General features: G+C 40.9%; 4 protein-coding genes and 1 long non-coding RNA gene across 8 annotated transcripts; 3 read left to right on the top strand and 2 right to left on the bottom strand.

Moving 5' to 3' along the window:
* Positions 1-12,440: 12,440 nt before the first annotated feature.
* On the bottom strand, positions 12,441-62,354 carry NIPAL2 (NIPA like domain containing 2). Its single transcript, XM_059478755.1, has 11 exons — positions 62,023-62,354; positions 44,713-44,781; positions 40,334-40,505; positions 31,108-31,167; positions 28,991-29,112; positions 25,270-25,366; positions 20,562-20,697; positions 18,131-18,219; positions 16,267-16,330; positions 14,863-14,957; positions 12,441-14,550 (listed from the first exon to the last, which is right to left on the bottom strand). The coding sequence occupies exons 1-11, from the start codon at positions 62,146-62,148 to the stop codon at positions 14,456-14,458; spliced, it is 1,125 nt and encodes a 374-aa protein (XP_059334738.1). The 5' UTR covers positions 62,149-62,354; the 3' UTR covers positions 12,441-14,455.
* Positions 62,355-117,651: 55,297 nt separating this feature from the next.
* Positions 117,652-121,269, top strand: KCNS2 (potassium voltage-gated channel modifier subfamily S member 2). Of its 2 annotated transcripts, none has more exons than XM_059485391.1 (2): positions 117,652-117,679; positions 119,209-121,269. In XM_059485391.1, exon 2 carries the CDS (start codon positions 119,246-119,248, stop codon positions 120,677-120,679), a length of 1,434 nt encoding a protein of 477 aa, XP_059341374.1. In that variant the 5' UTR covers positions 117,652-117,679; positions 119,209-119,245; the 3' UTR covers positions 120,680-121,269. The 2 variants fall into 2 exon arrangements, with proteins under 2 accessions (XP_059341374.1, XP_059341364.1); XM_059485381.1 differs by lacking the exon at positions 117,652-117,679 and adding an exon at positions 118,056-118,680.
* A 12,281-nt stretch (positions 121,270-133,550) lies between these two features.
* STK3 (serine/threonine kinase 3) lies at positions 133,551-261,239 on the bottom strand. Its single transcript, XM_059470844.1, has 11 exons — positions 261,057-261,239; positions 254,225-254,305; positions 253,664-253,792; positions 251,641-251,755; positions 235,177-235,341; positions 234,588-234,755; positions 204,153-204,290; positions 202,110-202,235; positions 190,864-191,056; positions 180,359-180,534; positions 133,551-136,892 (listed from the first exon to the last, which is right to left on the bottom strand). The coding sequence occupies exons 1-11, from the start codon at positions 261,077-261,079 to the stop codon at positions 136,734-136,736; spliced, it is 1,473 nt and encodes a 490-aa protein (XP_059326827.1). The 5' UTR covers positions 261,080-261,239; the 3' UTR covers positions 133,551-136,733.
* Positions 261,240-269,759: 8,520 nt separating this feature from the next.
* Positions 269,760-271,243, top strand: LOC132085358 (uncharacterized). The gene is made up of 3 exons (XR_009420202.1): positions 269,760-269,814; positions 269,915-270,054; positions 270,862-271,243. It is a non-coding gene; the product is annotated as an uncharacterized LOC132085358 (long non-coding RNA).
* A 10,892-nt stretch (positions 271,244-282,135) lies between these two features.
* Positions 282,136-288,017, top strand: OSR2 (odd-skipped related transciption factor 2). Of its 3 annotated transcripts, none has more exons than XM_059475973.1 (4): positions 282,136-282,402; positions 285,292-286,015; positions 286,670-286,769; positions 287,448-288,017. In XM_059475973.1, the coding sequence occupies exons 2-4, from the start codon at positions 285,363-285,365 to the stop codon at positions 287,628-287,630; spliced, it is 936 nt and encodes a 311-aa protein (XP_059331956.1). In that variant the 5' UTR covers positions 282,136-282,402; positions 285,292-285,362; the 3' UTR covers positions 287,631-288,017. The 3 variants fall into 3 exon arrangements, with proteins under 3 accessions (XP_059331956.1, XP_059331966.1, XP_059331946.1); XM_059475983.1 differs by having other exon boundaries at positions 282,136-282,406; positions 287,530-288,017; XM_059475963.1 differs by having other exon boundaries at positions 282,136-282,406.
* Positions 288,018-288,358: the final 341 nt, after the last annotated feature.

Here is a 288,358-nt window from a genome sequence, read left to right as displayed (position 1 = left end):
TAGTTTTTTTAATGAGGAGAGGGGCTTTTTCCTCCATTTCTTGCTCATTCAGTAATAACTGAACTTTGCTTCCTTTATTCTTGTGAATGAAATGTTTCAAAATACACAATCCCACCAAATTGCAGGCAACTGAAACCCTAGGAAATTTGGAATCAGGAGGTGACAGCTTCTTCAGGTTAGGGACTGAAAGTGAGGTTTCAACCTAAGCCTTTTCACCGTGTTGGTCTCTGTTCTCACCCTAGGTTTTAATGTAAATCATTGCCTAAATCAGTTGCAGGATGCCAACATGAAGAGAAGCAATAGGAGAAGGATATGTTGGCAAAGAAAAGGGTATTTTGGCTATCCCAAAGGTAGGGTGGTCCACAGAAAATGCAGGAGAGGCAAAGGAATTGTACAGCATGATCATCTCTAGGTGCTAATGGGTGGAGGGATCAAAAGGGAGAAACAAAGGGAGAGGCTCAAGGTGCTGGGTGTGGTGTGAGGGGGGGCTGTGACACAGCTGGCAGAGGATGTGCCTCCGAGACCAGGGGGATGTGTCAGAGGAAGGAGGGCCCTGCCCAGCTCCTCCAGGGCCATCCCAGCTGGCCCCAGTCCCACCTGGTGAAGCTCCCTGCCTGGCCCCCCGTCCCCCACTGCGCATCAGCTCCTCACCAAGGACAACAATCTTCCAGTTGCTTTTCAAACTCTGACTTGGGACTTGTATTTTAGCTTGAAGATAAACATTTTGAAAGCTGTCTTCTTTCTCACAGTGCCGGCACAAGTTGTTTTTATTATCTTAGGAAAGCTTTTCTTGCCCAGGCCAATTTGTTCACTGTTTGTCTTGTGGAGTTGGCCTATAAACCAGCTTTTAGGGATTTATTGTATGACATTATCAAGAAAGCAATCTTTGAAAAAAACTAAATCACTTACAACAATACATTTTTCTTCTTTGCAAATGGCTTCATAGAAGCCAAATTATCCAAGCTGACCACCCAAACCTACTGGACAATGCTCACTCCAGATGAAAATGTTTAAGTTTAGTAATGTTTTAATCCTAAAATGTTTTAAGTGATGATTTAGGCAAGAAAAGAAAGTTCTTTTACTTACTTTGCTTACTGTAGGGGAGTGTCCCGTTCTCAGCTGTTTCTGATGGCCTGGAAAGGCTCGGGATGGCCTTGGACAGCCCGCGCTCCAAAGGACGAGAAGAGTCTTCAGGTTTTTTCTCGGTCTTCAGTGTTTATTAGTTTTTATCGACAAGATTTTCTCTCGGCCTGACAGAGGTCTGCACAGCACGTCAGCCATGGACACACTGCAAGCCCTCGGGGCGGTCACTTATCTTTATACCCAAAACTACGTATAAGATATTTACCTATTTTCCCCAATGCCTTTCACCCTTATTGACAAGTGCACTTTTAGTAAGAACCAATCCCAAAGTGCCACCACCACCACAGAAGATGGAGGCCAAGAAGAAGAAGAAGAAGGACAGGACACGCCCCAATTCCTCCATCTTGCTTCTCTAGATCCCCCTGTACCGAAATTCTAAAACCTGTGTTTTTCACACTATAATTAACCTATCCCTTCACCATTTATCCCCGTGAGATCCTCTCATCCTCATACAGGTGTTGTCTCCTGTGCAGGATCAAAGTCCAGCCACCAGACACTCCTGGCAACATTCCAGGACCTCCGAGCCCCCCAAGGGTTATCTCGGTGACTCTGCACATCAGGACTGATGTGCTGAGATCCCACAGGGGAGAAACAAGACTGTTGTTCAGAATTGCAAATTTTGGAGTCAGCAAAGCATGGTAAATGCATGGACATGTAAGTCCTGCTCTTTGATAGATTTATGTTGTTTTACACATACACACACACACACATGAGCATGTACTCTTATTTAAAGAAAGAAAGCAACGGGCAGACAAAAGAGCAGAGATTATTCAACCCCCATATTTTATGACTTCTTTTCTGTACAGACTGAACCATATGAGTGTTGATTGTTGACTTTTTTAAGAGATTACCTTTGAAAATTTTGACATTCACAATAAATGTGCTACTCATTTAGATTAATTCAGTTATCTTGAACTGTAACAAATATTTAATTTCCTTTTTTTTTTCTCTGAAATGTTTCTGTGTAATCCTTTTTTAACCTAGTGCCAGTATTTTTCAGATGACTGTAATTTTATTGCTTTCCTACAGACAAAGGAAAAAGGCATGTCTTTCTCAAGTGCTCCTCAAAAAGAACAGAAAAGCAGGACTGTTGTAAGTAGAGGATACTTCAATATTTACATTTTATTACTATTTGAAAGGAAATTTGATGGAGGAGAGAGTTCTGCTTTTAGTCAGAACATCCTTATATGTCTCATTTCTGAAGCACCTCTTCTGCACTAAGAAAATTCTGCCAGACTCTTAAAAGACTACTCCTCAATCCAGAAAATTAAAGAAACCCATTGGAAATCTGGCTCTTTTCAGGGATCCGTACATTTACTGTCCTTATCATCTAGATCTCCCCACCCTTTTTCCTTGAGATGGTCTTACATTTGTGACTGCTGATGCAACTGCCCTTAAAATCTCCACTCCCTCTCAGTTCCTGCATGTTTTGATCATCACTGACATCAGTCAGAAAGCATAAGGTATTGACTGCATCAGCTCTGATTTTATGCTGCACCCCATGGGAATACCCAGGAGATCCTGGATCTCAGACTCTCCACAAATGCTCACAGCACACCAGCATGGGTTGTATTTGCACAGTTTAAACATTTCCTTCCCTAGGACAATTATAGTGCTATTTCCCATTCTGCTGTAAGTTAAAGCTGTGAATAACAATGGAGAGGTCTAACCACACCCCTGCTGTCCAGGTAATCCTTGACCAGCCTGGCAGCTTTAGGGAGCAATGCAATTCTGCTCTCAGATGTTCTCGTGCCCCTGCCCTGGGAGAGCATTTCTCCACCTCTGCTCTGGGGACTACTCCTTTCTGAAAGACTTCAGAGAATGGTTTCTGAGATAATTCTAAAACAAATCAACTCCCCACTACCTCCCCCATCCCAAAACTGCCCAAACTCCCACACCATGCTGTCACTACTTTCAAAGGGCAGCCTAATCTTCAGTTGGTTATTCATGAAAACTGCTGCATTAAGACTGCTCAAACAGTCTGCAGCTTAATCCTCAAAAAAGATAGTGGAACTTTGGATTAAGGAGCATGGGGAAACACTTCTTTGGAGGAGCCTGTCCAATATTTAATTTATTTGTGAAGACACAAAATACCTGCCTAAAGTGTTGTCTGTACTCTTTAGAGTCAATGACAGATTGCAGTATCAGGCCTCCATCTTCCACCAGGTGCTTAATACTCATGAATGAAGCATACTAGATGCAACAGCACTACTAATAAAACCAGCAGGTTAACATTAATTTACTGCACTCTTTTTGTCCAGTGGACACCACCTCAGATGTTGCTGAAGCCCTTACTACCACTGTTGCAGTAGGCCAGGTTGGCCTTCCCAACATAAATATCACTCCTGGAATATCTCAGCTACCATGTAGCCTCCAGTCAAATGCAAGTCTTCTGCTTTCCTCACAGCTCCCCTATAAAGAGAAGAGGTGGTTGTTGCTATGGACAGAAGTTCACATTACAGCTTTGTAGCTGCAGAAAGCCAAGACTGAACCTAACAGCTCCACCAGCCTGTGGAAATTGCTGTGCTGCTCCCAGTTAGTCTAGTCTAAGCACACTGTGGTGGATTTTGAATAAGGGGTAGGGTGAAAGAGAAGAGGGAGAGAAAGAGATTAAAGTGAGGGAGAGGAAAGAAGAAAGAGAGGGAGGCAGGGAATGAGGGTTGTCCAGGGTGCTGGGGGTGCCTTTTTATAGACCATATTTTCCTGAACCTAAATTTATTGTATTTAATGCAAATTAGTTATTGTGAGCAGTCTGTTCTTTCTGACCTTTTTGGAAATGAGCCAGAGTTCTCTGGGGGGCAGATGTAATGTTGATCCACTTCCACTGGATCAACCTTTGGTTGACAGTCCATGCCCACTTCTCAGTCTCATGCTTGCACTCCACTGTGCTGTGCTTATTTCCAAGAGCCAGAGCAAGAGCATTTGTCCCAGCAGAGTGCTGCCCTTCCTTTGTATGTCACCCTTGTCCAGACACATCCTGTTTTTTCTCACAGGCATGGTTATTACCAACAATCCTTGGTTGGCCACATAACTATCTGGCTATCAGTGTTTGAGACATACAGATTGGCCCCTTATCTTCTGGCTTCCACAGCTGCCTGTTATCTAAGTGAGTTGTTTGCACTGCAGACACACCCAGCTGCCTCTGAGCACTCAAAAATGCTGCATATGAGGCTGGCCCAGAAGGATTCAGGACAGCACTGTAAGCAGAAGATGTCAAACACAAATGTGTGCAGAGGACTCAAACTGGTGCCCAGACTGCTGACAGCTCTGGTGCCTCTTTCATCACCAGGGACACAGCACTACCCCAAAACCCTGCTGTGAAAGGCAAATGGAGGGCATGGGGAAGAGGGAACAGAAGTCGTTGCTCCAGAAAGGAGGAGGTTAGGTTTTAGAGCTTAAAATAGATAGATAGATAGATAGATAGATAGATAGATAGATAGATAGATAGATAGATAGATAGATAGATAGATAGATAGATAGATAGATATAGATAGACAGACAGTGATTGATAGATACTTATTAGATACCTACCTTATCTGATTTCAATTTTTTGGAAAAGGGAACCAGAAGATTGCTCTGCCCACGAGCAGTGAGGAATTCAGGAGAGTCTCTTACCTGTACTAGGACACAATATTTTGTAACTGCAGGCTCAAGGCAAGAGTCTGAATGCCTCCCAGTAACCCCCAGCTAACCCCAGCAGTTTGGTTATTAGGTATTAAACAGCTGAAGTAAAGCACAGGGCCCTGGTATCTGCTGTGTCTTCTGCAGTCTGTGAGAACCAACATTTGCTGAAACAGAGTTAGGACCATTCCTGTAATTTTTTTGCACTCTATTCTTGTAGTTTGATGCTGAGATAACCTTAACCAGTGCTTTAGTGAAGTGCCTGTTGCACATTTTACCCTGTTCCACGCAGCCCAGCTGTCACCTCACTCTGCCAGTGGCATTTAGCATAACAAAATGAATTAACATAGGCTTGAGTTTTGGCCAGATAAACATGATGCATTTTTAAGGTATGATTTTGTTTTGGCCAATGGTTAATGACATGTTTAAAAATGTGATATTATTTTGCATTAGAAAACTTTTTATGCATCATAAATAACTAATTTAACTGAGTTTGAATTATATTTACTGCATGCTGCACAACTTCAGTTCTAAGAAAGAAATAATAACAAGGTTCACTCTGAGCACTGAGAGGCATGGAACCTGGCACTCTAACAACCACATGATAGGGAGAGTAAAATTAAATGTTAATCAGTGCCACCTAAGTATGCAGTTAACCACACATACCCATGAACACTTTTTTCTCCAATAACACATATATCAAGAAGAAAAATGTCCTAGTCTTGGGCACAGCTGGCAGCACTGCTTTGTTCTCTGCTGTAAAGATCACATTTTGAGCTGATCATAAAAGTGCCAAATTTTTCCCATCTCAGAGGAAATTTTTCATACGAGGACTTTACCTCAGGGTGCTACTGATGGTTGTTTATAGTCAATGAATTTAAGAGTATGGTTTAAGTTCAGTGAAGGAGGTAGTGAAAACTGTTTGTTTCTTAGCAAAACAACAGCACTGGATTTAATTTCTTTTTAACACAGAAGGAAAGAAGCATCTTGTCCTGGTGGCAATATGAAGTACTGCCACAGCACCCTCCAGACTGTTGCAGCAGAGTCAAGGCTGAGCAGAAGTGCTCTTTTCCCAGTAGTCTAGCTCTTCCAGTTCCTGAGGACACTGCTAATAGTCCCCAGTTCAGACTTTGAAAGGATTTCAACTTGTACTTTTAAACTTCATATTCATGTTTTGGACACTAAGGGGTACCTGGAGCAGTGAGGACCCTGACCTCACTTAGGCCATAGAAAGCCATTTGTTTTGTAAAGTGCTGCATCCTTTGAAGCTGTGTCCACCTGTTGGGGCTGCAGGGCACCCTCCCCATGCAGCTGGTGGATGGTGATGCATCCCTCATCTGCTTTGAGCAGTGGCCAAGGTGAGCAGAGGTTTCCCTTCATGGACAGTGATGGCCATGAGAGGAAGCTCAGCATGTGCAGGGTAATGGTGCTGGAAGAGCTCTGCAGCACAATGGCAAGCAGCTTGGGGAAATGCCATTTTTTACTCAGCATATTCTTTGCAAAATTACAGTTTGTCTGTGCTGTAAGTGTCTGGGAAGTACATGTCAGGGATGTTTCTGGAATTAAAGTAAGTACTTGTTTGACATAAGTGGGAAACATGAAAGGCTCAGCTCAGTCAAACATGTGCAGCATCAGACCCTGGATCAGGCAGGAAGGGCTGATGTTCCGATTGCTCCTTGGCAAAATTACCCCAAGAATTCTCTCCTTTCCCTACCCTTTCATGGGTGCCCTTTTGGGCTCCCAACTGAAGACTTTGCTGACTGCAGCTGGAGATTGAGGAAATGCAATAGACAGGAAAGTAAGAGTCTATTTATCCCTGGCAAAGCCTGCCTTTTTCTAGTTTCAATGGAAAAGAAGACGAAAGTCCACGGAGCACTCGAGCGAACAACAAATGGCACAAGAACAAATGCAGTGAAAGGGAATGCCAAGGCTGTCATCCCCCATCAGCAGTTTGGATGGGTTTCCTGCTCGGAGCAGCACGGGGGAGGCTGTGGGCCCTGCTGCAGGAAGCAGGTGGTTTGCTTTACCCAGAGCCATGCGTAATGGCCAGCACGCTGTGCCGCACGCCGGCCAAGCTACAGCAGATGGGCTGCAGTTTGCTCCTCTCAAGGATATTTTTCATGTTATGTGTGGAAAAGAGCAGTAACCCTTGTTTGTTATATGAGGCCTTGTAGGATTTTATTTGGAAGAAAGCCATTTTTGAGATTAAAAAAAAAGCCATTAAAAATGTGAGTCACTGTAATCACTTTTAAAGTGCTCTGACAGGGCCTTTTGCAAAGACTTCACTATTAAAGGAAACTTTTTTTAAAATGAAAAACTCTACCACAAATAATCTCAGGCTAATTGAGGTGATATTAGGATCTTTTCATTTGAAAATTCAAAGAAAAACTACCCCAAACACCTCAGAGCACTGGATCCAAGCTATTTGCTGTGTAAAGCTGCCAGCAAAATAGCAATGTCTGTTCTGTAGCTTAACATAGCACCTTGGGCTGTAAAAGCACCACAATATTCCCTCCACTGCAAAGGTATTTCAACTCCTATATCCCCCAAAGCCTGGGGGACACTCATTCCTTGTTCAGAGAGAGGCAGGACCTGAAGCACAGGGTCCCCCCAGGAGCTGGACCCTGTGGGGTGCCCTGGGAACCTCAGTGTGAGGAGATCACAGCCTGAGTAAATTAATAGCTGATCACCTGAATGGTGATCCAAAGATGCCAGGGCTGGTATGCACATCCCACTACTCTTTGGGGTTTGGATGTCCCAGTCAGCATTGCCAGATGCTTGTGTCCTCTTGGAGGGAAGATGCCCCAAGTGCTGCTTTCAGAACAAAGGCTCACTGTGACGCTGTGAGCAGTGAGGGACAGAGAGAGCAGAAACCTTTTTGTCATATATCAGCATCTGTCAAATATCAGCATCTTTTCCTTCTGGTGCACCATCACCATCCTTGAGAAGAGACCAGCTGATCTGGGCAGGGTCTCCCCACATCCAGGCACTCCTCCCAGTGTGGTATTTACTTACCACACCTCAAACAGTCACTGAATTAGTCATCCTCCTCCCAAATCTGGGCTGAGCTCTCAAATCTCTCAGGTGCTGAAGAAAGGGCAGTTCTGTGATGTTGCCTGTTACCATTGCCAGGTACCACCATACCTGTGTCACACTCTGGGCCAGAGGCTTTCAAAGCCTCCTGCTGTGCTGGACTTCTTGGAGACCTCTGGGTACCTTTGGAACACCACCAAACTCAGCAGTGAGTCAGAAATCAAATCACTGAAAAGAAGTGAGGCTGCTGCATCTCTGGGCGTGCAAAACAGCCAACAATAAATTACAGTGTCAAAACAAAGCACAGGCAGCTCCCTCCCTGGAGAGGTGGCAGGGCTGCAGCTGTGGGAAGTGGGGAAGCCAGGCATCCAACCATGGCACGCTGGGTCTCATCCTGTCTGTGCTCTACTTCTTCAGTGCTGCTACGATCTGATTTTTACTTTGTGTTTGGCCAAATGCAGACACTGGAAAAATGGAGAGAAAGCAGAAAACAACCACAGAAAATAATTTGAGGGCTTACAGAAATATCTGGTGGTGAGAGACTTAGAAGGCTTGTCTCTAGCTTAGTGAAAAATCCATCATATTATATTTTGCTAGAGAGACTTACCAAGTGCTTTAAACCACTGGCAAAAGGCAAATAGCTGCAAGCTAAACAAGTTAAAATAGACACAAGGCAGAGTTTAAAAGCAAACAATGACTCATCACTAGTAAAAATTACTAATGGCATTGGTGGTTCCTCTACTTTGACTGGTAGGAGAGAATGGGCTGTTTTCTTCTGTGGATGGGTCAAAGGGTTCACACAAGTGCTGGGAGGAGGTTGCCTGACTTGAACTGTAAAGGAGGCCAGGCCAGATGACATAAAGCTGCCTTCTTATATCAACAACCTTTGTTCTTCACAGTGCTGAATCAAGTCCTGCATCCACACCCCCAGAATCCCGGCAGCATTGTCGGGACATGCTGTTAGTTCACTGTTAAATATTGTCAGCAAAAATAAACACAGGGGCAATTGCATGATATTCCTCAGTCCTTTTGCATTGTAAAGCACAGAACAGCAGTTCTTGAAAAATCAATAGAAGGTCCAGTAGTGCGTTGTTGTATTCTATTGCTGAACAATGTGTTACCAGCCACGACCTTCAGTGACAGGTAAAAGCTGCTTAACTGGCAGCCTCTGTGCCATGCAAGCACTCTCTCCTACTCTTGGCTGAGGGCATTGGAGAGCATTAGACAGCATAAAGCTCTGCACCTGGTACACATGCTATTGAAACTCAAGGAAAACTTTAATTTTTTTTTTCAAATGGGGAGAAAACTCCTGATCTTGTGCTCATGTTGCTCTGGATTTATGCCCACAAGCTATCAGATGGAAGACAAATGACAGTGCTGTTATTTCAAGCAGTTTAATGATTCTGGCAAAAGACCTGGCAGCAGACTCCAAAGATTTCATCTAGGCAAGGCAATGCCTATTCCAAGAGTGGAAATCTTCAACTGGAGAGCTGGCAAGTGCATGTTTGTGCTGGAGGCTTAAATCAATCATTTCTATTTTTCCCAAAGTGATTTAGCAAAGTACAGAAATTGGCCTCTTCATCAATGGCCACAGGCCACTTTTCACATTTAAGGTATTAGTGCCATGGACTAGAGTGATATATTGACTCCATGTAAAGCAGTCAGTGTTAGCACCACCTGTTTAATCATTCCTTTACAGTAGCTGTAGTTTGAAAACTGTCAACAAGTGCCTTGTTGACACTGTCAAAAAGGGAGCCCAGGAGACCACTGTACATTACTGGTCCCCTGGAGTAATTGCTCTGTGTTCATGCAAAACTTTCCTACCACCACAATACCTTTCTGAGTCTGCTGCCCAACAGCATCCCTCTCATGGCTACCTTGGGAACTGACAGATTCCCCTGGGACTGACGCCTGAGTCCATTAGCAAGCAAAATATTGATGGAGATTTGTACTATGAAATGCACTTTGAAAGTCTTGGACAAGCTTTAGGGGCCTAACTGTGAAACTGGGATTTAGATTAAATAAAAAAACCTACTCAGCAGCCACCTAATCCTTTACTTAGGCCTGGAGATTCTTGAGATTCTATGGATACCAAAACTGTCCATGCTTACTCTGTGGTAAGCAGAAAGTAAAGGGAATGTAATCCAAGACTGCAGGTTTACACAACTTCTTTGCTGAGCACTCTCTAGAAACACTTCCCAGGTGATGGGAATATTCTGGCAGTACTGTATCTTCTTATCAGAGCAACCTGTGTTGTATACATATCACACTGTCCAATTTCCCTAAAGGGAAGAACCTGCAAGAGCTCTGCATCAAAGACAGTACATGCCCAAGAGGCATTGATATGAGGCTCAAGGCATCCCCGTCTCAAAAATATGTTTATGTGCATCTCCAGGGGCCAGATTGGCTACATGTGCTCTGAACACATTTAGCACATGGCAAGAGGACAAGGATCCTTCCTACATGGTCAGGAGTGCTAAATATGTAGTGATTGTTTGCCAGTGCTGTCTCCTTTTATGTCATAACTAAATGGTTACATCAGCCAGGTGCTTGGGAGGTGCCTCTACAAATTCCCCAGCTTCAAAAGGTTGAAGCATGTCCCATCTGCCAAGGGAATTTTGTATTTCCTCCCTGCTTCTCTAGGCAGAGAACAATCATCCTTCACTCCCAAACTGGTGGGAAATAAATAAAAAAGCAAAACCCAAACTAAAACCACAACAAAATTATATGAAATCACTATTCATTCACTGATGTCCCTGACTCTATCCCAGAACCCAAAAACTCAGGATTTCTCAAACTCTTGAGAATGGAGACCACTAAACATTTCTCTATATTTTGCTCCTAAAATGGCCTTGGTTTGTAAATCTTCCAGCTTGGCTCTCCAGTAACAATTATGGTCCTTAGCCTCTATCTCCTTTCAGCTAGTTGCTAACACAGTCCAGCTGATTTCTGGAGAAGGAATGAACAAACAAATTTGAACAAGAAAAATGTCAAGCCTCAGAGGACAGTAACAAAAGGGCACACTGACAGACAGCTCAGTCTAATCATCTGCACCCCAGTGTTATAAAAGGGAGATTTTTCTCTGCAAGCAACCATCGATCCTGCATAAAGAGGCCTGGAAGGAGATATTGCATGGCTGAGAACAGTTTGAGTATAGAAGACCTTTCAGTCCATCCTTCCAGCACTGTTTACACACCTTATTGCAAACAATCACTGAAAATAAAAAAATTAGCCCTTAGAATCCTTTATAGTCAGACATGTGTCCGGGCTTTTAGCTGACCTTGGGACACTGCTGGTTGCCACAAGCTGCTATCCTAGCCTCACCTGGGGCCATTCATCACTCCATATACACAAGCCAGTGAGTATGGCACTTAAGAGACTTTCAGGAAGCTCTTAGCTGCTTTTGGGGCATGGTGATATAAGAAGAGTGATCTTAGCAGAATGCTTGGCATATAGAGAATCTCCTCAGATGGAGAGAAATAATATTATGGTTCCCCCGAAGGAAAAGAGGTCTCACTCCCTCTCCCCCTTTTCACATCTGTCCCATCACATGTTCCAGTCTGGTTGGGTCAGCTCAGAGAGCCACCCCAGCAAGGAGAAGGATGCAGATGCTTTCTACATGGATGGGTGACCAGAACTGGCCCCAGGAAGCCACAGCACCTCAGAGCTGGGAAAAAGAGGATGAGCCTTTTGGCAGTGCTGATCCATTCAAGCAGCTTGCCAGGTGTATGAAACCACAGGTTCAAAGCACAGAAATTCAAACCCTTATAAAGTTTGTCCTCTTTCCTTTGGTTTTAGGTGACCAGTGCCCTTCCATGCAAAATGTGAGTCTGACAAAAGCTGGGCTGGAGCGAGTAGCAGGGAACCAGCCCGCCAGGTGAACACCAGGCCCCTCCCAGGGGCAAACACATAAATCCAGTCCAAAGTTTATTGTTTGCCAGATGAAACTGTTGGTAAATGAATCCTGATATTTTACAGCAAAAATTAAACAGTCTTGCTCTGCTCCAGAGCTCCCATTTCCAGGCCCCTGGCCAGTTAATACTTCATCTCTTGCTGCAGCGTGACCAGCAGTGGAACAAGCACTAAATGAGTCCTGCTGGTCCTGGTCTGTCACAAATCCCAAACTGGAGCCTGAGGCACCACGTGAGACACTGCCTGCCTACCACACCTTCTCCTGGTTTGATTTCTGCAGATCCCATGGAGGATCTGTTCAGGAAAATTCAGTCTGCCGGCACAAGTTTTGCAGCTTATCTGGCCCACATTTTTGATGTCAGGAAAAGCACTGCAAAAAAAGAACTCCTTATTAAGGAGAAGGGCTCCAGATATGTTGTTTTATTCCAGCGCAAAGGCTTTTCTTTTAGCAGGCATTTGTCTGTGGTGTTTGCAACCTAAGTATGGCAAACAGAATCTGAAAATAACACTGGTTAGAAACTGGTTCTTGAAACAAGTCATGTTCATTTCTTGGCAGAGCAGTAACAAATTCTCATAACTGAGTTTTTCCAATCCTGTAATACATTAATTAGTTGGAATATGTTAACATCTCAAGGATCATATCAAATCACAAATTTCAATTGCACATAATTTCTACCAGTGTTTTGGTCCACAAATTATTTTGAAATACACCAGAGATAAAATAAAACACTTGAACTCTAATAATTTTTTAATAAACCCATAGGAAGAAAAAAAAAAACCATTGTTCAAGAAGAAATCCAGTAACTTAAAATAAATAACTTTTGCCCCAGATTTTTACATTTGATTTATTGCTTTAAAGAGAAAATCCTACACCTGGTAACCTCTATTACCTCCTGCAGCCCTCCTGAGCCATGAAAACAGATTTCAGAAGGATGCCCAAGGCCATTAATTTAAAAAAGCAACAATACCAAATTCTTTCACCCATTTGTTTCCCAGGTCACAGAATGAAAACCTGTAGGCCTCTTAATTCCATCTTTAGCACATACTCTCACTTGAGACTTAGCAAGCAGCTTAAATTTGGCTTGCAAAAGTAAGACAGGCATGTCCTTACTCCCTGGAGAAAGCATGTAAAAGTCATGTGCTTTTTTTATTTTAATCTTTAGAAACTTGAACTCAAGATGCTAGGCAGGAAAGGAAGGCCAAGCCAAGCAGGTGGTACAAGTAAGGTGCGGACACAGAGTCTTGTCCTGTGTCTGCTGGAAAAGCCCCATATTGAAAAACAGCTCCACAAGTCCCCAAATGCCACAGGGACATTGCTGCAGACAAAATGCTGCAGCTCTGTGTGTGCTTTGCAGCATTTGGAATGAAACTGTCTTATGGATCTTCAGCTGAAAATTAAATAAACAATTACTTGGGGAAAAAAACTAGACCTGAAACAAAGTACACACAGTCTATGGCCCCTACCCATTAGTGCCCCTACCCATGACTGCAGCTTAATTCAATCCTAAAACAAGACATGAACATTTTTCAAGAGCACTTTCATTTGTTTATGCAGGGGATGTGACCAAAACCCCTGTGCTGGCTGAGGTGGATCAATGGTACCGCACAGGGATAAGTGCACCCATGAGGAATTCCTTGAAGAAACTTTTTTGAAGGGATACTGAGACAAAGAGACACCAAGATGTCCCAAATCTGAACACAAAGCCTGTACTGTCATTGTTGCCGTCACTGCTGGCTCTTCAAATCCGTGTGGAGACACAACCGTTTAATTAAGGGAAAATTGCACAATTACCGTGACTGTGGTCCTGTTTTTTACAGCCTTTCCTCATGCAGAATTACCAGTGTTAACAGGAGTTGCCCTACTATTGTAGAGGTATTTTTCCAAGACATACCAAGAGAGGAACCCTGGCTACCCCACTTCCTCTGAAGAACCATGCATTTTCTTCGCTAAAACCTTCTTTTGCTGAAAACAAAAGCTAAAACTCAGGCCAGACTGTGCTAAGAGATCCTAGAGCCCACCCCAGTACAGCCCAGTGCACAGGACTCCTCTGGGAGGATGTAAAATGTCAAGTACAATACCCTAATCCTGCCTGGGCTGGGCACCTCAAATGTGTCCCTGTGCCCACGTGCCTGTGGTCATGGCAAACATTATCGTCCCACTGCTCACACAAGTACTCATTTCCTTGGAGGATAAGAGAATTTATCTGATGGTAGGAGATAATCAGGATTGTTCCACACCCAATACAAAATTATTTTTCTTTTTTAGTAGATACAACTCTATTTGTTTATACTTCATATATATTTACAGTTTTGACTCCTGAACAGGAAGGAAAGGGTTTAAAAGGGATTATATATAGCAGAATACTTTGAAATCACTTAAAAAATTCTAATTTCTCACATTTGTCTTTAAACATTTACACAGATCTGAGGAGTTCCAAAGGGGAATTTTTATAATCCTGTTCTGTGCTCATTGCATTTAAAAGCAATTAAAATCTAAAAATGTCCTCAAGAGGCATTGATACTAGAAGAATATTCCATTTCATTAATGGTGATTTGGTTTTTGTTAAGGCTTCCTTTATCTTTAGGATACAATAATGGGATAAATTAATTAGGATTAAATAATACTATGTCTCATCAACACACAGGAGTTCAATGTATACTTGAATATGTTCAATAAAAAGGTGCTACTGATCCTTGTTCCAGTGGTGTTCCTCCTGTTAATTGGCATGTAAAGTGCTCTCTTCTTTCAGCTTTGCCTTTTCACCAAGTCATCTTCCTTATTCAGTGTGCCATAGCATGAACAATGAGAATCTGGTTGTATTTTGCCTGTCAGATTTTCTCCTAAGGAAATGTGGTGAGAGAAGGAAAAAACAACAACTTTGTGAAGAATTTTAATAAAACATATTCCCCACCAATCCATCATTTAAACATTCTTTGCTCCAGTAATCATTGTTTTCATTTGACTAGTTGCAACAATAGCTTGGAAAAACCCTGAAAAATTCTTTGAAAAATCTGTTGGGAACAGGAACAGAAATCAAGTGAACAGTATATTTATTGAATATGACTAGAGCATATTTGTGACTCAATTCTCCTAGGTCATCCCATTATCTGATACCTCATTTAAACAGAGACAGAAAAAAAAGCCCTACTTACCAGGAATATGTCCACAGTCAATAAAAGGGATTTGTAAATGCTCCTCTTTTTTATTTCTTGCAATTATAATCACACCAAGGAAAGACAGGAGACACCTGCAAAATAACAGATACAGTGAACTGTTTCTAATGATAGTGTGCCACTGAGATGAGAATTTCTTTCCATGTTTCTTTTTCAAGGACTTCCAAACCCAAGTTGCTGAGTTTATAAAGAAACACTTCTTCCTGGAAGCTCTGTAAATTTATTTTGGGCTTCTTTCAGTCTAGTTTTGCCTCCTGAAGCTTTATTATCAGTTCCAAAGACTCCAGAGCCAAAATTACACTTCCAGCAATATATACCTAATCAGATGCCTGTGGGTGTGAGACCTCAACATTTGAATCCCTGAGCAAATCTTCCCCGAGCATCCAAGCTAGCATTCTAGCATGTGCAATTTCATTAACAGCTCAGTCTGGCTGCGGACAGTCGACATCTCTGTTGTTTTTCTTGTTTGATTGCGTGTCTCAGGGGCAGGCTGTAAGCCAGGAACAGTGAAAAACTGCTATGGCTGGACACATCTTCTCTCTGCTGTGTGTTGGACACACAACCCCTAACTCCTAGCTGCCAAATACATGGTTGCTCATCTCCATGTTTTGTGTCCTTTCCAGCAGTCAGACAAGATAGTGGCTGTGTGCACCTACTCCAGCCCAGCTGCAGAAGATGAAGATGTCTGTAGCTATCGGCCCCATTTATTTGACAGCACTGTGTGCAAGACATCTCCAGCAGTTCTAGGAGATCTTTTAAACATTTTGTGCCCATTATTATTACTGTCACCTCTCCCAAAAGTTGTTGTGGTGCTGATACCCATGTTTCTGCTCTCACAACACCTAGGCCATTCTTCAAAAAGACATTTAGCATGCTCTGAATTTTTCTGCAGGCACACTGTGTCTTTCCTGACACAGGCAGATGGCGGAGAGTTACTACAGTACTGCCTTGTAGGCAAGCAGCTCATATAATTGCCCATGCCTAGGGGCAGGAAAAACCAGCCAGACACACCAGGGGAAGCTAACATGGGAGGAGATGTCTCACAGCTGTAAAAGCACCCCCTATAATTTGATATTTGGTGGAGAGCAGTGACTTCTCCTTCCTGCTGAAGGAACAGATGATGCTGGTTTTTCATTCCATCATGAGATTAGTAGTTCACAAGTGTCTCACATTTTTGCATATTTGGATTCAAAGCCAGGCCTCCAAACTCCCAAAGCACAGACATCAATCTTTCCTTTAATGTTTTTTTTATCCTACTATAATGGCTATTCCATAATACTTTAATAACAAGGCGGTTTCTCCTTACTGAGAAAAGAAGAGATTGCACAAGGCAGTGCTGTTTCAGTACAAACCTTAGTGCAGATTTTAGGCTGATACACTCACCCGAACAGAAACATGAACACGCTCAGTAAAGCTGCACTTTGGAATTCCCGATAAAATATGACCCCTGGAATGTGACAGAAACAAGAATTGCAGATCTTGACTGGCTTCCAAGTGATATGAATTACAGCTGGGAGGGTCAGGAGAAGTGTCATGCTTAAACGGAGCAAAAAAAAAATCCCAAATAAAGTATTAATACACATTGTGATGTGTTCATTTTGTGTCCTATATTCCATAATCTAGGCTTTCTCAATATACTGCATAGGGCTGGAGAAGATTTAGTCAATCAGGCTGCAACATGTGCTGGGTTAGTAATTGCACAGATGCATGTATCTTTTGCATTGTCAGCAGCAATTTCTGTGCAGGTCAAACTCGAGGTCTTACTCACAAGCAGCGACATACCAATACAGCTGAGAGGTTCTTCATGGACTTCATTAAGCTCCTCCAGCAGAGCATGTGGACATCTTAACTCCAATTGGGAACAGATTTTCAATAACTAACTGTGTCCCTGAGGTTTACTCCAAGTGAAAGGCTCCAGCAGCCAAGTTTGCCAAATCTTTCTGGCTGAAGGGATCGCTAGGTCTTTCTGGTCGCCCCTCTTCCAGGAATTAGCACCTCTGTAGTGGAGGTGACAGAACCAGATGTGTGTCTGGATCTCAGCTGCCCCTATTAACAGCCAAGTATATTAGCTTTAAACCACTGATGAGCGCAGCTTTGCTTAGAAATGCCAGTGGGACCCAGTGCAGCTGAAGTGTGACTGTGTCTTCAAAGGCTCTAACTAGGGATGGGGAAATCATGACACCAGTACCTACTACAAGCACCCCAGCAAGATTCAGCAGAGGTTGCTTTCCTAAGCCCTACAGTGGTTTAACTAACCTGGTGCAAATGCATGTGTATCCACTCTCAAAGCTATTAAGCCATTCCTGAATAGGTACTTGATCTTATAAGGAGGCACCAGGCCAAATTCCCCATATGGTCACAGGAACACAACCCCCTTTTGGCACAAGTTTCTTCCCGGTCACAAAGTGTAGGTCTCTTCTAACACAGGTGTTGAGGCAATCTGTGTGTGAAGCTAACTCCCCTTCTCATTAATGGCAGCTCTGCATGAGAAACTCCTGCACAGCAATGACAGGAAAGCCCCCAGCGTGTGTTAAAATGAGTCATAAATGTTCTAACAACATGATCATTTTGGCTCATTGCTGATACAGCATCTTAGTCGTCCTCCCAGCTCATGTTCTTGTGCTGCACACCATTTCCAAGATTTGCAGTCCCTCTTTAACAATGCTGAGTTCAAAGCTCTCACCCAGAATAAAATGTTAAATGCTTAAAAAGTTTTTGTAGTCATTTTATTTCCTTCACTTAACCCAGAATTCCACCTTCTGAAATGGAATATACGCTAACTACTATGAAGCACAGCTGGTTGTCATTTGAGTAGTTTGCCAGGCTGTTAAAATTACTCTACCAGTTCGTATAGGGAGAGACTGGTGTGCACATGGTAAATGCATTTACTGGATGTCAGTATGAGGCTAGGATAAATGCAGGTACTTCTAGTAAGCCAGCAAGGTACAGTGAATCACACATAATCTATTTTGGAAAGGTTAGAATTTGATTATTTTTATAGAATTATAGAATGATATGGGTTGGGATGAACCTTAAAGATGATCTAGCTCTAACACCCTACCATTTATCTTGTTTCAGAAGTTGTGAACTTATTTATTTTTCAGAATTTAAACACCTATGGCTTAGGAAAAAATTATTTCTATGAAGACAAATATGACAGGTTTGGGTTTCTATTCACAGGGTTCCTATTCTTGAAAACCTGATGTTTAAAAAATCTTTCTGTAGAGGAAGAAGGTCAGAAACAAACCTGAAATGATGGCACTGGTGGTGAAGAACACAAAATTAATGGGGACAACTGCTGTTGCTTCATACAGATGCATTGCTTGATTCAAGAACCTGAAAGATAAGCATTATTGTATCTCATGCCTACAGGAGATCCCTTGCACTTTAAGTCAGGTTAGGCCACTTTCTGTCAGTTTAACAATAACTGTGACCATTTCTTACCACAACAGCAAGTAGCCCTGGACAGCATACAAATACTGAATTTACTTTCTGGTTTTGACTCTGCAGAGTACAAATGAATAGGTGAAAGCAAGAAGGTTGGCATGGATTCTTCTGGCCACAGGTTTTCAATGGACATATTTTTGAAGCATTGCTGGAAAAATTTTTTCTGCCACAGATAAGGGAGGAATGCTGGGGTATTATTGCTTATGATCTGCATTGGTTCTTGGAAGCAGTGCTGCCTGCAAGCAGCCAGGGTCAAGTTGCTCTAATTCAAACAGGTTGTGTAAGGGTACATTGCCATCATGGACATGAACATGTGAGTTCTTGTAGGAACTGTTTCACTTTGCTGAAGTCCACATTGCTGCTACTGCTCACTCCAGCTTGACAGAAACACCTATTTGTATGTTTATCCACGCAATCACACTCAGAAACCCTGTCCTGCAGGGAAAGTCTAGGAAGGTGGCTTCAAGCTCCTTGGGTTGGAAACTCTCAGCCCTGCTGTTCCAAAAGGCAACATGACCTCTGACCAGAGCCATGAGCAGGAGTGTGCAGGACCTCAGGAGCATGCATTGCACACAGACCTGCAGGACTGAGACACTGGCCAGGGAGCAGCCTGCACAATCTGCAAAAAGCCATTAACCCACTTGTACAGAGACCACAGCTATCACCATTCACCCACAGAGAGATGAACCATGAGCTGACATCGTGGATGCACCTGTAGATATTCTGTTATGTGAATGGTCATTTCAGAGAGAAAAATCAAGAGTCTGCAGACTATATTCAAGCCTGTAAAAAGAACCACACTTGAACATTTCTCTGGTGCAATATACGCGCACAGTAAAAATCCAAGCTTGGATCTGTTTTAGCCATTAAAATAATTGCGTGGTTATTTTAGCAACTGTTGAACAGTCTCCATGGTGCTTTAAAAATAAAGAAATCCTACATATCCACAGGATAGTCAGGATTTTGAAGTCATTGAAAACACCTCATTATTTTCTCCCATTTGCAACAAACTTGGTCACAGGGACTAAATCAGTGATAGCAAGGCCCCGTGTTGGATCCAGGAGATTGTTGCAGCACAGGCTGTTCTCAGCTAATGAATGACAGTCATATAAAATAAGAGAGCAAACAAATAAAATGAAAAATTTAGACTGACAGTACTGTCCCTCTTAGAAAATGAATCTAAAAGAGTAGAGAGAAAGGGATGCTGAGCCCACAGAATTAAATGGGCACATTCACTTCTGCTTTAATTTTGGCCAGCAAAAGAGGGAAAGAAAAAAATTACAAGATGGAGAGGTTAATTCAGCAGCTTCTTATTTACCAAGCTCTTATTTCCTATTGTAAATGCCCTGAGCTGTTCTCCCAGCGAAGACAAGCTGGATGTAAATCACTTTATAATCTGTTACCAGGGAGTTCCTGAGTCAGCCATGGAGAGTCAGTGCATAATAATGCATGGACTTTCTGATTCCACATGGGAATGGTATGTTCTGCCATGAAAAATCTGGGCTGGCTTTTCTACCAGAAAATAATCATGCAAGGAACTACTCAGGCTCACACTGGAGCAGTCTGGATGAGATTACTGAAGGTTGCTATCAGCACCAGAAGCAGAGGGACAGGCAGAAAGGGAACAGCCTCTGTTCAGCTGCAAGACATATTTTACCGTGCTGCCACCCCCAGCAATCTGCCCAGGCAGCACAAACCAATCACTCCACAGACCACAGGCCTGCAGGGGAAACTTGAAAGGTACAGCCGGGCAGGATAGCAAAGTGCAACATGCAGATTTAACAGAGGCAGGGAGAAAGTTGGGGTTCACTCCTTTCTCCAGTCTGACTAGGGCCATAAAGCTGGGGAACAGACATGGATAATGAGGATAATCACTGTCATTTGATTATTCAGCAATAAAGATTTCTAAAAGTAACCCCCAAACGACTACATAGGCATAAATTTCACTTAGTGTGTTAAAACCTGTACCAAAACTAGATAAGTAAGTTTGGGAAGACCTCGTTGAAGGTGATAATGAGAGGAGGTGGTGTCCATAACAATCAATTACAAACTAAGAAATAAAGTTTAAATAAACAATACAACCAGCTGGAGGCAATTTTTGCATCTGTCAGGGCTCTGCCAAAATTTGTTGCCTTAATTTGCAACTTGTATCTGGAATCATTATCAGTACCAAATAAAACTGTCAGATAAAACATGCATGAAGGTTAGTAGGTAAGTGGAATCTCACTTACTTGACTTGGAAAGCACAAGACGTTGCCATTAAAATACTCATGATATAGAAAATGGAGTAAGTTAGCTGCATTTTCCCCTTCACAGAAAGTGCTATCATGCTGGACACAGCCTTAACAGCAATGACAGTCAGGGATGCTGGAAGGGAAGGGAAGAGATTAGCAGGGCAGGACTCAGATTAGCACTTCAGTGCATCACTGAGGGATGTGATGAGCCACAGGGCTGATCACTTAAGATAAGACTGAGGAAGGACTTGGGCACCTAAAACAAGTGTATGATTTGATAAATGCTTGCTAAGCTATTGTCTAAGCTCAGTGGCCTTAGATCCAAGTACACTTTGTGTTTTGCCTTTAAGCCTTTTTAGCAGACTGAGCTCCCAGCTGAAGGTGGTACAACAGCCTCCACATCTTCAGCAAATACTTTATTTAGCTCCACACACTTTATTGTAGCTAATTTGGAGCCCATATTACAGCATTCAGGAGACATCTGAGAGGTCTGGCTATCTGCTCAAAGCAGTTAGGATGCCTCTTTATAGCAGCCTGCATGTGTCAGTGGTAGCCTCAAATAACTCATCGTCCTCAGGATTTCTCTTCTGAAACAGGAGTTGGACAAAGCTGATTTCTGGGATCACATCCCAAAGCACCTAAATCTCCCCTTGCATTATATATATGAAGAGCAGACAAACAACACAGGGGTCTGCACTTCATCTCAAGAGCCAGGCTCTTGAGACCATTTACTGGATTTATCCCACAGAAAGAGTATTTCAGTAGTGTATTGTCAATCCATTTAATCACTACCATTGTATCACCACAAACAAATTTCAGACAGCAAGCAATGGGTTTTATACATGTCACCAGTTCAGAGAGGTTTTGCAAGAGAAATCTTTCAGAAAAGGGGCTGAGAGTTTAGCTAAGAGTTACTTTAGATTTCCTTTTGGAGCTCTTGGTTTGTGGAAACTAACCCAAGAAGTCTGTGATTACTGCAAATGAAATGTAACAAGTTCAAAAAACCCTGAAAAATTCAAGAGTCAGGCTGCAGAGATGACTTTTGAAGAAAGGTAATTAATTGTCAGGAGCAGCATCCCCCAGCTGAGATCCAGTTCCACCCCAGTGCAGAGCTGAGGAGTGTTGGATTTCAGTCTGATTCATCCTCCTGTAACATTGGATTGGCAAGGAGACCTGTGCTGTGCAAAAGGTTCAGGCCAAAGGTTGGGAGAAAAGGAGGGGGAAGAAGAATGAATGCATGTTTGAGGGTTTGATTGCAAGCATTTTTCTTATAGAAAGTCCAAAAGTTCAGAGGGAGTTTAAGAGTTGCATACATCCTGTGATGATCCTGTTAATGACCATGAAATTCACTGTTTTCATGACAACCTTTCCCCCCAGCACTTCACTTCTTTCTCTGTAATGGAAACAGGTGAAGTGCTTTAACAAACACAGCTGTAAAACTGAGCAGAGGTCAAACACTGGCCTGCAGTGGTGCAAATGTTGTGATACAAAGTCAAAAATACACTCAAGACCCAACAAGACATCAACATTAAACTGAGATTTGCACTCTAATACGGGGAAGTTATTATTTTAAAAGAACACTTACAGTTAAAAATTAGTGTTTTGCATTGTCATGCTAAGGGTAAAGATTGCTAATTTATTTTTTTTTTTCTGATGGAAGGCCAGTTTCCACACCTTAAAATTTTAACAAGACAGAAATGAAAGCACCAGGAGGTTTGGTTGGTTGGTTGGTTTCTATTCTTTGAGAAGTGAAATTATCTTTTTCAGTAAAGTAACTCCAAAACAAGTTTCAAACCCAGGAGTTGTTTTCTCTGTCAGAATGAGCTCCCCTCAAAGCTAGTGTGACAAATGATGTCACTTTCCAGCTGTTAGGGCAGAAACCTCTGAAATCCCACTATAATCTGAAATGTTTTCCCCAAATTTATGATAACTGAGTGTATACATGAGGTAAGATGATTCTCGCCAAAAGAATCCGTAGAATTGTACTAAGCAAAACTTCATCAGATTTTGTGATCACCTCTGTATTTTCTTGATGGTGAGAGTAGCTTGCATATGCAGTGAAACACAAGGCTGCCCTCTCTGTAAAGAAACCTTTCCATCTTTAATTTACATCATGGAGTATGAACACTCCAGCAGGACTATTTCACCTTCTGTGAGCACTCACCCCTGCAGCAGGCAAGGCCTTGCAAGGGCAGTGCCTGTGTCACACACAGGCAAAGTATTGGACAATTTTCCAGCTCCTCCATCACTTCACTCAGCAGAAAGGTCAGAGACCAACCAGAGTGCTCCAAGCGCAGATTTGTGGGGACTGCCAGGCTCCAGGACAGCTGCAGGAACCAGTCAGATGCAGTTCTGAGTTTCATGCTCAAGGGAAATGTCAGTATTTCAGAAGGTCCCGTGAACCAGGATTTGCTTATTTGTGTCTTTTTTAACAGAGCAGAAACAATGACACATTTTTCCTCAGGTTGCATAAGCCGACAAAAACCTCAGCAGCCCCCAGCTGAAAATGTATTTTTGGTTGGTTTCAGGCAGAGCAGCAGGCTGCAGTTAGTGCCTGCCAGGGCATGGGTTTGCAGCCCTGCTGCCACTCCACGTGTCCCTCGTGTCCCTTTGCCACCGAGGCTGGCAGGACACGGGGCACAGGCAGCAGGGCTGGCCAGAACCACTGCCCAGCTCCCCCAGGGCTTGCTCGGGGCAGCATCACGGTGGGCCAGCCCACAACTGCAGCAGTGGTGTGGAGGAACACATCTGGAAACCTTCAGGCTTCCAGTTATGCAGGAGGAGGAGCTGGACCCGGTCCAGGACTTGCTGGACCTTTGCTCAGGAGTGCACAGTGCTCCACACTCCTCATGGCTGTGCTGGAAGCTGCAGAGCAGCTCAGGAGAGCTTTGCCAAAGATCCAAGGCTCTATGCTAGGAGCTGGGAATAGCCACACTCACCTGTGTCAGGAGCTGGGGACAGCCACACTGATCTGTGCTAGGAGCTGGGAATAGCCACACTCACCTGTGCCAGGAGCTGGGGACAGCCACACTCACCTGTGCCAGGAGCTGGGGACAGCCACACTGATCTGTGCTGGGAACTGGGGACAGCCACACTGATCTGTGCCAGGAGCTGGGGACAGCCACACTGATCTGTGCTAGGAGCTGGGAATAGCCACACTCACCTGTGCCAGGAGCTGGGGACAGCCACACTGATCTGTGCTGGGAACTGGGGACAGCCACACTGATCTGTGCCAGGAGCTGGGGACAGCCACACTGATCTGTGCTAGGAGCTGGGAATAGCCACACTCACCTGTGCCAGGAGCTGGGGACAGCCACACTGATCTGTGCTGGGAACTGGGGACAGCCACACTGATCTGTGCCAGGAGCTGGGGACAGCCACACTCACCTGTGCCAGGAGCTGGGGACAGCCACACTGATCTGTGCTGGGAGATGGGGACAGCCACACTGATCTGTGCTGGGAGATGGGGACAGCCACACTGATCTGTGCCAGGAGCTGGGGACAGCCACATTCACACTTCCCTCCTCCAAACCAACAGCAATTAGACCTAAGGCTCTGGGGGCTCTTCCATCTCTGTCTCATGCAGGGAGCATGGAAATCCTGCAATGCTTGTGCAGACCTACAGATCCTAATAGTCCTAGGGCTGGGAAACTGACATAGGAAGACTGTCCCCAAAAAGTTTTTCTCAAAGTCTGAGTTTTTAGCTGAGAAAGAAACCACTCAGGGTTTTTTACCCTGAAGGGAGGGTGTTAATAAATCTGTGAGGGTTTTTACATTCAGTTAAATCCAAACTTTGTACCTGGCAAACTTTAGTGAAATTCTATTTTATCAAAAACCCTCATGGTCATCTCCATTAGAAATGTAAGTCTTTGCAGACTGCAAGTCTTTGCACCCACTGAAATCAGAGAAAAAATAACCTTTGACTTCGATGGCACCTTTCACTTCAACCAAAGACTTGTGTCCCATGAGGGTGTCATGGAGAAATGACAAGACAAGGACAGGAGAATTTGTCACATGGGGTGGTGAAAATTTGTGATGTAACCCTACAAGCATAGGAGCTTTAGAGATGAACTCCTGACATGTCTCAAAATAGATTCAAGTTTAATTTTATTGAAAGATGCCAATAAAATTATCTCCTGTATTTTCCCTGGTTATTGATTGTGGTGACAATGATAGAAAACAAACTTCAGTGGTCCACTGAGTTCTTGTTCTTCTTCAGGAAAGGTGGTAAAATATGAAATGTTGCATATGCAAGTATTCATAGATAATTAGAAGTTGTAGTACAGCCACAGCATATCACTGCACTTGTTTACAGAGCACTTAGAAGGTCTCCAGCTGCTCTCTTTTAAAGAACCAATTTTCATAGCCTGCTCTCCAAAGCAAAGTTTTGAATAGTCCACTTTCCCAGGATCAAAACGTAAAGTTTTATTTAAAACAAGTTTCAGAATATCATTACACATAGCATATTAATTTGAGGGTATCTGTAAAAAGAAATAGTCCCAGCAATAAGCATAGAAACTATGTTTAAAAATCATCTTTTCCCTTCAGAAAGAGACCGCAGTAAAAATAATGTGAAATGTTTCAATGACTCTTCTTCAAGCACACTGCTTTGAAATGGCTCTAATCTAAAGTGTCTGGAGAGATGGAGTGACAAGGAATTATTAAGTAACAGACAGGAACATTAAAGTGAATAATATGTTCTTACCCAGTAGAGCTACCATCATTAGCAAAACCATGATGTGTTTCACAGCCTTTCTTTTGTAAAAATAGAGGAGAATGCAGAATATTAGAATTTCTAAAATCTGAAAATAAAAGAAAAGAAAGTTAGAGCTGTGAAACTATGTAATGAATGCTTCATTCAAAGTCTTTGAGATGTCACATTCATTTTAGCTGCTCTATATGTTCAAAGCAAAGAATGGCTTTATAAAATATCTTATGCTAAAAAGAAAAATCTATTGACAGTTGACTGAGCCATCAAACAACTGTTGTCATTTATCTTTCCTGTTATAGCAAAAGTTAAACTTTGAGCATTTTTTATATCCTCAGTTTTTCATTACCTCAGTCCAACCCCCTGGTAGCTGCAGGTAGTGGCAGGCAGTGCCAGGCAGCACCAGCTTTGGCTGAACCAGGTCATCACAGCTGGCTCTGTCCATCACCCTTCTCTTGTTCCTCATCATTTCATCATTTCTTCTCTTACTAAAGCTACAATAAAGCTCCACTGTCATCTCCTCCTGCTTAAAAGCAAACCAACCCACCAAGAAGACACATCTGAAAGGAAACAGCCAAGCAAAACAATCAAAAGGACACTGGAGTCCCTGATGGCAGCTCTGGAAGGGGTGCACAGGTCGGTGTACGTGGCCTCCCCTCCCTCCAGGGAAACCCCAAGAGCAGCCATGGTGTAGGGGAGAGATGGCAGTCCTGTGGCCAAACCCAGGGAGATAAATGATGTTTGCTTTTCAGGGCTGCTGTTTAAGTTTACTTAGCTCTGTCAAGTCTCACATGCTGAGCTGGAAATCCAAACAATTAGTTCTCAGTGCTGCCCAGCAGCCTAACTATTCTTCTGTGATTCTCTGCCACTTGGTGACTGACCTACAGGTCATTTTTAATCAGAAGACAAGGGAGAGTCTGTGACAATTAAGTTACACTGCAAGCAGAGTCCATGGCTCCTAACAGGGGCTTACACAGCTGGGGTGCCCCAGCTGCTGCTTAAAATTGTTTTCTGAGAACTACCCAAAACAGACCTTAGTTTCATCACTGATAGTGTGATGTGGTAGTGATAAATATGAAGTCCAGGAATGGGAAGGACATAGATTATATCAGCTTCACATACTCTGTTTAGAGGAAATGAAGGAACTGTACCGGCTTACAATCATCTTTGCTATTACAGCTAATCTCTACTGAGGTCTCCTCAAGCCCACATATCATCAACATTTTTTAATAATCATGTTTTCCATGTTTCTAAGCTCCACCAGAAGGCCCCAAAACAAAATACCACATTGGCTGCCTCAGATGCTTTTCTGGCATATACAGGATGGTCTTCTAGGCACTTCAAAAGAAAAGCAGAAGTGTTTTGAACCTGACTTTGCAGAGATTAAATATTAATGACCCAATTCTTACTATGCTTCTGTTTAGGGAAACCTAAGAGCTTCATCTATGATTTATGTCTTCTGTAGAGATTCCAAGTGCACATAAGCAAAAGAGAAAAAAACAAACTAGAGTAGTCATTCTTGCTCAGACATAATTGTGCTACTGCAGAGACCCAGAAGGTGACTCAAAGTTGTCTTGTGGGAATAGGGGCTATTCTGCAGAATACACCAGTGGAGTGCCACATGGGGATGGTTTACCACCCACAGAGAGCATTTTGAACCATTGGAGCTTTGTATTTCTCAGCAGACCACACTCTGGGGCTACTTTTAGAAAGATTGTTGGACTGTGTTGTACTTCTGTACTGTCTCCTCATTGTATATTTAGACTGGAAATTCTGCAGCTTCTGCTGCACTTTTTGATATCTCAACAGCCAACCTGTGCTAGGCATTTTAAACCAATTTTGAAGAGCTTGTTCCCTGTTCAAAGAGGACGTTTACAGCAGGGTTTGCTTGATCTTTCAGGAGCATACCAGGGTAATCAGGCTGATATCTCAGTCTCTTGTGGAGCCTTTCACTTGTCCCCTTTCTTTGGTCAGAGAAAGCTCAACACAGATGAATGCACGGAATAGAAGGAACATATAAAGTGTTAAATATTGTTGAGACAAGATTTGCTGTGTATTTGCTCTGTCCTTCCGTACAACCTATGCTATACATGCAGAATTAGATGCTGGCTGAGATAGGGAAGAGAAATAAAAGAGAAACAAAGTTCAGAGGTTACCCACAACCTCCTCACAATGTCTCCTAAGAAGAATACAGCACACTCTTCCTACAAATTCAATTGTATTATTGAAAACTTGTCCTGAAATTAAGTTCAAAAAGTCCTCAGGTGGGGAAAAGCCCTTTTCCAGGAATCTGTTGTTTTCAAGAAAGTGTGAATGGCATATCACACAGAAATTTCTGGTGTCACTGAGTGTGGATAGGGAGTTTTCTCTCTCCACCATTTATACATAAATTGGTGAATCAACAATTTAAAATCAGTCTCTAAAATGTCAGGCTACTTTATCATCTATAAGTGGAACTGCATGGTAGAGGGTGATATTCAGTAGAAAAGACAGAGCATTGATGTCCCTATTTTGAACTCCCTCCTCTTACTCTGCTGATTGCATGGACTTCTTGAAGCTCTTGTAGATGCTGAAGCTATCCTTACTGAGTACCCCAAAACTCTTGGGTATTGCCTTCAAAAGCCTCTCTACTGCCTGATTAAAAGTACATGTTGTGTGTCATACAGCGTGAATATTAATTTTTTCCACTGAGCTGAATCAGCATCTTCCAAGATCTTTTAAAGGGCACAAAAAATTGAAAGAGAGTTTAAAATGCACAGCAAATTGAAAGAGAGGATTAATGTGTTTTATGGTAGCATGTGATTTGTGCTTAATCGGTAGTTAATGCATAGTTAGATGCACGTAAAGTCTGCAAGTTGGCTAAAAGATTAAGGTCCTTAAACTGCCTACTCAGTGGCTTTTTAACTGAGATTCCTACTAAGAAAAGCCTGGGCACTAAGACTCTAACTTGAGTGAATCCCTGTTCTAGGAAATAGTAACTGCTTCTGAAGCTCCAATATTGCATTTTTACATTCGGCTGGAGGAAAACATTTTCAGCTCCAGAGGAAAAGAGGGTCAGAAATTCATCCTACTCACTCTGGTCTTGTTCCAGATGTAAATTAAATACATCAAATAAGATATATGGTGTTTGAAGTTTGTTTAAAGACACTTTAATCAAGATGTTATTTTTGTATTTGAATTCTATCTCAGGTTCAGATTAACCTAAGTGGCAGTGAAGTAGGGCACCCCTTCACATCTCAGCTCCACACAAAACTCCTTTCAGCCAGGCTTAAAAACATGGGAATAAAACAGAAAGATATGAAAGACAAAAAGTAGAACAAAGAACACAGCCTGATTTTTAAAATCACAATTCCACCACATTCCAGAAAAGCCCTGAAACTTAGAGGTAAAGGCAGACAAGGTGGCATGAATGCATACACAGGAAATTTAAACAGTACCAATATTTAGGTTTTCCCTCAAGTTCCCCAAATATCAAAATCTTTCCACTCTTGTTAATTCTGCACAATTATGACTTGCCCCTGACATGAAGTTAAAAATTATCTTTTGTAGCTGCACATTTTCAGTTTGGATTCAGTAGGATGATGGGGGACTTTCTCTCCTTTGAAAGTCACACAATTTATCTCCAGGAGCAGTTTTTCTACCACTAATTCATAATGCTATAAAAAGCCCAGTAACCCCAGTTTTCTGAGTAAGGGAGTAGCACAAACCAGATACTCACTGAATATACCAAAAAAGGCCAGCTCACTAAGTAATTCTGCACTTGTCTTGCTGTGAGCTCTTGAGGTACACTTGGAGCAAATGTGACCAACAAGTATATCCCTGTTATTGTCAGCGTTCCTCCTTTAAAGAAAAGGACACGTTACTTTGGCAATACAGTGCTTGGTAGTCGTAGTTATACTTGACTTCCATCTGATCAGGAAATAGTTTCTAGAAGAAACTAGAGAATAGTTTTTATTAGGAAATAGTTTCTAGAAGAAACTAGAAACAATTTAAACAGATCTATACTTAGTCAATTGGATTGCCTTGCATTTGTGGTCTTATCTAGTCTAATTTTTACTAAAGGCTCAAAGAATTTTGGAAATGTGAAAAAAAGTTGTCAGTAAAGCCATGTGAATTAGGGTTCCAATTCAGCAATTCAATTTCAAGTGTGTCACAAAGGAGAATTAATCCTTTGTATTTCCCCCAGGCACAAAGTTCATCACACAAACTTAGCCTAAACTGAAAGGACAAGTTTCCTAATAGTGCAGTCAGCTAGATGATTAACCAGGGTAAATAAACATGACTGTGCCCAAGTCACTGTGGCCACAGAGATGTGCACAAGCCACCAACCTGCCCTGGAAGCATCAGATGCAACACACATGTGCCACTCCAGTGCTCAAGTGAAGCTGTCGTGGGGCCAACATTCTGGCCGCTCCCTGTTGCATTTGCAGATCTATGAACTGTTTTATAAAAGGATGATTTGCAATAGACTGTTCAGCCACTAGGCTGCCAGGGCCCCATTTCAAGGCCGAACTTGCATTATTATGCTTTTAATAAAAATCTGCAAGTTCTGCCTTGTGGACATCTGCCTGTGACAAACACAGATGTTCGCTGAAGTATCAAGATAGAAGTGAGATGATCCCAAGATCATAAACTGTATTGGATTAAGGAAGACATTAGCTAATCAATTTTTCTTCAAGTAATCTTTAAAATTCTTGGTAAAGCTATAAATCGGTGAGGAATGCAGGGCTCAGGAATACAAAACAAAGCACATCCGGAGGGTTTTGTTGGCACTGCTATCTCAAACAGCTCCCTTGGAAAAGCAGAACTGTGTTATATTTATGTGCTTGCAAAACCATCACCATATTTCCCATCGTACAGCTCATTCTTATGGAATGTAGCAACATTGTTAAATCCATCTTGCAAAGTCAAACTCACAGAAATAAAATAAATCAGCTGAATACCAGTTAAAGCAACACACAGTGTTTAAGGCCATAAGGGAAACATGATCAGTGAAGGGAGGAGGGGTTTGAATTTAGCAGCTGAGCTGGCAAACTTGCATTCCAAACCTAAATAAATCGTATATAGTATTCCTGGAACGATACTGAACAGATCTCTCCAACACATTCATGAGAACAGCTGTCCTCACTACAGTTTGGACAATCAAGCCTAGATTTTAGGAGCCCACAGAAATATCAGGTGCCCTGCATCAGGTGCACTGTCCCAGCTGAGGTGGCTTGGTGTAAAGCCCAAACCCTGAAACCTGCTTTTCTCTCACTATTGCTGCATTCAAGGGGAGCAGTCTTGATATGCAAAAAAATCTTGGACACAGGCAAAAAGTTGTCAGGCTTTTACAGTGAAGACCACATTTCCCAGCTGAACACTTGACAATATGATTATTTGTTTTTTGAAGTGATAAAACTAAAACTAAAGGATAGTTATCACTTTAAATTGAGCTTGAATTTTTGTGCAATAGCTATGCAGTAGGAAAAAATATCTTATATTTGAATAAGTAACTCAATAACTTCCCTGATTTTATTAATTCTGTGTTGTACTCATAAAGATAATACTAAAGACAACCTCAGAGGCAAAAATAGAAAATGAAAATAAATTTGAGCAATAAGGGCACATAAGGAATGAATTATGGTTATAAGAGCAGAGGATTTGGGAATACAGTCTTTTCCTCAGGCATTGAAGATTCTCTTCCTTTTTATCACTTTTTCCCAATTTTGAAAGTATCTGCCTTGAAACACTTGCTTGGGAAAGTGGGAGTGTGAAGGTGGGGGGCTGTGTGAGAGTTACAGCTTGCTAAGCATATGGCAGCACACATGTCTAAATTAGCAAATGCTTACTTACCCAATATATCAGCAGTCCTCATGGTCTTCTTTAGGAAAAAGACAGAAATAAATGCACTACCTAGAAGAGATATATAAAGATTTTTATAAATATACATATATTTGTTAGAATATCAAGTGCTACTGTAGAAACCTGCCCTGGGACAAGTTTAAATATATCTCATGGGTGTTGTTGTTGCACCATACCATGATATAAAGAGCCAGCAGTCCACTCCTGCAAGCCACCAAAACTCACTTTCTGTAAGATTTCAGATGTATCCAGCAGGCTCTTACATGGTTGAAAAGATGCAATGCCCTTCTTATTTCCCACCCAGGGGCACTGCTTGAACTGTTCTGATTCAGTCATGTGTGGAAATGTCAGGAAAACTGGGCACTGATCAACCTTACTGTTTCACTGCCCATTTGGCCACCAAGTCACTGTATGGACGTTCTCAAGGCAAATTGCATCATAGAGCAATAAAATTCTCCTTCTTTAGTCTTCAATGTATTAGAAGCTTATAAGCAAAGTAACAGCAGCACAATTGAGAAGAAGAAAGTCACTGCAAGAACGTAGTATTTAGTATGAGCTAAGTGGTCATGATGTCTGCAGACAAACAGGGAGAAACCCCACACGTGTACGGGAACACTCTCCATGGTCTTTCACAGTGACTTGCGCTGAGGAAGGAGAAAACTGTGAGTCCTAGAAATGATTTCCTGTTTTCTGGGAAACACTTTCTCTTGCTCAGCTCTTGCATCTGACCCCTGCCAGCTCCTAGTCCTGCCTCCTCAGGATGGGCAGCAGTGGGGATGAGCAGCAGCAGTGGTTAGGGCAGGTTTTGTGGTTAGCAGCTCAGTGGGGACATGTGCTGGAGAGGAAGGAAGGAATAGCTTGAAATTAGGATGGATGAGACTGGGAGACATGGCTCTAGCCCAGCACACAACAGCTACCTCTAAAAAGAAGAAAAAGAGGCTGGATAAAAGAGATGAGTGAAGTCCTCTGTGAGAGGTGCATCAGCAATGCTAGATTCATTCAGAAACCCCAAAGAAAGACTGCTCAGGAGGAAAGTGAAGGAACACATTGAAACAGTCATGGGATGCTGCTACAAGAGCTCTCTACTTGTCTACAGCATGGTTAATTCTTGAAATAACAGTTCAGCATTTTTACAACTATCTTTGCCTCTTTATTGTTCTCATGGAAAACTTAATCCGTGGTCAGCTAGTAGATGTACTCTAGAAAAATCGAGAGAGGTTCATATCAAGAGGTAAACAGAGAACTGGAATTCAGCATCAGGCCTCTGTTTTCCAGTCAGTAGAAAATCAGAGAGAGCAGAAGTCATACAATTAAACTGTAGCAAGAGTGATGGGGAGCTGTGCACACGAATAAGCACAATAAAAGGATCTTCAACTGAAAATGCCTCACTGAAATTAGGTTGCCTGATATGGTTTTCTTTATTCAATTTTACAGGGATGACTTTGCTGAAGACACTGAAGGTATCCAGGCAACACTGGCAATAGAAGAGCTACCTAGGTTTAGAAAAAAGGGACAAAAACTGGTAAAGAAGCACTATCCAAGATAGTGCAGGAATTAATTACTGCTCTGTCTCCCTGCTCTCACAGCTTTTACAAATCCCACCTCAAACCACTCACCTAGATAGTCTCTGTCACAGCAAAGAGCTGCTGCTTAAAGTACAGATACCCCAGTTATTTTTTTGCTGTTCTTTTTGTTTGTTTGTTTGTTTTGAGTACCCCATGTCTGGACTCTCTGCCTTCAGCAGAGGTCTAGTAAATGCAATTCCACTGTTGGCATCCAGTCTGGGGTAAGATGAGTTATGCCCAAATGCCAGCTTACAGGGATCCCAGCCTCTGAGGCTGGCAGTGGGCACAAGGAGCTGCTGGAATGCAGCCAGGTGATGAAACTTGTCCCTCTGCTTTAATAATGCATTCAAATGCAGCAAGCCCTGTCTCCAGATAGCTGGTATTGCACCAAAGATCATGAGCTTAACAGAATCTATGTATAATTAATACTCTATGAGGAAGAGTAATATGTAGAGGAATCTAAAAATAGGAGAGGTTTTAAGGACACATATTAGACCATCTGGGAGTAGAGAAAAAGCTGCAGTAGGAAGGGAGGCACAACACCAAGGTGAATGAGGCCCAGGAGATACTCTGAACACACAGCACAGCTGTCTCTGGGGTAAGCTGCCAATGCTCCAGTTGCACTCAAGTGAAGAAGAAAAGGAAATGGGGTAAATAAAAGAGAATAAGCAGAGAACAGTTGCACAGATCTGATGAGATGCTAGAAGACATACATGACTGATGAGAAGCCTCACAAACTCTGGCTGTTACCTCCAGAACTAAACTTTAGGTAAGTTATGGTAGCATGGCCAAGAGAATGTGATATTTATTTGACTTTTGTTAGTTTTCTGGGGTCTAAGCTCCCAGGTTTGACCATTGGGTATTCTTCCATATTCTTCAGTTTTCGGGTAGGCTTGAATCAGATTAAAGCAAAGAATCCCAGAGCTGATTGTCTTGTTGCAGATGGGCCAAGAAGGAGGAGTACAAAAGGAGCCTTGGGAATGCAGGCTGGTGTTTGCCAGTTTTGCCTTCTGCTGGCTTTGCAGCCTTTTCTGGCTGGCAGGACAAATGACAGACATCAAAGAGCTCCCCAGGAGCCCAGTGAGAAATCCAGAGCCCTCCCAGCTGCTCTGCTCCTCCTCCTGAGCTCCTCTGTGCTCCCACTCACAAGCCTGGGTGCCCTCAGTTGCTCAGGACATTAACTCCTCCCAAGGAGGCAGTTTAGGCTCTGTGCCAGAGGCCAACACAAACTCTCTGCTCTCTGCAGGGAGGCCTCCAAGCTGATCCTGCTTTGAGCAGGGGCTTGGGTTAGGCACTTCTGGGGTTCCTTCCAACCTGAGTTCTCCTAGGACTTGTGGACTCTTTGCAGGAGAGCACGTGGGCATCCAGAGGCTGATAACTAGGCCTACCAGATATATGAATATAAGCCCTTACTGTATCCCAAATGCAGACCTGCTGAAACTCCCCAGACTCTCCTCTCCTTTCCTACCCTCCCTCAGACCACAGGTGAGGTGTCTTGCATCTTCCCACCTCTCCTCCTCTCTACCAGCGATGTTCTACCCCCATACTTTCCTCCTAGCCTATTTCCCCTTGATTTCACCCCATCACCACAGTGTAAGTTTAATTCCCTACCACTCAGCCCAAATTTTTCCTTTCCCATGCCAGAGCTCTTTTGCTCTTCCTTCACAAAAACTGTGCTTCCTCCTCCTCCACCATTACACTGATGTGAGAAATAAACTATTGAACATTATGTTTCAGTCTGTGAGTGAATAGACTGAGGAACTTGGGCAATTGCTGCGCTGAAAAGTATGAATACATCTTTGCAATTTTTTTTTTGTTTGCTTTCTTTTTTTAAAAAAAACATAGTTATAGAAATTGAAACATAGTTATAGAAATTGAGATCTGTGTCAAAGTGAGGAATAGTTTCCTTCTTGTTGTTTTTTTTTTGGTTGTTTTTTTTTTTTTTTTTTTAAATTGGTTAGCAATAGAATACAACAATACAGAAACCCAGACAAGAAATCGTGTCAAAGCTGGCAGTAGCTTGGGAACAAAACAAGCAATTTATCATTGTTCTGAAGCCTTGCTGGTTTTGAACCATTGTGTTTGGGAATGCAACACATGAACAGCCCCAGGCCTGGATTATCAGCCTTCAAGACATCAAGGCATCCTTGGCATCTGAGAAGACTTGGATACTTTTGGGTGAATTAGAATAATTTTTTAGCTTTTTCACTAATTATTAAGGTAAAATTTCCAAAAGTAGGCAGAGATCCAGCTTCCATTCCCAGTGACAATTGTAGTCTGCTAGATGAAGAGAAGGGCAGAAAATCTGTAGATGATCTGTTAAGGATTAAACATCACAGAACCAGCACATCCTAAGGTAATCCTTGAGTTTGTTTCATGCCTTGATTGCATGCTTGCATTAATACCCATAATTTAGAAGAAGTAAATAGGTCCTTTAAAATGTTTGTATCCACATGACAGAGCCTTTCTTAATGCTCATGAAATTAAAATGGAAAATATGATTTGACACTACATCAAAATCATGATAAATAAAAACTGTTGGGTGGAAAAGCGGGGAAAAGGGTTTGTTCAGGAACTTAATTGTTATCTAAAAATCTTCATCTTTTCATACATCAGCATAAACCAGGCTGGTTTACATTCATTATTGAATGAATATATTAATTATATATTGAATGATCGTATATTCACATATATTGAATAAATATGTATTCATTGCAGCATGTGAACTTCAATGTAAATTGAAAAAAATGAGAAAAAGATTTGAGTTTTTTTATGGTATGCAATTAAGTGACTTGAGGAATGGCTGTAATGGTGCTACACATAGCTCAGTCAGCTGCTCATTCTCTTAGGAGAGTGATCATTCACAATTATCTCCATATGTAGGTTTTCTCCAGCACAAATAAAAATAAAAAGCAGTGTGATGTGTGGGTTCTGCCACTAGCAGACAATGAATGGTGAGAATCCAGCTCACAAAATAACTCCTCTGCTTCCTAGACATGAAAGCTGCAGTTAGAATTGGGTTGTCTTTGTTTCTTTAAGAAAGAGATAACACACAACAGAAGTAAAAGACAGAAAACACATAGTGATTCATGGTATGTATTCTGTGTATTTTGTCCAATCCAGCCATAAAAAACTCAAGTGTGTGTGCATGATTTTTTCCTATGCAAAACTATTTCACTATAATTCACTATTGAGATGTTTTCCTAATACTCAAGCCATTTATGAATATGATCTTTTTACCTCTTGCTTTTACTGTCTAATTTTACTCTAAATAGTTTTTGTAACAATTGTTTGTAACAGTTATATACATATATAACTGTTCATAGCAGTTAATAACAATATTATTATATTCTTTCTTTTCCTCTTTTCAATTTCTAGATGAGCTTTATGCACTATTTAAAAAGACTAATGCTCTCCTTACAAACGCAAAGACTGCTTGCACTACTGTCTTCTCCAACAGTTTTCAAAAAAAAATCCACAAAATTTCATATTTGCTTTAAATGTTAATTCTCTTAAGCTTAACAGATTCAGTCAGGTAAAGGCATTTAAACTCACCCATGCAGAAGAACACTTCACCAGTGGTCTGGATGAAATACCAAGGGAAGAGAACTAGATATGACTCGAAGACTATTGCACCTCTCTAGTTTGTGCAACAATATTTCACTTTGAGACCAAGCATTTACTCTGTATTATGCAATTTAAGGGTGTGCTTCCATCTAATCAAGCAGTTTAAGCTCACCCAGCTGATGTTCCCCTAAATCATTTGAGCAGTGCTCCAGTTATGAGGATGCAGTTGCTGGCAGTCACATCCCAAGATGTGACCTCAGAATATGCTTTATGTGAACAGACTCTCAGCCTGTCTTCCAAGCTGAAATGATTCAGGACCCTCCCAGTACTGAAAACTTGAAGATGCTTCAATCCATCCCCAAACAGAACCTATTGTGATCTGCCACAGAGTCAGCAAAATCTGGAGAGACGATGACTTACATGGTGTATTTAATTGCTGCAGCTCAAATGACACCTGGGAACAAATTCATTACATCTAATTGACTTCTAAAACCTATTCTTAGTTTATATGATGGAGATTAATGCTGCACTGAATACAAAGAAAGACATTACAGATACCTCTTGACAGCTGTCTTGCACACTGAACCTGTAACATTCCTAACACAATCAAAGATTAGTACTGGAAAAGTGGTGAACAAAACATGAAACATTTTTTCCCATCTGAGAAACTGCTCAAAAGAGAGACCATTAAGGTGAGCTTAATTCTGGAACCTGGATTATAGGACATACACACTGCAGAGAGAAGGAAAAACCCGGAATATCCTTTTTTTTTGCTTTTTCTAGACAAGTACAAATCAAGTATTTTAAAGAAGAGTTTAGTGCATGCTTCCTAGGTATCATTAGTAACAGAGTCCTCAGAATTCCAAGTTCTTAGGCCACAAAGATGTAACATTACAGTGTGCAGGAGAAATCCATTTCTACAAGAGTATCTGAGAATCTTCCTAAAGTATCTCAGGAATATAACTTTTCAAAGCCTGAAGCCTCCCACTGCTGTTTACAGGAGCATATAAAAATGCACAGGGATCTTAACAATGTCAGGCTGGGTGAGGCAAGTGTAAAACAACTCCCCACAGAATGGTGAACACTGCAGAAGAAATGGTCTCCAATGCCACTGACTCTTCCTCACCTTTCCCATCCCCAAGTCATTTCTGCAGGCAAAAGCAAGATGATGAGCTAAAAACCACTGCAACCTAAAATTACCCAAGCTACGTGTAAAACATGAGCTTTACTTTTTAAGTATAGGAAGTTTCTTAATGATCACATCAAACATGTATTACTCCTCCACTTTTAAATTAAAAATTTACTAATTTCTCCTCTTGAAGAAAACAACTGCTGTCTTCTCACACTATTTAAAACCCCGAACAGATGTAGAGCTTGCATCATTGCAACCACACACAGAAATACTTCCACTGTGTAGGAAGAAAAATATATAGTTTTCTCTCTTAATTCTAAAAAAAAAAAAAAAAAAAAAAAATTAAATCTCTTGGCACTATGCCAATTCATGATCTTTGGTGCTCTATTCTTTTAAAAACAAGACACTGGAACAATCCAGCTCAATAGAAAAAGGCACAAAGTTTTCACTATTTAATTGATACCAGGTTAAGTGCAACATCCAGTTGGATGTAGTTAAATGTGGTGGCAGAGCATAATAGATGTTGGCTCCATCTATTTTTAAGACGCTTCCCGTCTCAAAAGTCTGGATATGTATGATGGGTACAGCCCAAATCCATTCTGGGCAGAGACTCCAGTCTGCCTTCTCCTCCTCCAAACCCTGGTTTCCAAGCAAAGGAAACTCCCTGCAAACCCAGAGACCTGCAGAGAATCCCCTGGATGCCTGGACGTACTGCAAAGAACATTTCTCCCCAGCACACCATATGTCCTGCATTTCCAATGGCACTGAGAGTCAGCCCTTACCATATGGACATGTTGACACTGAATTTGGGAACAAAATGCTTCTCAGAAGGTTGGACTTGGGGTTCAGGTATGCATTTGGAGTTTGTTATCAAGTACTTAATTTGTTCATTAAAAAAAAATTAATTTATGAAAGACATTCAACAATACCACAAAAAAACCTGTGAGCTAGACTCTGCAAAGGCCACTCCCACCACTTAAAAGTGGTCACAACTTAATGAGAAAACTATTTCTCGATCTTTTAAACTGGAAAACCTGCTGCCTAAACTACCCTTGGTGCAGTTGCTAGCAGATGATGCACACATGACTTGGGCAGTTCGTCACTGCCCTAAATGATGAATTCTTTTAAAACTGAAGGGATGCTCTCTCTCTGGCTTTAATTTCAGAAGACAGGAATGTATCTTGTAGTAGGAAGTGTTACTGGGAAGTTATTGCTATAATTGACTGTCTGCACGATTTTTACTTGCTCTTCCTCAAGGGAATGTTTGCTAGACTAAATAAAATTTCAGATATTTCTATTGTTTGGGCTGTGAAATGGACACTGTCAGCTGATTTATGGGAATGGAATATAAGATATTAAAGTGCTTTCTGGGATCTTACAGAATAAGCATTCTGGGACAGTTTAAAAAAATAAAATAGATGAGAATCTTGGTAAGACATAACAGTTAGGATCATGGTTTCTTGGTATTTGTTGTAAGTGAGGGAAGTGTAGAATGAAGGAATCACCAGATGCAACATTTCTTCACTTTTTGCAAAAGCAAAGAAGGAATCTACTTGGATAAAAATCTACCCTAAATGTGATCTTATTTTTTTCACTTTAATAAATATTGTGATTTTTCTTTCTACTCACTGCTTTTTGCTTTTTCTTTCTAGTTTTCTATATTTGCATTTTATTCAGTTTGGACAACAAATGAGATTAGCCAATGTTCTTTGATGTTCAGAGAAGTTCTGACAATGCCTACAATTGTTACAGATATAACTACTGCCACCAAAATCACACTGGGACATGTCATATTAATTTACATTTTCATCTCAGATAATATGTCATTCCTTTCTTTGAGAACTCTCTCCTACTATGATGAACTAACATGGCTTTATATCTGAAATTCTGCAATAGAATTTAACATTGAAGGTTGGGATAAATTGCCTGCAGTTTCCTTTTCCTTCTCTCTCTGCTAAATTGAACCTATATATTGTGAGCTGCTTCCTTTCACTACAGCTAGGCAGTCCACTGGGAAGGCATTTCATCTTTTCTACCTTCCCATGGAGAGCCACTCACTGCAGTGTCACTTCCAAGCATGCAACTGGTAGCTGGAGACCATGCAATGTAATCACTTGCCAATAGCAAGTAAATGAGCTCCAGCATATTCAGAACTGTTGGGATCTCTCAGTCCTGGATGATTCAGCTGTGGATGTGAAGTGACCAGGTTAAGGGATGTAGCTGCACCCTGTATTCCTGTTTTTACAGCTTCTGGGCAATATTGCCCTGTCCACCCTGCTTTACACTAGCACAACATAAAGACATATTTTCAAATGTGTGTCACTTTGTCAAAGAAACAGACATCTCATACCTGAGCACCTTAATAACAAAAACCTCCACATGAAGTAAAGAGTGAGATCCTATCACTTCAGCTAAAGTCCAATTAATCTGAACGTAAAGGAACAAATGAACATGTTTAATAATGTCCATAAATGTACTAAACATTTCTGGAAATTTCTAGGCCCTTTCTGTCACACACCACAGAGTGTCAAGCAAGTTTGCCCACATCATAATGAATCACGGTGAACAGGCAGCAGACACCACTTGGTGTGATGGTAACACAGAAAATGTACTCAGGATCAGAGCACAGCTCTGAGCATGCAGCAGGATGCCAGTCCCCCTCTTTGGGGGCTTGCAGAACTGGCAGCCCTTACAGCACTGGGCAGGAGCTAGCAGAGCACAGCGACACAAAAGACAAAACCATGGAAAAAGAAATATATTAGAAGAGTCTTTGATTTAAGTAGACAGTTTTTGTCAAACTGTCAGCTCATGTAATTATATTAATAATTTCTTTTCAAACCACGACATTAACATTTTCTCTTGTGTTCCTGCTGCAGTTTCTGTGATATCATTCCTCTAGCCAGAAGCAAGCATTGAAGCACATACCCGAGCAAGAAATGGCAAATGGTCTCACCTATGACAGAAACAGATCCCAGTGGAGCCACCAGAGCGATGGGGGCGAGGGCATAGGCTGAGAAAGTGCCCAGCTCTGCCAGCCCCAGGAGGGCAATGCCACAGCACCACAGCTTGCTCCTGTAGCACGGCTCCGGCTCTGCCCGGCAAGCCAGCCGCAGGTGAGCGCATTTCTAGAAAAGGAATTACCAGGAACAGGCGTGAATAGAAAAACTTCCATTGTGTTCTTATGTCTGACAAAAGTGGAATAATTAGGGGGCTGTCAACTTCAAGTTCCAGGTGCATCAAGGTTTTCTTTTTAAACATGACTTTGAGCTTGTTGCTGCAGAGCTTTGTGTTAACTCAGTGCTGCTTCAGATGTGCTTTCTTAGCCATGCTGGAAAGGGCTGAAAATTTAGGCCTCTGAAAAAACCTGAAAAATGCTAAGTGAACACTGGCTAGTGCTTCCTAGCTATCACTGCACACATCTGCTCCTGTCCCAAACCAAAGCTCAGCAGTTGTGCTCTGAATCTGGAAACACTCAAAGGCAGGAGATGGGGCCAAATCAGAACTGTGGCAACAAACTGGGACAGGGGAACAGACAACAGGGTGTTCCTGTCTGTGAAACCTATCCTCACCACAAATATACTTTCAAAATGAAAAAGGCAGCACTTACTCACATCTTCTGTAGGGAGGACTCTAAATTAATTAAATAGAATTTATGATTTGGCTACAGTCTCCTGTTTGACCTTAGAAGGAGATCGTAAGTATAGCATTATTTTCTAAAGAATATGTTATACCAGTTAGCAAAGGTATAATATATACTCAAGTAATACTTCATGAACACTTCATGTTACATGAAGAAGGCATCATTGGCACAAGTTGTAATTGTTTTTTCTCTGGCTGTACAGCAAGAATGTGTATATAGCAAGACAATTTGTCTTTTATCACACTGATCCTCTGAAACAGAGTCCAGGCAGTCTCTATTAAGAAAGTGTCATAACTGAGAATGATGCAATGTTCTGTAGATTATATTTTCCTTTCTTATATTCTGCAGATTATATTTTCCTTTCTCAAATTACTCTCCAGCCTGTCTGCACATGGGTCAAAAAAGGTGGAAATCAAATGATACAGTTATTACAGTACAAATAGTGGTAAAAGAATTTTTTTTCTCCATCACTTGAAATTTGATTTTAGAAGTCTCCCTGCAGAGCCCGGGGAGGTTGCAAAGGATTTTCCTCATACTCCCATCCTTCTCTGTAGGCTACTTGACAGAGCATGGGACAAACAGCAATGTCTGTGATAGCCCATAGTCCTAGTCAGTGCTCTTGTTGAGATGCAGCACTTTGTTGCAGCTTTGTGCTGTGGAACGTGTTCAGGGGATGAAATTCTAGAAGAAAGTTTAGCCCTCCAAGAAAAAAAACTTGTGCCACCCATCCAAAATGGATTTTCCATTTTTATAAACAAAGAAACCCCAATAAAGATACAAATTAAATTAATAGTAAATAATACTAAATTATTATTCAAGAATCCAAGTGTCTGCCAAAAATTAAATAGGACAGATTCTTAACTGAATCCTGAGGGGTATTTTCACCCCAGATTCTTGTAGGATTAACTTTTGAGACTGAAAAGATGTGCAGCAAACAGAGGAAGGCGAGCTCAGCAACTCCCCTACAGCCTTCTTTCTCCAGATGTCTGTCTTCTTTGCACAGTGATGTGTGCAAATGGTATTTAGGTGGAGGCTGTTTATAACTCAGCTGAAATTGCAAATGATGAGCTGCTCTTTAGTAGACAACCTGCTAGAGGGAAGAGAAACAGGATAATGGACTACATGGTCAGAAAGGGACAGAACAAAAAAATTTGGCCTGCCAAGTTAATAGGATGTGAAAATAAATGTTGAGATCTAGGGAAAGTCGTTCTTCATATTTAGAAGATATTGTTACTAAATGGAGGAAAACCCAATTTAAAGGATAAAAAAAATCAGTTAAATTTTTCTGTCATATGGCAATGAGAACCATTGGGTTTCCCTAATCAGCATTTAAAAAGCTGATAGTTCAAATCCAGTAAGAGCTGTTATGATTACAAGTCAATGGAAGTCTGCTTGTATGCCTTGGTACATCCCCTTGCAAAGCATCTACTTTGGCACCCAGTAGCCTCAGCAGACAAAAGATATGAACTCTGAACAACCTCATTATTATGGACAGACTGAATTTCCACTTCACCTTCACTTTTCTTCACTTCACCTCTATCTTTCCAGTTCAACTTCAGAGGTTTTCCTAGAGCCTGTCCTAGCACTGTCACCACCTGCAGGTTGGAATTCCTGTTGGAAAGGCAGGAGTCATTTCAACTTGCCTACCTCCTCTGGCTAAACAGGTTTCTTTCTATGGGATTGTCCAGCTAATGATGTTTAAATAGAAAGGAATCACTGAAGAACCTTCTAGCTTTAATAAATCGGATTACTATGAACAGAAACTTTCATATTCCACAAGTTTTTGTTTCATTCTTTACAGAAAAAGCAAGAAGTAGCTTTATATGAGACCAGCACAACTTCTAAAATACTAGCTAGCAAAAATACTTCTGAACAATTTACACAACGTCTTCTATGCTTTAAAAACTTTTGTTAGAAGACCTCAAAATACAACTAAGCCTACAAGATACAGACTATAATGAAAAATGTAACTTTCTACTGAGTATGTACTCTAACTATTAAAACAAAGTCTTTTATAATTGACATCCTACAATGCTTTACCACAGTTGTAAGGACAACACCTTCCTTTACTTTTATGATTTAAATAGTGTTTACTCAGATTATTTTATCTTAATTGCAGAAGAAGAACTAAATTGGCCAAAGTTGTTTTGGGGTCCAATATTGTAAAAACCCTTGTGTCTGTATGCATTTATGGAACAGGTCCTCAGGGAGCTGACTCAGAAAGGTGCCAGCCTTGATCTGCTGCCTGTCAGCTCTCGTGAGTGACATGGTGACCGGCACCGTCTTGGCCACAGAGACCACGAAATGATCAAGCTTAAAATCCTTGTTGAAGGGGGAAAAGAGCAGCAAAACCTCAGCTCTGGACATAAGGAGAGCAGAGTTTAGGCTGCTCAAGGACCTAGTTAGAAAAGTCCCCTGGGAAATGTTTCAGTAGTGCTGGGGTCTGTCAGTGCTGGTCACTTTTCAAACATCACCTTCCAAGGGCACAGGAGCAGCAATTCCCCAGTGTCAGAAGTCAAGCAGAAGGCTGGCTTGGTGAACAGGGATCTTCTTTTGGGTCTAAGGCAAAAAAGGAAGGTGTGTGCCCAGTGGAAGCAAGGTCAGGTGACCTGGAAGAATAAGAGATGCAGCTTGCCACTGTAGGGAGAAAACTCATGCAGCTAAACATCAGCTGGATTGGAAGCTGACCAGAAAAGTGGGAGACAGTAAGAAGTTCTTTCAAATACATTAATGGCAAAAGGCAGCATAGAAATAACATCACCTGTTACAGGATGTGGATGGGCACCTCACAAACAGGGACATGGACAAGGCAGAGGTGTTTAATGCATTCTTTGCCTCTGTCTTCAGCACAGATGATGGATCAAGGGGGTCTCAGTGCTCTGAGCTGGAGGACCATGGCTGTGAGAATGAGCAAATCCCAGCTGACCCTGAACTTGTGCAGGATCTACTCCTCCAGCTGGATCCCTAAAAATCTACAGGGCCTGATGGGATTCACCCGAGAATCTTTGAAGAAATAGCTGATGTCATTGCAAAATCTCTCTTGATTTTGATCTCTCAGCTGACTGGAAGCTGGTGAACATTCTTCCAGTTTTCAAGAAGGAGAACCCTCAAAAATTCCTGTCAGTCAGACAGGAATCAGAATTGAGACCCGTTAGTCTCAATTTAGTGCCAGCAAAATCATAGAAAAGATTATTTTGGGAGGTACTGTAAAACACCTCGAGGTCAACAGAGTCATTAGTCACAGCCAGCACAGCTTCATGAGGAGAAAGTTCTGCTTGTCAAACCTGACTTCCTTCTGTAACACAGTAACCCACCTTGCTGATCTAGGAAAGCCTTGGACTTCAGCAAAGCTTTTAATACTGTCTCTTATAGTACCCTTCCTTAATCTCAGGTTCAATGGGACCACAAGTGACTCACAGCTGGTGTTTCTTTCTGGCACATTGAAAGGAGGAGGAATTGTGAATATTTCTTCTATTCCTGTATGACAATCACAGCACAGAACAGGCTGAGAGCTCCCAACAATTCCCAACTCCCAGCAATTATAGCAGGGCAATGCTAGATTACAGTTCATGAAAGAGAGAAGGTTTAAAAAATGCAACAAAAGTTGCATTTTGAATTTCATTAAAACCAAACTGCAATGTAAGTACTTGCTAAGCATAAACAACTCTGAATAAAGAGAAACCATATCATACCTGTATATTCAAGGAGACACTGATGAGAAAATTTGAAGCAGCAGCAAGTAAAACTCCAAACAGCTGAGTCTGCAAATCACAAGGCAAAGAAATACAAAAACACTTATTAGTTTAAGAAGAGCAGTATAATGTGGTTTTCTGATAGCACATTATGACCCAATCAAAACCACATTATTGTACTTCTCAGTCACTGAGTTCATGCTGCAGTGAGTAAAGTGGTAAGGAATGCCTCTGCATAGTTGACTACGGCTTAAGTAATAAACAAGTGGGAAGGGAAAGGCATGCTGGTTTTGCTGTCCTTCAGTAGAACACCTTCTTAAATCTCATGGAAGACAAAACTAGGCAGTTGAAAACCACAAACAGGGTCTTTTCCCCCCAAAAAGGACCTAGTTTTCTACATTATCCAGAAGGAAAAGCATCAGCGATCAAACCATTGGATAATTGTGTTCCTATTGGACACCTATTTGACAGGGCAGCCAGGAACATAAGTGTCCTGAAAGTGTCTTTAATGTATTGTGTTATTTCATTATAAAAATTCCTAATCAGACTGTCTAAATTTCACTAAGATTTGCAAGCTTTCTATGAAGCCAAGAAATTAAAAACACTCAAGCAGGATTCATTATTTTGGAAAGAAGTCATTTAAAGATGCCATTTCAGCAAGGTCAAACAACATGTACTTGACAGAGCTCCCTGTCCACTGTCAAAAAGTTCTAGCACATTGCAAGCCATCCTAAGTGTATTAAAAACCCATTCAAGGTCACTTCTCTAGTGCTGTGAGGAGCCCCATTAGCTTGTAGAGAAGAGAACCATAACCATCAGTTTTTATAAACAAGGTCACAGTAATATAACCCAGCATAACAACAGTTTCCAGGCTGTAAAGCAGCATCCAACTCTGTGCTTACAGCCTCATGTTTCATGCTTACCCAAAAGGTTCCTGGGCAGCTCGGAACAGGCAATGCCTACCACCACAGAGACTGCTGCCCCTCAACATTTATAAAGAGCTACATGTTCCAAAAGCACTTGGAGGCGGGATTGTTGTTGTGGCTAGATAGTTCCCAGACTAAGCAAAGGCATCCCCAAAAGTGTGAAGAAACAACAGCCTTATTACAAACCAAATATAATATTTAAGCCAAGCAGCAGAACCCAACTGTTTCCAGCCCCTCTGTTTCTGCAGTGGCCCGGAGCTGGCAGGAGAAGCAGACAACAGAACTGCTCAGAGAGCAGTGCCTGGCTGCCTGCCAGGTGTCACCAGGACATGACTGATGGGTCCAAAGGATTCAGGGACAAGAAAGCAGCGAGTGAGAGGGCTCCCTCTGCTAACTATTACAGCATCAGTGCCACAGCTTGCATACAAGAAGCATCCAGTGAGAAGCATTACTCAAGATTTTAGCCCATAGCCTCTGGTGCATGGCCACTGGAGGTCCTTCCCTTCTTGCAGCCTCTCCCTGGGATCCAGCAGCATGTTCTGGGCTCTCACACACACTGTGTTCTGGGAACACACCTCCCTGGAGCCAGTGTGTGATGTGACACCTCAGCACAGAGGTCCCGGCAGAGATCAGCACCCACTGTTAGAGGGACACACAGCCTCCTTCCACCCTGGGGAAATGCTGCACATGGACACCACCCTCTGCAGAAGCACAGGGGATGGGGTTTCCTTCCTTTGGCCTTAATGCTGTAGCATCAAATCGTGAGCACTGATCTTGCCCAAAGTTTGACCACTTCATCCTGCCCACACAGCGGCTTCAAAAAACAGCAACTAAATTAAAGCTGATTTCTTGCTCCTGAAGACTTGTACTTTTTAAATGACAACATGCTCCCTTGTGAGGAGGTGGAAAGTGGCCTTGTCAGCCTTGTCATGAAGTGTTTAAGAAAAAGGAGACAGAAGGGAATAGAAAACAGAATCTGCCCCCTCATTTACCCCATCATTTCACTGCACTTACATTAGTAATTGTAACAAATCCCCACTACTCCCAGCTGAGAACTCAGTCTCTCTGTGGCTCTTGTTGTTCCAGAGGCTGATCCTATAGTTATGGCTGCATCTCTGGATGCAACCCCTTGCAGCTCCTTCCTCCCAGTTTTCAGCTGGGGGTCACAAACCTTGCACAGGACTCAGTGGGCAACCAGCACACCACAGAGAAAACACCATTGATGTGAGCCAGACCACAAGAGGGTCTCCATCCAGCTCTTGAATGCAGCTGGTGAGCAGAGGATGAGGTCATGTGTTCCACTGGTCATCTAAAATACTGTGCTAAATCAGATCCATGTGTGGGTACTGATGATGACCTGAGTGTCTGCCTCCAGAGGCTGTGAATCAAATCTCCAGCAGTGGGTTTTCCAGGGCCCTGCATCATGGGTGTCCTCCCCAGAACAGCAACTGCTTTTGCACCACGGTGGTTGCTTCACCAGGTACCTGTGAGCTTGGCTCAGATATCACTGGGGAACAGATAAGATTTCTATCATGATGACCAGCCTGTGTCTGAACAGAAACAATCTTACAAAGGTCAATTCTCTTCTTGGAGAAACACAGAATGGTTTGGGTTGGAAGGGAGCTTAAATATAATTTAATTCCAACCTCTCTGCCATGGGCAAGGACACCTTCTACCATGCTGGTCAAAGCCCCATCCAGCCTTGAACATTTCCAGGAATGGAGCATCCACAATTTCTCTGTGCAAACTGTTCCAGTGCCTCACCACCTCATTGTGAAAAGCTTCTTCCTTGTATCTAGTCTAAATCTGCCATCTTTTAGCCTAAAATCCTTATGCTGTGACACTCCTCTGTGCCTAACTTAAGCAACCTCCTGGTCTGCAGCCAAGGAAAAGCAGTGCACATGTAGAGGCAGCAGGCTGGGCTCCAAGCTCACCCCCATGGCTCAGGTCACCTTATGGCAATGACCAGATGTTTCACGTGAGCGTTGCTGCTGGCATCAATAGTGCAGGGCCTGCCCCAGGCTGACAGGGGCTCAGGAGCTCTGCTCAGCGTGGGGACAGCACCGTGCTGCCAAAGGCAGGGCTGCACACACCCCTGAAGAGTAAGAGCAGAGCACGATGCCCTAAGGAGGTCAAACATCACATGGATCCTTTCAGGCAGATGAGATGAAAGCACAGCAACACCCTGCAGCTACAGCATGGCAAAGCTGTCTCATGTGGGTTCATATCCACACGTGCTTATATTAAATTAAAAAATGGGGGAAAATGCAGTAAAGGGGAAAATTACATTGCAAACATCTCAGGCAATTTCTAATGAACCAGGGTTACCACATACAGCAGCACTCAGAGGAGAAAAAGCATATCTCAGGCTAGGAAAACCATTCATGAGAGACAACCTGCAACTGAAGACAGATCACAAAATTGCTGTACTGCCCTGAAAGCCACCAGAGCCCTTCTGTTCCCATCTTATAATGTGAAAGGCTTCATTATTTGTGCAGTGTCTGCCATTTAATATCCTTCAGAGGCTAAAGGACTGGTGGAACAGCCAGTTTAATAAGTAATAAACATGATATTCTCTGAGTTTCCAGTTGTGATATCCAGTTGTGATATCATCCACAGCACTGCAGAGCTTCCCACACATAAGTCTCAAGACAAACCTCAGTTGGGGAATTCAGTTGCAGACACAACTTCAGAGCCATGGTACTGCTTCAGTCAACTAAGGACTTCTACAGGAAAGAGCTTTAAATATTCAAAACTGTTGGCATAAAATGCAAGTTTCTTCATCACTGAAACATCTGTCTGAGCATACAGGCCACTTTGTCAGACCCCAGATTTCAAACTGTTGACATATTCTTCCAGTGCTTCCAAATGCATGAGGCTTGTCAGAGAAACAACCTTAAGTTTTCCAGAAAATAAGAAACAAAACAGAAATTTATTTTACTTCACTTAAATATGTTTTGGAACAAGCCATGAAAGCCACCTACCCACTTTGAACTCCTTCCTCGATAGCCCCTGAGCACACAGACCATGGACTGAGATTGTGGATCTGCCAGCATTTTCCTTGGTGGCAAACAGGCTTGAGGAATGCTTTCCTCTGGCCTGCTGCTCCCTCACTGCCCGGCTTGAGTGCCTGAAATAATCCATCCAAAACTTACCCCATTACCATTACGTTCTTTATCAGCCACCTGCCAATGTTAACACTGAAGGAGAGTCAAAAGTCACAATCCACACCAAGGGTTTTAAACCGGTGACCCTGTGCAGTTTGTCAGGAGTGACACTGCCCTGTACAGGGGGTGCTGGGGTAAATGAGTTCAAGAAATGGCAAATTTGCCTCAAGCAAGGCACCATCAGCACTGGTCTGGCATTCCCATCCCAGCCACATGAGGCTCCTGCACAAGCTGGGGTGTGGGGGAGGGAGGTTTGAACCATCAGCCAGGAGAAATCCACTTGTCACGTGGAGGGGCAGCACTATTTTGCTATTCAAAATAAGTGAGCAGCAGTGTGGCACTGGCTGGGTATGGTCCTGCTCCCAGCACTCAGGCAGGACCTGATGCTTGTTTACCAGAGAACCTTTTCACATCATTCTGACAGTATTTTAAATTGACATTTTACATGCAAACTCTCTATTTATTGTCAAAGTAAAATAAGGGTTTTATGGCAAATGAAAGCCAGGCTGAAATCTGTATGTTTGGCAATAATTCTACTAAGTTTATCACTTGCAGACTAAAATCTTCATTGGAGACTCAGTTATATGGTGAAATGCAATTTATCCATATAATATGTGTGTTTTCCTAAAGAACATTAAACTGCAGTTGCCAGGTCTGTGAAATGAAAACTTAGAAAAAGGAACATAATTTGCACTGACTAAAAGGTATATGCCATTATTTATGGAAACTTGCTCTGCCTATAAATTGAACTGATGAGCAGAAAAAAACCCAAACACTTGAAATGTCTGTTGCCTGCTCACTCATCAAGGCTAGTTAAAGTGTGGCTCCTTTTTTTTTTGTTGTTGATTTCTCCACGTATTTGTGATCTAAAGGTGTTCCCAACAAATTTAATGGTGTATACTGTTTCAAAAGCTATGCACCATTTCCAATAACTGGGATTTTGTCAGACCTCAATGGATCTTATTAAAAAAAAAAAGAAAGAGAAAGGGGTGGAACATGTTCTAAACTTCCAATTATGAGTTAACTCTGAAGCAAGAGGAATTCAGAGTCCTTAACAAAAACCATATTTTTCAAAGAGCTACCATGTGGAATTGGGAGAGGCTTATCATTTAGCTATTATTATTCACAGAGCTCTGGCTGTACTCAGTACTTCACAGATGTATAAATAAAACAAGGTCCTTGTTCCAATGGTTTTCATAGTGCAATTCATATACTCAGATATCAGTTAAGGTCCACATGAAGTACTGAAGGACAGCTGAAATAAGAGTAAAAGGGCAATTACCAGTGTGGGAACCTGAAATGAAAATGCATTTGATTTTTTCATTGTGACATAAAAGGAAAGGGGCATTGTTCAACATATGAGAAGGAGAGAGTTAAAACATTTGGCATCATCATTGTTAGGAATAGAGAGAGGAGACTTGGTAACTACATTACCTCACAAATTTAAAATTTATCTTTTTCCAGGAAAGTAACAAATTGCAAAGGCTGGAATGAGAGTCTGTTAAGTTATGAAAAGGTGGGGGAACTTCAGAGGATACAGCAGCTACAGAAATGGGACTCTTTTATTTATCTCTGGGTTTTAATCTCTTTTCTGAGATCTTAATTATATTCATCACTCTGATTATTTTAATTCATATACATCGCAGGTAGCAAACCAAGCTGGAGAATATGAACTGTGAAATAAAGTAACTAAAGTAACTTTTTATGTGCTTACTAAGGTTATGTACAAACATATCCACCCACTGTATTGTTAAGAAGCCTAGAATCATGGAGTTAAGTTGAAAAAGACCTTTAAGATTATTCAATCCAGCCATTAACCCAGTATTGCCAAGTCCACCACTTAAACCTAAGCACCACATCTACATGTCTTTTAAGCACCTTCATGGATGGTGACCCAACCTCCTTCCTGGGCAGACTGTTCCAGTGTTTCAGAACTTTTTCTGGGAAGAAATTTTTCCTCTTGTACTATTCAAACCTTCCCTGACACAACCTGAGGCCATTTCCTCTAGTTCTATCACTTTTTACTAGGGAGACAAGAATCACCCACCTCACTAGAACCTACTTTCAGGTACTTTTAGGAGACCACTATGAGTAGCAATTTCTTTTTCCTTTTTTAAGAGTTAAAACTAAACCTGTCACTTCTACATTTCGATTTCTTATTCTCAGGAATGAGATCTTAAAACTAGAAATAAATGGGAAAATGGAGAAGGGGCAGAATAGATTTTTACACTGTTTCCATGAGCAGCCTGTGATACTTCGGGACATTTTAGTTCCTGGGATATTTTGCTGCATAATCAAAGACCATTTCATGTTTTTAATAATGCCTGCTAGATTGAAAAACCTCTCCCATGACTGTATAAAAATATCAATCATAGCTGAAAACATCTTAATAAAAATTTTTCTCAAGTACCATCACATATCGTCTCCATGGCAACTACAGAAATTAAATACCAGGAAAAGCAAGAATAGGAATATAAAGTTTTGCCAGTTTCCAGGTCCCACAGGAGAAACAGTGAGGCAAACTAGCACTGCCTGACCAGCTTCTACCCAAAATGGCCAGTTGGCTTGGGGATATGCTTCTGTTGCTGCCTAGGAGCAGGCTTTCTGGATATCCCTGTCTGACCCAGGCTAATTCCTGGTGTACAAGGTAAGGTCCAAGCCTAGGAATATGAATCCCCAGAAGCTACAGTCCGGCTCACGTTGAGAGGCTGTGCTGTTCCTATCACATGCTTAATGTGGCTCCATGGACACCTAAACTGAGAGCCAAGGAGGTGACACAAGGCTTACGGCAAGCTGGAGGCAAGCTCAAAAGGGAGCTATCTGAACAACTGAGTAAACAGAGCTGTTCAGTGTCACAGGCAGGGCAAGGCACAAGGAGTACTCACAGAGAGATGGCTCACTCTGCATGCACACACAACCTCTGCATGGGCACACAAATGTGCCTCCAAGCCAGGCACAGAGAGCTCATTCCCTCCTGTTATTGTAGAACAAGTCTTGCTAAAGAACAAATGAGCTATTTCTGACTCCACCTCAATCAGAAGCAGAAAACCCTGAGAGAAATGTAACCAGCTTAATACATTATTTAGCAAATCCTCAAAAGAACTTTTATGTAAGAATCTCCCTTTACCCTTTAGTTGAGAGGAATGGCATGCCTCTTCCAGCATGCACCTCTCCAGCATCACTTTCAAACAAAGGCAGGCTTGTCTCCCATCCTAACTCAAATAATCTGTTAGCTGCAACTAACCCTTCCTTTGATCTTCACAGAAAATGCTTCTCCATGTCACAACCTAAGTGCACATGCTCAGTTGTTGAAGCACAAAGTCACCCATGTCAGACAGGGGTAAACACAGGCAGGAAATCACAATGCTCCCAAACCAGTGGCACTTCAGAAATATTCTAACAGGAATAACAACAGGGCAGGGAAAAAAGAAAAGACCTGACTGTAATTAGAATGAAGTTGGATCCATCTGTTAAAAGAATTACTTGATTTTATGTCAGGGGAAGGAGCTGCCCTTCCAGCCTGCTGTTCCTGCAGAGGAGGGTTGCTCTGCAATAGTTCTCTTGCTTTCCTTCCTGCACCTCTCGCACTTGGCTCTCCTAGTTTGATTTCCAGAGTGTTAATCATTTACAGATAGTTCCTAATGCAAAAAAAATGAGTGGACTCCAGAAGGCAGAACCTTCTGCTTAGCAGCATTATTCATTTAAATATAAACAACTGCTAGATTATCAGTGGTGACCTAAAACAAGAGATCCTGCACTGCCTGAAATATTCACACGTATATAGATGAGTGCCTACACATAAACACACAGCTGGATGCTTTTAATTTGCAGATACTTATGATAAAAACTGTAAGATGCAAATCTTGGAATAAAAAAATAAACTCTAAAGAAATGGCCTCACATGCAAGTTTCTTGCAAGGGCCTGAGATAGAGGTAGCAGGCTCATGTTTGCTCCGCTGTCTCCCTGTGGCACAGTGCAGTTGCACATTTTGACATTTTACTGCAAAACAGTTTACTGGTAGTTTACAGGTTTAAAATATAAAAAGTATTATTAGCATTTTGTAATTCATAGTGAATGCTGACATAAAGAGTAGGTGTTTGGTTCACAAAAATCCAAAGCATCTAGATCATATCTGCCTTCTGCAAGAGGAAACTAAGACCAGTGTAGCTGAATGATCTCCTCTACATACCTTTAACACCTTTTTATGTGCTCTGTTGTACTTACAGAGATAACAAAGTGGTGATGGTTTTTCCCCTAGTTTTGAGCATTGTTGGTCTTTCAGCAACTGTATCTTATGTGGATTCTCCAATATAGAACTTGCTGTCTCTTTTTTCTGCAATTTTAGCATTAGTATAGGATTTAATGGTTATAGAGCTTCTTCTTGACAGGGATTACTATGGAAAAGGGGCGAGGAAGATAAATTCCTTTTCAGGAATTGAAGAGATGAAGGAGAACTGAGTATCCTTTTCATGAGGCAGATGCTATTATCTCTCACATGCATGTTTTTTAAACCATGCACTGCTCTTCAGTTTGTCCTGGCAGCCTCAGATGTGTGGTTATCACAGCCGCCAGCAGCTCAGCCTCACACAGCTGGAGCCACTCTTCCAGCAAGATGGGGGAGAAAATTGGAAGGGTAAAAGTGCAAAAACTTGTGGGCTGAGATAGAGACAGTTTAATAAATAAAGCAAATGCTGCATGAGAAGCAAAGCAATGTCAGGAATACATTCACTGCTTCCCATTGGTGTATAAGTGTTCAGCCATTTCTACAGAAGCAGGGCTCCAACATGGGTAATTTACCTAGGAGCACCAATGCCAAGTGTCCCCTTTTGCCCTTCTTCCTCCTGCTTTATATGCTGAGCACAACCCCATCTGGTATGGAATAGTCCTTTGGTCACTTGGGGTCAACTGTCCCAGCGGTGTCCCCTTTCCTGCTTCTTGTGTCCCCTTCCCCTTCTTGCTTCCTGCTTCCCAGCCTACACACTGATGGGGCAGAATGAGGAACAAAGCCCACCTCAATGCTGGGCAAGCCCTGCTCAGCAGTAACTAAACACCCTGATTGCTAGCAGTACTTTTTCATCATAACTCCAAAACACAGACCACACAAATTACTACGAAGAACATTAACTCTGGCGAAAACAAGTACAGTAGTCAAGAGATGGAGCTAGAGACTTGATCAGGTGAAATCTGCTATTATTTGTTTGACAGAAGCTTCTGCAGACACAACAAGCTTTGCTCTTGGTCATCTTGACATGACGACTGAGTCATTGCTGCACGATAACACAGACACAATGAAAATGTTCATGGTGCTTTAGTCACTGCTGAGAGCAAAAGACTGTTACTGAAAGAGAAATAAAGGAAAGAAAATAATGTGATAAGAAGTCAATAAATAAAAGAACCTTGAGACAATTACAAAGCAGAAAAAATCCCCAAACCCACGACAATACTCCCAATAAAAATGGAAAAGAAACATTAAGAAATAGTAGGTTAGAATCATAAAACAAAGTAAATTAAGTCACAATCTATTTACTCCTAAGCTGGAGCCCAAAAAAATTAAACTAGGTTTTAACTGAGAGTTAACTGTGTGGGTACAAGTCTGTTATGCACACAAAGCCTATATTTTGTTTGTTTTTCACAGGAACATATTTACAGTGGAGATACCCTTGGCTGTTGAAGAAAAGGGCTTCAAGTACAATCTGTATTAGCTGGCAAAATTACTTTGTTTCCATTAGGATGACAGTCAAATCATTGAACATGCTAGCTAGGACTCTGGTGGAGGTTTCAGCTCCCATGAGGCTGATTTGGTTCTGGGGAATTAAAGGGCGGCCAGAGGTAGAGTTGTCCACAGAGGGACATGCACTTCTATGTTACTACCTCACCTCACCACCATGACATCCTGTCCAAGGCGCCAGCATTTGCTTTGCTCTGAGTCATTGTTTTCGTGTGCGGAGGGACTTCCCCCAAACCTTGCACCTCACCATAGACCTCCACATTACAGGTTGTTTCTGCAAACCACAGCAGGATTCAAAGGAAATACAGCCAGAGAGTGGCTGTGTGCCTCATCCAAGAGTTTAACAATTCTGTGACTTCTCACTGTCATAGTTCCATAACCTCTCTTCATTTCCCCATTATGGGCAAAACAGTTCGTATCACCAAACGAGGCCAAAGCTTCTAGCCTAGATGATTTAAATCAGCCATGAATGTCATCAAGGAGAGTGGAATTATACCAGTATAACCTCAGTCCAAGCAGCACACACCTGTTCAGTTTGATGGTGACTATTTACTTTTGAGCACACTGCAAACATCCCTTCCTTAAAAGCTCTGCTCCTCACCTGGTGTTGATTCACACACCAACTGGCTGCTCTTTGAAGCTGCTGGCTGCTTGTTTCAAAGTTCATATTAGTCAAAGCATGGGAAGCATATCTCCCCACTGCTCACATTAGTGAATGCCATTTTTCTGGGACAATCCATGGTGACATTATAAACATGAGCATAACAGTTTATACATGTCACCAAAAATCCAAATGAAATAATCAGTCTTCAGTTGCCAGGTTAGTCAAAGGTCCCCACCTCCCTTATCACTGAAGTGCACAGTTGTTGTTTGTTCATCTTTCTAAAGCCTTTGTTTTAGTTTGGTCAGATTTCTGCTTGAGTGATTTGGGTTTTTTGATTCCTTCAAAGAGGACTTAATCAGATATGGCAGACTATTGGATAAGCAAGGATAAGACATTTTTTATCAATGCCCATAGCAGGCTTCAAGACCCTAACAAAAGGATGGTACTTAAGCTCTGAAGAGCAATGCAGTCTTTGGATCACAAAATCTTAAGAGGCTGGTGTTACAGGTGAGATTTTACATGAAAGACAACTTTTATTTTAAAAATTATATCCATGAGTAATTTCCTGTCAATTTACCCAGACAAATTGCCTCATCAAGGAACCAAATGAATGCTAAGGCAAATGGAGCACCAGAAGCACAGATTCAAGGTGGGAGCAACATTACTCCTTTGTGTGACAGCAATGTCCTAGATCCAAACAGCAACCTCATGAAATCTCAGGAACAGACAGGTGTTGCATGAGCAGCCAGACTCTCACCCTCCATCACTTTGCAACTCACAGACATGCTGTGAGACTCGAAAATCAACACAGTGGCCACAGCCAACTTAATTTAAAACCATTACTTGCAGACTAGTCTAGAAGACGGGGACAGGAAGGGCAAAGCACTGCGCTGAGCCAGGCACATCCAAAGGAGGGTAGAGATTCAGATTCAGGCCATGCCTGGTCTTTCCCACTCAATGCTGACTAAGGGAAGAGAAGAATTTGCCCTGCTCTGCTGCTCCATAGTTTATACCCTCTCGTCAGTGGCTAAACTGGATATCAGACACAGCCTGCACTATGCACCCCATTTTTCTTCAACATTCCATTTTGAAGCAGTCTGAAGCAAAACTAAATTGTGCACTAGGTAGGATATGTGTAATTAGTGACTCAAGTTTCTTTGCATCTGTCTTTTGCACCCCACTTTCTGACAAATGACAAGTATTGTAATGTTCCTTAGTGCCTAGAAATGTCCTAATTAACATTATCATGCCTCTTAAAACAGATTAGTGTAATTACAAAGCTCCTGTTTAACTTGCAGTCACCTCAGTCATCATTTAAAAAAAAGGAAAAAAATCAAATGCAAATGCTCTTTAATGTCCTCAGAAAAAAATTAAAACTCATTTTACCATTGCATCTGCTGGGAAGGGAAGCATGGAAAACAGTCTGAGATTTCTGAAAAATAGCCCAGTGAGAGTCAGACAACAGACAGACAAGCTGTAGCTGGTGCTTAGCATGGCCCTAGCTCTGCAAGAGCATTCATTTCCAAGGTCCTGCATGAGGTGTCCAGGTAGAGCTACCAAGACTTCTTCAAAATGAATTGTGAGCCATCAGCCTAAATAAAAGGGTTTTGCTCACCAGCTTCTGTTGTCTGTCAGGCAGGAAACACTCCTGCAAGCAGCTCTGCCAGCAATGCTGAAGAAAATGTCCAGCATAGATGGACGGTAAGCTCTCCCACCATCAGCATTTGCTTTGAGCGTGTGTGCCCCAAGCTCAGGATGTGGAGCTGGGCTGGTTTGCTGCTCTCTGCTGCCCAACACCACGCTGGGCTTAGCAGGAAATTGCCATTGGCATGTGGCTCCTCCCAGGCTTTGTTGGGGGAACCCAAGCAGGATACTAGAGGCCTGCCAATAGCACACACTAAGGAATTCTGCTCTGGGACCCTGAGAAGTTCCTGGTGGAAACCAGATAAGCAGGTCACTCCTCAAGCAGGCTGATAAAAATGCATACTGCCTCCAGTCTTTGGGCTACTCTCCCACTGTTCCAGACTGCTGCCCCATGTCCAGCCTCCTCTATATTCACAGGAATTCATGGTTGTCTCCCACTCTGTGTGCAGTCATCGATGGCAAAAACCCCTACATTTCCCTATGGAATTTGAGAGCTGGGATGATACAAGCATGCTTATAGTGTTGTGCAAAAGGACAGGCAAGGGGTAATGCTTTCCTGTACTTATTTCCATTACCTTTGAGTCATGAGCAAGTTCCCAAGCAGCAGCTGATCTCCCTTTAAGCTCGAGGCTGCAGTCTATAAGCTGTGTGCTCATGTCCCATCAGAGATGTGATCTTTACATCTGCAGGGACAGTTGATGTTCAGCACAGCAGAATATATGAGGTTAAAAAAAGATATGGACAATATTTTCTAACCAGTGTTCAATTTTGCCCTCTTGTGTCAGCTTCTTGGTCACACTAAAGCTAATCAGAGCACAACCCTCAGCAGATCAGACCCACAGCTCTGGCAGAGCCTGAGAGCTTGTGTGCAAGTTAACCCAGTTGAGAGTCCTGCATTTATGAGCCAAAGCCACAAATTGTTTTCTAGCAGAAACTAGTTAAATGGGCATAAAACCATGGAAAGTTGCTGGATTCTTGACAGCAGAACAACACTGAAAAATCATGCAATGCTTCTTGCTTCTAGCTGCAGTGGGCAGAAACTGAAATATAGGAGATTCCATCTGAACATAGGAAGACCTATTTTACTGTGAGGCTGGCAGAGCACTGAAACACAGAGGCTGTAGAGTCTCCTTCTCTGCAATGACTCAAAAGCCTTTTGAACACAATTCTGAGTAATGTGCTCTAGGGGGCCCTGCTTGAGCGTGGAGATTGAACCAGATGATCTCCAACCTTACCCATTCTGTGATTCCTTCTAAACTTACCCATTCTATGATCATGTGCTTCATTATAACATTTAAGTTTTGAATTCCCCTATAAGAGATTTAAAAAGGTTGCATTTGAAAGGCTGAAGAAAGTCCTCTTTCTAAGTATTGATTTTTTAGGGCTGAAACTAATATACATTTCTGCAATACCTAGGAAATTATTTACATTTTCTCCCAAACACATGAGGAAGGAAAAAAAGGAAACTGAAACTGCATGAACTCTGAAATCTCACAGGTAAAGGACAACAGGATGACATAGGGTCAGTGTTTTGATACTCTTGTTTGCTTTCAGTGAAGAGTTTTAGAATAAAGAGCTGAAGGGATGGTGTTTAACAGGAAAAACTTCACAGATGAATACACCAGCAGAAAGCTGGGTGAGGACATTTTTCTCCACTTTCCCCATGCTCAGGGACTGGTTTACTGATTAACCTGGAAAAGCTAACATCTGCAGTGCATCAGGGAGCAGACTGGAGACTGAGGTATCCTACAGAGACAGAAAAAATAAAATTAAAACCCCAGGAAGGTTTGCCTTCAACAGACTTTCTCTTCCTTCCTGCAGAGGAAAGATGTCCTTTTTGAAACCCACCTGTGCTGTGGCCATGCTGCCCTCTGACTCCCACTCACATCTCCTATGGACACCTTGAGTTGCTTAGAGCTTTTCCTAATTCAAAGCCATGGTTGGAAATGCTGTTGCTTAAGTATTTTAAAATGTCCTGGTGATTGTTTGTAGGGATGTACCATGACAATATTTTTCTCTGGTGATGGTGCCAGCTGAAGAGACCCTCGCTGTTTCTGGGGTGCTTCCTGAGCCAAGACAAATGGAGAGAAAAATCTTTCTCTCCATGGAGACAGCTCCCTGCCTTCCTGCCTTGGGTCCCTCACAGCTCAGGTGAAGCAGTCTCCATGGCATCACAAGTACCAGCAGGCACTGGAAAAAATGGGACCAAATGATGCTCTCACCTTGCTGAGGCTCAGTGGCACTGGACATCAAGCCTTGAGTTGAAGCACTGAAGATGTTTCTCTTGAACAGAATGTGATAAAAACCTCAATTGTGGCATTCCACAAAAAAATCTAGATTTCATTTATATGATAGAAGGCAGAGTAGAAAAACCTCTGTAATAATCTGCTTAATCTGTGGGATTTCTCCTCACAGCTGACAGCAGCCACCACCGCTGGCTGATGAGACCCCACAAGGCATCAGACACACACTCACCACCTGGCAGGCTCTGATGGACTCTGAGGGGACAAGAGGCCACAGGTCCATTTGAAGGAACTGTCAGTATTGTCAACCCCTAAAAACAGAGTAGAAATTATTTATTCCCACAACCCACAATATAAGGCTGTGGGTTGTAGGAAGGTGGCTGTCTGGGCAGCCAGTAATAACTCAGAGTCTATGAAGTGATAGGCAAAGAAGGAAAAAGAAGCAGAAGTGAAATAAATTTCTATCTCTGGCTCAGCTTCTGCACTTGAATAACCACACAGTGTCTACACACAACAGACGTGAAATGCTGAGTTACAGAAGAGTTGTTATGGGGCTCTGAGTAACATGGTCGAGTGGAAGCTGTTCCTGCCCATGGCAGGGGGTTGGAACCAGCCAGCCTGCAAGGTCCTTCCAACCCAAACTATTCTATGATTCTATTTCATCTGAGCTCTCAGTGACTGTTCTCATCCGGATGTTTTCGCCTACTCTGATAATACAAAGTCAAACCAAAATCAGTACTGTAGATAATAATCTCAACTAATCCTGCAAATTGTTTTTGTCCATAAACAACAATATTGTAAATAAGTAAAAACCTATGAGAAGTCCTGAGGGAAATAAAAATGTATTACACTGAGGCAATTACATACACTTTCTATTAAGCAGACAAAGCCCACATGTTGTGGCTTCCTACACTCATTGCTCCAGCAGACACAAAAATATTACAATATTAGTTTGCAGGAAATACTTCAGGTAACTAAGTACACATTTCATCAGATTTTACTGCACCATTAAACACACTCATGTCCCATAACACACCCTGCCTATACAGGGAGGGCTGTGGGAGCACGGCCTGGGTATTGCTGATTTCAGAGATGCAGCTCCTCAGGCAGTATCAGCCAAGCTATATCAGCTATGCTGATGGCAAGGAGAAATCCAACTCCACTGTTCTTCCCCATGGCCATGTGTGCCCCCTTCCACACTTATGTATGCTAGCACACATAAGGTAGCTAGCTAGCATATAATCAGCCTGATCAGGGACCTCTCTGGAGAATAATCCAAATTAAATCAAAAGACAAAGAAACATAATTCCAACACAAAGCAGCATTATACTACACAGTCACACGGACACAGCCACTTAAAGTTTTTCCAGGGAGCTGAGTGTTTACAGACATCACTGAAGGCCTAGACCAGTGCCATGGATTTTCCTAAAGAATGTATCAGATCTGCTGCTCCTGGGTGGATGTGTCTGATGCCCATGTGGCATTAGGCATCCACAACTGGCAGCTGTGCCAAGCCCCTCATGTCTAGGAGCTCTTGAAAGGGGATCTCACTCTTTCACCTCCTCATGGGGTTGAAGGGGCTGAAAAATACTCTCCCAAAAGTGATTCACCTCAGCTGTCTTGGGCTGTTCCCAGGCAGATCAGAGCCAGTGCAGTTATGGTCTCTTGTAGAGGGAGAAAACAAAGAGCTCCTTTTCAAATCAACAGGATGAAATGACCTCAAGAAAAGGGGAAGGGAAAGCCCCTGTGCAAAGACCTGAAAATGGGACGGTCCACTGAATCACAGGATAGCCACAAATGGGAGGAGGGAATTGTTTCTGAGGCTTCCATAAACCTAAAATGTGAAAAAGGGGGTGGACAGAAGAATGTAACTGTTGGAAAAATTAGGGTTGGCATCAACACATGACCCATAGCTACCCATTACTGCTCCAAAGCTACAACTCAAGTAAATAAAAGAACAGGGTATCAGTCTCACCCACAGACACCCAAGCAGCTCTACAATACTATTAAGGTCTACCCAGAAAACGACCACGTTTAAAAAACAGCCACAGTCATGCAACAACCCCAAGGAGTACAGGAGCAGGACTGGGAGGTTTTCCAAGCAAACAGAAACCCCCCATTTTGACCTGCAGGTGGGTATCCCCATGCCAAGGGAATTCCCTGTTGCTGCCAACTTCTTGGCAGCTGGGCAAGCTCACAGCCTTGGGACCCCAGTTCACAAACCCACAGTAAAACCATTGGCTCCACATTCTTATCTCCCAGTAAGAGATCCCAGCTCTGGTCCTGGGAAGCACTGCCACCAGCCATCAGCCAGGAGTCCTGCTGCTCCAGGGAACTGTGCATGGGAATTTTCAGTTTTCCTTTGCTCTGAAAAATGTGCCATGCCAAATGGATATCCACCCAGCAGCAAATGCAGAATCCAGAGGGGACAGTTTTGGGACCTTCTTCACGCTATCACCTGCTACTGGGCTGCTCCTAGAAAAAGAGACCAGCTAGTTGCAAGCCTTTTAAGCACAATTTATATCAATACTTTCCATCATGACAAAGTGGTTTGCCTCTTATGCAGAGAAAGTCAAGTATGCTGGTATCTTTCCATGCCTTCTAAACAAAAAGCAGAGAAAAGGTAAAGGGTTTAATCAACCTCCAATTAATTTTTATTGGTAGCAGATGCTTCAAATTGCTAGCTCTTAGGGGCTGCTTCAGTCTCTCTTTTGCAGTTGCCTAAATCCATTGTCAGCAGTGACAGAAACACAGATGACAAAAACCAGGGCTGCTTTTGCAGAGAACAGAACAGCTCTGCCCAGTTCCTGCTCAGCAAGGACTGCTCAGAGAGGGAGCCAGGGTGGCATTCAGGCTGAACTGTGGGGTGAGGAGGGAGCAGAGCCAGCAGCAAGCAGGTGCTGGAGTGGGGCTCTTCAGAGGACCCAGGAGAGAGGCTGAATCCAGTGCCCCTCTGCCCAGGCCCTGCTGCTGCTGGCGCTGCACGCTGGCACTTACCTTGTGTGTGCTGTACCAGGGCCCGGACAGGGGCCCGCTCCCGGATCCTGCTCCCCCAAAGGATGCATTCCAAGGCGCCTGGGAGGATGTCCATGGCCCTGCCCTCAGGCCCCAGCCACTGTTCATGCCGTGCAATGTCACACCAGAGGGGAGGGGTGGCTCTGAGGAGAGGTGACCAGGACGTGGCACTCTCTTCCTGAGGTGAGCAAGGCTCCTCACATCCTCTGCAGGCAGGTGTGTGCAGCCAGGGCTCAATCGCTGGTGTGCACCAGGACACCCTTAGCTGGAGAGTAGTTGGAGCACAGGAGAGGAAGGGGAGCTTGACAGAAGGTTTTGCTGCTCCTTCCCAGGGCATTCAGGTGCCTTTTTTTTGGTCTCTGACTTCCCCAATGCCCCACCCTCCTCTGAAGAGGCAGCCTGGGAATTTAACTCCTTCAAATCACTGCCTAAACCTACTGGTTAAGTATTAATTCCTCATTGCTAAATTGCAAAACTTAGAAGTTGTCGTTCCCAAAGGCAGATAGTCACTTACATAAATTCTTACTTATGTCCTTTATTTTTCTCTTCTAATTATTTCCTGAATAGTTTCTTTTGAGAGACTTCAGGTAATGTGTTCATTCCCGGTCTGTGGCTTTATTCATTCATTCTTTTAGTTTTGATTTGATAATTTGTTTCTTCTGGGGAAAACAATGAATGAACAAGCTCATTAAAGGGAGTGTAAAGCAGGCAAGGTACGAGCTTGGCAGAATTACATAGGAGACAGAATTAGGCCTCTCCAGAGAAGCATAGAAAGAAATACGAGGACACCACATCTTCAGGCTGTTGACAATACAGCTGCATGCAATCCAGAGAGCTCACACTGTACCTTGGAGGAACCGACTTGCATTAATTAATTCCTTTGCTTAGCTGGGTTTGAAACCCAAAGTCCTGACAATTATTGCAGCAGACAAGGGTCAGTGGGCAATTATTCTGCTCCCTGCTACATTGGTTTTCTCCTACTCTTAAGAAGAACTGGCATTGATTTCTTAGTCCCAGTAGTGCTACCATCAGCAAGATGCACTGAGAGAGGACGAGTCAGCATGCAGGATAGCAGGCTGGGAGCTGAGCTTCCAGCAGGCAAGGAGAAATGATCCCTAATAGAAATGAGCAGCAGCAAAGCTGACTGCTGGTATGATTAATTTGGTCAAAAATAGAAGAAACACACAATTACAGGAAAGAAACTGTAGTTAAATTAATACTTTCCAACCTGAACGCATAATATCTTAGCCACAAGGATTTATTTTAATCCAGACAGAAGGGGATTTAGAAAAGCCAGAAGTGGCAAGGTAATTCTTCAGTTATATGATGGTATAACACCCCAAAGTACAAAATCTTGTCTTATAACAATAAATGTTTTGTTCATGCATGTGGCCTAACTTGAATTACCAGTTTCTGTGATCTCAGCTCCTGTGAGTCCTTTGTAAATATTGAAATTAGCTGCAGCCATGTATATATAGGTATGATGGAAAAAACCAGCTCCACTATTTCATGGCTGTGTAACTTGCTGCAGATTATTTTTACAGTGTTGTGTAATTATCCTCTGCAGTCTAAGCTGACATTATAGAAAAAAATTCTAGGCAATCTTGGTTATGGCTGCAAAATAACCAGTGCAGTGAAACTGGAGTGTAAACTGCTGCAATGATATTTGCCCTGTCTAGAGAGAGTTGAAACAATAGCCCAGAGGGAAGTGTGAAAGGACCCATTCTTCTAACTGCAGTGCTAAACTAGAAGTCTGCTGACAATTTAAGTGTCAACATCAGCTACTTCAAGGCAAATCATTTGAGCAGAAACACCAGGCTAATGCTCTTATTTGTCATGCTCAATTTGCACTTGCTGTATAGCAGATCCTGGGATGAAGAGGAAAAGCAGCAATGATTGTCAAAGGTTGCTGAGCTGAGGAAAGTTCTCCCATTCCTCACCCTTCCTCACACATTCACCTCTGCCCCAGCTCAAAATAGGGAGCAAAGAAGTTGATGCTCCCCCAGGCTGGAGAAATTGTCTTCGGTAGCCAAAAGCCACAGTGGTCCCTATCAGCCTGCCAATGACTTTTTCAGTATGGTTCTCTGTTGCCAAAAATGCCCAGATTGGTAGGAGATTGAAAAGGAGTGTAAGGGGAGTGGGAGGAGAGGAGCAGCCCAAAATATCTCCTGGGGACAGTTGCTGTTGTTTTGCTTCATTCTTGTTGGTTCACTGCCTAAAATACAAATATGACTGTGGTTTTCTCTTGCATAAGAAAGCTATTGGAACAGGTTTTCTGTAATGCTGTCTACATGGAGCCCTTGTTGAATTACTTTTAAAGTTGATCTAACAGTGACAGATTATTGTTCCACAGTTGGTTCCAAACATACCAACTCACTCTAAACATGCCAGGAGCATCCTTTATTTATTGAAGATCTCTGATTGTTTTGCATATAAAACCATTATTCAGTTATTCTGATTAATTTCACTTTACATCTTAAACCAGCCCTATTAAAATTTTAAAGAATATTTTAAAAACAATTTCTGCTCAGTTACTACCCTCCATTAGGAAAAACAACTAACTGTGTGCCAAAGTCCCTATATTTGTGCATTTCTATTTTCAGGCTAAAAGTGATGCTGAGGTGTTTGGCATAAAGGTATTAAGTCCTTAGGACTGGATCCTGAAATATCCTGAGGAAATGTCCCATGAAGTGGAAGCAGAAGATGGGATCTGCAAGATGTTTTAACTGAGAACATTACTCCCAGTTTTCAGTGGCACACAGCTGTGCCAAAAGTTTGTTCCCAAAGTCAAGTTCCATTTGAGGGTCCTTCAAAACAGGGGTGTCTTCTGCCGGCTGGGCCAGCAGGATAGACTACAGCCACTTCAAAAACATGTAAATATAAGGCATTTTCAATGAGTACTACATTAGTAAGGTCACTTCACTGGGGATATGTGCAGAACGCACCATGTACAAATTTTTGTTTGTGTATCTTTGGTTGTTGTATTTGTTGTACTGTGAGGTAGCTCAAAAAAATACCCCAAAAAAAGTATCTTCAGAAAGGTGACCTGACTTGCTGTTGCTGGATCTGTCTGTTTTTACACATGGGCAAAGGCAACAGATGAGCAGATTTGTGTCTCTGTGGTGGCTGACCACGTCAGTATCAGGACATGACTGTTTCTCCCTGTGAGCAGCACCTCACTCCCTTGGAGTAGCACACAGCACAAGGCAGCACCTGTGAAGATGGAGAAGACACTTCTTGAGTTGATTTGCTGAGAAATCTCAAGGCTGGTTAAAGAGAGTAAGCTGCAGGTGCCAGTGTTTGACTCCTCTCATTCTATTGCCCGACATTTTTGGGTAGAAGAGAAGGGACTTCACAGCCTGGGAGATTACATCCACCTTCTGTTGTGCATCCCATCAAGTTTTTAACATCTTGGGATATTTCTGAGCATTGGAGATACAAGAGATTGTTTTGGGTGTTCATTTCATGGATTCCCTCACTTGCATGCTGCATTTCTATCTGCTATTCTTGGGCCAAGCATCTTGGGCAAGTTAACAGCAACAACAGATCATGTTCCTCTGCTTGGTCATGAGGATTTGGAGACTGTAATGGATGCTTTGTCAGCTTCAGGTTCAGATGCTGTGCGACATTGCCTGATCTGTGTGTGTCCCTGAACTCTGGCTTGCATGACATTGGGACCTCATTAACCAACAGAGCAGGCAGGCTCCTACCCCTGGTTGCTTTAGCCTCTGGAAGTCATCCATGAAGAACTTGACCTGGTGCCCCTGCATTTGGGATATTCCATGCTCTTGGGTGTCTGAAGAGGAAAGAAGAGGGCTTTTCATGTATGTTTGCCCATGCCCCATCACTTCTCTGAGCTTACACTTTGCCATTTTAGATGAGCCACACTCTCAGCTGAGAAGAGGAATCCCTGTCCTTGACTACTCGGCTCTGGCCACAGTTACTGAGATTTCTTGGGACAGAAAATTAAAGAGTCAGTGATTTCCTTCTCTGCCAAATGGTTTCCTTCTCCCTTTGTCCAGGGTACTTAGGTGTTCCTGTGAGGATAGAGCCCGGGTGATGGGAAGTTCAGTGTTGGGACAGATGGTTCCAGCAGGGTGGTGCAGGAGAGAGTTGAAGACCTTGCTTTTACCCAGCTGCTAGTGCCAGATGTGTAGTGCTGAGAAAGTGCTGAGCTTGAGCAGGATGATCAGACGTGTTTCTGAGCTAAATGTCTACAAGCAGGCTCTTGCTGGTCACTCACTGTGTGTAAGGCTGTACCTGTGGGCTGGAGATCTGCCTGGAGCAGGTTGCAGGCAGGGAATACTGTGTAATGGATAGTGCAGGACAATTTGTGGAAGATGTGTACCAACAGTCAGTTGATTTTTATAAGCAGCTTTCATCTCCCTTCCCCCAGCAGCTTTACAAGACCATGGTGCAAGTGTGTACTACTTCATATGCTAGCAATTACAGTCCTTTGGAAAGTTGCTTTCCATCTTGAAGTCTACAAATGTACAAAAAAATAGAAGTTCTGGAATCAAGATGTACGTTACAGACCTTGGAGAAGGCTTTTGTCCTTCCTTTCTGCATGGTGGATCAGTGAGAGATTTGTAGACTTTGGATGTTTTCATTTTTGCCTTTTAGACCCTACCAATTTAGGCTTAATCCTGATCCTTTTAAAATCAATGTCAAAGTTCCCACTGACTTCAAAAGAGACAGCCTCAGCTTTCAAATACTTTAAAGAATAATTTTAAGCAAACAAACCCAAAATGGATAAGAACTACATTTTCTCTCTCTATTAGGCATGCAACTTATTTTCTCCAAATGTAAACGTTACCTGGAGAACTAAGCAGTGATGTGGTTTTTATTATTTCTGTAGGACGCTACAGTACCCAAAGTATATTCCATACATACTTCTTCATTTAGGAGCCAAACATAGCTATGTAAAGTGAGCAGCTTGTTTACAGTAGGCCCTTATGTCTTGCTATCAAATTAGTGGCAAATCAGGACTGTAGTAAACAGAGGTCAAAGATCAAACACACAATTTCACATAAAATTCCAGACCAGGTACACAAAATTTAAAATGCAAAATCTTCAAATCATAAGACCATCAACTGCTCTTAAAACTAATCAAAAGCAGGATAAGGACTGAAGGAAATGAAATTTAAACATGATTTTAATCCAGCTTTTAATGGAACAGCTACATCATGGGTATCTTTTAACTATGACAGCTGATTCCATGCTACTTATTGCATACCCTGAAACAAGGTTTTGCTACATCTCTCTGGCTATTCATACATGCTGTTTCATTTCTTTCTTTCCAATTTGAAATAAAATAAATTTCAGAAGTGTTACCACCTAAGATTTTACAGTGGTTCTCTTCCTGCTAAAACCCATGGTAGTTTTGCACCCCTTTTTTTTTAGTGCTTTGTTTCTCTGTGCTCACAAGAGGGAATGACAAGATGCTATGTTCTCCATTTTGTGACTGCATTTGAGCACAGTCAGGTGCCTTGGCTGATGGTCCCTGGGCTGATGGTCCCTTCCTTATCTGGAGGTCAGTGCTCACATACATGTCCCACAAGAGCTCCAGGACATGCCAGTCCTAAACTAATGTGTTACAGTAAACCCCAGTCTGAAGTGGTCAGGGAGGAATGCTTTTCTGCAGCCAGCTAAGGGAAAGTAAGGATGCTGACTCCTTAAAACTGAAACATTTGTTTAATGAAGATTTTGTTGCTGAATGCCACCAGATGTCAGCATACACTATATGATTAAAAGCAAGTGTCTAAGACCTCTGAGAAGTGAGCAGTTACAAAAATGCCTTTTGCCTCATGGAAATGATGAACCAGATCAGCTTTGCTGGGGCAAGAATTATGGCAGGGATTAGCTGGAAGAAATTGCCTGTGAGGTTTTGCTCAAATATCTGCTTACTTCTTCCGCCCTTGGAACGTGCCCATCTGCTCTGCCATTAATCCTTCTCCCCATCCAGAGGTCTGTGAGAGGCCTGCTTTGGCCCTGTCCTCAACCTATAGCTTCATGGGGTTCCTTAGCATGGACCCAAAGACCTGCATCTTCCTCCAATCCAGGACAAGAGGGGAGAGAAGAACTTGCTGAGGATCCAGAACCTTGCTTTTCATATATGTAGTTAGGGAAGATACACCCCTACCCCAAATACTGCAGCAGTATCTGCTCTGGCTATGAATGAACATGAGAACTCACCAAGGAGGTGGGCACAGAGAGTGGTTTTCGATGACTTACGGAAACAATATGAACAGCGGGAAAATTGTGATGCAATTTTTTAATTCTCTGACGTACTCCTTCCCACTCTTGAAAATGCCAGAAGGCCAAAGCTGTTCTTTGGATGACGCAGTTTAATATCTGCTCAAATTTTCTACTTTAATATAGGTATCTGAGGGTTGCATTTTTTCCTATTGAAATCAATGGCACAGCTCTTCTGAGTAAGGTAACCTGCTGCAAGGCTTCTTCCCCACTTCTTATTACCTTCTATGGCAGGACCTGTACTACAACCAAATATGCCCAATCCACACCCTGATGGCTTGATCCTTTAAGTTCTGTACACACATTCCTCTTCCTCCAGTCATATGCACCATTTAAAACAGCTAAAGCAACAAGGCCCCTTCAAAACAGCTTTCCCTAATGAGCATGTACAGAGCTGAAACCATTATTCGTTATTCTGCCACTGTAAGTTCTACCCTAGGTCTGCCATTATCCACACACATCCCAAGAAGTCACAAAACACTGATCTATCAGAAAGTCCAAGTAAGAAAGTAAGAACCCAAGGGACAACTGAGCAAAATTACATTCCTTTGGTGCTGTGAGTCAAAAAGCCATACATCTGAGTGTCCCAAAACATGTCCTCTTTTTCTGACTTGGAGTCTCAATTTAGTTTTGAGGATTTTACTATATTTGGCTGACTTTCTGGGTGTACAGCAGCTTTAGTTGAGGGTCCAGTACAACAGCTCCAAGTGCACTGGCACCCCTCCAGACTTCACAGCCGTGACTACTGTGCTGCAGCAGATAAATTCTGCTGGAGGCACGTGCTGTTGTCACCACACACCAACAGAGCAGATCTGATGCTTTGAGGCAACTTCAGAGGTTGCACATTCATAGAGAAGACACAAAAAGCACAGTGCTTCTGGACACTATCAACGCCATTGCCTGCTTGCTGTTCAGCTGCTTTGTTCCAGCTCAGCAAATGTGGTGCTTCCCAGGAGCACCAGATGGACATTCCACACCAGAGGCACGTGTATGCAGATGGTCTGTGTAGCAAGCTCACTGCAGGTGTGAATGCAGTTACATCACTGAAACTCATGCAATCCAAGGGCAAAAGTCCATCAGCTCTTTCAGTTTGATCCATGGCATGAGCTGGATCAATCTGAGGATGGCCCTGCTTCAATAGAGTCTCAAAAGAAGGGCATGTCCTGCCTATGTCTTATGTAAGTGGCCTGGCAGTAAGGGTAGGGGACAAGTAGTTGAGAGACTGCCTGGGGAGTGCCTGAGTGCCTGTTTAACCTGGCTCTATCCATGGTTCAGGAAATCCCCCCTCTTTGGAGGGAATAAGGCAGGCACCTTGTTTCAAACCCCTTAAACAAATCCTTAAACAGGATTTGGGTGCCTACGTGCCTTTGAAGAGCTGACCTGTGCCTCAGAAACCTTATTCCACTGAATAGCCCACAGACTTCAGAGGAAGGAAACTGCATATTATAAAATCTGTATTCCAAAACCACACTGAAACCAGCCCTGGAGCCAGATACTTTATGTATTACAGCCTTGACAACACTTACATATGGTGGCAGTGAACTGAAACAGAGTATGATAAGGTCTGATCTGGATTGAATCTGTTTTTAAAAAATAGTGATTTAAAAATAAAAATTATGGTATTTTGGTAAATCCATAAAATCCCTGCAATATTAAACATAAAACGTAAAATAACTTGAGGCAACCTCCAGGATAACTGGACTGAGAACACACTGGTTTCTTCCCTCCAAGAAATAAATTGTTAACATGAATATCACATATGTCTGTGAGTGTGCTGGAAGCAGGGGAAGAGCTGAACTATGTTTAATAACCAGTCAATTGATATCACAAACTTTGTATATACACAATATTCCTTGTTAAAATATTTGAAAAATTGGAAACAAGCTTTCTTCACATTACGAAGGACAAAACCCTTTTATGCCTCTGCATTTTAAATTAAGATCCAATAGGTTTATTTCCATAAGAGTTCTGTTTTCATAAATCAATTATTTTGTGTTCTAAGGACAGATAAGATATTCTGATTATAAACTAGCTTTTATAAATACCAAAGATCAAAGTCCCCCCTTTTTTTTTTGCTGTAACTACAGCAATACTCACTGTAGTGTTTTGAAATGCTGCTTTCATCCTTGTAAAACCATTCAAGCAAGAAAAGGACATACAGATCTTCAGATATGGAGATAACATTTGGAATTACTTGGAGAGAACAACAGCAAATAATAATAAATCAAGAACATGGTGATAGACTTCTTTTGCAGGGAACATCTTCAATGAGGTATATTGACACAGATGTTTCCTGAAAGAGCAAGCAGAGATCCCTGAAGCATTTGCTGCAGAAGTGCAGATGTTTGCTTTGGTGAGGAATACCATCACCATGAAAGTAAACAGGATTTTGCAAGGGTATGTCTTGGGGGTGTATTACATTTTCTTCAGGCAAATGATGGATTTTAAGTACATCACTGAAGAGGAACCTTCCATTGTTAGTGGAGAAAAATACTTTTGACTGTGATGTGGGTTGACACAGACCATTTTGTTAGAATATGTATTCAAGAAAATAGAATAGAAATTATATATATATATATATATATATATATATATATATATATATATATATATATATATATAAAATATAAAAAAACCCTCCATCATGGATGTTTCATGAGTTTTAACTTTCTTTGGAGTAAGTATTTATTTTCTTGCCAGAAATTTGTTTCCTTGTCTAGAGTCTGCAGAACATTCCTTTCTGTATTTATTATATTTTTTACCATATTATTATAATTTTAAGATCAATATAATTTTTTAACCTCTGACTCAATGACACTGTCCCTTTTTCAACTTAGACATGAGGAACTGATCTTTCATATGAAAATATCTTTTTTATCATTAAAAAGCCATTTGTGATGCAGAGTTTACAGACTGTTTATGATAGTTTTGAACATGATGGAAAGAAAAATAAGAGCAGTTGAAATTGAAATCAAGCTATACCAGACAAGGAAACATATTATATAAGGAAAAGATTTACAGGATTTCAATCGAGAGTGGCTTATGTGTGTAGCACACAGGGAGGTTTTGGTGCTGTGGTTCCTCCAATTCCTCATCCAGTCCTTGCACATGTGGGATAAATGGAATCCCCCCCAAATCTTGAGCCTGCAAGGTTTGCCTTTGCCCTGTAATATAATCTGCTAAGTGGAATAGGTTTTGTGAGTTTCTCTCAAAGGTTGGTGATCAAATCCCAGATGAACGTGTGGGTGGGGAGAGACCATTTTCAGTCCATAGTAGAACAGGCTTTTTCAACTATTAGTAGAGTTTCATGCAGAAACCTACTCATCTCTTTATAAATCAAATGCAGCAATTCCTGTTATTTTAATAAGCACAACATGGATATCTGTTATATATACCTGATCTATATAACCATGGCAATAAGTGCACAGATATCTCCACTTATTGCCATGGTTATATAGATCGGGTTTGTATCCACTGGTTTGCTAGCTCAGGACATGCTAACAGCAATGCATGACAGAAACCGTGGAGATTGCCTTTATAAATAGCTCAAATCCACACAGGAACTGTAAGCCAGAGGCAGTTCGTGGCTTTGACATTTTGAGGAGGTTTTATTTGTTCCTTTTTTCCTAGAGGGTGATTTTAATTCTCTGAGAAATAGTATTTTGGAGTTTGCAGTGTATAACAGGCTTTCCATGACTCTTTACATTGAATGCAAGCTGTGTTTGTCATTTCTGTAAAGTCTTGTCTCAGCCCCTTGTCTTTTCTATTTTTATGCTATGTCAGGATGAATCTTTTGCATGTATACATCCGCCTTTTCCCCTCTATCCTGGGATATGGGAATGGTAAAGTAGAGATTATGCCCTTAAGCCTGAACATGGCTTCTGAACCATCCTTTATATATTATGGCATTATATGTAATCCCATCCTTCTGGGACAGCATTTTTATTTAGCCTTGAGGTTGCTAATTTTGAAACTCCAAGTGTAGACAAAGACTACTGAAGAGAAGAAGAAAAAACCAATTCTAATTGCTAGTGAAAAGTATTGCATGGTTAGACAAGAAAACCCAGTGGCCAAGCAGGCACCAAAGCAGTGTCACAAGTCTTATTTTCCTAGTCAAAAGATGGATGTACATCGCTGGTGGCGAGAGGGAAGGGGATGTGGGGCACACTGTGTTTCAGCTGGTGCATGGCAGGTTCTGCTGCAGCCTGCTGGGGGGGCTGCCTGGAGTGCTGCAGGGCTGCAGGGTGCAGGATGGGGGTCGGGCACAGCCTGCTGGGTGGGCTCTGACTGGATCTGTAGCGCTGCACAAACCTTCAGGTCTAACTGGTCTAAAATAACCTTGAGCTATTTGTGTCTTGCATGTCCTCAGATGCGGATTTCCTACCATTAGCACTCATAGCAGTGGTAAAGCTGCTTGTAAAATGGATTTTTTTTTTTTGCAATCATGTTTTTTGTTTGTTTTTAAAATTAAACCTAATAAAAAGCAGAACTCAGTCTCAGGGTTCCAAATTAACATTTAAACACTGGCCAGGAAAGCACATCTTCCTACAAAAAAGAGAAAGAATAATGAAGAAAAGTTTGAAAAATGCCAAAGGAAAATATATTTGCCAGGCATTTTAGCTTTTGTAGGTGACCCATCAGCCTCAGGTATGGGTTGCAAGTGTTCCCTATGTGTGGTTTTAAATAGCATGTTGCAAGTATGAAACTTTTGCAATAAATTAGTTCAATGCCAGTTGACCAATTATATGTTATCTGAAGTTGTAACTCCCATATTTTCCAGAAAGAAAGGTGCACTTGGTGTTTGTTATTGTTAAACATTTGCAGTCTGGCAACACCAATTAAGACTACACTGTACAAACATGGCAAAATAATAATTCCTTTCCCTAATAATGATTTTCACATGAAGGCCAAGAGCAACTTCTCTTTGCTCTGAGCAGTTTAATTCAGTGTTTAATTCAGTGCTCCAAGGCATTGAAAGCAGCTACTTCAGAATCATGTGAGCTCTCTGTGTGCAGTCTCATCATAAGCAGTTTTTGTATTTAGGATTCCCCGTGTGTAGCACACTGTCTTGTGATGCATGCTTATTTTCCAAGACATGCTGATGCTGCTGAATTGTCAGAGAGAAATTCCTTCCTTTGCAAATGTAGTGTTGTCTTTGAAGTGGTTCAGTCTGAGCTGCTTCTCAGTAAAATTGTGTGTGATAATCACCACAAGAGAATTGAAAGGGAGGTGTTTTTAAATTAAGTAGAGAAAGCTCCCAAAGGGATGGCTCAGGTATTGTAGCCCTACAAGACCTAAACTCTTACTCACAGTTTATGCTTCCTCTTTATTCAGTGGAGATTAATCATAGACAAAAACTTTGAATTTACTAGAGGTTTCATAGGCAAAGTTTTTAGAAGAGGGGTGATTTTGCTTGTTTTGAAACTGCTAAAAAAGAAAGCATGATCTCCTTTTTATGGGCTGTTAAAATCAAAAGCAAAACCACCAACCAAACCAAAAGCTTGTTGGCACTTAGAGGCAGCAAGCAGAGCATGCCTGCAGCATGCCACTGGAATGATGCTGAGGCTGGGGTTCAGCCCTGTCCTGGCTGCAGCTGAGTCACCCACTGCCCAAGGAGCTGCAAACAAGAGCAAGATCAGCCCAGCCTGATGATGCTTGGCCTCCCCACAGCTGTCTGCCAGGCCTTGCTTATGGCAGGAAGTGACACTGTGCTAGTAGTCACCAGGAGTCTCCAGCAACATGTTCTAACATGATGTAATTTCCCAGTGAAAACCATCCCACCGATGCTTCTTTCCAGTTTCAAGACCAACAAACAACATTCACGTTGGGCTCAGTCCTAAGTGTTGCAAGAGCGTCCGAAGGTGCCAGCGCAAGGAAGGTGCAAGCTCTTTTCTCATGTGCTTCAAATTCTATTTGATGCAACTGTAAAATGCCAGGTGAAACTTCACATCTGTTCTGCATCTGCATTAATTATGGCAGCTTTAAATGGATTCCATTAGGCCAGTGCACTTGTCAGATTCAAGGTTGCAGCCTGCCTTTCTGGGGGCAGCTGTGGTTGCTGGCCTCCCCTCTGTAAGCACTCAAGGGGACATAAGCACCCCTGTCCTTCCAAGCAGGCAAATCCAAATCCTACTGTATGACTTAAGACAGTTAAAATTGCTGGCCTGAGCCAATCCCCAGGTCAGGCTCCAAAGCACATTCACCTGCATCCCCAGGAGCAAGCCACAGAGATGGAGGACATGAGCAGGGGCTGCTTCTCTTCCATCAACACAACTGATCCTAAATAGGATGTCTGTCCTCTGTCCCTGCAGAGGATGGGAAACTCACACTAAATACCCTCCAAGGGTGAGTAAAGCAAGGGAGAGCAGGGACTTTAGTTGCCACCTTCACCTAGGTAGTGTAGGCACTTACACATGTTACTTTATGAGTCACTTTATGATTTATGAGGTGTACACCAAATACTGACATTCCTCCAACTCTTTAGCTGACTCTTTAGTGCTTAATGGTTTCCCACAGGCAAAAGCAGATACTTCAAAATCACAAGATCTCAGCTTTACAAAAATTTGAACCTTTACATGTGACAAAGAATCAGCTAAGGACAGTGTGGCGGGGGACAGAGAAGCCAAAGCAGGGGAGCATGGAAGGAACAGGAAAAATCACCTAGATGTACTCAGCATCTTGCCATGTGGGGGCATTCTTCAGGAGGAAAAAGATATTAAGGCAACAACAATAATAATACTTTGCAACCAGTATGGTGCAAGGTTAAAGCAAGAACTGACCTCACCCTGTCCACAGGGAGACTAAGAGATTATCTGATCTGCTTGGTCTCATTTGTTATTTTTTCTTTCCCTTACATAAAATTTAATTGACTACAACTGATTTAGACCTGAACAAATAAAAGCCAAAGTTGTTGCAATTACTTACACCTCAAAAGAAAAATGAAAATCTAGAGTTAAGATCCTGGTTTAGGATTTTTTTCTCTCTCCTAGGTAATTGATAGGAAGCCCACATTTTGTGTCAGAACAATAGCACAGTAATATAGCAATAAATATTTGTTGAACTGAGCCTTTTCATAAACCCCTTCCAAGCTAGGTGGCTCGCTGAACACATTCTCAGCACATAAGAGATTAATTTATCCTTCCTTTATTTTTAGAGTTGGCAAGCAAAGGCACCACAGCCTGAAGTCCATACCTCTAGAGACAGCATGGTCTTGGAACACAACCATGATTTTAGCTGAAGAATTTAGGAAACATAAATTCCATAGCATTTGATACCACAACTCCTACATTTGGACTTCTTACATTTTGCAGCTAGGAGGGGCAATATATTTGTGTTTATGGTGGAAACACAGAAAACCTGGACCCAGAAAGGGGTGCTGTAAGAAAGGCTGGTGGTTGTATTTCAGCACTCTCCTACCCACAACTGCAAGTAAAATGTATTTCCTTTATAACTTATATGAATTCAGCATCTCTTTGCCAGGCTGCAAGCATTGCTGCAGCCTTGTGGGCCTTGCCTGGTGTCCTGAGCTCGCTCCCCGCAGTGCTCACTGGCAGCAGGGAAAGGCAGGTGCAGGTGTCCCCATCACCAGCAGTGCTGCTCTGCAGGGCTGTGGGCTCCACAGCCTCAGGTGATGTTTCCCCCTCCAATCCACTTTGATACTTCAGAGCTGACAGCAATGATCTCTCTTCAGCTGGTATCAGCAGGAGAGAAGGTAAATACACACAGAGTGAAAATCACTCACCTGCAAAATCTTAAGTGCTTGAATTAGATTTAAACACCTCTGCAGAGGAGTTTCCTCTGCAAATAGCGTCTCTCTTCAGGCAGCCAATACTGGTTTGACACCATCACATCTGACCACACAGCCACAGCTCACTTAGATCAGCCAGTCATATTGCCATGAACTTGCTTCTCTCTACAGGCACTTAACAGTCTTTACAGGACTAATATTGTAATCAAAACCAGAGAAATTAATATTATATTAATATTATATTAATATTTAAATTTAATATATTTAAATTAATAAAATTCTCTATTTTGTCGTTAAAGCATAATGACAAGGAAAAAATGTGCGACTGCTTGCAATATAACTGGATTTAATACTGAGATTCTTTTGGGGCTTGATGGAAGCTTTTATTTTAATCAAATAGCATCCTTGGAAAAGTGGGTGTTATTTGCTAAGTGGCTCTAAGTGGCATATTAATATTGAGATCTTTGTCTTGTTTGCAGAATTACCACCAATTTCTTATAGGTTGCAAAGGAGAGAGTAGCAACCCATGTGTCCCACTGATCTTCTCCAAATTCATCTGTGTGCCTGCGGAGACATCATTAAAAATGCATGGTGCTGGAGGCTGCAGTGCCCAGGAACAAGCATGCACACCAAAGCCAGCAAAAGCTGCCTCTGAGTTAAACCAGTGAATTGTATTTATTTTCTTTTATTGCTTACTCATTTACTAAGAAAGAGAACATTTGTCACTTGCTCAGTTTTTCCAGCGCTGCTCCGTCTCTCCCTCTCTCTGCCGGTCTGCGTAGGACATACACGCTATCTCCTACACCCACTGAACTCCCAAGGTCTCTGAAATGCCTACGCCCTGCACAGCCACGAGAATGTTTTGGGGTTTTTTTTAAACTACAGCAGATGCAGAGCCCCACCACACAAAGTGGGGGAGGCAGAGGACACCCAGTCCCCAGGGAGCAGAGGAAGCTGTAGGCAGTGCCTCCCGTGTCTCCCTCCTGCTGCTCTAAAAGCTGGGTTTGCCTTGATCTATGGAAGGATATTTGAAATGCTGACACTATAAACAAGTCTGAGGGAGTCAGGATCAATAACACCACTAAAAGGAAGCTCCATCTCTCCATTCTTGCTGGGCAGCAGAGCAGCAAAGGTGAGAGCAGCAGCTGCTCCCTCCTCGCTGCTCAGGCAGGGGACAGGTGCCTGTGCCCTCCCCAGGGATGGCCTGTCCTGCAGCAGCTCCTTCCAGGCCCCCTGCCCAAATCTCCTTCCACACCAGGCTACCCCTGGCCTGCTGCTCTGCTTCTGATCTTGTGTTGGGATGGCTGCAAAGCTGGCATTCAACAAAGATTTCTTGTGGTGGCCATTGTGCCTTCCCACCAGGAGACAAAATCTCTCGTCAGTGATAAACCTCGTGCACACTCAGAGCCATGGGAAGGGCTGGGTCTCGTGGGTCTGTTCCCATTGCTTTCTCAGCAAGTCTCAGTGTTCTCCATGATGGGACCTCATATATTTATACTTACTTATGGCCCTACATTGTTTCATTTCCTGCTAGCCTCTCCCTAACAGCCTGCTTTGATTTAACTCCATGCAAGCAGGATATTATCAGCCAGGAAAATCGAGAGGATCACGATATTGAGATGCTGATATTTATGAAGCAAACAAAAGGCATATATTTTTCCTCATTCTTTTCTCCTAGGTTTTCCAAATGCACCTTAACTTATGGCAGTAGTACAGTAAGGGTTCCAACATCAGGGAAGAACAAAGCCAGCCTACTGCCCCTTTCCAGTCTTTTAGGAAATGGCAGTGTGAGAACTTCTGTGATCTTTCCTGGAGGTGAAAAGTTAAGACTTAAGTCTTAGAGGAGTGCCCATTTATTACCTGATAGTCTCAATGCCCACAGGATTTACAAAAATTGGACTGGCAATTTTGATTCCTTCCTGCTTCAAAAATTGCCTTACTTTTGGAAAGAGACATTCCTGCATTTATTTTGTCTTTATGTGATGGATTTTTCCCATCCTGAGTCTAGGACTTTGTGTTTGTCCTTATTGAATTTCACCTAATTGCTTTCAGACCATTTCTTAAATTTATCAAGATCATTTTAAATTCCTTGCCTGGCCCCCCTCAAAAGCCTGCCAATGTGGTGGTCATGTGTGAATTTCACAAGTACTTTTGGTCCTCCATCATTCAAGTCATTATGAAAATGCAGGATGGTACCAAGCTTAGGACAGATTTCTATGTGTGCAACTAATCCTGTTTGTCAGGAAGTTATTAAGAACTGATTTCTGAGTATCTTTTTAATTACATTTTCCAAGTATTTGTGCACCCTTCCCAGTTTCAGCTAGGACAGACTGCTAAGTTTCTGCATGAGAACATTAGAAAAATGTAAAAAATATTACTAAAGTTGAGACACATCACATCTACTTCCCCTTTTCCATGATGTAGATTTCTTTTCAAAGAGAGATATACATTACTTTAACATGATCTATTCTTGACAATTCTATGCTCCTGTTTCTTATGATATTTTTTCTCTAGGTGCTCCTAAATATGTGCATTTATTTGAATAACTTTAAATCATTGCAAAGCTCCTAAGTTGTAAATTTCCAGACCCTCTCTCCACCTCTCACCCTTTTTAAGGGCAGGTATTTTTATTTCTCTTAGCTCTGTCATATTGTCACCATTTGGATGTCACAATTTAAATTGCTCCTGGTTACTGTTTGCTTTTGATAATTCTTTTTTGTCTTCCAAGTTTTATTAAATTTCATGTCGTGCATGAAATATCTAATTTATCACTAAAAACCTCATATACATCCCCCTGCTTTGTTTTAATACACTGTCCCCTTGTTACTATCAAAAGCACTGTGCATCCTTTTAAAATTTTGCATTTTCCAATCTTTTTGATAGGATTTCTTCACCTTCTACATCATCTTCATTCACTGCAACCTTTTTGGTTTGTTTGGATATTTTTGCAACTCTTGCTGTTGGCAACAGCTTTGGACCCTTGAGGTTTTTCCATAGTTCCTTTATTCTTATGGTTGCAGTTTATATTCAGCTTAGTAACATGCTTCTGTTTCTCCTTTTGTGATTTCCAGATGAAGAAGAGGTCTTAATACTCCTCCTGAGAGTAAGGAGGAGTAACACAATTACTGAGGGTAAGGCACAGTAACCTCAATTAGAAAGTTCAGATGAATGTGGGGAGGATGGTGCTCTGAAGAATGGTCTGGCACTGCCCAGGAGTGAATCTATGTGTGTGTGAACAGGGATGGCAAAGGGGTTGGGACAAAACCAGTTTGTGGGCCAAATAGCATGTTTTAAAAGCAAAGTTGCGTTTCAGGGTTCCTCCAGTGACCAGGCAGATGGGCAAGATGTTCCACAGCAATTTCTTTCCCATTGCCCACATCAGGACAATGTAATGCTTTGGCTGCATCAGGGAACTGATCCAGTAGATACAAAAACATATTTTAGCAGAGGCTTTTCTTTGTATTTCTTGCTGATGTGGTCCAGAAGCAAACGACACAAACCACAGAGCCAGTGGCACAGAGGCAGCGGTGGCGCAGCTGGAGGCAGAGAACAGCAGGAACCTCTTAAATCCCCTGCCTGGTGGGGCAGGCACTCCACAGGCTGGCTCCCAGCAGGAGACCAACTTGCAGGTCTGGAGAAAGCACCAGTGAAATGCCATGCAGAGCAGAACTGGTCAGGAATTTTTGCTTTACTTATTTTTCCCCATGAAAAATTTACATTGCAAACTTTTGGCCAGAAACTTTCTTTTTTTTTGATGTTTTGTAACTAATTGAAATTGGATCGTTCAAGGGGTTTTGGTTCAAAACCAGCTTTTTTCAATTGTAAGTTAATTTATACATTTAAAAATATGATAGCAACATCAGAGTTATTTCTAGATTATTATTCTGGCTGTGTAGATTAACAGGACTCTATGGATTGATGGCTGCTCCCTGAAAAAGAGAAGTGTGGTGCCTTTAGGATGGAATTTCTGTTTTATTCCTTTCCCAAACACTAAATATTTATGGTTTTTTGAGGAGGAAATGTAGGATGGGCAGGACTGATTGCTGTGAGCCACAAAATATGCCGGGGTAAGCTGGATCAGAGTTCAGGAGCTAAACTTGACTTTTCTGGGCAGCACCCTGATGAAATGGAAAACCTTCTGTTCTTCAGTGACTTTAAGATGAGCAGTAATAAAAGCTTTAGCTTCAGGCAAAAGTGCTTAAACTTGCTGCAGCAAAGAGGGGGACACAAACAAGAACTGATTAGCTGAGGGGAGTGACCAGTCAGTGATTTATGCTTGTAAAAAGAGGAATATAGACACACAGGGTAACTATTCTGCTGAACAGCATGCTAGATAGAGATAGGGAAGCTTTGTATGTGTCCTCAGCAGCATCCAATGGCTCAGTTAACTCCTGACATATGTGACAGAGAAGTTATGGCAGGCTTTGGCCCTGCTGGAATGGGATGACTTTTAAGAAGTATAAAAGTCAAACAAGTTGCTGGTAGTTAAGATATCTTCCCAGGATGTAATCATGGAAAATTCCTTTCAAGAGCTGGTGTTTAGACCTCAGAAAACGCACAGCAAATTGCATTGTGATTTATTTGTCGGTGTCTTTATAGGTTGGGCGTTACTTTACCCCACAGCTGGAGTCAATTTTTAATATTTAAAAGTGGAAAGAAAGCAAAACCTAAACACATACAGATCTGTCTGTTTTAGATTGTGCTTTTCCCAAACATTACTGTTTAGAATTGAACCCTGAATAGATTTCTGCAGAGGCCAGCTGGCAACAGAGAATTAAAATAACTGGGATTGGGTAGACCATATAGAAAGACCTCCTAAACTGCAGTTAGCTGATCTGGTATTCATAGTCACTGCAGGAATAAATCTAATCTTTCTCTTTTCCTAATAAAGGACATGAGGTTCTATCTTTTTTTCTTTTACCTTCATCTCTTTCTCACTCTTTTTGTCTTTCTCTTTTCCTGTCTCTTTCTTTCCCTCTTTCTTTCACTATTCCATTGCAAAGTGCTGTACCGAGTAGGTGTGGTACAGTGCATTCTTTAAATACAGAAGTTGTTGGTTACCATGAGAGCCTGTTGAAGAAACAGATAAATAGACTGAGAGAGATGATGATTTACATCACTCTTGAACCACACACATGCAAAGGAATTAATGAAGAAATAGATGACAAGAAATTTTCTGGTGCCCATCAGCTTTTACTCAGCTAATGAAGAAACAGCTGGAGTAAGAAACAGATCCTATTTCAAAGCCCATACTGTACCTACACTAGAAAATTCAGTCTCCTGTGGTTCATGCTCAAGCTTTGTTAGAAAGTTGTGCCTGTCTTGCTGCAGCATTAAATGAACTGACAGGCCAGTAGTTAAACCACAGCTCCAAGGACCAGGATTTTATTGCATAGTCTGCCAGCAAAGTGCCAGATGATTTCAAAGCCTAGCACAAAAGTGAGTTACCATCATATGCAGATAATCATGGAATGACTAAGCCCCAGTAAGTGCCTGTACATGTGTTTATAACCTCAAAGTCTGCCGCCAAAGACCAGGTAAGAGTTCCACTTGGTCCACAGAGAAAGACAGTGAAGCTGGATCTGCTGTGGGCTGAGAGCAGAAGCACAGACACAGCTCAGCTGATGCACAGTGAGTTACCATCTCCTGTGGTAATTATCTTACCTATCTAAGTGCTGGGAAAAATCACTTTGCTTCTTCATTTGTCAACTACAAACTGCAATGGCATTGCCTGACTCACAAATATACTGCTGCCATAGGCCTGGGTAAGGGCTCAGAGGCATTTGGAAATTTTTAGTTGCTGTATTATAACTGTGGATCTACTATACAAAAAACCAAAAATCACTAAGGCTATTCCCTACCTCCCTCATTTCTCTTAGGGAGAGTTATCTGTGGAAGAGGCCACAGCTTCCAGATTCTCAGAGCCTCTCTGTGCTGTAGCAGAGGACACATGGAAACAAGACCATCCCTGCATGGCAAATCAGACGTCATGCACAATTTCAGTCTCCAAGTTGCTGGTGAGTGGCCCTGGCACCCCTGCAGAGAGCCATGGATATGTTTACCAACAAAAGGGCTCTGTAATATGCAACATATGGAGATAGAAAAAACAACTCTAATTGGGAAAGGCACAATCTCATTTGGTAACATTGTTGTACCTCTTAATAGTATTTTATTTACTCTCTCTTCCCTACTGAGTCATGGTGGATGCCAAAAGCCAGGACCACCAAGCAAATCTGGCTCCTACCCCAAAATATGCCTTGCCTGAGCAGATTCACTCTGTGAAGGATTGCAGGGAGATGTTCTCCTTCAAAGATTTTTATATGATTGGAAGGGATGTTGTGAGATAGGCAAAGAATTCTTCCAGCTGAGAAAGGTTTTAGTTTCCTGCCTGTCTAGTCCAGAGCAAGAAACTTTTTGGCCGTCTTTGTGAAGCTGATGTCTGCAGACCACAAGGCATTTAGTTCAAACCTCAGCTGTGAAAATGTGCACAAAAGGAGCATTTTATTCAGCAGGTGGGGGACATCTCTGTTTGAAGAAGGCAGCTAATTCAGGGTCTGGCCAGCAGCTGGCAGTCCTGGCAAATGATATATATTTTAAAATATCAATTCTTGGGATTTGACATCCCCATCATGAATTTTCACATCCTTTCTTTGAAGATCAGCACAATCATGAAAGGTTTGCATTACAAACCTTTGAGCATGAGAAAGAATCCTCAGACCAACTCCTTGCTCTTAGGGGCATCTGGTCTGGACTGGTCAGGCTCTATCATGATGGGAATAGTTTATCTCCCAAAAATCTGTGGGAGGTGAGAAAGGTAGTACAGATTGCTGTAGTGGCTAATAGGAAACACCAGTGAGGAGGGCTCATTCCTCCATATCCTAGATTCTATATGCATTCTTTGACAAGAAACACCTTACTTGCTCTAGAGGCTACCCTAGTCATAGAAAATATGCCAAGGAGCATTCCTGACAGAACTATACTTCATGAGAAAATCTTGTGTTTCTACTCCTGCAAAGTTCCTGTTAGAAAAGTCTCTTATTCATTCAAGATTTCACCAAATTAAACAAGCAAACCCCTGCCTGGATTCTGGGCAGTCTACACAAAGCAGGGCCCCTCTCTTGGGTCTGTGGTGCTGGGCCAGCCCAGAGAGCCGGGTCTGCCATGGGCTCCTGGCAGCTGGGATTTCTGCCTGGAGGCAGGGTCCAGCTGGGATTTCTGCCTGGAGGCAGGGTGGCTGTGCCAGAAGTGGCACTGGCAGCCAGCCTTGGCCTGCAGGACAGAGAAGGGGGTCCCAGGCAGCACATCCTGAGCCTGGACACCCAGGGACTCCAAAAAGGGAGAAGCTTGCAAGTTCTGCCTCAGAGAGGGTGTTGGCTCCCTGTGTCCAGGCACAGATGCTGGCATCCCACAGAGGCTCAGGTGGAGTTGCCCAATTCCCAGCTGCACCTGGGAGGACTGAGACAAGCCCCAGTGATTCTGTCTACACAGGAAAATGGGAAGGTGGGACTATTGCAGCTCCTGAAAGTAACCAGGAAAGGCAAGAAAAAAGTTTTTGGGCCAATTTGTTCCAAGACAGCATTTTACAATTTATTTTTTTTTTCCTCAGGTCAGATTTTCTTGGTTTGGATTGCCTCTAGTGACACAACACAACTCACATGCTAAAATGACTCGCAGTACTAAAATGAGGAATTTATTCCAAACTAAAGAGGCCACCTAAGAGAGACCATCCCCTTCCTGGCATACACACAGACTTCTCATGAAATGCATCCCAGTGTTATTCGCATGAATTACGTGCTTGACTATGGAAAAGGAAATTAATACACTTGGACTGGAGCTACCTTTTTTGTGAGAATGACACAAATATTGCCAAATTATTCCAAAATTTTCATATCCATGCAGTAGTTCTCAAAATTGAAGAAATGAAAGAAAAACACTTCATGTTGTGCAATGAGAGCATAGGAGATGGAAAAGTATACAACAAACGAGGAAAAATATATAAAAAATTAATTCAGACATAAATATAGAGGATTCTGTCTCTCTCAGGCCCCAACCCATTTGATTCACAGTGTGTGTGTGCCAACTCTTTTCATGTGCAACCCTTTCTTTCTCTCTAGGGCAAGGGCAACACAGATGTAGAGCCTAAGAATAGGAGGATACTTTTACACCATGCAGCTGGATCTTGTGTGACACACAAAATCTCAGGAGCTGATCTCTGCATCATGTCTCAAACTTTTTGTTGAACATGTGCCTATAGAGACTTGAACAACATAAACACCTCCCTAAATAAATTGCTCCAAAGTTAAATGCTCCCCAGTATCACAAATGTGTCTGCGTGCATTTTCCTCGTTAGATATGTTTTAAAATGGTGTGCCAAAGGAAAATATTTAGGGTAAGTTATCAAGTTTTGCTCAAGATTTAGATATAGCAATGTTCTCACCTCTCTGTTGTCTGAGAAGTTTTGACTTGGATACATTTCTGTAGAGAAAATATCAGAAAAATAAATATGGAACAGTTTTTTACTCTTGACAAAGAGCACAAGCAAAGGAGCTAGAAATGGATTTTGTTAGAACCTAAGTGGAGGCTCAGGGTCACTTTCCCCTCAGCTGTAAATAGTTGCCATGTGGTATAGGTGAGCCTTCCCAAAAAGCAGAAGACACCTCTGTATAAGAGGCAGGGTCCCTGAAAGTACGTCCTCATCAACAGAATGATTCAACAATGTGCAGGGACAGGGCACTTCCAACAGCTGCAAAGAAATCAGCCTTCCCACTCCTGGCAAAATAGGACTGAAGCACTCGGTGCTATTGCTGAGTATGAAGCAAAGAGAATGAACCTTTAGAAATATCCTTTTGCTTTTCTGTGTCTGTTTTATGGCACAAGTAAGGAGATGCCTAAAGGGTCTTAGCAACACTTTTATGTTCCCTTTCAACAGTTTATTTTTAAATAGGGCCAAACAAGTTGTTGTCCATGTTTCAGTTATCAGGACTGGAAGCTATAAAGCACTGCAGCACTTAAATTCCTGGATGAAATCTTGGCTGCACTTATTCATTGAGGCTTTTTCTATTTACTTCAACAGGGTGAGAACTGCGCAGCTCTTACTTGCCTGAAACCACAGAGAGAGACTATCTGCACAGTTGGCTGCAGGAGGCTTTCACTGAGCTATTGCATGGGATTTGGGGATTGCTGCCTCATGAAAGGGATTCTTCAAGGTTTCTCACATGGTTGATATGTGCTGTGTTTAAAATCTGCTATCAGATATGCAGGAATAAACTCCAAAGGGTGAGGTGTGAACATCTACCTCAGGGCAGAAATTGCTTCTTTTGATAAAAAAAAATTCACATGTTGTGTGGGAGCTCCTGGACTTGTTGTTGGACACCCCCAAGCTGTGTCCTTCTGCTGTATTTGGGCAAAGAGCTGCCTACAGATAATTACTGCACCCTCCCACACCCCAGCAATACCTCCACAAAAGAGGTGTAGGCAGAAACTGCTGTGTCCAGGTACCTGGGGTGAATAATCAGGGTCTGTATCTGAGTCACATCACACAGCCTGGCCACCACTGCCTGTGGAGGTGACTGCTGATGCTCCACTGCAGGGCTTCTTGTTGCTATTCTTTATTTAATGCTAACCCAATCTACGGGGCACATATATTCCAGGGACACTGCCTGTGAATGCAAATGGGATGTGCAAAGTGAGAGTTCCTCTTTTCTGCATAGTGCTCCATTTTTGGAATTCATTGTCTTGCTGAATTACCAGTCATTGACAGTGATTAAAAGCACCCAACTTATGTATCAGATGCTCCAACAATACATCTCAAAATGTTTCACAAAGCAACATGAATCTCTTTTATTTCTATAGCCCCTGGAATTTCCACATTTCCAATTTAGCTCGCTGCTTTATATGATCTGATACAATTCAGGAGAAAAAGACAAAGAGAGAGGTCTTTGCCTGCTGCTGTAACCCAAGAGGACATCTGTGCTATAACACACAGATGGAGAACCTGCAAGGAAGAGTTTGTGCAGCCAGGTCAGTGAAGAGAGAGCCAGCAGCTGTGTGGGCCCAGCCCCACACTCATGCACAGCTGCACTGAAACCGGCCTTGTCTTTGAGTAGGTGTAGAAAAAACTAAATTTCACCTACCTCCTTATGGCAGTGGGGGAGCCACAGAGGGTGATTCATAGGGCCTAAATAAGGCAGTAAGCAGGCAGCTGCCTGGAGCTAGTCAATAGGAACATCAAGCACAGAAACACAAATGGAATTTAGCCCCAGTTGTCTAATATAAAAGATCTGCCAGGGACCAACTCACTGCTTGGGTGGTTCTTCTGTTGGTAGTTTGTGGTTTCAGTTATTACTTTCAACAAAGGAATGAGGATAATAAAGATTTCTGAGTCTAATTTAATCTTTGGAGGCTTGTAAAAGTTATATTTTGTACCAGCTTTGTGTTAGGCACAATCCAGTGGCTTTTATTTGCCTTTATACCCTTGACTTCTGAAATATGCACAGTACGTAGAGACAGCAGATTCTACAAAAAAAATCTAGGGATGAAATTCACATTTATTCATTTATTCTGTGCTAAAACACCATATCAAAGGCCTGTCAGGAGAAAGTTTCTTGCAAACAAATCACCTCAGACAGAGCAAGATCAAAATTTTACTTTGCATTTAGAGTCAGACACTGAATCTAAAAAAAGAGGAAGAAAAAAAATCTGTACTCACATGACTAGCAAATAGGCCAGAACATTTTTTAGATAAATTATGCTCTTCTGTCAGCTATTGTGAAACGAGGAAAACCTACGCATGCTTGTAAATAGATCCCACTTAGATGGAAGGAGATCTCTAAATGCACTGTGACTCATACAGCATAAAGATGCAAGGATGGGTTGTACACTGCACAGGGCTGGAGTTTCTTTCAGCATTATATATTCACAGACATATAGTTATACAGTGTTACAGAGGAGCACTGATAAGAGCCCTGAGGAAGGAGAGTGGCTGTTTACTGGGTGGATTTTGAGGAACAGAGACCCAATCATCATTTTAATTTCGTTCTCAGTAACTACTAATCAATCTGGTAATTATTAACAAAATATTTTTAAAGCTCTGGATGGTCTAAATTTACAAAATAAGGAAGGAATATATATGGCCATCCTCAGAACACCATACTGCATATGAATCTGTTCACCAATATAATATAGGACAGCTTTTCTTCTTCTGCTTCCTTATAGTTATGAATACTCAGAAATGAATTGCTTACAGGCTTAAGTGCATGCTAAGTGCTTTGCCCAGCTGCTGCTCTTCTTAAGTGCTTTGCTCCGTCCTCAGTAGACTTTGGGCTCAATTACTCATCTGTCTTCCCCATGATTTTGGCATTTAATCTCACAGTCAATGTCTACATGGCTCTGAAGGGCGATGGACTCAGCAGCCCCTGCGTTCTGGATCACCTGGCTGCTACAGTGACCACTGGCCAGCCACTTCTGTTGGCTGCTGACCATGTGGATGTGTTTGGACTTGTATTCCAACATCTCCCAGAGCATTTGTGTGGCTTGTACCTCTGATCATGTCAAAAAGAGTAGGAGTAGGGGTGGCTGGCACAACCCTGCTGGATGGGAGTCCCAACACTGCTGTTACAAGACAGTAGAAATGTAGTCCCAGACACACAGATCTTTCTTTGAAGCTTGTTTGAGCTGGGAGACAGGAATTATTCATGACCTTCTGAGCATTTAGAGTATCAAATGAGTTCCACTTGTCAAAACCAAATATAACACTGATATATTTTATACATTTTTCACATTATTCCAAAGTAATGAGAACTATAAACATGCTTTTTAAATAACTGAAATATGAGATTTTTGGAACATGAATTTCTGGCAAATTTGGTAAGGAAGTTGCCTGGAGCACTGAATTTGGCCAGTGTGTATATCTGCAGGCTTTTGAACCAGAATGGGGCAGCATCAGCAAAGATGCAGGGAAAAACAAAGAACTTTGCACACTTCTATCCTGGGAACCTGCTTTCAGCCTCACCCATCAATCAGCACATGCTTGAATGCTTCCTGTAACTGGGCTCCAAAGCAACACAAACCATTTGCTCCAAGGGAGGAAAGAAGCTCCTGAGACCTCTGCAGCCTGGATTTCAAGCATCAAATGCTAACACCATTAATTGCTTCCAACCGAGTTAGCAAAGCCAGAGCTATGCAAACCTTTGTGCATGAGCAGCTCACACTGAACTCATTTCAGAATGCTGGGGCAAGTCTACTTGGAGGCCAGTAGTATTCACCAGGCAAGTCAGCCAGTGCCAATTATTCCCCATGCTGTGAATCAGAACACAGTCCTTATGTTACAGATTTCATGATCACAGCCCATGCTTGAAAAGGCTTAGAAATGCAAGGCACTGCTTACAGGCTCTGGCTCTGTGCAGGGTTCTGGTATGTGAAGGACACCTATTTTCATTGGAAGAGAATTGCCAGCAGCAACTGACAAATTCTGGCCCCCTTAGTTTTGTTTGTGTAATGAAAATTTTAAATCTATTCTTTGACTTGGAAAATAACTGAGCATGAGTTTTTAATTCATCTTGCCCTTCAAGGAGACAAATTAATGAAGCCTGGTAATACATTAGTCCAACTGCCTCTTTTCTCTTATTGACAAAAAAATATTTATTTACATAGAAAGAGGTTAAAAAATGTTGTCTGCCCATTCAGCTAGTGCTTGCATTTCTTGAGTTACGAGGTGCATACATTGTGAGCCTGGAGGGATGCAGAATTCTGAGTGCATTTCAGTGCCTTCCACTCACTTTGCCATTGAGATATTTGCTGACAACCTAAAAGGGTGGAGGCACCTCTGCAGTTCTCTTTGGAAGCTTTTATGGTTTATTTTGTGTTTGTGTTGTATTCCAGGCCCACAGCTGTAATTTTTCTACTATTCTTTTGATATTATTACTGGCAGTGAGTTCATTTCCTTACCCAAGCTGGTTGTGGCCTGTTTGTAGCCATCTCCTATGCTCACCACATTTCAGTGCCTGAAGAGGCATCCCACAGTCTGTGTCTCTGTGCCTCCTGAGTGGAAAAGGGGGAACACTCACCCAACAGCCCTACTTGCCCGTCACAGACAAGTGTCCCCTCTGGCCCCTGCAGGACTGCGCTGCCCAGGGACCATGGAGGTGGGCAGCAGAGATCCCACAATGTCCCTGCAGAGCAGCAGGGCCACCAGCAGCTGTCACAGGGAGATCTGGCACAGCCACTAGCTGGGGACACAAGTCACTTGTGTTTCCCCCAGGCCAGACATCCCACTCATGGCCCATTGCTGGTGGAAAGGGCTGCTGCCCTCTGCCCAAGCCCATCCAGCAGGAGCAACTCAGAGCCAGGGAAGCTGGCAAGGCGCCTCTGTCCTCTGTCACACCAGACCGTGTCACCCAGGCCGTGTTCCCAGGCCTTTGCCGCGATTCCCGAGCTCCCCGTGTGTCACTCGTGTGCTGAGGCCCGCTCGAGGAGCAGCTGGGTTTGGCTCCAGCCAGGGCCACAGCTGAGGCAGCCACACCCTGGCCTGCACCCAGCTGGCATGGAGCTGCTCCCCAGTGTCCATAAGCACAGATCTGGCTGAGAACCAGCATGCCTGTACAGCCAGCCTGCTCTCTTACCTGGGCTGGCAGGAATGCCCGTGACAAGGTGGTTCACTCACCCAGGTTCCCCTGTTGCTTGCCATTTGGATTCTTGCCCCAGCATTTGACACACCCAAAGCTGTCAAACACTCAGGAGATATACTGGAAAAATAGAAGTAATTAAATTAGTTGAAGTTGGAGATTTTAAACAGATCAATCAAGGCCTTCACTGTCACTTTATTTCTCTGTTGTCTGAGGCTGTGTGGGCTTCATATTCTGAGTCCTTTCTCTACTGTCCTTCCTTTAAAGAAAGCCTAAGAGTCTCGCTTTCTTCTGCAGCTTTTAAAAAACCCCAAAACAGTAAACAAATTTAATGAGATTTGTGTTAAAATCAGTGTTGGCAGAACTGTCTCATTTGTTGAATTTTTCCATGACATGGAATAACTTTGCTAACCCATAATATGGAGAAAGATGTAGTTTATTCACAGAACCACAGCCTGGTCACTAGCTGCCCTTTATTCCAGGCTTTTATTATATTGTTAGATAAATTCCCTTGGCTGTCATATGGATGAGAAAAATGAACCTTTGCTTCATGGGTGCATAACTTTTTTCAGCATACAAGCCACTAAGACCCATTGACATCATCCTGTCATAACCCCTTCAAACTCTCCCACAGCCCTCACATCACATTTGTAGTTGAGGAAAAGCTCTCAGCACCAGAGTTCCTCTGCACAGAGCTGAGCTCTCAGAAGAGCTACCGCATTGATTTATACATACATATATATATATCCTGTATTTTCAACAGGAGGGTATCACATCCTCTAGAGAAGACAGCATTCAATGCTCTGAATATTCACTGTCAGCAAGAGTACTTTTAAACTTTCTGTGAGGGGGAAATTTTTTTAATTCCTCAGACTTTTCCTAGAGAAAGATAAATGAACTTGGTGTAAAATTTCCATATTTTAATAGCATCCATTTTATGTTCAGGCTCAGGACTTAGAATAATCAAGTTAGTTTCATTTTTGTTTATTGCTCATTTCTGCTCAATTTCCTCTCACTGCCTTTCCCACAGTAACCTAGCATGGCAGGGCTCACTCTGGCTGCAGATTCTACGGGAAAATGGTTAAATTGAGTTAAAATTTGTTTCACTAAAAATACACTCACAGTTCATACAAACCTATTTATTGATCCCCTTTTCAAAAAGCTTTACCTGTGACCTAACTGAATGAGACTACAACCCTCGAAGCTTTAGATGAATTTAGATGTTCCCAGATATTGAATACTGTCTGTTTCTAATTCATATGTGTGTTTCTCATCTGTGACAACTGGCTGTTTTATTTTTAATATCATGGCTGCACATGAGCAATAAAGGGTGGCACTTCTTCAGAAACCCACAGACTAGCAATAAATTTCTTCAGTTACAAAGGAAAAGAGCAGAGACTTACTGGCAAGGAGAAATCATCAAATCTGGGGGACAAAATTCAAAGTGAAGAAAAGGGTCTTCACATGGTTTGCAACACACAAATATTTTTTGACCACTCAAATGTTTTTGCATTTACCAGCCAAGTGCTACACAGGAAATTCCAGTTCCAGTGGTGCTAACAGAACAAGTCCAGCACTCCAAAGGTAACCTAAAGCTGGCTTATGCAGCTGATTGCCCTCTGTGGTGGCATGACTGGCTGAGCAGATCAGGGGAGAGCAGTGGGTGTTGTCTTCCTCACCTCCATCAGGCCTTTGGCACTGCCTGCCATAACCCCCCAGGCAAGCTCAGGAGCCTGTGCTGGGTGGGCAGAGGAGGTGCTTGGGCACTGCCTGGAGAGCAGAGCTCAGAGGCTGAGCCCAGACACAGAGCCTGGCTGGAGGCTGCAGCTCGGGGTGCTCCTGGGGTCAGTGCTGGGCCCAGCCTGTTCACCTCACTCACCATGACCTGGATGAAGGCACTGAGTGTCCCCTCAGCGGGTTTGCTGGTGGTTCCATGGTGGGAGGAGTGGCTGATACCCCAGAGCCTTGTGCTGCTCTTCAGTGGCACCTGGACAGGCTGGAGAGAAGTTCAGTAAAGGCAAGAGCAGAGTCCTGCCCTGGGGAGGGACAAACAGGAAGGAATAACCCCATGCACCAGCACAGACTGGGGCTGGGCTGCTGCAGACAGCTCTGTGGAGAAGGACCAGTGGGTCCTGAGGACAACAAAGTGTCCGTGAGCCAGAGGTGTGTGTGCCTTGTGGCCAGCCTGGGGTGGAGCAGGAGTGTGGCCAGCAGGTCAGGGGAGGTGACCCTGCCCCTCTACTCAGCCCTGATGAGGCCACATCTGGAGTGCTGGGTCCAGTTCTGAACTCTCCAGTTCAAGAAATACAAGGAACTCCTGGAGCAGGTCCAGTGGAGGGCTGTGAAGATGATGAGGGCTGGAGGAGGTGAGGGAGCTGGGCCTGTTCAGTCTGGAGAAGAGATGGCTGGGAGGGGACCTTATCATTGCATACAAGTATCTTAAGGGCAGGTATTAAGAGGATGAGGACAGATTCTTTTCAGCGGTGCCCAGTGACAGAACAAGGCACAGGCACAATATGAAATGCCAGTTGCTCTGTCTAAATATGAGACAAAATATCATCACCGTGATAATACACTGTTCTAGGTAAGGGAGACAGAGGACACAGAGAACAGGCTGCCCAGAGAAGCTGTGGAGTCACCCCCTCTAGAGATATTCAAAACTTACCTGAAGTCAATCCAGTGCAGCCTGCTTTGGGTAAACATGTTTTAGAAGGGAGGTTGGACTAGATGATCTCCAGAGATCCTTCCAACAGCAACCATAGGTTCCTTCCAACCCAAATCATTCTGTGATTGTAGAGGAACAGAGAAGGTCCCATGGAGAGCTACCAAAATCTGCCTGAGTCTCTCTGGCTCTTAGGGAAGTAGAGGGCATTTCACAGGGAGAACTCTTTCACAAAAGGCAACCACAGATGAGAAGGTATTGTACTGGGGCTAAACAGGTACCCAGAGGACAACCCAAGACTGGCCTAAACCCCCATTGTGACCTTCTCCTAGCTGAAGAGATGGCAAATAGCAGTGTCCTGTGCAGTGGCACTGTGCCTGCCCAAGTGGAGCAGGACAAGCAGCTGGAGCACGATGGTGCTGCAGTTGCTCTGGGGTGGCTCTGGAGGGGGAGCTGAGTCTCAGCAGGTTCTGAGAGCCGCTGGCCATAAGCTCATGGCTAGGACCCCACCACCAAGACACACACTGAGCAGTTATTCTCTCTACAGAGTGAGGGGACATTGCATTTTAAATTTCTAGCTCTGATCAAGGTTTATTCAGCAAGGTTGCAACCATATGAGAGTAAAGAGCAGTTCTGTACCAACAATCCCACTTTATTTTTCATCACATCTTGTCTGTAAAGGCAAAGTGTATTATAAATAATACACTTCAACTTTGGCAAGTTATTAGATCTAGTGTTACACAATGCTCTGATGGTAGTGTTAGAAAATATCAATAAAGTGAAGACTAAGCTGCTGAGCAACCAACACATCACAGTGACATTGATTATCAAATCAGGCTGGCTTTATTAAGGCTCTGTCAGGCCGAGTGCTGAGTCTGGCACTGTTTGATATCTCCACTGGTGATCTGGAAGCATAAAATCATTGCTAATAAGATATTTGGTAACAGAAAAGTAAATAGTTGTGTGGGCTGGAAGTTATGCAAGACTGAGACTGTGCTCATTCTGTCTAAACACTCCTTAATACATTGTACACTGCTAAACAAGGAATGGAGACCAAATCCTTGCAGAGCGGAGGTATCCTAGTCTGGGGTGGGTGACTCAGAATTGCTCCCAGTAAAGAAATACCTTACCAGAAATTCCCTGTGCAATATTGAAGAGGAACTGATGGTGAGCAAAACTAACTGAAGTCTGACACAGAGTGTGGGCACCAAAACCACAATACTGTGTATCATCAACATTCTTTTTCTCAAGTTTTTTTTTAAGGCTTCAGGAAAACTGAATAGGATGCAAAGAAACATGAAAACATTAAAGGGCCAGGGAAAACGCTTAAAGTTGAGAGACTTAAAGAGATCAGCCTGATTTAAAGAAAGAAAGAAAGAAAGAAAGAAAGAAAGAAAGAAAGAAGACTATTTTTCAGGCAAGTTAATGAAAGAAAATACACAGTCTGAAGAGGCACTTTTCATAGAAAAAAGCATAACAAGAACCATGAAGAGGAGATGAAGCCAAATGAATTCACACTGGAAATAAAGCACAGAGTCTTAGCAGTGAGAACAATTAACCAGTGGAAGCAAAAAAATTGGAAAGGAAGGATTTTCCATAATTTCCTCCTAATGTCCCCTGCTCGAGTCTGAATTTGCTTTTCTGCATGCAAAATTTTAGTTTATTAAAAAAAGCAGTTGGACCCCAACTCAGTGGGAAGTAATTGAAAATCTGGAGACAGACAAGAAGTCAGGCTCAACTGGCAGCCCCTTCCAGGCTTAGAAAGCCCCTATGAGCTGAGATGGTATTCCCTATGAACAGCATCTATGAACTGAGCTGCTAAAAACTTTGTCTCAGCTCCTAACAAGTGTAATAAGCAGAGAGGTGTTCTTGGAATGGATAATTTTAAGGGGTTTTTTTTGTCAGTGATACATATCACTTAATGGAATCTAAAATGAGGTGACAGATACCAACAAAAACATCGCTGATTGAAATTGTTCAGATGTTTGTTATGAGCCTCTGCTGTTATACTCCTTTGTTTGTACATTTGCCAAAGGATTTCTTGGCATGCAAGAAGAGATTTTGTGCCTTTTTGTAAGAATGGGAAGAAAGCAGTGTTTTTATGTAGATGATGCAGACCATATTGATTGCAGTAGTCAATTTACTAGAGAAGCAAGTCCAAAATGCATGCCATGTAGTTGCTTAGGGATTATAGTCAGTTGTAATTTTTCTGCTAATTAAAGTTACTGTAGAAATAACAATATTTCCATGTTGATTTTATTTCAAGAGCAATGAGATTGCATGTCTAATGCACAGCTTTATTTGACAGAGAAGCTTGCATCTGTATTATATCACTGACAGCTAGAGCATTTGCATGCAGAATACTAAGGAAAAGTCATGATTACCTAGAGAAACATAAATGTGTATGCACTTACTGGCTTATTTGACTTGGAAGCTTATGCCTAGATAAAGATGAGGAGTGTGTTGCCATAGGTAGGAATTTTTCTCAGAGAGGATTGTAATCAATTTGTAATTTTTAAAGAAAAGTATGAATGTATAGGCAATCTACAGTTCTTGCCTTCAGCTGGCTTGCTGATCTGTGTTGCATTATTTTAAGCAGCAGCTGCCTGTGAAGGTGCTGCTGATTCTGAAAGAGCAGGTTTTATGTCAACAGATTGAATAATAATACTGTGTTCAAGACTCTGCTTCCCACTCTGATCAGTCTGAATTCTTCAGGAAAAGAACATGTTCTTGTGTGTAGGTATCATCTATGTCTCTCTTCTTTCAGTGGATAATAAAAAACATTTTCCCAAAGCTGGCTTCATCAGAAAATGTAGCAGCAATTGCACTGTAAGACTCAAGCTCCAGAGAGGGGAAAAGTTCACGTCCCCTGGTAAAGCTCAGCACGCCTCTGAAATCATCCAGGCTCTCAGCTGTAACTGCCTTTCTCTCCCCCACATCACAAAAATAGCCTTTGAGTTCAAAATGATCACATACTCATCTTACATAAAATGTACAGGTTCCCAGAGAAGCTTGTGTCCTATTTGCTGAGGCATTTACAGAATTATTTCAATGCTTGCACATGGTGGAAAAAAATCAGCACTTGTGTTAGAACTAATGCAGAGGCTCATAATGATGAGAAACATAACATTAGAAATAATTATGAGAACTGCACTTTTACTGATGGACCATTGAAAATACAACTGAGCAAATGAAACCTAGTTGCAAAAGGAAGCTGGAGTTCCAGGTATTATGCCTGTATTGCCTAGCAAGCCTGGGCTTTCTTTGCTAGCCTGCCTGAGTCTCTGGTGTTGGATGTCCTGCAGGTCCACCTGCTCCCACTTTGCCTTCTGGCCTTAACTGAGTAGTTGTGCATTATCAACATCAAGGTGCAACTGCTCAGCTGGGGCAAGTGGCCACATGAGCACAGGATTTGCCACTGAATTAGCCTTCCAGTGCCTTGCTTTAGGCATGACAGGGTTTCTCTGGCAAAAATGTTCCTGGAGAGCACTCATGCCTGTGGCACTGCTGGGCATTAGGCTGTGGGAGGGTGCAGGAGTCCCTTCACTGGAGCAGTCCTCTTCTCTGCCTGGTCTGGGTGGACTGCCAGGCTTAACTCTCAGGAAAATGCTCTGAAGAACCTTCCCGGACCAGAGGATTCCCTGCCTTCTTTCAGACCTAGTTTTTATTCGCACATATCTGTTTAAAACCAACTCTAAATCAGAAGTCATGTCAGCTTCCTGTCTCAAAAGAACTGAGATGTCCTGGGAGGTGGCAGTGCTAGTGCACTCACTGCATCTCAGTGAAAGCCAGGCAGTGGGAATCACATTTTGTCCTCTGACACAGCCAGGACCTGTGTACTCAAGTCTTTTAGAGAGCCTAGCCCCAGAATGAAGTCTCCTTGTTGGCTTTTCTGGAGACCAGGTGATTTTCCAGCTTCAATCCAAACCCAATACCTTTAAGAAGCAGTTGATTACTCACAGAGGGGGAATAAACACTACTTAATATGTTGAAAAATCATCTTTTCCCCTATATTATCAAAAGAAAGAGGTTCCCAAGAACCAAATAGGAAATGTGATTTGCATTAAATGCAACCTATTAGTCCTCTTTAATTTAACTAGGAAAGACAGTATCCTGCTTTCAATGTTTCACTGTGGTTCAGATATTTATCCCAGGAAATCATAGCAGGGGGCTATTTAATACACAGAAACCAAGCTCAGAGTTTGCAAACAGACCTTAAAATAAAAAACATAGAAGTGGGTTAGACTGAGCAGGCAGCTTGGCATTCCTTAACACAGAGGCAATTTGTTTTCATAACTTCTGTAGCTACAGCCTCTCACCCCTCAGTAAATAAGCACCAATCAACCTGCAGGGAATCATTAGCCTAAAACAATTGCCAGCAGATTTCTTTCAGGTCTCAGGAGTGCTGAGGATTGCAAAGCCTTTCATTTGGCATTCACTGCATCTTTAACCTTTCCAAAGGCAGCAGCAGAAAGCAACAGAGAGCCTTTCAAAAAGCTTTTAATAGCTGCTTCCTCTGTATGTGTTTATAGTGACCATTGCTGTTGCAAAAAGCTTTCTAAAGTACTCCAGCCCTCCCTGGAGCAAAGGCTGGCTGGTGCTGGGCATTGTAATAGCAGCACATTGTTTCACAGGTGCAAAGTCACTCTAAAACCTTTCCTTTTCCTCCCTCTGGAGACCAGAGCTGGCTATAACTCTCCACATCAGCAGGCCAAGCCTGGTGTCATTCCTGCAGGTGTGGTTTCAGCACAGTGCAGGGGGATGGGAATGTGGGGCTGGGAATTGCACTGGCAGCTTACTAAAGCTGAGTCTCTTCCCTGGGGACTCTCTCATTAGAATCACCATGCTGGCTGAAGAGTAGCATTTTAATGACATTTGCAGATGTCACTCAAACCACGGGTGGCTTTACTCATTTAAACAGGGAATTTTGGCTACATGGCTTAGTGCACTTGATGCTCTGTGCCTTCCAAAGTGTGGTCCCTGAGAACATTTTTCCCTGGTGAACAGAAAAGTCCAGACTCTCTCTAGCAGCTGAGACCACTTAGTAAAACTGAGGAGTAGGGACAGCAGGGACTAGTTAGTGGATTCTAATCTTCTGCTGTACTCTGGCCTCAAACTGAGTTGGAGAAGCTTAATACCATTTAATGCTTTAACTCCTAAAGAATTCACTAGAAGACAGAGCTGTCCACCCACCCCCTTACCTTAATAAGCTTATTCATATCATGTGCTTATGTAGAGAGTAAAGCTGAAAATCTGCTCCCTAAAAGTAATGGAAATGTGATTTTTACGCACTGTTATTCCCATGTAATTCAAGAACCAGGATCTCTGTGCAACATTTATGCTACCTGTGCCAAAGAGTATAAGTTCCTGATCTCATAATTCCTCAGCTGATGGATCTGCAGATACAGCTTTTTTGGCACATGCTTTTTTTACACAGGACTGACAAAATCACCAGTAACCTTCATGCACAAAAGCAGTATCTTCAGACTGTAGGTCTTATAATTTGAAGCATCCTTACGGAAAATCTGTGGTTCTACATAGATACTTCTGTTAAGGCCAAGAGATCCAGTTCTCATTTGTGATAATCAGTACCTCCACCATTACAGTTGATGCCTTGAGAGGCTACCTAGAACAGAAGCTAGACAGTGTTAAAGGAATAAAGTAGATATTTATTTAAAGGCCTTCAAAGGATTCACCTTGGGCAGTACAAGATCCTGGCCATGGCTACATCAAGATGGACACCAGGTCACGAGTTTTCACATTTTTATAAGTTTTGGTCCATTTACATGGACCAAATTGTCCAATGGGGTTAATTGTCCAATTACAGCTTCAGGTTATAAGTCCCATCCTCCCAGTTTGCTCTCCTCAATTTGCTGTTGTTTTTTTTTTGGGCCTGAAGCTGCAACAGTTCTCAGGCTGGAAAAGGATTGTTTTGTCTAACTAAACTCTGAGGAGAATTGCTAGCACTTTATATGAAGTTCAGGGTTATACAGCAATGCAGCACAGAATCTGGATAATATGAAAGTTTAAACTTAAGGCATCACAGTGACAAAGCAACAGGAGGTCCATGATCTCTTTGCTCCACAACTCAGGCAACGGAAAACAACCCACCCACACATTCAGTGGTGCAATGCAAGGTATGAAAATGCTCTTTTCATTCATTTCCATGGATGTTCATCCCAGCAGCTTCCTTGCCCAACATTTCCAAACAGTGTGTCACACTGTGACCAGTCCACTGCCTGGCCTCATGCAGTTGCAGGGAAAGAGACACAGAGCCTGATGCACTAGACCTGTTCACTGCAAACCTGACTTCCCGGCCATAAAGCGCTGGCAGAGAGTGAAAGGGCTAAAGTTTGCTTCTGTCTGAGCAACTTTTAAAATAATATCCTGGTCCCAACCATTCAGACATAAGGAAACTGTACAGTTGTTTGTGGGTTAAGTGGAACACACTTTGCTGGAATTTAGACAGGTCCTCCTAGTTTCAGCCAGAAGCACCCAGACAGTTGCTGTCTTTGTGAAAATACTGCAGAGCTGACTTCCACATCCCAGCCTGTTTTGTAGATATGACTAGTGGACATCAAGTTTTTGGGGAGGGCCCAACAGACCACCCTTCTTTCTTGGTCAGTACAGATCAATCAGTAACTAGATTCTGGCTTTTTTTGAGTTTTTCATCCATACACTCCTTCACACTTTCCTGCTATTTTTTCTGTATTTTATTTCTAAAACATGACCTGTACCATGGAATTCTGCTTTAGGTTGGTTAAGGTTTTTTTACAGAGAAACAGAGCCCCTAACCCAAATCTTCTGGGGGGCTGTCACTAGGGCACAAGCAGCCCTGAGGGTCAGGGGTAGCACTCAGGAAGATGAGTCGATGGAAACTATCTTCAGAGGACCATCCAGCTGAGGCTGGGACTTATTATGGGATAATTAGAAGGACCACAGGTGGGAAAAGGGATGGACCACGGTTGTTTTGGAGAAATAAGCATGACTGCAGAGAGGGACAAGGAAATAAAAGGAGCTGGTTGCATGCAAACCTGTGGCTGGTCAGCATATTGTTGGGTCATGCCCTGCACCTGAGCAGCACAGTCTTTCTTGTCTTCCTATTAACCTCCATCTCTGTTTACCTGGAGGGGGAGGGACTCTTTTCTGCATACACGAGTGTGCATTGACATCTAAGTGCCAGCAATTAGATTTGAACCACAAGTTACAAAGGCCCCTGTGCCTGGGGTGCCAACAACCCCAGCAAGTGAGGGAGTGTCCACACAACAAGGTGTCATTGCTGGCTGTTGTCAGGCTGGACAAGCCAGCAGAAGGAAGTGGCCTGGGAGCCATGTAGCCAAGTGGCCATAAGCCTGGGCTGGATACATGCATATCTGTGAGGCCTGGAGGAACTGGCTACTGGCTATTGGAGACACCAGGAGATCCAGGACAACTCTTGAAGAGACCATGGGCTCTCAGAGTCATGGGTGTGCAAGTACACATATGTGTGTGTGCAAGTGTCTGGGCAGGAGGCAGCTGGAGACAAGAGGGTGCAAGGGTGACTTGCTGGGTAGGCTTGGTGTCTGCCCTTCGTGGGGATCTGTGCTATGCACAGGGGACTGGGGGTGACATGTGTGTGTCTGTGAGGGATGGACAGGCTCCTGACCCTGGCCTACACTCTGCATATAAAGCATCACCTGAGTAAGTAAATTGAAAAGCACCAGAGACTCTTCCTAGGAACTGAACTCAATCACAGTAACTGTAATGTAAGAACAACCCTTGTTGTGCCCTGAGTCTGTGCCAACAAACACTCCTCAACAGTTTGAAGGCATGCTTTGGGATGTAGCTCAAGTTTAACTTTGCGTGCAGTCATCCTTTTTTGGAAGATAAGCAAACCTAAGGCCTCTCCTCTGCCAGCTAATTTCAGTGGCCAAAATTTAGCCTGCACACATTTAATTTAATGACAGAGCTGTGGGCACAGAACCACTGAGCATGGTGCCCCTGCACCAAAAACTTCTGGGTATCACCCTGCCTGAACTGTGGTCACTGGCCCTTGTCCCTGCCCAGCTCATTGCAGGATCAAACATTTGGTTACACCACCCCACTCCAATAGGCATTGGCTCACACTTCTGCTCCCACTGAATCCCTCCATTCATTCCCCTGCTCTAGAAGGTTACACTTTTTCCTATACTACCTATCAGTTTTTCTTACTGAAGATCCATAAACATCCATGTACCCTGCTCACCCTGGAGCTGCAAATCCTGCCTTTTCAAGTCCTCTACTCAGCAAACACTTGCAGCAAGTAGCTCATTATGGGCTGAGCTAACACTGATCAGGTTGACCATGACTGTTATATCATTTCTTTGAGCTGAAAGGCTTGAACTCTGCCCCAAGATAAGGAGCAAGAAGAGACTAGTTGGAGAGTAAGTTGTATTTCTTGTGGAAAGACAAGATATTTTTAACTTGCTTTTTCTCAGGTGTGATGTACTACAGAAAAATGAACAGAAACACCAAACTGTGGAGTGGAAACGCTACAGAGTGTTCCTCTTCATAATGCCACATCAGGCTTCAGTGATGCCCAGCCCCATCATGTGCCTGTTTCTCCTGAAAGATCTCAGTGATTCCCCTCAGTGTCTTCTCTGCCCCAATGTGTACCCTGAGCCACAGGGGTGCAGGTGCTCCTCTTATCCAATCCTGCCTTCAGAGAACAGGGTGCTGCAGCCACATACATGTCCTCTGTGGGCTCTGCTGGAGAGGATTTCTTCACCATGTGAATCTCCCTCCTGCCTCCACCCTTCTAGATCTGTCACAATTCATTTCTCAGAACTTTTCAATGGCAGTCTCTTTACTCCTGCTATAAATTTGAGTTGTTCCCTAGCAGATGGATTAAGTATTTGCTAGTAGGAGGTAGGTAAGAGTCAGCATTGAACAACAACCAGCTGGCCATCATGACCCATATTTTACATTGTTAAGGGACTGGATTAATAAAAACAACAGGATGAATAAAATCAGCAAGTAAAGAGCACAGGGAAATGTCACTGCTTGTGTAAAAGGGAGCGTGTCTCCCACCCCAAGTGATTGTGCTTTTTCTTAGGACTAGCATGAAAGTCATCCCAGAGAGTCAGCAAAGGCTAAATCTTGCCAAACAAACACAGTCACTCCTCTTTTACTGATTTACAAAACCAGCTGATAAAGAGAATGAAGAAGCAGCCTACAGCCAGTCCAGAGAAAGCCTCAGTTACAAAATTACTTGAAAAATGAATGTAAGTTGGCTGGGAAATGAGCAGTGTCACAGAGATTGAACACAGACTGTAAGTCCATAAACAAAGAGGAACAAAAGATAAACATGAACATAAAGAGCTGATGGGAGAATATCTGGGGCATGGATTGGGTGTGGGGAGGGGAGGAAAGGAGGACTAGAAATCTGCCCTAAGTCTGTTTTTATTTAATGTCTATTATGATCTGGAAGGAAGCAATAAACACCACATTAATTCAATTTGTATTTGATGTAACAACTCCTATGAGTTAGAGAGGTGTTGTGTAAACTAATGGGGACAGACACAAAACATAAAGAAAGTAAGACAGGCTGGAAATAACAAAACAACAGCCAAGTGGATGGGCACAAAGCAGTAGTCTGCAGGAGGAGGGTCAACCTCAAATGCAGACATGGAACTAGAGAAATGTGCTTAAAGAAGGGAGGCAGAAGGTCCTAATAACAGCAGAGACCAACAAACTGTGATCTTGTGGAGCAGACTCATCCCAAAGGAAGCAACGGGTAAGTATCTGGACCTATTGATTTATGAGGAATTAAGTCAATGAGACGAGCTTGGCTGTACACCGCTGAGCAGAGAGCAGAGTGTGCTCAGGCGTTCTGTTGAGACAATCTGCTGGAGGTGAGGAAATACCCTGGGGATGTCTATATATTTTGACAGTGTAAACATCACAAAGGAGGATTTATGGGTTGAGGAGGAGCAAGGGTCAAAAACAAGCTAAAAGAAATACAGGCTGATTCACTGACAGGGTGAGGTGTACTGCCTTGTGAAACAGCTACCTGAGGAGCAGTCTGACATTTCTTTCTCTGAATCCCTTAAAAGTAGATTGCACACAAACATATGAGAAAATAGTTTCCAGGAAACAGGTTTTTGTATTTGAGAGGAGAGACTGAATGGATGTAGAGGGCAATGGCAGCCTGTGTTTGTCTGCTAATGGGTCTTGTCTGTTGTAAAATCCTAAGTGAGCCTCTCTCTCTCCCCTAAACTGCCCTCACAGTAAAACTGCCTGTGAAGAAAAAAGCCAAAACCAAACACAAAGCCAGGGGATAGCTGAAGCAAAAACAAGAGAAGAGAAGAGAGAGGCCACAGAACTAAAGTGAATGGCCTGCCAGCAGGGAAAAAGATTCAGATCAGGGACCCAAACACTTCACATCTTAGTGGCTGGATTATTCCACAGGTAAAAGAGAAACCTGAGCCCTCTGCTCCTTCCATCAGACTGAAGTTGAGCCCACACCTGCCAGCTGCCCAAAGACTGCCCTAACCACACAGCCTGGGAGAGGCTACCAAGGTTACCAATCCTCCCATCCCAGTCTCTTCCCCAGGAGACGGGAGGATGCTCAGAGAATCCAATAAAACATTCAGCAGAAGAAAAGGGCAGGGTGGCAGTGTGGACTGTGAACTTTAAAGCTGACTGCTCAGCACAATATGGATTTGGATGGCCCTGGAGGCAGGACTAGAAACTAACGATTAAGAGGAACTTGGCTGGTAGACATGCAGATGGCTCAGGAATTTAGGCAACATGAGGCTTAAGAGGAAAGAGCAAGGAATTTTGAGGTGTAGTATTAGCTCCAGTGTAAGTTAATCTAGCACTTATTTCTTACAGGTTCATTGTTTTAAGATGTTAAGCCTCTCTCCTGTGCCAGATGAATGTCCAGAATATACTGGAAAATCAACCTTAATTTAGATAATTCTGTTCCCCAGAGAAGTAGCTATAATGCATTATGAAATGATATCTCATGCTTTGGGCTGAAGGGGAGAAAAAAAGAAATCTATTGGAAAACATGTTTTCAAGCATATGACACCAGGACTTGCCTTCCCAGCTGTCTGAAGATGATAAGGACAAAAGTGAAAGTGAGGAGCATTTTAATAAATCACTGGTGAGGGAAACATTATTCTTGTCAGTAAGCTGTATTTCTTTACCTAGGTATTAGTCAGTGTTTTTGAAAAATCTCAGAAGCGTACAAATAATTTTTTAAACAAAAAAAACCAATTACTCCTTACTACAGAAAGCTGTGAAGACACCCAAACTTCAGATCCTTCACCATACAGAATCATAAAATGTATTCAAACATGAGGTATTTCCACTTTGATTCTCTTTATTATACAGGCAGTCCATGAGTGAAACAGCCATTTCCAATTTTAAAGCAAAGAATGGTTGGACAATATCTTCATTAGGCAGGAGGTAAGTGCCAGGGTCATGCTTTCCATAGATGGCTCCTGGAGGCATCGAATCACACAATAGCTGAGCCTGACAAGCACCCCTGGAGATCATCTAATAGTCCCCTGCCCAAATCAGGGTCATGGGATGATGATCCTCTACCAGAGACTGAGCCCTCACAACCTCTCTGGGCAGCTTGTAAAGGAAAGTCCAGCCCCATCTTCTTTGCACGCCCTCCCTCAGGTATTTATACACGTGGATAAGGCTCCACATCCAGGCTGAGCCACAGCTCTCACAGGCTGGTCTTGTATGTCACTGCCTGTCGCTCAGACAGCTCAATGGCCCTTCACTGGACCAGCTCCATACTGTCCAAATCTCTCCGTACTGGGGACCCAGCAGTTCAGACAAACCGCACCAGTGCTTAGCTGAAGGGAAGGATCACCTTCCTCATCCTCAGCCCGCTGGCAATGCTCTGCCTGGCGCAGCCCCAGCAGCTGTTGGCCTCTGTGCAGGGGCAGAGCTGGCCCAGGGCCACCCTCCGTCCAGCACCCCCAGGGCCATTGCCCTCCCCTGCCAGCTGCTCTGCAGGAGGCACCCAGCCCCTCCTGCTGCAGCCCGCAGGTCTGGCACCAGGTTTAATCTCTTTGGAAATAAAGGGATCCTCTCAGTTCTGCACCCTTTACATGTGTGCTGCGGGACAGTCCCACTGATGAACATTTCTCTCTCAGCCCTGAGGACTGGGCAAGCAAAGAGGAGATTTCAGCTCCTCTTTGGAGGAAAGACTTTTTAATGGTAAGGAAAGTAAAGTGATGGAAAATCATGCATTCGTGAAAATTCTGTCACTGGAACTTGAACAAGTATCTAACGGGAAAATATTAGGCCTAGTTGATCCTGCTTTCAGGCAGAAGAGTGGATTTAATGAATTGCCAAGGCCTTTGCCATGGTTTTCTGCTGCATCACTACACAAAAATAATGGCATTGATATTTGAAAAACCTTACCCTCTTATTCTAGGAATGGCACTTATCATCTCACACACTGTGAGACACAGATACTTATTCCAAAAAAGGCATTTTATGGTCTTCTCCTCTGCAGGATCATGGTGTTCTACAAACACTGACAAATTATCTTCCCAGTACTCCTGAAGTTGAGAGAAAGTATTCTTCTATGTTTACTCATGGTCATTGAGTCAAAATTCCCAAAAGAAACCACAGACTTTGGCTTCTCATTTGAGATGCTCAAGAACAGATTTTTTTCAGCATCTAAAGTATATCTTCAAATCAAATTTCCCATAATCGTGAGTTTTCTGCATATCCCATATCAGATTCCAGTTGTCAGGGTTTCCAGAAAATCAGTTACCATCTGTGAAAAGTTGTTAAGTGACTAGCCCAGCATTACGTTTGGAATGAGGTGAAGTAGAATAACAACAAAATCCATAATAGCAACAAAATCCAATACCAAGAGAGCACTCAGTTTCCCAAACCACAGTACAATCCTTTCCTATTTTGAAGTCCTCGGCCATCACCCTCCAAATTCCACAGCTTCTGCAATAAGGTAACCATGATTCATCCCACAGCAGGTCCATCCTCTGCAGTGAGAGGAAAAATAAGGCAAAGAAACCACTAGTTTGTGGTCATGCAATTAGAAATTGGAAGATAATGTACACAGTGGACCTGAATTATTGCAGTTTTAGTTCTGGCATTCCTTAGCCTTGCTTGGCAATTATTACGGTCTTTTCTGGGTTGGCCTTTTTTTTTTTTTTTTTTTTTATCATTTCAAGGAGTTTCTTAAGCTTTTACAAAAGCAAACTGGAAAGACAAATTCTTCACATGGAAGCAGCTGCTCCACAGCTGGGTAAACAGCAGAGCTGGAACTTTCATATCCTTATCACAGTTCAGCGGGTGAGAGGAGAGACAGGAGCAGTATAACTGCTGATACTGATACTCTGTTATCCTCACGTGGTGTCAGCAGTTGCAGGTCTTCAGACATGACCTGTGCATTCCACAGGAAAAACATGGCACCTCTTTCCTTGGAAAAGGTAGTCCTCAGACAAATCTCCTGCTCTTACTCCAGCTTTCATCCCTCAGGTTTGCTTCATTTTATAGGTATACCAGCATATTGGCTTTCCTCCAGATATAAAAAACCCCAAAGCAATGGTCTCCATAGATGTTAGGGCCAAATAACCCATGGTGGATTTGTAACTAGATAGGAAAGCTAAGTACCTTCTTTTTGTATCAGAGACATCATTCCTGTGCTGCTTTTCTGAATCTAAAATAAGACTGAAAGCATAGATCTCCATTCTGACCTTCTACAGGTTTTATATACTTCTAATAACCCTAAAGAGTTAATTTCAAATAAGTAACAGCACTATTATACTTTTTCTATTTATTTAAAAAAGGCTGTTTTCCCATGTTAAAAATTCACAAATGTTGTTATACATATCTGTACATAAAGGCCCAACTCATTTCTTCTTTTTGGCAGTGTAAATCTCTTACCACAACCAAAGTCAACATGGAAGCACCAATAAAGCAATTAGATCTGAAGTACCTCTGGTTGTTTAATAACTTTAGACCTGTACATCAATGGGTCTCAGTCTTCTGGCTCTAAATATCTAGATAACTAGAAGAAGTCTTATGCATTTCGCTGCAGAAGAAAAGAAGCTAAGATTGGAAGTATTGCATTTGGGATGTAGAAGCAAGAATCACAGGACCAATCAAGCAAAATAAATGATATTATTATTAGCATCATTTAGAAGCTGTGTGAATGACAAGTTGAAAGGATGTGTTTAAACATGCCAAGCATGTTTGAGATATCTCAGGAGAATTTTATGCTCAGATACAAACTGATTAGCTTTGTTATTTAGGGCTAGCTGGCCTACAGAGCAATTCAGTACACTCTAAGGCCAGAAGAAAGTATCAGATGAAAAAAAGACAAGTTTTCGTCTATTGCTACTTTCAGCTCCAGTGACATATGTCATAAATCCATGTAACATCAGATGTTGACAATTTCTTTGTTTCTAGTGAGACTTCCTTAGACTAGTCTCATCCCTAAATGAGACTATTCTAAGGAAGGCTTTCAGCAAAGACCAGGGTTGATGTAGCCCATGAAGCAGCAACAACAAGCAAAGGGATCAAAATCTGATGCCACTGATTCAGTTCAGTGCTATGGCAGAAACACCAGCCCTTGAATGGGAGCCAATGAAGCACATCTAACTGGTATTTGAATCACATCTCTGCCTCTTTTTACACCCTCAGCTGAGAAACTGATATGCTCTGCCTGCCACTATAAATTCTCAGGAAAATCTGCACTAATACTGGAGATTTTTTAATTTAATCTGATGAATGGTTGAGGCTGGCGAGTACCTCTGGGGAGCCTCCAGTCAATCCCCTGCCCAAACCAGAGTCATGTTGCCTGTGATTATGTTCAATCAGGTTTTGAATATCTCCACAACCTCTCTGGGCAGCCTGTGGCAACACTTGACCACCCTTGCATTACATATTTTCTTTACTTATGTTTTAGTAACTTTCCTGTGTTTCAGTTTTTTCCTACTTTCTCTAGTCCTATCACCGAGCACCACTGTGAGATTCTGGCTGCATCTTTTATTCATCTCTTTACCCAATCAGCTGTTTTATGCACAATCCCCTCAAGCCTTCCCTTTTCCAGACTGAGCAGCCCAAGTTCTCACAACTTCTCATATGCCAGATGCTCCAGGCCCCTAAACATCTCAATGGCCCTTCACTGGAGTCACCTGAGATACAGCCATATCTCTTGCACTGGGAAGCCCAGACCTAGCAGACTGCACTTCTTTGGAAGTCAGAGGATTCTTATTCTGCATCTGTATGTACAGAAAATCAGAACTTTCCACTCTGGGAAATAATTTGCCACTTCCATGTATTTATTCTTTAACTCTTTCACAGGTGGAGCGTTGGAAGTTTTTCCAAAAAATACCGGATGAGATCTATTCCCTTGGAAAAGAGAAGGCCAAAGCCACATACCTGCCAGCTGCTCGTAGCTATTCTGAAGTTAGCTATAGCATGCAGCCACAGCAGGGCAGTCAAAGTGGCACATGGCTCAGTAGAGAACATCAATTCAAGCACAGTTTGGGGAATGTCCATATGTCACCAATTTACGGTGAAGTCCAGCCTGGCCTGTTTCATACTATCATTATCCATGAGAACCAGGGGACAGCTAGTGTGAGACTGCCTCTCTGCACCTTACTTGCATGTTAACTGGGCTATGTGAGCAACTCCCCCATGGCTTCTTTCTCCTTGGGATGACCTGTGTTCTCGGGCCAGCCTCCAGGAAATCCCTGTGTCCTGCACAGAGAAACCTCACGACTACCATACCTTCATCTTTGCCAGGTTGTGTCTCTGATACAAATCCACCCTGAATCTAGAATCAACATAAAAGATAAACAAAATTACTGTATTTAGTGATATTGGATCTGTAGATAAGAGTTTTCCTGGCTTAGTTGTTTGCCTTGTATTGCAACAAGACTACCTATCTAGAGAGTGTTTCTGTTACTAAAGGCATCACTGAGGAATGTTTAATTCTTAGCAGAACTCCAGTTCTTGTTTTACACAATCCAGATGATATAAATAAATAAACCATGAAACATTCAGGGAAGGCAAATCACCAGTCCATCAAAATACCTGATAAATTAGTTCAACAGACTGGACTACAGACATGTTCAGTGATTCATCATCACAAAGAGTAAATAAATTCCGATTAAGCAAAACTTGATTGAATCATGCTGAAGTTTGGCACTTAACAAAATAGATCAGTCTGAAGTCTTACTTTAGGAACACATAATCTCTTAAGATTTATGAGTGTTATTGCTGACCACATATGTTTCTATGTTCCTGTTTGCTATGTTGAGAAATGGATACTCTGAGTGTACAAAGGTTTGCCTGCTATTACACATTTTAATCTCCAAGAAACTCTTCTCCTTATTCCCCTTTTTAGGGTACTTTTGCAATAGTAAACTTCCTGATTTCCTCCTCTGTCCCAGTAAAATTTCCCATTTCTTCCAGGTTGTTTTCTGTTCCATCTGACCATTCAATTCGTTTTGCTAAAACAAATGTTGTGATATAGCCAAAATGCAAGAGCTGAACTAAGGCACTTAGTGTCAGTGCATTAAAAGAGCTGAGAATTCTTTCCAATAGCTGGAACAATTTTCACACACTGATCATTGTATTAATCTGTTGGTATCTACAGATTAGGAACAACACAGGCCTATGGATATCTTTTAAGCAACAAATTAAGCTACCCACTTTTTAGCAATAATTATCTTTGTTTAATGTTTATACTATGGCAATATCCAAGGTCACTGTCAGGGTGGAGATCCAGATGTGGTCTCCTGTGAAAATGGGAAGGTAAAGTCCTTTACAAAGCAAATTGAAAAATTATAACCACTTGAATGTCTGATGTCAAGTTCTCCTCTGGTATAATACTAAAGCCCTCAAATATCTTTGCACTTGAGAATTTCTTTGTACTAGAAATATTGGCTAGGGATAGAGTTGGTATTATTAACCTTATTATACTAAGAGGTCTAATATGCAGAACAAGTTCCAGACTAACAGTGGTGAGTACTCTGTGTTCAGCCTTGGATGGCTATCATACTTTCCAGAATACTTAAAACAACAAATGGTGATGATTTTCCAGCCAACATCATGGATAGTGGGTCAACACTGTCAAAAGTTGATATTTATAATCTGAGTGTTATGACACAAGCAGCAAAATCTCATGTCCTTATCCAAGCAACTGTATGTATTTTCATCTGGAAATGCTGATCTTCATCCATGCCCCCCATCCAGGTTTTACTAAAGGAAGTAATACTTGTGTATTTTTACTAAAGGAAGTAATATTTGTGTCTTTGGAGGGCCCAAACGTCAACATCCCAAGATGTCACACTTAGAGCTAGAATATGACTGAATTTTAAGTATGTTCAGTGCAAGTCAAAGTATGCTCTACACAAATAGCCTCTATTGCTATAGGAAAAATAAACAACAACAACTGAAATAAACACCCCCGCCCCCCCAAAAAAAGCCAAAAAACCCCACAAAACCAAACAAACCACAGGAATATTCATTTTGTATAAAAGTCTTGTCCTAAATTCTAAGTATTAGTGGTTACCATGTAAGCAGTGCTTACACACGTATATGTGGATGCCAACACACAAATAGTTTTTTTCCTATTATGACCATACCCTGAAATAAGCCTGTTCATTGTTTCTTGTGAATTACAGAAGTAATATTCACTGAAGCAAACCTGCCCTTGGTGATGCTTAAGCTCCAGCCCATCTGTAGGTCAGGAGGAATGCTTTACAAGACAGATTCTCCTGTCTGCTGGGGCTTGTTCAGACAGATGTTCTCTGACTACTGGTGTAGTCTCTGTGGTGCTAAGTTTAAATTTTAAACCCATTTAAATTAACCCCAACAATACTGCAAAGGGAGAACCCAGTTGCATTTCCCCCACTACACCTGGGAAAAGATTGGTTGAAGTACATCTTACCATTGTTTTGTCTTAGCAGAAAAACAATCTGCAGAGCATGCATCTATGGCAAGCACTCTCCAGAAAATACTTGCTCAATATGACTTACAAAAGCAGTGTCACTTGACAGGGAGTACCAGGAAATGAGAATGGGAGAACAAGAAACAATGAAGCAGACCAGAAGGAAAGAAAAAGCCTGTGTGCCAGTGGCAAAGGCACTGCTGCCTCTCGAGCAGCTCTTATACCCAGGCACAGCAGCAATACATCTGCTCTACTTGTGGCAGATAGTGTGAGTCACAAATAGGATTTCACAGCCAGCAGCAAAGTTGTGAGCCATAAAACCCACTCCCTTCAATTACAGTGATCACCTCCCAGGGATATTGTAAGACTTGATCAACTGATATTTACAGAGTGCTTTGAGATCCTGAGATAAAAGTCACTATAAAAGGCTACAGATTTTTCATAACATTCACAGACCACCTGCTCAGACCAGAAGCATTCACTTTTAACATTGCTTGAGCCAGCTACCAATCTGATATCTCCACAGGAATTTCCTAAAACAGATGTGGCTGTCACATTTAATCTCTCTTTTACTAGGAACTCTAAAAAAAGAAACTCCTGGAAAAGGAAATAAAACAAACTGCATTAAAACTGATGGTGAGAAGAAGGCCCATAATTCTGTTCCCACAGCTCATGGATTCTCCATCTGTACCTTTCAGAAAGCTGCCATAGTGACTAAGTCTGTGAGCTTCACAAATTAGACCTGACCTAGATTCAGTGAAGTCTTTGATCTGCAGCTGGTTAGTGTAATATTCTGACTGCAGTGAATTTCAGAATTGTTCCACAAAGCTGCAGCTTCAAAAGAAAAACAAATAAAACAAAATTCAGGTTTTCCTCACAACATGCTGGCCCTCACTTGACTGTATACCAAATGAATCAGTCAGCAAACCAAATGGTGAAGTTTAAACCACTGCTGTTTTCTCATAATTCTATAGTATATGCTCTTGAAAAAAATTACTTCATTATTTCCTCTTACTCTTTATTATAGGAATAACAAACTCCAGGAGACTGAAGAAAAGCATGATTCTGGGAACCAGAGGGGGGTTATAATTAAGCATATTGTTAAGTGCTTTCTTGAATAGAAGTTAAAAATTTGAAGTTTAAAATCATGTTAGCTAAGGATAAAACAGTTCAGAGGCTTTTTTTATAAACTGATCTGAACCATATGAAACTCTTCAGAGCATGGATCTGGACTGGCATCCCTTCAGAATAAGGTTTCCCATGATGTTTTGGACTTTCTGCATTGTGTATAGAAACTGAGCACAGATGTCCCAACATGTTTCAGAAATTTTAAAACCTTTTGTTCCACGATAGCAATGGGAACAGTGGGAAACATTAATTACAGTCTTATTTGGTGATTCTTTTTTTTTTTTTTTAATTGGCTTGTTCTTGCTTTAAATATGATCCAAAAATATCATAGTGAATCAAATCCAAAGGAAATAGTTTCTTTATCCTTCATCCAATAGTGAAAGGCCTCTTTATAACCAGAATCTTTTTGGAAGCATATAAGAATGTACATAGCCTCAATCAGATACTTAGATAGGCAAGTCTGACCTTTAGGATAAATTACAGACCAAACTGCTTTTGAGATACATTTCAAGCAAGGTACTGCCATGGCAAAGTTACAGTAAATGACTCCAAGATAGACTGGTACTGCAAATAATTTGTTCATATGTCTAAAGAGGTGGAGGGCACCCATTCTAAACAATGGGACATAAGCATTATGCAGATCATGAAAAAGTTTTAAATTCTTTTTTTGCTGTGTATGCAGTTGTTAAAGAATATAAGGTTAAGGCTGATTGTTTTTCACTAAAGAGGATGTAAAAAACCCAAACCACTATCTTAATCCCAGTAGAGCTTGGTGCAGCACAAATCTTTCTCTTTGAGCTGTTACCAAAAAAAAAAAAAAAAAAAAAAAAAAAAAGAAAAGGGGTGGGAGGAAAGAAAAAAAAAGGTGCTGGAGGCAATAACAGTACAGAAATATATTTTGTTGGCAGCATATGATGGCCATATATCTTACAGATAGGGTGCTACAAGCATCTTAAGGGGAGATTGATTTACCTTTATCTCAGCTGGCAAACTCTGCACATGGTGGTTTATGAGGCAGTGGTGAATGGTTCACACAAACTGAGAGAAATTATTCACAGTACCTGCTTTGGGAAGCTTCGGGAAGCCAGTTCAGTGTGATGTGCTTTCACTCTCTCCTTTTTGATGATGCTAGGCTGCATGTAAATGGATATACCTGTACTGCCTCTTTGGCATCACTCCTTTTCAGACCCACTCTGCTATTTCCTTAGGCACCCAGGATCCTTAAGTTTCTTTGCTCTCAGGCTGACTTCAGAGGCAAACATTGCTCCTCTCTTGATGAAGCAGCCAGCGTGAATAAAGTGGATACTGAAGAATTGTGAACACCAGAGCCCTCAGGGCAACAACGAAATCCTTTACAAGTAGCACAAAGATAAAACAAAGGATCTGATGTTGGGTGGCTTCATAAAAACACACAATGGTAATATTTCATATTTAAGAAGCTGAGACCTTGTATTAGAAGCCAGGAAACAGTAGCTTCTGAATCCATGCTCAGCTGCACAGATATTGGGATGCAGGAGGCTGGAGCCCCTGATGGTCCTCTGTGGTCAGAACTGGGTCTTAATTAAGTCAGCTCTCCAAAATCTTTCCAGTTAAATCTCTATGGCCTTATCTGAAGATCCAATAAAGCTTTCTCTCAAGCCAGATTATGGCAACAGAGACCAGATATTGTATCACCAAGCTATTGTGTCATTGTTTGGGCAGTCAGGGAGGCATGGCAGTGGCAACTCACACATGGAAAGCAAAAAGCACATCATCTGCCCTCTGCCTGTAGAAACAACCTTTTGGCGGTGCAGAGAATGCTGCCTTCCATTTCCTTTGCTTCTTTGTTTTATCTCACTCATTGATCTAGCTGGGCATTAAGGTTTTCAGTTGCAAAATAAATAATTTGGACAGATGAAGAGTAAGATTCTCTTACGCTCCTCTAATTTGTTTTAAAGTTAGTAAAGACGCTTATGATTCCAAGCTCTACCTGGCCCCCTGCAGCCTGGCCTCACACTCTGTGGATGTGCTGGGCCTGAAATGATCAGTGTGTCCTTGCCAATCTCCCTAGTGGTGAGGCTGGGCAGCAAAAGGCAAGGGCAGTGTGGCAGGTGTCATGCCCGGGTATGTGCTGTATGGGGTGACTAAATGGATGAAAAGGTTTGGACACCCAGCAGAAACTCATCCAAGGAGTCAGGATGGAGAGTCAATGGATTAAGAGTTTGTGTTTGGCAGCAGAAGCAATCTCTTCTGGCTGTTACCAACACAATTTCAATGTTGTTCCTATTTATTTGAAAAAACACAGGATTAGCTAAGGATCTTCTAGCACCAAACTCCCTCAAAAATGTCAGAAAGAAGGAAGGAGATAATACTGATCCACGTGTAAGGCAATGGTAACAACACTGGAGCTGGCCCAGCATTGCAACACCCAAAAACCTGGCCTGGAGGTTACTAACCTGTGTAAAGTATGGCATGGACCTTTGCTGCTCAGTGCTGACAGTGAGAGCAGTCTGTGAGGCTGGGTCACCCAGCTCAAGAGGCTACTCTGCCCTTCTGCATGCTGGTTTCATAATAAAAATCAGTTTTCCTCCCACACTGAAATAGCTGTAATCTAGGAGGGGCTTTCTCATATTCATGCTTTCTTTGAATACTATGTTTCCAAGTAGGAACGTGGATCCAAGTTCCAAATAAGTAAGTACGAAAAGCAAGCGAAATAACCTTCCAATGCTCCATGTCAGCTGACTGGCATAGCAGAACTAGGCTTTTTAGTCACATTTTAGAACTAATACCCATAACCTGCATCCAGGCAAGATCCTCTTTCTCCCCACCTCCATTCAGACAAATATTAAAAAGGCTATGCCCATTGCTGTCTGCAACATGTGCCACTGTGAAAGTGACCATTGCACTGCATTTGGTCATCTTTACATCCAAAAATGCAGCTTTAAACCCCCTCTTTCCCACTGCTCATTGCTACTGGCAATGCTTACTGCTGCAGCTCAGCTGGAGTCTAGGGGTCTGTAGGTATGGCTCATCTCATCCATCCTGGACATCAGTTTTCAGTAGGGGACACAAGGTTGAAATTCTACTACCCATCTAAAAGAAAGCCACAATTATCTAATAATATCTTTTTTTATTTCCCTTGCATTCCATGATTCTGGGATGTAGTGCCTTAATTAAGGAAGACAATGGTCCCCACTGGGCTTGCAAAAGCAAATATTGCCACATGTCCCTCAGTCAAGAATCAGGTGAAGCAGACAGAAGTGACTAAGGAGGTCAACTCACAACAAAAGGCAGAATACCACAGTCATCACAGTAAAACCCCAATGCTCATGCAGTCACTGCACCACAAAATATCAGTATTTGCCACTCCGTTGAGGGGCTGTCAGACAAAAAGAAATGTTTCATTCATGTTCAGTACATGGTTCAGTTTCTTCAGCTGACAGATGGTCTCTCTGTGGTGCACTGAGTTCCACTGTGTCACAGTCAAGGTCTGTTTCCAGACATGGCTATCACTGCCTTGTGAACTTAGAGCTTAGTAAAGTGACTCTCCTTCCTCCCCCATTTTCTACTGCAAATGCCACAGACCTTGTGCAAAGCCTTTGCCTCCTAAGAAAAGCAGGCATGTCAGTCAGGGCACTTACAGGGCAGGCAGACTCATAAACAAATGGCACTTCTTTTCTGCCAGTGGTTATGAGGGTTTGAGAATGATGAAAACAGCAGGGACAATCTCAGCTTTTGTTAGACTTCCAGTGAGAAAGGGCTGGCCACAGACTGACAGGAACCAAGCATCATGAGGGCGGCTGCCTAGCTGACATGGGGAGGTAAGAACCAAGTTTGTTTAGAAGGCACCTTCTCATATTCCTTAAATAACGTGGTACCACATGTACCAATTAAACAAGTCCTGTCTCTCACACAGTCTCAGTCAGAAACTAGAACCACCAAACCCAAAGTTAGTTTAGCTTTTGTAACATTGCCCTAGGGTAATATGAATCACTCATTCATCTCCCCACTCCAACAGGCAATTCTTTCATATTTCCTTATGCTCCCAGCCCAGCCCCACCTCAGCACTGGTCATGCATTCTCTACAGTCCAAGAAATGTCCACAAGGCACTGTAAACAAAGTGTTGTTTCGTATTTATTTGGTGTATTACCAGTGCATCCCAAAATGTGCTCTTATCTGACACATCACTAGCTCATTTTGTGCAAAAATGACATACCTGATTTCTTTTGACATCTCTTTTACCTCAGATTACACCAGTTTTTTACAGCAATTTTTTTTCTGTATTTACTGCTGGGAAAGGCAAAAATATTAGGTCAGTGACAGTAACTCTTATATGTCCATGGAGCAGAGTGTGCCCTTTGCAAAAAAAAAAAAAAAAAAAAAAAAAAAAAAACCCAAAAAACCAAAAAAAAACCAGAAGGATTTTGGATTAGTAATTTGTGTGCTGGATTCATTTTAGCCTTATTAGCAAAATGCTTGGACTGAGTCTATTAGCCCTAATTACAGGAGCAGTTATATGAGACCAGTGAGAGCTGTATCCTTATGTGTTTTTTAATGAGAAAACGCAACTTAGAAAAGTGACCAGCAATTTTTCCAAGGTACAGATAAGATCAGAGATTGATAAATGAGTAATGAGACTGCCTATAACCTTTTTTCTTAGCCAAGTGACTTAGAAAGTGAGAACAATCTATAAAAGCTTGGAAATCCTCCAAATATACCTCCACTTAGTTTATTCTAAAGCAACATTAAGGAAAAAATATTTAATTTAAGTATAAGAGACAAAAGTAATTTATATTTTTACAAGTTTGCTGAAGATGTTTCAATATATTTAAAGCCCCCACCAGCCACCCAGGATAGCAGAGCTGTGGGAAAAACATGGACATCGCTTGAATGCACTTCCAGCAGCAGCTCACTATTCTTTGCAATGTTACTGAGGAATGTGAGTTATTTTTGTTCTCCTAAGAGTGAATGGGAAATTACAATAGAGAAATTTCGTGATTTATCCAAGTCCTGGGGAACGTGGTGGGGCATCCAACTCAAAAATTTTGACGTGGTGGTTTCTCAGTCCTGTGTCCTGCTACCCCTTGCCCCAGGCACTAAAAGCCAGTATAATTAGAGCTCCCCAGTGAGCGGCTCGCCAGCAGAGCCCTGAGAGGAGGCGGCTCTCACGAACGACCACAACAGCTACAGTGCCACTGGGATGCAGGAGAGCTGCCTCTCTGGACATGACACACCGCCGGTACAGGGAAACGGGCAGGTGCCACGACGTTTGCTAAGCCTCCTCCCTGCTACGTGCAGTCTCTGTCTGCTCCGTGCCACTCCCCAGCAGGGGAAGAGCTGGAGGGACCGGGCTGAGAGGAGCAGCACTTTTCCTGGCTAGGAGTGTCCGTAATTCCGTGTGGATTCAGCGTCCCCTGGGATGTCACCAGACACGCAGTGACGCGTGCTGGGACACAGAGCCCTGACCCAGGGCATCTGTAGGAAAGGGAGGCAGGAGCCACTCACCCGCAGCAGAGCAAAGCAAAAACCGCCCGAGAAAAGGAGAGCAGGGAGACCATCTGTAGCACGGGTAGTCGGAAGCATCTCCGGGGGGCTGAGAGCGCTCTGGGTCCCCGCACACCACCTTGGGAGTGTCCCCAGAGGTGTGGGGTCTGGCCACACAATGCACCAGCCTTGGTGGGGCATGGTGGGGTGCTCACGGCACCCCAGGTAGGAAAGCTGAGCAGGCTCTTGGAGACCTGGCCAGTGGCATACACCAGGACTTACTTGCCCCACTTCATGTCTGCACTCATTTTCCTGGGCTCTTAAAGGGCTGACCTTTAATATTGGGACCTCCTTGTAAATGAGGCTCACCTGTGGCTGGGCCTGGACGTTATATCCTCTCTTCCTCACCGAGGTTTTGAGGAACAAGCCGAAGTTTAGGGCTGGAAGCAAGAGAGGAGTCTTCATCCCCCTGCACAACCTGACCCTACAAAGCACTGACAGCAGTGGGTCTCCGGTAGCCGGACTTTAGATGCGTGGGGCCACGAGGCAGCTGGCAGGAGACGATGTGGGTTATCCCGGCACAAAGCACCTGTCTCGGAGCATCTGCGCTCTGCTCAGCCGGCCCTGCTCAGGGCGGGGTCAGGTGCGCAGGGATTGCCACGATCAGGCTTCCCCCCGAGAAACTCGGTCTCACCCCGGGCTCAGCAACAGAGGGGAGATTTCTTCCCCAGTTGCCTGCAGCGTGGGCAGGGACACTGCCATCGCTGACCATGTAGCTGGACACTACTGCATGTGCGAGCACGAAAAGTGTACCCACCAAGAGCAGCAGCAGCAGCGCGAGGTCAGCCCTCCCAGCCCCGCTGCTCGAGGCGCCGCCGCTCTCGATTTCCCCCCCGGCATCGCTGCAGGGCTGTGTGTGGAGGTCGGGGGTTCCCAGCAGGCGACTGAGGGGGAGGCGAGCGGCTTCAACTCGCAGCTCCGCTCCCCTCACACCGAATTGCTCTGACTTTCGGTGTCCCCGTCTTTCCCGTTGTCAGCCTCGGCAGGGACCCTGCTCAGGCGCCACAGCGAGGACCCGCGGGTGCCATGGGCGGGCGGGGTAGCGGCGCCCGCTCCCCCGGGCCCTTCCCGGCAGGGTGAGGGGGAGAGGGGCGGGCGACGCCCGTCGGCAGAAGGTCCGCGGGTGCTCGGAGCCACTGCGGCCGTGGGTGGGCGTCCCCCGTCCCCCCTCGGGAGGTTGTGCCGCTCGGAGCCGGCGTGAAGCAGGATCGCGGCGGGGAGGAAACCCGAGTTTGCGGCGCCGCTGCCGCCGGTGCGCGGGGGCAAGAGCGAGCGGAGGCACCTCCGGCACACCGGCTCCGCCGGGCCGCCCCTCCGCAGCCCCGGTGCCCACCCACCCGGCCCGATCGCTGCCGGTGGGGTCGGGCCGGGGGTAGGGGAGAGCGGCGGGGGCGGGCGGCAGCCGCGGGGGTCGTCGCCATGACGAGCGGGCGTGCCGCCGCCTCCCGCCGCTGAGCGGGGCGGCCGCTGTCCCTTCAGCACCGCGCGGCCGGCGGGGCCGTCCTGCCCTGCCCTGCCCTGCCCAGCCCAGCCGTGCCCGGCACCGGCAACCCCCGGCACCGGCATTCCCTGGCACCGGCATTCCCCGGCAGCAGCACCTCTCTGGCACCGGCATTCCCCGGCACCGGCAGCAGCACCCCTCCAGCAGCAGCACTCCCCCGGCACCGGCAGCCCCGGGCAGCGAGGCGAGCCCTGGCGGCCCCCGCGGGCGGCGGCGATGGCGGGCGGGGGCCGGGGGCAGCAGGGCGCGCCGGCGGGGGGCCGCGGCCGCTGAGGCAGCAGGTAGGGCGGGCGCCGAGAGCCGCGGGCCGGGCGGGGCCGGGCGGGCTCCCCGCGGTCGGAGCGGGGCTCCGGCCGCTGAGGCGCGGCGTGGCACGGGACCCCGGGCGGCGGCGGGGGCTCCTGTGTGGCGGGGCCGGGAGGGAATGAAAGGTCCGCGCGGCCCCGGTGGCACAAAGGCCGTGAGTAACGGGGGCTCGGTGGGAGCGACAGCCGCAGCCCAGGTGAAGGGCGAGGGGAGGGACAGGAGCCTGCCGCGGGAACAAAGGAGCCTCCCTCAAGGTCTTCGCTGGGGCGTGGGAGAAAAGAAAAGAGGGAAAAGGGGAGAAACGGGGGCAGAGGGAGAAAAAGGGAGGGAAAGTGAGTGAACAGGGAGAAAAGGGGGGAGAAGGAAAGGAGAGAAGGAGAGAGAGAGAGAGAAAAAAAAGAAAAGAAAGAAGAGAAAAAGAAAAGAAAGATCATGAAACATCAATAGGTGAACATGCTGTAGATTTGTTCATTTTGCCAACTTTCTGTGTAATTGAATCCTAGGTTTTCATTCCCTACCCACCTTTGGAAGGAGCTCACTATGACAGGGCAGAGTCTGAGGACTTTATCTGAAGCGAATTTTGAAGACAATGAGATCAGCATCAACGTTGGAGGCTTCAAGAAAAAGATGAGATCCAACACATTATTAAGGTTCCCCGAGACCAGGCTGGGCAAATTGCTGAGCTGCCATTCAAAGGAGTCAATACTGGAGCTTTGTGATGACTATGATGACACCAAGAATGAATTTTATTTTGACAGGAACCCCGAGCTCTTTCCTTACGTGCTACATTTTTATAACACTGGCAAGCTCCACGTGATGGGTGAACTCTGTGTCTTTTCTTTCAGCCAAGAGATTGAATACTGGGGAATCAATGAATTCTTTATAGACTCCTGCTGCAGTTATAGCTACCATGGGAGGAAAATGGAGCCAGACCAAGAGAAATGGGAGGAACAAAGTGACCAGGAAAGTACGACATCTTCTTTTGATGAGATTTTGGCATTCTACAATGATGCCTCTAAATTTGACAAACAGCCCTTTGGAAACATCAGGAGGCAGCTCTGGCTTGCTTTGGATAACCCTGGGTACTCGGTTTTAAGCCGTATCTTCAGCGTCCTTTCCATAGTGGTGGTGTTGGGCTCCATTGTGACCATGTGCCTGAACAGCCTCCCAGACTTCCAGATTGTTGACAGCAATGGGAACACCGAGGAAGACCCTCGCTTTGAAATCGTGGAACATTTTGGTATTGCATGGTTCACTTTTGAACTGGTGGCAAGATTTGCAGTAGCTCCTGACTTTTTAAAATTTTTCAAGCATGCCCTGAATTTGATTGACCTAATGTCTATCCTTCCATTTTATATTACATTAATTGTCAACTTGGTGGTGGAAAGTAGTCCGACTTTAGCAAATTTAGGCAGAGTTGCACAAGTCCTGAGACTCATGAGGATTTTCCGCATATTAAAGCTTGCCAGACACTCCACAGGTCTCAGGTCTCTTGGAGCCACTCTGAAGTACAGCTACAGAGAGGTGGGGCTTCTTTTACTCTACCTCTCTGTGGGCATCTCCATTTTCTCAGTAGTGGCTTACACTATTGAGAAAGAAGACAATGAGGGGTTAGCCACCATCCCTGCTTGTTGGTGGTGGGCTACTGTTAGCATGACCACAGTTGGCTACGGGGACGTGGTGCCAGGGAGCACTGCTGGAAAGCTGACAGCATCTGCATGCATCCTAGCTGGTATCCTAGTGGTAGTGCTTCCCATTACACTGATCTTTAATAAATTCTCTCACTTCTATAGGCGTCAGAAGCAGTTAGAGAGTGCCATGAGAAGCTGTGATTTTGGTGATGGCATGAAAGAAGTTCCATCTGTCAACTTAAGGGACTACTATGCTTATAAAGTAAAATCTCTTATGGCCAGCCTGACCAATATGAGCAGGAGTACCCCCAGTGAGCTGAGCCTGAATGATTCACTGCATTAGTGTACAAGTCTGACAGCAGTTTGCATGAGAGCTATCAAGAGCTATGTTTATAAATGTTTTCCTATTTGTCTTTTTTTTCCCCTAGAAGATAGTGTTGCTGACACTGCACTTTGCACTTGAGAAACTAAAGACATTTCTATTACAAGTTAACAGTTTGCACATTTTCATCTTGTTGCATAAGGGTACTGAGTGCTGACTTTTCCATACAATGTTACCACTTTCATGCCATTACTACTAGTGGTATAGTGATGATCTGTTGCTTTGTGCATTTTCTCATATGAGCAGAGAAATGAATGTACCCAAGTGGAATAAAAATTCTCAGCTGTGACATGAGTAATGAAAAAATCACCTATCACCTATACTGGTGTCTGTACTAGTATAAGACTTCCCATGCATTTTACAACGGTTTGAAACAGCCACCTATGAGTCACTGACACGGCAACAAACACTTCTACCTATATTACTGACCAGTGATTCTGATCATCACTTGCCTGAAAACACCTCTGAGTTTGCTTATTCTTGAGAATGTGTGTTAAAATCTGTGTGTTCTTGTTCTGAAATGTTATGTATAATAATATTTTTCAGAATCTTCTGGGCATAGACCTTCCTCTGTTTCCAAGATTAGATCAATACTGAGCCCTCTAAAAAAGGCCACCCCTCATTTTCAGATAGCTACATATTCAAAGACTACATTTCCACAAGTGACTCTAGGAATGGAAGCCCATCTAGAGCTCTAGAATCCCATTTCCAGAAGAGATGTGCTCACAGCTTGGTCCCAGTGCAGCTGCAAATGTGTTGTATCAGTCCATCAAAAAGGTTTTGAGATTAGACATATGAAGATGTGGCTTTTAAACAATTCGAAGCACCAATGAAAAACTTGAATTTGATTAATGAAGTGAAATATTCCCACATGAACAGTACAGGCATCATTTTAGGAACTGACATTCATATACTGCAAAAAGACTAATTATAAAGATGCCATATGTGATGCTGAGATACAAAATCTAATTTTATCGGTAAAGCTTGAAAGCAGGTGTTGATGACAGACAATTCCATTAAAATTTCTGCCAAGGAATCTCTAAGCAAAAAACCATTTTCACTCAGAAAGAAACTCTCAATTTACAGCTAAGGGAGAGTCTAAGGGCCTAAGAAGGGAACAGATAAAGAGCTTAATACTGCACTATCTGTGGGTAGATCCTCCTACCTACTTCTGTGATGTAGTCAATTTTAATCTTTTCAAGGGCTGGCATGTACTTGTTTAAAAAAACAAAACAAAACACGAGAGAACAGATCATATGCAATTTCAAGAATAATAATGAATCTGCATAGAGTTGGTTTTTGAGTGCTCAGTCTCCTCCCTTACACAATTGTACAGAGATCAAACACTTGTAGTCAACAGGCAGAAGCCACTGCTGCCCTCTTTTTACATCTGTGCTAGAAAACAAACTACTGGCACTCAGTGGGCAGAGCAGCATTTCTCTTCAGATCCTACTGCTTTTCCATCCCATTCATTACATAGAATGTTCCAATTAATTTTTTTGTTAGTTTTACTTGTGAAGACTAGAGAGGTGCAGAAATTAAATTCAATCTAGTTAGAAGAAAAAATACTAAAGCTGAAATTGTCTTTTTGGAAGACTGTGTTTTTAAACCATGACAAAGGGTGGCTCAACCAACAAAATAAAGCAAATATGGTATGAATAGGTAATTGCCTCATTAAGGCTATTAGAGGTTGCAGCTTGGTCTGGATCCTTTGATGCTGTATCAGCTCCACCTAAAAAAACAGAAAGCTGAGCACCCAGGATCACATTTCTCTTTGCCCAGTGATCTGTGACAGAATACACAGTGTGAAATAACTTACTCTCCCCCCCCCCCCACCATTTCTGTGGGACACCCTCCCCTCACATCAGTAGCTGATTTAGGCCATGAAGTGTGAGGGGAAAAGGTAATTTCCAACCTTACCAATTTCCAACAGAGCCTGCACAAGTTATAAGTCAGTTGGCGAGCCATTGCTTGCTGTCCCTGAGACTGAAAGTGTCATACACGTGGTCCCGAAGGCAGACCTGGATAACCTGAATTTGGTGACCAAACTTGAAACATTTTGCTAAGGTTTACACTTCTGGATAGGGCTGGTTCAATTCCATTTCTGCAGACTCCCAGGTATAAATTTAGCATTCCTGTCCCTGATTCATACTGGACATGTGTAAGCTATGACACACCCACAAACAGCCACCTGACACACAGAGCAGCGTGAGGTCACCCCTGGAACTGAAACACGAAAAAAGAAACAAGGGGAGAAAGAGGTGGGCATGGGCAGCACATACCCTCCAGTCAGGTTACATGCTGCAAGGTTTTCAATTCTCTCACTGATGCAAAGGACACTGCAAACTCTGTCTGTTGGGTGGGGCTTTTGGAGAGCTTCAAGCAGTGGTTTTACCTCAGTTTCATAAACAGTAGATTTACAGAGCTGAAAACCGGAGACTTTGAGAGCAGTTATTTGGTGAGCCCTGTAGACTTGCCAAAGAGCCACAAATTCCCTCAGCTGTTGCTTGTTAAACATTGCAAAGGTTGGATTTAACTTTGCAACACATCATTTCAATAACCTATAGCTTATCTTATGTTCTAGATTTATTATTATTTGTAGGACTAATGTTCCGTCATTTCTGCAAATATTGACTGGAACATGTTCAAATTGCATTTCACTAAAGAAAATGAAATACCCAAGGAATTCCAACTTTTATTGTAGTGCTTGAAAGGAATTTTCATTATTGCATTTTTATATAAGTGCTTTTGATCAAAGACACTAAATAAATAAAGTACTGAAATTTAAGATGTTCTTATTATCATGGCAATTACTTTACACAGTGCACAGGAATTCCTTTCATAAACTTAACTGACTCCATGTTAAAAGTAGTCACATTTTTGCTCCCTCCTCCTCCTGAAGACCATTCCAGAGCTGTGCTGCTCTCCAAGGCTTACACAACTTTTAGCACAATTTTATTAATGGCTGCTTTATACCGGCATTTTTTTTCTTTTGCCAACACTGTTTTTTAGCTTAAAAATTTCATTTTCCTCTTAGTGTATTTATAGACAGCAACCATATGGTCTTACATACGTATTTTCACAGGTTTATACCTCTCAAGCTTCCTTTTAGTTTTCTTTTTGCAAGTCCTGTTCACTTGGCCACGCTAGGGGATGTAGCCCTTTTTTTGCATTACTCCTGCTTAGATTTATTAAGTTTGAGCATTGGACAGTACTGTACAGCAGTTTTAATATTTGCTTATGACTAACAGAATTTTTTACTGAGCAGAATAACAATTTAATGATTTCAGAAACATTGCTGTCTTAGCTGCCCCCAAAATATCTAGGTAAGGAGAACAGGGCACATCTTTCCTGCCATTTTATGAAGTAATGTCTATTCTAGGGCTCAGTGCAGTAAGTGCTGCAAAAACTTAGCTCTCATTAAATAAAAGCTACAGGAAAATGTTTACATTACACTTTGAAGACAAAATGCAATCTCTCCAAAGGTTCACAGGGGAGAAGAGACTTTTTGCACAGTCAGTACTTTTGCCAGATTTCCTCACTCACTGCTGTGTGAGAGCAGGGCATTTGCACTGCCACACACCACCGGGTCAGGACTGAAGGATGAGAGCACTAACTGCCCACTTTCTCCAGAGCTGGTCATGAATCTGCTCAGTATGGATGTGCAGTTTACTGAAGAACATTGCAGGAGCCTGTGCTCCTCCTGCCTGTGACAATCACCTTCGTGGCGCCAGTGAAAATGCTGTGCCTACTCCCTTTCATCTGAGAGCTTTGTATCATTTAAATGAGAATTGTGGTAATATTTCAAATGAGGTAACTCGCTTTATTGCAAGGAATAAACTGTTAGAGAATCTGGATTTCTAGTACAAATCTAGGGTATTATGAGAGTTAGAGATGCCCTTGAGAAGCAAAATGTTACATTATGTTCCTGAGATGTAAAATCTATATATAGATTGTGATTAAGCTTTTTATGTATGTTCAGATTTTGTATTATTGCCTGGTTTATTACTCATTTGCTTTCATCAGTTGCTAATTCTCTCTTTCCCTGCAGACTTTCCATTTTGAAAACAGACTGGTTTTTCCTTCCATGTTATATAGAGCATGGGCCACTTCCACTGCAAACTTAAAACCAAAAAACTTTGCATTTAGTTTTCCAAATTTAATACCTCCAGTATTTTTACCTTTTTGTATAGAACTTTACAAGACTGCAAGGAACTACTGTATTTGGTGCTCTTTGTACTGTGTGTCTTGTCCCAGTAGTGTGTAATGCACTAAACAACTCAGTTTTGTGCCACAAAAAGGAAATTAAATGCATAAAAAATTCTCTTTTACCAGAGATCTAAAACTGATTTAAGTTTCAGGGCATTCTGAGTAAATATTATAATCAGAGAAGCCTGAGCCTCATTGTGCAGATAAGTTTTTTTAAACATGCACATCAGGCTAGATTTCTATTCTTAGAAATGCTCTTAATTGGTGGTTGTGGTGGGGAACCCACATTTTTCAGTTGAACAAACAGTACAAGCCTCTTGTTCTCTACCTGACAGATTAGGGACTAAACAACATACCACCAGCATTTGTAGGCACTAAATCAACTTGACACGACCTTTCATCTCTTCCAAAATAAGCCCCATCCCTAGAGGCCCCAGCTGTGCACATATAAGCAGCAGAAAGCCCCTGGAGTAACTGCTCCTGCTGTGCTGGTTATCCATTTCCTCCCACAATGCTCCTGACTTTAATCTACCTTTGATGGTGCTTTCAAACAACATTCAACCCAAGGCACCAGTCATATCCCTTGGTGAGGTGTTGTGCCAGAACTGTTCTTTTCTCATTATGTTATTCTTATTTTCTTTTCCAATTTATGCACCTGGCTTCCCATTAAGTTACATCAGAAATTAATTTGATCTCCTGTAACTAACTTTCAAGTTGCACACTATTCAGACAGGATAAAAGAATGTTCCCATCTGATTTCTGAAGCATTTTTTACTGATTCTGCCTTTTTACTGAAAAAAATATTTTGCTTCTCATCTGAGAATAATTTACGGGGTTAAAAATAGAGCAATGGGTAATACATTATTCAAAGCAACAGTTCTACAGAGCAATCACTGAAGCTGCTAAGAAACATAACTCTCATTAAAAATTGTGGATCTCTTCACCCCTCAGATATAAAATTACGAGTTGTCAAGTGGAGGAAGCAACCTCCAAACAGTCTAGAAAGTGTTTCCCAAGATCACATGACACTGCTGGCACAGGTCTGGCTCTGGAATTTATTTGCCCTGCTGGAAATGAGGATGGAGAATCATCTCGCAGGTGTTGGGACTCACGCTGACCTCCCACTGCAGAAATTTGTTTGCCTGACATCGCCTCACCCTTTACACACAACCCTAAATCATGTAAGTCCTCACTTGGATAAACACATGAATTTGCCATAAGAGACAGTGGCACAAATCCAGCATTTCAGCTTCACAGAAGTGCAAAGAAACATCAGCACCTCCCACTCTTGCTTTTTTTCTTTAAGGGTACTAATGGGCTCTGGCTTCTCACAAATCCCTGTTCAGATATAAACAGGGCTAAGTTTTTCAGGAATTGGACAAAGACTGCTATAAATCTGACAATTCCTTCTACAGATCTAAAGCAGCCCAAGAGCTGCCCATTTTCAGATGCACGGTCCAACATCTGCTTGTTGTCACCCAATGTACGGATGTTCTGTGTGTGCAAAAGTCTGTGTAGCTTTGAGCAGACAATTCCACTGATGATGCTGTTGACTTTCAAAGAAAACTCTTCATCTTACATGGAAGATGAGTGGTACTCACACAGCAGCTCAGTTTGCTTGCCAGCAGCTGCTGTGCTGCCCATCCCAAGCCCTGTACCTCCTGCTTCACCATCTCTGTCTGCCACAGCCTGATGTGGCTATTCCTGCAGCCTCCATGAAATATGAGAAAAAGTGATGTGCTGGGGCTGTAACACAGCAAAATGGGGGTTTGGATTTCCTGAATTAGGAACATCAATCCCACTAACTTTCAGTAGAAATTATCCTTTCAAATTACTATGCTGTTTTTTAATGCATGTTCCATCCCATTCTAGGAAATGTTCTGAATACTGACACCCTACCATAGTCCCGTTAAGGAACATCCATTTGATTACCATTAGGTAAATTCTAATTTATTTCCATTGTATCAGTGCCTAGGCATGTCAGACTATGGGCTAGCAACTCCCTGTGTTAGGTTTTCCAAGTATAGCAGAAAATTGTGGTTTACTTTTGGGAAAAATCTAGTCTCTATGTTATTTCATTCTTCTTTCCATACCAAGCCACACCTTCCTACTGCCACAGTTGGCATGATCATTTTTTAACATTTTGATTCCTTCCCTATTGAAGGAAGAAGCCTGGATGTATTTTTCTTTGGTGAGCTGGTTCTCAGCATTCCCTGTGGGAGCATGCTCTGAAGAAGACAGCTGAAAGCAGGGAAGAGGCGATGCCACTTGCAAGCACCTTCCAGAAGAGTGGCTTATCCTCATCCTACTCATCTTTTGTGTCTCCCCCTCTCTTGCAGGGTCAGCAGAGAGGCAAGGCAGGCCCCACAACAGGGAGATCTCAACCAGCCAAAGTCAGGATGCAGCTCCTTCTCCAATCCTTCCTTCCTCAGCCTGGCAAGTGAACTACCAGGCCTGGCAGTTGATTTTTGCAAGGGACATCTCAGCTGCAGTATTGAAAATGCTTTATAAATATAGGGAAATTTTGCTTATGCTTTTGATGGCAAAAATGCTTGGGCTTCCTTATACATTGATAAGGGCAGCCCCACTCCTGGCTCTCAAATTCCCCAAATTGGAACTGTACTGGGGCTCTCCCCAGTGTTACCAGTGCACTGCTGGAGAACACAAAGGATTCTGCCTCATGTGAGGCAGAGTAACACAGCACTGGCCCATCCACCAGCACAGAAAAAACCAAATATGCTTCCTCACACTCAGCAGGAGCCCCAGAGCACCAAAACAATTTAACATGCTGGGAAAGGAACAGAGGTGACAGGTGCATTTGATTTCCTTGGGAATCCCTTTAGATTCAGAGAAAGGTCAGTCTAGACATACCAAGAATACAGAAGAAAAAGTCTTTGCTAGACAGCTAATGATACCTGAAACAAAACACCTGACAATTTTCCATCCTGAGAAAGCAGTATTATAAAGCATCTTTTCATCTTCCCAGAGAAGATGAGAGGAAAGCCATAGGGAATGAAAAGTTAGTCTGTTTCTGTTCTGGGCTTTCAAAATAAAGCATTAATACAATGCAGCCCAGAAAAGAACAAACCTGAAGGGAAAACAAAGCTGCAACTGAACAGTGCTTCAATTCTTTCCTTGCAAAGTGCACAGGGCAGTCATGTCTTGCATGGTCTCAATTAAAGATCTGGACCAAAAGTCAGAGCCCACCTTCCAAATGTTTCATCTTCAAATTTCTAAGCACAGCCAGGGGTTAGACATATCCTCGGCTGGGTCAGCAGCACGGCACTCCCAACACGAGGTTGGCAGCTTCACACTATTGGGGAGGTAAGGCCATGCAGGTTCTGTCACTTGCTGTGATGAGGGAACACAGCAGCTGCCCATTCAGCCCCGAGCAGCCTCCACCCACTGGTCAGGACAGAAGCTGGGAGACAGCTCAGAAATGCAGCACTAGCTCTTCTAAAAAAGCCTGAATGGTTGCTCCTCATGCTAGAGCAAAGAGCTGAACTAAACAGTTCACATTAGTCAAACACTGTGCAAATAAGACTTTCTCCTACTCTAGCTGAAAGATAGGACCAAACTGTTGAGGTTTTTGTGGAGGCAGTAACTGAAGACAAGTGCTATGAGATGTATAAACTTATGTCAGTTGATGGACTGAATAAATCAGCACTAGCTACACTTAAAAGGCTTCAAAATTATACTTATTCTTGGAATAAATTTGCATTAAAATTTGGGATGCAGGATTACTGTATTGCTGGTCCTATCATCCTAGAGATCCTCAATTCCTTATTTATTCTAATAATTACATATTTGGGGGCTGTTTAAACATCTGCTTGTCAACAAAATTATAATTACACTAACTGGGAGAAACAGGCTTCTTGGGTTTGTTGAATCTAATACAACAATATTGCTACTGATGTTATCCACATTACATTGTGGAATGTAAACAGCCTCAAAAACAAATCTATTTTTGTAAAAGCTAAGCAATCAGTGGTAGATGTGTTTCCTTAGCAAGAGAGATACCCACATACCTATAGTGGGTTACCAAATTGCTTTTGGTTGTTTTAGAGTTTCTAATGGAATGAGAGACTCTTGGAATGAGTCAGAGCAATATTTCAGTTGTATTTATTGAAAATTTATTGAAATACTGAACCAGTACTCATCACATCAGAGAATTCCGTTAACTTTCTGAGGTAAATCAGATTTAGACTAAGCAATTGTATGTGTATATAAATTGGTAAATTGGTGCAGTGCTGAACATTAATACAGTCACCCCATTATCTTCTGAACAGTCTCAAGTCCATTTTCTGTTAAGATCAACTAACAGGAAAAGCAACCCAAAATTTCTTCTGGATTTCAGGAAAAGTTCTTTTATTAATTGTACTTACAAGTGAAGCATTTGACTTGTTTCTGCATTTTTAATACAAAACACTTTGAAAAATTCTAGTCTTCTTTCAGCAGGAAAAATTGGTATATGACAAATAAATACGACTTATCTAGACTGAAATAACAGCTGCACTTTTAAAAGAATCTCATGCTTTTGGATATGGTTGCTATGAAAAATGTACTAATACTTAATCCTTCCTCAAATAATCTCTGACCTCCATAATCTCTGGACTATGACACCTGTTTTCATGTGCGATGAGAGATCAAAAGGACACCTCTTGCTGTTAAGCCCATATACCCCACTGTACTGCAATAAAAATGAAATATCAATTGATGCATCACACAAAAGGCTTAGTGTCATATAAATCAACTCAAAAGCTTTTGGTATCCCTCTTTGATGTATTTGCTGTGAGGCTTTTTTTAACAACAACCATGCAGGCCTTGGGAGCCAGGAGGAGTGCAAAGCAGCAGAATGATCTGAATAGGGGAAAAGAAATAGTGCTGGAAACATCTGAGGGCCACAGCCACCTTCTCATGCATCAATCCTTCCAGTGACACCGAGGGAATGAAAGGAGGAATGCAGGGGTAGGGTGCTTGTTTCTGGGCACACCTGTATGCAGCAAAGGAACAGCTGTGAGAATTATACTGGTCAGCTCCAAATACTGTACAGGGGAGTGAAACAGGACTGGGAGGGCTGAGCTTTTCTCTGGGAGAAGCTAGGGAGAGATACTGCAATATCTGTTCCCCAGAAGAAATATCCACAAGGAGAGGAAACAAGTTTTTAGTAAACAACATGTGGCCCAATTAATTTGACAGAGGAAAATATATGCAGGTACATTAGCATGTGGCCATGTATATTTACAAATTTAATTTCTGTAGCTGTGATACCTAAAGAAAAAATTTTTAAGGATGCTGGGCTTTGCAGTGGCATGGTAAATGGTGAATGCCAATAATGTTTCTCCCCATTGTGACAGAGAGAAAATCCATATTTGAGCCCAGAATCAGATTACAGTTTTAATTCCTTCCAGTGTCTTCTTGCTGCCTGGGCAGCTCCCTACTTAGTGCCCGGTTTACCCCCTCTGAATTTTCTGTGGCCTTTAGAAAGGCCTGTTTGCACCAAACAAGTACGAGCACCAGGCAAGAACTCTGGCTGTTTGCCAACAGCACATGAAAAATTCCTGCTCACACCATCACTTCTGGCAAAGCTAAAGCCAGCACCCACAGCAGGAACCTGGGAGGTTGAGGAAAAGTGCTGATGCACTAAGGTAGGTCCTGGCACAGGGCATGGAGAGGTTGTTAGCTGAACTCTTCCACTGCACTGAGATCACTTCCTAAATATTTTTTGTACATCAATAAAAAATAGACACAAGGAACTTTATCTTTCCCAAAGGCCATGGGCCATGCTGCAGTCCAGCCAACCAAGTAAAGCAGCATCAAAAACTGTTTGCCGCCACAGCATGGCTTTGTCCCTGAGGAAACAGCTGGCTCCTCCAAGGCTTCCCAGACCACAGGCATTGATTTGAGCTCAGTGCTGCCCTGCTGGGGATCAACAGCTTCCAGGCTCACACTGCTCTCTGAGCAGAGCAGGGCCCCCTGCCACGGGTTGGTTCCTCACGCTCTGCAGGAGCCCCAGTGCCCGGCAGGGAGAGGAGCAGGGGGACAGCAGCGGCTTCCAGCAGGGCACAACACTTACAGGACATCCTGAGCAGGGGCACAGCTCATCCAGCCCTCCAATAAAACCATCTCCATCCATGTCTGCCCAGAGCTGGAGCAAGCAAAGTCTCTCCATGCACAGACAAACGTCTGCCATCAGAAACGTCTGTAACCCCAAAGAAAGGAGGAGAAAACACCCCCACTTTGGTGACTTTAATTAGGTTCTTTTTCATTTTTATTTACTTGGCACTGTTATGGTATGTTTCCATTTATATAAAGCTTAAAAAAAATTAAAACTTCTATCTTTAAAGGATGAATAAAGCATGAACATCGAAGACAATAAACATTAACGGAAGAAAATCAGATGTGAAACATCAACACAGAGCAGTAAGTTGTACAGATGACTACCTGATTTGCTTTTTTCAGCCAACACATTTTTCCTCACATCCACAGTTAGCCTCATAAGCCACCTGGCCAGCTGCAGATGCCATATTCTTTTTCTTCTCTCCCCAAAGAAAACTTTTAAAAATTGTTTCTTTTTTCCTTTTTCTGTGACAAACACTACTCTTCTCCAATGCAGACGACTCTCTGAAGGCCTAGTGAAATGAAGTGTGAATCTGTCCTGAGGACTGTGTAGCAAATAATGGAAAAAAGTATAAAGCATTGGTCTGGGACTAACAATTATTCTGAAAGATTTGCTCAGAATCTGAACATCCCATCCTTTCAAAGAAAGAAAAAACAGGACAGCTGAGACTTCAGTGATCTCTGAATAGAAAAAGAGAATAAAAGCTCTTGCTGACATTTGCATGTGCCCACTATGTTCAAAGGACACTTGGCTCAGGGGATGCTCCTAAAAAGTAATGCCCACATTCATTTTCCTGAGCAGGAGGAAGAGAAGGAGGAAAATATGGGGAATTTTCACATATGCTTTAAAAATGCTAAGAAATTAAACCAAATCAAAATGGATGAGAGCACACCATGTAAAAGATAGGCCCTTTCCAGAACGAATGCACTGAACAAAGAGGAGAAACACATTTTGTGAAAAAGTATTTCACAAATGCAAGTTAATAACTTCACACTAAGCCATCAATGTAATTAGGCTTTCTCCAAAAAGCTTAAGCTATTAATTGGCTTATTAATATCCATTTGGCACAACACAATCATGAGAAACAACATGGGCTATGCAGGATGTGTCCAAGGCTTTCATTGTCAATAGTGGGCATAATACTGTTGCATCATGGCCTGGCATGGAAATATCCCACAGCAAATTTCCCAGCCAGCTGCATGACACAGCCTCAAATGCACCAGGGCAGGTCTTAATTTGGTATTGGGAAAAAATTCTTCCCTGAAAAGATTGTCAGGCACTGAAACAGGCTGCCCAGGGAAGTGGTGGGGTCACTATCCCTGGACGATTGAAGACACGTGGATGCTGCACTTAGGGCCATGGTTTAGTGTGGAGTTTGCAGGGCTGGGTTAACACTGGACTTGATAAATCTTAGATCTATTTCAAGCTAAATTATTTAACATGCATCACTACCTTTGGAAACACAGAAAGAAATGTCACTGTAAGCTGGACTCCAATTGAAGAATTTTCACATATTTAAGAATACAAAGAAATAAAGACTTTCTTACTTCATGAGGTCTTTCTGATGAGCTTTATAACCAGGTATACACTTAAGAAAGAGTAACCCTCAGCATACCACACTGATAGAGCCATATGCAGACCAAGTGCTTCACAGAAGTTGTACAGTACACATTCTGCTTGGAAGCACCAGTGCCTTTCCATGGTGAGTCAGGCTATCCCGTGTACCTGGGCAGGGAGTCACTCACCATGAGCCATAATTATATCTGAAATTTGAACACACTGAATGGGGAAGCAGCCCAAAGCCACTGTGCATGCTCATCAAAATACACTGTGCAATGCAGATAAGCTATTTTTTGCCGTAAATAAGTAGTAAATAATTACAATATCCAATAAATGTCAGATTAATTCAGATTAGCATCAAATTTTTGTGACTTCAAACATACCGTGGTACACCAAGGAGCATCAGTCATGAGTTCCTTTTACTGAAATGTATTTGTGGGCAAGTTATTAAGAGAATAATTTTAAAAAATCAGAAGAAACAGGTAATGGAATTATATTCCAGACATTAAATGTAGCCACTTTTCTACTCAAGTCTATCAATTGCCTACTTGTTTTCTAGTGTCATGAGAACAACAAAGGAACAACTCACACCCCTTATGTCCACTAGCACCTCCAAGTTTAAGAAGACAGCCAAGATATTTGAGTGATGCTCAGCTGTCTCAGGATTAGGCCTTCAGCAACATCAGATTGCAGAGAGAAGACTTCCACAGAGAACTGAGGATTTCTGGCCTGATCCATTTTCATGGGGTCCTCAGACTTCTAATTCTTGCAGCACTGTTGTGATCTGGAAAAATCCTTTCCAGAGCTGACTTTGAGAGACGTGGGTTTCTGTGCTCACAGTGTTACAGAAAGGAAACAAAGCATGAGGGACGACTACGGAAATGAACATTAATGATTATTATTAAGATCATTTTGCTTCAGTTAGAATGAACAAGTCAACAATTATACAGGAAAAATTAGCTTTTATTAAAAATGTTTAGTTATAAGCAATGATTTTCCAAAATTGTTTTAACTTACTAAACCTAAACATACAAAGTCAGAAGCAAACAAGAAATTGCTTGGTTAAAATCTTATTGAAGGTTAACTTGTCAGTAGTTCTATTAGATTTCCTGCAAGGCTTGCTTTTAAAATATCTTATTTATTGTTCTATTGGTTTTCCTTTACAGAGATGCTCATCCTCCAGTAGAGATGTGTAGTCAACAACATGGATGATTTGATTCATTTATACAAACAGAGGAAAGAAAAAATGAGTTGCATCCATCTCTGAGCACAATGTCAATGCTTGCAGAGGATTCAGAGCTCCCTATGCTGGCTGCTGAAGCCCAAGGCAGCTCTTACACTGACTGCAGTGTGCACCATACCAGAATGGCAACATACCAATTTCATATTAATTTATGAAAGTACTCTTTGGTCACAAACATCCTGTACCTACCCAGTTTACAGTGCATCAGATGCTACTTTTCACCCTTTTCAGTAGCTTGTTTTATTTGTTTTATTCATGCCATTCAGATTTTCCTCATGCATGTATATTCCATTTCTGTGTGCATGCATGTGCACAAAGTCTGAGTTGTTTCTATGTAGACACATCAGGATAGAAAAAAAGGATGTCATTTACCTTCTGATAGCTTTCAGGTGTCAGACTGCAACAGCTCTAGACCAAAATAGCCTTTTATTGGAGTCCCCACGGGATACACAGTTCATCTTTAGGGTACCACATTACTGAAGTTTTCAAAATACACAAAATAAGAAATTTGTGATCCTGTTATATTCTTGTCTATTACACTGTAAAGCCACATTACTCAAACTCAAAGTTTTATTTTTGGTGGGAAAAGTTTAAGATTGAGTAAGGGAAAATCTAGCTGCTGAGAATGCAAGTAAGAGTGTCTAGACAATGATATTTTGCTTAAAAGGCACACCAAGAAAAGGCAAGCTAGGCTCCTCTCCTGATGGTTTAAACCTGCTCTATATTTTCTCTTTTATATATATGGATATGAATACATATGTGTGTATATCTACACAAATCAATGTATGAACACACACCTTTGAGCTTTTGAGAACAGAAAGTTCAAGAAGTAGAAATTACTTTAAATAAATAAGAACCACAGTAATAGGGGGAAGTTGGTGCTGTTATTTTTTTCCTGCATTATGATTATAATCTAATGACACAGTGATATGTTTATACCGTTTTTTACTTTACATCATTTAGTCGTATAAATGTGAGGCATAGGACTACCAGGTGCATTTTATCTTGCCTAAAGTAATTTTTATGGATCTTCTGTGTTCTTGCATTTTCACAAGGAATGGTCACTGCTCTAAGAAGTATGAAGAGAGTTGAGGATAAGGACGTTCTAATAATCACAATTAAGATTTATTTGCCTCTAGGGTTTACATGTCAGAGCGTGGTGTGCATGCAAACACACAGAGAATGACAAGGACAGCGACGGCTGGATACGGCTCAAACCCAAGCACTGGTACCAGCATGGCTGTAGAATGCTGATCCTCTAAGAACTTCTTGTTTCCATTAGCATAAGCTTTGTGACATAATGCATCATTTCCAAAATTGGCACTATTCCATCTAAATGGTCCACATATGTTGACAATTAATGTTAAGAGGTATGAGATGATTACTAACTTCCAGAAAACGTTTAACAGAAGATGCCCATATAGTAGTCACAATTAGAAGTTTAACAGCTGAAGGCTGAATGTAAAGATCTTTTCAGCTGTATTGTTTAAAGAAGTATGACTATCACAGTGAAGTTATTTACATACAAGGCAACGATAGTAAAGATTTCAATCCAGGACACAGCAGATTGTTTAGAGAGTGGATCACATTTTCTGTGAAGTCTGAAATATTTCTTACAACGTTGTAAATTCTACCAATAGCTAGTCAACAACATAAACCAGACAAGAACTTTTAAAAAGCTATTAAGAGCTTGGTCCTGCATTTCTGAGTCCCCAAAATCTACCAACAGAAGACTATAGGAATTTTGAATGTTTAACAGTTGCAGGACAAACCCCCCAGAAAACTATTAAATGTTGCTTCTTTTCTGTACTTATTAAATATAAGTATTCAATTTATTTTCTTTGGTTTTTAAATTACTATCCCTTTGTAGCTACAATATGAAAACAAACAAACCCCAAAGCACTAATAATTCCCCTCTCCCCTCAAAACAGTGATTAAAAAAACTCCAAATGAAACAAAAAACATATCCAGAAAGTGTAGCTGTTACTTCATTATAAAACTACCGTGCAAAATAGAGGTTTATACTGGTCAGAATTGCAATAGCAATTGGAAGTTTACACTTAAGGAGTGACTGTAAGTATTGCTTCTCCTGAATAACAAAAATTAAAACTGATTAGGCACTTGTTTTCTTGTTTAATGAAAGCTGACTCAGTGTGCGTACAAATGACAGAAATCCTCTCTCAAAGAATGCTCTGTAGTGTAACAACTGTACTGTACAACAGTCCCTGATTCAGGAGAGCAGAAAAACATGTGCCTATTACTTACTTTATTCCTAAATTTTACTGCTATGAATGGGCTGGATACATATTCAAGTGCTGTCCTGAATCAGGATATGTGTTGAATTTGGAGTTTTAAAAGATACTACAGTGGTGAGCAGCTTTTCATTATACTACAATAGCAAGTTTATCTAATTTGACTCTGCTCTCCACAGTATTATCCTAATACTTCCCAACAGAAAACAGGCATAAAATAAATAAGATAACCAAAGATTACATAATAAATATGCTACTATGTGGGAGAAAAATACATTGCAATATAAGGCTCGGTAGTGTTGCACAATCAAGAAAACATTCCAGGTGCTCCAAAACACAACTCCCAATGTACAACACCAAGTTATCCCTACCCACCTGAAAAAGATTGGGAAGTAACAGATTAAACTTCTATTACATTAAACATCTGAAAATGCAAACAAGTGGTAAAGTGTTTTGCTGCCTTTGCAGAACACCATATGAATATTCTTGAGTGCTGCAATTGTCACTGCTGATGAAGGAAAATTTAACAGATTGGATTTTTGAAAACTCTCATAATCAAATTCCTTCTGGCTTACAAAGTTACCAGTGTCCATACTGACTCCTAGTATTATGTTTGAAAGGAAAACAAACTCAGAAATTTTGCTGCCTCCGTTTCTTTGCATCCATCGCATCTAGGATAGGTTGCCTCTTTGCAGTGTACCTCTGACGAAGCTCCTCAATTTCTCGTTCCATCATAGGGTCCAAAGCCTTTAGTCTCATCTGTAATTCTTCTAAACTCAGATTTTTTAACTGCAAAACAACCAAACAAAAAGTATTAGAAGCTGTTTTCAAAAAAAGAGAAAATCATTGCCTTTCATAAACCTTTAATTTATTGCATGGAATCATCTGCATTTAAAATGTGTTCTTTGTCAGACCTATGTGGTTTTTTCCTGATGTAATTTAGTGCCATTCTGCATTTCTCTTTTGTTAGAATTGCCCATGTGCCATTCAGTCACATTATTCACCAGTGTGAAAACAGTCAACAAATTTAAAATAGCACATATAATTTCCTCTTATGAAAGGGATAATCTTTATTTTGTTTGCAAATAGTCTGACATTGTAAACAAGCATAGTACCTAACTCATGGGTAAAAAAACCCAAACTTTTCTGAATCAACTACCAATGAGTCAATACTTCATTCATGAATCTAGGGCAGGCTTCTATCAACACAATCTGATCTGTTTTCCCTGAGGAATTAACTGCTACTTTTGATCTTTATTTTTATCAGCAATTGAGGCATATAACACATACTGCTACATACAGTCCAAACCCCAGCATTATGACTTCTGCTAACAGACAACACCGCATATAGTAAACAAATGATTTAAAGTCATAATAAAGAGAGTGGGCATATCAGAAATGCGTAACAGAGCATATGGAAAAGATGCACATTCTCATGCAAGATCATTTTAACCATAAGGTTCCTAATGAAGAAGGGAATTAAACCCCACATGTCAAAATATCTTTGAGGACTAAAGATCCCAAGATCTGTATGAGCCTTCAGATGTGCTCAGCAATGTCGGTCTTTCAGAATCACAGAATATGCCAAGGTGGAAGGGACCCACAAGGGTCATCAATGTCCAACTCCTGGCCCTGCACAGCACAGCACAGCCCCAAGAGTCCCATCAGGTGCCTGGGAACATTGTTCAAGTGGTTCTTTAACCCTTTCAGGCTCAGTACTGTGATCACTTTGCCAGGGAGCCCTTCCAGTGCCCAACCACCCTCTGGGTGAAGAACCTTTTGAAATGTCCAACCTAAACCTCCCGTGACACAACTTCAGGCCATTCCCTCGAATCTGTCACTGGGCACCACAAAGAAGAGATCAGTGCCTGCTCCTCCTCTTTCCCTCATGAGGAAGTTGTAGACAGCAGAGATCTTCCCTCAGTGTCCTCCAGGCTGAACAGACTAAGTGACTTCAGATGTTCTTCATATGGTTTCCCCTCCAGACCCTTCACCACCATCTTTGCCGCCCTCCTTGTGACACTTTGTTTGCCCTTCCTTGCTTTCTTCCAAAGACTCTTCTTCTCCTTATGAAGGAAAGAGTTGTCTCCCAAGGCATCAAACATAATCCATTTTATTGCACTCCTCCCATTTAACATAAAGAAAAAAGACAGGGGAAAGGAATTCCTCAGTCACCCAGAATTTTGCAGAAAAAGACCTTTCCATTTTCAGAGGAAGAAAATATTAAAACTCTGCACTATTCTATTTAATTTTTAGCCCACTGATATATGTAACTCGCATATGATGCACTTTTCCATGAAGATATTCTCTTAGAGGAGTTAAGTGTCAGAGATTTTAAGTATAACGGGAAGAGAAGTCAGTGCCAACTCCACTGCTTAACTGATCCCAACACAGCACAGATGAAAGGAGCAATAAACCCACGTGTGACAGGAATAATTTATTTAGCACGTGTGACAGGAATAATGCATTTGGGGCTCCACAGACCAGCAAATGCATAAGGCAGACACTGAATAATCCTGTGTGTGTGTTTTGTGAGAACTGCCAGTGATGAAGTCCCTACCCACTCTTGGCCAGTCTGGACAGCCACTTATTCGCTCTCAGTCACCACTGTAGACGTCAAGCTTAAACTGCACAGAACAGACTCCAACTGATGTAATTACATAATTATTCTGCTCTGAAAAACGTTTTTTTCATAAATTAGCAAAGAAGAATGTGGTGGGTGAGTTTTTATTTAAATTTCAATCAAGAAACTGAGCCAGGAAACAGAATTAACTGCTCTTTAAAGATCATAGACAGCTGGGATGAATATTAAAATATAAAGAAAATTAGTTTTTTTAAGCCAGAGACCAAGAAACTTTCAGAATTATCTCAGACACATCTCCCAGGAGATCCAGATAGCCACAGTACTCATCTATATGAACAGCTGATATTCAGGACACTTAAAGGAAGGAAATGGCAGAAAACAGAAGAGTTAGGAAGGTCTTACCTATCTGGCATCAGATGAGAAAACCACTTAATCAGCCACAGCTCAATCTGGGAAATTATGTGTGTGTGTCTGTGCACATACGTTTCCTTGGCAAATTAAAAAATATGTTTCTTTGACTTCTGTTTGTGCTATAGGTATTACAACACAAACCCTAAAAGCCTGCAATAATCCAAACACTGAATGCAACAGCAAATATATCAAATAAGATGTGTAGAAATATCTCAAACAAGATATTTCATTACTCCTATGTAATTTATTGCCCTGCATAAATAAATATTTTGGTTCAAATTCTTAAAGCAATAGAGCCCAGCATTCATTCATTTCCATTTGCAAACAGCTTCCAATTTAAACTGCCATAAATAATTCACCAAGTAGCTTGTAGCAGTAACTACTGGGGCTACTGGCATTAATGGGAAGGGAGAGGGAAGCAGTCAGTAGCACAAGCTATAGGAATTCACAAAGGATTTAAATTTTATTTCAGTAGCTTTTTAAAAGCTGTTAAATGTAACACATTGTTACAATTACAATTGTAATCAGGATAGCATTTGTGTGATAATAATAGATAATTCCATTTCTGCCACTCCACATAACAGACCGAATTATGTTCTTTCAGAGATCAAACACCCACAACCACACAAGAGACAGTAATTAGTGTCAGGATGGGCCACTTCCAAGACAGAGGTCATAATGGAGTTCTGGTAGCAGCATTTGCCTTCACTGGGACCCTTTATTTCACCAGATAATCACATTTGGGATTTGGGAAAGCAATAGTCCAAAATCCAACTTACAATGCCACACACAGACACAGCCTTTTAGAGTGAGTACACTTACCCAGTTTTCCAGAAGAAAGATTAGGTGTACAATGATAAAACTTTTCTCCTTAAAGATGTATTTGTTAACCCACTCATTAAAGAAAGTTACAATGCATAAGGGAAGCAAATCAAACAAGGAAGTCAAACCACGCCAGAGCCAGATGACATTAAATAATTTCTCCTCAAAGCTAATGTATTCTCAAGACACAGTCACAGGCAAAGAAGCCTCACTGAAATTCTCTGCTTTGCTAGGGCAAGGGAAATCAACTTTGCCTATGAAGAGACCAGACAACAGTCATCCTTATGGGACTAGAGCTCCCAGTGCTGCAAGCTGAGTGCCAGCAGCTCCTGCCTCCACCTTCTTCTCTCCCTGATCTGGGGGGAAATCCTGGTGGAAGGCAAACTTTCATCGACCCAAGTTCCCAAGTGGCTGAAGTATCTTCCACCAGCACCAACCTAAGATGGGACAAATATAATAAAAGCATAACTAACCTTCTAACTGAACTACAATTTTCTGTTATAATCCTTGGAAAAGGTAACTAAGCCACTTGGGAGACCAGTAAGTCTGGAAACATAGTACACTTTATCTCAAACTTCCAGCAAATGGGACACTAATAATTTAATTCCTTCTTGCTCATTTTTCAACTTATTTGTAATAGGTTAGAGGCTCTTCCAGGAAAGGCCACATGTAGATGTTAAAAAGGAGCAGAACAGAGAAGGAATCATGAGCAAGCTTTTTTTAATGTGACTGTCCTCATTACACTGGGATACAGTAAAAATCCAAAAGTTGAGGCAGCTCCAGGCATGAAGTGTTCCAGTTGCCATCAGAGCACAGGTCAGAGCTACAAGCGCTCCACAGACAGGTGTGCTGTCCTTGTGGGAAGGTGGCAGGAGCCTCTGCTGATCACCCCAGGGGTTTAAAATAATCCAGCATGATCATGCAAGGTTTGGTGAATACAAATTAGCATGTCATCAGAAGAACACTTCTTGTTTTAGTGGGCTGACCCTGTCTGGATGCCAGGCACTCACTAAAGCTGCTCTGTCACTCCCACAACTGGACAGGAGAGAGAAAATGTAACAAAGATTCACATGCTAAGGTCTGGGAGAGACCACTCACCAAATTCTATCATGGGACAAACAGAACTGAATCGGGGATACTAATAAAATTTACTTATAACAAAATCAGAGCAGGATAACGAGAAGTCAATTGGACTTCTGTTAAAACATCTTCCCTCAGTTAATCAGACTGTTAAAAACACCATCCCTCCACCCCTCCCTCCTTCCCAGCTATACATACTCCTTCCCCCACCAGTGGAGGGAGACAGGGAATGGATGTTTTGATCAGTTTATCACATGTTGTTTCTGCTGCTGCTCAGGGAGAGGTGTCCTTCTGCAGCTCCAGTGTGGGGTCCCTCCCATGGGAGACAGTCCTTCATAAACTTCCCCCATGTGAGTCCATCCCATGGGCATCAGTTTGCACAAACTGCTCCAATGTGAGTCACTCTTCCACAAGGTGTAGGCCTTCCAGGACAGGCTTCTCCAGCATGGATCACACACAGGATCACACAAGTCCTAGCAGGAAACCTGCTCCAGCAGGGGCTCCTTTCTCCGCAGGTCTGGAGGACCCCACCAGGAGCCAGCTCCAGCACAGGCCTCCCACAGATTCACAGATTCCTTTCCAACATCCTCGTGCTCTCCACGGGCTGCCAGGTGGATCTCTGCATTGCCATCTACCTCTGTGAACTGCAGGGGCACAGTCGCCTCACCAGAGGCTGCAGGGGAACCTCAGCTCCAGCACCTGGAGCTGGAATCTCCTCCCTCACTTCTTCCCTCCTGACTTTGGTGTCTGCAGAGCTGTTGCTCCCACACAATCTTACTCTGCTCCTCTCTGGCCACAATTACCACTGGCAATATCTTTTTTTTTCCTTCTTAAATATGTTATCACAGAGGTGTTACCACCATTCCTGACTGGCTCGGCCTTGGCCAGCAGCGGGTCCAGAGCTGGCTGGCACTGGCTCTGCTGGACATGGGGGAAGCTTCTGGCAGCTTCTCACAAAAGCCACCCAGCTACCAAAACCTGGCCACACAAACACAATACACCTATGCAAAAAACATTCTTACTCTGGTCATGACTGGTTTCAGGTGGCTGGTTTTTCTGTGTCCTCAGTGAGACACAAGGAACTTTTCTCTCACATAGTGATGCACTCACCTCCCAGAACCAAACTTCTGCAAGGGAAGTGCAACAAGTTTTACTCTTTTTGTCTTTTGGTCTGACTTCTTGCATCCCATATGGACCAGGTTTATTTGGACCACTATTTTCAGCAAATCAAAGAATAATTACTTGCAATCAATACTACTGCCTGCAGGAGGACCCACACAGTATAGAACTTTTTTTTTTTTTACAATCCTTGTCAAAATTCTGGCCAAAAGGGGCACTTGGAAAATAGGCGTGCATTCCTGTCTACAGACCTGAGTTCTGAGCAATAAGCTCAGAAGGAAGAACATAAAGTACAATCAAAAATGGACTCTCAGAAGTCAAAGAGTACAATGTAAATCCTGACTACTGGATCCCACATGTGTCCAGCACAGGAGCCAGAAGGATGGACCGAGTATCTGAGATACTTGGTGGTACCTGCAGTCCATGGATTTAAGTGAGGGGGTCTGGAACTCAACAGCCACACTTGGCTAGCTCATATGTGTAGCCATCCAAACTTTTCAGGGAGTGGAAGCCAAAGTTGTGATGGATGTAGAACACTATAATCTTAATCCATTCTGGACAGCAAGAGAAGTAAATAAAACCTCTATGCCAATCATGTTTTCAATATGATAAAAGTAGATTTCATTATTAATTCCATAATGCCTGAGTTACCATTGCAAACCTCCAGTCTATCAAAGTAAATGATGAAATACTGCTATTAAGCTTGTGCAACAAAAACAAGCAAATGCATTTTCAGGGTTTAAATTTTTAAGAAAACAGATATTCAACCAAAAAGTAATCTCTATCAAGTTTGTTGTGTTTACTTGAAAAAACAAATTCTTCCTAGCAACTGCTTAAATGAATCTTACATGCAACATGCCTATTAGGGGCCTTTGATTAAAAAAATATGGATTATTAATACTATATTCTGAGTCATCTATTTTCCCATCTGCTATCAATTCCTATAGTATGAATTACCAACAGAATGGCTAACAACAATTATTGCATCAATGGCAATTGCAAAAGGGTGTTGCCCACAGCACCTTCTAAGATTTAACCAGTGCATATCTTGGATTTTCTTGTGTGTTAGTGGTTTAAGATAACAGAAACTTTTCTGTCCAGCTATTCACTTCCCTCTGTCAAGTAGAGTTTTCTTTTATCAAGTGGAATGAGGTCCACTTCAAACTCCTTTTTTTTACTGGTATAAAAAGTTAAACTTGAGTCAGAATCCAAAAGGTACAAGATAGGGCTTTCTGCCCAATTTATCTCTACTACGAATTCACATCCAAAATCTGTGAATCTCACTAGTGAAAACATTGTCACACACTTGTGTGCAAGGAAATACTCCCCAGCTACTGCAGTCTGTTCAGCTGCTTCCAGGCAGCAGCAGCAGAACTGCTTCATGTTTGCTTACACAGCAAATCCTGCTGACCCTGCCTAAGCAGTGCCAGGTGAGGATGAGCTGTCTCAGGCACCCACTGGCCACACAGCAGAGCTCTGACCTGCTGCCATCCCCACCCCTGCTGTCACTGCAAATCAGTCTCAAGAAAAACTGGGATGGGGAATGGAATGAGGGCATTTATTTCAGGGTGTCTGAAGAGCAAGAATGCTTGTTGCAATGCACAAAGTTATACAAATATAAAAAGGACCTTATTTATTGTAACAATTTATAGGAGAGAAGGACTGACAACTGTCGAAAGCCAAAGTTCATTGCACAGGACTGCAGTTACCTTAAGCATCTTGGGGGGTAAAATAAGCATATAAGGAAAAAATAAAGATAGAGAAGGTAATGTATTTTTAAAATGTTTTTCTAGGGATAAAAGTGTATTTAACTTCTCCATTATTAATTCCTATTTTCACTAGTAGAATTCTCTCTGCTCTAACATTAAAGCTGAATGTAATTTTAGCAACACAAACCTAAATCTTAGTCAGTACCATCAATATTTTTCAGCTCTAGGAGACTTTTATCAGCTTCATACAAAGTGACATTTCAATAGAAATCACCACTAGGAACAAGACAAACTTTTCTGTAGCATTAGTTCATACTGTTCTTTGCATGCTTTTTTGAATAGCACCCAGGGCTCTCCTTTGAGCACATTAAGTATTGCCAGCACTAAAATTCAAAAATCATGAGCTGAGTCATTTATTTTCATTAAATTATCCTTAAAGTTAGATTCCTAATATAAGATGTCTTTAAGAGAAGTGAAGTGTCTTTTTATTTTCTCATTAATTTTTAAGTCATCAGGATGCAGATAAAATCTAAATATTTCTGTAATTAAAAAGGCTAAAAAGCTCAGGGGAAAAAAGTGTAGTAGTCAAAAACTTCAATGAACAATCCTGATTATTGGAACTGAAATCTAAGGAAAAGCACAGCTTATCATGAAGAGCAGTGTAAAATTAGCAATAACGTCTGTTGCAATATTACCCAGTTCCTGACAAAACAGTGAGGCAGTGTGCATTGATGCTTTATCATATCCTAAGCATTTCAAACATAGTTTATGTCAGTTTTACCTACTATAGCATGTGGTGTTCTTGGAGCTATTTAGGCATATAGTTCTCACTAATACAAAGAGAGCACCATGAAAGAGTCTGAACATGGGAAAATAAACTGAAGCAATGTATCTCAAAAACTCTGTAGCCAGTAAACTTCCATTTTAAGTATCTTCAAGATCAAATCCTTAGTATCTCATAGAAAATGTAAAAAATAATGTGTCTCTCTTTCCCATGCCATTTACACAGGGTGTGTTGTTACACTACATGCTAGGGTCTACTGAAGCATGATACTTTAATTTGCTATCACCTTCTCTTTAGAATTTCATCATCCATCACAGACATTTTAAAAATTGCTTTTAGAGTATCACAGGCAAAAATTCACAGTTTGGAATCCCTTAGAGAAAATCTTGGTGGCTTTTTATATCCTGTGATTTTTTATACCAGGAATCTCAAGCTTAATTGTACAGTTTGTCCTGAAGAATACTACAAATGTTTATAGAAGCTCCCAACAGAGTAAATAAGCTAAAGATGAGGAAAAACACTCCATCTGGATATTCACCATGCTGTTTAAACTTCATTGCAAATACATCCACACAGTGTTGATGGCAAAGTAGCTACTACACCTGATCTAAAAATATGCAGGATTTCCCCCTCAGCCCCTTCTGCTTTTGGAGGAAAAAAAAAAAAGGAAGGCAACCAAAAAAACCCAAAATAACACCCAAAACATCCTTTCAAATATTACCAAGCAAAGATATAAGGGTTTAAAAGGAAGAGGGACTCTTTCTTTAAAGCTCTTAGCGTAGCAAGTAAGTAGCATCAAAAAGTTAAAAGCATTTTATCTTTATTAATCTATAGCTCTCCAGGAGCAATAGCAAGTGCTTCTAAATAATCCTTCATCCTGAGCTCAGCTATCAGCAGGTATATTGCAGTGTCCTTGAAATACCACATTTCAGCTACTGCAGCTGTAATTCAGCTTCATAAACACAAATATTGCCCTCATATCCTCACATCCAAAAGCTTTTGCAAGTTAAGCCACTGCCTCCCTCACATCTGATTCTTCCATGAAAAGAGCATTAAAAAATATTCAGAAAAGTATTTTATTTTTGTAAAATTCTACTCATCTACACATAAATGCATGCTGTATGTATTAAGAACAAAGATATAAACTGTTAGGGATGAGAAACACTTTAAAAACCCCATTTGTTGAAGACACCAAAACACTGTAAAAATAAATTTTAAAATGAAAGAAGCTCCTAGTTTTGCTAAAGTATTTTGTAAATACAAAAATATAGTGAAAAGTAAAGACATAAGTAACTTGAAGTAAAAGCCCTTAGGTTAAAAAAAGCTGTATTAAAAATCTAAAAATTATTGAATGCATAATGATGTATTTTAAAGCTATTTTTCCTCAATAGTCCATTTAAGATTATTTTCAAAAGAGAAAGAAAAATAGAAATTCAAATAATAGTGAGTTTTGACACACAATGCATGCACAGCAATAACTCTCAGACTGAGAAAAGCATTTAAGCTGAAGAGCAATGCAAGAGGATAAAAGAATTTTAAACATCAAACCTTAAGTGTCCTGCTGAGGGATAACATATGATAATCCCAATCTTCTGATAAGCATAAAAGGTTGATAATCAAAACTAAACCAGCAAAACGAAATATTCCTAACAGGAAAAGTCTGTTGGAAGAGACACTCAACCCCCAAACCCAAAACGCACACGAATTGTTATCTTATTTGCTGGGAAACCTTGACTTAGCTATACTCTTTATAAGGAAGATAATTCAGTTTAGTTTAGAACAGCTAATTCACAAAGGCCCTAGGAATAACAAATTATCTTTAATAAATGTAAAAATGATAGACATACTCTTTGCTGGGGTTTACTTCATGCAGAAAGCTTTTAGTCCAAAGACTCAGGGCAATTTATGAGCAACAAATGCTAGGTTTATTAATCATTGGAAGAAGGAAGAAAATACAGCAAAGGCAGCAAAAAACTCTGAAGAAAACTGAGGCATCAGTTGAAAGAGGCCTGCAAAACCTCAGAAATTGTGGAATCTGAACTTGCAGCAACTCAATAAAGACTGGGCTAAGCAGAAAGATTTAACTGAGCTGTTAATCTCAGTTAGCAGGGAGGAGAGCCCTGCCTCAGGAAGGCCTGCAGGTTACCACCTTGGGAGAGGGACTGGAGGAGGATGACAGCCAAGCACACCGAGCACACTTAAACACCAACACAGAGCCCATGGATGCTGCACACAGGGACTGACTGCAGTGAACTGCAAGGGCAGAATCCATCTCCCAGTCTGTAGCATCTTCGCCAGACAGCACCAAGCTTTCTTTTCTGTACAACTTAAAAGATCAAAGAGAAGCACTGTTGGTTTTTAAAGAATGTGTTGAGACACATTTCCTCAAAAGTTCTTTATTCCTTCCTCAAACATTTTCTGGAAACCCTTTTTCCCCTGCCAGAACTACTTGACTACTATTTAATTTGATGTGGTTCACAGTATTTAGCTTGATGTGGTTCACAGTTCACCTAAAAGACCTGGGTGCCCAGTAGCAGCATCCTGGCCCATAGATGAATGGTACTGTTCCACTCCTGCATGGCATTCGGCAGCTTCCTGAATCACAGGGGATGGAGATCTTATTTGCTGGTGGAAGTTTTAGTGTTATGAAAATTGATTTAAATTGTTCAGGCTTAAGAACTGAGCAGATTTTTAAAAATCTCTTTACACCAAAACAATAGTTTATTAACTGTTTCTGATGCTGCCTTCCACTGAAGTCCTATCTATAAATCATACCAATCAGGCACTACAGTTTCAGCTGGTTCATTAAGGTGGATTTGGTTTTTCTTTTGTCAAAATGCACCAGCCCCATACTTGGAAAACACATAATAAATAAACACTATCAATGAACCTGATGAAATCCACTGCATGATGGGCTAAATCTAGCAGACATCTACTGGTTTGCTTTTAATCCAGACTAAATTAAATCTAAAATAAGTGAACAAATACAGAAAGGGATAATCTATGAATAACACCACTTAGCTGGCAGCTTTTAAATAATATACAGGATCTCTTTTTTTACAAACATGTAGTAGACCACTCTAGTGCAAATAATATGCTAAAAAATATCCCAAAAATACAGAACATGATAATCACTGATAATCTGTCACATCAGCACACATTAATCAAGAGTTCCATGTATCAACGTACAACTAAAAGCAATGCTAAATTAAAAAAAACCCAGACTATTCATCTTAATGAACAAGAAATCCAGGGAATCTAGACACTGAACAGTACACTTAAGCATAATCTAAATCTAGTCTCTAAAACACAATCCACCTTTGTGAGAAGTGTGATGCTCACTCTCTATGAATTTAGAAACTACACTTATTAAGATTCAACGATTCAGTGGCATATTCATTTACTGAGTCCAGAACTGCTAAAATCATGTGCCAAAGAAATATTTTATTATCAAACATTTTGTCTGTGACTCAAACATCAGTGTGATCAAGACAACAATTAGCACAGCTCTTTCTTACCTTCACAGAACTCTCTCCTAGGAAGATCCAGAGAGTATTTATCTATTTGCCTTCTCACAGACAACAGAGCAACACTAGTTTATTCAATTAGGTTTTTCATAATCTGCAGATATAGTTTTGACTCACTACTCAAGGCTAACAGGTACTGTACAAGCTTTTGTGCCAATGCTGTTCATGAATCCCCATTCAAATTTAGAATGCTCACCACTCCCCTTCTGCACCTCTGGAGTGAATGATGACAATGACATAGCCCAAACTCAGGAATGGTACGAGCTCTGCAAACCCTCATCATGTGAAACACATCTCAGCTGAATCTTTCTGGCCTCTCTGCTGGTATTCCAATCCATCTCTGGAATGATTATTTAGGGTTCAATTAAGGGCTCCATTTTCTAGACTTAAAAATCCATTTTCTTTTTCCATAAAGAAAAAGAAAATAATCATAAAATCTTAGTATATCAACATTGAAAATGCTGGTAATGTTCAGGTGCAGAACATTGGTAAACTTCTAGTGTCTGTAGCTTGTAGTTTAGATCCCTCTCAAGAAAAACTGTTGGGAATTCAATCCAGGTTTTAGAATTGATTTTGTGTTTATAGATTGGAAACTGAAGTAGAAGCAAAGGCATAACCTATATTATTTCCAAACTTAACTATCAGGGCAGGAAATAATGTGAACTCACATGCAGCACATTCCTAGACCACACAAAACGCAAAAGAAAAATGTGAGCTAGAAAAATGCATTCCTCCAATGCAAGGTGTCAGTACTCAAACAAAATCCATGCTCAATGCAGTCAGTTGCTATACAATTCACAGGCTCAGCTCTAAATAAAAGTATGATTAAAAGCCAAAAAAAGTGTATTTCAGTGTGCAGTGCCTTGTGAAAGCAGTTCAGTAGCTTTGACCATCTTCATAGCGGTGCCCTTCCAAAATAAAAGATGAAAATACAAACTCTGAGGTTATTAAATGCCCTCACAATTTATTCAGAATACATCACTGGGGTTTCTGCTTACTCCTCAGTTTGAATAGTATCCTGCATTCAGAGATACAACACTGAAGACACACAAAGTACAAATTTATAGGACTGGTCATGTATTTAGAGTCATCGTTCAGTCTGTAAAAATAAAAAGAGGGTGAATAACTCCCTTATCACTGACAGATCTGATGGATATGCATGAGCTTAAACAGATGCAAGAAATGTAAGTGTCAAAAGACTGCCTGTCTTGGACCTTAAATATTAATTTAACAATGCACATGGGTTATTTCTTGTTCCAGTTATTGCAGAAATCTGGACATGAACACTAGAATTTACTGTGAAAAAAATCCCTACCCTCAGAAAGAAGTAAATATACAGCATACATCATGGAATTGATACAAAAGAAATTCATCTTATGTGCCAGTAGGATGCAGGAATGAAAAAGGAAGGAATCATGAGGATCTTTACAACTTCTACATCCCATCACAAAGAGAAAACCTCCGATATTTTAAAACCTGACATTAACATATAGCAGCAAATGCTAAGAGCCTCAAAAATATAATTATTTTAAGAATCCCCAGTACTAGTATCACCTCCCCTTGTTACCCAAAGAGAGAGATGTGTTTTCATTTGAAACTCAAATTATTTTCTGGGTACATTCTGTCAGTGACAGAGAAGTTGCTTTTGGCATTAAGCCACCATCTTCTGAAAAGCTGCCATGGTTTTGAATACAAATTGCCTTGTTGAACTACACCACATATTGAGCAGTGGACTCACTAACCAATTATTTTTCCTTGAAGAAACACAATGCCAGCTCAGGTCTGATGGAGGAAAAATGATACTTTTTCTGTTTAATGTCTAAAAAACTTATATTGTTACAGTCTGAAATCAGAGTGCACTCCAAGTCTAGATGTCCCAACATCCTATCGCCACAGAAATTCTGTAAGTAATTTAAGAATGCTATAGACATGAAGAAAGCAATGTCTTGTTGGGTTTTTAGACATCACTGAAAAACTAAGGTTTTCATTATAATTGTCCTAACTTCATTTCACACACATGTGCATGAAGTTGAAAGTATAAATACTGTATAAACTATGAGAATTGACAATGCTGTAAAAACAAATACATTAGAGAAAATGTAAAAAAAAAAATTGTTGCAATGAATGTCAAATTCACCAAAGGCTCCATTAAAAGACACAAAATGCAAATAATGCCTTCACAATATTTTTATAAAATCCAAAACCTAGGAAGATGTATTTTAAAATAGCAACATTACAAAGTTGCATACAAAAAAATTTGTGAACCTGGCCCATCAGTTAATTTTGTAAAAGAAGTAACTGTGCTTCTATTTTCATTACTGATTCTGACTTTATACTCCATTTGCAGAAGTTTTAGATTCTTGCCCATTTCAATTTCAAACAATATTCCTCTCTCCTCCATCAGTATCTCTTATTGATTTTAATACAGTCTACGAGAAAGATCTTATTCTGTTGATTTTTAACATTAATATCTCCAAATATCTTCCATTCTGGGAGTGTATTTATGTCATTTGATGGTCTGTATTACACAAGGAATCCTAGTTATTATGAACTAAATGCCTACTAATCTGGTTGTTGATGATGTTGTTAGAATGCCAGTCACGATTACCAGATCCTGGCCATTAGAATAATAATAGCAAAGGAGTATTTTCAGCAATTTAACAGTTGCTCCTACTTCAACAAATGTATTCTATTTATACTTCCCTAAGTAGGACCACAGTGCATAATAAGTTGCCTAGAAGCCGCCACATTGCAAAACTACAAGGCTAATTAATTTATCACATTAATTTGTTTTATTATGCTGAAAATATTTCACCTCTTTCTCACCAATATATCATACAACGTTTTGAAAGCAATATAATTTGAAAATTAACAGATTTGTTATTTAATGTTGCCATAACAACCATAGCAAATTGTGTAAGAAAATACCAAGCAATAAAGGATGAAATGCCATAGAAACAGATAAGAATAGAATAAGTTGTGTCAGTTCTAGCCTTAAGGAAAATTTTAGGCACAGAAAAGCTCATGGACAGAATTATGAACAGGTGGAGAAACAGAAAACGGCAGTTAATGTTGGAAAATTAAAAAATTAGTTGTATGGCATAGTGCCAGTGTCCTCCAACAGAGATTACATGCAGATTAGTTGAAACCTCTAAGAAAACTAAAGCACATTAGATAAAAATTCAGCACAGATAATGCAAGAAACTTGTTTTACTTTTGGGGTTTTTTTTAATCTTCTGCTTATAACAATACTGCTGCAGTGTTGCACAATATAAATAGTCAAAAGCCCTCAAAACCTGAATACAGTAATAGCCAAATTGCTGCCAGTTTTACATGGTTTTCTAAAATTCCCTCCAGCAGAAGGAATTAACAATTGACTTAGGAAGTTATGAAGGAATTCAAATGTAGGACCTATTTTCCTGTAGGTCAACCCACTACTGCACTGCATAATGAATGTAAACATGAGATGATATCACTTCATCTCTGCTCCTCACCTTTCCAATGACCTTTCAGAGAAAACATCCTGGAGCCTGAATTTTGTTAAACATGGAAGTCATACAGGCTGGATAACATGACGTTCCTACCTATGAGCAAAACATCTTTAAGGAATTTATTTCTCCTAAAATAAAAGTGTTATACAGATATCTCTGTATCACAGCTAAAGTCAACACACAGAGCAGTCAAATGCAAAGTTTTGTGTACAGGAGAAGAAATAATATATTTACAGCTCTTTGTTTGAAGAATTAATAAAGCCAAAATCAAACCTCCTTCCAGTGAAACTTCATTTTGGATGGAGTACTGCCTTGTACTGAGAGCATAATCAAGGAAAACCACTTTCTTATTGCATCTCTCTTGTTTCAAAGAAGGATAAAAAAGCAGATGACATCAAAATGGAGCCCAAAGATGGTATATTTAAATTTGATACAGCAAACATATGGAAACCATTATATAAGGAAGGGAATTGTTGCATAAAATGTTCAGGTGAGAGGCACTTAATGAAAGACAAGAATCTTGGGAGCAGCATAAAAAAGGATAGAAACTAAAGAAGAAGCTTCATTCTACACAAAATCTGATCTAAGGAGATAGCCAAAAGGGCCAGTCCTGCTGTGTGAAACCCTCAGGCTACCTTACATGACAATCTACCAATTCTGCAACTGTAGGGTGAGCTGGGAGACGGAGGAGGACAAGGGGGAGTTGGACATTTTTTGAGCATGACAAATTGACTCAGCTTGATTGATACATGGAGATAACAGAAATGAGCCAGTGTGCCCTTCTGTCCTGCCTCAGTCTTTTCCTAGCTCCCATTTCATGGGTATGCCACCCCTCTGTCCCTGGCTCCAGGCTACTGAGGCCACAATCAACCTTTCAGCATGACAAAGACTTTGGGCTACAACCCATCCTCCAGCACAGGTAACCATCCTGGATCCCTCTTCTCAAGAGGCAAATTAGTAGAAGTAGTATTGAAACTTAGAGCAAATTAACTTCCTTTGAAACCTCCACCTTTGCTGGAGGTCAAATTTGGTCAATATGACTCAAAAGTTATCAGGATAAACAGCACAATAATAGAAGTCTAATTTCCTCAAGAAACGGATAAAAAATATTATACAGCTAGATGGCACAAAAATAATCTTTGTACAGGGTGATTAAAAATTTGAAACACCAGTATGATTAAATTATTAGCAGAAAGCACACAGTAAGACTAAGTATCCCATTTTGGATAAGTATAGGTTGGGGGAGAGATCACAAAAATATATGAAAGATGACTGGGCTTTTATGACAAAGTGAATAAAATTGATTTTATACAGTACAACTTCTAAATCATATAAAGTATTTCCCCCAAAGCTCTGGAACAGGATTAGTAGTTTTCTCAAATTCAGTCTGTGTGCAAAACTGTAAACAAGTCATTTAAATGCAAGAGTGGGGGATTCTGCAGGGCTGGGGTCACCCAACACAGCAGCTTTTCTCTTTCTGGTATTCATAGCACCTTAGAAGAAACACAGAGATGGTGTATCGTCAGCACATTTTAGGATTCACAGTATATCTGACAGCAAAATTACAATACCAATACCTATACCAAAAAATGGCACATCTGAAAACCCAACAAGTGAAAATGCAGTACCAGCAAGCAAAGCTTTTGTACCAGTTATTTCTTGTAGACTTAGAAAATCAAATTGTAAACTTTTTTCTTACTTCACAATATTCTTCAAATGCCAAATGCCTACAATCATCAGTCATTATCAGCGAACCACACAATAAATGCTTTTGAAAACCTTTTTCTAAAATCATCTTACAATGTAACCTATTGCAATAGTTTCTTGTGTTCCTGTATTTCTTCCCTGTTCCAAGAGAACAAGAGCTGAGTATCATATTAATTTATTCTCTATATAAATTTGATCTTCCTACATTTATAAGAAGAATATGGGCCTATGAATGAGGCCCAATTGTGGATGTAGATGGTGACCTACTCAAGTGCTGAAGTTATACAACAATGACTTTTAAAGCACAATCTAACTTATCAATTGTTTTTTAGAAAAAGCCCTCACACCCTTGAAGAGGAAGAAATAGCATCTTTGGAATAAAGGTTTCAGGTGTCACCTATTTGAATCCTCATGTTGCTTCAGTGTTACTGAAGTAACTTCAGTTACTACTGACATTCTGACTTCTTCAACCAACTGCTCAGGCAGCTCTGGTTTAATTTGGAAGCACTCAAAATCTTCTCTCTCAGAAAAGCCTCCAGCAACTTGGCATCACATCTTCTCACCACTGTGCAAAACCATTGCTTTATCAAAACCACAATAAATTTAAAAGCAATATATACATAGCAGAGTCCACAACTCTTGTGATAGCACTGATGAAAATGTGACAACCCTAATACTTCAAAAAATGTTTTAATTAAACTGTTTCAGTGAAGCAATTGCTATTTTTACCTTTTACAATAGATTCTGATTATCATTTAAAACAACACAACTAATTAAAAGAAAAGCTTAAGTAACATTCACAGTCCTGTGAGGAGATATTTCACCAGGAAGTGAATCCTTATTAGTAAATTTTCTGTCCAGTGAGCTGAAAGGCATCTGCAGACCTATGGAATATAAAACACAGAGGAAAAGAAATCTGCAGGTATTGCAAAGTAAGTCACCACAGAGCCTACTAAAACTCTCCAAACACTGAGATTCTGCAGCACCACTAGGAAAACCAACCTTACCCCTGAAATAATTGACACTTTTGAGTGATGAGGACTACACCATTCATCCAGTTTTACTTCATGTTATCCAACATGGAACACTGAGGTCAGAAGGTGTTACTAAAACAAGCGCTATGATTGATTATTGCCCACCTGAACTGGAAACCAAAGGCAGTGGGGAAAGGAAGGCTCTCCCCCACTGGCACCCAGCACAGTACATGGTCCAGGACCACACAGTGACTTATCACAGTGCTTATCATATCCTGTAAGGCAGATGTCTTTTCCAAAAGCAAAGTTTGAAGTGCAGCCCAACTGTATTTAGATTCCCTGTATCACATCCTCATGACATTTGTGCTAATTTAAAGGATTCAACTAATTCCAGGTGGCTGCTTTGAAAATTTAGAAATTAGAACAAGTCTTACATGCTATGGTTAGTGACAAAGCTCTGATTGAACATGGCTCAGCTTAACCTTTAAATATGTATACTCTAAAAGTAAGATATGACTTCTTAACAGAAGCCTCCCACAGACTAAAAGTAGAAGCCCTTCTATACTTTAAATGTGAAGTTGCCTGGTATAACCACTCTAGAAGGAAGAAATAGAAAGGAAATTTTGGTACAGAATAGTCAGGAAATACTCCATTAATGATTCCTATAGATAAGAACTTGTAAAGCACCAGTGTCAGCATGAGCCTAACATTTACCAAAATCAGTCTTAAGACATTTAACAAAGTCTTGGCATGTCTCCTGTAGATTTCCCTAAACTGATACAAGTTTTGCTGCCTTTACAGCAAAATTCTCTTGCCTGCTTTACAGGTAGACATCGTTGCTATTAAGAAAGGTAGTAAAAATAATAATTTTTAGTCTGTACTTTTGTCCTTAAAAATCAACATATGCTTTTTTAATGTATAAATGTAGCAAACAGCCAGCAGGAACCACCACAGCAAGGCGAAAAACTCAAAGGATACATGAAGCATACAAGACATTATTCAAACATAAAAGATATTCCACGTTCATGAATGCATCAAACATGACTTAAATCTACTTAAATTTCCTGAAAGGTTAGTTATGATCATGGACTGTCTGGCAGTAGGTATCATGTACTTAGGCGCGTATAAGGTGAAACAAAGCATGAAGTTTGATGGCATAATCAGACAAAAAAATACAACTACTCCTAAAAAAACCCATATGGATAAGAGAGGCAGCTTTCACTTAAATACCTGACACCTACTCAATTGTCAACCACCTGCATAGAAAGTTCTTTGAAGCTTTAAAACACCATTTTACTTTCTTTCCTTCTTTCTTAAGAACAAAATATTCTTCAAGCTATTTCCCATTGGAAAATATGCTTTCATTTAACTTCAAAAATGGAATAGGTCTTATTTTAATCTTTCACCTTTGCTCATTTGAAGAAACTTGTAGTGTTGATAATAGAAGACAAACCAGATCTTACTTAAATTATGATTTAGGCTATATGTTTCTATCTTCTCAGGAACACTGAATTCCAGATTGATAGCTACTTGGGGTTTACTTGGGGGTGGTGGTGGTGTTTAGTTTTTTTTGTTGTTTGTTTTTTTGGGGCTTTGTTTTGTTTATTTGCTGGCTTTGTGGTGTATTTTAATGTTTTCAAAGCAGTCAATCCTGCAAAAGCAGTTGGCAGGATCACCAGACTCGTGACACAGTAGGTTTATTCATCAGGCACTCATTTTGATTTTTAGCTGAAAAACTCCAGTCTTCATTCCACAAACCATGGTTTGGGAATAGAGGATTCCCATGGCTCTGACACCAACAGCCATTTGCAAAAGGGACTGCATATTCCCGGCTGCAGACCGTGGCAGAGCCCCGCTGGATGCCGGGGGGTGTCTGTGGGGATGGACACGTGCAGCAGGGTGGCCCTGAGCGTCACCTCCCCCTGGCCCGGGCTGCAGGTACCACCCACCACAGCAGCTTTCCACCACCTTTGCTGCCTTTTTGGGAGACACTTCACCACTGACGGCCTAGAGCACTTGCTTTATTTTCTGAGTTAACTGAAGGATTATCATGTAATAAGAATGCAGTGCAATTGTTTGGCAGCAGGTTCCAAGAAATTAATACTTTTGTGGATCCAAGGTCGTCAGGACAAACTGCAAAAATAATGAACTCATTTAAAGTAGAAAATAAGATTAAGGAACAAAAACACAGACAATAGGAATCAGGATTGATTATGTAGCTGTAAGCATGGAAAATGCAAATCTATGAAAAGAAATAAGGGTATCTTTAGAAAAACAAGCAGCCATCTAGACATGAAAGTAATGCCAACATTATCACATTCCCATAGCTACAACTAAACCAGCCCAGGTACTCCTTCTTCCTCATCTGAGAATTTAACAAGCTTAAGTCCTAGAAGAGATAATGGAATATGGACCAAAGATTAAGAATTATTCTCTCATGCTAAGTCATTTGTCACAGTTTCCAGGCTTGCTGAAATTCTGGTCCTACCTCTAAAGAAAAACAAATGGCAAAAGGAATTGTCCAGATATTCTGTGTAAGTATTTTGAATTTCCTTCCTCAGGAAACAAGGTATAAGCATGAAGCTCAGTAACTTGCTTCGGTGAGTGCTTCTTGCATATGCATGGCTGGCTTCTCTTCTAAGACACTTCTCAGTCCCTAGTCACATTTAAACAGAGTGAAGATACTGATACTCTCACTGAAAAGCATTTTCAGCATCTTTTCTTCAGACACTGTAGGCTGAAGAAAACATGGAACAAACAATCTACTTCTTTTAATTTTAACTGCATAGTAATATTCAAAATAACAAAGTATAGATATTCCTTGTTTCACCTGAATCCAGTGAGGTAAACTTGTGATATTCCAAATTATGATATTTATAGCATGAACCCAATTTTCTTTAAAAAAAACCCAAACACTAAAACAAAACACAACCAAACAACACAAAACAACAACAGGAAAAAAACCAACCCACTCCCCAAGTAACTAAACCAAAACAACAAGAAAAAAAAAATCCCCAACAGAAAGTAACCCAAAAAACTGAACTCCCTGTAAACAGCCACAAAATCCCCAAGAGGCAAACACCAATCACTTCTGTAAGAACTAGCCTAAATAGCTTTGGGCTACTTCAATTTTTGTAGGACAAATCTAAGGGATTTCATTTGCATATAGGAAACTGAAGCAACAGATTTTATTTCTTTTCAACTCTTCCCAAAAATATACATGGTACGAAAAAAAAAACCCTTCCATCTCTTGGGAGATGGAAGACCACAGAAGTCTCCCTGGACAAACCAAATTCCAAATTCCTCTGCCCTGGGCTGGTCAGATCCATAGTTCAAATCCATTCCAGCCCCCATAGAGGGGCCTCAGGGGAGGTCAGAGGTCCAGAAGCAATGAATATCATTATGAATTTTGCTTCCATTAAGGTCTGATTACTGTGTAGTGGAGGAAATTTGCCACTGTTGTACTACACTAAGTATTTACAGTGCAAGAAATTCAGCTCACTAATAAAAAGGCAGTCATTCTCTTTCAGGTATTTTTTGTGATGCTTTGAACAAGTTGCTCAGCACTGTGCCTGTCAGTGGAAGTTCACCCTAATAACAGACTGCCCCATAGGCTCTCCTACCATCCCTTTTTTCTTTTTTAAATCTATGCCATAAAATTATACATCATATATATTTGATTTCCATTCAAATTCAACACTATGCATGGGAATACATCTCTATGCTACAGGTACTTTAGTAAAAATCTGTGAGCAGATTAATTTAAAAGCCATGGACAGCAACCTAAAGGAATTTTTGACCATGCAAAATGTTTTATAAGCAGTTCCATGTGTGCTGTTCTTCTGGAGTCTCACTAGAGACAAATAATGACCTTGTATTTGGTTCTCATTTACTCTGAATTAGCCAAACCTCCTGGTTTTAATTACATACTTAATACACCTGGCATGGTCTAATTACAGAAAACAAAACATCATTTAAACAAAGGGTGACCTTGAACTTAGTCTATCAAAATAATGGTTAACTTTAAGTTTTCAGTTTTTAATGAACTGCCAAGACATGCAATAGTGATTTTCCAAATGTGATCATACACCTTTAGAGCAACAGACTTATTGCATTAGGAAACATCTGTACACACCCTTTATGGCTTTCCTCATTATTAATGCAAATCCCTCTTAGATTTCAATAGTGCTATAAACAGTTCTATAGGTAAACACCAAGTCTGCACTACTGATAAGTTTAATGTGTTAGACTACACCAGATCTAGATTTGCCAAGCAACAGCTTGTAGGAGCTGACACTGAACTACTTTTAGTGGTTTTGTATGAGTATTGCATCTATGAACAAAGGGAACACAATGTAACAGCCATGACAACATGCCACAAAAGAGGCAACAAAGGGTTCTAATACCAGAAACTTAGTTAAATACATTGAGGATTCTACTGTTGTAATGTGGTTACTTATCTGCTTGAAACTGAATATTTGCTTTAATTCCCTTTTCAGCTGTGTTGAGGAGTTTCAGTGACAGATTGGTTTTAAAAGAATGTTTCAATATAATAATGAATTCACACATCTGATAATGTTTTTTAATTCTACTTGTGATCAAGTAATGCTAAGAAGCATATTTATTAAAGCATCTGGAATTTAAACATTCAACAGAATGTAATGCCTACTCAAAATTCAGTAAGGCCTAAAATTTCTGTAATATAACCAGATCATGTACCATTTTATATTGATTCTTGTTACAGTCCTTAAGCTTCCCACCTAAGCATGTCAGTGCCGCAAATGTGAAGTGGATTTGAGGTAAATTATGTGAAAAACAACATTAACGAAGGACAGGAATTAGAATCTGAGCATGCTCAACAAAGATCTCCCAAACTATTGGCTATTACACAAAGAGCTGGCATTCAAAAATGTACTCACAGAATATTGGTCTATGTTCCATACTGCTGACCACAGCATACTTTCAAAACAGAATACTCCAGCACATAAAGGCAGAGAAGTTGGTTATTAGAGATTTTGACAATGTTTCAGCATAGAAACACATGACTGTCACTGCTGACACTGCCAATGTTTTGAAAATAGATGAAAAAGTTAGTGTTTTGCATGTATGTTAGGTCTGAATAGGTAGTATTTTTTGAAAACAATAATTCTTCACCAATTAATAGTTTCAACTAATTCATATAAAAGTATCCTATATAGATAAGCCAATATATTCAGGGTTGCCATGAATGTTGACAAACATCCATCACTTAGTTTACTTGGCTGACAAACTAGTAATAATAATGACTGTCTAAAGGAGAAAAGCATCCTAAACTTTTAATACCTCACTGACAGAATTCAATAAATCTATTAAGATAAATTAAATAGTAAGAAAAGATTTTACAACATAAACCATGTATGTAATAGACTGTGATTAAATAATTATATATATCACTAATTATTTAACTGAAATGCAAGAGCATCCAAACAAGACTCCACTGCCTGACACAGACACATTGCAAACTGCCCAGGAAGGGACATGATCTAAATGAGATTTATCACTAAGTAGTACATCTTCGAAAATGAAGATTTGAGATACATGGGAGTGAGAAGAATTTATACTTCACATGAGACCTGATGGCAGGACTCTTGTGCCTTATTGCAGCTCTGCTATGAACTCACTGTGAAATCATTCACTTTCTGTTTCTCTGTCATCATTCTCCTGACAACAGCATTTATTATTATTTTTTCCATTACTAGATTACAATTAAGGAAGTCCTTGAATAAATACTCAGATCTGAATCCTTCTCACTGTGCTCTCTCAACCAAAAGGTCTCTGTCAGCGCAATTATGTTGTTTTAGCTCTACCAGAAAATCCTGTTTTCACAACACAGGCTATATGCCAAACACACAAACATGGCACCCACTAACATACTACAAAAATAACATAAATTCAAACAGATCTAGCATGGCTGTGCTGCTTTGAAACAGAAATAATCCTGTCCATCAAACAATGTTAGTGACATAAACAACCTGGAGCAAACAGGCATGTTACATCAGCAAAGAGAAATAAAATCAACACCAGCAGTTAAAAAGGCAATCTGGAAAAAAGCCTTGAGACTATACAGGGCAAAATGCTCTATAGCTGAAGTCTCACAAACTCCGAAATTAATGCGCAGAAATAATTAAAATACAGTTTCACTACAAATTGAAAACCATGATAGTTTCTCCTGAAGATTATTTCCCTAAACAGCAAAATAAAAATAAAAATCAGCATTTCACAAGCATGATACAAGAAATTTAAAATAATTTTTTTTGTTCAATTAAATCTGTTCCAAAACCTTGACATTATTTAGTCTCTGAATTGTTCAAAGCACATAGTTAATTATAGTTCAAACGACAGCACAATACAGTTGGCAAAAATATTGCAAGAAAGGCAAATCTATAGTGAAAATAAGAATACAATCCTAAAAATAGGTGCAAATTCATCCCTATTAACTTTTCTTCCTTTATACTGGAACCAAAGGATGAACTTAAAAGTTTCAAACTCTGTTTCCTTAAGGTGGCATTCATACTTACAGAAGTGAACTTAATTAACCTATCTCAGGATGTATAGTAGTAGATACTCTCTTCTCTAAAGCCCTTAATACCAAGAATAAGATGTCACAATATAGTCCAAGGCAAAAATCACCCACTATAAAAAAGCATTCCTACAAACCACCAAATTACATGAATGACACACTGAGACTGAAGATAATGGGCCCATCTCTGCTTTCTACAATACATAAGTATTTTAATAATCCTGGCAGCATCCCTAAGGATAAATTCCTTGCTGTCTGCCAGTGGCTAACCTCTTCCTTCTGGGAGACTAATAATTTTTTACATGGTATCTAAAAAACAGCTTACACATGAAACAACAGAGGGCTTTTGGTTGGTTGGTTTTCATTTGGCAGTATTTTGTCTTTGTGTCAAAAAAAAAAAAAAAAAAAGACTCAGCTCAAAAACCTTTTTTCTGAGTCTGTCTAGAGTCTGTTCAACTGTAGGGAGAAAAAGTAGCTCTTTCAAGAAGATGACACACAGCCCAGCTAATCTCCCCTGGATCAAGGCATTTATAAGGGTTTTTACAAGGTTTTTTTTTGCAAGGGTTTCCTGTGCTATGATTCCAGAGCCAGGGATGACTTGTCAGAGTTTGAAATTAGTGTTCTGCTGAGAGATGTCCTGTACCAGGGAGCCAGCAATTCCCACCTGTGAACACTCCTGATGCACGTACAGAATCAACACACAGGGAACCGATCATATTCTTTACTGCTACTGATCACTTGGTTGTGTTTCAGGGATCTTCAAAGTAGACACAAATACCAAATCTTTTTAATAATTCCTGGGGTGGGTATTTAAACACTCATATATGTATTGTTCTAGATGTGCAGTATTCTTCTCCCTAAGGCAGTCATGTAAGGGAAGATTTAGTAACCTATATAACTTGAGTAAGTTATTCTTCCTTGGAGGAGTAGGAATTGTTGAAGATTGTTCAAGGAGCTACGCATAAGATCATAAAATTTTACACTGAAGATAAAAAAATATTATTTAGCTGACAGATCTATAAAACTATATCTCTATGTGACACAGTCCCCCCCAAGGAAAGAAATGCAAATACCTTTGACATGTTAAACTAATCTGGAAAAAGTACCTAGTCACACACTTACTTTAGTAGGGATACAGAAAAGATCACTGAGTAAGGAATTTTAATCTCTCATTTTTCAGATTAAAAATAGTTCTTTAGACTACTCTCACTTCCCCACTAAATAAAAACAATAGAGTAAAAGATAAGAAACTACTGGAATCAACAGTTGCTAATTTACAACCTCTCACATGTATTCAAATTCAAATTACCACATGAACACATCCCAAGTACAAGGACCTCAAAAACCACCGAAAGAATAAAACATTTTTCTCATTTTGGATATTATACTGGATATTACCAGTAGACTTGTGTGGTTTTGTGCTTAATGCTTTCTTTATGTAATGTCTCATTTAAAACATAAAGTGAAACTCCAGTTTATCTGAAATAAAAATTTTGAAAGACCACAAAAAACTATGATAGTCTATATAGATCATCTTTTATATCTTTTGCAAGAAAAGTGTCTATTTATTATATTTTTGGACTTTTCTGCTTTTAATTTGAAGGAAGAAAATAACATGTACAATTCTTCCCCAACAACTCAATGAGTCAATTTTTCCCAATTGTTCTGGAAAACTCCAAAGAGATAAGGTCAGAAAACAATAATCCTCAAGCAGTAATGTATTTAGATACACTTCTTTGGAAAAACTTTGCCTGCCCACAAATTAGCACCAGGAGCAAGTTTTCCTCAAATGCAAGGTGTTTTCCTGTAGCCATATTTTTTGAAAAATCCCTTTCTTCAGGATTTTTCTCCTGAGAAGCTGAGAAGTCTCAGAGGAAAAGAAAAACAATAGTTATCTGCTGCTGTGGAATGCAACAGGTGCTTCTTTGATTGGTCCATGTTGGTTGTTTCTAATTAATGGCCAATCACAGTCAGCTGGCTCGGACTCTCTGAGAGTCAAGAGCTTTTGTTATCATTCCTTTCTATTCCTTGCTAGCCTTCTGATGAAATCCTTTCTTCTATTCTTTTAGTACAGTTTTGGTATATAATTTTTCTTTTAATATAATATATATCATAAAATAATAAATCAGCCTTCTGGAACATGGAGTCAACATTCTCATCTCTTCCCATGTCAGGGCTGCCTGCAAACTTCCACATTTTCCCTGTAACCCTGTCTACTCACAATTTAGTGGCAGGTGCATACTACTCTTGAGACTCAGCAGATTTTTCTTGCAAGATAACTGAAGATAAGCTCTCGACTAAAGAAGTGTTATTATAGACACAATCTGTACATCACAACATAACACGGGCAAGCCAACTTAATACTTTGACGAATTAGAGGTAGAAATCTGGTACTTGCAAAGAAAGAGGGATGAGAGAGTCAAGGAGTGTCATTAGGCATTCTTAGAGGGGCAAAGTCAGAGATAAACCTTACAGATATAAGAAAACTTAAATAGTTTATAGGTACAAAATATTGGCTAGAAAATCTTCAGAGTCCATACTGAAAAACATGATAAATCACAGTTGACAGTTGCTAAATACAAATTATTTGATTGAATCATTCATTCATTAACTAGTACCACACAGTGTTGTGCTTGCCATTTCTAGTGAATAAAAAGGTGGAATGAAGAGACAAAGTGAATCTGTTTGTATACCAGCAAGAGGAAACAAAAGGCAAGAAAAAAAACATTTAAAACAAGGGTTGCAAATGCTCTCATTAGTCTTACACAGGAAAGTGCAGAACAGGTTTTGACTCTGTATTTGACTTACAGAGTTATCAGGTGACTGGGATTTGACACCAATTCCAACAGAAACAAAGCAGCCTCTCAAAAAAACCTCCAATCACCTTCTACTCAACTTCAAGAGCCATCTTCTTTCTAGTCTTTCTTTTTTCATACTGTATGGTAATCCAAAGAATTTTAGTTTTAACCAAAATAATAGCTGCTGAAATAAGAGAATGTAAATGTCTTCTATAGCCATATTAACGTGTAAATGTATAACCCAATATATTACACCAACTATTTACCTCCACAACTCTGCTTCTCTAATATGGTTACAATTAGATTGTATTGCCATGGAGAATAACTGCAGTCTGAGCTTTCCTCTAATTTTGATTGCTGCTGAAGTTTCTCCTTTCATCTTTGTCCCAGAATGCCTTGCTACTGAACAGAAATCTCAGTTCTTCTAAACGCCCAAATAGAAAATCAAAACCATAAACCTGGCAGTAAGAGAACAAGCATTAGTTTCCAGTGTTACTAGAAGACTTGCAGCCTCGTGGTGGTTTTATTATTTTCATTTTCTTGCAATACTGTGTGAAATTAACAACCCCAAAACTTAACTGAGTGGTTGCTATGCAAAGAACCACACATTTAGATGTAGGATTCCTCAAATGGAAGTTTTTTCTGAATTTACATTTTTTTCTCTTTTAATTCCTATTATTTCATTCCACGAGTGGATGAATGCAAAAGTATCCTTCCTGAAATTTGCTGTTTAATTCTCAAAGCGCCTTTTTTCTTTTTTTAAAATAATAATATACAGCACCACCTAAAATATGCTACTGAGCAGTAACCAGAATGTCCTTGATATCATGCTCTATACACAAACCTAGAAAGATTGGGGTTTTTTGGTCTTTGTTTTAAGGGGAAGGTGCTATGTCATGCTGCGGAGGTTGCATATGTGAGGTACCAACTGGTAAATGTGTGCCCTTGGTTCCTCACATCTAGAATCCCCAGCAACTTTTAATGAGACCTCATATGGAGTTAGGAATATACACATGAATGCAATTTCCTGAAGAAGTTCCATTCCAAGCTGAACCCACTGGTTTGGACTGATGAGGATATGTAAAACATTAAGGAAAGCAGTACTTAAGAACCACTGGAGCTGCATCATGCACGGAAGCCCCCAGTGATGGTTCCATGCTTATAAAAAAAGCAAACGCACATATGGAATTTATAGGGACAAATCTGCAATTCTCAGGGATAGATATATTTCTCATCTCAAAGCACACTTGTGCTCATGTAGATATACATGAATCACAGCTCTGGTCCTCTTGCAGTAGATCCTGACCAAGCATGTTACCACACTATCTCCCTGCAGGGAAATCACCACACACACAGGCATTTTTGCAATCTCTTTGAAAAGCTGGACAATCTTTCTAAACTTTCTTGTCCACATTAAAAAATTCCTGGTATCTCAGATGTGTGACTTTAGTAAGAACACAGGCAGGGTGATTTCCTGGCTTCAGTCACACGTTGCAGGAATCACATAAAATGCAAAGTTACACAGGTTTTTCCAACGTAAAGAAAGCCAGTGTAACTCAAAATATATTTTCCTAAGTATGTGGCAATCACTAGAAAATATTATTTAAACTCGAAGAATTAAAAAATTGAAGAAGTGATCACACAGCCATGAGCTTAGAGGGATGGTCCATAAGGGGATATAAAGGTAACATTAAAGTCTCAAAAAATGCTGGTTCATTAGATCAGCCAGAAAACTCTTATTATAAATTTTCCTATTAGGAAATTTTGCTGAAGAATACAATGAACTTGTTCCAGGAACACGGTGTACCCCTAAAGAGTGCCCAAAGAAAAACTGCTTTTTTTGTTTTCAAAAAATTATTCTGACCAAGGGGAAGGAGACCTCCCCCTTAAAACACAGAGTACAAAGCTGGCCACCCCCCACAGACACTGCTTTGCTTGGCTGTGGCTATACATATAGTGAACTTCTGAGCACTTTTTGATACTGCAGTTATCAAAGGATCAGTGTAGGATCAGGAGACTTTCCACAATCTGGAGTAACACTTAAGGGATCAGGCAATGAAAGTCCCATGACAGTAAGCCCGAAACCCCAAAATTAGCTGTTATCACAGAGAAGAGATTGTAGAATAAAAACTGCCTTCACAAAGCTTGGGATAACTTAGGTCTTTTGAATATTGTAACTTTCTAAGGATCATCAATAATCAACCCCAAAATTAGCTCAGTTGGTTAGAGCATGGTGCTAATAATGTCAAGGTTGCAAGTTTGATCCCCATATGGCCATTCACTTAAGAGCTGGACTCAATGATCCTTGTGGGTTCCTTCCAACTTGGAATATTTTGTAAATCTGTAAATAAAGTTGCAAGAAAGAGATGAGTAAAATGACTGTGACTAGCAGATTAAAGAAGTATCTAAATAGAACCCTGCGGATAAACCAGACCACAATGAAAAATATTTATTCACCTAATAAAAAATATTTCCTCTTCATTATCAGGGAAAAAATGGGCCCATTTAAGCATCTCAAGTCCCACAAAACTGGCTTGAATATCTTTCTGAAGCCTGTTTACTCAAAATTCTCCAGTCCCCACTACCCAATATTATGAGGGTTAGTCAATATGAGTCTTATACAGATATATCAATTCCACATATAGCCACCTTTTTTGCAGAGCATAAAGATCTCATGCCTCCTTTTTTGTTCACGGAAATTATTGCCCTGGTATGTTCTTGGCATTCTTGACATACAGAGGCTTAGACTCTTCCTACGACTCAAGTACCACACTGGAGAACGTGGTGAGATGGGCCAGGTGGAACCAATTGCTTCAACCACAACTGCTCTTTGGGTGTATCTGAACAAAGCAAGCCTGCCTCACGAACATCACCAGCTGTAAGACTGAGACATTCACCACTGTACCTACTTGCCAAGCACCTAGCTGTTGCAAAATACCAAGAAAGTTCCAAGCCAGCTCTGACAATCACAATTCTGAGGACAGCAAGTCACTCCAGTGAACAGCCAAGAAATGCATTCAGGCCACCCTGTAGCCCTTGTACTGCAGACAAGACCTTCTTCTAAGAAGTTCCAGAGCAAGCTGACAACTTTAACGAGTAGGAATTTGGAAGCAGTACTTCTGTACATGTGTCATGGGGCAATTTGAGGACAGTTCCAAAAAAAGAAATGAAAAAGCAGCTAGACTGATTCTCTGTATCTGGCATGTGTGAGCAGTTATGTAGGAACTCACTGAAGTGATCTTAACTGTAGGACAGATGGTATTTGTGCTTTGGATCACTGAGGGGGAACCAGACCTGGCACTCTTTCCAATAAAGCGAGCATCTGCAACGGCACTTCTTTGTTACTGAGCTGTGACTGCAAGACAGAAGTGCTGTATCAGGAAAAGAGAGAGAAGACCTGACACAGATCATGAAAACTTATTCTCATGTCAGAGATGAAGATGAGCTTCTAGCTATAGAAAATTCCTCTAATGAGTCTTAGCGGGTGAGGTGGGCTAAATCTTGCTAACAGCCAAATGCCCACCCAAATGCTCACTCTGTGCCTTTTCTTACGAGCATGGGGGAGAAAATAGAATGAGAAAGCTTGTGTCTCAAAATAAAGATAGGGAGATTGCTTACCACTTACCACTGCAGGCAAAACATATTTGACATGGGGTAAATTTAATTTATTGCCAATATAAATATATTTGTGTAGTGAGAACCAACCAACAACAGAAAACCACTGAAGCAACACCTGGTCTCTTTCCCTTCCCAGGCTTGATTCACACCTTCATTACAGACTCTGCTACTCATAGCTACTACTCCCCCAACAGCACAGAGAGATACATGGAGGGTGAGCAGTCATGGTCAGTCAGTAACAATTCCTTGTTGCCACTCCTTCCCTCCTCATAGTTCTCATAGAATCACAGAATGATTTGTGCTGGAAGACACCTTTAAAGAACATCTGTAATAAAACCCCTGTGCCATAGGAAAGGGCATCTCATACCAGATCAGTCTGCTCAAAGCCCCATCCAATATTTGAACACTTCCATGAAAGGAGCACCCACAAGTTCTCTGTGCAATCTGTTCCAGTGTCTCAGCAAACTTATAAAAAAATCTTTCCATTTGAAAATGCACTTGCAGCTCACTGAATCAGTTTAAAGTCATTGCACCTTGTCTTCCACTACAGGCCCTGGTAAAAAGTCTCTTTTCATCTTTTTTTAGAACTCCACCATAGATATTGAAAGGCCACAGTATGGCTCCTCCATAGCTTTCTCTTCTCTAGACTGAACAACCTCAACTCTTGCACCCTTTTCTCTCTCTCATCATTTTTGTGTCCATCCTCTGGACCCAGTCCAACAAATTCACATCTTTCTTGCACTGAGGATTCCAAGGCTGCATGCAGCACTTCAGGTGAGGACTCATGAGAGCTGAGTAGAGGGGAAGAATCACCTCCCTGGGTTTGCTGCCTGTGCTTTTTTACACAGCTGCAAATGGCTCTCTGAGCCGCAAATGCATATTCATGGAATCAATCAAAGGTTCGGGTTTGAAGGGACATTTAAAGACCACATAACCCAACTCCCTCTTTAAAAAAGCATTTTAAGGCTGGAAGCAGAAATAATTGATACATGATTTCACATCTTACCTTATCAGTCCCTAGTCTCACATCAGTATGCATTGTAACACAACTACTGGGCAGCTCCATCATATGTGCACTATTACACGAAGGCCAGGCTGGACTCTCTGCCACGATGACTGCTGGTCAAAGCCATTTGTGTCTTGTTCAGAATAAAGCATCTGCTCATACGAATCCCACCTCATGACCAGCAGAAAGACTAAGGTGATCTTTCTTGTTTTGTTGTATTCCCCATTCGCTTCATCCAGGCTCCCAGTAATCTATTCCTCCTTCTGATTTCCTCTCTCTGCCAGTCAGCATAGCTGATCTGGGTATCAGCAGTCAATAATTCAGCACTTAGACCTAACTGATGTTGTGTAATGAAAGGCTTTTGTGTGTGCACTGAAAAAGTGTTGCTTTTCTCCCTCCTTTTCCTTTATAAATTGATATGAAATTACATTCTGTGATTCTATATCTAAAATTATGAAAGAATGTCAAGTCAAATACTTGAAAGACATTAGGGAAGAACATCTTACGATTCCTTAGGCAATCTTAATTTTGCTTTTTTTCCTAATTATAGCACTGTAACACATTCTTTAATTACATGACTATGGGTTAAAACTCAGTTAAATAATGAGCCCATAAGGGGTCAAGTGATCATAAATGTATTGCTCCTTAACCTTTGACCATTTGATTTCGGCATCTGAACACAGTTTTTTAACTCGTTTTTGCATTTAGTGAGATTAGTTGAGAACCCTTCAGAAACACTACTTTTCCCCACATAAACAACAAACTAAAGATCACATATGAACATTTTCCTTCATATTTGGTATTATAATCTGCTTGTTAGAGGTGAAAGACTTTCAATCCATGGTTCAACAAGAACAAGTCCAAAACAATGCCGATAGATTTGGGGAATAAAAAAAAAAAGCAGCTACCTAGAGTATTCTACTCTGTCATAGCTCCCACTCAGTAAGGCAAAGGCTCCAGTATTATTCTTAACTAAGGCGCTTTGCTGGGGTCCCAACTACTGTTGTGAATTTGAAGAGCAGTAAAAACAAGGTCTTCCTCTTGAAATTTGTGCTTGGCAAGAATGTACTTTCTTTTCGACATGGGTCACATTACAACCACTCTTCTAACTTCATAACATGAAAAATGCCCTAAATTGAAAATTATGTTACACCTCTACTAACCAAACCTTTCTGTTATCATACTATATGGCTGTCCATCTTCTAAGTGACAGTTCTCACAAGCAGCATAGTACACTCTAGATGCCAGGCAAAGTTCACTGCACTAATTTTCAATTTAAAACTGTAAAATAGTGTCTTGAACTGGCCATGTGCAAAATCCTCTCACCACCACATGTTATAATAGCCACAGCCAGCAGTAAAGGAATTTCAGATAGCAATTCACAGATTAGAACTGTCAGCTAATTTTTCAATGAATGTGTCTCAGCTCTGGAATTAACTTCTCCTTAACCTATGGTCTAACAGCTTATTTTTGCTGACTTCCATAACATGGGATATGGAACTGCAGAAGAAAATTACCATTATGTTTGGTGATAGGACAGTATGAAGACCACAACATACTATTGCTCTTTGGAAGTGTTCTATTTTGGGAAGCAGCGATGAGATGTGCAAAGGAAGAAATTAACTGAAATCAAGCTAAATTAATAAACTGCTCAGCAGGGTTTGGAAAATATGTTTTCTAATGCATCTGTGCTAATTCTAGGGTAGCACAGGAATCTGTAAAAAAGGTGGGTGCAGGGAGCACACTTTGATGCTGGAAGCAATCCAGCCGCGCCACGCACACACGACTGCCGAACCTCTGCAACTTCACAGCGCTCATCCTCGCTGAGCTGCTGTTGCCATAGCAACGGCTCTTTAAAACGTGGAAAACAGGTCAGGCAGTTTCAAACTAACCACTGTTTCCAGTGTCACTATTTTCCCCTGTAGTTTTGAACTAGCCCACCTCTGAGATAATCACTGGGCTGTTGCTATAGAGTCATCAACCCACAGAGAGAAGAAAACAACGCTCTTGAGTTTCACAGGGATGCGTAAGTAACACGGAGTTTGGCTTCCCTCCACCTACTGCTCTCCCTAAATCCCTTAGAAATCCCCTTCAGAGGTATCAGCTCTTTTCCATCTCCTTTTCTCTGCAAATATTCTTTACTCTGAAAATTGTTTGGGACTTAAGATCTTTAGTTTTCTTTTTTTACATAAAAATGCACTGTAAAATTTTAGATTTAAATCCTGTTAACCGCTGAGTGTAAGCGAAAGATGAATTATTTGGCTGTAACATCATTCCTTCAAAAGGCCATAACAGTACTATTCAAAACTTTATGTAAGGAAGAACAATCACTGCAAACAAGGCCTTTAAATCCCATGACAAGAAAGAGGTCGAGACAAGTCATGAGACAACAAATCAAACAGTTGAGCATGTACACATCAAGCATGCACTACAACCAGCACACTCCTGCCAATTCCTTCTCTGTTTCTCTAAAGCAGCACTGAAGGTGGACTGCACACAGTTGCTCACATCTTGCCAAATTTTAAGCCATAGAAAAAATATAAAAGGACAAGCCTCAGTTTCATTTTTAAATTTAATGTCTTCGTTATGTGAACCTGGCTTGAATGTAGGTGTACTTACACAGGTCTCTTCATCTTCCCTCACAGTCATATTCTAATAGCTAATGGAAACTCTTTAGACAAAAATAGTGATTAAATTTACAACTTTGCAAAAGCAAAACAAAAAGCCCATTTCATCCTACACGCACATATCACAAGCACCATGGAAATACCATATTTCTATCTCTATGAACATTATCAGCATAACAGTTTGCATCTTTAAGTGGTTCTCCATCTCTGTAGAATACAGGTTCTTTTTGTGTGTGGATGGCATTTAGAACTGGGGACTATAATTAGTGGCAATCTTAAAGTAACCCAAATGTTTGCACTTTAGAAAGAAAGCCTCCACTTCCATTCACACTTCAAGTAATTTCCCATCTCCAAAGAGGACACAACAAAATAAAAGAGGCTGTCATTTTTACTAACAGAACTTTTTGCATCTAAGTAAATTTTTAGGGTAATTTGAATGTTTGGTCTGTGTCTTTGAAGAACACTTTTCCCTCCATTCTTTCTTGAAAGTATAATATTAAACCATAAAAATTAACTACATATACTGGACTTTATTGACATCACAAGGGAAGAAAAAATTCAAACATGTTTTTAGAAGGTTCCACAGTTCCACCTAATTCACATCTACAAGCACTACAGCACGGTCGTAGAGCATCATGTGGTCAAGGCTGCACAGGTTAGAAAGTTTCTGCTTCTCAGCTGCAAACCTAACCTTGCCCATCACCCTAGTCTGCTGCAGTGCAAATAAAGTTACATTTTTCAAAATGGTTAAGGTAACTTGTTTTCGTTCTCACTATGGCACACTAAAAATTGTCACGGAAATGAAGTCTGAGTGCTCAGGTGAGCATCAAGCAGCTTCTTGAAATAGCTGTAACCATGCTACTGTACCTTTAGAGCTGTCCTACTGAAAAATTTTGTCCTGAAACATTTATGTCAACAAACTAGATTATCTGATTACTATTCTTATATCTGTACAAATCCTAATGTCAAACACAAATGTAAGTAACACCATGATCATTAAACAGAGGCCAGAAAAGTGCTAATTCTTCAAGCGTTTCTTTCCTAGGAATGGAGTGAACTTCCCTAAACTATGGAACGCTGAGAGAAACAGTCTAAATTGTGAAATTTCTAACCCAAAATCTAAATGCAGTTTCACATTTAGGCACACAAATGAAAGTAGCTTTAACAGTCTGAGCAGTGAAACTTAAGATTGACATCAGTAGGAGTTTTGCCACTGACTTTAGCAAGTATGAGATTAAGTCTTTGTGAAGAGTTTGCCAATAACCGCAGCTTTGTATACGGGGCTTGCATAGCTTTATTTTAAAATTTTTACTCATATAAAAATATAAAGTAGGCTTAAAAACTTGTCAAATGTGGGTTTTTTTGCTTTGTTGGATTTGTCACGTGTGTGGGTGTACCCTCTACACATCAGAGGATATCACATAGGGGTTTTTTTACCTTTTTAAGTACTGGTGCTGTCCATGAGGCACATGTCTGCCCAGGCACTAATAGCAACATCAGTGAAGGAAAAAAAAAGTCAAGTCTCCAAATAGTTTGATTAGAAATTTACAATGCACACATCTTACCTTTTTCACCAAAAATAAAATTACTAGGTCACAGCAATGTTGCAACTCCCAATAAACAATAGAAAATGTGGATTATAATGCATATTTACTCACAGATCTAATGTAAAAAAATGACATTTGGATAATTTTAACATATACTTTCATACATTAAAAAATACAAGTAAATGAGAATAATAAGTTATTCAGAAACTATAGAAACACAAATTTTGCTCTCAGGTTTCATAGAGGTTTCTTTTTATCTCTGAGTTATGAAAGTTGCAAGAAAAAAAGTAAAATTTACATGTAAGGCAAAAAAATATTTTGAACAATCCCTGGACTTGATATATGTACACTAAGTCAAATCTAATCATATATCTGAAAATATTAATTCAAAAATAACAAATAACTCCAAGTACTTGAGCCCACTGCTTCAAGTCACTGTGTTAGTGCACAAGTGTCTTTATTCAAATTCTACAAGATATTTGCAAACTAAAACCATACAGATTTTTTTCTGTTCCTCATAAAGCACAATAGTATTAAATGTCAGTCATTTAATTTCCAGCATTTTGTTTATGAAATATTGTTAACATCTATGATTAATATAGAGTCTACACATGGTATTTACTGGCTGCTGATCAAAACACGAGGCACAGAAATCTAATACAAGCATTGTGATTATTCAGAGTCAGCCACACAGTCACTAAGCTCATCCAATTTTATTTCTGTTAAATTGCTAGAATCTTATCTGAAAAAGATCCCATTTGAGTCTAAAAAAAGGGATGAGGGGATGGCGCAAAAATCCCTAAACTGATAAAAACATCCCATTCTTTACCAAACCTTACGATGAGGAAATCCTCCTTGAAAATAAGAAGCTATAAAAATTAACTTAAAACAATCTTCCAGTCACCCACTCTCCCAAGACAGGTTTTATTTTTAGTCCTTTTCATTAGCATTAATTATCATAGCAAAGAGCAGAAGAGCAGATTTTGTTTCCCGGTGGTAAATTTGCATGATACTGACACAGAGATGATTTCAAAGAATTCTGCAGAAAGCCTGAGCTGGAACAAGCACTCCTTGGTGTGAACATTCAGTGTGGAGATCAGACATTATGCACAAAGGTGTGGCACACTGTCTTGACACTAACACTGATTCATGGAACATGAAAAACTGCTTGGATTAAATACCCTCCCTGTTTGTTTGGGTTTTTTTTTAAATGTAAGGGAAAACAGAATAGAAACCTGAATCTGAATTGGTTTGATGGACAAAAAAAAGGAACATTTAAAATTTGTCCAGCCACAACTGCCTTTTTACAAGTTTCTCAAAACTATGCACATTACTGAGCTATTACACAATGATCCTAAAGAAGTATATTAGTACAGACAACTGGTTACTAAGGTAACAAGATGTTACTTTAAACCAGCAGCACTGTCCCAGCTCATCAGCTGCACTCATGTCATTCCTTTGTTCTTTTTAAGCTACGCACAAATTACAGACTTGATATATAACCAAATATACGTACTAGAGCTATGCTCCAGTTTCTCAACTCACTTTCCTCATTCAAGCTAATCAGGTAAAAAAGAAGGCACTAAGATGATGGAAGCATTTGAACTCTTTGGTGTGTAGTAGATTCACTCTTAACTCTATACAAAGAATTTGAAAGTTGGCTGAAAATTAAGTTTTGAGATGTTTTCTCACTAGAAACTATTTGTAAGTAAAAAACAACTGCACACTGAAATTTTTTGATGTGATAAAATAAGATGGCAGGGATCCTATAAATTTTTGGGAGGGAAAATCTGCTCAAGTCTTATTGACTGCATCTTGGCTGAAATTTTCCAGAGGAAGACTCGTGTTTGGAAATAACAGTTGATTGCTAATGGCAAAGTAGATTAAGGTTAGTCAAGCTCTAGCTCCTCCAAAACACTGATGCTCCTAACAAACAAATTAAGTATGTCACTATTTGTGAGAGCTCAAGCTTGTAAAACATAAATGTTCTCAACATCTTTTATGATTACAAACATCAGGCATCAGCAGTAGTTTCAAAAGCCAGAGGAAATAAGGCCATTGGAAACATTTACAGAAGCAGGTCACCTATAACAATCCTCTGCTCCAAGTGGGATTAACTCCACCAAAACAGTTCCTGATGTGTTTATATAACCAGGTCTTCAACACTTGCAACAATGGCAACTTCTGCAACACTCCAGTGCAGTCTGCTGCTGTACATAGCTATCCATTCTTCCTATATCCAACTTCAAATAAATTGCTGCATTCAAGCCTGACCTCTTGCCTTGTCTTCAGAGTGTATGTCAATGATAAATAAAAGCCTTTTGTTCTGTTTAACACTTAAGAATGCAAAAAGCTTTCTGTTCTAGAAGGGTGATTCCTGTGCTCTTTTCAGATACAAAAATTTATATAATCTTTGTCAGACAGCACAATTCGCTTTCCAAAGCTGCTGAAGTATAGCACTGGCACTTTGTTACACATGACTCAGTAGTCAGAGTAACAGCCTTATAAGTCCTACCATTTAAGAGAAACAGAAAGTATTGATCCTATTTACAGCCTAAAAAATTACTGGGATTGATTTTCAATTATTTACTTACATACTAATAGAAGAAGGAATATATTCAAAAAGAAAGGATGCTGTATTCAATACCAGCTGGAGAAACACTCTGCTCAGGCATTGTATTTCCCCTTCTCTGCATGAAAAATAATTCTACTTTCATGGTAAGAATATACAAACAGAATTGAGTTAAAACAGTAAGTATTTGACTTACAGAGTTTTTGGAAAAGTGTAGTAAGTTGTTCTGTTATCTTTGCCTATAAAATCTCAGCAACCAATACTACACTTCTGGTTTACATGTCAGGCTGGCAAAAACTCCCCTCCTGAACAGCTGCACGATAAACCTAACAAACCACAACATGCAAACCATCCTCTGTAGATTCCTAATACAAATACCTCTCCCATTGACTTACCCACACACATACCTTTCAATTTTTGTAAATAATCACCCAAGACACAAGAAGTTTCTCTAACAGCCACCTACTTTAAAAGGTACAGAAAATCTCCACTGCTGAGGTTCACACTGTCCTCACAAAATGACCTAGATAAAGCATGTAATTTTCATTAAATTCATTTTACAGTCTCTCCTCCTTCAGCCCTGCCTGAACTGAGTAGAATGAAATTCTGTGTGAAAACTATCAGCACCAATAATATCTTTATCTCATGGGTGTAAAGCCCATGCAAACACAGAAACCTAAGTTTCATATTTGCTTAGTTAAGAAAACATTCTTCCTGTCAGCATCTGGAAATGCTTCATGATATTCAACAACTTATTAAAAACAAAGAAAAAAGAATCTACATTAATACTTCAATTAAAAATTTCAAATCTTTGAAGAGAATCAGAAATTACTGAAAATAGATTAAATATGTTAATTCTCATTAATCAGAAAAATAACTGTTCCAAACAAACTCATTCACTGCTTAAATAAAGTCAGCAGAAACCCAGCCAAGATTTTGGACAAAGATGTATTTCCAATGAAGTTATCTCAGCTTAGCTTTATTAGTGAAGTTTTAATTTAATTCTAGATAGTCTTCAGTCATTTTATGCTATTTAATTTTTTACAGAATCAATTGCAACATTATACATTTGTAAATGTTAACTGAAGTCTCAGTATCTCCAGTACTACTATTCCAAAATTATTATATTCTAATGTATTTGTTCCTTTTGAAACCCAGGGAAATATTCTGCCTACAGTAACAGATGGCTTTTTATTTTTTTGTTGCTATTCCAGAATCTTTAAGTCACCCAAAATGCATCTACTTAAACATGATACTGCAGTTATTATGCAAAGCATGATCTACATGTTCACTGTTTAATATTTAACAATCTGGATACCATTCCTGTTTGGAAATAATTCTACTAGAGACAGAAATCATTACCCTAGCATTACTATAATAAACAGATTTGCCTTTTTACATTTTATTGTCTCATAACAAAAAGTAAATGACTCATTTAAAACGAAATAACATATTCAATTAGTGCAAATGAAGTTTAGCAACTCATTCTGACTAATGTAAATTCAGAGGTTATCATCAATTAGGTTCATGTAAATCCTTTGATAATATCACATCCCACTCTAACACACATTACTAAGGGGCAGAAGGATTTACAGGGTAATTTTAAATCTTAATGAGATCTAAAATGTCATGATACAGTAAAAATATAAGCAGCAGGTTATTTCACAACATGTACACAATGCACATCCATCACAAGCTAAGGTTTATCTGGGTATCCCCACATAACAAAAATGTTGAGCTCTTCTTGCTCAGAATTAAAAGTTCAACTTTTCTTGGTGAAAACTAATTTCTATTATAAATGTTACACAACATAAAATCTTCAACTGAGAAAGACAATTAAAAAATTTCAGCAAGCTGCTTTAACAACACCCTGCAGTTATACTATTCATTAAATACACAGCTCTCTCCAGCATGTACCTATTTCATGGGAAACATTCCCTGTGGAAAGAACAAAGCTATCATCACAGCAACATGCAATAATACAAAATATCTACGAAAAATAGCTGTTCTTAAAAGGACTGGCCAGTGAGATGGGTGAAACAAGCACATAATTTGCTGTCATTCTGATCCAAACTGCCAACTTCTGAGCTAGAACTAAAAGTCAACAGTTAAGCTTACTTATGAAAAAGCTGCTTATACCCTGCATCATTAACACTCCTAGGAATATCATATCCACACACTACAGAGATTTACTGCCTTTTTACTTATTCAATGAGATTATGCCACTATTCCTCACAATGAGTACTATGTTGTTGATTACACTTACTGGCATCAAGGTTTGCCGTGCATAAAGCATCACTTAACCCCAAGTAAAACTGACAGAATTAAGATTTAAAATACTGCTTTAATTATGCCACCTGCCACATGTCTTTTAAAAAGAATTAAAATGTGTAAGAGAACTGCCTATAGATTGGCAAAATTCATTGAAAGCAAAATTCCACAATGATCCTCAGTGTGAGATACACATTAACAATTTAATATAAAAGCTGAAGTTTGAATAAACATTAGTTTAGGTTTTTTGAAAGAGCTGTATATCAAATCAGAGCTTCAACAGCTGCACTTCAAAGGCTGAAGTAGAACTAGCAAAACAAAACATTACAAGTACTTCCCCAGAAATACATTTCCCTAATATTCACTGATATCAAAGGTCCATACTTTTAGGTTTGAGAATTTATCGTGAGACATCAAAAACAGACAGTAGAATAACAGAAAACAAATATTAAAACCAGCAATTCTATACAAATTCCTAGTCAAAGAAAATAAAATAATCAAAAGTGCTTGAACTTGAATGTTTATGTTTGGTCGTTGTTTCTTTTTAAAAAGCAAGAAGAAATGTAGTAGAAAAATTCCAAACAGCCCTTGTGCATGAAAAACAGCACTTTAAGTCCAGAGCAAATATAACAGTATAAATTAGGAATAATGTAATATTCAAGGTGAGTATACAGTAACTGAATTCAGTCTAGTTAAAGTTATTTGCAATATACCTGATTCAATGCAATGTTTCTCAAAGGTCTGCAGTGACAATTTTTTCTTAACGATTCCTGAAACATGACATCAGTAACCAGCACAGACTGATCACAGAACTGAAGGCCCTCAGGACCAAAAGTCAGAGATAGACCCTAAATTCCCATATGGCATCAGTGAAAAAGAATTAAGACCAGCTTTTAAATTTCAAAACATATGTACTTCAGTAGGGGAAAAAACCAAACCATAAATACCTACTTACAGAACAAATAATGCTGCTAAAATTTACTTTTTTTTTACAGCTCAGATTGATTACCAAGCATGTTATTTTCTTGGAAGACTCTTCAAGTTATATTTGTGCTGGCAAGTAGTTTTTAAAACATTTACATCAGGGCAGAAAACTATGCTCACACCAAGCCTTTCAAACCAGCCCTAGCGCTAAGTTCATTTGCCTTATTTTATATATTTGTTTATCCACATTATGAGAACAGTTTCCTATGTCATTTATTTACATTATCTAAAAACATCAGCAAGTATGTAAGATTAACTGGTCTATGCACATTACATGTATTTGTACATTTCAACAAATAAAATAACTGTTTTTTCAGACAGTACGATAGACTAAGAACAGGCTAAAACATCACTGTGACCTAAAGCAAATATACAATTTGGCCACAGGAATTAGTTCCCAGTTCTTAATGTTTCAACTTAAAATATACAGAAATAAGCAAACTAATTAGTTACAGGGATTTATCAAGTTGGTTTTCACTTCCTCTTCCCTTCTCTTTCCCACCTCAATGCATTTCTTTTTCCTACTTCATGCTTTAACAGACATATACATGAATAAATTTGCAGGGCTTTCCATCCCATACACTTAAATATTTCTTCTCAGCATGTCTCTTCCTTCAGAGACAACCATTCTAGGATTCTCAAGTCTGTACTTGCCAGTCTACCACCACTGGGAAGGTTTGCATATAAAACTCAGCAGTTCAGTTTCTGAAGATCAGAACTGCTTGGGTTTTGTTCTAGGACAAATTCCTACTTCAAGAAGGCAACTTCATTGCACAAGCAATGTCAACAAATTCCACATGATTATCCACGTATGAGTTATCAATGAGTAGGTACTAACAGATTTATCATCTTAGCATTTACAAAAATAATAATTTTTGCCTGTATTTCTTCACAAGTAATGGAAAAGACAGGATGAATTTAAAATTGTTCTAAAGGCAGCTTTATTGCCACTATAATAACCCCACTGAAACAATGGCCAGTTATTTTCCAGTGAATAGTGCAACTATTTTGTTAGTCAATCATCAGGATGATAATTGCTGCATTTGATAGGAAAAAAAAATAAAACAAACTTAAAAAAACTCTACCCAAACCAAAATCCAACTAAATCAAAACTCTCCAGCAGCAACAGCTTGTACTATGCTATTTAACTGGCTTTACCTCAGTAGTTTAAATTTAAGAGTCAGCTTTAAGTAGAAATGCAGTAAGTGAAAACTGGAAAGAAAATTCCCCGCCTACAGCTGTTACCTAAAATTAAACACAACATTTCTCTTGAAATCTCAAGTGTGCTTCAAAAAGGCACCATGTGATCATATTTAGCTACTGCACAGTAGTTATGAACATTTCATCCACAACAGATAAACAAAGACTTAATTGAAAACATGTTAAAAAATAAGTCAAGGTGAAAACCAGGTATAATTACTTACATAATTACATATTTTATTTTAAGTGCAACCTATAACTTAGGAACATTTTCTTTTTGATCCTGTTATAATTTGCAACATAGGCGAAATGAAATAAACTACAAATATTTTGGAGGGTAAAAACTCCAACCTAAAATAGATGAAGTTGTGTTAGGTAGAATAATTCTATGTAAAGAGATGTTTGCTATTGGAATGGTACCAAGAAGATGACTTGTGCAAAACAGTAGGTGGTCTTAAACCTCTCCAAGGGGATTGATTAAATGCCTCCAATCCAGTTTAAAATGCTTATCATTTTACTGAGATAGCCAGCAAAAATGACAACAATATTCCATGTCTGTAGCAATTCTAGTTTTTCTTAACAGTACTGGGTCAAATTTTAAAGTTGTTATATCACATGAATTTTAAGGAAACCAAAACCATTTTTTTAAAAAGTAATTACAAAGTAATATAATGTCACACACAATTCCTCATTTAAAAAGTTCTGTGTTAATCAGGTGTACTTACTTCAACAACCAGAATGAGGCACAAAGATTAGATATCTGGACAGTATTTTTGAAATTTTATTTGTATTAATATAGTTATAGAAAGGGATTACCTATTTTTGGCACATATAAAATAAACTGCATGAAAGAGAAAGTACTTACGAAATCAAAGTCTCCATCTTGAGGGACTTTCCAGTTATCAGGGAAAACGTTTTTGGATATGTGGTAAGGTTCATGCATGTTCTGATTACAGTTTTCAGGGCTTTTATTCTTGGAATCTTGTTTATCAAAGTAGTCCATGAAAGAAGGTCTTTGAACTTGTGGTGAAGTAGCATTTCCTTGGTTAAAAGAAAACAGAAAAAAAGGTAAAAAACTATTCAAAGATTAAAGTATTAATGCACTACAAACTAAACTTCACTAATTAATTTTCCTGGGGTTTGCAGAAACTAATACAGTCATTTGTATGTGATGCAAGCCTGTTTGTCCCCTGAGGATCTCTGGCATAAAAGCTCATAGTCGAAGTATGATATTTTTGTAGCAAGATACAACGTGGAGAAATGTTCAAGACATATCAGTGTTGCACACACAAATAACAGGAGAAGTTACTTCATGCAATATTAATTTGTTGTTATAGAGACAATAACACGAGGTGCTAAGCATCCCTCTGGGTGCTGAATGCCCCTAACTTCAAGGCCTGGTCCATAGGCACTTGTAGGAAAGGACCAGAGTTTCACTAAAGGTGGGATTTAATAATTACTTAGAAAAAGAACTTGCAAAATACAGCTATACAAATTGTGTCCAGATGCTGCTTAATTTAATTCATTACCAATTAATATTCCCAGAAAACAGGATCACCCTCTACAGATGGTTGCAAAGCACCCTGTCTCCATATCCTGGGGGATTTTTTGTCATCATCAAACAGCTGCAAAAGTTTTATGAAGCAGACAGGGATCAGCATGAACTCCTGCTCTTTTATCCTTTTCACAAAACTAAAGGTAAAAAAAATTAATTTCAGCCCTAAATTATTGAAATTTGTTTTCATTTGTGGGATTTCAAAGCAAATTCATTACTAAATACCATAATAAATAAACATTAACTGTCACCTCAGAGACCATATTCTCCATAGCATTGATACATTAAATGTGTCATGTCACTTCCTGGAAGTGTAACACATTTGACATGAAGATATATAAAATACATTTCCACAAATGAAATATGAAACAGAACAAATAATTAAGATTGGGGAGTGGGGGGGACCTACCACCAAATCAGACAAAACTATACATTTAAATTACAAGCATAACAAATTAATAGTAATTTTTATTTTATATATTTATTTTTACAAGTGAAAAGGAAAACTGAAATTATGTTTTGAGCATGTGTTTTACATGATTACTAGGACTTGCTAATTATTAACTTCCTTATCTGGCTCTACACTTGTTTTTATTCATTCACTAAGTGGGTTTTTCCCCCTCTTCCACTATTTATTTCATCATCTCTTTCCATTTCCTCTGTCTAAAGATTTTCTAATTCATTCTAATTTTGCTGCATGGCTAACAGCAGCCTGTTTTTTCATTAATGTTTATTTTTTGTACTACCATCTTTTCACAGAATCATCAAGGCCAGAAGAGACATTCAAGATCATCTAGTCCAACCACTGACCTAGAAACACCATAATCACCACAACCATACCCCAAGTGCCACATCCAGACACTTCCTGACACTGCCAGGCATTCCAGAGATGTTGCCCCCACCACCTCCCTGGGCAGCCCATTCCAATGCTTACTCGCTTTTTCTGTAAAAAAAATAAATTCAAATATCTAATCTGAATCTCCCCTGGCACATTTTCTAAGGCCATTTTCTCTCACCCTTTTGCTTGAGACATGGCACAAGAGACCAACCCCCAGCTGGCTACAACCTCCTGTCAGGTCGTTGTGGAGAGCAATAAGGTCACCCCTGAGTCTCCTTTTCTCCAGGCTAAACAACCCCAGCTCCTCACAGGACTTGTGCTCCAGACCCTTCACCAGCTCCACTGCCCTTCTCTGGACACACTCCAACACCACAATGTCCTTCTTCAAATCAGGGACACAAAACTGACCACAGGATTCAAGGTGTGGCCTCCCCAGGGCTCAGCAGAGGGGGACAATCACTGCCTTGGACCTGCTGGCCACACTGTTCTTGACAGAAGCCAAGACTGCATGTTGATTTATTGCTTCTTTTCTTTCTGCTGCTCTGAAAGTTTTCTGTTCCAGTAAGACTTCTTCTGGCATTTTTTAATGTGTGCTTCTACTATCATGCTCTAAGCTTTAGTGAATTTGACTTTAGCTGCTTTCCTTCAACTCCAAAATGATTCCTTCAGTCAATCTGTTATTTCCATACACACCTTCTTTTCCTCACATTTTTAAGCTGATTTTTCTCTCAGTTTTTGCCACATTTTTTCATGTATTTTTTTCCTAATCCCAGATCTCTATTCACCATATTTTAATTAGTAGCAACTAACAATTCAGTGAACTAAACTCCAGGTTAAATTTAACTGACCAGACAACAGACACCTCTTCTCTAGAATCTCCCAAGTTTGCCCCCACTAAACTCAAGATCACTTGAAGGACATTCCTCTGAGGACTGAGGAAGGGATAAGAAGTAAACAGCAGGGATGCCAAATAACTACAGGAAAGAGCACTAAAGAGCAAAAGCCTAAGTCATAGAATGGGTTAAGTTGGAAAGGATCTTTAAAAACCATCTAATTCCAACTCCCTTTCCATGGGCAGGGATGCTTTCCACTGGATCAAGCTTCTCAAAGTCCCATCTAACCTGGCCTCGAACACTTCCAGGGATGGGACAACCACAGCTTCTCTGGGCAACTTGTTCCAACATTTTAACACCCTTGTAGGAGATAATTTCCTCCCAATACCCACTCTAAACCTGCTCTCTTTCAGTTTAAAGCCATTATGCCTTGTCCTGTCACTACAGGACATTGTCAGAAGCCCCCTCCAGCTCTCCTGTAGGCTCCCTGTTAAGTTCTGCAAGGTCCTACAAAGTCTTCCCGGGAACTCATGCAGAGAATGAGTCTTCTCCAGGCTGAACAGCCCCAGCTGTCTCAGCCAGTTTTCTTATCAGAGGTGCTCCACCCCTCTGATCATTTTCATGGTCCTCCCCTGGATTTGCTCCAACAGCTCCATGTCCTTCTTGTTTTGGGGGTCCTAGGGCTGAACACAGTATTACAGGAAGAGTCTCATGAGAGCTGAGTAGAGCAGGAGAAAAATGGAAGAATCTAAATTTAAAAAACCACACATTTAGAAAACAGATCCAAGAGAAGATAGTAGCATGAAGGAAGTAGAATTAAAAACAGAAATACAATGCACTTTCTTAGTACAAACTGTTCATTACTTAGTGATTACTGCCCAAAACCCCTGAAACTGTTTGTACCAAAAAAGATAGGACACCACATTGCTGGCCTTTCACAACCAATTTTTTCTTGTGTTGAGATGGCTGTACTTAAGTTTCATCCCTGAGACATAGTTATAAACAAAAAGATTGCCAGTGTCTCTGTGCAAAACTCCAAGTACCAAAATGTTTGCCCATTACAGGTAAGGAAATCTCCATTCTCTCACATATAAGGCAACACTAAAGATTTTCCAAGCATTGCTCAGAATTTTTAAAACTATTCTGCTTGTAATTTTTAAAACTATTATAAATAATCTTCCTTATACATGTAATTGAAGACTACCTACACACAGAAAACAAACCAGCCCCCCTGAATTCCTTGCTACCAAATGCATATTATGGAAATTGGGTCAACAGGATTGAAATTATTCCAAGGTAAGGAAAGAACATTTATTTTTTTTTACTTTGAGAATGTCTTTTATTTGTTTTGCTAAGTGAGAATTTAGACCTCACTTCTGATTTTAACTGAGCATACAGTCAGTTAGCCCAATTAAAACAGCAAGAGCTGCTTACCTTCACTGCAAATACAAAAACTCACACAGAATACCAGAAATGTGACTGCAAAATTATGAGACCAGCGGTATTTCAATTTTTTTCCTGTTTCTTCCTCTAATGTAAAAAATCCTGAAGAATTTATTTAGAAATTAATTTTTAAGGTTTTGTTTTATTTTTATAAATAAATAAATGGAAAAAGAGACACTATTCCAATCTCTAGCTAACCTAACAGGTTCAGTAGCGTTTCATAGGAATGGGTAGACATCTACCAGTTTAAAGGCCATGTGAAAGCTGCTATCTCTTTTGTATTTACATTAGAAAACACTCAGGATCCTTAGTCAGAGCAAACTAATAAAGGTTGCATCTTTTTTTTTCCCCAAAGTAAGATCATTTTGGTCTGAAATTACTTTTTTAAACTTTCATGAATCACAGAGTTATCTTCTGTTATCTTTTCAAGCATCTTTCAAAAACCAAGAAAACTGGAAGTATAATATGTAAAGATTACCTTAAGGACAATTAATTCACTCATCTATTCAGTAAGTTACATTTGCCACAAAAAATCTGCAGCACAGTCACTATCACTTCACACTTGCACTGAAAGCTTATTGTGTAATAGTCTGTTCCATTCTAGAAAGATCTGGATTTTTCATTCTTCTAAATGTTTGCTTTTCAATAAGCAATGATCATGTTTAAAAATGTTTTCCACCATTTCAATATTTAAGAATATCTGTCTTCTACCATCCCTACAACTTGCCTACTGCAAAGACAGCTTGAGGGAAAAGGCCATAACAAAACAACAGTCAGAAACTGCTAGAAAGCCATAAAACATAGAGAGCACCACTGGCACTGAAAACACTCTACCTCAGCAATACCTCTGATAGGAACACAGCCAATAGGGATGTCCCCAAATAGTTATGTAAGCAAGTTTCTTCCAAAAAGTATCCTGAATAAAATGAATGAGGTAACAACACAACACCAACTCTATGACACTGTTTCAAAAACATATCACAAATAAAACAAATAATTCTCAACACACATTTCAAAATAAAGACGAATGCACACTCCATTCTAATACATGTTTTGGTAAAATTCCACCGATGTGTCATCTACCATGAAAAATTATTTTGCAGTGAAGCATTTCCAACAGAAAAGTATTATATGAACATCAAATTGATTTTAAACCTGTTTAAAAGTTCTGCTGTTAGTTAACAAGGAAGGTCAGCAGAGGAGGGTGACCATCTCCTACAGAAAGGAGACTCCCACTACCATTTCCTGGGAGGGCCCAGGTACTAGTATTTTGTTTGTTTGGCATTTTGGAGTGGAGGGTTTGCAATGTCCAGTAGAAAGTGTATAAGCCTTTCTCTCACTCTGTGACTACCAGGACACTGGACCTCTTCTGCAGCTGCATATCCATGGAGGAAAGCTTTCCTCCTTTTGCCAAAAGCCACGAGCTTGCACAGCCTTCTACATTCTGTGGATATCCATCTACCACTCAACTGAGGAACGTTTTCAGCTGCTTGGTGAAGTTAGGGATCTGCCTCTCCTGTCTGAAGTGCTTCTGTGAACATCCTGCCATTATCTTTTATTCCCTCAAAATACACTGCTCAGTCACTATTGAGTCAGAAGCTGTAAAGCAATCAGCTTTTCAGCCTTCTTTTGACCTGCACATACCTATGTGCTCTCACCCCTGCTGCAAAGGCTACCAGAGCTTATACAACATCATACTCTACTCAGGTTTAGTATTCCATACATTCCTACCACTACTCTCTCCCCTCACAAGGTGCCCTGTAACACAGTGGCAGTAATTCCGGGAAATGGGAGGCAGAAGCCCAGAATGTCAATTTGACCTCAAGTCTCCAGGCAAATGCATCTAACAGTGAACTACCACATGAAAAGCTGCACAGCCACCTCCTTCAGCCATATTTTAAGCAGGAATTGTGACTGTATTTTATGAGTGGGAAAGTTCTGCTGCTAACACTCACCTGTTAAGCAACCACCTCAAAGAATTAGAGGTCAGGCTACTGGGAAGCACAAGGAAGCAGCAGTAGAAACTCTATCAGTTACTTAGGCCAGAGCAGCTGGGATTCTACCACAGGACAGATCCAAGAAATGTCTGACTTCTGAGAGCTGTGTAACAAAGTAGTTACTGAGTTCACAGGTTTTGTATCCCAGTGACTTATACACCCAAGCCTTCATTCACAATTGGGCTTCATCCAGTCTTTTGTCTGTTGTATGACACAACTATTTACCAGAAGTAGTTGTAACTGGCATCTAAATGGAAAATCCACATAATTTTCAACTAGTTGAAGCTTTCAGAGACTTTTTGAAGGACAGTGAACCCAAGTTACAATTTTAAATGAGGAAAAGTTTCTAGCACAAAACATTTCTTTGCTACTTGAGAATAAGACTTGTAAATCTGGTTTAATAGTTTTGGGGTTTTTTTTACCCTCATTCCCTGGAAAAAAGAAAAAATATTCAATGATACTACTATTATAATAATGGAATATTCTGAGTTGGACAGGACTCATCGGGATCATGGACTCCAACTCTTGGCCCTGAATAGGACACCCCAAGAATCACACCATGTGCTTGAGAGCATTGCTCAAACACTTTCTATCAATCCATTCCAGCCAAATTACACTTTATTTCTGGTTTTAGCAAAGCAAAGAAAATCCACATTAAACTAGCACTCTGCAACAGCTCTCAAAAGCAGAATTGACAACAACATTATTTAAAAAGAAAAATCCCCATTTAAAAAATATACTACTACTAGTGACATAAATGAACAACTTTATTACCAGTCACAGAAAATGGCTTGAGAACCAATACAGACCTGTAAACATCTATCACCTCTATACATATACACCTATATATGGCACCAAGCAAACCATCTTACTGGGGGCACAGTAAACATGCCTGACTGAAAATACATCTGTGAAGTGTAAATACCTAGGCTACAGCAACACTGAAATCAGCTCACAATTGAGTTTCCTTATGAAATTCCTACCAAAATTAGGACCTAAGTCGTTATAAAACACATTTCACCAGCTTTTGCTTGTCAGCTGAAACACCAGCTGAAGTAAGAGTTTTGAAGCACCAGTCCAGAGCTATCCAAGCATACACCTCATATCACAGAGGAGACTGACTTACAATACCAAATAATCCCTTACCCTGGATGCTGAAATCACTAAAAAATAATGAATAAATCAACTCATGAATTCTTCTATCCCCAAGTAGGTTCTACAGCATGGTGCATGTCCCGCTGTAATCAAAAATACCATTATGTATAATAAGACAGGAAAGTAAGTGCTGGAACCAAATCTGGTGCCTGACAGCTGAATGATTAAACCATCACTTGCCTCAGGCTATCTCCAGTTTGCCAACTTTGCTGGAGTTATTGGAGTTATGCTGCTCAAAACAGTCATCTGTTGGGGGGGGGAAGAACAGGGAAGGATATCGGCTGTCCCAAAGATTATATTCTTATATTTGATTAGCAGGAAGAATGTATTTAAGAATTACACTGACTAAACCTAAAATGTACATGTCTTATAGGGCAAAAAACCAAAACCTGATTACTTTTCTACATTCTAGCTGTCAAATGCCACCTCATGACTTCCCTGTCCTTGTCTTTTAATACATTCATTATCAACCACAAACTACCTCTAAGTTTCACCAAAGACTGAAGCAACAGTTAGAAATCCACAATAAACCCAAACTGCACCAAGAGACAACTTCTTTTCCAGCCCAATGCAGATAGCCAATAAAAATTCAACAGGGCAAAAAAGAGAAGCAGGGGCATGTGAGTGAAAAAGAGAAAAGAGAAGGACCAGGTATTGTTGGTGCACCAGAAAGCCCTAACACTAAGCCTTGCTGAAAAACCACAAGGGGAATGTGAGGAAGCTGCTCTGAACACTAGTCTCTCCACTGACATATGAAAAGGCTTCTACACAAAAACAAGTAAAACCCAGGCAACCGAACAAAAGAGGTAATATTTCCATCATTCTCACTCTCTCCTCTACTCCACATTAAACCTCCTAAAGTCAAGTTCCTCCCAACTCTCCTATGTTCTTCATTTTCTTTCCTCTTTCCAGGTACATACCACAGAGTCTGTGTTCAGAGCATGCACAGGCATACCAAGCAAGACAGGATAAATGTTGTTTATTACAAGACTGTATAATATATGTTGGGGCAGAAAGGACAGGCCTCTTTTTGTTCCAAATCCCAATTTTATCTGGGCACAATTCCCTATTTGTGAAAAAATATGGTTTTAGTTATTTTCTGTCATGGCTCCCAGAGGCCTCTAAGCATGGGTACTTATAAATAAAAACATATTATTGTTTCTTATTTTGTCCTTGAGCAGGGAAACAAAAGGCAGAAGGAAACAAAACATGAAACTAAACACAACAGCAATTAAATAAGAAGTTTGTCATAAATATTTTGTGTCTCTAGGAAGGAAATGAAATCTCTCTTCCCTAGTTCACAAAGTTTATTTCTCCAACCTTCTTGCTTGCAATGTTATTCAGCAATATCAAAGAGCACTTTTAAGATACTAATTTTATTATAACCAAATCATGCAAACATCCAGAAAGTGCCTATTTTGCCTCTAAAGGTATACTGGAAAAAGCAACTAATCTCCAAAATCTCCTGTCTTTATTGGGTATAAAGAAACACAAAATCTGTGTCTGCCTTTCAGGGACATAAAGGATTTTTATGTCCCTTCCTGGTGACGTTTCTTTAGGAAACTTGCTATTGCTTCTATTTCAGCCAATAGCACAACAATCAAAGAACCAGAGGACCAGCTACAGTGGACATGATTTATATTCATTTTTAGCTGAGAGATGTGGAGGTCCCATTCTTGAATTATTTCTAGTTTTTAATGTAAAAAATGCAAATAATGCATGCCTAATGCAAAATACAAGAAATTTCAGCAAGTAAGTGCTGAAATCAAACCTGTGGCCTGACAGCTGAATGATTAAACCATCACTTGTCATGAAGCAAACTACCTCCAGTTTGCTGGATTTGCTTTGCTGTAGTTACAGGGCTCAAGACAGTCATCTACGGGACAGGCTGGAGGGGAAGGAGAATAATCTCAAGATTATTCTTGTTTGAGAAGAAAGAAGAATGGGATTAAGACATATACTGATCAAATGTGAAGATGTAGAAAGGCAACTCCCTAACTACAGATTGTAATTGGAATCAATTAAAAATTGACAATAACAGTACATTTTAAAAGCAATGTCCCCAGCAGACAAATAAAACACAGATTAAGAGACTGCAATGCAAACCCAATGCCACTCTTCTGATCTGTTGGGCCTAGCAACAGGAATTGCCTCTCAGCATATATAAAAACTGCATGGATAGTGTGGTGCAATTTGGTAAACTACTTCCACAGAACTTACTTATAAAGACTGATTTGTCAAGCTGCATAGAAACTGCACTAAACCTAATTCATAATACTTCCACCCTAAAAATTAGTTCTAAATTTTTTCATTCTATCTTTCCCCATTTTTTTTATCACACAGCTGAGAACTCTAAAGGAAAAACAAAATAAAATCCAAAATAAACCACAAAAAAGCCAAACAAGCAACATCTACAAAACTCCTTTTTCCTTCCAACTTCCTGTACACACACAAAAAGTTTCTGCTTTGCACTTCCAGATAATCTTGAGCAAATTACATCAGGTATCTACATGCAAACACAAATGCAACTTTGTATTTGCTATGAAACACTAGTTATTTATTTGGCACTGAATTCCACTCTTGAGATACTAGCTCTCTGTATTACACACACACACAACTTCCCACAGCCCCCTCTCCCTGCAACTGCCTGGAGTTAAACATTACATTGTGCCTCATGAAATCAGGCAGCTACAGCCTGAGTTAGAGTCATCTACTGATGCTGCCTAATCATGCAAATAATTCTATTAAAATTCATGGACCTCAATCTGCAGTAGTCTTCAGCCAAACAATGAGCATATCAGCTAGTAAGTATGTAAATTAACTATTTTAAAAATGTGTATTTATAGATACTTCATTATAAGTTATATTTTTATACATAAAAATCAACTATTTTTAAAATGTGTATTTATAGATATTTCAGTATAAGTTATATTTTTATACATAAAACATTCACAATTCTTTTTCTCGTTACGTACTCCCTCACATGCTGCCAAAATCAATTAGAACTTTTTAGTTAGTTTCAATAATCTTTTGATCATTGCCTTAAATCAATCATTGTTGAATTACATTCCAAAAAATGTCCAAATAATTATTTGCTTAAAAAATACAGATCTGCTAAGTGATCATGAGTTACAAAACAATTTTGCAGCAAAATATATAACTGATTGCTGACCCCAAAGAGAGTCATGATGCATTCCCAGGACCACTGACATTGAAACAGCAGCCTCTCACATAATCACACCAGTTTAGTTCCAAGAAACTGGTCCAGCTGTACGTGGGACAGGAGACAGAGACAAGCAGTACAATTCACAGAAGGACAATTTGAGAGTCCTCTAGAGAAACTTAGCAAAGCACCAAAACCAGGCTTCTGCTTTGAATCTCCCACTATAGTCAACTTTTCCTCTACAAATTACAGACTGCTTAGAGACAAAAACCCCCTCTTCCCCTGTTTTAACCACAGAACTTCACAATTTAAAGCCTTTCATGATACAACACTGTCATGCAGCATGAGAAAACACATTATTAGAAGAAAGCAAATTAACAACATACGTTTCATGGTCCCATCTTCCTCTTCATCATCATCACTGTTGATTACCATGGTCCCCAAGTCTGATTCTAACATGGTGCTGTTGTGCTCAATCATTGTCTGAGCGCCCTCACTCATTGTGCTGGTGGCTCTCATGGTACCAGCACTCTCTGAATTGGTCTTCACCATGGTGTGAGAGTCCAGCTCATCTTCATCCTATGGGGAAACATTTGCCAGGACACAGCAGATCATTAAAACAAAGGTAAGACGCAATCACTTATTGATTAGTATTTTATCTTTTTGTGACCTAGTTGTACTGCTGGACTCCAGGCTTAAACTTTAAAAGAAATCACAAAATAAAAAATCTTTCATATAAAGAAAAACAAAAACTCCTCTCTCTCACAGATGCATAGCAGGGTAAGTACAACCCACACTTTCACTTTGCATTAGCATTCAGGTTTGAGTTATCTTTGTGATTTTCATGACCCACTTTATCTCTCTGGGTTCCACAAATCACTGACACAATTTACAGAAAGAGATTTTGCTGTTTTGCAAGGGACTGTCACAAAGGATGCTGACCAACCTTAACTTAAGATCATGCCCAGCATCTGACCAGCATAAGAGCCCAGATGATAGGCTCATGTTCAATTTAGCTATTAAACAATCTCCAACAGAATTTTAAAGTCCTCCTCAGAAACAAAAAATCAACTTACTTCAAGTCTTTACTTCCATTTTAAAATCTTTGTTACAAATGTGAGTAAATAACTTGTTAATACCACACAGAAAAATAGCCCTTGAACACATACTTACCTAAGTGCGGGGGAAATGATCAAGGAGATAGACAGTAACATTTTGAATTGTTAGCAGTAATGGGCCAGGAATTTTGAAACAGAGCACTAATGGCAATCCAGTTAACGAAATATGGAATTCATATAGAATATCAATATTTGAAAACACTAATGGGAAATCCCACTGGTTTCCAAAATCTGATTTAGATTATATACACATCACAGCATTTCCGGAGTAATGTGATAGACTGTGACTACACACATTTTCTATTTGAATAAAATCTATTACTCAAGATAAAAAAAAAATATTCTCATTTGTTGATTAAATGTAAGCAAAAATACTCATCACAATGAAGTTACTCTATGTCAAATTGTTGTATTTTAAATACAAATGTTACTTGCATGAGTTCTATAGCCATATATGCATCCATTTCCTCTACTGTGTCAAAATTTCATTAGAGTTCCTTGATAAATGAATTTTATTCCTGATAAGCAAAATATTTTAGTTACATAGCTTGGAAGACTATTACATAACCCTTGATTTTTATTTTTTTTTATTTACCCCTTACAAATAACATGGTGTTGCTACATAGAATCACAGAATGCTTTAGTTTGGAAAAGACTCCTAAAATCATCAATCTGTTAACCTGGCACTGCCAAGTCCACCACTAAATCATGACCCTAAATGCCACATCTACAAGACTTCTAAATACATTCAGGCAAATATGTAACATTAAAACAAGCCTTCAGCCACTAAGAAATTTCCCCTTTGTCCTAAATCTTTGCATTGCTTTATAGATTTTAAATGTTAAACTAGAAAGTGACTTATAAGTGCAGGAGCTGGGGAAAACAGAGGCAGAATGCCAGAAAAAGTAAAGCCCCAACTCAAACCCCTGCAAGGTCTGGCACTTTCTGTTTCTCACTGAAGTCACTCCCTGGCATGGCAGGCAATTTGCCTCTCACACAGACACACGAGCTGCATGCCCTGAGTGCCTGTTTCACTAAGGGCTGGTCTAGGTAGATATAGAAAATTGAGTGCAGTAATACCAGCTCCTGAAAATTATTCTATTGCATCTCAAGTAAGAGATACAATACCAGATTTAATTTGATAGTCCGGCTAACAGCATACCACAATGAAAACAGGATACAGACTAAACAGATTTCAATAAAAGTTCCGAATATCAAAAGCATAATTATTTTCCAGATTATAATTTACAAAAATACTTGAGGAGTTCATTTGCATTCTTTCAGGGTTTTTGGGGTTTTTTTAGTTGCATTCTATTTAGTACCCTACCCTTAAAAAAACTGTGATATTCCCAAAGATACAGACAGCTTAGAGCTACAGCACTAGGCAACTGTGACAGTGAAAAAATGAGAATATTTTGGTACTGCTCCTCCTGGTGGCAGCTTCAATTTTCTTTACTATCTACCACCAAATGTTACTGTTAACCCCAGTATTTTCTATGAATTGCATTTTCCCACTTCTAAATAGGGTGCTCAGAAAAAAAAGTAGTTTTGCATCACATTTTAAAAGTGCCAGAACAGTTAACCTACAAGTGTTTCTTTCCATACTGCAATACAACATAAAGCTGACTCACAACATACTGGTGTTTTACCTACTAATCACTACAAATGTGGCATCTCTCACATAAAAATCTCTGCGTTTAAGGCACAGTTACATCTGATTTACAGACCAGGCTGACTAATATTAATATCAATATCAATATGCACTTGCAGTGCATATGGCCTTAAACTTCCCTAAGCTGAAATAAGAAATTAAACAAACACTTTCCTGGAGCTCAAAACTTTAATTGTACAATTAATGGGAAAAGGTGATGGCTAACAATATCAACAAGTATGAAATGGAGTCCTAAATTACGATTTTGATAACTTCTGCTTAATTGAATAAGTATCTTTTATTTCTTCAGTCAAATCAGCTACCTGGACTTGGCCCAAAGAACAGCATTTCATTTTCCAGGCTGAGTGCCAAAAGCCTTTGTCTTAGCACGGTCTCTCAGCAAAGAGAAGGGTTATCTTTTAGCCCCTAGGAGACTAAGGATCACAAAAGCTCACCTTAGTACTAGAGGAACAGCTGCCATAAAAAGGGAAGTACACAACAATTTTGATGAATGGTGTTTTCCTTATATCAGGAATGATGTACTGAGACAGAACAATGTCAAACTTCTCATGGCCTGTGCACAGCCCAGAATATTTAATTTTGGAGCTAACACAGATTGCTTCCAGAACTGTCACTCCAGTATTTCTCATAAATATGAGATTCAGCTAACATGGCAGTAGACTACACTGGTTCTGAGAAGGTAACTTAATAAAAACATGCAGTGGGTATCCAAGTTATGGATGTGCACATTTACATGAGAGATGAAAGTGATTGTTTCATACAAATTCTGATTCGTGCTTTACAGTACATAAATATTGGCATAGAACTTGTGATCTCTTGTTAAAAAAGGTAAATACACTGATTAAATAAAAACAAACACAATCTCAATTTTAAGCAGGAAAAAAAAGAGAAGTATTAAAGCTGAAGTGTCCTGTTCTCATATTGTTTATGAAAACAGATACAAGAATCAAACGGTAAAAACAACTAACTCTGGAGTTAACTGTCGGCTGCTGTCCTGTGTACAAGTAATAAGCAACCAAACTGGTATTTGGAAGAGGTATCAGTTACACCACTGTACAGCGACAGAAGGTGAGGCACAAGCAAGAACTCTAAAATCTCTTTAAATGCTACAGAAATAACGACAGACTACAGAAACTCTGAATAACATCATAATGTAAAGTACAAGTAAAGTACCAGCAATAACCTGCAACCCTATAAGACTAACCCTCCAGATGTCCTTATTTACCAGAATGATGTTATTAGCAAAATCAACCCTTAGAGCATAAAAACGCAATCACAGACATTTGATTATCAGGATAAAAAATTCAAAAAGACTTCAGCAGAGACCACACCAAGACTTCATTACATACTTGTAAAATAAAAGATCTCATCACACAAGAAGTTTTCTCAGAGAAGTAGGCCCTGCAGACCGTACCAGAGTCTACATCAGTACAGAAGTGAATGAGCCGAGGTGATAAAGATTAAAGGATTTTTCTGTTTCCTTTTAAACATCAGGAGGTATGAAGACTGATAAAAACCTAAACAAGAGAAGCAAATGCAGCAGCAGTTGCTTTAAAAATCTCTCTACCTATGGTTTGGCATGTTAAAAGAACACTAGAGGGCAGCAAAGACGGCCAACTCGGCTGCAACGTATTAAAGGAAGATTTATTTACATGCTGGCAAAATTAAGTATCCTGTAAAATCATTTCATTTACTATTAACACCTCATCATCACCTTTGAAAAATATAGCTGTAGTCACAGCTATCTTTTTTTAAAGCACTGCAGTAGCTACATAAACACACAATTTAGTTTGGTCAAGCAGAAGGATTTTGTAAAAGCTCCTAACGTAAAGCCAAACTTCAACCTGAGTATATGATTAATACTGAGCACACAAAGCTTAGACCCATCAGTGAAACAGGTAAAAACTTAACTTTCAGCACACAGTCAAATCCTATCACATTCAACAGACATCTATCACAAAACAGCACTTAAGCACATTTTCTACCTACAGGTAATGAAGCCTTGCTGCATGCTTGTACCTCCCCAGGTTTATTCCTCCTATAACCAGTTTCTGGCTCCATACTGCTGTAGGTTTTAACAATATGCTGCTTTTCTAACTTCAGGACACCTAAAGGATTGCAATCAAATCTAATTAACACATATGTCAAGTGTTCTTTGGCATGAAGAAAAAATGTCAGGGAAAGAGAAAGTTTTAACACTTTCATACAAAATTACATGTATACATATATATATATATATATATATAAATATAGTACAACACATACATGCAAACACATGAAAGAAGCATGAAAGCAAATATAAAAACCTTCAGAAAAGTACAGCACAGTTTATCAGATTTAAAATACAAAATAACATATGATTCACTAGTTCCTTTACAACAACACCATAAATATTGTAAAAATATAAAGGAATAATTACAGCAATTATTTCTTAGAGTCTCAAAATACAGATGCCAACTTTTCATAATTGATACAGGATTAACCAAATAATCCTTCGTATGAATGAATAAATAATTCTAAATATAGGAACAATTGATTATTTGACAGTTGGCTTTGGTGTTGATAGTTGTCACCCATCAAGTGCCCAAGAAAAAAAAAGGGATCACTGAAGTAGTAATTCCTTGATTTAATACTCTAAAAGATTTCAACATTTCTCACATCACAGCGACATTAAATTGTAAAAGAAAACATAGAGAGAGCTGCTTGTTAGCTCACTCCTTTAAAGGTCTACACAAACAAATATTTAGACATGTTTTCTGTAAGCTGCCAGGCAATGAGTTACTTTACATTCCCATAATATAGCTGCCCAGCCCCAGCATCCACTTCACATCACACTTCCAAAAATGCACGAGAAGAGATTGGTCATGCCTCATAATGCCTAAACTAACATTTAAACTTTGATATTGGGATTAACCTTCTGTAGAACACAACACTTGCGATTTTTGCTTAATTAAAAAAAGCTGTACAACTACCTCAGCACCTATCAAAACACGTCAGTTTGTCACAAGGCATTCTCATCACATGAGCAGCTCTCATAACAGGCATAAAATCAATTCTGAGCACACTATTTATAATGATACTATATCTCTCAGGAAGGATACAGACATGAAGACTGTATTCAACCTGGACATTTATTTAGAGGTCTATAATACAAAGTTTTTAACAGTAAAAAATATTTACAGTATTTACATTTACAACTTCTGACGCTATAAAATGTTCACAGACTGTGGTGAAAAGGAAAAATTTTTAGGGGGGATGTAACTCTTCCTCACCTGAAGGACAATTGAATTGATCCTGAAAATTAAGTACATAATTGTGAAAACTTTGCATCTGATTATTTCTCCAGATCCACACAATCCATTCTACTTCCAGTTATGTAAGTCACTTATAACTTGAGTGCCCATTACTATACAATAAGTGACTTTAAGAAGGTATTAAAGCACAAAAACTTATTCAAATGTAACTGTTAGGGTTAAACAGATTTCCTAACATAAGAAACTTCTTGATGGGTCTCAAATCATGTACTAGGGAGTAACGAGCTGAACTCCTCACAATTTACATAGGAAATACCTTGGGGGTTAGATCAATAAATTCAAACCCCTGACACATTAACTGAAACCATTCTTTTTCAATAGTATATGGACTTAATTCACTGCCTATGAGAGAACTTTAACCTCAATAGACTCCACTTAACACTAACACCAATATTTGCTCTTGCTTTTAGATGTTGTTAAATATATATTTCTCAAAGTTCGAGTCTGCTTCTACAGGGAGGCTTTCACAGTAGTATTATTGGGGAAAAAAATCCATTTTTGAGGTGTTATTTTTCAAAATTGAAGCGCCAGGTGGCCATTACTTTGCAACTGAACAGTGACTCCAATTCTAGACACAATCTAAAACCATTTACACATATTAAATTATGAAGAAATACATGCATTACTTACTGCCACTACCACTACATAAGGTAACACAGGGACTGTCGTTAGCTCTTTCTAGCATTGTTGCCATCACTGCAGACTTACCAAGACCTGAATTTTCATCTGAACTATAGGATCATGTAGTCGTGTAAACCACATACAAGCGGCCCTGTATTTCTTATGGGATTCTGTGAAACTGATGTATAAGGAAGAGAAATGTGCAAGGGTTATTTATGTTTATCCCTGAATGCTGGACTGCTGACTTCATCCGCTACCAAACTGTATACCAATTACACCAAAAAGGCACTCATATTATCTGCTTTCCCTTTCCAAAAAGAAAATAATAAACACTCAGAAGTGCAGAAAAAATTGGTTTATTCTTTTTCTGGCAGTTCCACAAACAAGTTCCAGATTAAATGAAAGACATATTATTGTCAAATTATTATTCACTTCAAATTATTTTGAAGTGAAGCGTAGGGTTGGGGAATTGATTGTTTCTTTCTCAAAAATGACAAACACAAATATTGTAATGCTTTCATTTTATTCTTTCAGATGTTTATCCTGGTTTCCTCTAATAACTTGTGGGTCCACTGATTAACCTCTACCTAGTAAGCTTACAAAACTAAAATCAGAATACCACTTACTGCAGGCTTCACTTACACCTAACATGTTGTACAGGAGTTTTCCACTATGCAGTATGTGAGCAACATGCATTCAAGAAACACCTTACAGAGAATGTGTTTAATTGAAAAGAAAATGGTAACAGTTTCAACAAATCACAGAATGTTTGGGATTGGAAAGGACATTAAAGACCATCTAGTACCAAGTCCCCTACCACGGGCAGGGACACCTTCACCTAGATCAGACTGCTCCCATCAAACCTGACCTACAGCACTTTATGAATAGGGCTTTATGAATCCACAGCTTCTTCACTTTATGAATCCACAGCTTCTCTTAGCTACCTGTTCTAGTGTAGCTTCTCTTAGCAACCTGTTCTACACATCCTCTCCACAATGAATTCCTCCTAATATCTAATCTCAATCTATTTTCCTTCAGATAAAAGCCATCACCCCTATAGTACATGCCCCTGAGAAATGTCCTTCAGCTTTCTTGTAGGCCCCCCTAGGGACTGGTACAAGTTCATGATGCCGTTTCCTAGTTTGGATGAGTTTGCACTTCTGGCTGATCAGAACCTTTGGTGACAGCAACTGTACAAGATTCTGGGTTATCTCTCAAATGAAACTGGAATTTCTTACAATGATATAAGAAATGCACTGCACTGAAACTTCTGCAAGACATAGGAAGTCTGTATTATAACCAAACAACTATTATAACCAGACCAGAACAAAATTTGTTCTGCACTGTAACACACAAAAGATATTCATAGGTCACTCCAAAAACTGTTTTTGTCAACGAGGAAATCCCTCCTCAGCTCACCATCAATATTCTTAATTTCAAACACTTGTATGCTCACTTTTTCTATTAAAGCCAAGTATTTCAAAACTTTTTTCACTCAAGACTTACCAAGCAACACAAAATTATTAGAGATACATTTACTGATAGCAAAAGTCACATTTACTACCAAATACCACCAGTTTTAATAACTATTAAATATTTCATCCTAACTACAAATCTTGTCACAGATTATTTTCTTAAACCATAAAACTGTGGGAAAATTCAGGGAATTAAAAAAATCTCAATAGCATTAAAAAATACACAAAATTATTTTTTTATAGTAGGTATAAAAATCTTCTTTTACTTGATCTTCTTACAATGAGAAACTTTTGAAAATGTGTAATTCTTCAATATAAACTTAACAGCAAAAACACCTGGACATCCTCTTGTCTGTTATAAGATATTCTTGCATGTCTCTTAATAGACCTTGTAAAAATAATTTGGTGCTAATTATTAATATTAGTTAAACAATTACAGCCTGGAAGTCAGCATCTGCAGTGCAAAATAAAAAGGAGTACACAACATCATATAACAAAAGATGATAAAAGCATTCTGAAAGAACATATTGCTGAAGTTTTTACCAGACTCTATCATCCTTCTCTTTTTGTCATCTTAAAATCTCATCTACTGATCCCTCCACTGAAGGTAATACTACAAAGCTTCATTTTCCAATTTCTCCCTTTCTGTCTTTCACTGTGCTGAAGTCATGCTCTTCTTTCTGTTTTCCTACTTCCTTTCTTTTCTGGACTAGCTAGTCTCATTCACAAGCCCACTTTCATGGCTTTCTCCTATTCTGTCACTATTTAGTACTGAGAAGTCAGCTCTGCCTCAAATTTGCCTCTACCCTTTCTCACCCGTGAAGTTTTCAGACCTTTACTCTTTTCTCACATCCTGTGAACTACAGGGAGGGCTGCCTCTAGCCCTCTGCAAGGCTGGTCTTTGGAACTCCTCTACATCATGACCACAAAAAAAATTGAGCAAGATACGCAAATGCTGAGCTGCCAACTGCTCTGACCTTCTGCCTTATATTGAAGAGCAATTTCTTCAAGCAGAGGTTGACCTCTGGTTCTGGGTTTGTTGTTGCTCATGCACTGCTATATGATTCATAGGCCCTAACATTCTATTAGTGTAAATTTTAAATGCTAAAAAATGACTTAGCATTTCTATATACTACAACAGCACTCATTTTTAAGAGCAAACCAATCTTTTAACAATAGTGGCTAATTAGACAAATTAGGCACTGCATTAGACAAAGTTGCTAGGAGGTGCAGGAAGGTGAGTGATCCTTCCCTGCTGCCCCACACTGCTGGACACCACACCTGGAGTGCTGGGTCCACTTCTGGGCTCCTCACTATGAGAGACATGCACACACCAGAGAGTTCACAAAGGGCCACAAAGATGATCAAGGGACTGGAGCATCTCTCCCAGGAGGGGAGACTGAGAGCTGGAACTGCTCACCCTCTAGAACACAAAGCTCTAGGGGACCTCATCAGCATGTGTAAATATCTGAAGGGCAGGTGCAAAGAGGATGAAGTCAGGCTCTTTTCAGTGGTGCCCAGGAGCAGAGGCAATGGGCATATAATGAAAAGAAGATTTCCTGTGAACATCAGGAAACACTCTTTGTACCATGAGGGTGAGGGAGCATTGGCACAAGCTACACAGGGAGGTTGTGGACATGGTCCCAGGCAGCCAAACCTCAGTGGCCCTGCTTAGGCAGGGGGATTGGACAAGATGACCTCTGCAGGTACCTCTCAATCTCAACCACTCTATGATTCTGTTTTCTCAGCCCTGTTAACCAAAGATACTCCTGTTACTTTCAGATTTGAGGCACTTATCTTCTGTATTTAGTGACCAGCAGATTCTTGCTGTCTTTTTTACTACAACTTGTTCCCTTATAGCACCACAAAAGCTCATGGCAGAATTCCCAACTACTACAATGGTAACACAAGTAACAGATTGCTGCCTCAATCCTGGATTTGAGGTTCTCTGACACTGAACACTAAACTGGGGGAAGTATGGAGGGAAGGAGAAAGTGGGGAGTGCACTGTTAGGTTCTGACTTCTGTACCCATGCAAGAACCACGAGGAGTTGCTAAATGCTGTCTCAGTTGAGGTGAACCAAACTTGTGTTACACCCTTCCATGCAGGAGAGGGAGAGGGAGAGGGAGATGTACACCACATCCTTAGCTGGCACAGACTGTGCCCAGCAATGTGATCTAAACCTCAGACTTAAGTAATCAGATGCTTAATTTCGGGTTAATGCAAAAGACATCAACATTGCCCAATAAGGAAGATTAAAATAAGATTTTCCTTCTAGTTCAGAAGGAAATAGTATGGATGAAAGCAAGCTAGTCAAGATATCAGATTTTTATGTCAGTAATAAATCAGTATCTTCAAAAATCAACGATTCAATAAGTCAAGTCACAAACATCAACTCTGCATGTCGAATCACACAGAGGAAAATTTCCTAACGTAACAAAAATAATCTCAGCCTTCCCTGCCTGTTTGTTACTGAGTAAGCAAACACAATTTAGAGTAAACGACCTTCATAAAACAAGCTATGAATATTCTCAGAAAATACTCTTCAAACAGAAAAAAAATGCAGCCATCCACACTGATTATTGGAGATAGAAAAGATTGCAGAGAATCTGCTTGAAAAGTATTCCTATACATAGATCATCACATAGCACTCTGTAACCAGGATTCTACAATTTGCTATAAACTGCATTTACTGCACTGCTCTTTTCTGTTTGCTCAAAGCTGTAACATTCCAGTCTCCATCTTCTCTTTGTGCTCTTCCTGAATGACCATACACTGTATGTATGGCAATACACTTCTTTGAAGCACATTATGCGGCACTGCACAAGACTAACCTGAAATGAATCATGTAGGGAAGAATAACAATGTCAGGAACACAGACTTTTTCTTAACACTGCCAAACAATTCTAAATGCAACCTACTTATTACACAACCTGCTTCTCTCCTCAAACATATGCTGACAATGTCACCTGAAGAATGAAGTGCTGTCACCATTTTCATGTTACTTGTTACTGCCATCACTGCTTACTGAGTGTCGTCATTAATTATTCTGTACATTAGGCTTAAACAAAAAACCAAAACACCAAGCAAAGTGCCCTGAACTAAAAACTAAACCACTTGTCTAGAAGTCCACCTGTGAAAGTAGAACCTTAAACAATTTTGAGGGTTTTAATATTAGTCTGAATAGCTGAAGTTGACATGGTTTCTTTTCCCACTTCCTAGAAAAGCTTTTTACTAAGACATTTCATGGAATAGCGCTGAAAGCTGGCTTATACAGCATAACTCATAATTAAAGAGTGGCATACTCAAAATTCATAGGCTTAAAACTACACAGAAAGCTGATAAAGTATTTGAACACAACTACAGGAAGTAGGGGAAAACCAGCAACTTATCTGTAAAGTATAGGTGATTATAGGAAAAATGGATACATACCGAATTTTCTTCCTCCTCTTCTAGCTCTCTCTGCTGTTCCTCGTGTCGCTTTGCCTTTATCTCCATTGCTTCGGTGATCAGGTCCCTTAAAATTGAAACTGGCTTAGCATTCTTAATAAATGTATGCTAGGGGAAAAAAAATCATTGAAATATGTAATATCATTAAAGCAGTTGTGTTCCAGATTTAATTACAAGTCCTATTCAACACCACAGATTTCAGTGATAAACAGTATCATGCATTACACAGTAACCAAAATCTAAACCTACACAATATACACAGCATAGTATCTTTCAGCCCCTTAGTAACTAAAATTTTACTTTAACTATTTTTAATAACTTCAAGCCTTGGGAAATGTAATCACTTAATACCTGTTTCATGAGTTAGGATACAATTTTCCAAAGAAATCATGCAGAAAATTGTAAATAGAGTGGTGATGATCTGACATAGAAAACCCAACTTTTTCAGATATTCAGTTTCATAATTTAATTAATCTTAACAAATTGAGAGCATAAATTAATGGCACTAACCAGAGCATCTGTGGCTGCTTACTTCAACAAACCTATACTTTAAATGTCATACAATATTTCTTGATCTATGATGCTGAAAAGTGGAACTAGTAAAAAAACCCCTTACTTTTAGCAGGAAGTTTAATTTTTAATTCAAGGTCAATTAAAACATAACTTCTTAATTTAAGACAATATTTATTATACCATTCGCACATTTTGCTGCCTAATAAACACCTGCTGTTAGAAAAAAATTGATTTTTGCATCATTATATGCAAATACAATTTAGGCAAAATACAACTAAGCACTTCATAAAAATATAAATACTTAAAAACTGTTTCATGAAGAACAGAACTGATGAAGCCTCATGCACTACACCTATTATCTATCTTCTCCCTTGATATATTAATTCAATTACTCTCTTTTTCATTCCATGACTTCTGCTCACAGGCAGTACTTTCATTTCTACTCAAACATTTTCACAGCATCTCGAGCTCCATCACATATGCTCCAAATTCCAGCTGAGGAAAAAGACAACACAGACTCCTGACGAACAAACACAGTATCTGGTTTTCTGGTCAGTTAGCATGGGAAAGAAACTGTACACTGAAGCTTTTTCTTTTGTTTCTCCTTACTTGCCCACATTACATTAATGCAAGTCTCTTCTATCCAGCAGTCTGTATTCAGCTAACCATACAAACTTCACATACTGAAGGTGTCAAGTACTGGTTCATACATTACACAGACACTTATAACTTTCAATTTTTACTTCCCTTGTGGTCAACATTTTTGTATTTTGCAATGTATAAAATTAAATATTCATAGCACGATCTACCAATTTCATAACATGACCTACCAGTTTGACAGATTTATTACCAAAAAGTACTTAGCAAAATTTTTGTTTTCTTTGTAGTGGAGTTCACTGGAACTTAAAATTTAACAGCTGCTATTGCTAGCTCAACACAGAATAAATCTAGCAGGAGAGTAATACAGGAAGTGAGAGCCTGGCATGCCCTGCCTTGCTCCAAAGGTCTACACTGCCAATTGTGGCTCACACAGGCAAGTGCCCACTTGGCTGAACTCAGCCCAAGAACAAATTCATGACACTGCATCAGACCTTTCTAGGACACAGACACCTGCCTACTCAATCTGACATGACCAGAAGGAAAGACTGAATATACCCCATGGCTGGTCCACACAAAAGGGTAACCTGGGCTCAGTTCCGTTACTAAACACTTGTCTAAATCCTGAGATCTACTGAGGGCCTCAAATCACAAAGCAAGGATCCAATACTAATTGCAAGAACTAGCCCTAAACTATTTAATGATTAATTTTAGAAGCAGTAAGAAGAGAAATAAAATGGGGGCAGAGATAGAGGAGCTGGCAGAGAAAAGACTACAAAGTGAAAAAGAAATAAGGCATAATAATAATTAAAATAAGATTTTCCCTTACAAATTTTCGCAACATTATGGGTTTGAGGGGTAAAAAACAAAACCCAAACATAAAATGTGCTCTTCCTCAGTAACTTAAATACTGACCTGTAGCAGCTGGGTTGCTGTAGCTCTTTGTTCAGGATTTTTCACTAAGCACTTCTTCACAAAATCTGTGAATTCATCAGACCAGAGCTCTGGCTTCCGGAAGGTTGGAGGGGGATTTGTAGGAATCATAAAAATAGCCTAGATAAAAATCAAACAATAGCAAGTCTAAACAAAACACATCACCACAGCAGCTGAAGCCAAGCTAAAAAAAAAGAAATTGCTTTATCCATCTTTCTTATCAGGCTAAGAATCTGTAAGACAAATTTTAAGTATGCAAGGATTTCTACTCAGATCAAGATTCAGAAAGTAAATCCATCTGCTACTAATATAACTACTTCCCATTACATTTTCTCTATTTAAACGGTATCCCACTGAGCACAAGACTCCTTATTTAATCTACTGCTGTACATCAATCTGAAGAGATGATTGTATTATTTCAGAAATTCTTAGCAGAAATAACAGCACTGCTTGTTTACACACACATATAAAATTGCTGTGAACAGTCAAGTTCACCTTCTCCTCCCTTAAGTGAACTTAGTTTTATTTGAGAATTGCTTTGGAAATTTGGGAGGATTGCTATTTCCTTTTGCACTCATCATTCATCAGACAGAGCTTTAAAACTTGCTTGGCCAAGTAAAATTTAGATGCACATGCTAAAAGTCCTAAGGTAACACTAAAAGATGACAAATAAAATAATCAAGTAACAAGTCTTACAATACTGAAAACTTACATGAAATTGAAAATGCACCATTTTACCTATACAGCAAAAATTTCTTCTGTTGAGAACCATATGCAGACAGATTTTTCAACTGGGAAAAAAATATTCATCCTATATTTTAAAAAAGTTTGTCCTACACTAAGATTATATATATTGTGCCATTTTTATATTATTATTTCCAGGTTTTCCTCTAAAAATACACACTTGCAGCGGGGGGAAAACAGCCATACAACTCTGACAGACTACTGCAAAATAATGAAAATTTTTGAACTTTTGTCTGTAATAAATGCATCCAATATCATCACTTAAGACTTACACATGATAGCAACAGATTATTCAGAACAAGGTCTATTGACAATAACAGGCTATTATTGTCTTCTAAATCCAGGTTCAATTCAACCACATTTTCCAAACTCACAGGGAGTGAAAGTTCTTCATTGGTTTTTCTATGAGCATAGGCAGAAATATAAACCCAGAAAAGGGGAAAAAACTGATTCTACACACTTTTAACATACTAGAAGCACTAGAAGCTTCAGTCTGTGTCTGAAACATAGGCAGAAGGCAGAGAGAACTTAAGGAGATTTTATCCATAACTTAAAAGAAGTCTGACTGGCCATGAAAGTTGGCTGAACTCAATCAAACCCTCACTAGAAAATTCTTCTCATATTCTGAAGGAAAGTGGAATCCATGCAAAATGATGTAAAAACTGTTTACTACCATTTTAATGAAAAATTAGTTCAGTACTGAATAGTTGCTAAACGTTTACAAAATTTGTCATTTTGTTTAATAAAATTGTATGCTACAACATCAGCTTTATATTTTCAGTGGGCAGCCATGGCAAACAAGTATATAGACTGAGACAGGAAACGTGGCACTCAGTAACTGGCTTTATCTAATTCACTTGTGATGCAAGATTAATTGTCAGTACACATGAAGTACTTCTGGCAAAAAGCAGTGGCTAACAAATTCAGCAGTTTCTGTCCTTGAAATTAATGATCTCTTCTGAACTTTGAACTGATGACTTTTGATCTTATCTTCAGCTGCTCTTAACAGCAAACTCTGCAGTAGCTATTGAAAACATGCAGCTGTAAAAGAAGGCTACCAACTTCTGTTTATGTGGTGTCAAAATGGGTACCTCCTCTTTGATCATAAACATTGACCTCTCCCCCCACAGGTAAGCAATGATAAGTTAGAATCCTACTCAGCTCCACAGTTCTAGAAAAAAATGTTTGCCTTGGCCAATTATTTTCATCAAATACACAGCAGTTAAGAACCACAGCAAAGAATTGACTTCTTGGCCATGCACAAAGGACAATGAGAAGAAAGAGGAAATTAGTGAATCATTCTTTTATGCCAGGCAACAAAAGCCACAAAAGGAGATATTCAAGTGTCAGGAGTTCTAAATCCACAGGTATGCTTTGTACGCTCATTGAAAACACCTACTTCAGAAATACGTATATCTATGTAATGGCTAAACTGTAGGCATTTTTAAATCCTACTATGCCACATGAGCTCTATTAGCTGAAAAGAAAAATCAGATGCATTTTTGTAATACAAGAAACCATACAGAAACTAGTTATTGTTTAGTCCAACTTGGTAATTATGCCATGCACTTGCTAATGTGTGCTAGCTCACTCCAGCTCTCATCACTCCATTCTATTAACCAACCTAAAATTCTGGGTTTCAATTCCATCTTCCCTCTCTACTACCTAATTTTGGCTTGCATATTTCTCAGCAGAAAAGTTAAGCTCTTTTCCTCTTTCAGTCTACGATTTAGCTTTGACTACCTTGTTTCCTTTCAAGAGGCTTGCAAAGCAATTACTGGAGAATTATAAAGCTAGTCCCAAATCTCCAGGAATGAAAACAAAACACTTATCTGACCGGAACTTATTCCTCATTTTTGCTTCCCCACTTCTTGTCCAAAAGGTAATTTCTATCCTAGAATAACTATATATTATTTTAAAACAAAACTAAGCTATTTCAATCACTCCAGGTGCCAATGGAAGCAGGAAATACTTGGGGTTTTTTCATGTTTCTTTCATCTTACCTTAGATTTCTCCAGTCCCTATGTTTTCCCAAACTATTACTTGTAGTATTTTTTTTACCTCCACTCCACTTGTAATTTTCTCAGAAGTTTCCCACAGCTCTTTGTTTTAGTGTAGCTCTCAGCTTGGGGCTGAGGACAGTGCTCATGCAGGCAGTGTTAGGCAAACGTTGCTACAAAGAAACACCAAATATAAGCTACACTCCAACCAAATACATGGGCTGAACTGGTAGTTCCAACTGCAGGAAATGTTAGGAGAAAATTGTTTAACAGATGGGGCAGGTTCTGACATACTTATAAAAGAGCTGGGGCCGATTCTTTTCTCTCTCCCACCCTCACCATGCCCTTCCACATTGCCTTACATTTCTGAGACAGAAAGACAAATCTTACTCGATTAACACAGCAAATATACAACCAAAGAATTAGATTGTATGACTCAGTCTTCAGTTTCAACCATTCAATCACCTTTAAAAAGAGAAAGAAATCTCTAAAGATGCAAGAAGGATCAGCTTAATCTGTGTTTGTTTTCACCTGCATATAATAAAGAGTGAATTTCAAATTTGTCCTGAACTGATCCCTCCCCCTCTCAACCTTGAGCCCAATTCTACTTTGAATCCTCTTTCACACACTGGTATGAGAAAAATCCTTCACCTTGCAGTGAAACCAGAATTCAAGGCAGATTATAATATATGTATGATAAAAGATGGGGGGAAGAAAAAATCAGCCAGGGCAGCTTTTGGGGCCACTTCTGAATTGGGCACTGGACAATCCAACACAGTTTCTACCATACTTGTTCCCAGGCAGCACTTCCATGCTCAATCACCAGCAGTTACAACTAAGTTGAATGAATACCAGACTGAGAACCGGGTATTAAATGAGAAAAGAAATGCACAAGTCAGCCCAGGATTTTCTTTTTATTATTCTTAAAGGGCCTAGTATTTTAAATTAAGTCCAAGTTGAAAACAGGGGCTTTTTTAGTAGAAGGTTCCTTAACAGACAATTTTATTGGCGTGAAAATATAATTATGGTGATGATGATGAATTAGGAAACGCCAAAAGAAAAATAAGATGCTCATATACCACATATAGAAATTCCTAATCAGAAAATCCGTGCAGCTCATTCTTCTGGTCAGTCAGAGTAATGTATCTGTATTTCACATAGCCCACAAACACATTAAGTGATCAACAATTTTGTAGAGGTACCATGTCTTCTGGCTTTTAGTTCCCTGAATAACTTATCTCTTATTATTTAGTTGAAATAAGTTACTTGTAATAAAAAGCAGCAAATCTCCCCAGTATCATAAATGCTACTGAAGAGCACAACAAAGACTTCCATATTGTGGTGATTTTGTAATTTTCATGCTGTGAAGCTTCATTGCTAGAATCTACAGAGAAAAACTTTTTTATAAATAGGATAAGGATCCATGACATCAGTTTGTGACTTCATTGTTTTTGGAACCACAATTATACTACTTAGTTCAGCAAATAGGAAACAAACACCAAAACACATTTAAACTCGGTAACATTTCAGAGTGCAAAAAACTATTTAAATCTGGCAGAGTTAAATATTGATTACTGCAAAATTTTAGTAACTTTGGAAACAAAGAATCACTTGAAAGACACATTTTTCTCTTGTTTGTGATGCATATCATAGAACCTCCGTCCTTTGTTGAACAGCTTTCAAAAAGACACTTAAAACACCATTGACTGAGTTACACAACTCATCAGCTGTCTAAGAATGAAACATCAGCATGGAGAATGGTAAAATACTAGCAGGATTCTACACTGGATTTTCTTTGCTGAGCATGTTTTCTTGGTGTGGCTTTTTGGGGGTTTTTCTGTTTGTTTGGTTTTATTCATTCAGAACTACAATACTGCAACACAGTGAAAAATAAACTTATTGGACAACATCTCACGTGTTTAAAGTCAAGAAGGTCGGTTCATAATCTGCTTCATAGTAGATAATAGATTTATTTGTTAGAAGCATCCTAAAAATCACTGCTTCCTCCTCCCATCTGCAAACACAGATGTTGATGAAGATTATCTAGTGTACCCACACCTTTTGTGCAGAACTACAAACAGGTCTGGTTCCATCAAACATCTATCACATACCTGATCCAAGTTGATTCTTACAAGAATTATCAATGCAGGATTAAATGCAGAAAGGGACAAGTGAAGCTTTAGTTCAGGCAAGTTCTGAACAAACAATAAATGACAAAATTTTTCGTCCTAATGAGGGGAAATATGTGTGGCATTTAACATGCAATCTACTGTGCTTACTTTTATAGTTTTTAGTAATGGCCACTGATTAAACTATGTACACAATACTACATAAGTTAAAATTACATTTAAATGACTTTATTATAAAATCACATATATGAACACTAGGAGCACATGAAAAATAAAATAAAATTAAATACAAGGGAAAAAAACCAAACTGAATAAAACAAATACCAACTGTTAACAACCATTCACTATCATAAGCTTCTCTCTGGAATAATGACCTTTCGATAATCAAATCAAAGTATGATTAACTTAAGATGTAAAGTAATAAGGTAATAAACACAGAGAAAAGATACATAATGGGAAGACTATTCTCACGATTAACAGCAAAGATGGGTTACTGAAAGATAAGCTATTTACATTGACCTGCATATTTATTATTGCTAGTAAGCTCATAACATACTGACAGCATTACAACAGGTCAAGAATGTAAAGATACAGATCTGAAACATTTTGCAATAGTAAGTGCAATTGCAAATGTATTGAAAAGAATCCACCCTTGCCTCGTTGTCACCGTCACGTAACAGAACGGTGCCTTCAGATTCACCTCTGAGTTTACTCTTCCTACTGAGGGGGAATTGGGCTAATGCAACCTATGGGTCCCTTCCAAATTGACATATTCTTTGATGCCAAAAAATTGCTTTCAATTTCAAAAGAATATTACAGAACATTTGTTATGTGACAACAACTTGAACAAGTTGGCATTCTACGGCCACAAGTTCCTTCAGTTTGGGGTCTTTCATAACTGGTTTTAAACACGCTTACTTCTGATTTTTAAGTCTCATCACATTTCCTAACTTCTACCATATCCTCCACTGATATATTTAAAGGACAGAATTTCTTGTACTGGCTGCTATGCAATTATCAAGACAAAGAGTAAGTTCCCCCTGCTAATTCAGCTAAAAGGATCATGGTATCTGTGTATATGCCTGTTCATTATCAAGCCATTTTATCAGATGAGTAACAAAAATATTTATTACCACCAATGTGCTCCCAGAACTAACACCTCAGCATGCTGACTTAGTGCCAGTTGATTATTTTATGAGTTTATCTATTTCTTTTTTTTTCATTTTTCAAAGCTTCTTGAACTCTTACAACCCATCACTTGTATTATCCAAAGATATCTGAAAGCTACTCAACAAAAAAAGGAGTTATATGCAAAGAAAGAACTGTGTTTATCTGCACTGATCTCCTTACGCTTGTTTCTCCCTTCAAGCCCAGTAGACCTATCACTATTTCTCCAGGTTTTATTCTAATATATTTAAATAATATTTGGGGAACTCTTCATTACTTCTGCCTGTAGTTTTTTACATCTATCTTGTCCCAGATTTCCATTTTCTATTCTGAAATGAACGTTTCACTTTCTCTGTCCAATTCAGTAGGGTTATTTTGATTTCCTGACTCAGCTCTTCAACACAAAATGTTCCTGAATTCTGCCATTCAATTGAACGTTGTCTTTTTAGTTTAGGGGTGTAACCTTCAAGTTCCCATTTCATCTGCAAGGTGCAAGTCATTGATGTCAGTGACATTTCAAAAGAAAGAAGACACAGTCAGCAACCTGCTCCTCAAAATTCTTCCCTCCTTCAACTTAGATCCTTGAAAGCAGAGCAACAAATGCCTTTTCAAAGTCTGTAGAAATGAAAAACAAAGCATGGAAAAATCTGCAATTGTGTGGAGGTTTCTGAATCCTTCTTTGGTTTCACTGGGGTTTTTTTTGTTTTTTTCCTTGGGTTTTTTTTTTCTTTTTGGAGTGAGGGGGGCAAGTATTTTAGATAAGTGAAATTTTTCAAGTGAAAACAAAAATAATTTCAGGCTACTCAAGATTTTGTGTTTACACTACCCAGTCAGCTACCAGTTTTGAATTTTTATTGACATCTACAGGTATTTTCAGAGGAAAATACCTAATTCCAAATAACCCCTTATAGGTACTAAAAAGTGTAAGTATTAAACATTTTATTGACAGGTGATACTGAAAGTTCACATCCACAATAATTAAAAGCCTACACATTTTTAGTGTTCTTGGACATAAAAAAAAATTTGAACCCTGATGACTTAAAAACATCCAAGCACCAGCACAAAAAAAGACAGTGAAAGTCAGCAAAACTTACAAAAAACCACAAGTTTCAAATAGCTGAAAGGAACTGCAGCATTCAGACACCATCTAGGACAGTATTTCTAATAACTTTATTCAGCAAAAAGAAAACCTAAATGAGCTGAAATTTATTTCATTATTCTTATTCTGAAAAGCACCCTCAATTTCAGCACTGGGTGATCAAGAATAATTTTAGCAGAGAGAGAAAGAAAAGAAGAGTGTACTGCATGTATGTATATGTGGAGGTTTTAGGATTTTTTTGAGGGGAGGAATTGTTTGTGAATAAGGGGGTTGAGATAGGAAAAAAAAATAAATTAAACTACCTTTAGTTTAGAAAGAAGTATCTGTTGTAGTGGTTTAAACTTCTAAGTGATTTTTTACTTAACACAGACTTGCAAAAACAAGTATTTTAAACACTGTTGTATAGGAGGAAACTTCCTTTTGATAGCGATGAGCAACACCTCCTCTTTGTGAGGAAATCAAAATCATCCTAACAGAGATATGGGGCCACTTCAGGCCACTGCCCAACTCAATTCAAACGCTCAGAATTCAACACAAAGTGTCTCTCAGACTAAATCCCACATTGTAGCATATCCTTGCTCAAGAGCTAGGCACCTCACAGCCTAAAGGACATCTCCCAGGCACATAGGTGGCCAGGAATCAGAAGAGAAGATTTCTTTGTGAATGTTGTACCTTTCAGCCAGAAGCATCCTGCTATCCCAAATCACTGCTATCACTCCTGTCACAGAATACATGAAATCCAGAACATGAACTTGAAACTGAACTACTTTTTTCAGCACTGAACTACTTTCTTATCAGCTACAGAACAAGGAAATGCTTCAGAAAGTGCACACAGTATGACAGAATCCAGGGAATACTTTTGTGATTAATTTAGTCTTCTTTCACCATAGTTTGTTTTACTCCTGATTCAGTACTATCTTGAAAATTCATATGCATTATGCCTAGAAGGTTCCAACTTTTTACCCGAATATGAAACTTACTTTCCCATCAAGAAAACTCCAATGATCAACCTTACTTTAATAAAAAAATATTTTCTCTTCTTCCCACAGTATTTTCTGCAGTTTCTGAGAAAACAAGGCAATGATTACATCCAGAGACACACTAACATTTAATGAGACAGGAAGTGGAAAAACTGCATTTGCAATTATATTTACTAGTAGAGGAATCAAGGAGTGAGTAACTTATATTTGTGAGAAAAAGCTGCAGTACACTTACTGGACTTTAAATGTGAAATCTCTGACATAACCACAGACAATAGTAATGAAAGAAGGTATTCAAGAAATATGTGGCAGTTCTCCTTTATTTGGGATATGTCAGACCTCCAGCAGCACTTTTGTGCTCAGTTTCAGGCATTGAACTTTCAGAGATGTGAACTGACCTCAGATGGTTTGAAACAGAGTAACTACAATGCTTAGATATTTTAAAAAGCACACGGTGCAAGAAAAGACTGAATGAATTAGGATTGCTCGGTCTAAAGAGGAGGATACAGTGAGAGATATGGTAACAGTCCCCAACATGTTAAATGCCACTTCAAAGAGGGACAAAGTCTATAAAGAACCGAAGAGGAGCTAATGAGTTTAAATTTTAACAAGGAATATTCAGATTACATGGTAGGAAAGTTGCCAATAAACTACCCAAGAAGTTCCAGAACTTGGCGTTTTATTCTACAAAAAATATAAACAAACGCAGTTTCAGAACTTCATTATCAAAATCTGGGCATGTGTTTTGAGGACAATTTTCAGCACCACCACCTTCCCATTTGCCCTGTGCTCATATAAATTAAGTTTAAAAATAAAGTATTAATAAAAAAGGGGGGGCGGGGGATTATCATGTTTGGTCAGCCTAGGTGCAGAAACAGAATGACCATGTTATGTTTAACACAAGAAACACGAAACACAAATGAACAATGCCTTTCAACAGTGTTTGCTGCTTCCTACTTCACCTTTTACAATAACAGATGAACAGGTGACAGCAAAAGCTGGCCACTAGCACAAAGCAAAACAATTCATTCACCTGCAATATGCAAACTAAGAACTAAAATTAAACTGACAGATTACAAAATTCTAGACATTAAATGCCAACATCCTACAGACATAATGAAAACAACTAATTAATTACAGATTTTGTATGAAAGAGTAATTGAGTTCTTACATCTTAAAGCACAGTCTACTTTCATCAGAAGAATGAAAACCCCTCCTGTTTCTGCTATGCTGACTCTCAAGGAACTGAGAAAATACAAGACTCAATGGTGCCGCTTTCCCAGACACCAGGTACATACAAAAACAGTGCTACTGTTGATTGAATACTGGAAGCATTGCTAGTGCTTCCAGTATTCTCCCTACTACTTTCAAATAAATGTCATTTATATTGTAAAGCCTTAAAATTCATTGCTAAATTAGTGTAATAGCCACATTCTTTCCTGTAAGGAAAGGTAGTTACTATAGTAAATCTATTTTTGCTATTCCACAGGCCATGATGCAGTGGGAGGCATTACAAAGTAAAATCTGGACGTGGGAATGTCCAAATGAAAAGAGAAGTACAACCAAGGCATAGTATTATTTTTATAATTACACTGATCTTACATTCTAAAAAACTAACACTCTTTTTAAACCAAACTGAATAGTACAAGATCACAGTCAGAGTTAAAATTAAAATATAGTGGCAGAGCTGATACTTCAGTTCTTCAAGGCACTGTGTTAGCTTGGTATGTGTAAGCACTGCTCTCTGGTACAGGGTGTGAAAAATATAAACTACATCATGGAATTCAAAAGTCTATTCAAAAGCCATGGAATTCCTACCAAATGACAGAGATAAAGCAATATACCAAATTCTGGACATGTTAGGTAAATCAACTTAAAAAAAAAATCTCTGAAACAACATTGTGTCTGAGGAAACTGGAATTGTTAACAATTGCTCATTATTTAATAAGTGATATGATATACATCCTCAGGAATATTCTTCCAAAACCAGAAAATGTTCTAAAGAGAAAAAGTACACACAAGATTCAGATGCTATGTATCTTTTTTAAGAGACAGCAAAAAGTAAAATGAACTGTGAGCCAAAGTTAACTCTGTATCTTCAGTTTTATTTATCAAACTGAAAAATCTCTCCAACTTTCTCTTTTCCTGTATGAGACCAAAACTATGAGATGTTCTGTTTGTATTACAATTATACTAATTCAATGCAGGTCACTTGCATTTTACTGAATCCAGATGACATTTAGTAAGCTAAACACAGGCCAATTGGCTTTTTTTTTTTTAAGGTGGGGGCTGGCTGCCGCTGGGTAGGTCATACAGTGGCTACAGAACACAATTGCTTGAATTACAATTTGACTACATCAAACACAAAACTGAAGCTAAAAACTACCATTTTTTTTCTGCATGCCTTCCAGATTTCCTATATTGAAATGTACTAATTTAAAAGTCACCTCTTTCCACCCTGAGGTGATAGATACAAACAGATTCAAAGTTTGTGTTTTTCCTTCTTTCTCTACTTAGTTTAAAAATATACATTTTTAATAGTCTAAGTAGTACAAACAATTTAGTTTCCACTTTATTTTTAATATCCCCAGTGGCTAACTAACCTTTTCAAGCCTGCTCATTTGAACATACCACAGTAAAAAAGAAAAATATAGCACCCTAGATTTAGTGAGTACTAAAAAGCCTCTTCTGTTTCTGCAACATCTGTATTTTCCAATCAACCTGAACTGCCAAGTAATTAGCCATACAATAACTTTTACTGATAATGAAGAGAAACCAGTTCCAGAGGAGTAGGAAAACCGTCAAGCTTATCTCCAAGAAAGAAATAAACAAAATGTCTTTCTTAATGCTTTAGTTTTAATCAACGGCTGATTCTCTTTTGACAAAAACACTAGCTATAAAACAGTAGTTAAGATCTATGTTATTAAATAAAAAAACAGTTTAGACTTAGTGCACTTGACTGCAAATCAGTTAGTGATATTCCTTCTAATCATGTCTGCTGGACCTTGGCATCTTTTTTTCCCCAGAAGTTATCCACCTCTCAAGACTTATTATCAATTGCAAAAATAAAAGTAGCCTCATTATTTGTGTATTCTGTAACACCTTGAATTATACAAATTAGTTATTATTTGTATCATCTCAAGGTTTTGTATCCACCTCTTATTCCTACCAATATGATCTGCTACACTTTCAACAAATTTCACCCAACAGAGGAAAACAAAGCACAACACAACAGATTAATTAAAATGCATTACGCTAATGGCATCCAGTGCTAATTAGATGACTTGGTCATCTCTCACTCTACAGGATATCAAGGACATAGAAGAGAAAAATTCTTCATAATTAAGAAAAAAAAAATCAGAGCATAAGATATTTTGGAGGCCAGAAACATAGAGACACTGAGAGAAAAGATCTGCAACAATGTGAACTGGCCTTGCATCTATTTTTCTTTGCTTAAACCAAATTATAAACAAACCTGAAGAAAGATGAAAAAAATAGCAAGTATCTAGAGTCAAGAGGCCTACATTATTTAGCCTGGAATATTTTTAAGAATTTCATAAGTGTTGGGCTTGGGTCTGTGGCCTGTGTTTTACTGCCCTGTCCAAACACTTACTGATCATATTTTCATTTTTTGTTCCACCTCAAGGCATGGATCATAGCTTTTCTACACTGACTGACACTGCATAGAAAAAAAAAAAACAAGTGAAAGCAAAGCCCTGTTACTACAGGCACACACAGAAATCACATTCCTTCACAAACTATTTAGGAACAAAATCTATAGCCTATATTGCTGAAAAAATTACAGTTTAGCAATGTGGCAGTTGCAATCACTCAAGTATGCAAACAATATAGCAATAGTTGAAGCACTGACCAGAAATGCTGATATTGTATAAATGGGCCATATCATACCCTTAATTCCTAGCAGCTTGTCCCCAGTTTATACAAAATACCTCAGGGCAGACAGAGGAAAGGATTTCTGAATGCAAGGGTTCTTCAAGATACAGCAGCCATATACAGTTACATGTAAATGGCCTTTCCTCTCCACAAAGGATTCGTTAGCAATCATACTCTGGGTTCCACCAGCAACAGGATAACTACTCACTGAGTAAACTGCATAGTTCACATGAAGCATCCCAAAAAGAATCTTCAAGATTCATCTTGCTTGAACAGCCTTTGAATAGCAGGATACTCTACAACATATATGCAACTACCAAGTGAAGGCTTTGTAGATCTGAGAAATGTACACTTTGAAAATGGTGAACTTGCATCTCTCTTGCTCTAATTGTATGTATTCATTCCACTCAAGCAGCTTCACAGAAATTCCTCTATCCAGCCTAAGAGTATCTAGAAAGCTCCCTTAGAGCAGAGACAATAGAGGCAAGAAATATTCCTAAGCAAAGTAGGAAACTAAAGCATGAATGACATCTATGTTACCTGAGGGACACGTGCAATTGGAAGAGAGTATCAGCTGGTAGACTCCCACCATAAAAAAATAATAAGCCAATCCCTATAAAAGTCCACACGGAGTCACAAAGTTAATCAAACTTCTCCATTCCTCCTCAGATACAAGGTCAACAAATAAGGAAGACTCTGTTAAAAGGGGCAGGTTGAAGGAAATTACTACAGTTACAAGGATTTCTGAGGGACACCACAGTCACAGAGTGGTTGATACTGGAAGGGACCTCTGGAGGTCATCTTGTTCAATCCTCCTGACCAAGCAGGACCACTCATGGGCAGATGCCCAAGGACTATGTCCAGACAGCTTTTGGGTACCTAAAATATGCTCCAAAACACTTCCTAGCTGAACAGGGTTCCTAGCGCTCAGAGAGGGACTGAGTTAGAAGTTCCTCATGGCAGCTAAAACACGGAGAAGTAACGCAAGAGATAAAAATCCTACAGAAAACGCTTGACATAAACAGGAAGAATCATTATCTCCTGTGGATTTCCAAGACAAAAAGACCTCCTTTGGAAGTCCCCTATCTCAAAGGGTAAGTTTTGAAGCACTGTTCCAGACTCATGTTTTCCTGAAAAGTGTCAGAAACTATTCCTGACAAATATTACACTCTTGAGCTTAAGGAACAAAGACCTTCACAGGGACTTGAACTTCATTTGACTTCTTTCCTTCTCAGGAGACTGATCCTCACCTGGGAAAAAGCAATCCCTCTCACAATATCATTCCTCTTGGTCATCTTTACATACAGTGTCCTCAGGCCACAGAGGAACTCCTACGTCTAAAGCTTCTGATGTGGATGATGAGAGTTAGATGTCCTCACTGTTAGAACAGGACAAAGACTGAAGCGATACCAGGCAACCGGAGTCTCAGATAAATGCTGAAAGTCACCTATAAGCTAGCACAGGGTGAATGCAAATTCCAGACATACAGCCCACTCATCCAGGCCAAAGCAATATGCTAGTATAAAACAGGCCATCATACAACTTTGCATGAAGAGTGCCATGTATTTCAGGAACGCCCTTTCCTCCATCATTGTATTTAGAGCTTATGTCTTGTCTCTGCAACCCTACACATTTAGCTGAACACCAGACCGCACAGTGCACCCAAACCTATTTCAAATCAGAAATGGGAGCCATTGATTTGGAAGACAGCAAGAGCTGGAAAGCTGCTGAAGGCTATTGGTTCAAACTTCAGGTAGAGAAAGGCTGGGCACACTGCTTGAAGACACAGCACTCAACCTGAAGGCACTGAATGCAAGTCATAAAGCAAAGTTTCCCTAGAACAGACAGCAACACCAGAAAGCGCAGAGGGTGGTATCTTAATCATTCCTCCTGCAGCTTCTCTTGGCTACTTACAAGGAACTACCAGGAGTGATGGACTGAAACAATGACTCAAAAGCAGCACAGCACACTCCTAAGGGCCTTTCCTGTGGCAGAGCCCAAGGCACTACATAACCAAGACCATCACCAAGTCCCATGTCAAGTGAATTATTTTCTTTGTCCAAAAATGGATATGCCCACTGAAGAAGGAACTTGGCCTTCATAAGTTAAAGGGAACATAAAAACATAACTAGGAATGGCATAAAGATGATTAAAGAAGCCACCCAACCAAAATAAAGAGCATTCACTTTGTAGAAATTATTCACTTACTTTAAACAAGTCTTTATTTAAAGCAGTAGCAAACTCCACAGTCAAGTCAAAGTGAACTGACATACAAAAGGAAAGGGAGATTGTTCCACCTTTTCTTTACACAAAAAAATAAAGAGAGGGACTATGAACATACCTGTTACAGACTGCTGGGCTATGTAATCCCCATGTTAGATTAACACAGGCAATGATTTAGAAGACAACAATATAAAGAGAAAAGTCAAGTGCTTGAGCTGAAATTCAAGCACACATTAAACTAAGAAGCTGATCTTAAAAACAGCAACAAAAGTTTCAGATAGGATAAATCCAAGATAAATTCCTTCAGAGATTCAATGCCTGTAATTACGTCTTTCATAAAAAAAGAGCCAGATTGAAAGTTTTCATGGGAATCTGCATAGCAGCACAGATAAATATAGGATGATTTACCAGGTTCTCTGCCTAATTCCACTCCAAATGACCTATGTGATGTCCAGTTGATCCAGAAAATGCATAAGACTCATTTCCTACACAGTAGTTAAGCATTGCTTGGGCATCCACTCTTGGCAGTAAAACGGAGAGTGTCTCGGTTTAGTATCACATACAGCTTTAAGTCCACTGGAGCTCTTAGGTATAAACATTTTGTGAAGGGCTATATGAAAATCAAATTTACACTCATATGATCACCAAGGAGACATCTGCAAGCTGCTGAACAAACAATGCCTTACAAGTGTTATTAAACATGGACACTAAAAAATAATTAAACAAATACTCATTTTCTGTATGACTGAAAAGAGCCATTTTTAACAGGGCATTATTTGCAAATATATAGAACAAAAGAACTCCTCTGTGTTTGTGTGCCTGTGTATCTGTACAGAGTTCTTTGAGAGATAAATCAATATGTAAATATGTATTCCTGCATATAAAAAACTAAGCTCTTTCTTCATAGATATTGAGATATGTTTATGGATTTTATATATACACATATATTCCTCTCACATAACTAACTCCATAGATAAAGATATTTAAAAAAACAACCCAGTAACAATAAAAATTTGTTGTTTTCTTCATCTTCATTTAATGGAAGCAGGTTTCCACATGTCTGGAAACAGCTTGCAATCATGGGAAAAAATATAAAAAATACAATGCTCATTTTTGTCTGAAAATACTAAGGTTCCTGATCACCTTCTAGATGCAATTTTTTAAATCCTACTGCTCTGCCTCTGAACAAGATTTGCCTGTATTTCCCTAGCAAGGCTGTCTGTACTGGAGATGAAGCATAACTCTAGGTTACATGAGCACAAGGTACAGCAGTTAAGGAATGGTGAATTCTCAAAACACATCAGTCACATCCATTAGCTACTCACATGCACACCCTGAACTCACTGGTTTTTCTCTTTAAGAAGCTGGTGTGCAGAGACAACAAAATACAAGCGAAACTACTAATACTGAAAAATCTGAAAGCAGAGGCTCCCCCAGTGAAGGGATTGCCATGGCTGGGATCTGATTTTCTCTGTGAAACAGAACTCCAATCTCTCAAGGAGGCTTTGCCAAGCTTCCCTCCTGTGGCTTGACTTACCTTTTCTCTGCTTGCATGCTGGAGAGCTCCCTTTTGCCTGGCCAAAGCACCGGGGACATGAAAGGAGGTGGAAGAGATGAAAATTCATGTGGAAATTGGGAAGAATATTCCTGAGCACATCTTGCCTGACCTAAACAATCCAGACTAAGTTTCAAAATTTGGCTTTAACTTATGGTAGGGGACTAGCCAATCATTACTCGGGCTCTAAACAGGGCCATTTAAAACCTTCAATTTCCAGAACAGATCCTTATACCTGCCAAATGGCAAATTTTTTTTAAGAACCACTGTTTATATATTAAAAACACCGATTAAAAATAAAAAATCCAACCACACAAACTGTCTGTAACAAGAAGTCAACCTCATTTTTGTAGTGAATACTCTAATCAATTTCTTTAGATAAATTATAAATACCCTTAACGATAAATTTAAGAAGAGAAAACATATAACTTAACTCCTAAATTTGCCAGAGGTTCTGTAAAGAACAGCATCCAAAACCAACACAGCTTACCTTTGCATATCTCCCACCAGCATTAGCTTTCTCTGCCATTTGGACTTAACACCCCATACATTCAAATGACTCCCTCAGTGAAAGAAAAGCCATCTTTGGTTGACCATCATTGGAATGGTTATTTGAAACTGGTAATCACACAATTCTTTCAATTCTTATCATATTACCAGTATTTTATGGGAAACAGATGTTAGCAGCACAACTTAGTAAGAATTATTGAACAACTTTTCTTCCAATTTCATAACAAATTAGGCAATGCTTAGTTGATGCATCTGAAAAAAGTTACGGAATTGCAAGCCCTAAGGCACAGGGCTGGTGTCATAATTTAAACCATCACCATCTGAAATGCAAAGGCATTAGAAACATAATGTTTTACTCTGTTAAACAAATTTCCCTTACAGATGAATTTGTTAATAAATTCTGAAGCCTCAATAGCAACCAAAAGCTCCCATTTCAACATCAAAAATCCAGCAGAGTTCTTACAAACATAATACTAAAATTCCCCAGTTGTTTATAAATAAGCAGTGAAATACAAATAAATAATTAAATACTTTAACTAAAACCCACTTAGCCATAGCAATTATGAAATTATGATAGAGTTTTTGATTCCTATCATGAAAGCAAAACAAAGCTAGAGAAGGGAATAATGCAGAAGTCAAATCATCCTATGTGTACACTGCAGTAGCAGAGCCTAGGTAACAGTTCTCAAATTTAAACAAAAGCAAGATATTTCCAGTGTCTGGTTTTAGCTCCTGATTTGCTGTCCTGGGCCCCAGTAATCCAGGTTACTGCCTTTAAAGTCCCTCTGAGAGGCTATTTTTATAAATATAACTCTCAAAGGAAACCAATAAAGGTGGAGACTTTTGTCAACTGTTGAAATTCTGGAGTGTGAAAGTTAGTTATTTTAGCAACATGCATCAAGAGCATCTTTTGATCAAAGTTGTGCTGCAAAAGACAAAAAAAAAGGTCCTGTGTCAATGCCAGGTTTGGCAGTTTCCTTCTACTCACCATGTGCCTTCTCATAACTGTCATTAATTAAATGTGTAACAAAGGTAATTATGATGTTCAGGATACACCTTCTTCTTCTGTTAACGTTAATTTTACAGAAAAAAAAGTTCCCTTCAGTGAAAGAAAGCTGAGCCAACAATGTTTTTGTTTTCTCAATTCAGGTAAGGAGTTAAGGTAACATCCCAACTAGATTATTAAAAAGCAGTAGGAAAAGAACATGGTCAGTGTATGAAACAATACCTGGGAGACATATATGACTTAATGGCTTAAGAAAATGAACATTATACCCACTGACTTAATCTGTAAGTACTAAGGGGTCAAGAACAAACTCTTATATTATGGGCATGTTAGTCTAGTTGATTTTTATCAAAGTTCTTTCCAGACAACACTAAAGCAGCTTTAGGAATCACAATGCTAGATCAGAAACATTGCAGAAGAATACACTGTTCTCCTGCAGTAACTAACTTAAAAAAAAAAAAAAAAAGAAAAAAACAAAAAAAACCCAAACAACCAATAGGTTAAATTGGTTAAATTTTGCATCAGCTAACTTAATGCTGAACTGAACCTTAATCTAACCAGAACATGCACAAAGTCAACAAGCCAGCAGCAGAAATCCTGCAGCATATGCTTTAGCCCCTTGGTGAAATGCACCTCTGTGTCCACACTCAGTCCAGGTGCTGTGAATGACTTCTGTACTAAGGATTATGAATTACAGCCTGAAACAGAAGGCATCTTCCACATGGAGAGAGGTAAACATGGAAACAAGCTCAGAGGCCAGGTACGTGACTTTGGGTACAGAGGCAGGGCAGGGCACTGCACTGCTCCTGAGCTGCAGCCGCATCACATCCTGCCCTCAGCCAGCACGGCTGTCAGAGGGAGCACCCCCCAACTTGTCAACACTCATCCATGACAGACAGACAGACATGTCCTCTGGCTTTTAGCCTGTCCTACTGCTCACCCAGGCCTACATCAGTAAGACCTGTCTCAAGCACCATCAGCTTACCATAACATTTCCAGTCTAAAAAGAACCTTCCAGCTACTGCACACTCCACATATTTTCACACGAAGAAGTGGCAATGCAACCAGTTGCTCCACTGGTTGCATTTCAACCAGTCACAATTCATACATGACAATTCACACAACTGCTAGAAGGATCAAGTTCTAAGAAACTTTGTGCCAATTTCTCTAAATAATTTAATTACTCTGTTTAACAACAGCATGTTTTACAAATTAGGAACTTGCATATGCTCATTTTCACCACAAGAATCAAATGCTAGCTACTTCTAAACATCAAAAAACACAGCTTGCACAAATTAGTCATATTACTCAGAGAAACAAATAAAAAAGGAAGACATTTACAGTATGCACATAGTTGCTCCAGAGACACTCCTGGAGCAAACTGAAAGGGGGACAGTACAGGCAAAGTTCACTTGTGCCTGGACGTACCTGCCCAGTGTAGAAGTGCCCTCTGTCCCAGGTTAGAGTTCATGACTATTACATTTCTTAAGGAACATCCCACTTGAAACAGATGACTGTTTAAACACATGCATGTCAGTTCGCCAACAAATCTTGTGCTGGCTGATGCTACCTGTTTTACGTTTTCATAGCATGAGGGAAGGAGCAGCAGCAGAGAAAACACTGGGCTGCCATCTCTAATGCCTCCAGTCCCAGCAGCAGGACACTGGGAAGTACTGCACCACAGGCATCCATCAACTCCATCAGAGGTACTCTCTTTTCTGGGAACAGATTACTTCACTATCTTCCAAAATTATTCTAAATTTCTGGGAGAGAATGGAAAATGTAAGACACCTTAAACTTCTCAGACTGTCCAGTGTTCCTGTAACCATTACTAAAAATCCAAAGTGCTCTACCAGAACACCAACTTTTTCCTCATTTGTTACCAGTATAGCATGGAGCTCAGAGGAGGAGCTCCTCACAGCAGATGAGGCTTCTATCAGTAGAGTTTTTTAGGCAAGTAGGTAATGATTAGCAGTGTTTGGAAGAATTATGTCCATGTTTGTGTTTCTGAAACACAAACTGATAATGTATTAAGATTTGTGGCATTTGGAACACCACGTATGTAATTTTCATAAGGTGAATTCTCAGACATAGTAAAGAAGCACTAACAAAAACAGAATCTGGAGTTAACACTCATGTTGCTTTTGTTTCCTGTGGGAATGCAAATATTGACAACTTACATCTGGAAGAAAACCTTGGATCCACACAGCTTTAAAAGCAGACAGATTGTGTTATCTAAAAACTATGAATTTTTACTCTACTTTTCTGCAGGTAGTTATTACAGCTTTCAAACACACTTCTTGAGACAGTGTATCAAAAATACTTCCTGTATCTCAGTGCATTTTAAAAACAGCAGAACAATAAAAACTGGCATTAGCACAGAAAATTCGAATTAAAAAACATAATCACAAGTTGTATACTCAAATCATTTGAGTTAGTTTGTAAAGTACTGACTGTGTATTAAAGCTTTGTCTAAGTACTTAGTAAGTAAAATCAAAGGCTGAGCCAGGCTGATTTCATTCTTCTCTAAAACCAGGGTGGTCTACAGGCAATTTTTGATACCACTGGTGTTGCCAGGGAAACAAAATGAAAACAGGTGCCATCAAATACAAATTAAAGATTTACTTCTATTTTAAACCACCTAAAAACAAAGTTTCCATAAACTTAACTGATACCACTACAAATTTGACAATACTTTACAACAAGAAAAGGATTATAAGTTGTCTTTAGACCATCAAGTTTTAACTGAAGCAAATTTAGACTGATTGGCAACCCTTCCTTTTAAATAAATAAATTTCTTCATTAAATATGCATCATCCTCTTTAAAAATTACCTAATGTACATTTTAAGGCAATATAATACCATGACAGAAACAGGGTACATGCAGTCTTAATAAGCTTTCTTCATTCCAAATTTTAACCACCTCCCAATCTAAGCAATTTTTTAGATTCTTTATGAAGTAAACAACCAGTATAGGCTCAAAGCATATAAAAATCTTCTGGTAAGTAGCAACAGAAGCTTAATATTTTCCTCCTAATTTGATTGCGGTTTTCCCCACATATTAAAAAAAAAAAATCAAATATCACTTTAACTAAAATCCAAGTAAATACACTTCTGCTTTTAAAACTTGTAATAATGAGCTCAGAAATTGACAATGCAGCAGACAATACAGAAGTCTCTAAAGCACTTCCTCTAGGTCAACTAGCTATACTGACAGAAAACATATTTTTAAAAAAGTGAACATACAATTCACTTCAAAAAATAAACATTAATTCAGGTTTCCAAGAATGTCTTAAAATTGTTTACCGAGTTCTTTTTGGCTTAAAAAAGACATTAGTTCTATATAAAAAATTCAAACAGACAATTCAATTAAAAGCAATGTACAGATTCCCTCCTCTTTAATGAAGCTAATTGCCAGACTGCATAAAAATTAACCTTGTATATTTAGTGCTAACCCTAGAACTTGAAAGATAATAGTAAAAAGAAATGGAAGTATATTTCTAGCTAATATGTATAGCTCTTGACTTAAAAGTGGTATACTTGACAATATCCTGGAAGATATTACAGAACTGCTAATAAAATTACTTCTCCTAAATCTGTGCATAAACACCTTGCTGAACTATTTTCCACATCCACAGTGCAGGTTAAACAGAAACTGAATAAATTCAGCATACAATTACATGTACAAATGATGGAAAGTTGTTCGTTTTGGTTTTTTTTAATAACAATGGCTGTAAAGCTCATTAATAGAAAAGCCTTGTTATGTTAAAATTGTCATTTTAGATTTAATGACTCTTGATGATTGCCTATTCCAAATAAAATTTTCTTGAGATCTTCAAGTTGCAAACTAATTTTGCTTTGCACTCTGATCTGTGTTTACAATATTACTAACATCACAAATGAGCAATCTATAGCAATTCAAAAACTTCTGAATAAGCCTTTTGGTAGAAGGTTTTCTGCTTGTTAACATTTGCCCAGGAGAAAGCAGCCAGCTCAGCCACAGTGGGTGCTGTTATCCTGTGCCATGCTACGTCTGCCGAACGCATTCCGGGCTTTACCCTCATTAACGGCTCTATCAACCAACCTTTAACAGTGCTTACAGGCACAGGGCTTGAGCCAGTGCTCACTCAAGTCATAAAGCATATTTTCATTCATTTCATGGCTTCATTCAACCTCTATTTACTGTTCCAATATCTTTGAAAAATAATTTTTCCAGGTCTAACATTTACCACCGAAGCACCTTGTAAATAAACAGGTAGCATCATGGTATGGGTCCTTCTGTCAGATTAGCACTACTAAGAATCTGAATCACTCACAGAAGATGCACAGCATTACATGAAACTAACCAAGATCAAACTCCCTTTACAGTTATTTTAGTTAAAAGTTTCAAGTTAACTCACTTGTGTGTAATTATGAAATTACTGTACTGATCCTCCACTTACTTTAAAAGTGATTAATCAAAGTCAGAGAAAACCAACCATCAACTGAAGCATGTCTCAAATTTCCATTCAGGGGAAAGTCTAAAAAGATGCACGAATTTAATTTTAATTAAATCCTCATTTAGAAGCATGCAATAAATGTTTTCCATTTAATTCAAGTTAAACTCCAGTTTCAGTACAAATTTCAAATATTCTCTGCTTCTGCTACTTTATTACACATGACAGATTTACATTTCCTTTTTGCACATATGCACCAGCAAACGCGACATAATTTTAAAATGTAAGGAATTTATACTTTTAACAGTAATAAACATTAATTCTACTTCAAAAAATTCTAGTGACATAAAGAAAATTCTGGTGATGTGAAGTGACAACTCATTCTCTAAGCCACAATCAAACATGTATGCTAGATTCTGCAACTACTCTTTAATTGCACTTTATTTACATTACACTTTAATTATATAGTTTAATTGCACTATATAAACTTGCAGTTTATATAGTTTAATTGCACTTTATTTATATAGATTTGTTACATGAACTTTTAAACCATCTCCTCACTGAAAAAAAAGCAAGATAGAGAGATGCAAGAAAAAAGGAGGGTAAATAAAAAAGGCAGGAAAAGAACAATTACACACATCAGATTGTAGACTTTTTGAAAAGCTTTAATATGAACAGGAATAGGATGCTATCATCCTCCAGTTTAATCACTGAGCACACCTCAAGTAATCTAGTGTTTTCACTGCAAATCAATGCTAATGTCATACCATTAAAGAGTTCAATAAACCAGAGAGATCTGTCAATCCTTTGTTTGGGAAGCCATATGGCAGAATCTCTTTGAAAAAAAAGTTCCTTGGCCTATTAGGAAGAAAAATTTTACTATCTTTGAAGTTTTGCCAGAGAACAAATGGTATTTTTTCCTATCTTGCTTTCATAGTAGTATTACAAATCTTTCTTTCACATGAAATGGGCTGATGTTAAACCTACAATCCCTTTGCATAGCAAGCTGTCCAGTCTTGGAAACTGGATGCTGCCATGCTGGCTCATCATTCCCTAGGAGGCTAAATACTCATCACTGAGTCTGGTAAAGTCAAGCAATGAACTGCTGATTGCAATTTAAGGAAATAAATAAAATATCATATGCTATATTTCATGTGTTTTGCAACCAGATACTTCTAAACTTGTCTTCATTGTCTGAGGAGAATTCACACACCACTTCTTTGCAGTCCATTTATGTATTTTGACTAAGCCATGCCATAGGAATTTTCATTAAAATTCTATGCTAGGCACACTGAAAAACTGAAAGAAATTGTAATTCTGTACCACAAGAAACTAGACTATACCCTTAGAGCTCTTCCCTGGGTTGACTTCCTCACTCATAAGAATTTTTCCCCTTCACCTCTACAGCAAGTCCATAGGAGGGCAGATCACAAACAAATAAGCAAATTAAATCCTTTGGAAATTCACTGCCTGCATTAATCCTGCAGGCATTACATATTAAAGAAGAAGTTATGTTCAAAGGGTACTATGCCTGTATGTATGACTAGCATTTCCACGAAAAATAAGAGCTTAAGGAAGAAAGTACTTGAAATCACCTTCCATATATGAGTGAACACCAAACATATTTTAACTAAAATCATAAATCGTACTTTGAGTTTGGAGACCCATACACACCTTGAAATTAAAAAGAAAAAATTAAAAAGAAAAAAGAAAAGAGTAGGATCTCTACAGCTCCATGATCAGCTTGCCCAAGAACCACAAGTGAAACTTTGACAGAAAATTATTTTTTTCTGTGGGACCACAACTTGCCCTTTATTTCGTTTTCAATTCACGACTAAAAATAAGTCAATCACAATGAAAGGTAATGTCAAGCTGAAAAAAGTACCTAAAAACTCTTCTTTCTATCTAGCAAAAATGTCACTACTGTAATAGTTAATGGTTGCCTTAATTGTGTTCCAGGAAATTTAGAAATCAATCTCCTCACATTGAGGTACATACAACAACCCATCAAAAACATGCATGCACCTAATTAAAGAATAATAGCTGATGAAATAAGTTATCAAGTCCAATTGTTGTTACAATTATAGCAATTCTCCTGGTGATCAGTAGATCTATTATCTGGATATTAAGACTCTAGCAAACTCTATGCAAATATTTCATTTAGGTAGCACCTCAGGTATTTGCTCACAAAAAAATGGAAAACATGCACAGAAATGCAAGTTCAAATGTACACAACCACTCATTTTAATTTGCCCAACATTTATCATCTTATTCCAGATGAGTTGAAAGGAGTCAAATCATGAAGAGGACATTAGGACCTGGTCTGCACCTCAGCCTTTACTTACCACACCATCAGCAGTTCAGGCAAAAAGGTCTGTTCACACACTATAAACATTGCCCATTCATTTAAAATAAATAAGTAAATACATTTATTTTGACAGGTAAATTAAGTGAATACACTTATTTTGACAAATAAAATAAATCTTTAATAAAAAAGCATTTAGCACCTTTTTTTTTAATGTCTTGCCTCGTCTGTTTTGGTTTTTGATTCATACAACAATTCCTGCACAGCAATTATTCATATTTTGATCAGAGCAGGTGGACAGGTTGTTTACTAATTTGAATTAGCAGCATATTTAATTAAAATGTAACACTTTCCTTTGTTAAGAACTCTTAAGTATGTCACACTTCCTTAGAGTTCAGTCCTGAAAAGTTGTTGAACAAAAAATGAAAACTACCAAAGATACAGATCAACACTGGTATTAGCAGAGCTGCAACTGATCTGAACCACATACTACCACTACTACTACTCACTCCAGGAAAAAATGTTCCATATGCCATTAGAATATGGACTTGTATTTCTCATGGTGATTAATGTGGAAAGCAATTCCTTTAAAACCAATTTTTTTCCTCAGTCGGTACAGAGAATGTACTTTATCTTCTGTTAGACAAATACAGTCTGGTGTAAACAATGCTTAGGGGGTTTTTTCCTTAATAAAGTTGTAACACCTATTTGAAACTTTGGCTACAAACAGTACCAGAGGCAAATATATTAGGAATCAAAACTTGACTTCAGCTGCATGCAAATGGAAGACCACTGGAAGTTTCCCTCCAAGAAGTTCTGCTGTATGACAGCAATAGCATTTAAAGATGGAAGAACAGAAATGTGGTGGAGAAGGAGGAAGGCTTTGTGGGGGAACACTCAGCCATGAAAGATCTAGAATTCTATCTAATTTTATCAATATGCCCAACAAGAAAAAGCCTCAAAGGACAATTAGGACAGCTACTAAAATGTCAGTTTGTCCCTTAGGACAAGCATCTTTAAGGGTCAACTTCAGACAAGCTCTGCAGTTTCCTTTAATAATTACTAAGTTTTAATCATAATAAATTTACAGATGGCCAGCTGAGACTCTGGTTTTGCAACTACCTCAATCAACTTGGCTGATGCCCAAAAATAGATGACCTATTTCTTCTATCAGTACCACCCACACATTTTTGTCCCCACTTAGTTGTAGTACCCTGTTAACAATATCATTGAAAGCTACTTGTTACTTGGTTAGTTTTCTGATCCAGCTTATCATGTGACCACCTAAACACTCATTCCAGCAGAAATGGATGTTGGAAATGCATGGAAACAGGCAGGAATACCACCCCTCTGCATCCACTGCCTGCATTTAGATCTGTATAAAGTAAATACAAAAATTCCATTTAAAGCCTAGAGAGGGTCAAAGGTTTTACAACAGCTCTTTGAAAACAGAACACATGCTCCTCCAATTTCTCTACTGTCACAGCCCTATCACATCAGTGCCTTGGGGTCCCCACAGCAAACACATGTTACTTGCACCTTAAAACAGCACAGCTCACTGTCATTCTTCCACAAGATTGTGAAGAGTAGTAAAATAATGAACAGTAATGTACAATCAAATATCCATATTTTAAACTCTTTAAATATTAGCTCACTCTATCTTGACACAGCAGGCAAGAAGACATCAAGTTACAAATTAACAGCGTCTCATAGAAAGTTCTTAAAAGGTAAAGGACTTTTAGAAGTTAATTCAAAGTCTTTTGCAAAGATAAGCAAAAGCACTAAAATAAGAAAACCATATAGTTTTACAAACCTAGTCTAATTTAAAAGCAGTAATGGTGAGATAAGATAGGTGAACTCCTAAAGAAAATAACAGAAATGAGATAACACCACGTGTTGGAGAGAAGAAATGCAAGAGTGACTGTACAGAAAGACAGAAGTTGGGGTTTTTTTCCCTTTCCTCAATTTCTGGCACAAAAGGCATATAGAAAAGTGTCTTCCTAATGGCTGAAAAAATTGGTCCCAATTTGACTGCCATGCTCCACATAACACCTCTTTTTTCTTAGAGCCCTACAGAGCAATAATTCTCAATTCAATCTCCAGTTTTAATGCAATATGTCAAGAATAAAAAAACGGGAAATTGTAGTTTGTTATAAGATACATCAGGAATAAAAGGTTATTACAAACAGATTAGTCCAGGGTGGAAATGACATAGGCTAAGCAGGAGGCATGGATAATCTGGGTAAGTGCCATGGAAAAATAAATATCATGATTGAACTTAAGGCAAATGGAAGCAGTTCAAATTGGCTTCCTCCAATTCACTGCAGAACATGTGATGCCCACATGTCCATTTCCAACAAACTTCACCATAAAGAAACAAAGACCAATACTGTGAAGTGTTGAAAAACAAATCTAGCACCAGCTTCTTCCATGCCACAACAATGTGAATTACTGCAGCTGCCTGATAAGCATGAAAGAAAAGCGCTTGGGCTTTTTTAGTCTTTTTATTTCCTTGTCTTTTGTAAGAGAGCTACCAGCATTTATTTGAAGCACACCAACCTGTCAGTAACTGTTCACCTTGCAAAGAGGAGGAAATTATATAAAACACACACATTGCCATTTTACAGTTGGTCTAAAAGGCTAAAAAGCAGCAACTCCCCTCAGCCCATTTCCTCTGCCCACTACACGCTCCTACAACTTCTCTGGCCCAGTTCTAGGAGGTTTCTATCACATCAACTTTTCAGAACATCAGCTGCTTTATCCAGCTCCATGTGAGGCCACAATAATGTCAGTGTTTGCTTAACAGAAAGGTCAGGAACTGGCTATGGACAGGATGTCTCTAACAGCAGCAGCCCACACTTAAGTTGATCATAAAAATCTCAGCCTTGCAGGAATAACTGATCACATCACTGCATGAATATTAAGAAAAATTTTAGTAAGGGTGGCCTAGAGAAGGACCTCAAAAAGAGCCATGCTTAAATTGAAAGACTAGCTTTATGGCAAAGTGTTATTAAAGCCAAATATGATCAGCAGAAGGATCATATGAAAATCATGCAGCTTAAAGGATGTTCCACCAAAAAAATTCTTACATGACAATTTGAGATCATGGTTTGTTTAGCAAAGACAGAGGATATTTCACAAGCATGTTAACAGTTTTTAGAAAAAGAGCAAAATCACAACTGTTACACTAAAACAGCCCATTCTCTGTGCTCTCGTTACAGATTAAAAATAACAAACTTAGAAATACTAAGGATAGATATCACATGCAGAGGAGTGACTGAACAAAACAGTTAATGGTTCAAATTAAGTTTTGTCTGGGGTAGGACATACATATTTTATCACTACAGGACAGCATATATGCTGCAGTCAGTGGGGACAAGGGAATTCAGCTGTTAAAACATCACTGCAGTTTCAGAGGAAGAGACTGAGTCTTGACCTAGAACCACAATTAAGTCCCCTTTAATTAGCTCCACTATAAATTGCTAACTGCTCATCACAGCAGAGCAATCAAATGCAGATGCAGACACTTTTAGCCACATTAACCCTGGGTGCTGCACAGTCCGCTGCAATCAACGTGCTTTTAGTCCTGCTAGATGGGTTAAATTATTTAGGTTTGAATGATTTTTTTTTTATCAGTAAATTCCTTGCTATTTCTAGCAGCTGTATCACCCTGTTTTAGGGCAACCTTGAGGACATCTCTATTTCTCTCTCCATTACAACTACCTGAAAATACTCCTTCTTTTAAAAAAAACATAGAAAATACACAGAGGTTTCACTTTTCATCATTAGCAAAAGCAGAAAAGGACTCTGACATCGAGTATTGAGACAGTCCATAATTCTTAGGTGAATAAAGCATTAAAACTACTGAGCCTCAAACCAAGTGTGACAACTACAGCTCCTGTTGAACTCAAGTTTGCAGCAGGAAGAAGTGAATAAATCTTAAGCTGTGCCAAGGGAAATAGAGGTTGGATAGTAGGAAAAAGTTTTTTACAGAAAGAGTGACAAACTACTGGAATAGCCAGCCCAGGGAGGTGGTGGAGTCACCATCCCTGGATGTGTTTAAAGAAAGACTGGATGTGGCACTCAGTGCCATGGTTCAGTTCAGGTGTTAGGGTTTGGGTAGGACTTGATGATTGATCTTGAAGGTCTCTTCCAATCTTGTGATTCTGTGTGAAATAGTCTGGATGACCCTTACAGCCAAATACACTATGACAGAAATACTTAACCAGAAGAAACCTGCTTCTTCTTCCCCCTCCAACCTGAAATTCCATTTTGCACCCCCCGCTACTTCTTTCCCATCTGAAACTAGTACAAATCTTTGGAGAAGTCAGAGTGTGGTTAAGCAGAGGAAGCTATGCTTGTTTGCATGGAATCTGCTATTTCCTCTCTGCCAAAACACTTGTTTAAAGAAGTCATGTAATATTTCTATTAAACTGTAAATGCAGTTGACAAGGAAATGGCATACTGGCAGTGCATTAACTTTGTGGCAGTGCCAACCAGCCTACAGCAAAATAGTGTGCATGGTAATTTCACTATTCATTCCCAGGCAACAAAATTGTGCCTTACATAAATACCACAGAACTCCAGCAACATCTAGGAAAAGCAATGAAAATTTGCCCAAGCTTTCATGCTTGCCTGTATCAATTCTGTATCATAACTAAAACAAAGCATCTACATATGGCCAAAAGTCCTGTGAAGCTGTATCATATGACACCAGAAAAACTATTGCAACTTAAATCTGTGTATTTCTTGTTAACCACTGTAACAACTCACTAATAAAAATTAAGAAAAACTGAAGGTATCAAATATACGAAAGAGTACTGACTACATACAAGCCCTTAAAAACCATAACGTAATTTAAATGTAATTCATTAACAAGAACACATGCTGTATGTAATCCAGAATTGTGTTACATTACATTGGCCTTTGATAGCATTCACTTGATTGCAAGAATTAAACAGATCCACAAGCATTCAAACACAATGACCTTTGATTTATAAGCAGCTATTGTCATGCACATAAAAATCCTCTCTGATAATGCAGTCCTCACCTTTCAACAGCTGGTGCAACTACATACAGTGATGTTACTCAGATGTAATTAAGGAGCACATGATCAAGTGTTGATCATGTAATTTGTAATCAATCATTCTTCAAAATATTTTTACAGGTTATTTCACCTTAAATTCCCATCAAAATCCAGCTTCAGAGATACTTATTTTGTTCTCAGCTTTCACTTGAGTATTTTTAGTTTGAATTGTAATTTTAAAACAGTTAATTACATGGAAGAAAAATATGCTGCAAGAAAACTACTAAACTTTGCTTCCAAAATTATGTAATGTTTCTAAATGAAAATCACTCACTAGCTTTAACAGAAATTTCAGGAAACATCTCTCCTCCAAAGAGCACACACAACCAAAAATCAAGAACCCCACAACCAAAAATAGCACTAAATACGCTTGAATTCAGATGTGCATCACCTTACAGTAACTGTATATGAACAGTACCTTCTCTTTCTGTAGAGGTGATTTCTTTCTGTTAAGATTCTGATACATGAGGCACCAGCAAAAGAAAACTGAATAAAATAATTTAATACGCATTACAATTTTGCAGCAAAATTTCTAAGATTTTTCTGAAGAATGGTATGCTTTAAGCAACGTAAAGTGCCTTCTTAATTCAAAATGGTCTTTAAACAATTTAAGAATGGAGCATCAGTGCAATCAGCATAGCTGTTCTATAGCTTATTACAAAAGCAGCATTGCAACAACAGCACAACTAACAGCGTCAAGTTATCCCTAAATAAACATTGATCCCCATTAGCTTCTCCAAGTAATTCCTTTGTAACTGCTACTCCTCATAAAGCAACTACTTCTGTTTACATTTTATTTTGCAAAAAGTAAACTCATTCATTAAGAGACCTTAGGAGTCACTAATAAATAAAAGCTGTCAGGTGTAACTAATAATAATAATATTAGCACTACTCCCAACTCCCATAGGACAGTTCTGAATTCTTCTTTAGGTCACCTTTATTTCAAAATTGCCTTTCAAAAGCAGACTGAGTCTTGGTGATGCAAATCTCCAAGTGCAGTATGAAACAGATTCTATATATTACCCCAAAGCCAATTAAGAGCATCCTGCTGCAGCTCCCTCTCAAGTGGAGATACAGAAAAAAACCTTACAGAAATGTGTTAAAACACAGAGAAACTGGAGTCAAGAGGAAGCAATACAGAAAGTAAAAATTGTTAGTATTAAAACCTCTCTTCATAAACATACAGCTTTATGATTCCAATATTAGGGGGTTTTGAATGTTTTGTGGGTTTGAGAGTTGTTTTTTTTAAATACAAAAATAAAAAATGCCACCAACACACTTACCCTCATTGGGTGAATATCAGCATATGGAGGCTTTCCTTCAGCCATTTCTATTGAAGTTATACCAAGGGACCAGATGTCTGCCACACAGTTATAGCCAATCTCTTGTATGACTTCAGGAGCCATCCAAAACGGAGTTCCTATAACAGTATTACGTTTTGCCATTGTATCCTGTAATTATATTATTTATGACATTAAACCAGGGATGCCTATTTTCAGATTATTTTTATATCAATTCTATATTTACAGTTAAATTATCCATCCAAAGGTCAAATGGTAGTGACTTCCAATTAAGACCAAACAGATTCAGCCCATCAGCCTACACAGGCCAAAGAGGTGACAATAAACCTCATACTAAAATTTAAAGAGATCATCAGGCACTTGATGCACTGGGCTATAAAAACAAACAACTAAAAACCAAATAGCCCTGCAGCACATTAAATACTCACCATGATAAAGTATGTTAGTTCTGCCACTAACACTAGTGGCAGTGATACTGCCCAGACACAAAATTCAAGGCAGAGGACAAAGGTGAAAGAACAAGGTTGGGAGCACTATAGCATCTTAAAATTATCTTCCCACAGTTACTTACTGTTAACTGGCCAGCCACACCAAAATCAGCTAATTTTGCATGTCCCTCAGTGTTAAGAAGGATGTTTCCAGCTTTTATATCTCTATGTATTTTTCTCATAAAGTGCAAATATTCAAGTCCTTTAAGAGTAGATTTCAAAATAGTTGCAATTTCATCTTCTGTTAGCTGTAAGAAAACATAATACCACTTTCAGGTATACACAAAAGGTCCATATATTTGACTTATTTAAATCATGATCATTTCATAGTGATTATTGTAAGGAGCACAATGCTTGACTTTTTTTTTTTTAGCAGACCAGAAAAACTTCCATTTTAAAGCTGAAAAAAACCTGAATAAAAAATAAATTATTAAATGCCAACTATAGAGAAAAAAGGTGTTGTATAGACTTAGCAGGCCAAAATGCTTCTCTTAACTCTTATATAGTGCAGAGTCACATGCCATCACAAATGCTACAATAAATTGCAAGTCAACTGGCAAAAAGATGACAGACATTTCATTATGACAGAAAACACAACAAAGTGAAAAAAACTGAGACATATTTTGTTTTATTACTTCATAAATAACACCAACTCTTGAGTAAGTCATCTGCTAGCAGTTGTTTATTTTCATCACTTTAGATCAACAAAATAGGAACACATAAGCTCCTGAACCAGCATTATCAGAGAAACAGCAAGAGTCTCTTTTTCAGGTATCAGACCCCCTTGAGAACACTTCTTCATCAACATTTGTCCTCAAATAAAAGCACAAACATGCACATATAACTCATTCCATGTGATGCAACTGCTCAAGGAAATATAAAGAAATTATCCATACAACTGAAATGCCAATTAATTACAGTACACTGATGCTTCAATAGAAGAACTAAAATGAACTTCACACATCCTCAGAAATGCCAGAAACTGGCTCTGATTTGGCTGCAATTCGGGGTTGCATTTTTTCCCTCTTTCCTCTACTTTTCCAAGCCTACACAGAAAATAAATTAAGCACTAGCAATTCCTTCCAGTTTCAGTTCTGAAAGTGTTGGTAGACATCCACACCTCCCTCCAAAAAGCAACCACCACCAAAAGCCCGTAAGAAACAAAAAACCCACACGTGATCACTCTAAGCCAAAAGAATGAAAGAACAAAAAGGAAAAAAAATATTAGTCGGCAAGATTATCTACACCTGAGCTGCTCACAAGTTTTAATTACTTAATAAACAGAGCCACTTCCCGTTGCAGCTTCTATCCAGTCTCACAAAACCTAGGTGTGGAGCCCAAGGGCACAGTTGCACATTTATTTAAACAGCAGTCCCAAGCTCCAGTCGCTCCTTTCCCTGCAACCTACAGCAGTAATTCACAGTATCTCAGCCCTCCTTCCACTGAACAACTATAACACACAGATCCTAGTTGAAAACAAACCTGTCTGCCAAATTATTTTTCCAACAAAACGGTTCCTGGATTCAACTCATGGCATAGTAAAGAAGGACAAAGCAAAGTAGCTGCTGCTCAAACTGGCACTGCTTTCAAAACAGTGCATGTGTTGATATACCCCAAGAGTTCCAGAGACTTTTATAAACCTTTTCCTATGCTAGCAGAGGATGAAATTGATGGTGGTGTATTAGCTCCAAGCCAAGCACTTCCCGCCTCTGCTGTGCATTATGCATTCCTTGCCCACCATTTATCTCTGAGATCTTTCACTGTTTCTATTCAGCAGCACATGGCTCAAAGCCTTCACTTGTGCTACTTTATGCTGACTGCTATGCTGCTTCAAAGGACTGCATGCCAGAAGAACTGAAAACCCTGTTACACACAGTTCCAACAACACAACTTTCCTGGCATTGTGCCATGGGAGTAAAACCCTTTACCTGATCTGGAGTCAAGCAAGAAGGGACTTCAAATCAACTGTAATATAAGTATGGTCAGAAAGATATTCGGAGAAAGAGACAATCCTCATTATGTGAGCTAAAAATTCTATGGTGAATCACTAAAACTGTGATTATCTGCACACTCACACTTCAGGCAATTTAAACCCTGGCTATTAAACACTGTACCATGAATGGTTTAAGACATGCTGAGTGTAACACTTGCTGCCCAAACTTTACCAAATCCACCCAATTTCAGAAACAATACAATGTCCTGAACCTCCAAAGCCTTCCATGCAACAGAAAATGACCCTGAGCACTGACAAATGTATGGCAAGATAAGCATACAGCTTCCCTCCCACTTTCATCTAGAAACAAGTATTATTAAAAATACTTAGAGGACACGGCAGAGATCGCTCTTCAGTATGTTGTGCTTCTAAGGAGGTAAACACCTAGCTTTAGTTCTTGAAAAATCAACCACATAAAGATCTTTGGATCATCAGCTCTAGATGGAGAAGTGGTTTTGTAGCTGCATGACAAAGTCCAGCTCTCAAAATGAGAGGCTAACAGAAGACTGGAACCAAAAGCTGGCAAATAAGCTATGGAGTGAGAATCCAGCAAACCAAAAGAGAATCCTGGAGTACTGCAACCTGATGCACTATCTGGGGACCCTCAGCAAAGTAAAGCTCTACCATGGCTAAATATTACAGAAGAACAAAGTATTTACACATCCAAATAAAAAAGTGGTGAAGAAAGCCCAGAGAAGTGAATACCACCTCTAAGAAATAGGCAGAGAGCACAAGTCATGGTTATCACAAAGAGCAGTAACAGGAAAGCACAGGAAAAAAGAATGAAGAACAGATTTATGATGTTCCAAGACACATCAATTCCAGCTCCAGACATCCTAGATTTATCCACTTGTGCTTCATATAATCATCATCTATATAACATGATGCAGTCACTAAAATCACTCCTGCTTATACTGTTGCTGAACATGGCCAAGTATGTACACAATAATACTTAGACAAAATGTTTGGCTTTAATACCTAATATTATTTAGAAGGATGTAATGAATTTCGAGCCTTACACAAGACGCAAAGAAAGTACACTCAACCTTCCCTAGACAAAATTACCTTTTCAGAAAATAATGCACTGCCATATTGAACATTACCATGCAGTCATCAAAAAAAAAAGTATCTAAAAAAAGATTTCAAAATCATTAATTTCATTATTTTTGTGCCATTTAAACTTTTTGCAGAACCTATACCATCTATGGATAACAGTGAAAGCACATAAATTACAAAGTTCTCCGCATGTATACTTCTAAATCCAGAAACACTATTTAACTATGCAGTATTGCATCTGAGCTATACTGCACAGTTAAATGCAGTACATAATTTCCTCCCTTATTGGATACACTGAACATTGCTTTAAAAGTTCCATTATGTTGTTCTGTAGACCACAACCATCTTGTGCAGAGGTTTTTGCACACACTAATAGTATTTAAGTATTTTGTACACTGGCTGCCAAAAAGCAAATGGTATCCTGGGCTGCATGAGATAACGTTGCCAGGAGGTGCAGGAAGGTGAGTGATCCTTCCCTGCTGCCCCACACTGCTGACACCACACCTGGAGTGTTGGGTCCACTTCTGGGCTCCTCAGTATGAGAGACATGCACACACCAGAGAGTTCACAAAGGGCCACAAAGATGATCAAGGGACTGGAGCATCTCTCCCAGGAAGAGAGACTGAGACTGGGACCATTCAGCCTGGAGAAGATCAAGCTCATGGGGAATTTTTTTCATGTATGGGAATAACTGAAGGGAAGGTGCAAAGAGGATGAAGTCAGGCTCTTTTCACTGGTGCCCAGTGACAGGAACAGAGGCAATGGACACACTCTCAAACACAGGAGGTTCCCTCTAAACAGCAGGAAACTTTTTACTGTGAGTGTGACTAAGCACTGGAACACGTTACCCAGGGAAGTTGTGGAGTCTCCCTCCCTGAAAACCATGCAGAAATGGCCCTGGGCAGCCAACTCCAGATGGCCTTTAACAGGCTGGTTGGGCCAGCTGACCTCCAGAGGTCCATTCTAACATCAACCATTCAATGATTCTGTATTAGTAGAATTTACAACTCCGTACAACAAAATTAGGTGCATTTTACACCAATTTGAATAAATCATGGGTGGTTTGTTTTAGCTGACTTGTCTATGTTTAAAGTTTGAATATAATCCCAAAATAAACAAATTCCAAAATATATCACTACTAAAGAAAAAGTAAGTTAGTTATCTGTCTGAACAAACGGCAAGTGTATGTTCCTAAGGAGGTAAAATCACTAGCTTTAGTTCTTGAAAAATTAGTGGCTGAGGTCCCTGCCGACTGAAAGCTAGGCAGTGTTATTCCAGTTTACAAAAAAGGCATGAGGGAAGACCCAGGAATCTATGTATATGTTAGTCTAATCTCAGTTTCTACAAAACTGATGGAGAGCATCATACTTGGTACTATTGAAAGGCTTCGAAAGAACAATGAGATCATCAGGCACTGTCAACATGGGTTCTCAGAGAGAAATCCTGTTTAATTTGATACCTTTCTATGATGAGGTCACCCACCCACTGGTTTTTAGTTAAGTGAGGCTTACTTACCTCATGGCATCCTTCTGCAAGATGAGCAGATAGACACTGAGCTGGAGGCTGAAGGGCAGGGCTCAAAGGGTTGTAGTGAATGGAGCTACATCTGGCTGGTGACCTGTCACCGGTGATGCACCCTCAATTCTAGGGCTCATTTTGTTCACTACTTTTATCGATAATCTTGATGCAGGAATTGAATGCACCATTAGTAAAATTTGCTGAGGATACCAAAGTGGGAGACGCTGTTTCAATGAAAAGTCTTGCAGAGGGATTTGGACAGAATGGAGCACTGGGCAGTGATGAACAGGATCAAACTGAGCAAGTTTGAATGACAGATTTTACACCTGGGATGGGTAACACAGGGACAAGCAAATTGGGGAGTAATGGCTCAAGAGCAGCACTGCAGAAAGGGATCTGTGTGTGCTGGTCAGCAGCAGGCTCAGCAGGAGTCAGCAATGCACCCTGGCAGCCCAGAGGACAAACCCCTTCCTGGGGTGCATCAAACTCAGCATCCCCAGCTGGTGACAGAGGTGACTGCCCTGCTGGAAGCCTTGGTGCAGCCTCTCCTTGAGCTCTGTGTGCTGCTCTGGGGCCCACAGCTGAAGAATGAGGGTGAAGGATGAGAATGTGTCCAGAGGAGGGGAAATAGTGATTTATTTTTTTTAACATGATAAAAAATAACACACAGTTCTTTACAGCATAGAGACTAGCTGACACACAAACTAATGCAAACCTGATGGAATTTGTGGAAATAAATGGAGGACACTTTTATGGCCTACCAATTGTCGGAAGTAACAAGGGACCAAAGTACATAAAAACAGATCCAAAGCTCCTACAACTATTCATTTATTCACAAAACTACAAATAAACTCTTAAAATCCACATCAAAATGCTTCCTAATTATATCTCCTCCCTTCTTTACTCTAAATCAGAATCTGTCCTCATAAGCATGGTTAAAAGTCACTGTCTAGGTACTGTAGTGTCTGTGTCCCTACAAGCAACTTTCAACATATAAACAGCTGAATATAGAACCAGACCATTACAGGCTTTGGCACAGCACACAGCTTGCCATCTATTCAATACCCAGTACTCTCTAGTTCTAGAAGCAGTTTGATATTGACATACATGCAGTGCCATTGACAATCACCACACAGAACATTTAAAAGAAACAAAACTATTTCATATTAATATAAAACTATGTTGCAGTCAATGCTGCTATCCTGATCTAGATGTGTGGTTCTGACACTATTCTATTCCTGATCAGTCTGTATGGGCAGTATTTATCCTAAACAAGTTGGTCAATTTTATTCTGAGATTTTCCATGCACAGCATCATTCTTCCATCAGCACAGCTCTATACCTTGCACCTTAGTATAATTTCACAGTCATAATCTTTCTGCTTAACTTTTGATTTCTGTTCACATCAAGATCCTCACTTAAACCCTTGTGGAACATTCATCTCTTTGGTATCTTAAGCTAGTTCTAATCCTGTATGCTGTCCCTTTGACAGGTTGGTGCTACCCTCTAAATAAGAGTCAGCCATGGAAAGCTTCTAATCCTTCACCATCAAAACCACATGCAGATTATATATTAAAAAGAATGTGAATGATAAAGGTGAACAACTCTACAGCCTACATAAAATACATTAGACATGAGGACAATCTTAAAAATCAAAATGTGGAGCAAAGCAGCAAATTCTAGTGTTCCACATCTATTAGGAGACTATAACAGACATCTAATTCACATATTTATATCTAACTGGCTATGGATGCCACACACAAGGGAGAATGAGGGTTTATCCAGTCCATCACACACCACCTAATCCATGCAGCTGTTGGGACAACTCATCCACAGGTTCTCTTGCACACATTCTCCTTCCTGAGGCCCCTCTACAGGGGTCTGGGTCAGCTGAATTGTTTTAACTGACTAAGTCCATTCCCAGCTGCTCTTTTTACACTAATACATGCACATTAAATCTGATGCTTCCAGGAAGTATCAGATTACTGCATCTAAACACTCTGATTAGGTTGAACACACTGGGTAGGTCCACTCTCATGGCAAATAAAGGAGCCATTCTTCCACCAGAAGCTATGAAGCTCAAACATTTCACATCCTATCACCATCACACACCTCTCCTGTTCTTCATTTACACAAAGACAAGGCTGGACTAAGAAAAAACCTGAGATTCAGGAGAGAAGGGCAAACAAGCAGGGAAGAAGAGATGACAGTTCCCACAATACCATTCCCATTTGTAGTATTTGACATCTCACTTAGGAAGTAGGCAGAAGTCTTCAGAGAGAAAAAGAGTTGTTACAGCTCTAGCCTGAAGGAAGTTCCCACTACCTGTTACAAACAACACTGTCCTGAAATTGCTTTCCCTGAGCCTCCCTCAGGGCAACTAGACCCTTTTTTGAGCAGATGTATATGCTATGAGTAAATACAGTGCTCTTCAAACAAAATCACAGCCACTGCTTGGAGTAAAGTGCCAAATCATGGCATTACTTAGGACAAAAAGGTTTGGTCTAAGTCTGCCAGATAATCTTCACTTAATCCTATACTATCAAGGAGACATCTCAATATTACAGTAATGGACAGAGTAAGAACTCATTACCATAAGACCCAAGCTGCACATAAAATCATACAGAAAATATGCTGCAATAAATATAACAACAAACATTAACTGTACAGGTGATGATCAGTGTTAGTATTTTTAAGATTTGTTTTTCACAACATAATCCCAGTAACATAAATTTAAAAATATTTCATGAATATAATATGCAAGAGACCTCATCTTCTCTTTTCTTTAAATTAGCATTTTTGTATTGGGTTATTAAAGATAGTGCTAACACATCAGTCTTCTATGTGTAGCTTGAAAATTACTACAGCCTAGCAGCAGCATAAAATTACCTAAAACATACCTAGTGGCTCATAGAAAAACTATTACAGGAAAACTCATGCTTAACATTAGCTAACATTAATACATAGACACAGGCAGATCAAGTACTGATCAGAACATGAAAGTCAGACTCTTCAGCCCTTCATTACCTAGTCCCAGCTTCCTATAAGATATCTATGAAGTACTGAACCAGATGTTGAGCACAACCTTAGAAGTAAAGCAGAAAAGTACAGAACCTCTTTAGCACTGTACTAAGCGCAGATTTTAACTATGACTCAGTAGCACATGCTTTGGCATGTCTACACAGAGCTGTGAACAGCACCAATGTAGTTAGTTTGGTTGTGCAAAGTCCTCTTCTGACAAGAATAAGGTCAAGAACTGCACTGGAAGCCCTTAACACAGGTCTGCTACAACAGTACAACTGTATGCCTTTCTAACAGGAAGCGCCTATCTGACATGCCACTGTTAAAAACCAACTTTACCATCATAGGGAACACATCTGCTAACAGCTCACGTGGCTCACAAGCTACACACCTGCTCATACCATCCCCACTGGGTCTGACAGCATCACCAAGAGAGACCTTGCACAATCTTATAAGCCAACAAAGAGTTGGCTGAGCATAAAGGGCAACCTCCTAGAAGTATGAAAACAGTCTTTCCTGGCAAGCAAGGTAAGTAGTAAATACAGGAGGAGACCATCTTGAACAAACTAAAAACTCATAACTGAACTAAAGTACAGAAAATAAGGCATGCAAAGCACAAAAACAGATTACTAAAGAAGCACTGCCTGGATCTTAAAGAGCTGCATTTCAAAGGCCCAAGAATAGGGTGGATTTTAATTTGAAGAGCAAAACAGAAAACAGCAAGAAAATTAGGGAAGGGAAGGGAAGGGAAGGGAAGGGAAGGGAAGGGAAGGGAAGGGAAGGGAAGGGAAGGGAAGGGAAGGGAAGGGAAGGGAAGGGAAGGGAAGGGAAGGGAAGGGAAGGGAAGGGAAGGGAAGGGAAGGGAAGGGAAGGGAAGGGAAGGGAAGGGAAGGGAAGGGAAGGGAAGGGAAGGGAATTGAGTGGTCAGTCTGTTAACAAGCTATGCAGAAATGTCCCAAACACATTCCTTGCATCAGTCTTTAGCAGGGTTTCTCTGACTTTCAGTTGTCTCTGCCTAGTAGCAAAATAGAACAAGTTAGGAATTACTCTAGTAAATTGGACAAATACAAGTCCATGAGAACAGATAAGATACATCCAAAGGTGCCAAGGAGCTGTTTAATGTCAACTCAAGGCTACCTCTTATCAACTTTAAAAGATTACAGCAATGAGGGTGTCCCTTACAACATCATCATCTTCAAAATAGGCAAAAAAAAGGACCTGAGGAACTACAGGCTGAACAGCTCATTCTCAGACCTCAAAGATACTATGGAGTAAATCCACAGAGAAGCTAATTTTGTTTGTGTTTTTAGACACACAAACAATAAAAAAGTAACTGGGAACAGACAGCCTAAGTTGACCAGAAGGAAATAATGCTAAATGAACCTGGTCACTTTCTTATGAGGGTGAAGAGAAAGCTGAGGATGTCATTTTGTCTGACTTCACCAAGGCTGTTGGCAGCCTCCAATACATGTTTGCAACTAAACCTGGGGAATCATAGAGAAAATGTAGAGGAACAACCAGCTGGACTGCCAGGCTCAGCAATGGTTCAACACGTAACCAAGAGCCAGCTCCAAGCAATGTTCTCAGAAACTGATTATAGGGTGAATACTCCCAGCATCTTGATCAACAATGAGGAAGAACACACCCCATTATGGTTTGTAGATGACATGAAACAAGATGGAAACAGCCAGGGCACGGACAGGGCAGGACTGCCATGTAGAGGGATCTGAACAAGCTGGAAGAATTAGCCTGACAACAAATACAGCAGTTCAACAACAGCAGAGTCCCACACCAGGAGAGAACCACCCCATGCCATGAGCAGTAGGGACTGAGAATCCATGTGGCAGGGAGCATTCCTCCAGGAAAGGTTCTGGGTGGCTCCAGAAGACAAGCTGAACACCAGTCAGCAACATCAGCAATACACCCTAACCACAAACTGGCCTTCATTAGGAAAGCACAGTCAGGTCAAGTAAAAATCCCCCTCTATTTAGCATTTGTGAACACAAATCTGGAGCACAGTACTCTGTTCCAGGCTGCTATAAAAGAAAGGCTGACAAATTGGAGCTAGAACTTGACTAGAGGGGCTAGAACAAACCAAAACAATGCTCACTGAGCATACAAGAAGAAATAAAAGTTCTTGGGGCTGGAGAAAGAGACTGTTGAGTCTCACACACTTTTCAGATTGTTAAAACTGATCTGAACAAGGTCCTAAACACTAACTGGACTTCCTTCCTTGGAAAAGTAGATTCACCTAGCTGACTTCCAGAGGTCTCTTTCAAATTAAAATTATCACTTACTCCAAATCAGTGGCACACTGTTCACCTTTTTCCTTACCACCTCCAAAACAGACATCCAAAACAGCAGCCTTTCTTTTACCTGCTGTTTTTCTACATTTCATCTGCTTCCTCACCACAATAATATAGAGCAATAAACCCATCTAAACTTTAAAGACTCTTTTATTGTAAAATAAAATACACATGGAAGACCATAAGGAAATTTGGCTCAACTCCTTGAATGGAGAAAAATTTTATTGCCCAAATTACAACTTTATATACAGAGAGGCTAACTCAAACTGGAAATACATTAAAAATTCAGCTGATATTTCTGTCTCTCCAAGGCAAACAATGATGGGGTTCTTTTGAGAGGAAAGCAGTGTGGGAGGCAATAAGGTTAAACTTCCACTCCTTACTACAACAGGGATAAGTTTTTGTGTGTTTTGAGATGCAAGTCATATACAGAGTACCAGCAGATGACTGATGAAACGTTCATTTAAACATCTACCTTTTACTGCAAGATTTTATTATAAATTTCTTCATGTTATATGTTTATATGGTCATTTCATTGTCTGAGCAACTTAAAACTGGCACTAACTAAAAATTATTTACAAGAGGGGAAAAAAGCTGCTGCTTGCATTGAGTAATTCTAACAGTTTTTTATTTGAAAAATTATTTGAGTGACTGACTTCAAACCACAGATGCAAGTTCTGCTATTCTTCCAGAAGTTCCACAGATTTTCTGAAACATGGGTGAGGAGGCAAAGGAGATCTGTTGACTGTGCAACTAATCAGACTGTTCAGATCAGGAAAAAGTGAAAATCCTGTCTCCTCCTCAACATACCATAGCATTGCTCATCTTTTAGCAGTGACCTGACTGCAAAGAGATCAGTAGCAAATATAAACATTGTGAAACCCAGCAAATACAACCATTAGAACTTAAGTAGTATTTTGTAAACTTTCTTCCAAGAAGTACATTTTTTTAAACAGAAGATGAATTATATGATGCTGAGCATTTTAGTATTCCATGGCTAGTTTTAAGATAGCTCATAAAATGAACTCCAACATTTTATGCACCTGTAGGAAATCACAGAAATGTAGAAATCATCCAGGAATCAAATTCTTCTTAGAACTGACTTGTAGATGTTCATGGCACAAGTTAGTAACAGTATTTCTTTTAATGGAAAGAAGAAGGTCAGATAAAGTTTGGGAAGAGATAATTCTGTCTTCAGAGCAATTGTTATAGTATTTTACAAACAAACACAGGACTTCAGAGGGTGTATAATTTAATAGCATATTAGTCCTCACTGAGTGAGCATGATCTGCTAACACTGTAGAAAAAGGGGAAGAGAGGACAGTTAATGTACCCCAAAGCACATTTACCAGAGGATGCTGCATAGCCAATCTTTGTTTTGAAACTTGCCCATTTCTGAATGCTTTTGGTCAACTGTAGTTGCGTGTAATACATACATAGTTATTTTGGAAATGGATGAATACCAGTGTAGCTCAAGATTCTTTTTCTTTCATAAAAATTAGCCAACACATAACTTGCATTTTATTTCTGGCATACGAAGATTTTTCAGCTCAGGGAAAAAACACTAATTTTCATGAGCAAACTTCCAAGCAGATAAACACAGTTTAATGCAACACTGAAAGAAAGATCTATCATTCTGAGAGTCAGACAGCACAATCCATTTTTAAGGAACTTACAATGCTACTCTAAAGAACTAAGGAAAAATAATTCCCAGCATTTATATAGCAGCCAATCATTCAGAGCCATAGTAAGGATTTTATCAGACAAGCACTGAATAATCTCAGTGTTGCATTGCAGAAGCTAGGATAAGCTAAACTGCTTTGTAAGGCTAAACACAGAACAAGGCAACCAGGACATTTGTGATCAAGTTCTTTCCTCCTTTTCCTCAACCTGTAAAGAAAAGCAGTTTAAGAATGTTGGCCTAAAGCTCACTCTCTGAAGAGTAACACAGCTGATTAGCCCATTGAGTCAATTCATCACCTGAAGGCCCACTGACAGAACATGGCCAGCAGCACAGCCAGGATGGACTTGTCCATGGACACCAAGATGAGATAAGCGAGTGAGCCAGTGCAGAAGGAATTTCAATCCTTGTATGGACTGTCTGGGTATTAATTAATCCACGTGGGTCCAACTGAGGAGTGATACTGTGATAGATGCTACTTAAAACGTACAAGAGGTACTAGGCCCTAGGCAGCTGCTTTACAGCTAATGATCACATGAACTTTAGTGAAGCAAAGGCTTACAAATTGGAAATATTTTAACTGTGAAATTACTGAGAAACATGACTGCTTAAAACTGCAAAACAACATCCTTATGAGCAAAATGCCTTTAGCCCAGATAACAAAAGATTTACCCTGAATGCCCATGGTAACATACAGAGAAAGAAAATCCAGCAGGAGATTTAAATACAGCATCCAGAGATTTGGATACACTATTCACTTGAATTAGTGGAGCTTAAACACACAGAAAAAAGTAATTAGCTAAGAAAACATGGCAGAAGCTAATCATTAGGAGTACATGTGGCATTACATATATAACTGAAAAAGTGGCATGTAAAGGAAATCATTTTAGATACAAAATGAACAATCTCTGGGCCCAACTGCACAGTACCTGCACAGCAATCCACTCCTACACTTGTTACTTACAATACTGACCCAAGTAAGACAGGTTTGTCAGATAAACCTACAACATAGCAACTACCTGGTATGTTTCAGTCAGCTGAATTTGGTCCCCAAAGATTCAGGATTAGAATGACTTAGTTAATCATGATCAGTGGATGAGCAAATGCACCCTCAATAATCATTAGAGAAACAAGGTTGGTGGTGAGTAAATATTCTCCCCTATGTTAAGGGCAGCCAGTGAGTGTTGCTTCACACTGTAATTATCTCATCTATTGACACTGACAGTCAGTCTCCAACATGCTCTTCCTTGCCTTTCCACAATACTCATGCCTTGCATCAGATGAAGCCACTATGCTGCCACAGTAAGTCCAGAGTTAACTCATGAGGGGTGGGGAGGACAGAAGAGAGGAAGTGTCCCCATCATATCATCAAGCTTATCGAAGATCACCCGGCAGCCACAGACAATCACTGCATCTGAGGCATGGAAAAGGCAGGAGGAACACACCAGTCAGGTTGGAGGACAGCAGCAGAACTGCCCTTCCTGGCAGCAGCCCACAGCCTGAACGCATAAGATACATGTACCTCCCAAACCAGTCTCTGAGAAAAGCAGACAAAACTAGATCTAAGTTTGCTGCCCAGGACTGATGAACACCACACCCTGGATGAGCTAACAAGCACCATGGATTTGCTCAAGTGCTGCTGATCTGCCTGGCACATTAGAAGACTCCAGTAGAATTGCAGGGTCCATTTAACTTCAAATTAATGGCTCAGGCCTCTTGGACAAGACCCTGCTCTTGCTAAGCTGAAAACTTCTTCATATGAATGGGCTCCAAACAGTCACTAAAAATTACCCTAACTCTGGATTGTTTCCTCGGTTTTGGTCCACTAGAACAGTGGAAAAAAAGCCCAGTGTTGCTCACTTTCAAGACAAACACAATTTTTGAAAAACAGAAACCACTAAAACAGAAGATGATCGATAAATTCTTAGTTTTAGAGACAAGTAACAAAGGCAAACACATATTAACGTTTCCTCTCCAAACAGGAGGAGAAATCCAGCTTCTCCTATGACCTGACTTAATAATCATCCTAGAATAATTTAGGTTGGAAGAGATCTTTAAGATCAAGTCCAAATGATAATCCTAATGGCCATTGCACTAAAGGGTTCTTACTTCAACTTTCTCTATTTCTTTTCCTTAAATATGAGAAGCAGGAAATAAACTTTTCCTTGGCCCAGCCACAGTCTTCATTTGACAATTTAAGAAAGTTACAGAATACATAACTCTAAGTGTCTGACTGTATTCAGTAAATATTCTGATAAAATAAGAAACAACTCTCTCCTTCTTAGCAAGTGAATATATTTATGTTCTTATTACAAAACCATTTCTTATTTCCCTTTAATGAATGAATGAATAAATAAATAAATAAAATGTAAAGTCACCAACAGAATGCTCAAGTACTTTAAGCAGCCTCATTCCAGTAACAGTCCCAAGCTTCCCATCACACAGTCAGTGATCAGGCCACTGTTCCACAAAAGAGCAAGAGCATTCAAACATGTCCAAAGCCTCTGCCTAAACCTTCCAAAACTTGTAAGACAGAAGCATAGCAAGGGAGAAATTGAGGAATTGAGGAGTTTGCTTTGCTTTTTTTTTTTGATAGGCACTAGAACATTCCATATTCTACACCAGGATGAAAATTCTGTCCAGCCTGGTAACCTGCCTGAATGTGAGTATATGCCAAGTAAACTGTGACAGTTGTGTGCTTCACCTTTTCTGAAGCACATGGATTTCCTGCTCCAGTCATTACCCATTTGAGTGCAGTCATTTTTTCCTGGTCTTATTTAGCTGCCTTTTGAAAATCAACTCTCAGCACCTACAAGAACTTCTATAACTATACAGTAATCCTCATCATCATGTCAAAGAAAAAATCTTTGCTTTGCATCTACTGTGACAAGTGATCTCTTGTTTTGTAATAAACAGTAAGATACCCATATTTTACTTTCTTGGCACTATGCATGGTTTTCAAAACCTTTCACCTTGTCTCTCCTTCCAGGTACCTCTTCTCATTACAGAAATATCCAAATGCATCTGGCTATCTGCTTCTAGAGAAATAATCTTTTAATCACCGTTGTTACCTTCTTTAACTTCTATAGTTCTGCTGTGTCCTTGGTACCACTGTAACCTCTGACAACCACTTTACTTATTCAACTGTTTCTAAAAGTTAAGCTCAAGCACTTGTGAACCTCAATATAAAGGCTTTGCCTTCCTCACCAAGCCAAATGTATTTCTTCACATTTAGTTGTGCTTATTTTCTCAGTACCACAAAGCCTTGCAAGTCTTTGCCAGTTTCCACTGCTAGGAATACAACCTCTCTCACCAGTATTTCTACCCTCTTTCTACCCACAGACCCATATAGTAGGCCAAAATACACTCTTTGTTATATTTTAAACAATTATCCACCTGTGACAGAACTTCTCATTTACTCCAGATTACAGCTGTATTTGCTTGAAGAGCCTCTGGTGTGCAAGTCTGTCCATAAACCTTCCAGCACATGCAACCAACTTTACATCAGCCAGCACCAATTGTGTCCTTACCAACTCCTTCCCAGAACCCTACCAGCCATGCACTCCATGACTTGCCTTTACAAAAGCTTTATCATTGGTATCCATGCATTTACTGGTTATTCTGTGTCTTAAAACAGAATTCATGCTATTTAATCATATGGACCTTAACAGCAGCAGAAGACAGAGTTTGTCTGATCATCAGTATGTATTTGGTCCAAGACTCCAATATCCCTTCCCCTCAAGTCTTTAATTCATCTACTATGTCAGTATCCTACAACAGATATAAGAAAAACTAGATAGCCTAATTTTATATAAGTACACACACATTCATATGGACACCTTTTTTAAAATAAAAATGCAAGCATTTTCTATCAATGCACAAACAAGTTTGCTCCTTTTTTTCTTTTCTAAAGTTCTGTTTGAAATGGATTGTGGTTTGTTTTGGTTTTTTAATTTTGGAGCAGCTTGTGCCATTTCTTACTAGAGCTACTGATCCTTGGATAATATCCAACAGCAAGAACACCAGTTTTGAAGATTGCAGAACTCCAGCAATCTCACATTGGTTTTGTCTTTTCCCCATCACTTCAACACCACAGCAGCCTTGATACAAGCCACCTTATCCAAAGGGGCTCCCTTTAGTCTCAACATCACCACAACTTCCTAATAAACCTGATTCCATTTTCTTTTATGTCTTGTTTTCTAAACATTGATTTTCTCTCCTTTACTTTCCCCCAGTAAGGTGCAAGGAACATCTCAAGGAGTGTTTACAAAATGTGAAGCCCAGCAAGTAGTGTCACCTCAGAGTACCTGCTGGTAAAAAGAATACCTCATGTTACAGCTTATTACTGAAAACAATGGACTCAAAGGCATTCAAGGCTCCTTGACACCTACAACAAAACACTTTTCAGAGAAGCTGTTTCTTCATGAGAACTAACAATACCTGCTTCCTACAGGCTTCCTCTATATTACTGCTGTTGTAAGTGCATGAAGACACTTCCATACAACCCTCATTTTGGTTCCCTCTCACATTCCTTAGTTGGCATCTCTTCCCCTCTCATTCCTTGAGTAATGCCAGTTATTTCTCATGCTCCCTAACTACTGAGTGAGAGCAAGACAGTTTTACACCTGTTTCCAAACTATGCAGCTACTAAGTGGCTGCTGACAGACTGTAAGGTGGAAGGGGTAGGGGAAAGAAGCCACAATTTTGCCTTCTACAAAGCAGTAATTTTTAGGAAATTCCCAAGATCTTTGTATTTCAAAATGCATTTGCTTCTGCTGGTGACCAGCCCAGAGAGGCATGCACAATGACAGTCAAACTGCATGAGCTTGTTTCCTGGGAAGCAAGGCACAGATAGGCCCCTTGGCATCAGCCAAGATCTTGTCTTGTAACTCCAGCTTTTATTCTGGCTTCCAAACTTAATTCACAATTGAGTTCATGAACTGCTAAATATATTTTGTAAAAAAACAACTCACCGTTTTATTACGCAGTCTAATTATGTCTGAAACAGAGCCAGCTCCACAGTATTCCATAACAATCCACAGATCTGTGTTCTTAAAGTAGCTGCCATAGTACTTGACAACATAAGGACTAAATGGAAAAAAAAAGTTAAATAGATGAATTCTTAGTAGAAGACAAAAAAAAAAATCACCAGCACACCTGTTGTTATAAGCTGTTTGACAAAGCTAAAGAGAAAATGCAATTGAATACATTTTAAATTTGTAACTAGCTTAACCAATGCCCTTTTATGATTATGATTACTTAATAAAATGATAAAGGCACTACTATGTATGTAAGTTTTCCACAATCTTCAAATACAGACCAAGTTTTCCCAAACATCAGTCATCTGATAAAAAGCTTTGTTTTTCCCTCCTCTAAGGCCTCTCTTGAATGCTTCTCTTTTTAGAAAGACTGCCTTGTTTTCTTCTCTCCAGAGCAAAATCACATGGAAACTCAACCATGTTTTCCCAGTTTTGCAAGAATGAATTTATTTCAAGGACAGAACTAGACTTTCTTATTAAAAAGAATCTAATGCTGGTTTGAAGCCTGCTGGATTTGCAAATGCTTTTCATACTCAGCACCTCATGAGAAGTGATAGCATTGTCACAAACAGAAGGTATTGCTTTGCTACTCATCAGTTTGCCACTTGACATAATGCTTCCTTGGAGTCACTTGCACAAGAGAGGCAGAAACAGATGTGGTAAACATAAAAAGAATCATCCTTCAGAAGTTATTAGATGGTGTATTTAGGGAAATACAAGACTGAAGGTTTGGGGTGGGGTTTTTGGCCGGAACTGAAACAAAGAAGGCTACAGTTCCACTGTCATCTATCACCCACAAAGGAAGTGACATACTGAGATTTCAGACAGTGGTTTCTCATCAGAACACCTACATTATGGGGTGGAATCAAACACCATTTTGTTTTGCAGCAAGGACCTGTATTTTAGGATCAGCATTTCTGGCAGCAACATTCTTCATAGAGACAACTGGTACAAGAAGAGAGGACCTATGGTTGCCTTCTGCAACATGGTATCTTTACAAAAAGACAGGTCAACACAATCAAAAAACTATTTCATTTAAGAGCAACTGTTAGCACTTTCAGAAGGAAAGGTGGGTCAGTCTCCTCCTAACTAGTCCAAATGTCCACTATTTACAAGCATGACACATTGACCTTGCTCCTTATAAATTCATCAAGTGAGGAATCCTAAAGAAAACCCACTGATTTTTGTGACCATCTCTTACCAGATTTACACTATGCCAGAATTCCCAGCAACAACTGGGTATTATTATCAATCAGGACAAGATGATCTTTTCAAAACATCAAGTGCTGTGCAATCTCAAAACACTGTTCATATTTGCCTAAAGACTAACACTAATAAGTTTCATTCTGAAGTTGTAGCCCAAAACTCCATAGACAACAGAAATAGCAAAGTAATTTCTGCATCCTTGCATTAAGGCTTCCTCTTTTACAAAACCTGCAATCATAAAATCTGTGAACAAGTGTAAGGTAACTATCCACCAGCACTTTCACAAGACTGCTCACATTTTGAAAGGAATGTTCTCACAGGAAAATGGCAGCCAAGAAAATATCCTTCTGGAAGGTAACTGCTAGCCATTCATCTTCTGCTAGAAACATCTTTATCAACCTTCTGAAACAGGCAGACTCAGAATTTCACAAAGCCCAAAGACATTTAAAGAAAACAGTAACCTTTGGCCTTAAGAGTGCAAGTAAAGTGAAGCAAGCACAGAGAATTCTAAGCAGAGACCAGTATTTCTTCTTCCAACAGTTTTTGTAATGTACACTATTTGTACTTCCTTCAATCCAAGGTAAGGAGAGAAGGAGATCCAGAAAGCCGTTCCTTTAATTAGAAAAAGTCTATGTTGGACAATTTACTTTCCATGAAAAAGTTGGCAGCTGCTTATATTTCAGCTATTTTCACAAGCAGAAATACATTTTCACATAGACTCATAGAAAGGGAACAGAAATGTCATACCTACCTGTCACATTGTTGCATTATAGAGATTTCTTTAATTATTTCTTGAAGATCTGACTCCACAGGGACCTGTTTAATTGCTACAACTTGTCCAGATTCTTTGTGTATTGCTTTAAACACGCTACCATAAGACCTAAAAATGAGACAATCTTTTTAAAAAACAAGGCAAACTGCTCCTGATTTCCATTATGCACAAAAAGTCAAGAAGCCATATGTTCATGCAGAAGTGTGAGCATTTTTCAGGCTGCAAAAAGATCAGTTCTACCAAGACCTCAGGAAAGACAGAAGAATGTTTTGTCAAGACAGCAGAATTTTTGTCAAGATTTAAGAGTTTCTAATTCCATTACAGGTGCAAGTACATTTGCTGTGTTAACAAACAACAGACATCAAAAATGCATAAATATATAAGGGAAAGTGTAGAAATCTACCAATGCATGCATTTGCTTTAGCAGTAAAACTTATACAGAGGCATTTACAGTCACTCTCTCTGTAACTCAACATTCCAACATATGCTTTATGTATGGTTTCCCTCTGACCCTATGCCCCTGTAAATAGCTGTACTTACCCTTCACCAAGCTTCTCCAGAACATCAAAGACTTCTTCAGGCTGCTTAGTTAAACTATCTTCACTTAGCTTTTTCAGTTTGCTAAAAGAAAGACAAAAGTTATTTATTTTTTGGGGGAGAAAGAACTCAAGCAAATTTTCACACAAGCAAGCAGACAGAATAAATTATTACAAAGAAAAATATATTCCAATGAAAATAAAATACTTAATGTGTAAGAGCAATCAAACGTTAATTCATCTTATATGATAGTTGGTTAAGTTATGACAATTTTTGTCATTATCACTTTCCTATTAATGTTTGCTCAATTCAACACAGCATGGGACCAATTCACTCTTCAAACTACTTCCTTTGCTGAAATAGAAACAGACAAAGAATGCAGGAAAGTTTACCTTCCCTCCAAAAACAGCATGCAAACACATGCCCCTTACTGCTTAGGGGATGCCACACTGTTCTCTATTTATAAACCAATCCTTCACCCACATGAAGCACTCAGTTTCTAAACTGCACCCCTCATCAGCCAGTGAATGATGTCATTAAAAGCAGAATTCTGAAGTCAAGATGATTCTGGGAGCATATGGGAGCACTTCCCAGGGAGTAGCAGAAGACTGAAATTCCAAAAGCTGAGTAAGAGCTTCTCTTGCATCTCTGTAAATGCACATAGGGACAGGATGCAACCCAATCTCTAATTCCATAACAGGACCGTATTTGCCCTTAGTTCTCTCTGACACAGTCTCAAATCACTCAGAAACACCCAATGATTTCTTCCAGCACTTTGAACTCCCTTTTACCACCATTTGTTGTCCTTTACAAGCAGTCCTAGCCTTTCCCTGGTCTCTAGCATTCCCAGCTCTCCAGGCCCCCAGACTCCTGGCAAATCTCAAAACACAACTCAGCTGCAAGCTTGCACTAGAGCTAACACTGAACACAGCACAGGAAAATACAACCACACACACATTGCACCAGGGATGGGGGCTGCAACATGTAAATCCTTCACCCTAAAGGTCTAGGGAATTTTGCTGCAAGACTGAAGTAACAAGTTGACTCTACATGACAGCCTTCTTCTAATAAAGTGGAAGATGAGCTGAAGAAAAGCTGGTGCTGTAGTGTTCAATATATCCAATGTATACCATATGCAGGAGGAGGAAAAGGGGAATAAAAAAAAGGAAACTTTGAAGAACAGCAGATCATTGAGAACTTAGGGAAACTAAGTTATCCCACAACTTTCTAGAAACAAATATGAAACAGGGGAAGGAAGAAGGGCATGGACAGAAAAGATTGACAAGTCTTAATAGTGGAAGAACAGTGATCTGAAAAAATAAACCTTTCATGTTAGGAGATGCAATTCTGTGATGCACAAAATAAAAAAAAATTAAAGTGACTGACCAATGAGGGAACTCATGAGTTAAAATAGATTTCTAATTGCCAACCATCTAAGGAAAAGCAAAGAATTTAAAGTAATTGTAAAAGCACACAAGTCATATGGATTGGTGTTAAACAAGGGTGCACACATTTATACATCAAAGAACAATTTCACAGAGGTAGCAATTACATGAACACAAAAAGCATCCACAACCAGTACGAAAAGGTGCACTAACTACAGGAAAGACCATGCAGTTTGCTACAGCAAACAGTAAAGAAGCTGGAAAGCCTGTCTGCTTAGGGAAAATAAAAATCTTCACAGCAAAGGAAAGGCACAACTCATCAACATAGAGAAAACCACCAAAAATTCAAATGAAAACAACTAAATAATGTCTGCAAAACTGCCCTACAAGAACAAAACTCTGTTTTCTTTTTCACTCTCTCTGCTGGTTAGACACTAGAAATTGGAAAGACAGAACTTATACTTTGCAGAGAAGTAGATATTTCATTACTGAAAAAGCTGATGTTGAGACAAATCAAACAGGAAAAAATATTTTGCTGGTAGGTATTAAAGAATAAATCATTCATTTTGCTTCTTTGTTCCAAACTTCTTTCCTCTCTGAACAGATTATATACAGCCTTAAAGACTGCATTCAAGAATAACTTGCTGCCATGATTCCCTTCTTGCCACCAAAAAACCCCATGCACAGTATGTTTATAATATGAGCAGAGCCCTGAAAATTAAAAAGCATAACCTTTAGCTGAGTCTCTCAAAGAGCTGTGTAACAAAAGATGTACTGAACAGAAAAGCAGAGGGCCTGAACTTTTTAGCAAGAAAAGAGAAAGTATACAGCACCCCTGACTGGAGATGCCCACAAGGAGAACACTTCCACCTGCTCATTAACACCTGCTAAAATGAGAAAGAAGGAAAAAACAAAAAAATGCATACCAAAAGGGTTCCAACAGCACTATTAATGGCAAAGCATTGTGAGTGTCTGAGAAGAGTTAGTGAAACAATCACTAACAGCCATAAACTGATCAAAACCAACATCATTGTCAAATAACCTTATCTGGAGTACTTGAGACGCAGCCAGGAGATTAAAAAAAAACAAGCATTCTGTAGTTTTAAAATTATTTTCATATTATCCAACCCTGACACACATGTTACAATACCAAATCACACTTAACACTAAGGCAGCTTAATACAAAGCCTATTTCCAGTGAGAAAGGTACGTGGCCTCAGGAATGTCCTCACCAAATACCCTGCCCAAAGCACCCCCCACTCCTCCACCAGTACTGGAAGAGTTCAGATGCTGGGTCCGGCGTTCAAGTGGCAGCACCAACACCACAGGGCTTTGAACCACACAGAAATCCCAATGACAGCCATTCTAACGAGTCCTGTTTCTGGAGCTTTCAGTAGAATATTCAGCTCCTGAGCTGCAGAACACCACGGGACACACCCTGAAGGGCTGCAGTGAAGACAGCATTTATGAGAACTCCTGGAGAAACGAGGAAGAAGGTGGTGACCGGTGTAACTGGCTGCAAAGCACCAAGCAGCATACAAGGAGAGACCAGAAACAGTTTCTTGTTGGTTAAATGCAAGCAACAGTCCTGGGACAGAGAAACACATCAAAGACTTCAGCATCAGCTCTTGATGGCAGGGGGAAGGGGGCAAGGTGAAGAGGGAGCAGGAGGGAAAAATGGAGAGACAAAGGGCACAAGAAAAATAGGAGAGAAGGACAGAACGTGTCTCATTCCTCTCTCCCTCATTGAGCCTCTATTTTCATAACACAAGCAGTTAAAACAGAACAAATAAATCAGTAAATGCAGGCACTGCTTTACTCTGACTAAAGGATGCAAGTGCCATATGTGTGTGTGAGGTACAGATCTCTATACATGAGAAAATCCAAAGGAGATGCAGAGAAGTTGAGTATAAAACCTGGACAGAAAGGTGTTCTGGGTTATTTTTTTGCTCTAGAATCTAAAGTATGAGGTGGTAGTTATGAGCTATTTTAGAGGTCTTCCAGAAGGGAAGCTGTTCCTTAAATCAGAAGGACTAACTAAACTACCCTTCTGGGAGAGACCTGTGAAAATTATTTTCTTGTTCCAAGAAGGTTTGACTTTCCACATAACATCTAGTCTCTTAACAAGGAAAATACATCCTAGCAGATAATTATAATTTTATAAATCCAGTTATATGAGAAAACATTAATTCTTAGTCCGACCAGAATCTTATTTGCCATCAGCAAAATTCTAGAAAAGGAAAACCTAAGAGGCACTCAATCCCAGCATAAAGAAAAATCTGAACTGCAACATGAAAGAGCAAGAGATTTCCTCCCCAAAAATTAAAGAATAAGTATGACTACAGTACTCTACAGTCATTATACATAGATTTCACAAAATAAATTGGTGATATGCTACAGAAGTAGGGATAAAAAAAAAAATCCCTGAAAGTTCAAAAATAAAAATAAAGCTGGAATAAAGAATAGAAAGCCATCAATTATTGTCATGAGTTACAAAAAACTGAACAGCCACTCCAAGAAACATAAATAAATGTGGTGTACTGTGCAGAAGAACTAGCACATTGAAACATTTAAAAAGAATGGCTGGGATCAATTATACTGATACATTAAAAGAGAAGGCAGCAGGAGAAATCACTGCAGTCATCTGAAGTAGAGGTGGCACGCGGGAGCCTTGAGACATTGCTCTGCTTCACAGCACTCACACAAGGAGAAGCAAGATGAAGACAGTCAACACCACTGTGCTGTGTACTTACACTTGGCCTTCTGCCAATAAAGCCCAAACATTTCTGTCCCGTCATTTTCAGGAGGAACTCGACAACTGCCAACATGTCCACCGACACAAACATTACAAAACAATTTTTTCACAAACAGTTCATACTCTAAGATCAAGTTCTTCCTCTTCCCACAAAACCTGAAACGTTGTGTTTTTCAGTGAACATTAAACTCAAGTTTTTTAAGAAAGGACTGGAAAACCTTCATTAACACTCCCCATGCCTGTTAAGTAGCCTTTCACTTGGCAGCAGCATGCAGGAGATGGGCATGATTAAAATCCAAGTACTTGAGAAAATTCTGTCTATAACCACTTTGTTTTTCCCTTGTATGTAACCTGTATCCTCACATGTGAGCTTGCCAATGATACTGAAAAACCAAACAATGACAACAAAGGAAAATTACAACACTAACAGGCAAATGTTGTAACTATTTCAAAAGCAAATCTCCTTTCTAGTGAGAGAAAAAACTATAAAGCACATCTAAAGTACAGTTAAAGATTCAAGATGCAAGAAAACACTGTGTCAACTACTGCACAAATCGTTCAGCATAAAATCAGAACATCTCTAAATTATTTCTAAAATAAAAGGTATTCTGAAAAGGACTCTTCCTTAAAAGTATTGTGTTACTGTTGCAGTGCAGTGTTAGTCAAGGGAAAAACGGAATTCTTTTGACAGCACCTCCATTGAAAAGTCACAAAAGCCCAGAATGTCACTTGGGCATCATCATTGCTGCTTTCTGGGCTGGGTTACAGATTCATGCAACAGACAACTGCATTGTGTGCTTCTCTACAAGGAAGTGGAGATAAAAGTGCCCTGTACCTGTAGAACACTGGGATTCTAGGACATCCCTGCAGCTTTTTAGTGTCCACATGAAATTCTTGCTACCTGTAAACAGATGCACCACAGATACGATGCCAAGAGATCCCTCTCAGTAACTGCTCCTGTGAACAGGCACCAAAGTCAAGAATTCTGGTGCTCACATCTGTTTTGCCAAGTAAACATGGTCCATTTCACAGCCCTACTGCATCCAAGGACAGCACCAGAAACTCAGCCCACAAAAAATCATCTGCATTTCCTCTGCACTTGCAGAAAAAGGGGGTGGCCCAGAATAGTTGGGAATACCAACAATTGGGAAACTGTACCAAACTGCCAATAAAGGAGATATTATGCACAGCCATGAAAAATTTGCTTCAAATCTTAAGAAATAACCTGAGTTAATATCTTACAAAAAACTAAGTACAGATTTTCCCTTCCACTAAAGAAACAAATCGAGTTCTCATCGCAATTTCCAGAAATAAGCTTCAAAACCCATGTGGAATATAAAAACCTGCCAGAGTTTAGACATTCCCAAATCTAGTTCTTTCTGACCTAATCCAAAGATTTAAACATCTCTTAGTTTCAGTTATGCCAGCCACTCACCTCCAGCTGGGCAATAAAGTTACAGCAAATGCCACATCCACCCCAAAACATCTGGCAGGTTATGCTAACTTCACAGTTTGAGTCTCTGTCCTGGGATACCACCAGTTCCCAAGGTTTCCATTGCTGCTGGTGACATTGGTTACTCCCCAGACATTTCCATTTCTTTTCCTAAATTTTTGCTGGTGCCTCCTACTTCCTTTATTTGAGCCATGCAGCACTGTCAGCCTGAAAGTACAGTGTAGGCCTGTCCCTTCTCACCCCACTGCCTGCTAAAACCACCCTAGACAGTAACTACAAACCAATTCATTTTCAAAGTTTTCCACAGTAGGTACTGTCACATAATGCATTATTGGAGAAGTCATCAGATGTTTAAGACTACATTCTTCTCAAGTCCTATCTTCCTAAAAGAATGCTTTTAAAGAATTTTTTTCTAAATGGGGAATGTACAGATCTTAAAGATGAATGCAAAAACTGATATCCTTTATCACAAATTTACATTGTGTAGTCCCTAGATTTTTTCATTATCAGGAAGTAAAAGTAAAATCAGAGCTCAAAGACAGTAAATACGTATATCAACCAAATAATTACATTCTGTACACTACACAACTATAGTCTGTGTATTGTCCAACTATATCTCGTTCCAATAGAAATATATGATTGAACTTAAACTTAACGCAAAGCAAAACTGTTTTATGCACTAAGAAGTCAAATGACAAATTATTTTTAAAAACAAGCACGGTAATTAATATAACCTGATAGCCTATATATTTGAGAAAATACATCTACTGTGGGAATATTCCAGGGTTTTGCCTCTTCCCACTCCCTGATTTGCAATTGCAACTATGCAACGCCCACCCCCTCAAGCATCCATCCCTCCAGCAGCAGAGCACAAGGACGCTTCCCAACGTGAAAAGAGAGCACTCATGTGTGCTCCTGTCACAGACCCGAACCATCGAGTGGGAGACCCTCAGGGCAGAGGACTCTGCTGGGCGACCAAGTTTCCCTCACTTCATGTTAAAGTTGTTGTGAACTCAAGCAGCCCCCAAGGGTTCCCTTCCGCCGGGGCATTTACTGGCGGGTGTACTTCGGGGCATCCACCGTACAGAAGACTCTTCCCCACATGACAGAGCCCTCCGGCCGCTAAGCAAGGCCCAGCACCGTCCCTGTCCCACCGCCCCTTCACACACCCGGCACCGAGGCCTCACCCTGGCCGTGCCACCGCTCCCAAGCGGGGAAGGGGCCGCCGCGAAGGGTCCTTACCTCTTGGGCGCTGTCTGCTCCATGCCGTCGCCGCCGCGGCCCGCCGGGGCCGGTGACCGAGCTCCCGGGCCCCGCCGAACCCGCACAGCTCCGGAGCGACCTCACCGCCCCTCAACGCGGGGCCCACGCTCGCCACGGCCGCGCTCCGGCTGCCGCCACTACCGCTACCTCCGGCCGCGGCGGGGGCCCGCCCCTCCGCGCCGCTGATTGGCCACAGCCGTGGTACGACCGGCGCTGATAGGGTGGTGTGGATGCCGCTCAGAGCGGCGGCTGCAAGAAAGCCCCGCCCACCGCGAGACAAGCGGGCGCAGCCGCGCCGGCGGCAGGGGAAGATCATGGAGGCCGCGGTGCTGCCGCGCTCCCGGCGTGCCCCGCGCGGCCACGGCCCGCGGGGTACGCCGGGAGTTGTAGTCCGCCCGCGGAACCCGCCCCGCCCGCGGGGCGTCCTTGCGAGCCGGGCCGTGCGAACCGGCACCCCCGCGGCGCCGTTCCGCCGCCGCGCCTCGTCCCCCGGCTGTGGGCGCTGCACCGCCGCCTAAGGGCGGCTCTTCCCCCGCGGCCACCCCGTGGCCTCGGGGCAGCTCTGCCGGGCGGGCGAGCCTTTCACCCGCGTGTGCGCGCCCGGCGAGGCAGCGGCACCCGGACCCTCCTCAGGAAGCCAAGGGCGTGTGGGCAGCCGGCTGCAGGGCAGGGCTGAGGGAAAGCCTGGGGTCAGTCACGGCAGGACGGCCGACCTGCGCCCCGCAGGCCCTCGGGACACGGGAAAGCTGCTGAGGGGAAAAGTGCCGGCTCTTGGGTGCGTGGTGCCAAAGCACACAAGTTACCCTGCGAAGCTGGGGAAGCTGTCACGTAATTATTCAAGCAGCAGGTCTCAGGCTTCAGAGCACCGTGTGACAGCTTCGACTTTCTGCTGTTTATGTGCTTGAATCTGATGGATCCAAGTAGATCCAGCCAAGTCAATACAAGAACAGCTAAAATGCTCAAGCCAATTTCTATATCCTTTCCTGACAGTAGGTTTATTTGCCTAACTAATGGAAGTTCAAGGTAATAAAACACCTAGGCAAGTTCCATATAAACGCTGAGATGCCCACGTTCCACTTCAAACTGATTTTAGATGTGCAAGTATTACACGCCCACTTCATAGAAAAACCTGCACTCCATACGTAATTTTGCCTCTTTGATGTGCATTAGCAAGGGAATTCAGAATGACTGAAGTCCTACTGTTGTGCAAGTTCTCTACTTTGTCTGAGTCAATCCAAGCCAGTTGACTCACTGCAGTCGGGCCAAATGCACAATGGCAATATTGAATGAACCCACAAAACAAATCACACACCACCATATGACCTTTTAGGTTTCTTTGTTTTTCTGAGTCATGGAAAAACTGCAATGGAACATCTTCCTTTGCACAACAGATTAATGCAGAGCTCTTCCAAGCATCATCCCACAAGCCACAGTGGCTCACCAGCAGTGCTGCCAGATGTGTCCATAGCATAAACAGCAGCTTGTAGGATATGCCAAAAAAAAAAACCACCCAGGAAAAGGAGCCAGCAGATGCCTGAGATGGAGTATGGTATGAGTGCTTCAGAAAGTGGTGAGAAGGAATCCCACAAGATGTTTCATTTTCCAGTTCAAGGACAGCTGAGGTCAGGCAGATAGCAAATGCCACATGGCCAGTGTCCAGCTTTGTTCTGCAGGGTATTTGGCTATAGCCACTGACCAATTATTATTTACAGTTCACCAATTTCACCTAATGAAGGGAAGTCTGACATCCCTATTTGGCTTTAATACTCCTGGAATGCAGAGGTTGTCTCCACATCCTTTAACACAAATATTTGAGGCAGTATTTTGTCCAGGTTATTTCAGAGGAGGCAGGTTTACTCCCACATCTCAAGCCAAAGGTGCCACAGACTACACATTAAAGCAAAGAAAAGCATTCTTAGAAATAAAATACAGGTACTGTATTATGTTTGTAACAGCAATAAAAAGAAACAGAGCCAAGTTGTTCTCCCTCTCTCCCTTCACACATATATTTCATTTTCTGGAAGAACTTAGGTTAAACAGTCTAATCTGCCACTTACACCTTTCCCTTAAACAACAGTTGACAAGAACAAAAGAAAATTTTTCCAAGCAAAAATAGCACATTTAGAAATTTTCTTGTTTCATTTGAAACTATTTAATACCACAATCCCCACTTCAAAAAATACCCTGACTCCTCAATAACTGAGGAAGATGGAGCAGGACTGTCCTCCATCTATGCCACTGAAGAAAGAAAAGGGTGTAAAAAACTCAAGATGTCTGAAAGAGAAGTTAGGTAGCCTGGCTTTATTATATAGTGGGGCAGACAGTGCCAAAAAAAGTATGGACTAATTCCATGCCTCTCTCACAGAAATTTAAGTTGTATCTTGTGCAATTGCCAGAAAGCTTTCTAAGTACATTTAAACTGAAAATAAAACATCAGTGCGATAATACATATACCACAGTATTTTTCAAGACCACTTTATTCATCTTTTATAATTTCTACTAGTATTTTTTGTCAATGACATTGGAATAAATAACACTCTGTCACCTTTCCCCTGTGACATGAATTTGAGAACCATGCTGTGAAATACAACACTGATTTGGTATTCATTACAATACTGTACCTAGCCACTGGCAAAGAAGGAACTTTGAAAGGGAAAACAGATTCCCTCTGTTTTCCTACCTCATTCAGAGTTCCCACTTAAGAGAAGTCTAGATGTTCTGGAGGCATGAATATACTATGAGATTGCTGGTGTCTAGACAAGATGGAGATGAGGAAGTTGCAGACATTCTACATGAGTATTCCCATGATTTCTTCCAACAACAGGTCTAACACTAGAAGGCAGCTGAGTAAGAAAAGGCCTAATGTAGCCCAATCCTAAAAATGCAGGAGGAAACTAACTGAATTACTCTTTTTCTTCTGAAGTATTTTATCCATTTTACAAATTTATCTGCCTGAATTAGGACTCCCTTCTCTGCAGAACTGGCATCAACATCAAATACAATTCCTTAGACCAAAGAATGGATGAAGACCATACTTAGTTTCTGAGTACTATAATTATTTTATATTATAATACAGTTTTGTAAACAGATAAAATAATATATATTATAATTACTTATACTGAAATGAAATCAGGAATCATGATGGCGTGGACAACTATTAGGTGCTTATAAACACACACAGAGGAAGTTCTCAAGCCCCTAAAAATGTGAACAAAAAAAGTCCTAAGATATCAGTCCTGTCTCGGTTGTATGTAGTTTGTAATAAAACTAAGAAGAATAAAAGTTACTTGAGAAGCTCATGTCTGCATTTCTAACAGATATTACTAATGTTGGGATTTAAATTACAAATATATACTTCAAAGTCATTCATAAACATCATGCAAATAAATTACCTATGTTATAGCAGGGACCTTATCTCATTCCTTTGATAGCAAATAAAAGCACATTTACTTCAGAAGGTATTCGATCAGGCTCATTTAAACAAAGTTCATTGTAATGAATACATGATGCTACTGTAAAGCAGCAGAACTGATAGTGTGTGTTTTCCAAGAGATACTTGTCATGAACACTCCCCAAAGAAAATGCCCCTAGTCCTCCATCATGTCTGTGGTGCTTTTCACAAGCCAGCTCTTTTTCCCATGTGCTTTCTACCCTTTCACCATTGTAGCTCCCATTTCTTTCACACAGACAGGGTCCTCTGTGCTCTCTCCCTTGATGTGGAATTGTCATCCCACAGCGGTTCCATTCACCTGCCTGGCACACCAAAACCAACAAAATCCATAGAGACCCCCGAGCACACTCCCAGCTTGATCTCCCTTAAACCCTCCCCATCCCTGGTGTCTCACCATGCCTGGGCCCACTCTGGCATTTCCCCAGGGAGTTCCAAGGGGGCTCTGTCTCCATTACCCCTGCAGATTAGCTCACAGGAGAAGGTGTTTGGCTCACAGGAGAAGGCTGCAGGCCAGTCCACAGTGTGGTCCCAAATCCATGTAAGGATAGATTTTCCCTTATTTCTCCTTTGCCTTGTGGTTAACTGCCCCATAAGCAGGGCATTCTTTCTCCTTTACCCTTGAGTTTGTAAAAATAGGAATTTACTGTAATTACTCCAACTTTTCATGAAACATGTTTAAGACTAGTAAGGTAAGTCACAAATGATTGTGAGGGGGAGAAAGGCAGAGGATGGCAGGCAAGCACAAAGATGGAATGAATGCAGGAGCCTGCTTTCTGTGGAATCCAATTCATAAATTCAGTAGATAAATAGTCAACAACACATTTGCATCTCTCTCCCTGTGACTGCCTGATAGTGATCTGGTATGCCAAAAGTTAAGGAAAAGGCCTTGAATGAAATACCAGCTTGTTTATACAAAAGATAAGGAAAATTGACTTCTGCCTGTATTTTCTTCCTACCTATCATGTCTAATGTGAAGTAACCTTGAAGACTTATCTAAGAATTTGTTATATACTTTCCTAACCTTGTCAGTCATAAAATAGTTACACATAAAATATAAAAGAACATCATATTTTCAAGTCTGGAATAAAATTTATACTTTTCTAAAGTGAGTTTTTAAGTAAGAACAAGGCTGTGGGGGGGGGTCTCCTTTCCTGAACTATTCACAACTTAATGGTTAATTAATGTCACTAAAGGGAAAATTAATTTTTGCTGGTCCAACAAAAGAAAGAGGCAGAAAATAAAAAGTCAGGCAATATAAGTAAAGCAATATAGAGTCTGCTGTCTGTATCCAGTCTGTTAAAGTCAGCATGATTCATAAAATTCCTACTTAACATTAAAAAGAGCCATAAAAACCCCATTTTTTATGGCTGCAATTCCTCTCCTACCTAGTATACATTATTTTGATATCCAAAATATTATTACTGGACCTAAAGCCATTTGTTGATTAGGATAGGCTTTTACTGTTGACTAATCATTTAGCTTACAGTCTTGGTAACAGGCTATATATAGACTTACCATTTGCTATTTTTCCTATAATAGCACACTATGGTAAAAATAAACCATGGATACAGAGTTGCTATTTACAGTTGACCACAGAAGATATTCTGGTCTGTACTACAGCTGCATTGATTGTGCTCATGGGATCTACAGATTGGCATTAACGTCCAAAACAAAATAATTTTGGTTTGTGAAGCAATTACTGTTGTTGTGGTAATACTGAGGCTTACTCTGGATTCTCTTCTGCACAAAAATATTCCTTCTCTTTCTGAGAGCAGCCATCTGCTCTCCAGTGTGCAAAGAAGTGTGCTCACACCCTGGAGAATAAATAAATAACGTTTAACTAGCAAGCCTTGATGCCTGCAGTTGGGGTGGAAACTAGTATCAATAACAAAAGAAAGATTGAATCATCATTACTTGATGAAGCAAGTACTTCATGAAACCAGCTTCAGCTGGATGAGCACACACAGCCTTATGCCCAAGGCTTCCACCACCATGGTGGCTGGATTTTCTCCTATCTTCCTTTAGCTTCTGAGCTAAGAATTTTAATAATACGAGGCAGAAATATTTAGGAAAGATAAGGATTTCATTTTTTTTTACAATTTTTAGGGATAAAGATTTCAAGAGGCTAACAAAACCCATTCTTTCAGATTCAAAGGAGGGAAGTTTCCTTGCCCTTGTGGGCCTTTCACCTAAGTGCTGGAAGAGAATTATCAATATGTGTGATGCCAAACGACAGAATAAAAAATAAGGAGAACTCAACAACCTGAAAGCACATTGTGAATACTGAGCACTGCAAAAACAATGTCATGAAGCACTTACAGTTTATTCAGTTACAGGGTTTTGGGGTTTTTAGTAAAACCCTTCCTATTTATTTCTGAAGTGCATCTCCAGGTTGCTTCATAAATATTAAAAAGCAAATGTTTTTATGAGGAAGAATCACTCATCTAAATGCTTTACAATCCAGAAACCGCATTTCAGTTTCTTACTTTTTTCCAACTTTCCCGACCAAAGCATGCCAGAAGATCATAATTCAAGTCCAAATAAGTTACTTGTATAACATGTACAGTCACACTTAAAAAAAAAAATCCAAATACAATTCCAGTCTTAAAACTTCACAAAAAAAAAAAGTTCAGGGACATAACAGCCATTTCATGACTGACTATGAAGTAATGTGTCTGATTACAAGATAAGGACCCATGGAAAAATCGAAAATCTAAACAAGAAAAATATTAAGATTTGCATTTACATTCCCATTTTGCACTTAAAAGCAGTGAGAAGCCTTCCCCACAGCAGCCTGTGTGCTAAACAAAAAACAAATCAGCAAATAAAGAATTTTCACAGAACTGGCTTTGTACGATGCACTCCTTTGTGTCTCCTCTAAGCAGATTTGGATTGGTTCTATAGGGGAGAGTTTTATGGCATCCTCACCACTCCCCAGGATGAGTCCTTAAACTGCTGTCATGACTGAGCAGAGGAACTTTCTGCTGAAAACAAGACTTCAAAGTGACTAAAGTGTACATAGGTAATGCTATAAAACCACAGCAAAACATAGAGCAGTTAACCCCATTAAATTTGAGAACTAAGCTTTTTCCACTATTCCTTCCTTAAAAATAATTTTCTTAGTGGATGATTAATGGATTTCTTTAATACCACAAGAGAATTTATCAACAGCCATCAAAACAGCCCATTTTTACCCAGCCTGGAGTTGGCAAAAAGAAAAAAAATTTTGGTGGCATGATTTTCTTTCAGAGTTCAGGAAAATAGAGCAATCCCATATGCTAGGAGGTTTCCAAATAGAAACAGTTAATTTACCACATAAGGAATATCACATGCATACCACTTCCACCTAACATGAATCACTCCTTCCAGTTGAGAAAACTAAGGTCTTTTATCTTCCTCAGGGTGGAGTCCATCTCCTCCCATAGATCCCTACAGAATAAAACTGCTAATGGTTTGAAGATTTAAAGGCATTACTTCTTTTACTTTCTTGTGTCCATATATCACGGTTCAATGTCTTCTAAACAAGAGAGAGCTTAATGTTTTTGTGTAACCTTGAATAGGTCGGTACAAAACTTTTATTGCTTCATCCTTGAGCTCTTCTGTAGTTCCATAATCTAATTTGTTATACTGGTGGTATTCAGCTGCTCTTACTAGACTAACAATATGCAGTATAAAGGCCTTAAAGCTAATTTTAAAATGGATGTGCTAATTTGAATACTAGGGTAAACAAGAAAAAGCTGAAACAGAATAAAAAAGCCAAACTACATGTTTTAATGTATGCTGTGTCTCTCCTTCAATAAGGTTAATAGATAGCACATCACTGCTCTATGCAGCTCAAACTAGGCAGAACGTCTCTAGGACCTCATCTAAAATCTGTTGACATCAACAGAATCTTTCTTTCAAATATACTACTTTGAGGATCAGTCCTTAAAGGAGGGTCCTGTCTAATTTTCTCATGGGATTGTAAATATAAAGGCAGATTTTTATTTGACTAGTGTTTCCATGCTTGGCCCATTTCATCTCCCAGGAGGATGGGGGAAAACCCAAGATTTGAGACAGATCATATTAGACACTACCATTTCTTTGAAATAATCTCTTAATAATGTGTCATTTATTCATTAGATGAGAAATTATGCAGTCAGAGAAGATAAAGAGTGTAGAAGTGGTCCCTTTATTGTGGAATGGATAGTAAGCATCTGAAATTTTAGACAGTGGAAAAATCTGCTGTTCCTAGTCACAGGGACACTTATGCAATGTTGTATAATATGCATTGCCTGCTAATGCATTACAATATCTAAGTATAATTTGCATTGCAATGGTATAGCAGTTTTAAGTGAGAAAATGTGTAGGAATATTAAAACCACATACCTGTGTTAGTATACCCACAAATATATACAGCACTAATTTTGCATAAAGTAACAGAAACAACACATTATAAACACTTGACTCAAATGTTATTGGCATTTTTCTTGACCTTTCAAAATGATCTTTCAAAAACAAGTACATCATTTTGATGGGTGTGGGATACTCAAAAGCTCTAAATGAAATGCCTTAAAAGCAGTCTTCAAAACTGTGTTCTAAATTATACTGCATTAGGCTACACAAGACCAGTTTTTGGCACCTGTTCTTGAAATGAAGGGGAAGAAAGCACATTGAAACAAGATTATACATTATTTTTCAGGAATTCAGCAATTTCTTGGAGAGATTAAATTTACTACAGCTTTAAAATAACATAGTCAGTGTGCATTTTGAATGGTTGCAGGACTGGGTAACAGCTAGCACAGGAACCTCAGGGGATTTTATTGTAGCTAACCCATCCTTCTGTTCTGTTCCTACTTTTACAGGCAAAAGGAAAAGGTTGTACTTAATACAATATTTATAGCTATAACTAATAGTCAGTTCTCTTCTGGTTTTACTGTACCAGCATGTATAAGAAATACACAGAACTATATCTGTATTACTTCTACTACTTTGCAAAATGTTGTATATTTTGCAAAGCTGGCTCTCTAATAGAAGGCAGTTAAAGCCCTCTGCACTGAAATCTGCCAAAGCTGATACTGCAATCACAAACATGTGTTGTTACACTTCTTGTGGCTCATCTCCACATGGTGCAGCTGTTGTGTTGGCTAAAGAAAATGCAGGCCCAAGGGAAACAAATTTAATTCAGCTGGGTTGATTTCCACTAAAAGAAGTGCTTTAAGGAGAACAGGTGTCTTACAGTAAGAGGGATTGTTTGAGAGGTTTTCCCCAAAGTTGCTTTGCTTCTAGAAAAGCTATTCTAAAGTGGTATGCCTGTGATAATAATCTTTTGCAGTCTAATTTTTAAATAATGCCCTTCAGAAATGCAATGGATTCCAGAAATTCTATTTTTGTTTGTCTGGCTCAGTCCTAGGACAGGAAAGCTACTACAGGACCTTATGCTGCTCATTAGGAGCTGGAGGAAGCCTCGTTGCTGTTCAGTTTCCTCAGCCTCAAGAAGGTTTGTTTAATCAACAAATGATTGTACCAGGCAGACCTGCAGCCCATGTAAGTCACTAGCTGACACCCCTAGAGCTGTGCCTGCTTAAACCTGTGTAACTATTGTTTTAAGTTTAATTTTTTACTAAATTCACTTGAATGTAGCTCCTTCCTAAATATGTTCCCATTTAGTCAAAATAAGTAAGCTAAGATACAGTATGTTCTCTAAGAAACCAGTATGAAGTATATGACTTCTTTTATTTTCCAGAAAGACATTTACCTTACACACTGTGATACCTCCTCTAGCTCCATCACGCTTTTCCAATTCTCTGCTGTGTCCTCTGGTTTAGCAGAATGGAAACAGGCTGAAGTCCAGCAGCCTTCACACTATGGGAAGTAGCACACCCCACAGCACTGAGGCGCTGGGGTCCCTGGGAGCTGGGAAAGTCTTTTCCCAGCAGGCTCTCAGGATGTCTGTCTGTCACTGCTGACTGAAGCAGCCCTTCAGACAGATACTGCAGCAGACAGCAGCTCTTTCTCTTCCTCTTGTCAGCTCTTTTTCCAAAATAAGGTTACTGCAGAAGGCAGTCTCTTGTTGTGTAGATGTCTTCACACTGCACTTTCCCCCTTTGGGACTGTTTTTTCTATCTCCTGCAAGTTCAGAACTCTTTCTCTTTGAGGCAACAGAATTCCAAATGGGGGATAATTTTTCCTCACACATCCCATTCCTACAGTGTTGGTTCTCCTATAAGATGTATAGGAGTCGCTTTCAGCTCTTCTTTCTCACATCTTAACTAAATAAATGTTATGACAAAATTCTGTCTTTATTTTTTAAAAGTTAAGCTTCTTAGCTTCTTCTTTGGTATTTATTGCCAGATATCGTGTCTTCAGAGTATCATATGCAGACCTTGGGCTGTTTTTTGGACTTTTTCTCGAATTTCTGGATTCAAGACCCAGTACTCCTCCTTTTGAATAATATTCAGAACTCAGCAAGGTCAGTAGCAAAATTCATTAAAACTTTGATTTCTATGTCTGCACATAAAGACCTGCAACAAATCTTGCATTTTTGCCAACCTCCATTTACAAAAGGGAAAGAAGTTTGTTCTGCCCTTGCTACTTTTCCTAGTGGGACTTGTGACAAAAGTCCAAAGTCACACTGGTGGAAGGAACTGCCATGGCCATGCCTGAATTCAAAAGCCAGTAGATGGATCACACCCTGCCAGTGAGGAGGAAAAAAGTATTTCAATTAACTAAATAAGGAGAAACAACAATGTAGTGAAATCTGCAGTTGCAGTGAAACCATTAAGGAGACACTCTTTACTATGTATATGTACAACCAGTATCCCAAACACTGGGGAAAAAAAATAAAACTATTACTTGTAGAGTAAGATGAATTGAACAAAGTGTCTGAGTGTCACTGAGAGAAGCTGCTTAAAGTAATATCTGAAGTTAAGATTAGCCTCTTACTTTCCATGGCGTTGGACTGTGTGTTTATCAGGGAAGTTTTATGTTTGAGGTTCAGGGAGAAGGTGATGGCCATGTCCTCTGAATGCTTTCAGATGACTGATTTTCAGAATGTTGCTGGCATTCTTCCAGCTGGAGGCCTGGCCATTAGATAAGCTTAACATTATGGTGGCCATTTGCAAAACAGATGAGAGCAGGAATAGCAAGAGGAAATGAGAAACCCAAGAAACCTACTGAAACTCCCTGAAAATAGTCTTAGCATTGGAAGGAAAAGTCTTAGATCCTTCCACTGAAAGAAAAACTATTAAGCATAAATTTTCAGCTGGTAAAAGTATAACCATACCCCAAGGGAGACAAAAACCCTGGCTGAAGCAATGCTACCACAAGTGCCGGCTTAAAGAAATCTAGGAAACCTTGCACTAGCTTCCTGTGTGAGAGTCTAGACAAAAGGTTTTAGATATTGCCAGATAGGATACATTTACTCCTGCTTTCGAGGGGGGGGGGAGGGGGGAGAGAGGGGTTTGTTTGGTTTTTATTTTTAATGGTGAAGCCCATAGCTCTGCTGGCTAAGAACCCTGTTTAAAAATTCCTCCTCTGCCAGTATTTAAAGTGTGTTAAATTGCACTGGAGCATTACACCAGCAGAAGATTTGACAGATATCATTTGGCAGATCCTGTCATGGCCATTCACATCACCCTTACAGCTGCCTCCTCCGTCCCTCCCTCTGCCAGAAATTACTGCTTCTGGAAGTGGCTTGGCAAAAGGATCATACCTGTACTTCGGCAATTCTTGTTCAGCCAGATGCTGTAATTCAAACTTGCAAGCAGAGATAGCTGAGGGCCATTCATTTTTGCTCTGCATTTAGTAGCTGAAGTCTCCTTTGCACTGGCATTTGGAAACATTGTTAGCAGTGATCCTTGGTTACCACATTTTCACTATCAAGCTTTCACATGGCAGTGGAACTTGATGTGGTGGAAACAGGAATGGGGCTCTCTCCACTGGTAATTTCCTGGCAGAGAGAAAATATTAAGTCATCTTTTTTTAATCAAAGAGCCTCACCTGAGTAAATATTCTAGCAATTCCAATTTTTTATTTTATTATCGTAGTCTGTTGCTCAAGCTGTGTTTTCTGACTGTGCAGCAATAATAGTGCTGTGAGCACATGAAGATTTTTCAAACTGGCATTGTATTCAGTTCCTCTTACATTTCCACACATAATCTGCATAACATTATTAAATCTTTCCTGTACATTATTTAGCCTCTGGGATCAAATGAAATCATACATAACTGGAACTCTTTGGACTTTGACAGATGTCCTCTGGCAGATTTTTTGCAGTGGTTTTTAAATTGTTACTGCTTTTAGCTATTTTCTTGGCCTTTTCCTGGAATTGGACACGTGTCAGCTGCTCTGGTGGAAAACACTAACTTCTTAGCTTTTAAATATGATAAAAGTGGGTTTGAGTTACTGTACCAGACTTTGAACTGGAGCAACTTGAAGCAAAGGTATGGTCCTTTTCACCAGCTCACCTGCAGGAAGAGTAGTGCTCCACAGAGGGCTGTCAAAAGGGTTGGGAAGGTAATGGGGAGAACTTGCTTGCAAACTGCTGGAGGAATATTTACAGCATCTTGTCTCTGGTCCTTTTTTCATGAGAGAGCACTGGAAGGATGGGTATTCTCCTAAAACAGTGAAGGTAATGAAAAAAAAAAACCAAAAAAACAAAACCCTGAACTTTTGCAGCTCTGTTTTGAAATAATACAGATTCTCCTGAAACTGATCTGCTTTGTGTGCTGTCTCCTACTGTGTGTTATGAAGTTACTCTAGGTAATACTGTACCTAGACACTGCACGGTTTCCTTTCATCTCTACACCTGCACAAGGCTTTTTATGTGTGGGAGAGCTTTTTCTACCTTGTTTATTTTGTAAGTAACCTCTTTGATAAAGAGAACCATAGACTTAGTATCTCTCCCTAAGTTACTATACTTTCTACAGATTTGAATCAAATAAAAATAGTCATCCCAAATCCATAATTTGTTTTTTAAGACCTCTGTATCAGCCATATAATACAGAAAAAAAAAATCCACACCACCACATTTTGATGAGTTCAGGCATTTTTGAACAACTGAGAATTTAAACCTGTGAATAAACTGAAGAATGTGTCACTGCATTCAAGAAGCATACTTTCACTTTAAGAAACCACAGCTGCAACAATAAGGTGGAAATTTGACACATACTGGGTTGGAGGTGGCAAGGATTAAAGGTATGGAATTAGAAAAGAAACCCTTATGCTGTTGAACAGAATATGGGACATAAATCAATGACTAACTTTGGCTAAGCTTTGCCTTATGGAGGTATGCAGCATTGCAGCTTCACAGTTATCAGTATTTGTCATCTTGAGTATCAGTACACATGCCAGATGCAAAAGAGGGGCCTAGAGAGAATATGGGGGATGAGGAAAAGAAAATTAATAGTTTCAGTGACAATGTACAGTATTTTGATGTGAAACAGAACTTCTGTAATATTTCAAGGAGCTTACATTCATATATATATGTATGTATGTATGTGTATATATATATGGACAAAAGCTGTTGGAAATAAGCCTTTGACTTCAAAATGTGCCTGATTAAAAAGAAAACTGATAAAAATTGAAACAAGAACAGCTGGAACTTTGATTGCAGTTATGCAAAAAAAAAAAGCAGTTATGCAAAAAAAAAAAGCAGTTATGCAAAAAAAAAAAGCAGTTATGCTTTCTTCTGGATGTTTATTTCTAGATCACTTTTGCAGCTGCTTTTATCTACTCCTTAGAAGTTCTTTTAGATTTGAGGAACCATTAGCTGTAAAAGTAAACATCAGCTCAAGTCTGGTTTTAGAGATTTTGAAACCATTGAGGGTGGAAAAGATAATGTGAGACTAGTGCTGAACTAGATCAGACTTAAGTGATCCTTTGAACAGCCTTTTAGCATCTCAGGCTCCACCTGTAATTCTAACAGAACATCCAGTATTTCCAATATTGTTCTTTATTAAGCAGTTAGGAATTTCCAAGCTCTAGGAATTAAAACGCTCTTTTCTGGAAGACTTAAATTCATGTCTCGCTGTCATTCAAAAGACAGAATTCTTTCAAAGTATGCCTCCCCTATCTAGGTAGAGAGATGGTCCTTAAAACTAGTTCTGCTGCCTTCCAGTATCTGTCATATATAAATATTATGCTTTGAATAAAACAGATCTGCAGTTTTGACTCCACTCTGTTTTGTTATTGTAGTTGTTTAAGAGTTCTTTAATAACTGTGGTTTTTATTTGCTTAAGAGATGCCTGTTTGGAGACTGGAGAAAGGTCAGGGTTAACCCTGCTTAACCTTAGCTAATGACCTGTATTGGTGGTCCCTTTTTTAGATCTCAGGAGTATCAGCAGTGATGCTGTGGCCACTGACTGACTTTCATGCCAGGTCCCACTGAAATAAACACACTGTTATACTTTCTTTATTCTTCTTCCAACAGAATTTTTTAACACACCATATTGGTCAAAGCCCTCTGGTAAGTCACTCAGACTTCTCTATTTTCAGATTTAAGATTTTAAGAATTCAAGCACAAGATCCATTTTGTTGAAAAATCCTTTCAGATGGCTTCATGAGCCTTTTCCTTGGACTATTCCTGGATTCAAAAAGTATTTTTTTCAGTTTCTACATTCAGCTTTCATTTCTCTGTCCTGAGCATTTCTGCTAATGATGGAGATTTCCTCATGTTTCTCCATAGGCATTCTCTGAAAGCCCCTAGTCTCGCAGATGCCATAGATCCTTGCTCCCATCACAGCCAGGAAGGCTATCATTCCAAAGCATTCCTTGGCCCAGGGTCTCTTCTGCTCCCTTCCACATAGCCACAGCCTCCCAAAAGAGCTGGGTGCTGTACCTTCACAGGCAGGTTCACAAACGCGCAGCCTCACGGCAGCAGTAAGATTCAAAAGCTCCTGGTTGCAGTGTGGCTGACAGTACCTCCTTTTCCTCTTCTCTGGAGCTGAAAATAACAGGCCTTGAGTCAGTTCTGTTTCTACTTCAATGTCATGTCCTTGGCTGTCAGCACTCCTCTGGTGCTAAAATAAGTTTTGGTGCTGAAATGAATGGGATTTATGTTTTTCTTGGAGACAATTCCCAAGGGGGAATTTGAAAGAATAGTATAACAAGTAATAATTTTCACCAGCCTAGCATGGGTGAGCAAGCTAAATAAATGAAAGTTAATGCAAACATAAATCCTGCAGTAGTTATTGATACTGTTTATGGGACAGACCATGCCATCTACTCTAGACTAAACAGGGAAAAAGGCCATTTGCAAGCTTCATCCTACCCTTCACCATTGCATCCAAGTCCCTCAAATGCTCCTGTGGGGTCTGTGAAAGGGAACTGAGGGGAGCAAGCAAAATGCCAGTCCTCCGGGCAGAGACCATCATGGGAACAGAAAACAAAAGTCCATGAGCAAAGAAGGTGGAAATCCACTGACACCAGCTCAGCTTGACAGGAAGGGAAGGAAAATGAGGTAGAGAGTATTCTTTACCAGAAAGTCTTCTGACTGGCCCGTGCCTATTTCAGTTCTATTCTTGAACTGATCTGTTCTTTTTCCCAGCTGTTTCTTTGACTGTACTCCAGAGTGATCTTGCCCTGAGTTTTCCCCACAGTGGCCATGGAGAGTTCATGGAGGAAAAGGACTCTTTTTCCCATGCCATAAGCTAAATGCAGTGCAACTCCTCTCCACTGCAAAATCTCTACAGTGTATCAATCAACATTGCATCCACAGGCTCTGTGTTGGTGCCACTGTCCTTTCACCCAACAGGATGATGCACACAGTGGTGCTGTGAGATGGCAGCAGAAGCTGAGAACACCAGCACTTAAGGCAAAAACAAGGTAGTCATACAGATATCAGTGCCAACAACTTAACTCATGGAAAAGGACATGAAAGCAGGCATGATGAAAATTCTTGCCTAGAACAGTAACTGCTTTTGGATTTTTTTATAAAACTTTTGTTCATTTGTTTATTTTATGAGGCAGTCTGAAAATAATATCCCTGATTAGGGAAATATTTAAAACAAGCAGGAAACCACACATTCAGCAGATGACCAGCATATAAAGACATTGAAGCACCTGCTTAGATACTTCCCTAGATAGCAATGATCTTAAGCATGTACTTAAATACTTTTTAGATCATACTGAGTAGAGAAGCAGAGTTATGTTCAGCCTTGGCAGTGTCTTTAAGTGCTTTCTAATACCTTACCCTGGTAAGCTTTCCCTCGATTTCCTTGTATTTCAGCAATTATCAATAACTTAACATTCAAACCCCCTGATTTTATTATGAACTTCAGGGTTTCATTAGTAAGGTTTGCATGGACATTGTAGAAGTGAATCTACCTGGGAATAACTGTTAGGTTTTTTTGTTATATGCATTATTTTCCTTTACTTTGAGTTAGATGCCACAAAAACTGGAAAAACACGGAGATTACTGCAGACATTGTGCACATCTGTAAGTGATGATTTGCATATGCTTGCACCATGCTTGTAATGGTCTGAAAATATCTGAAATGCTCTGTAGTATCCTGGTTTATAACATATCCTTCACCACAGTATACACATTGAGAATGCATGCTGAAAACAGGAAACCCGCATGTGGAGGGTAGGTAAAAGAGGATTATAGTACACATGCATTCAACAGAATAGTCCCAGTTTAAGGGTATCATGAGCATCAGGCTTGCATAAACAAATCAGTGTTTAACCCACAGATGTATCTAATGACCAGATGGATTCTGCATGTTTACAACTGGAAAAAACTCTCTGAGCTTTTCTATTGTTTGTTGACTTACACCCTATAATATTAATTTTATTTGTGAAACCAAGTTATTCACTGGGATATTGCAAGTTCTTAAAAGGAAATGGAGTTACTTAATGTATGCCACAGGAGAAGATGTATGGGTCTGTTCTCTGCTGCCTTGGAGTTTTCATGTCCTAGGTAAGTTACAAGGCATGCGACCAAATGTACAACTGCATTTCTCAAACCAATTTATGACTTTTATACAATAATTCTTTTAGATTTCCCCCCTAGCAGTTGGCTCAGAAATTGCAAACTTCACGATCCTTTCGGCCTGAGGCAGCTGCAGAACTTCTTGGGAGCCTGAACCCCCCCTTTAACTCAGCAGTGTAGTCTACAAACCCATGGCCGTGCAGCCGGCAGGCAGCCCTGAAGCCCTGCCGACCTTCACCTGCAGCTGTCCTTTGACACGTCTGCCAAGAGAGGTAAAATGCCACCTCCAGAGAGTAAGCAGAGCCTGTCAGCCTGGGGACCCTCTGCAGTGCCGAGGCTCGGCTGTGGGGGTGAGGTACGGAGCGATGGGAAAGGGCCCCTCGTGTGCGATGGGTGTCTGTGCCTCCGCAGCACGGCCCTGCTCAGTGTTTCTGTGCTGACGGCAGGAAAGACTTTAGCCAAAGGTTGCTTAAACCAAACCATAGCAAGGTACGGCATGTTGTATTTCTTTGTCTTGACATCTACTCACTTCAGACAGCACAAAAACCTCTCATTGCTGATGGCGGGGGAAGGAACATTTTAGGCTAGAAAAGTCCTTTTATCGAGGGCTCGGGACCCGCCGTCGGGGCAAGGCTGCAGCACCGCAGCTGGCGGCGTCCCCTCGGTCCCCGCGGCGCCGGCGGCCTCCGCGCCGTCCGCACCGCGCTACTGCACCGCGTCAGTGGCTGCGGCACAGCGCGCAAGTTCCGCGGGATGAGCGGCCCTCACGGTGAGCACACGGCAAGGGCGGACTCGGCCAAAGGCGGTTTGACGCTCCTCCGGTGCCTGACACCTTGAGCCCCGCGGTGTCCGACGTGGAGCCAGGAGATTCGGGAGCGGGGGGCCGGGACTCGGCAGTGGCCGGAGAACAAAAGCCCCCCGGTGCTCTGTGCTCCCCAGAGAGGGGAAGACGGGGAGGAGGCGCCCGTCGGGCTGCCCGCGGTGGCGATGCACGTCGGGGTGGAGAGCCGCGGTGCCGCGGTGAGGCGGCTGGGCCCGCTCCCCCAGGGGCAGCTCTGCGGCCGGGACTGCGGGCAGGCGCCGAGGGCGAGCGGGCGGCCGGGCTGGGGCGGCCGGGGAAGACGCGGGCGGTATCCAGCCCGCTGAGGTCGTTGGGTGCTTAATTACTTTCTCTTCCATGGAAATTAATCGCGGCGGTATTCTACGGGGATCTGAGTCCGAGAAGGAAAAAGGGGACGCCGAGCGGGAGTTGCAGCGGCGGTGTCCCCCGAAGCCTGCCAAGCGCCGCGTCCCCGGCCGCCTACGCCTGTTTGTCAAATCTTGGCATTTCCTGACTAGCTCATTAAAAACAAAACAGAATATCCCACCCAATAAATCGGAGCGAAGCCGGTGATGATTTAGTCACCAAGAAACACCAGCGGAATCCGATGACAGATAGACGGGCGGTCACTGTTTTCCTTAAAAAAAATAATTAAGTCCTCGGTGTGTAGCCTAGTGGTTCGCTGCATCGGCCTGTCTGTCGGCCGGCGGTAGCCCAGGGCTGAGCTCGGTCCGCGGCCGCCCTCGCTGCCCAGCGACCGCTGTGCCCTGCGCGCTCCGGCAGCGCTCCCTGAGCCAGAAGCCGTCGGGAGCCCTCGGGTCTCTTCCAAAGCAGGATGCGGCGGCTGCCTGCACTGAGGGCTGTGCTCTCGACCCCTTCCCTTGGCATAGCCGCTTGTCATGAGCCGGAGCCGTCCCGAGTACCCGCTGACCGCTCTCCCTCCGGCGCCGGCTGCGGGCGCACCCCTGACCCCCTCTGAAGACTCTGCCCCATTCATTTTCGCCGGGATGAGTTCCCAGCGACCGCGGCCCCCACTGCCGATAGCGCTCCGTGCGCGCATCCCGCACCGCGGCCGCGCACGGTGCCCCGCGGGAGGGCCCGACAAGCGCCGCTGCGGGGCCTCGCTACCGTCTCCCGGACGCATTTCTGTGCTCAGAAAGGGGCGAATGGTCAAGGTTTCCCCAAGCTTCACGGCCGCGGAGGAATTGCTTTAATCTCTTCCTCGCAGCAAGAGCAAACACTGCCTATCACCTTGCTCCCCTGGACGGAATCCAGCGCTCCGGATGAAATTTTTTTTTTGGGGGGGGGGGAATGGTGTGGGAAGAGAGAGCGGGTGGAGGCTGAGATAACCGCGGCGACGTCTGCACCGGCGGGGAGCGCAGATGGGAAAAGGAGGTGCGAGGTGAGCGCTCGGACCCCCGCGCATAGCGGTGCGGCCTCCGCGCTCCTCGGGGCCCCGCGGCCACCGTCTCTCGGGCGGTGCGGGGAGAGCCCCGCTCTGGGTCCGCCGGGACCCCGTCCCAATGTGCTGCGGCCGCCGGGACACCCACGGCGGGGCCGGGGCCGGGGCGGGCCGGGCCGGGCGGAGCGCAGGGCTCCGAGCTGACCTCCAGGCGGCGCTGCAGCACCGCGGGCCGCCGCCGGCGGGCACGGAGCGTCCCCGGGCGCGCCCCCGCACCGCCCGGCCGTGCCCGCGCCCGCGCAACGCGAGAAAAGTGCCTTGGGTACGGGAGGCGCTCGCCCCAGGTGGATGCGGAAAGGTGACAGGGGAGTGCTGGGCTCCTGCGGGACCCGGCGGCCCGTTCCCCGGCTAGTGCCACCGCCTCGACGGGTGTCGCTGCCGTGAAGCCCCCCGGCGTCCGAGCGACCCCGGGCTCCGCCTGGTGCGGAGCTGACGCGGCATTAGCTGTGGGCCTCGCGGGGGGATCTTGCCGCGCACCTGCCGGCCGGGCCGGGCGGAGTCGCGCCGGGGTCACAGGGTGCTCCCGGCCAGCACAGACGTGCGCGGTGGTGGGAGAGCGCGGCGTAGCCAAAAAGGTACCACGAGCGGCCGGGGAGCGAACAGCCCGGCCAGTGATGTCGCACCGCACCGTCTGCCTCCCGAGTCCCCTCCGCTTTGGGGCATTTTCGTTGCCTGGTCGGCTTGTGATTTGAGGAGGTCGTTGTTGTTTGGGGATTTTTTTAGATTCTGGTTTTGATTTTGAGTTGGTTGTTAAATATATTATTTTTTTTTCTTGTCCACAAGTGCGTCTTATTTCTACTTGCTGTAAAGTGCAAGAAATTATGGTTCTCCTGAAACAATTTCCCTTTGATCCTTGAGTCCGCGGGTGTTGCTCTTGGTATCCAGAAGCCAACAGTGTGGAGAAGAAATTGCGACTCTAAAGACCTCTTTTAACTTCGTTCTTGAAGCAGCCGGCCTCTTTCGAGAAAGCAAAACGACGGGATGCGGGTCCTGCCCCCGCATCCTGCCGGAGTCCCCCAGCCCAGCCGCAGCCGACGAGCCCTTGCCCTGTGCGGGCTCCCCGAGGCGGCCCGTACCCGCCTCATACCCGGACCGAGGAAATCAGTCCTTCTCCGCGAATTGTGAACTTCCGTATCCTCACTGGCCGGGAGAAGAAATACTATTTATTTGGGCTGTCTGGATTTAAAACATAGCATTTTCGAAGCAGAGATTTCTGAAAAGAAACGAAAAATAGCCCCGGCGGCCGGCGGCAGCCGTGAGCTGCAACGTGCGCCATCCTCGGCTGCGCTGCCCTGTGAGGGGACACGGCCAAAACTTCCTCTGCCCACTCTTATTCTCCTCTTTGATTAGTTTTTTTCTTACTGGACAACAAAAGGAAAAAAAAAATCCCCATGCAGCCGTAATTTATGTCCTCTTCTCTACCTCGGGCTTGAACTAACCTACATAGACCTTATCTTTGAAAATTTTTCAAAGCTATCCTTTCAGTGCCGTTTTCCCCGACATATTTTTGTCCTTTTCCAATTCTTGTTCCGGTTTCCAGTCCAGATTATACGATTAATTTCCCATACATGTGATTGAAATAACGCACATAACAAGATAATAGTACAGATAAAAATGTAACCCAAAGCCGACATGTGCAATCAGCCGCATTGCAACTGTCGACGAACGTGAATAGGGCTCCCTAATCGAGACATTTGAAGAGGGTTAGGGAGGCCCCATTTAGCAGTAAATTCCCTGGTAATAAATCGAAACTGCTTTCGAAACTATGTGTCTGTTCCAGGTAGGGATTGTGCGCTTAGTCACTGAGCATGGGGATGCCTCCGCAGAGCTTCTCTTCCCGAATCTGCCCTTAAGCGACTCAGTCGTAGTGAAAGGGCAGCGCCGAAACGCTGACCGTCCATAGGGCGACCCGACATGACGGCCACAAGCCCACTAGGGACTTGAACACTATCTGCACCCACTCTTGGCCACATAGGCACCCACAAAACCCCACACTCTAGGTTTGGGGGTGTTATTTTAGATATTTAAACCAGTCGGGCCGCCTATGTCACTCCAGCTGGGACACGACGGGCAGCCGAGATGGGCAACGAGGCGCAAGGAGCGCGCAAATACCCGCGGCCGGCAGTGGGACAGGGGGCGTCGAGCTGTTCTCGGAGGGAAAAGTCACCTTAGGTGACGCGGGGGGAGCGGGGGGCGTCCTGCCACTTTAAAGCCCAGTTGCTACCCAAACACAAGTAAACAGTGGGGCCGGCGGGGCGGGCCGGGGCCGGGGCCGCGGCCGGGGGCGGTCCCGTCCCGTCCCGTCGGGGCGGAGCGGCGCGGCCCCGAGCGCGGGGCTGTGCTCGCCGCGGGGTGGGCCGGCGGCGGCGGCGGGCGGGCGGGGACAGCGCTCCACGCCAGTCACCGCTGAAATGTGATGGACCGGGCAGGGGGCGGCTCAGACTCGCGCCGAGCCTCGCCGGGGTCGAAGGCGGGAGGCTGCGGGCGGGAGGCGGCGGTCTATGCCGGGGCCCCGGGACCGCCGCGGCCAGAGCTCCCAGCCGCCGCCCAGCCCTCCGCAACATGCCGGTCGCCGCCGGGCCACGGCCCCGCTGAGCGCCCCCGCTGTGGATCTAATGTCTCCGTGAAGGTGCCGCGGCCGCCGCTTCAGCTTTGCCCCGGGAGGAGCAGCAGGCTGCGGTAGGTGAGTGGCTCCGGGACCCGCCCTGCCCGCTGCCGTCGGCGGGAGCGGGGCGGCCGCCCCGGGAGCGGAGCTTGCGCTCAGCCGGCAGCGCGGGGCCGCCGCGTTTACTTTCAGTTCGCAGCTCCGCGGCGGCTTGGGGTGCGGGTGTGCCCCTCTCCACGCCGCGGGCGCGTTGGTGCGAGGCCAGGCGACGGCAGCCTCCCGGGATGCGCTCTCGATGTCCTCCACGCCAAACTCCTGGCAGGGAGCAGCCGGTCCGTGCATGGACTGCGAGCCAAGCCGCGGGTCGCACTGGAGAAACCTCGGCCGGGGGAAACACCTGGCTGCGCGGGCAGCGGCGGCCGCGGCTTCGGGTGAGGCCGTCGGGGAACGGAGGCGACCCGGTGCCCACCCTATTCCTGGGTAGGACGGCAGAGCCTTCGGGGACACAGTCCCGGCCCCGCCGCGGGAGAACGGGGAGCGCGGGCAGGACCAGCAGGTCGGCGGCAGGTAGAGAGGGTTGTCCTGGCACCGGGCTTAATTTAATTAAGCTCTCTGAATGGAAAGGGAAAAGGAAGTGCCAAGGTTTAAGTAACATCCGTTTTTGGTTGACTTTCAACCCCTCCGCCCCAACACACCTTTATATAAATGGCCTTAAAAATCACGTTCGAAGGCGCTTTCTATTCTTTTTTGATACGTTTAACTAAAGTTACTTCCAAATACAAATAGTAGCATATGTACCGCCATTCAGACAGAAGTGTGGTTTTAGAAGTTTCTACCTTAAAATGAGGATTTCATGTTCAGAATAGTTTTCTCAGGGTTGGTTCTTGGACACCAAAATGAGCGTGGTGCAGTGGCACCCCCATACGCAGCCACCAAACGCGGCTGTAACAGAGGGAGCTCTGCCCTACAGGAACACTGCTCCTACCTCGGTCATAGGTCCCAACCGGTGGCTCCGAAACCCAGCCTCAAACAACCGGGATGGAGCCGCCGGAGCAGCCAACGAAAAGTGATTTAATTGCTTCTGTTTCGGTTCCTCATGGAAAGCGAATAGGAACTCACACTACGACATCTTTAAAAATAAGCCTCTATATATAACCACCCCCCCCAACAATAAAACGAAAAGATGGCCATATATAATAGTATCGATAACTGTTCCCGGTGTCGATACAATCACAAACGAGGAAAACTGGGCAGCGGCGGAGGAAGCTCCGGAGAGCCACGACTCGAGGCAAACGAAAACAGGAGTAGGCAGCATTGCACTTCACACCCGAACTCCTTGCCACATTTTTTTTCCGCAGCCGGCCAATTGTGCTGTGCAGCAAACGTGGAGGGAAAGGTATTTTAGGAAAAAAAAAATCGAAAAGTGTCTTCGCAGGCGGAGTGCGCGCGGTGGCAGCGGAACGGCAGGAGCCGGGCGGCAGCGGCCCGGGAGGCAGGGACGCCGCTCACGGAGCGCGGCTCTGCGCTCGGAGAGTTTCCTTAATTTTTGTTGTTGTTTGGAAGGGGTAGGTTAGGGTTTTTGCGGGGGGAGGTTCTCGTGTTTATTTTGGAAAGTGCGCGTGACCAGACCCTCCACACAAATCCCTTGAGGTGCTGGGTCACCCTTGGCCCTACCTCTTGTTTACAGGCCCGGAGAGACCCCGGCGTTTGCTTTGGCCGCTTTCTTGGGTCGCGGCAGCCTCTCGGCTGCTGGAAGTGAACCCTCAACGAAAGCAAAAAAAAAAAGGAAACGGCAGGGGCTTGCCCCCCGCGCCAATGTACCCCTGCGCTGCGGGGGGGGGGGGGGGGGAAGCGTCGCCCCGGGTCCGCCGAAGGGACCCCCTTGCGACGGGAGCAGCGGGCCCGGCGGTTTCGGTTGAATGGGCTGAGTGAAACCCTCTGACAGTCACACATCGCTCATTAGCTCACGGCCCCGCCGCTCCGGCGAAGCTCCCGGCCGAGGGACGCCCGAGGGGGTGCGGGGGGTTCGGCCGCATGGCTCCGTCCCCCGGGGCTGCTCTCGCCCTTCTCGGCCCCGCGGCGCGGAGGGAGCGATTGCGGGGCAGCGCCGGGCCGGGCGGCCCTCGGCGGGCCGGGGAGGCCTCCGGGCCGGCCGCTCTTCTCGCCGCCGCTGGGATGGCTGCTGCGCGGGCGGCTGGGGAGGAGGTGTGCGTGCGGGGTAGGGGCTCCTTTTCTCTCCTTCGGTTATCTTGATAAATGAGTTGTTGTTGAAGGAAGAAAAATAAGCAACGGAGCTAGGACGAACGCGGGGTTTATTCCCCCCCGCTCCGCCCCCCGGGCCTGACTCGGCTCTCCGTGAACACCCTGTTCTATCCCGGGGAGGCCCCAGCCAGGAGGGGTCGGGGTCGGGGCCTCTGCGCCCGCAGGAGGCCGGGCGGAGGGTGGGAGCGACGCCGGGGGCCAGGTCGGCGCGGGGGCCAGGTCGGCGCGGGGGCCAGGAGGGAGGCGGCTCCGGGGTCCCCGCCGTGGGCGCTGCGGGGGAAGGTGGCTGGGCGACGGAAAGCGGAGAGGCTTCGTCCCCGGCTGCGTCTCCGTTCCGTCTGTATTTTCACACGACTCGTTTAATTTGAATTTGTGGCGCCCTCGGTTGGGTCGGCGCTGGGTTTTCTCCTTTTTGTTTTAATTTGGGGTGGTTGTTTTGGGAAAGCTGTTTTTATTTATTTATTTCCTACGCTGTAGCTTCACCGGTCGAAGCAAACGCGCCGTGGGTCGGTGTTGGCCACCGGTCCCGGCGGAGGACGGGAGCCTGTGCCGCGGCGGGGCACTGGGGCCGCGGAAAGGCAGCGCACCGGAGCCGTGCCTGGCCCTCCCTGGCTCCGCTGCTGCGCTCGCCTCGGCTAAGGAGCACCACGCTGCTCTTGGTAAAAGTCTCTCTCTCCTCCTTTCTCCTTCTTTCCTCCTAGGATTTTCTCCCGGTCTCGGAAGCCCAACAGAGACACCAGCTGCTCCGCCGGCTCGCACCCACCTCGGGAAGATGGGAAGCAAGGCTCTGCCAGCCCCCATCCCGCTGCACCCGTCCCTGCAACTCACTAACTACTCCTTCCTCCAGGCTGTGAACACCTTCCCCGCAGCTGTGGACCAGTTGCAAGGTCTGTACGGACTCAGCGCCGTGCAAACCATGCACATGAACCACTGGACATTGGGCTACCCCAATGTGCATGAAATCACCCGCTCTACCATCACGGAGATGGCGGCGCAGGGCCTGGTGGACTCCCGCTTCCCTTTCCCCGCGCTCCCCTTTGCCACGCAACTCTTCCACCCCAAGCAAGGGGCCATCGCCCACGTCCTCCCAACATTGCACAAGGACAGGCCCCGCTTTGACTTTGCCAACCTGGCCGTGGCCGCCACGCAGGAGGACCCCCCCAAGGTGGGGGAGCTCGCCAAGCTGAGTCCCGGACTGGCCTCGCCCCTGTCGGGCATCAGCAAGCTGTCCCCGGACAGGAAGCCTTCCCGCGGCCGCCTGCCCTCCAAGACGAAAAAGGAGTTCATTTGCAAGTTCTGCGGCAGGCACTTCACCAAGTCCTATAACCTCCTCATCCACGAGCGAACCCACACGGACGAGCGGCCTTACACCTGCGACATCTGCCACAAGGCTTTCCGGAGGCAGGACCACCTGCGGGACCACCGGTGAGGGACCACCACGACCGGGGTCGGGCCGTGGGCAGTCGGGGTGGGGTGAGCCGCTCGAGGGGGATGAGATTCAGCGGTTCCAGGAGCCACGGAAACAGCACAGGAAAAGCCCCCGGCTCAGATTCGGAGGCCACGGAGGGACCAGGGCAGCCGAAACCTGCGCTTTGTGTGGGAAGGGCACCCGCCTGAGGGAGAGCTAGAGGGGTTCACAGCCGGAGATGAAGATCCCGGGGCTTTTGTGCTTCTGAGCCATGACCCTGGGGGGTGCAGGAACAGGACGGGTCGCACGTGGGCGCTTCCCTGCTGATCCCTCACCCAGCTCCGCACGCTGCGGCCCGTGCTGAGAGACGCCCGCGGCCGCAGAGCTGAGAATCCTCTCCGCCTTCGGAGAAGAGCGGCTCGGGTCCGGCCGGCAGCCCAGATGCTGTCCCGGTCTGGCACCAGAGAGTGCAGTCACGCTTCGATACGAATTATTGCAAATGTTTTGAACCGGCCAAGAAGTTTAACCCTACACAGAATAGTAATGGGGAAAGGAAGGAAGAGGAGGGTGAGGGCGTCTGGAAAAGGGGGTCGAGTTTGGGGAAGCGGGGTCTGGGGTCGCGGGGCCCACGCGCCTCCGGCAGCGCTGCTCACCCACGGGTTGCCTTCCAGGTACATCCATTCCAAAGAGAAACCCTTCAAGTGCCAGGAGTGCGGGAAGGGCTTCTGCCAGTCCAGGACCCTGGCGGTCCACAAAACCCTACACATGCAGGTGAGCCCGCCCTTCCCAGGCCTCTCAACGCGTGTGCCGCCGGCGCTGTTCCGGCCCGGCCCGGCCCGGCTCGGCTTGGCTCGCCGCGGGGCAGGGGCGGTGGCCACTGGGGGAACAGGACTCTGGTGCGGAGGGGAGCGAGGGGGGACCGGCACTGGACGGCCCCGTGGGTCCGCGGGGGAACAGCGGCCCGTGATTACCTCCGCGGCCGCGGGAGACCCGCGGATAAACGGCGCCCTTGGGAGACGGGCTTAAGGACAGCGGGGACGCGGTTGGCAGCGGAGAGTGAGCCCCGGGTTCGGGTTTGTCCGCGCCGCTGCTTCGAGGCGTTTTTCGTTGAGGGCTGCAGCCCTGCCCTGGCGGCGGGATGCGGAGCGGTGCGGAGGGACAGCCGTGGCAGCCGGGCGGGCAGAGGGTGTCCTGGAGCGGGAGGGCGGCGGGGAGGCTGTTTTCCGTGTGCTCCAGGGGCGCGGAACATCACTACTCGAGAACTATAAAATAAGGCTTTTGGGGCAGGATAGGGAGAGGTGGGCGGCCGCCCGGCCGCACGGGGCTCCTGTCGTTGGTGTCCTCCCCCGATATCTCAAGTTGTGCGTTGCGGTGAGAAAAAGTGCAGTAATACGTTAAACAAGGTGGTTTGTGAAGGATTAATCCTTTGCTTGCTTCAAATCTGAACAGGAATCTCCACACAAATGCCCCACATGTGGAAGAACCTTTAATCAAAGAAGTAACCTGAAAACTCACCTTCTTACCCATACAGACATCAAGCCCTACAACTGCGAGCAGTGCGGCAAAGTGTTCAGGCGAAACTGTGATCTACGGCGGCACAGTCTAACTCACACCCCGCGGCAGGACTTCTAGAGCAGCCAGGGACCCGCGCCCGCTCCGGCAGCTCCAATTTGCCCACTTTACTCAAGGAGTGTATTGTAGGAACTCACAGACGCACACACACACACACACACGGAGACACGCACGCAGACTCGGGGCCAGGCTTTCCTACCACATGTCTGCGAAACTCGTTTAGAGAGTGCGGACTGCAGGATCGGGCCCCTCTCCAACCCAGACCCAAGCGTAAAGCTCATCTTGTAGATAATCGCGGCTCATTTTAGAGCTCTGTACAGAACGTGTTTTTTCTTTGTTTGTTTGTTTTGTATCGTGTCAGATGCACATCGATAACAAATCATGGAGGCAAAGTATCTCTTTAAAAAGTTATTTCAAAATAAATCTTTTTTTTTTTTTTTTCCCAAATACCTCCTGCCTTCTTGTATTATTCTCTGAGCATTTGGGCTTTTTTTTTCCTGCTGTGTCAATGCAATGGCAAAGCATATTGAATAAATTTCCTAGCCGGGTAATTGTACTGTCACAACAATTTTGGTGATCGCTTTTGTTTGGTCTGTTCCACTGTCGCTGTTGTGTTACCTATTGTTAAGTAAAATGAAAGTGCCTTATTTGAGAGTTTATAGCTCTATTACTTAATAGTATGAATGTCTAAATATTAACTTCTGTACCTTTTTTTCTAATTTTCCCGAACGATTTTTTTTAAAGAAGAAAAACAGAGAAATATTTGCAAATAAATAAATCTTAGGAAA

Source organism: Ammospiza nelsoni, chromosome 1, assembly GCF_027579445.1.
Source record: "Ammospiza nelsoni isolate bAmmNel1 chromosome 1, bAmmNel1.pri, whole genome shotgun sequence".
In the NCBI taxonomy this organism is placed as follows: Eukaryota; Metazoa; Chordata; class Aves; order Passeriformes; family Passerellidae; genus Ammospiza; species Ammospiza nelsoni.
This window is presented reverse-complemented; position numbering and strand designations above follow the sequence as displayed.

What these genes read in the sequence shown, in the direction of transcription:
- NIPAL2 (XM_059478755.1), bottom strand. Translation starts at nt 62,148, where the DNA reads ATGAACAGTGGCTGGGGCCTGAGGGCAGGGCCATGGACATCCTCCCAG. An exon ending in GTGTCTCCTTGAATATACAG is followed by an intron (nt 40,506 to 44,712) that starts GTATGATATGGT and finishes TTCCTTTTCTAG; the next exon opens with AAATGCGCTCACCTGCGGCT. An exon ending in TCTTGTGCTTTCCAAGTCAA is followed by an intron (nt 18,220 to 20,561) that starts GTAAGTGAGATT and finishes CTTATCTTTCAG; the next exon opens with GTTCTTGAATCAAGCAATGC.
- KCNS2 (XM_059485391.1), top strand. Translation starts at nt 119,246, where the DNA reads ATGACAGGGCAGAGTCTGAGGACTTTATCTGAAGCGAATTTTGAAGAC.
- STK3 (XM_059470844.1), bottom strand. Translation starts at nt 261,079, where the DNA reads ATGGAGCAGACAGCGCCCAAGAG. An exon ending in ATAATGCAACAATGTGACAG is followed by an intron (nt 251,756 to 253,663) that starts GTAGGTATGACA and finishes TTTTCCATTTAG; the next exon opens with TCCTTATGTTGTCAAGTACT. An exon ending in TTAGACTGCGTAATAAAACG is followed by an intron (nt 235,342 to 251,640) that starts GTGAGTTGTTTT and finishes GTTTTCTTACAG; the next exon opens with CTAACAGAAGATGAAATTGC.
- OSR2 (XM_059475973.1), top strand. Translation starts at nt 285,363, where the DNA reads ATGGGAAGCAAGGCTCTGCCAGCCCCCATCCCGCTGCACCCGTCCCTG. An exon ending in GACCACCTGCGGGACCACCG is followed by an intron (nt 286,016 to 286,669) that starts GTGAGGGACCAC and finishes GTTGCCTTCCAG; the next exon opens with GTACATCCATTCCAAAGAGA. An exon ending in ACAAAACCCTACACATGCAG is followed by an intron (nt 286,770 to 287,447) that starts GTGAGCCCGCCC and finishes AAATCTGAACAG; the next exon opens with GAATCTCCACACAAATGCCC.